Source organism: Cydia fagiglandana, chromosome 11 (genome assembly GCF_963556715.1).
Source record: "Cydia fagiglandana chromosome 11, ilCydFagi1.1, whole genome shotgun sequence".
In the NCBI taxonomy this organism is placed as follows: domain Eukaryota; kingdom Metazoa; phylum Arthropoda; class Insecta; order Lepidoptera; family Tortricidae; genus Cydia; species Cydia fagiglandana.
This window is the reverse complement of record NC_085942.1, coordinates 12,836,745-13,125,102: the sequence shown is the minus strand read 5'-3', so window position 1 is coordinate 13,125,102 and position 288,358 is coordinate 12,836,745. Positions and strand designations below refer to the sequence as shown.

Below are 288,358 nucleotides of genomic sequence, written 5' to 3'. Positions count from 1 at the left end.
AGTATTTTATTGTTAGATAAGCCAAGGAATAGTATCCTTAGCCCTACACTAGGTAAACCAGGAAATAAACTGTCGCTATTTCTAGCAATGCAGCAAAGGTTGGTTGTGTGTTTAAAAATTTGAAAAGATTGCTTACTTATTCATATATCTTACTGCTAGCCTTTCTCCGCTGATGTTTGTCTGGTTGCCATATTGGCCTATACATATATCTAATTGGGATCCAATTTGTCAATTTGTAGAGTAACTAATATTCCTCTAAAAATGAGTGAGGTAATGAAGGCGGACAAGCTGTATCATAGCTATAACAAATGCAAATATGTTATCTCTGCCTTTCTCTTTAGACAACATGCATGGTAGTACATATTCAATGCCCTACCTTGATGGTCTCCTCAGCAGGTTCCTCCACAGGGCGGGCAGCTTCCACGTCAGCATCCTTGGCCTTCTTATTCTTGTTCTTCTTGGTGGGGCTCTCCTTCTTTTCCTTCTCCTTCTCCTCGGGGCCCTTCACCTTCTTCTGGCTCTTCTTGGGTACCTCCTGCCAGCCGCCATCGTCGAAGTCAGCGGGCTTCTCAGTCTCCGCAGCTGCTTTACCCTTCTTGCCCTTCTTGGCCTCAACTGGAGCATCCTTCTTCACAAATTTGGGCTCAGCTGGTCTCTCAGGCTTGGGTTTAGGCTTCTCGGCCTCCTTCGCTTTCTCCTTAGTAGGAGATTTCTTGGAGCTCTCCGACTTTGCCTTCGCGTCATCGCTCGAGCGGTTGGGTGACGATTTCTGTAACACGAAAACATTGTTTTCAAACACAATTAAAGGAGAAGCATCCTTACACCCGGCTGATAAGCGTGTCCCGGTCTAACGGCGAGCATATGCTTGCAGGTTAAAAATAAAATGAGCACACGTTCGAGAGGTGGACGCTTCGCGGCGCTCGTAAATCGTAACATATTGACAGCACTCACCTTCTCCTTCGATTTCTTCACTTTCTTATTCGAGGACTTCTTGTCGTCGATCACTAGCGCCAATTTGTCGAACTGCGGCTGTTCCGCCGAGTGGAACCCGAAGATAAATACTAGCGCTGCGCATAGTAAAACAACCGCCACCGCGGCCGCGGGGAACAAAAACTGTGTGCTAGACACTTGGCTCAGCAGTTCCATCATGGGGCTTTACTTTCAAACTGTCTAAAATATATAGTTCACATATAAAGGTATCGATAAGGTGTGATAATGCTGAACTAATTAATTCCCCTGCGATAAAAGCAGACACGGAGACATGATGACGCGGCTGTGACGTGCCAAAAATCGCGATTGGATATTTGCGTTCGGATTAACGCTACGACGGAAAAAAGTGAAAGGATTTTAGGAGTGACGCTGGCGCCACTTATTTAGAGTTCGACCAAGAAAAGACTGCAACGATTTTGTTTCGATTCAAACTTCTTACATATAAATACTACTGGCACACCGATACAAACATAAAATTGTACACATATTAATTACGTACTTATGTCGAATTTTGTGACAATATTTTTAAAAGGCCTAGTAGAGATACTAGGATATCATTTCAAAATGAGATTAAACTCGCAAAGCTTTACGTAGATGGTGCAACAATCATTTAAAAAACCGATCATTACTATCATTAGATATTCCAAATCCAAAAAATATATAAAGCGTAGACTATAAACTTTTAATTCTAGTTGGAACCTGTATAATATGTGGGATTTTATCTTCAGTTGAGGGTTGAGGTGTATCAAAGGGTACGCAATGAAAAGCGGCGATGGGGTGGGGCGGCAGTCGGCTCTAGTATCGAGTCACCTTAGCTAGCCGCTACGGCTCCCATTATGCTCTGAGGCCCTACCGCGAACCACGTTCGGCGTGTTGCCTCTCTGTCGCACTTGTAATTTCGTACGTAAGTGTGTGTGTGTAAGGAGGCAACACGTCAAACGTGGTACGCGGTAGGCCCTCTGAGTTTTGCTACAGCGGGACAGAACTGCTTCCCCTCCGCGCCTCCTCACATACACTCGAGGTGTTGGAAAGACAAGACCACGTAGATAGTGGGGTGCTTCGAGTCGGATTTTAGTAAGGTTTTATGTTAAATTTTTGGGTATTTTGCATTATGTTACTGTAAAAATGTAACTACCCTAAGTTCCAAAATATGTGCCCAAATTACTAAAATATAAAGTCCAATATCTGAGTCATTTATCATTTTAGATTATTATTTTTAAATAAAACCCTTTTATTTTGGCATATTCTATACGATAAAATCGTAAAAAACATTTCATAATGACATCATTGAGATCCCACCGATGAAAGATGCTTGCCCTTTGATAGCAAAGTACCTACCCCAACCCTAGATTCAAAGCACTATTTTATATGGGAGAATAAAATTCATCTTTGCGCCTACATTTTACCGCATTTCTCTAGTAGGTAACAACACTTGTTTTCCAGACTTTATATGGTTTTCCATCGTTATGAATGGATTGGACATGCGGAGGTTATTCATTAATGATATGATGATGATGATGATGAATTCAACAAATGTAATATGGTTCACTTTTATGGATGTTTTTATTTATGGTTCCGTTTCCCCACATATGTTAAAAAAAAATATTTTATTTCATAGTATTTGTTTTTATAGTTACGGCGGTAGTAGAAATCCACACAGAAAATTTCCACTGTCCGCCTATAGCGGTCATTGACATGGAATCTGCTGAGAGACTTGACAGAGTGAAAGATAGACGGACAAACAGCATAAGCTTTGTATTAAGGTTTCAGTTGTCATCTTCAGGTACGGTACCACTATAAATAAATAAATAAACATCACTATACCTGCTATGTCAGTTTGAGGCAGATAATGTATTCGAACGAACTTTTTCACCAAAACATAACGTTCCATTATACGCAGCAGGCGTACAGCAACTCGATCAAGATAATTATTTAATATGGTAACTTTTTCAATGGATTTTATGTCAATGTGACATAACCTAAAAATCTACAACGTTGTGCAAAGTAAACAGTGTTATTTATTATTTATTAAGACAAAATGGGCAGAAAGAATAAAGAAAAGCGAAAACAAAAAGACAAGGAAGATGGCGAAACAGACCAAACCGCAGCAGAACAGAAATTGAGTCAAAATGAGGATGAAGAAGAATTGGATGCACAAGCAGCGGATCCGGAGGAATTACCGCACAAGAGGGAACATGATGACGACGACTCCGATGTTGAAGACAAACCGAAAAGAAAGAAAAAGAAAAAACCAGTAGTACCTACTGAAAACACGGGACCCAAGAAAGGCCAAAAGTCGATCCGACAAATGAAGAGAGAAAAACATGCTGAACGCCAAGCTACCGCCCAAGCTGTGGCCAAGGACGAACACAAAAACGAGTGCCTTAATTACCTGTCGCAATGGAAACACAATAGACAAAACTGGAAATTTATGAAAGCAAAACAAGTATGGCTCTTCAAAAACAAGTTCTCTACTTCATTAGTACCGGATGCGTCGTGGCCCACACTATTGGAATACTTTGAATCAGCACAAGGCAACATTCGGAAACTGCTGCTAGAAGATGCAAATAAAATAATAAAGCAACTAGACGACTGGACAGAAGCACAAAATAAGGAAAGTAGAGATGACGAAGAAACCGAGGAGACTCAAGCTGAAGCTGCCAAACCAGATGATAATGTTTATAAAAGAGCAAGGGACCTAATACAATGTTTACAAGAATAAAACCTGTTTCTTTTTAATTTGTTGTTTATTTTGTTCAACTACGCTTGGTAACAATAATTTATAAATGTGTAAAGTCAGCATCACAGTTAGCTATCAATAAGTTAATCTCGTATATACATGTAACAACTGTATAGAGAACTGAAATTACCTGTGGTGCTGACTGTATCGGACTAGATGCACTAAATTATTCATGTATCAACTTCTTTCTTCCTGTCTTCAGTAGTGAACTGTTCAATCCACTTCCGAAGCTTATCAGTATCTTGAAGTCCAACAAGGCGATGAAGTTCCTTGCCATCTTTAATGGCCACCAAGACAGGAACAGAGCTCACTTCATAGTCTAGAGCCAGGTCTGTTTGTTCATCAATGTCAACTTTAGCGAGCACTACTTTTCCTTTTTTGTCAGATATAATAGACTCAAGACGGGGCGTGAGCATCCTGCATGGATTACACCATCTATAAAATAAAGATAAAAAGAATTAAAATTCCAATGTTTATTGAATTGTTATCTACGTTATCTTAATCTACTTTGGTTTGAACAATTAAAACAAACACTGTTTGAAAAAATAAATGCATAAAAATAGAAAAGCTTGAAGTAACCACGTTATGATACTTATGATTAAGTGGGAAATATTGAATATAAATTACTCACGTAGCGAAGAAGTCGACGACGACTGGGACTTTGCTGTTGATTACTTTTTCTTTAAAATCGTCTGTGCTTTGAATCTTCACGATGTCACCGTAAGCAGGAGTTACAGAAAAACTTCTGACAATGTTTGAGCTTTTCATGCTCAAAGCATTGCGAACAATGTTAGACATCTGGTTCGTCAACATTTTTGTGCAAGAAGACTACTTCAGATGATGAAATAAATAAAAATGAAATGTATGGTGCGTATATGAGAATTTTAGCCCTTCATGAAATGTCAGAAAGTTCAGAAACTGTCAGTGTCAAGTGTCGGAACCAGTGATGAAGTGATGAACCAGTGCCATTATCCATTATCAATATCTTTTTCAATTAGTCATATATTTATTCAATTTTAAGTCATAATAAATTTCTTATTTATATTTAAGATAAAACTCAAAAAGTCAATTTTTTTATATTATAATTTATACAAATACTCAATAAAATTACTTGAATATATAGTTTGTCGAGGGACTATCTCATTTTAATCATAGACAGAGAGAATCATACTATCTTTGTCTTACACTAGCATTAGCACCCAAAAGAAAAGGATGAGTATAGTTTTATCAGATTGACCAACTGACCAACTCTAGAAATGTAAAGCTGTTTGAGTTACACTTATAACTGCGCCTAACGTACTACAAAAGTACGAAATAAAATGAAATGGTCGTCATCGACTGTCAAACCGGCCCTTTTCTTTTAGCATTTTGCTGGTAGCAAATGCTCTTCGTGTACAAATTATTTGGAAAACCCTAATCTGGGAAGCCTTTTTCATGATTATAATTGTGTTATAATAATACAGAACAATGTATTCTAGTGACGACTATAACGAGGTAAGAGACATTTATGATCAAGTAATTCTAACCTTGCTTTACGCTAACGTAAGCAAGGAGCCTAACCTAACGCAGCGATATTTTATGTTTATAGGGAGGATATGAGTCCTACGGGGAGCATGGATATGAGCCCCATACCGGAGACCCTCAATATGATTTGGAGTACGATAGATCGTACTACAAAATGCCAGACATGGTAAGTTCAGTTCTTGTTGTTAAATGTATTTTAAACTAGAGTTATCACATTTTTGCATGTAAGAATATGGTTAAAATAGTATTAAAAATTCACATACATACAAAAAAAAGATTTGTTTCAAGTAATAATATTTATTTTTATTCCAGGTTAAGAAATTCCTTGTGTATTTCCGTAATATGATAAATGAGGGTGTTACGTACGAGATCTTGAATCTGTATGAAACCACATTCCCCAAACTGACTGAGCAGTATTTTGAGAACACCCCTTGGCCTGATGAGAATGAAGTGGCACCCATTGTGGACAATGATCATGTAAGTATTCTTTGACAAATATGGATTTGGCTTGCACTTTATAACAACTTGTTATTAAGAAGGCCATTATTTTCAATTAATAATATGGCATTATACATTAGCAGTAACAGATACAGAGAAATAAAGCCATTTATTCTGAACATACAAACATTAATTAAAATTTATAATGTGTTGCTTACTTTGATGGGCCTACTTAGGCATAGGTATTATTTTTGTTAGTTTTAGGTACCAACAGTTTAAACCAAAACATCTCTGAATAAAACTATAAAAAAAATATTTCTCACTTTCAACCTTGTTGGTGTGTGATTTTATAGTTGGAATTTTCTAAGGTGATTTTTTGAGCTTAAACTAATCTGTTAGTATTGTTTCTTTTACACAGTAGTTATTACATTATTGCTACTCACTCCATAAGTGAACAGGAACAACACCATTTAAAAATAATAAATAAATAATAATAAATAAATAAATATTGGTGGACATCTTACACAGATCAACCTAGCCCCAAACTAAGCAAAGCTTGTACTATGGGTGCTAGGCGACGATATACATACTTATATAGATAAATACATACTTATATACATAGAAAACACCCATGACTCAGGAACAAATATTAGTGTTCATCACACAAATAAATGCCCTTACTGAGATTCGAACCCAGGACCATCGGCTTCGCAGGCAGGGTCACTACCCACTAGGCCAGACCGGTCGTCGGATTTAAAAATAAATTGTATTATTCTGTACAAATTCATGTAACAGCTCAGAGTAAGCATGTTTTTTCCAAAAATGCTTGTCAATAATCTGTGGCAGATCATTGTATGTCACTTAAAGGGGTTATTTCCGAATGAACTGTACTATTACACAAATTTTTAAACTTAATGATATATTTTGTCAGCCACAATGATATATTTTCTATCTGATCTTACGCTTACCTTATCCTATGTCTATCTCTTTCTTTCAATCATTAATTCCCCTCTGAAACACAGTCTACATGCAGCCCACCAGCCAAACTTTGCCAACCTCTGATCTGATTTATAACATTAATTATAATTATGAACATAACTTCCAGGTGTTTATGATCCTTTACACGGAGCTGTACTACCGCGACATCTACGCCCGCGTCCCCGGCGGGCCGAAGCCCGAGCAGCGCTTCCAGTCGTTCTACAACTACTGCGACCTGTTCAACTACATCCTGTCCGCGGAGACCCCCGTCCCGCTCGAGCTGCCCGACCAGTGGCTCTGGGAGCTGATCGACGAGTTTGTGTATCAGTTCCAGTCGTTTGCACAGTACAGGTAAGTTAGACTAAGTTTTGCAAACCTACCATGCTTGATTTGTGGCCTAGCTCTAGCTGCGTGTGTGAAAAGACGTGTTCTTGAGCAATTATTATTATTATAGCCTCTTTATTTCCATAACTCTTTTTTAGTTTCTGTTAAAATATGTTTTTATGCTGTTGTTTCTGTTGTTTTTCCTCCTTTCGTGAGGTATGGATCCCGTTTGGGTAAAGGCCTCCTCCCATTTCTTCCATAAATGTCTGTGTTTGGCATTGCATTGCATTGCAAAGCTCCATTATGATTCAAACTTTCAACTGGGTCAATCGCGGATAGTCTAGAACCCAAAATGTATACAGTAATATTTTGTCTATATTGCTATTAGTCTACATCGCAAACGGTCTAGAACGTAAAATGCCCACTTTTTATATCACCACATTTTACATAGGTAGGTTAGGTTCGTTAGGTATCTTCAAATGGCACAGAATAGGAGCCCCGCGGAAGCGAGGCTCCGTCGACATCGCTATAAAGTTAAGATAAAACGGAAAAAAATATGTGGGCATTTTGCGTTCTAGACCGTTTGCGATGTAGACTAATAGCGATATAGACAAAATATTACACTAGTCATTTTGCGTTCTAGACCATCCAAGAATGAACTATTCAACTGCATCTGTCATCTAACAAATTTTCCATTTCCTTACTCAAGTTTCCTACAGACTTTGGATAAGACTGTAGGAGATGAAGGTCTGAGTCACCAAGAAGCAGCTAAGGGGTTGTGCACAAATCACGCGAGGTTCGATAGGGGGTGGGGGGGTCAGGAAAAAATCACGATAGATCACGTTGGGGGAGGGGGGTATAAGGAAACCTCACGTGTATTTTTCTACAGAGAACGAAACTAAGAAAAAAAAGCCTACCACATGATTAGATACTATTTCTCGATTACGTTTAACATAAATCTTCACTCTGCACTTCAAAATAGTGAGTCTATTTAACGAAAATAGAAAAATAAATTCTACATACAATACTATTTATCTTAAAATTAGTGAAATGAAAAAATTGTAAAAAAAATACACGTGAGGTTGTGTAGGGGGAGGGGGGTTGCCAAAAACCTCACCAAATATCACCAAGGGGGAGGGGGGGTCAAAAAGTAGCCGAAAATACCTCGCGTGATTTGTGCACAACCCCTAACACTGTGTTTGTAATAATTATTTATAGTTACAACTAAGCACATCATTCCATTCTTGTACAGGTCACGCACCTCCAAGCTGAGCCAGGCGGAGATAGACGCGCTCAACACGGAGAACAAGGCGTGGAACGTGCTCTGCATCCTCAATGTGCTGCACTCTCTCGTGGACAAGTCCAACATCAAGCGCCAACTTGAGGTATTCACAATAACATGACTTAGTAATATATAGGTATGGCATGGAAGCATAGTTATTGTAATAATGGGAATCTTCGTGTCGTGTATTCCACCACAGTAGTGTCAAAACTAATGCGCCCACGTTGGTTAAGGTGTGGATCAATTCATTATGTTACGCTATTATTATAACGGACTTTTAAAGAGGAGCGGTGCCTATACGATAGACCTTTAAGTTTTTCAATATTGGAGTTATGTAACTTATGTAGCAGATATTATATCCGCGCATATTTTTTACCCGACTGTGCGAAACAAAGAAATGTCATTGAGAAATGGCCTTGCTGTTACCTATATCCCAATGCCCCATACCTATATGCCAATGTATATCACTCTGCCGGCTATTATCTATATCCCAACGTAAATTGCATTGTTGCAGGTGTACGCGGCGGGCGGCGACCCCGACTCGGTGGCGGGCGAGTTCGGGCGCCACTCGCTGTACAAGATGCTGGGCTACTTCTCGCTCGTGGGCCTGCTGCGGCTGCACTCGCTGCTCGGAGACTACTACCAGGCCATCAAGGTAACACAACCCCAACCTTTTAACACTTTCGGTGCTGGGCGCCCCGTTTCCAGCACAAAATGAACACATATACGTGTAACATATTATCCGTGGTCTTGGCAGTGAATGTGTTAAATTATGTAGTAACATTTTAAGGGGGTCCCCCACGCCAATGACCTTCGATCTGAATCCCTTAAGTTTTCTAATATTTTTTGTAGCTTATCATATTAACAGCAACGGCTTTAAGCAATATAGTATCCCATATTTACTTTAAAGTTCATTGTCTTCGAGATATTTAGCATCAAAGTTGAACAATTTTAGGCTAAAAAACTGGTTTTCTGGCCATAACTTTTGTGTTAATTAGTTTAAAATTAAAACCTTGGACACGATTTTCGAGACTTCAAAGACGAACCCAAATATGTGGATTTCGTACATGTAAGATCCTACACTGCAAACTAGATACGAAAAAAGTGTTTTTTTAGACTATGTTTAAAAAATTCATAAAAAAATAAGTATTCATTTTTTTCAAAATACGGTGGACAAAACCGGAAATAAAAGATTGAAGAACCGATAACCATTTGCCTTATAATTCTATCTGTAGTGCAAAAAAAGAAGATACGATTCAAAACTTGTCAAAAATCGTTGAAAACCTCGGGTAGCCCCTTAACCAGATGTCCAATAGAGTACAATTGTAGAAATTTAAGTAGGAGCGCATCACTCAAATCCGAATCCAAGGCTGGTCTAATCTGGATTACGCTTACGCCTTCTCCAAGGGCATGTGGATTAAAGTTCCGAATCTTCTAGAGCAGTGTTTTTCATGACGCGACCCCCTTAGTGTGTACAAAATGTTTGGCTTATGTATTGCCGTACAGCTGGTAGAGGCTTTCGTAAACCCACAGTTTGAAACACACGTTGTAGAGAGCGAGGAAGAAAACGCGCTTGGAGGGACATGATTCGTGACATTCCCCTCTCAAACATTGATTTTGTTAGACATTGAGAATTCTGTATGGAGTATTAATATTTATTCTGTGTCCGCAGGTGTTGGAAAACATCGAGCTCCACAAGAAGTCGCAGTACTCGCACGTGCCGGCGTGCCAGATCTCCACTTCTTACTACGTCGGCTTCGCGTACATGATGATGCGCCGATACGCTGATGCCATCAGGTACCTATCGTAATTTACTTACAAACAAACAAGCTGTTTCTTATACTTTTTTTTAATACACGATATAAAGACACTTATACTAGAGTTAGATCTGAGTTAGAGTAAGGGGCATAGACCTCTGAATACCATAGAAAAGCAGTGACTATACTTATAAATAGTTTTGTGATCTGGACGCACAATCTGACAAGGCCTTCAGCTCACTATTCGCTAATCATTATAATCATAATTAATTTCATAATTATAATCGCTAACTGAACCCGTTCTTTAGTAGAGCTCATAGAATAACGTGCAGTGAGTCTCGCGCGCAAATATTCACCAAATCTAAACGCGCATACCAAGTAATGGTTATCAGCGTTGTTTGTAGTAGTACATTACGATACAAGTACGAAAAATAGGAAATTAGAAACGAGTGACGATAAATTAAAACACGACCGAAGGGAGTGCTTTAAATCAACACGAGTTGCGAATTACCTGTTCGCACATGTATCGTACAACGTTTTACAGTACATATGGCCCTTTAAATTTTCGACATAGGGGGTCATCCATTAATTACATCACACGAATTTCTAGGTTTTTTGGCCCCCCCCCCCCTTGTCACACTTGGTCACATTTGGCAAACCCCTCCCCCCTAGTGTGACGTCACATTTTTTCTACGAAATCGCCAAATCGAATTAAGTAAGTACCTAAGTATTATTAATAATTTATCAAAATATTTTTGACGATATAAATATTAGAAATTTTATAACCCAAAACTGCTTAGGAAAAAAAATTAAACGAATAAAAACGATTATCGTTTTTAAAACTTGTTATTTAAATGTTCAGCGAATAAAGTAATTTAAATAAATTTTCGGTTACTGATGAAGTAAATGTGACGTCACAAAGTTTGTGTCTCCTCCCTCCCCCATGTCACAATATGTCACATTTTCTTGACCCCCTCCCTACCCCTAAACGTGTGATGTAATTAATGGATGACCCCTAGTTGCGTAACGTACTAATTATCGTACTAGTGCGGTAAAGCAGCCCCATATGTACTAATGTATAATGTAATGTAATTACTTGTTTGTTGTAAGGACCCTGTCCTCCGCCCTGCTGTACATGCAGCGCACCAAGCAGTTGTTCTCGACGCGCTCGTACCAGAATGACCAGATCAACAAGCAGACAGAGCAGATGTACCACCTGCTGGCCATCTGCCTGGTGCTGCACCCGCAGTGCGTCGACGAGAGCATCCAGCAGGTACGGAGCCTGGTTGTATTTTTATGGTAGGCCTGTCACTTTCACACAAACATACTTGTTAGAACGTAACAGGCATGGTGACAGGCGATAAAAATGCGACCTTGCTATCGCCGCTGGACTTAGAATGACATTTATATCAGTCATTGCCAAAACTACTGTCGATTTTTTCACAAAATTCTGGAGTGACTGTAAACAACTTACTGCCCTCGATCTTGGCGTGGTGATATTTTTTGGAAGCGATAGTAGTAAAGGCAATGCCGTTTTTGGTATAGCTGTTGCTTCCATGGCAGTAGGCAGCTTTTGATGCTGTTTTTGACTATACCGTGGTTCACTTCTTCTTTGTCGTCACACTCTTGTCAGAGTGGTCGTGGTCGTCATATCAGGGCCGGTGGCAAGCTTCACAATCCGTCGCCATTCCTCCCGTACTGTAGCCCTTCTTGTACATTCATGGAGTGGTTCATTGAATGCACTTTTGACTAGGTCTGACCAACGCATTGGTGTCCTACATACCGTGTTAATCCACCTAAAAGGATATTCAAATCTATCCCATTCGTCAAAAATGTGTTTGAAAGTAAGACGGCTGTGTCACTCAAATAATCGTCCAAAGTAGTGTTTTAATAGGCTACAAGAATTCTTAAATAATTCTCATCAAATGTGTTTGCAGGTACTCAGGGAGAAGAACTACCACGAGAAGATGTTCAAGATGCAGTACGGCGACCTGACCGAGTTCGAGAGCTGCTTCACGTTCGCCTGCCCCAAGTTCCTGTCGCCGTGCCCGCCGCCCATCGAGCCCGGCTCCAACTACGGCAAGGACGCCGTCAAACATCAGACACAAGTCTTCATGGATGAGGTACGCCATACTTGATCATCGTGGTGAAACAACTCTCGACCTGACCGAGTTCGAGAGCGGCTTCACGTTCGCCTGTCCCAAGTTCCTGTCGCCGTGCCCGCCGCCCATCGAGCCCGGCTCCAACTACGGCAAGGACGCCGTCAAACATCAGACACAAGTCTTCATGGATGAGGTACGCCATACTTGATCATCGTGGTGAAACAACTCTCGACCTGACCGAGTTCGAGAGCTGCTTCACGTTCGCCTGCCCCAAGTTCCTGTCGCCGTGCCCGCCGCCCATCGAGCCCGGCTCCAACTACGGCAAGGACGCCGTCAAACATCAGACACAAGTCTTCATGGATGAGGTACGCCATACTTGATCATCGTGGTGAAACAACTCTCGACCTGACCGAGTTCGAGAGCTGCTTCACGTTCGCCTGCCCCAAGTTCCTGTCGCCGTGCCCGCCGCCCATCGAGCCCGGCTCCAACTACGGCAAGGACGCCGTCAAACATCAGACACAAGTCTTCATGGATGAGGTACGCCATACTTGATCATCGTGGTGAAACAACTCTCGACCTGACCGAGTTCGAGAGCGGCTTCACGTTCGCCTGTCCCAAGTTCCTGTCGCCGTGCCCGCCGCCCATCGAGCCCGGCTCCAACTACGGCAAGGACGCCGTCAAACATCAGACACAAGTCTTCATGGATGAGGTACGCCATACTTGATCATCGTGGTGAAACAACTCTCGACCTGACCGAGTTCGAGAGCTGCTTCACGTTCGCCTGCCCCAAGTTCCTGTCGCCGTGCCCGCCGCCCATCGAGCCCGGCTCCAACTACGGCAAGGACGCCGTCAAACATCAGACACAAGTCTTCATGGATGAGGTACGCCATACTTGATCATCGTGGTGAAACAACTCTCGACCTGACCGAGTTCGAGAGCTGCTTCACGTTCGCCTGCCCCAAGTTCCTGTCGCCGTGCCCGCCGCCCATCGAGCCCGGCTCCAACTACGGCAAGGACGCCGTCAAACATCAGACACAAGTCTTCATGGATGAGGTACGCCATACTTGATCATCGTGGTGAAACAACTCTCGACCTGACCGAGTTCGAGAGCTGCTTCACGTTCGCCTGCCCCAAGTTCCTGTCGCCGTGCCCGCCGCCCATCGAGCCCGGCTCCAACTACGGCAAGGACGCCGTCAAACACCAGACACAAGTCTTCATGGATGAGGTACGTCATACTTGACCAACGTGGTGAAAAAACTCCCGATGTTATTTTTATTTATTCCGTTTCAATGTTAAGGCCCAGGTAACATGCGCCGTCAGATGCTGTGAGGCTGATGTATGGAACAAAATAATCACGCGCACCAAACGAACGATTTCGGGCCACTTGCACCATTCACTAATCCAGGGTTAACCGGTTAAACCTGGAGTAACCAAACCAAGGTTACCAGTACAATTTGACACTGGGTTAATGGTTAACGCCGGGTTAGTGCGGGATGGTGCAAGTGGCGCTTAGGGTGGTATTTCACCTATCCAATTTCTTTGTTCAATGTGTATTGCGTCTGACATTTTGCTTTAATGAGAGAGTGAGATGCACTGACATTGGACAAGTAGAATGCCACCCTTAGGCGCCTTTAAGCATGCCGAAATATCGACACACAGCGGCTCTGCCAAGGTCGCATCTCGTTTTTCAACGCCAGCCTATACGGCAATGTAAATACGTTATTTTGACACCCCCAGGTCCGTCAGCAGAAGATGCTGCCGACCATCCGCTCGTACCTGAAGCTGTACACGACGCTGCCGCTGGTGAAGCTAGCTGCCTTCATGTCGGCGGCGCGCGGCGGCGAGCGCGACGCGGCGCGCGAGCACGCCGCCCTCGCCATACACCTGCTGTGCTTTAAGCACAAGATGAAGAACGTTGTCTGGTCCAAGGGTCCAAGTGGGCTGGATGGCAAGTTCCAGAGCGGATCCGAGGTACTGACACCCTCTTTTTGTATGAGTAAAATATACACCACGACAGGCGTGGCTCACTCCGCTTTGCAACAGGTAGCTACAAGTACATCCGCCCCACACCAATTTTGGTGGCTGGCCTTATGGCCAGCCACGCCACGTCAAGCCACGGTCATATCTGTCCTAATCGTAACAGACGCGTTTTGTTAGAGAGTTAATCTTCTGTACCTAGTACGATTATTTATTCTGTGACCGCGACGAGTGGGCAATGAAAATTAGCGCTCCCCAATCCCACACCGAACTAGCGAATCTTCTATTAGATAAGATTGATAAGATATACAAAGATGATGAAGTCTAAGGTTGCCTATGGGAATTATGTAATAAATTTCTCACGTTTACATCGTATTAGAGCTCGTGAGAATCATCTTGATTTGAATTTAATGTGTTACTGTGCCAAGAAACATCAGCATTAAAAGCTTTTTGCCAATATTTAGATTTTGAATGAGACTCCAAATTACAGTAGGTGGGAGATGTAGTAGTCCTAAAATCGTCTATAGTCCTAAAATCTTACTTAACCTTTTGGCCGCCGGACCTAGTCCGCAAAGACGCTCACTCACACGCCAGAGCTAATTTTAAGTAAACAACTAATAAAAAGTTTAGGGATTGCAAATAGTGATATCGATATTTACAATATTATGGTAAAAATCTTTTTAATTTAGCTTTGTTCTTATCCTGTTTTAATTTCATTCCAAATTGCCAAAATTAAACATATGTTTTACACCCGAAAATGTTTAAAATATAGGGATTTAACATAAAAAACAACCACTAAACAATGTCGATTCAAGACGTGATATCGCCGCTCTAGGCTGTACGAGAAGTCTTTTATACAAGACAACGGCGCCCATGGACTGCCCGCAATGCAGACCGACAAGGACTGTTTCCGCGCGGATCAAGTAATAATAGTCTCTAGGTCAACGGCGTAAGCGCTTGTCGGTACGTAAACTTTATTGGCGTAACGTTAAAGCTGCGCATCATGTGTCGATAAAGTCAATATACCGGAACTGTTTTAGTGAAAATTACACGTGGGTTGAATTTTTAATGAGTAAAGATATTATTCCGGAATTAGAATCTATCATTATAATTTCAGTTTGGTTTACATTAATCTATAGGTAAACTCTTATCAAAAAAACGTTCAACGACTTGTTACAAAAAAATTACACATTAACTTCAATGTTATAACAATAAAAGTAAAGTCTGATAAACAGGTATGTCCCTGTACCACACTTGTGCGAAGCGGTCGCTGCGGTGTATCCCTTCCCACTAAGGTATAAAATAACATCAATTATTTTGTTTATTTATCTCTTTTGCAATTAAATAGTCCACAATCTACAATGGCAAATTTACTTGTCTGACTCTACTTTATAGAGCTAAAGAAGCTACCTGAACTCTAAATATAGTTATGCCTATCTGACTCTCGTTCTACGTATTCTAGTAAGTAGTTACCTACTATTCGTTGAAAAAAATTGGCGATTAACAAGTGTTCAAATACTTAGATAAAAACATATTTCTGACTTTATATTTACTTTAAAAATTACCATATCGAGTTAACATTCCCATCCCTAGCTGTCTTTTATACAAGACAACGGCGACGAGGAACATGAAAAATGTTGAAAATTGGAGCAATTTTTTTAAATGCCTTATTATAAAAGAAGGGATTTATATAGCGGCTTAAAAAGCAAATAAATGAAAAAACAAAGACCTTAAATATGAACACGAGTGTAAATGAAATTGCAATTGTTATTATTTTCACATTAACTCAGTGGTTGAATTTGTGTCTTGTATACAAGACGACGGCGCCAGCGTATCGTTCTATCGTTGTCTTCTATACCGGACAACGGCGGTCAAAGGGTTAAGCCAGCAAATGCCTTCATTGTCTACCTCAACCATAATATACTATTGCACAAATAAATCATGAATAAAATTACCATGATTGTTATTAGCATCACTAACAAATAAGACTAAACAAAGTTCATTTCCAGTTGGACTTCTACATCGACAACGACATGATCCACATCGCGGACACGAAGGTGGCGCACCGCTACGGCGACTTCTTCATCCGCAAGATCCTCAAGTTCGAGGAGCTCAACCGCAAGCTCCACCACATCAAGATCTAAATCCCAACTCAAACATTAGGGTGAACAACTCTATCCTCCTAAGGCCCAAGGTCCTACGTATAGTTCTTCTTCAGTTTGATGAAATTTAAAATCTATTCAATTGGAACAGAGTTGCATTTCTTGTTTCGTTAAATTTTCAAACAAATAAAATTCAACCCTATTCCCTGGACGATTCAAATTTCATTGGCAAATTTTGGGCTTCGCACCTGTATGGCTGGGCTTTAGGAGGCTATTTTGGGACCCAAGAGAATCTTTCTCCAGTTACCTAAGCCTAATCCAATAGGAACCGTGCGCGTTGGAGGGTCTGCCATCTTGTGGCCTGAATCGGAAACATATGTGCACATGTGCCAAAGCAAGCGCTACCATCTACCGTTGTCGTCGGTTCTGCCATCTTGTGGGCTACATCGGAAGCGTAAACGACACATTTACGCCTCTCGCCAAAAATCTGACGGCTCCTTTGCTGCCCCCTATAGTTTATGCACGGGGCCTATTTAATGAGTGTTTGAAGCGTTCTACGTGCCAATAACCGAGTTGTTTACCCTTTATGCACGCATCAAATCAAAACCTCTCCTTTATGATCCTATCAGTCTCAATAGTAACCACAAAATGTACTTTGTAAGCAACAGTATTTTGTAAAAGGAATAAACATCAGAATACAACTCATGTTTTATTTGATCACAGCTTTGGCGTATATTTAACAAATCTCCTGTCCCTCTTGAAAAATCTTTTTGGTTCCTTGATGGTAAAGTTCTGATGCTGAACGGTCTCTGGATAAGGCTCCTGGAACTGTTTCCATGGATGCTCTTCTGCTAGAGTTGAGTCTATGTCAAATTGCTTCAGCCATTTGTTGTAGTGTTCTGCAAACTTCTTGAAGGATTTTGCGAACTCTGGAGAACATTTGTAACTGCCCTTTGTCTGGAATTAAAAATAAGATAAATATGTATCAAATTACTCTGAGAAAGTAAAAAAAAAATAGATCAAAATGTAAGCTTGAATACTCTGCTCAAATGTACCTTATTCATAGGCCTAACAAAATATTACAAAACAAATTATAAGTTAAGTAATTTATTGAGTTTTATTCTTGACATAAATTATGAGGTTTAGAAACTAAAAGAACATTTATGCTGAGCATTGAAGATTATTTACCTTTTGCGTTTTATCAGTACACTTTTCCATAAAAGATTCCAGGTGTTTGATAAATAATCCATTAGGTTGTAAATTTTCGTCTGTTACATATTTCATTATGTATGTTATGTACTCAAACTGGGAAGCCACAGTACCTTGCCTCAACATGCTGCCCAGAATTTCTATATTCACCCTGTAACAATAATAAGGTTAAAGATAAATCAAATGGTAATCTTGTAGTTACTTTTATACACACATGCAAGGCTTGTGCAACTGGGCTGGATGTATGAATCATCTTTTTCTCACACTGCAGCCATCATCAGGTATACAACTCAATTTTCAAGACTTTGTGTAGCTTTCATCGATTTTTTAAATGATGGTGGTGATGGCACAGTCAGGGGGGTGTCACTACGCAGTTTAGGTACATTTGGCCGGCGCGCCGCGCCGCGCGGCGCATGGCAGTGGGCTGCCGCGTGCCGCTCGCGGCTCGGCTCGCACGATAGTCGTGTTACGTGGCGCTCGCGCAAATTTGAAAATACACAATGGCTTCGAAACCTATATCTCGATCTAATCCCTATAAAAGATATTGTTCTGTTTACGGATGTCTAAAGAACAAGGTTGCAGAAATAACATTTTATTAAATTCCGGACGATATTGAAAGGTGAATTTAAACTTTAAAACATAACATAAATACTAAGTAATCAAATTCGACAACTAATTCGTTTTGTTTGCATAAAACTTAAGCGCTTTAGACCAATTCAAAATGATTATCGGTCGCCCAGAAACAATATTAGGAACTGACCGACATATTTTCAAAGGAATACGGCTGTGGCATATCTACCTACTTCCGTAAGAATCAGACATACTATCTCCGTATACAAAAAATATGTTTACAGAATCAACGTTAGTAATTCCTAGAAGTGTGACTTTTGTGAACGAGTGAATTTTCTGTACGGTAGTACTATTAGTTATTCTGTGGCACAGCCAGCTGCAGAGATAGCATAGAATTTTTTTGCAGGGGTACACAACTACTTCTACACTAATTTAAAAACAGAGACATGACAAGATGTTGTGATCAGGTGCACTAGCCCCATTCATGTTAAAAGCTTTATTAATTACTTAAGTTGTTCTTCCTTCATTTCAGCAAGAAGACATTCAGCTTTTTCTTTTGTATCACAAGCCATTGCCAGCACCCCATATGTCATGATGTTCTTCTTTAGTTCATATTTCTTCTTGAGGCCATACTTCCTTTTACGCCGTTTTGTCTCTTTCTCTATCATTTCCTTTATTTCCTGTAATATAGACATGATTAGTTATGTATTTGAAATATTTGAATAACAATGTCTTATATTTGTTAATCTTAGTTTTGTGCATTGTGCTATGCAGTTAAAAATGCAATGCAGCAGCAACATGCTAACACTTCATGGTCATTTTTGCACAAATATATGTATTTAAAAAAGTTGTATTAACGGTGCATTACACACCAGTGGCGGCGCGTCAAACATATCCATAAGCAAGCCGGGGCTAATTTGGCTTACATATTTCCTTTATAACTCTGCTCATACGTCCAAACACAGGCAAGCCGGCGGGAATCGGCTTTTATGGACGCGCCACCACTGTTACACACATAAAGAAAAGAAACAATCATTCTAAGAAAGGATATTAATTTTGGACATCTTTTTTACTATCTGGATGGAAAGAACCTAAAATAAAAAAGATATATATAATGTGTAAAAAATTGCTTTAAAGAGGGTGTGTTTGTCCAAAAAAATTGATAATATTACACTTACAAAAGCACCAATGTAATCTGATCGTAGACATCTCTTCTTAATAAGCATATTGTAAAAATCTATATCAGCTATGACTTCTGAAGATTTCATTGTTTCGAGTAGTTCTGCTTCTTTAGTTTCTTCCAATAATGGCAGCATTTGTGTAAATGTCTTTATATCGGGCTTCACAGAGTAAACTGCCATTTCCTTTAGAAAATCATCTTGCCCACCAACAATAGCAAACTTGTCTTGAACTGACTGAATTTCCTTTAATGCTAGCACCTGCTCCATTTTTAATGACCTGGAAAGGAGATTAGGTGTTCTTCTTTCATCTACTTTGGGCAATGTTTGGATACTCTTGTTCACAATTTCTATGGGCATATCTTTATTTTCAATATGAGATAATGCATCATCTTTTAAGTCAGTATTTGGAACCTCATAAATTATATCTAAATCTTTATTGCTGTTATCAACAGTATGATTTTCTGGTAATTGTTTCCTCTTGGCATTCCTGTTAGCTTCAAAGTTTAAATCTTTCTGAACTGCACTCAATATTACAGTATTTGGTATGATATGGTTCTGAATTATCCCAATTAGTTCATTAATCTCTTGTGCTGTGCCTAACTCGCAGTCTTTAACACATTTCAGCATCAGATTAAAAGAGAATATGTTTGGTTTCTCCCTCATTTTCAACATTTTCCTCCAGACAACCAGTGCATGCCTTAAACCACTGTTTTTATCAGATATACAGGCTTGTAGAAGATGGTTGAATGTGTGTACTCTTATTTTGATTTTCTTTGATATCATTTCATCTACAATTTGGAAAGCTGTCGGTAAGTCTCCACATCGACCAAATGCCTTGATCATAGCATTGTAATTTGTTAAGTTGGGTTCGATCCCCTTCTCGACCATAAGCGTCCTGAGATGTTTGGCATGTTTAAGGCCATTCTCAGGCCACGGACTATTAGCACAGGCATTGAACAAGCATGTATATGTATCGCCAGTGGGCTTCAAGGCCCGACGCTTCATATCATTGAATAGTTTGAAGGCTTTCTTAGTATATCCTACATCAGCACAAGCCCCAATTAGTATATTGTAAATGTAGTTTTCAGGTGTCGCCCTATCTTCCTTCAGCATTCTTACCTCTAAAACGTCAATAGCTTCTTTTATTCTTTTGTGTTCCAAAAACTGCTTAATCAAATCAGCATATTGTTTTGTCGTCAAAATCTGGGATTGGAGTGGTCGGGCTTGCAAAAACTTTTCTTCCTTAATATCTCCTTCATCTTCCAGAGGATCTTCATGATTTCTTTTACCGGCAAGAGTGCCAAAAGTGTCTGGGTCTTCTAAATATATGAAATTATTTTCAGTTCGGTATTCTTTACGTTTGATAACTTTGTTTTGCAATGCTTCTGTATGACAATTGACGTTTCGAGGAATTAATGCAGTGTTCCTTACAAGGCGTATTAGTTTCCAACACTGAAGAGCCATAATTAAATAGAAACTAACGCATAACTTTTATATTCAACAAACATAAACATAGAATAAAACATAACCTAACCTCACCCGTCCTAACCTCGATGAAGGATGTCAAATTTTGACATTATATTTCTGATTTTTTCAACGTTTTAAACTGTAGCTTGAATAACTCAGGAAGTGATGAGCTGTATTTTTCTTCTTATAAATAGGTATGACAACAATGAATATTCAATGTTAGCGATTAACTTGGCGCTATTTATATCAATATTCGTGTTTCATCCTTTTTGTGTTGAATTTGAGGAGGAAACATTGTAGGAGAAGCAATTCATATTAATTTGCACAAATGTGATCAAAACAGTAGTTCATTTATAAAGAGGAAAATACAATCAATCAATCAATCTTTGGGTAATATGGCTCCATCGATACTGTCGATGATTTCGCCAACGTCAAAGTGGATCCCACGTGGGATCGAATTAATATTATTTGTAATAAATAAACTTTAGCCAGTGTACGGTATAAAACTATCAAATTATGGCCTCTAGGGCTCTAGCCAGCCACGGTTAGAGGTAGAAATACCAAATGCTCGTAGAGCACGACGTTGTTCGGTATTAGGGTTATGAGCTCTTGTAAGGTGATAACTGGACTTTACAAGGACCCTCGTGGGCTACCCGGCGTTGACGCCAGAATGGTGGTTAAACGCGTTTCATGATTAATTTTTCATTATCTGCACACTTCCACATTAATTTACTGCATAATACGCTATCAATATTACACTTTAAACAACATTAATGAGCAAAAACAAAGAAATGAATCACGAGGCGATGTTACCAATATGGCGGTCGACGAATAACCTCGAGGAAAATACAGCTGTGGCCTATTTTATAAAGCTACAAGTTACAATTTACAAGCGGAAGTCTTTTTCTAACCCTATGTGTTAGAACGAGACTTCCGCTTGTAAATTGTAACTTGTAGCTTTATAAAATAGGCCACTGGTCTCTGAATTTCCGAACGATTTTTTGACACTGACAGTGACGTTTGCGCGTCAAGTCTTCATTCCAAAATATTGCACACCACGTGTTTTCTTTAATTTTTGCTGTTTTTTAAGCATATTAAAGTAAAAATGTCTATGAACGAAGAAGAGATGGACGCGAGCTCTAGTGAGAGTGAAGATGAAAGCATGGATGAAGAAGACGGTGACGAACCTAAGACTTACCTGCCGAGTCGACCGCTTAAGGAGGATGAACAGCTAGTGTGCGATCAGTCGGCGTACGTGATGCTGCACCAAGCACAGACTGGCGCACCATGTCTGAGCTTCGATATAGTCAACGATAACCTGGGGAGTAATAGGGAACTGTTCCCAATGACCGCCTATCTGGTGTCCGGCACGCAAGCCTCTAGTGCCCATTTGAACAAGTAAGTATTTGGGTAAAACGGTTTTATCAAAAGATTAAGATTTGATTACAGTATATGCTATGTATTAGGGCTGATTTAGACGGCACGCGAACTCGCATGCTATTTTAGTTACATTGCGGACTGTTGGTTTCGTTAAATTCAATTAACAGTAATGAAACTCGCATGCAAGTTCTCGCATCGTCTCAATGATCCCTTAGAAGTCCCAAATCCCGAACATCATAAGCCTAATTTACGCTGTTATAATCAGGAACCATTACCAGTATAACTAATAATCTAAATATCTCATAGCGTTCACAATATTTCTTTGATATTATAGAATAGTATGTATAATTAGTTATCAAAATCAAATTAAATGTATACAGTGGTATGTTGTTTCTTAAAATTTATTGTGTAAACTCAATTTTCTAATATAATTCATTAATTCAGTATCCTAGTGGTAAAGATGTCAAACCTGCACCCGACATCCAAACCCGAGGCAGAGGAGGACGAGGAGTCTGACGAGGATGATGATGAGGACGAGGACGAGGAGAAGAAGCCACAGATGACCTTCTCCTTCATCAAGCACCAGGGCTGTGTCAATAGAATTAGGGTAAAATCTAAATATTTTTACTGTATGAATAATGTTAGAAAGAGAATATATACACGGTGTAACATGAGGAAACCGAATAATTTTAACCACGCATTTCTGAGGTCAAAAGAAGTAAAAAATGTAATATGAGTTTAGGTGAATTTCGGCAAAAAAAATTTTTTTGTTTGTTTTGTTTTTTCAATTTTTTGGATGTATTTGTATATAAAAAATAAATGTTATAGGTAAACTTGTCACTTAAAATTGATTTTTACATTTTTTTTTCGTATAACCTACTTTTTGCAAAGTGTTACTTGTCATTTTTTGACATCTATCAATAAGGATATTTAGACTACGTCCCATAGCAGCAACATCTCCATCAAAAAGGCCTTTAACACTAAGTAACAATAAAAACTTGTTTTTTTTTTAATTAATAATATCTCTTAAACTAGGCGAATTTCAAAAAAGTTTATAGGACATTTTTCTCTCTAAATATGATCAGGAATACGCTATTAAAATTATTCGGTTTACTCATGTTACACCGTGTATTACAAATTATATGCTTGAAAAACTTAAAATTAATTCATGTATTATACACAGTACATATACAGTTGACCATTGATTATGGCAATTGTTTTTTGCATATTCAGCTTATTAATGAAACATAAAATCTCAATTTAACTAATTTAACCTCTTCATCAAAGTTTCTCTGGCATGCATGCTTAATAAAGACCTTAAAAAATTAATTAAAATTCATTAATTTCAACTATCACAATGACTTATACAGAATTTAAATAGTATACTTAAACACTAACGTTAACCAATATAATATTGACTGTGTTAAAAAAAATGAATATCTTTAAATTTCAGACATCAAACTTCAAAAACTCTGTACTAGCAGCAAGCTGGTCAGAATTAGGTAGAGTAGACATCTGGAACATAACACAGCAATTGCAAGCTGTGGACGACCCTGCCCTGCTGGAGCGCTACAATCTAGACACTGTCAACAACCCGGTCAAGCCTCTGTATTCATTCACTGGACATCAACAAGAGGGCTTTGGCATAGATTGGTGTCCAACTGAAATGGGGGTAAGTTTTTTTAAACACAAGTTAGTCCATAACTATTTATACTCCAGACAATTTAAGGTGGTTCTCCTTGCTCGAATTTCATACAAACTTCTTGGCACCCTAGCTCCTAATATATAGGGTTTCTTCACTTATATATGTATTGTTTGGGTAGTATATATACTTCTGTCTTCGCTTAACGTAAAAAAATACTAGATTTTGATTAATATTATTAAGAAAAAAGCCTTTGAATATTGGTAAAAATTTGCCCCATTGCTTGTTTGTGTGAGTGATGCTTATAGTGTAGGTGTAATTCTAACATGGCGACTTCATTTGACAAGCAATCATTTTTAATTTATCAAAGGTGTAACAGATGGCACTTTAAAACCGCAACACAGATTACCTGTGTATTTTGTTTCATTTTCACTCAATAGAGGGAGATATATTTAATGCACAAAGCATGTTACGAGTATACTCATTTAAGAGTCTCCTTTCTGATATAATTTCATTCCCAGATTTAATATAACTTAATAATTATTATGATTATTACACAATAAAATACATTTATATAACTATACATTTAATAGAAAGGTCAGTCCAAACAATCATTCGCGTAACGGTCGTCCACCGAAAAGCCTTGTGAATTCTGCTTTCGGTTCGGCAGAAATATAAATGTTCGCTGGAAAAGCCTATATTTATTGTAACAATGATTTTTAAACTAAAATACCTAGCTATATTTTTCTCAAAAATATATAGGTATGTGGAAAAAAATGTCATCTTGTAAATAAACAAGATTCTATATGTTCTACTTGTGCATAACAAAAACATTAGTAGATTATTAACCAAGTGATCATTTCTTGTTGATATTTTTTTCAAAAATGTTGCCTTTCACCCGAGTTAAAACACTCTACTTTTCATTTCGCATATAAGGAAAGTAAAATGCATGTGTTTTTTAAATAAATTTTTATACTAGGTATTTTTGAGAGTAGGTACTTTCAATTAACAATTTGGCCAAAAGTAATATCGTTATTTATGGAATGGGGAGTCAAATATCAGAATGGAAATTGTATAACAAATCCATTTATACCCAAATTTCAATTCCTTATTGTAAAAAGAATAATAAAATCGTTGGAATTGGAACCTAAACTGCTCTAGTGCAGAAACGTAGGGTAGACCGGGTGCAATAGTACCACGGGGCAATAGTACCATCGTTATTATCTTCACAATTACAACGAAATATGAATATGTGGGTATATACGATAAAGCCCAATACTTGTCTGGACCCGCTCACTTAGTGTAGTAAATAAAGGTAGTGGACCCCGCAGTAATTCCTCAGCCAGAAAAAGCTTTACAGTATGATAAAGTATCAATAAATAAAAAGTATTGTATAAATTTCCAAAGAACAATAATAATAGTATTTAAGTAAATACCTAAAGTCTTAAATCGTTAATATCTTTTTACGGAAAATTGCTCCGTTTAAACTTTCTTCTCCGGACATGTTCATGTAACGTATTGCAACAATATATGAAATATCAAAAAAAAAATCCCCGCAGAAATACCAATATTAACAAAATATAATTTTTTGGCGTGTCTTGGACCGGAAAATTGCTCAGTCTAATTTTTTCACTGGAATGCCATTTTATTGCCGATTTATACATACAAATTGAAAATCTAAAAAAATTACCCTGTAACTATACTTTTTTTCAGAAATTGCCTTTTTACTCGCTGTGGAAAATTTCTCTATCCATTTTATTTATTGAATTAAGTTCACAGTTTTCTTTCCATTCAACTATAAAAACATCCAAAAAAATAACGAGCGTATTCAAAACTAAACATATCGGGAGCAGTGTATAGGAGCGGGGTGTACAAGGGATGACAGTTATTTTGGATATTTTGGATTTAAGTATATACGTGACTACTTAGTATATATTTAAAAAGAAATCAGGCTGAGAAATTTTCCACTCTCAGTTTTTTATAGTTCTAAAATACATAAACTTGGGTATGCATTTTTTTTTGGATTTTCTTACCCACTACGCCAAATTATATTCTAAGATCATATGAGAAGGAAAAAATGGCAGAGCAATTTTCCGATGAAAATGAGCGCCAAAAAAGGAATTATCGTAAAAAAAATATTCTCATGTTTGACAAAAGTTTTAGATTTTTTTCTAGTATCAGATACTGATACAAATAACTTATTTGGTAAAATAATTTTGGACAGAGGAATTACTCGGTTCAATATATAAACAGATTTGTATTTTTACGTATAAATACCTAACTTAGGAGTGGTTTTTTTTTGGATATTTATATGTTAGTTTCGGCTCATACTATACAATAACCAAGCAAAATTTCATCGACTGAGAAATTAATGCATGGGTCTCCATACAACAACATGCTTCGTTTATTCACTACACTAGTCGGCCGCTCGCTGCGACGCGGAACGGAGGTGCGCGGAGACCATTTTTGTTTTCGAGTGATTAAAGTAAGTATTTACGAGAAATATTTTGTAATATTATTCAAAACTAAATAATCCTAGAGTTAGATTGGTATTAGATTATGATTAGTTAGTTATCAAAGTTTCTTTTGTGGGACAGTATGGGGATGAGTTAGGTAAAGGAATTGAAATATAAGTACTTTATGTAATTTTGGGTACTCGGGGGCATTAGTAACTATGTGAGCCGGGGACAATTGTACCGTTACAATTGACACCGCGGTACAAACGACTCCTTAACAACGTTACCAAAAATATTAAAAAAGCATTAGGAGAAACCAAAAATAAAGGAAAAATATGAGACGGAAAAAGCAAAAGGGAAGGGAAAAGGCAAGGTAATAGACAAGGGGAAAGGGAGCGGAAAAGGAAAAAATATTCAACGACAAGGAGGATTCTGTAGAAGAATACTATTGCCTAGTCTGTGGTGAGCCTTATAGTATAAGCAGATCCAATGAAACATGGGTGCAATGTGATCATTGTCAATTGTGGGCTCATGAAGAGTGTACTGACCAGGGCCCTATTTCACCAACTACGACAGGTATGGCAATTGTCAAAAAATGACAGACCTCTGTTTTACCACACCGACATTTGTCAGTGACATATGTCGAGTGACAATTGACAAGTGACAGGTGACAGGTGACAATTTCGTAGATTGTTTTGTATAGAATTTCATATAAACATGACAGGTATTTTGGTACAATTGTCCATCTTAAATTTAATGACAATTATTTTGTGAAACAAGGGTAATTTTTACTAGTCGATATATTTGTCAATTCTTGACAAGATATCGTTAATTGCTTTCTGTGTACCGTGTTGTCATCACTAACATGATATTGATTGAGATCCCAATCCTACCTAATGCAGCGTACCTACATTATTTGTTGACAAGGCGTGAAAGCATTATTTTTTTGTTACTTTTAAGTTATTTTTTTTGCAAATGCAAGTGCAGTGTATGTCAAAGTAGAAATCTATTCTTACCTACTTTATGTATTCCCTTGTATAAGAATGTCACCTCTGTTACTTTCGCGGAGATTCATTTTCTAACCAAAACCCTAACTTTCCGTTAGTGCCCAACTTCGCCCAAGTAAATTATAAAAAAAACAATACCTACCTATTTACCTAAACATACCTAATTTCGCTACCTGTCCCCAACTCAATCAAAACTATACTGAAACTTATTCCAAATCCAAATCCTAAATGTTGAAGTACTAAACGCCTTCGTAGGCAACAATTACTATTTATAGTGTTATTATGATTTCATGCTTGTTAAGAAGAATTTAAAAGCGATTTTTATTTGTACCCTAAAGGCGAATTTAGGGTACAAAGTTTGTTTTGCCAACGTTTGCCAATAACGGGGTTTGCTAACAACGAAAACACTACAATTGTCACCTAAGCCTGACACAGCTCCGATTTCATGTCAAGAATTACCGACAAATTGACAAACATGTCGACTTATAAAAACTACTCTTGATTCATCAAATCATTGTCATTAAATGAAAGATTGACAATTGTAACTAAAGGCCTGTCAAGTTTATAAGCACTTCTATACAAAAACAGTCTACTAAATTGTCACTTGTCACCTGTCACTTGGCAATTGACACTCGACATATGTCACTGTCGGCTTGGTGAAATAGGGGCCAGGAATTGAGTTACACTTGTCATAATTGTGAGTAGCGATCATCTTACTATGAGATATGTTAGTTTAAGGTTCCTTAAAGAGCATTCGCTCATCAGACACGTAAACGTACATTTATTTATGAATTGGAAAAAAAAAAACAAGAAACACCTCAAGCAAGCGGTGTGACTTGTCATAAAGCACGCACGCATTAACGCAGCTAAGAAGTCAATTTTGACTGTCATGATTTGACCCATATATACATATGTATATAATATACTTTACAACGCAGTCGATTGTTATTGGTCAAAAAATTTGAATGTCAGTATTTTTTAAGGCGGGGTTGATTGTAACAGGGGGCAATAGAAAGTAACTATACAGGGTGATTCAGGAGACGTGAGCAGGACTAACACTGTGCATTTCGTAAATTATAAGCAACTGTTTCGTATCAGTATCAGTGAGGTTAACGTAAATTTTCTAGTCTAGTTGGAAAAAAAAGTTATTAATTTATTTACGACATGCATGGTTACCCTAGAATTAGAACACTAATTACAGTTAAGCTCTAAAATAATAAACCTTTATATAATAAACATATTGTTTGGGTTTTATTTACGTTCCAATTTTTGGTACTATTGACCTGCACCGCACGAAGGGTCAATTGTAACTAGGGCTTGCATTCCGGAATTCCGGAATCTCGAAATTCCGGAATCTCGGACAAATCTTCCGATATTACAATTCCGGAATTGATACAACTGAATATCGAAAATTCCGGAATTGGATTTAAGTACTTTTTTCAGGTTTTAATACGTTTATTATTGAAAATTGTTAAGAAACTACACTATACTCATCTTTTTTGTTGTTAATAAGTGCCTCTTAGTCATTCAGTGACCTATAGTATGGGTATATTTTACTTTTCGCTTTGATAAAGCAGTGGGACAATATGGGCTCATAAAAAAAAGCAAAGTGATTTACTTGCTTATAGTAGAAGAGCCGGCCGCAAATTTTCTAACCAACTTGATACCACGATGAAATACACAATGGGAAACCATAAAAGTGATGCTAAGTCCGAATTCGATAGTCTGCCACGGCGGAACTTGCCGAAAGTACGAAAAAGAAGGCCACTTCCGGTGCGAAAAAAGGGGGCTGATTTAACCCATCTGATACCGAAATAATAGTTATGGCAGCAGTTAGAAATTTACATGTAGACACATAAAAGCGAAGTCTGCCAGTATTTTTTTAGCCGGAAGTGCTTGGCAGACGCTCTCAAAGGTGGCCAACGGGACCCCTAATTTAACCCATCTGATACCACCATGAAACCAATTCCAGTCGGTAGGTATGAACCCTCATGTCAGGAATATATAAGTCTGCCAAGGCTATTCCTGCCGAAACACCTTGGCAGACGAGATTATGTAAGCAAGGTCGGCATCGGTTACCCTACACTAACCCATCTGATACCACCATGAAACCAATTCCAGTCAGTAGGTACGAAGTGTACGAACCCCCATTTTAGGAATATATAAGTCTGCCAAGGTTTTTCCTGCCGAAACACCTTGGCAGACGAGATTATAAGCAAGATGACCATCGGTTACCGTACACTAACCCATCTGATACCGCCATGAAACCAATTCCAGTCGGTAGGTATGAACCCTCATTTCAGGAATATATAAGTCTGCCAAGGCTTTTCCTGCCGTAACACCATGGCAGACGAGATTATGTAAGCAAGGTCGGCATCGGTTACCCTACACTAACCCATCTGATACCACCATGAAACCAATTCCAGTCGGTAGGTATGAACCCCCATTTTAGAAATATATAAGTCTGCCAAGGTTTTTCCTGCCGAAACACCTTGGCAGACGAGATTATAAGCAAGATGACCATCGGTTACCGTACACTAACCCATCTGATACCACCATGAAACCAATTCTAGTCGGTAGGTATGAACCCTCATTTCAGGAATATATAAGTCTGCCAAGGCCTTTCCTGCCGAAACACCTTGACAGACGAGATTATGTAAGCAGCATCCGCATCCGAGTGATCCGTATTTTGGAATTATACAGATTACGGACATTATTAATAGCTGTAGGCTTATTTATTACTTTATGATTATACATATTTGTATATTATTATGTTATTAATAAAATATATTTATAATTTATTAAACCTAAACTTAATACATTGGGAATTCATTACCTGCTTACGGCAGTAGTAGGGATTAGTGGGTGAGTTCTGGCTCACTGAGCCAGGCCAACAGTCCCTCCCCCTTTTTTCCCTTGTTGAGGCCCTGCAACCTTGCCTTGAACCCAAACTAATGTCATTGTAGCTCGAATCTAACCTAATCTATTTTTATTGCTTTTAAAATATTTCAATTATCTACTTTTGCAAAGTTAAATGTTGTAATCTCTTTTACGCAAAATGGAATTTTAATGTGACTTTAATGTATGTGCAGTCTACTTAGTAATTGGGTTTAAAGATATAAAAACACACATTTTATTTCCTATCCTAAGTATCCTATCCTAAGTTTATTCAAATAATATTCTGAACATATATAGTAACATCATTACTTATTCTGTGTACAGTGGAGAAAACGAATGAAATCATGCAATTTGATTTTGCTATTTTTAAATAAAGAGTAACCAAACAATATTTTCCACAGTTGTTGGTATTATACCATCTCTTACAATTTCTCTTCATGAACATTTTATGATACCTAACCTTCCAGTTTTCGCCCGAATTAATCAAAAAATTCACCAACACCATTTACACCAACCAAATAGAAAATGGGTCCGTGTCCGAATTCGCGATCTCGAGTCCGGGTCCGCGTCCGGGTCCAGGTTGAGGTAGAAGTCGAATTCAAAATCTTGCTTGTTTTGCCAGTGGGGTAACTTGCTTAACAATCAATTAGAAAAAGACAAGTCGTCGAGGAGTTCCGTTCTGATCACCATCAGCAATACCACTTCATCAAATGCCACTGTTCTTAATGTGAATCCTTTTTTGCCTGATGAAAATACAAAAGTCACTATACAATGCCATTCAGATTTGTAGAGTTCCCTCGATTCCTTATGGATCCCATCATTAGAACTTGAGCTTGACGAAAATGTGACTTAAAAACCTAACGTGCTTAACAAACATAACGAAGAGGACAAATCCCCAAACATGAGCTATGCGTCGTTGAAGAGTTCCATTCTGATCATCATCAGCAGTTTCACTTCATCAAATGTCACAATTTTTGAATGTAAAAGCTTGGTTTGTTTATAAAAACACCAGTATCACTATATGTTAGGATGGTTCAAAAAACATTTTTTTTTCCTATGGGGCCCTTATTTAGTTTCGTAATTTATCTCAACTACAAGGGGGTGCTTCACCACGTTAAAATTTTGTGTTGTTTGAAACCCAAAAAATAGAGTATTTATTATTCAGAATTTTATTTAAATATCTGATTTCACACTATTTGCACATAAGTTTTGAAGTAGAAAAACATTTTCTTTCAAAATAATATCTTTTAAATCACACTTTCAAATAATGTGAAAACTACTACTTACATAAAAATTTAAAAAATAGTTTCATATTTCATGATTTCATACAATTTGAAAAATTTCTAAGTGTTTGAGCACCCCCTTGTAGTTAAGATAAGATTACAAACTTGGTGTATTTTGTCAACATAATAAATGTAACAAAATAAGGGGGTGCCGCTTCTTCTAGCTAGAGTTTGAATTTTTCCCATACAAACGTGAACCACCCTACTACTATATGCAGCACAACGTCCGGAGTGGCGCAGGCTGGTGCATGACAAAGTGCGCGATTTCGAGAAGCAACGTAAAGTTGACCTCGACACTAAACGCGATGATCTGAAAGCGCGCCAGCCTGCTTCCATTCACTACCACTATGTGGCTGGTGTGCTCACGTGCCCTCAATGTGCGCGGAGGTTCACCTCCAAGATCGGCTATGTCAGCCATATTCGGGCGCACGAGCGCCGAGCTAACTAGGAGTCGAAGTGGTCGCCATGGTCGAAATCGGCCGGAGGGATCATCATCATCATTTCATTCACCTAGAAGATTTGAAGAGTGCCCTCGATTCCTCATAAATCTCACCATCAGAACTGGGTTTTGACAAAGACGGAACCAATCTGTATGTATATACTTACAAGTTACAACTCGACTAAAAAAAGAATTTTCAAAATCGATCCCGAAATGACGGAGATATCAAACATTAAAAAAACCGAATTAATACCTCCTTTTTAGGGTTCCGTAGCCAAATGGCAAAAAACGGAACTCTTATAGATTCGTCATGTCTGTCTGTGCGTCTGTCCGTCCGTATGTCACAGCTACTTTTTTCCGAAACTATAAGAACTGTTGAAACTTGGTAAGTAGATGTATTCTGTGAAACGCATTAAGATTTTAACACAAAAATAGAAAAAAAAACAATAAATTTTGGGGGTCCCCCATACTTAGAACTGAAACTTAAAATTTCTTTTTCATTAAACCCATACGTGTGGGGTATCTATGGATAGGTCTTCAAAACAAAAATGATATTGAGGTTTGTAATATAATTTTTTTCTAAACTGAATAGTTTGCGCGAGAGACACTTCCAAAGTGGTAAATTGTGTGCACCCCCCCTTCAACTTCTAAAATAAGAGAATGACAAAACTAAAAAATATATATGATGTACATTATCATGCAAACTTCCACCGAAAATTTGTTTGAACGAGATCTAGTAGGTAGTTTTTTTTTAATCGTCATAAATCGTAAACCGCAATTTTGTTATGTTACTTGCTGCTACGGAACCCTTCATGGGCGAGTCCGACTCACACTTGGCCGCTTTTTGGGTTTGCTTTATTATTGAAGTGAAAACTTCTTTAGCGGCGCTGAGCACTTTTTAAGGTGGGGAAAAAATGATAAACTCGAGTCGAGACAGCGTAACGCGTAACACGCTGACGTCATGGGTGACGGACAATGTTCATCATCATCATCTCAGCCATAAGACGTCCGCTGCTGAACATAGGCCTCCCCCTTGGACCTCCATTCATACCGGTTGGAAGCGACCCGCATGCTGGGTCTTCCGGCGGCCTTAACAAGGTCGTCCGTCCATCTTGTGGGTGGACGCCCTACGCTGCGCTTGCTAGTCCGTGGTCTCCACTCGAGCACTTTTCGACCCCATCGGCCATCTTCTCTGCGCGCAATGTGGCCTGCCCATTGCCACTTCAGCTTGCTAATCCGGTGGGCTATGTCGGTAACTTTAGTTCGTCTACGGATCTCCTCATTTCTGATTCGATCACGGAGAGAAACTCCGAGCATAGCCCTCTCCATAGCTCGTTGAGCGACTTTGAATTTTGAGATGAGGCCGATAGTGAAAAACTACGTTTCGGAGCCGTAAGTCATCACTGATAACACACATTGATTAAAGACTTTCGTCTTGAGGCACTGAGGTATGTCGGACAAAAAGACATTACGTAGTTTCCCGAACGCTGCCCTACCGAGTTGGATTCGGCGGTTAACCTCCTTCTCGAAGTTGGACCTACCTAATTGGACTACTTGTCCTAGGTAGATGTACGAGTCAACAACTTCGAGTACCGAGTTCCCAACAGAGACTGGGATGGGCACAACATTGGCATTTGACATAAGTTTCGTCTTGTCTATGTTAATTTTCAAGCCCACCCGTTGTGAAACTCGGTTGAGGTCATCGACCATCATGCTGAGTTCCTCCATCGACTTTGCCATGACTACGATATCGTCGGCAAACCAAAGGTGAGTGATGTATTCGCCGTTGATGTTGATGCCAAGTCCTTGCCATTCCAGGTGCTTGAAGGCGTCTTCCATTACGGCAGTATACAGTTTCGGAGAGATAACGTCTCCCTGCCTTACACCTCTTTGCAATAGAATCGCCTTCGCACTCTGCTCCTGCCTCGGACCGACATGGTGGCGTGACTATACAAACACTTCAACACTTCGATGTACCGATAGTCAATATTGCATCGCTGAAGAGACTCAAGCAATCTAGAGGCTAGTTTAGATCTCGTTCAAACCAATTTTCGGTGGAAGTTTGCATGATAATGTACATCATATATATTTTTTAGTTTTGTCATTCTCTTATTTTAGAAATTAAAGGGGGGGGGGGGTGCACACAATTTACCACTTTGGAAGTGTCTCTCGCGCAAACTATTCAGTTTAGAAAACAATTATATTAGAAACCTCAATATCATTTTTGAAGACCTATCCATAGATACCCCACACGTATGGGTTTCATGAAAAAGAAATTTTAAGTTTCAGTTCTAAGTATGGGGGACCCCCAAAATTTATTGTGTTTTTTTTTCTATTTTTGTGTTAAAATCTTAATGCGGTTCACAGAATACATCTACTTACCAAGTTTAAACAGTTCTTATAGTTTCGGAAAAAAGTGGCTGTGACATACGGACGGACAGACACACAGACAGACAGACAGACATGACGAATCTATAAGAGTTCCGTTTTTTGCCATTTGACTACGAAACCCTAAAAAGGAGGTATTAATTCGGTTTTTTTAATGTTTGATATCTCCGTCATTCCGGGATCGATTTTGAAAATTGTTTTTTTAGTTGAGTTGTAACTTGTAAGTATATACATACAGATTGGTTCCGTCTTTGTCAAAACCCAGTTCTGATGGTGAGATTAAGGAGGAATCGAGGGCACTCTTCAAATCTTGTAGGTATACATATAGTAGTAGGGTGGTTCACGTTTGTATGGGAAAAATTCAAACTCTAGCTAGAAGAAGCTGCACCCCCTTATTTTGTTACACTTATTATGTTGACAAAATACACCAAGTTTGTAATCTTATCTTAACTACAAGGGGGTGCTCAAACACTTAGAAATTTTCAAATTGTATGAAATCCAAAAAAATTAAGTTATTATTTTTTAGATTTTTATGTAAGTAGTAGTTTTCACATTATTTGAAAGTGTGATTTAAAAGATATTATTTTGAAACAAAATGTTTTTCTACTTCAAAACTTATACATCACATGTGCAAATAGTGTGAAACCAGATATTTAAATAAAATTTTGAATAATACTCTTTTTTTTGGGTTTCAAACAACATACAAAATTTCAACGTGGTGAAGCACCCCCTTGTAGTTGAGATAAATTTGGTGTATTTTATCAACATAATAAGTGTAACTTAACAAGGGGGTGCCCCTTAGGAAAAAAAATGTTTTTTGAACCACCCTAACGTATAGTGATACTGGTGTTTTTATAAACAAACCAAGCATTTACATTCAAAATTGTGACATTTGATGAAGTGAAACTGCTGATGATGATCAGAATGGAACTCTTCAACGACGCATAGCTCATGTTTGGGGATTTGTCCTCTTCGTTATGTTTGTTAAGCACGTTAGGTTTTTAAGTCATATTTTCGTCAAGCTCAAGTTCTAATGACGGGATCCATAAGGAATCGAGGGAACTCTACAAATCTGAATGGCATTGTATAGTGACTCTTGTATTTTCATCAGGCAAACAAGGATTTACATTAAGAACAGTGGCATTTGATGAAGTGGTATTGCTGGTGGTGATCAGAACGGAACTCCTCGACGACTTGTCTTTTTCTAATTGATTGTTAAGCAAGTTACCCCACTGGCAAAACAAGCAAGATTTTGAATTCGACTTCTACCTCAACCTGGACCCGGACGCGGACCCGGACTCGAGATCGCGAATTCGGACACGGACCCGTTTTCTATTTGGTTGGTGTAAATGGTGTTGGTGAATTTTTTGATTAATTCGGGCGAAAACTGGAAGGTTAGGTATCATAAAATGTTCATGAAGAGAAATTGTAAGAGATGGTATCATTACCAACAACTGTGGAAAATACTGTTTGGTTACTCTTTATTTAAAAATAGCAAAATCAAATTGCATGATTTCATTCGTTTTCTCCACTGTACACAGAATAAGTAATGATGTTACTATATAATATATATGTTCAGAATATTATTTGAATAAACTTAGGATAGGATACTTAGGATAGGAAATAAAATGTGTGTTTTTATATCTTTAAACCCAATTACTAAGTAGACTGCACATACATTAAAGTCACATTAAAATTCCATTTTGCGAAAAAGAGATTACAACATTTAACTTTGCAAAAGTAGATAATTGAAATATTTTAAAAGCAATAAAAATAGATTAGGTTAGATTCGAGCTACAATGACATTAGTTTGGGTTCAAGGCAAGGTTGCAGGGCCTCAACAAGGGAAAAAAGGGGGAGGGACTGTTGGCCTGGCTCAGTGAGCCAGAACTCACCCACTAATCCCTACTACTGCCGTAAGCAGGTAATGAATTCCCAATGTATTAAGTTTAGGTTTAATAAATTATAAATATATTTTATTAATAACATAATAATATACAAATATGTATAATCATAAAGTCATAAATAAGCCTACAGCTATTATTAATGTCCGTAATCTGTATAATTCCAAAATACGGATCCCTCGGATGCGGATGCTACTTACATAATCTCGTCTGTCAAGGTGTTTCGGCAGGAAAGGCCTTGGCAGACTTATAAATTCCTGAAATGAGGGTTCATACCTACCGACTAGAATTGGTTTCATGGTGGTATCAGATGGGTTAGTGTACGGTAACCGATGGTCATCTTGCTTATAATCTCGTCTGCCAAGGTGTTTCGGCAGGAAAAACCTTGGCAGACTTATATATTTCTAAAATGGGGGTTCATACCTACCGACTGTAATTGGTTTCATGGTGGTATCAGATGGGTTAGTGTAGGGTAACCGATGCCGACCTTGCTTACATAATCTCGTCTGCCATGGTGTTACGGCAGGAAAAGCCTTGGCAGACTTATATATTCCTGAAATGAGGGTTCATACCTACCGACTGGAATTGGTTTCATGGCGGTATCAGATGGGTTAGTGTACGGTAACCGATGGTCATCTTGCTTATAATCTCGTCTGCCAAGGTGTTTCGGCAGGAAAAACCTTGGCAGACTTATATATTCCTAAAATGGGGGTTCGTACCTACTGACTGGAATTGGTTTCATGGTGGTATCAGATGGGTTAGTGTAGGGTAACCGATGCCGACCTTGCTTACATAATCTCGTCTGCCATGGTGTTACGGCAGGAAAAGCCTTGGCAGACTTATATATTCCTGAAATGAGGGTTCATACCTACCGACTGGAATTGGTTTCATGGCAGTATCAGATGGGTTAGTGTACGGTAACCGATGGTCATCTTGCTTATAATCTCGTCTGCCAAGGTGTTTCGGCAGGAAAAACCTTGGCAGACTTATATATTCCTAAAATGGGGGTTCGTACCTACTGACTGGAATTGGTTTCATGGTGGTATCAGATGGGTTAGTGTAGGGTAACCGATGCCGACCTTGCTTACATAATCTCGTCTGCCAAGGTGTTTCGGCAGGAATAGCCTTGGCAGACTTATATTGTAACAATAAAATTTTAACTCTGCATTTTTTCAATACTGTTTTGTACGTGACCCGTCTTCGTTTGATACCTTTACCGCCATCTAGCGAGCCCAGTCGATAACAACATGGTCCGGGTTGCTAGATTAAAAATAATTTCGGTGCCTTCCTACATTTTGTTTATTTTTTTAATCGAAAGGAGTTTGTAAATTAAAATTGTCTTCAAATATTGTTTTTTCTTTCTATTTAATATTAGTCCAAGTAAATTAAAAAAAGAAAGGTAATGTTTTTTTCCAAAGTCACCTCGAACTCACGAATCCAGTTCGGGCTGTGGCAACTCTGCCATTTGGTCTGTCATTACTCCTGTCAAAATGGAGATCGAGGATCGTTTTCTTTTGCGGTGTTTCGCCGTATGAAAGCTGTTTTATGGCTATAATAACTTCCATCGGAAGACATCTCCTTTTTGAGTGAGTATTTTGGTGATTTCTGCAGTGGGTTTTGTGCATAAGATTCCATTTAATAGCGTGGTGAATTTTATTTCACAGTCCCGGATTTTTATCCTATATGGAAGTCGTGTGAGACGATGGTGTGTTGGTGGAGGCCTCATCGAGTCGACATGCTGGTCAATCCCGGCCACGTATGCCGCTTCTCCTCGATGGGTAAGTTAATTACTTGTTTTTGAATTCGTAATCCTTACGCCCATGCGGGGTCCGCTCTTTAAATCATGAACCGATTTTTCTCCTTTGTTTAGGTTCCAGCTTGTCTAAAGTCTGTGAACCCTGTCTTACTACCTGTAACTCGTTACAGGGCCTACCACTTAGTCTACAGTTTGGCTGTAAGGCAGCCCCCAGCCAGCTTGGTGTACCGGCGGTCGGGGCCTGTTCGCTATTACTACAACTACCATGGATGCAGAGGCACTGCGACATGAGTCTCCATTAGTGTGTCGGCAGTGGTACCTTCCTTCTAATGTCACTACTTAAAAGGTCAGAGACAACCAATTTATTATATTCTCCAAGGCGCCCAACTTACTTTAAATAATTTTCCTTATTTTTTATACCACGTACCCAGAGTGCCCAACCATAAGAAATGTAGCCGCCAAACCCACATTTGCTCTCATATTTTTAGTTAAGTCTGTAGTAAGCTAGCCGAGGCTATTTAATATATTATAATGTCATAAGTTAACATTTGACACTTCTAAACTTAGATATTTGTCGTTTAGTCAAATAAATGTATTATAAGTAACGTACTAGTTTCCTTTATTCCATTTTAATTAGCCCCCTAAAATAATAATGGTAACAGTGTCACCCATCGCGGGGCTTTTCTTTTGGCGAGCACCCTTTAGTCACATATAAGTTAGCTAAAGGAACTTATGGTTGGACATCCTGTTTGCTTTATTATACCTACCTTTGTTTACTGCAATATTCAAAATAATTAACACTATTTAATTGTGGTTAGGACAGCCACATGTTGTCAATTATCTACTTATATACTTATGTTGAACTGTAAAGGAGTTGTAGTCTAATTACTTATTCATTTGCTGGTATTTAAACTCCAGATGTTATTAATTTAAAGCAATTTTAGACAATTGTCATAAACACAATTTATTTTATAGATGTATTTCCTTAGTATCTCTTAATGTTAAAAGTTTTACTTCATAAAAGACGTTGTAGTTTACCGGATAGCAGACACACTATGTTTTGACTATTGTATTTTTTTTTGTGATTTATATCATGTTTTAGAGTCACTCACAGAAGGTTAAACCCTTACCGGGTAGTGAGGTGCTTAAGTGCTTAAACTTTAATTTATTTTTCACTTTAAATTTTTTTTTGGTGACTTGTTTTCAAGCAAAAGTTTATGATTTGCTGGAGGGTTAGTAGTAGTGTTAAAAATGTAATACCTAATTTCCATTGTTTTTTTTATATACTTGATGTGAAGGATTAGTTACTGGTAATTGTACTACTATGGTAATCTTGTTTGAAAGGATGGACCGTATTATAAATTTATTACATAATGTAAAGGGAGCAAATTTGGAGGTTATAGTGAAGTACAGTCAGCAGGAGTTTACATTTATTAAATTTATTACGGGATGTTTGGAGTTGAAGTTTAAAATAAATAAAATTAATATTAAATAGTTTCTTGACGTGGTTGGGTACAGTCAGTCACAATTATTGTTGTTGACTTACGTTTTTTTTTTAAATAACTTACCGATATTCAAATAGCGGTTTACCTTTAAGGTCGAATCTTATTGTAGTAGTTTCACAATTGTTTCGTACGGGAGTTATGTTTATTACCTACTTTTCCTTATCTATTGTCTCGACTTAAATCGAGTTTTTTCCTTATTGTTGTTATTTTAGGTGAAGTAAATACTTACTTATTAGTTTAATATCGGTGATCGTGCAGTTTTTTTTGTTGTTGATGTTTCGGTAGGAGTTTTTTTTTATGTGTTGCGTGCAGGAGTTTTGTTTACGTATTACTTTCTTTCGATCGTGTCTGAGCAAACGTAACTCAGTCACGTGGTTTGTTTGTTGTTGGTGGGCGGAGAGGACGATTTAAAGACTCTTCGCGTGTTTTACCGGGGTGCTGGCGCTTTAAACCAGCATTCCAATCGGCACTGGCTGGTCGGGTTCTGGCGGACTTTAAACCGTCAGGCTCTTAATAGCAGTGCCATCTTCCTTGTTAACGCTTTGCGGTATGACTTAAATCATATGCGTGAACGTTAATGTTGATGTTAGGGGGTTGTTATGTGGTACACGCCTTAAAGCGTTGTCCGCAAACATCGGATTTTTGTGTGTCAGACTGACAGACTTGCATTGCCTGAAATGGAGCCTGTACAGTCGACTTCCTTGTGTGTCTCGTGTTGTTTCGAACGTTACCGTCTGCCTGTCGTTCAGACACAGCTGGTCAACGTATCGTTGTGTTGCGTTTTGTCTCGTTTCCGCGTCCAGACCTGTGTCGACTTAAGGCACGGCCTGATAAATGCGCGTTACTTGAATGGTGTAAAGTAGCAGTCACCGATATTAGTTAGTTAAATTTCATTGGCTATAAACCGTCTATCCACAGTGAGCGTTGGCAGTGCAGGGCGAAATCCCTGATTTCGCACTGCAGGGCCAGTGTTCCTGTGAGGAGTGTCGACTGGTAGCTCAGTGGCTCTTTAGCCGAGCTATCGGACACTGCCCTTAACTCACTTGGGTAATTGACTGTACTCAGTCATTACCACAGATTATTGAATAATCTGTTACCTTACACACATTCCGCCATATAACTTGGACGTGCAGCCCGCGACCCAGGTCGCTCGCTGCGCCGCCAAGATATACAGCGATGCAGTGCGTAGGTAGGGAGCTTTACAGCTTCGCTTATTAGCGTTTAGTTTCGTTTAGGTTAATATACGTTTAGGGTATCGTAGTGTATATTACGGTACAGTAATATTATAGTTTGTAGGTGGTAACTTGTGCACAGCTCGGCTGTGCTTATTTTTTTTATTATAGTTTAATGCGTGGGTTCGAATTGGGTGGTCGTTGCTTTCCTTTATGCCTTTAGTGTCGATTTTTTTTTTGGGACTTCGTCTAGAAAATAAGAGGGTGGTTTTGCGAGCTGGGGGCCAGCTCAAAATTTTGCCGTAGTCAAAATTTTCTTCGGGTAGGGGAGCACTGTAACAATAAAATTTTAACTCTGCATTTTTTCAATACTGTTTTGTACGTGACCCGTCTTCGTTTGATACCTTTACCGCCATCTAGCGAGCCCAGTCGATAACAACATGGTCCGGGTTGCTAGATTAAAAATAATTTCGGTGCCTTCCTACATTTTGTTTATTTTTTTAATCGAAAGGAGTTTGTAAATTAAAATTGTCTTCAAATATTGTTTTTTCTTTCTATTTAATATTAGTCCAAGTAAATTAAAAAAAGAAAGGTAATGTTTTTTTCCAAAGTCACCTCGAACTCACGAATCCAGTTCGGGCTGTGGCAACTCTGCCATTTGGTCTGTCATTACTCCTGTCAAAATGGAGATCGAGGATCGTTTTCTTTTGCGGTGTTTCGCCGTATGAAAGCTGTTTTATGGCTATAATAACTTCCATCGGAAGACATCTCCTTTTTGAGTGAGTATTTTGGTGATTTCTGCAGTGGGTTTTGTGCATAAGATTCCATTTAATAGCGTGGTGAATTTTATTTCACAGTCCCGGATTTTTATCCTATATGGAAGTCGTGTGAGACGATGGTGTGTTGGTGGAGGCCTCATCGAGTCGACATGCTGGTCAATCCCGGCCACGTATGCCGCTTCTCCTCGATGGGTAAGTTAATTACTTGTTTTTGAATTCGTAATCCTTACGCCCATGCGGGGTCCGCTCTTTAAATCATGAACCGATTTTTCTCCTTTGTTTAGGTTCCAGCTTGTCTAAAGTCTGTGAACCCTGTCTTACTACCTGTAACTCGTTACAGGGCCTACCACTTAGTCTACAGTTTGGCTGTAAGGCAGCCCCCAGCCAGCTTGGTGTACCGGCGGTCGGGGCCTGTTCGCTATTACTACAACTACCATGGATGCAGAGGCACTGCGACATGAGTCTCCATTAGTGTGTCGGCAGTGGTACCTTCCTTCTAATGTCACTACTTAAAAGGTCAGAGACAACCAATTTATTATATTCTCCAAGGCGCCCAACTTACTTTAAATAATTTTCCTTATTTTTTATACCACGTACCCAGAGTGCCCAACCATAAGAAATGTAGCCGCCAAACCCACATTTGCTCTCATATTTTTAGTTAAGTCTGTAGTAAGCTAGCCGAGGCTATTTAATATATTATAATGTCATAAGTTAACATTTGACACTTCTAAACTTAGATATTTGTCGTTTAGTCAAATAAATGTATTATAAGTAACGTACTAGTTTCCTTTATTCCATTTTAATTAGCCCCCTAAAATAATAATGGTAACAATATATTCCTGACATGAGGGTTCATACCTACCGACTGGAATTGGTTTCATGGTGGTATCAGATGGGTTAAATTAGGGGTCCCGTTGGCCACCTTTGAGAGCGTCTGCCAAGCACTTCCGGCTAAAAAAATACTGGCAGACTTCGCTTTTATGTGTCTACATGTAAATTTCTAACTGCTGCCATAACTATTATTTCGGTATCAGATGGGTTAAATCAGCCCCCTTTTTTCGCACCGGAAGTGGCCTTCTTTTTCGTACTTTCGGCAAGTTCCGCCGTGGCAGACTATCGAATTCGGACTTAGCATCACTTTTATGGTTTCCCATTGTGTATTTCATCGTGGTATCAAGTCGGTTAGAAAATTTGCGGCCGGCTCTTCTACTATTAGAATAGTCAGAATAGTCTCAATCCTACATGAGCGAATCTTCGATTTAGATAGAAGGTTTTCTCTATCAACGATTTCGGATCCTGTAGAAGCATATAATATATGATATTCTGAATCATAATTAGGATCTAGGAAGGAAAAAGCCAAATTTCGACCTTCAACTTCTTAAACAACACCACTACGTACTATGTTACGAAGAGTAGGCTGATTATAGAGCTGTTATATTTAAATATTTTATAAAATTATCCATTGAATAGTTTGCTAGCAACTAAATTTTCCCCGAATAAATACCCCGTATCATAGAATTGAATAAAAGTAACCATTTTAATAAGGTGGTAAAAAAGAGATGAAATTATCTGTAGTACTTCAAATTAAATTTCTCTTAAACAATATTAACTTTAATAAACGTAAAGTATCAGAATTTCACATTTTTTGTTGGATTTTACAAAAAAAAATAAGTAAAATACGATAACCCCTAATTCCGGAACCAGTTCCGGAATTCCGGAATTCGAATCCAATATCGAAAATCTGTTCCGGAATTGGAGACCATCCGATATTGCAAGCCCTAATTGTAACACAAGGAATCATTGACCAAAAACGGGATTTTCTACCATATTCTTACCGTTAACAACAATTACCCTCAAAAATACGTAAATCAATAACCTACTATTTCATATGTAGGTACGTACAGTTTTGGTTCAACTCCTATACATTCTGAACTAGGAACCATTATCCAAAAAATGGTACTATTGCCCCCGGTCTACCCTATCATTTCCTGCACACCTTTTACAACAACAATGACCGTCTTTCATAGCATGCGAAATGAAACGGATATTTCTTGTTTTCTTTGCATTAGCATTTTTCTCTCGATAATTTAATCAATTTGCAACATAAGTATTAGAAGAATCGTCATAAATTCATAAATAACAAAATATAAAAGGACATACATTTATAGAAGGTTTCCCCGCGCGACGTTGCCAATTGGTTTAAAGGGCAACATGCTCGCAACGTTTGGATGTCAATAAGTCGACAATGAAAAATTATATTTCAAATCAATTCAAACTTGATATTTTTGACAGTAATGGGTTACTTACTTAAATAAGAAGGCATATTTCGCCCGGGTCTACTATGGTCAAATGGTCTAGTGGCTTTTAGCTAATGAGTATAAGTCTAATAAGTTGAACAGCATGACAGGGTTCAAACCACGAACAAAGACTCATTTCTTTTTGTATTTATTTTATTTAATTTTTTGGCTTTTTATGACCTTATTTTTTATCACACGATTATTTTACGATTTTTAATCATTATCAAACGGGACTTACCTAATCGCGTATAATTAAGTTTTTAAAATTTACCTCCGACTCCGAGTTCCAACGTTCCGACGGCGTAGTCTCCGTGGTTTTCGGGTCGGGCTCTTAGTTCTCTTAGACAACGGGGACGGAAAAGTTGGAGGTACATTTTAAAAACTTAACTAAAACGGTTAAGTACTGTTTTTCTAAATAATAATATAATGTATAGTATTTATTTTAACTCTAAATTAGTTTTAATAGGTATATATATATTAGAAAAGGTGGAAAGGCTGACCATATAGTCATCCAGCGTGGAAATGCTCTCAATATCCTTTAGCATTGCATTTTCTAAAAACCTATCTAGATAGAACAACATTAGGTGTTTATGTAAAATGGTAACTATGTATAATTTCAATAAAATGTAGGTAAAGGTATACTTACTTACTTTATAGTTCGTTTTTTTAGCTTTAGAAATAAGGTAAACAATCTTGATGCGTCTTTTAATTGAAAAACACATTTTAAAAATAAGTTACGGCAAATATGTAACAATTATGAATCTAATACGATCATTTATAATCTTCTGCTTTCATAAGTAATAGTTACCGATTTTTTAAAAACGTTTTTCTATTAAAAGACATGTCAAGATCGCTTACCTTCTTTGTAGTTCATTCTAATGCTTAAAAAAACGAACTATAGTTAGGTATAGTTTTTAGGACTGACCAACAATGACTACGATATTTACGATAGGTACAGAAAGTAAGGCTGACTGCTGTATAAACGTAAGGAAACATAATTATAATTATGTACAACAATATATAAGGTATACCTAAATGAACGAGTTCACATCCCATCATAATCACAATATTTTATTGTGTTTAAAGAACGATATATTTTGATTTTTTCTGTTTCTCATTTCTTCCCCAACAATGTGACTCACACGCCAGCTTAGTAGTGTTACGTTACTACTAAGGTAACATTAAAAGCGTTTTTTAATTTTAGGTACCTAAAATAATTTGCGTCATTTTCAATTGATAATAAGAATAACAATATATAAATTATAAAACTTTTCATAAAAAAAAAACAAAAAAAATAAGCACCGTCGTGATTTGAACCCAGAATCATTGTAACTAGCTTAAATTTATTCAAAACAGATGTTGTGGGTGCCACAAGCACATGACAATTTACGTTTCAAAATTCCAGTTGGTTCCAAGTTACTTGTCAATGTCACAAATAAGAATTTAATTTCTAAATTGTTTTTACAAAAAATAAAATTTCATGCGCTGAACTGCGCCCTCTAGGATACTTTATTGTAACATTCCAAATCTACTGACATTTGACACTGACTTTAGGTATGTAAGTGTGCGTGAATGCAAGAAATTGCAATATTTTGCAGTTGGATTCCGATAATAACGAAATGAGACACTGTTGAGTTAAACATGTCTCGATTTGGATGTAATATTTTTTATAGTTTTCGCACATATCAATCAACACATCTTAATGAAACTTTGTATTTTGGGAGAAATAGTGAAAATCCACAATTCGTGCACAGTGACGCCATCTTTTGGCTGATAATCGGCATCCCATCCCTAGACATCCACCTTAACATTGTTCTTTGAGTGCTAGACATGTTATCGGGACTCTTGAGGATAGGCTATTATAATCATAAAATTTGCAATAACATTGACAAAACAGTTAACTGACCTTTTGTGAAATTTATTGCAAAGCTGGATAGGTCTATCCTACAAAGGATCAGTTAACATGTTAACTGTTACTACATCTTAAAAGTGTATAGATATAGATTGAAATAGAATATTGACTAAAATATTACAAAGCATGACTTCCTACCTATTCCCCTTTTACCTTATGATTCATGTATTATGAAGAAGCAGTATTATATGGATAAACTATAAAGAATAAGAATAATAAAAATCTTCAGGCTTGCCACTATGGTTCAAAGTTTAGAATTAGAACATGTTGCCATACCAAATCAGGCAGATTCAAGATTCTAAACTTCTTACAATCATTGCAGTTCCCATATCTAAATAACGCATCCTCATCTTACTTATTTGTCACTAATGAATCAATGATTTTAGGTTCTAGCTACTGGAGATTGTAGAAGAGACATTCACATCTGGAAACCAAATGAGGCTGGCACATGGGATGTTGATCAAAGGCCTCTTGTGGGACACACTAGTTCTGTTGAAGACTTGCAGTGGTCACCAAATGAAAGGTAACAAGAAAGAACTCATTAAAATAATCTAGGTAATAAAAGTGCTGCATATTATATTTTTTGAATACACTACTCCCTACTGTCAGTGCCGTCATTAAAGACAGGGTCCCCAAACTTTTTAAAACTAGGGTCACAGCCAAACCTACAGCTCTCCTACATTCTGTATGCGGCTCAGATTGTATGGTATTAATTAAGCCCTCCTGCTCCCCTCCTTCAAGCCAGATTTGAAGGCTCTTAAGTCGTATTTTGGAGAGCCGGCTAAGACACCCTGCAGGCCAGCATCCAAGTGTGTGAAAGTTATTATTATTGTCGCCAAAACTAATTTGCACTTGAGAATATTATGCATTATAAATAGGCCATAATAATAAAGTAATCTAAAAAGTAAATCCAATTTCAATCAATCAATTTAAGTCAATTTCTATTATTTCAGAAATGTGTTAGCTTCATGTTCTGTTGACAAAACAATAAGGATATGGGACACAAGGGCGGCGCCAAGCAAAGCCTGCATGTTGACCGCCGAAAATGCTCATGAGAATGATATCAATGTCATATCATGGAACAATAAGGAGCCTTTTATAGCTAGTGGTGAGTATTAGCAACATTGTTTATCTGCCCTCCTTTGGTCATTAATAACAATTCCTATTATTATTAATGACATTTGTTACTGTGACCTAAGCCCGCGTCATTTACTGTGCACTGTTGCACACAGTCTCTTAAATCTGCATGAAGCTTAATTTCGTCATGCATGACTCATGCTCATGAGTTGTGGCTCCCACAGCACCAAGGATGACTACTTACAGTTGGATGGTGTTTACTGTTTAGCAAAAATGAGTCATCCCACATCCATTTTGCAATAAAATGTCAACTTTTAGCGTCAGTTTTTTGAGTTGACATCTTATTGCAAAATCAATGTGGGTTGACACATTATTTATTGCTTAACAGCATCCAGTTGTCATGGGATTCACTATGATCAACATTTAAATTTAGTATTGAAATCACTTTTCTAACCCAATATCGCGTCGGTAGCATAGAGATAAGCAACTTGAATAAAATTATTCGTTTTTGATAGCTTGATATCATTTCACACTGAGATGGGTATTGGGTACCATACATAGTTTTGGACCAGTGATATCATATCGGAACTCTTGTTTACTCACAGGTGGTGACGATGGATTCCTCCACATATGGGACTTGCGGCAGTTCACAAACAAGACGCCAGTCGGCACGTTCAAGCACCACACAGCGCCAGTGACGTCAGTAGAGTGGCACTGGGCCGAGCCGAGCATCGTGGCGTCGGCTGGGGAAGACAACCAGGTGGTGCTGTGGGACCTCGCCGTGGAGAGAGACGACGATGAAGTGGTTGATGAAGAGTTAAAGGTACGTAATATTTCTTTGATTAATGACTTGGGTTGGGTATGGCATCATCCTAGAACCACCTAGAAACAGATTGGACAATAGACAATGTGTAAACCTGCTGCATTAAGATCTGTTTCACTGGAAACCATACCTGAAGGGGTTAGTCTTGTATTTGATAGCTTTCAACCATTTCCCAGGCTTATTGACCACATACTTGTCAATGGAATTTCAAACTTATCATCCCGATTAAAGGTTTAAGATTGGACTATTGCAAAAACTGATGAGTTTTGAAAACAATCGAAAAACCTAGATTTCTAGTTTCATTCGATGTAACATTTATAATATTATATTTCAGAATCTGCCACCGCAACTGCTGTTCATACACCAAGGGCAGACCGACATCAAGGAGCTGCACTGGCACAAACAGATCCCCGGAGTCATCGTCACGACCGCCCACACAGGCTTCAACATATTCAAAACTATTAGCGTTTAAAAAAATAAAAATTATAAAACATTCAACATCTATTTAATTCTTCAACATATTACAAAAAAACAGCCATGATTTTTGATGATTCGTTAAAAATAGATATAATTATCAGCTTTTGTGGACCATAGCTAAATTCACCAAGTGTCGAATGGTAGGACGGCCATGAGGACAGTTCTGAAAAATAGGATAAAAACCCAGTTACTTCGGCTGTTAAAGATGATATTATGTAAGGTGTATTCGGGTAATACCGAATGTCGGATAATTCCGAAAATCAGATGAAAATCACCCTAAATTCCATCATAATAAAAGTCTCTTTTCGGAATTTTCCGACAGTTTTCGACATTCGGAGTTACCCGAGTAAACCTTACACTAGACTAAAATAGTCTTGAACAAATAAATATTATGGGACAATCTTACACAGTATATCACGCTATTGAGGGGTGAAAACTAACGTGCCGGTAGGCCAATAAAAATAAAGTGAGAAAGCTGCATCACGCATAGATAGAGACAGCGAGTGCAAACAAGACAGCAAACTTAATGGTGATGATAATGATTTGATAACAGATTTAACGTTGATTTTGGCCCTACAATAGTCCGACATTACTGTCACAGTTTTTATATTGAATTTCGAAGAAACTCCAGATCGATCGTAGAGTATGAGATTCGAGATATTTATTAGTTTTATTACCCAAGGGTTGTCAATTTCTCCCATGTGGTCTACCAGTACTTTCATATCGGCTTTGCTCAGGGCCGTGCCTATCATAACTGATTTGCGGCACGCTCTAGAGGCGAACATCGCCCTTACTCTGCTTGGCCTACAGTATTCGGATGACGATTCCTGTAAAAAAAAAAATATATATTTTACAATTACATCCTTCCCGCAGAAAAAAGTACTTTAGCGCGCAGTCACTGTTTAGAGAATTTCATTTTGCGAGTAGGTACATACTATTTTAATACGAGTGAATTCGTTTGTAGAAGAGGTGTAAAGTTGAAAAAAAAATCGTACCCTCAAGTTAGACAGCCGAACTAGATGGCGCAAACGTCAAGTTTTGATACCCAAAATTACCGCATAATGTAGAGGCATCTACTGCAGCTGTCATACTTGGGGACAAGATTTTACTTGTTTTACAATGAATAAGTTTTTGTTAATACTAACCCTTAGCATAAATAATAATTCTTCAATATCTTCTTTACCGAATATCCAGTTTTTCGACATAGGAATAGTTAAAAGTTTCACTCTTTTAGTTGGAAGCGCATCTTCATTTATTTCAAACGTGAATCCATTCTTTTTGAAAATGTCTAAGTTGTCCATCAGTATTTGTTCGTTGACACCCGTAAGTTCAAGTTGCTGCGGTCTGTAAGTACAAACAGCAACACTCCTAACTGTACATCGCTGTACCTTATTACAAAAGGCATAAGGTCCACCGATGTACGGTTAACAGTGTCGGCGATGGTACAAGAAGGAAACATTAGGTATAGGTTAGGTAAATTCAACAAGGGTAGATGCACTTTAGCTTTTGGTGCATTGATTGGAGGAAAACCCAACTATAAAACTGTATAGGTAGTAGGTACCTACGCTGTACTACCAGTCTTATTGTGGAGATGGAAGCACCCAACTTCAACCTTCCTTAGGCCATCCTCAAAGTAAAAGGCCGCTAGTCATCAGAGTTGAAGAATGCTTATTAAAGTTTTGTACTGCCTCCTCAAGCTAAAAGGCTGTTTTTAGGGTTCCGTACCCAAAGGGTAAAACGGGACCCTATTACTAAGACTCCGCTGTCCGTCCGTCCATCCGTCCGTTACCAGGCTGTATCTCACGAACTGTGATAGACAGTTGAAATTTTCACAGATGACGTAATTCTGTTGCCGCTATAACAACAAATACGTAAAAAGTACGGAACCCTCGGTGGGCGAGTCCGACTCGCACTTTTCCGGTTTTATAATTTGGGGAGGCAGTATAAAAAAAACTATACAGCAGTCAAAAATAATGATACCCACTTACATAACTAGTTTTTGACTTGTTAGCTCTGTAGTTTTCTGTAATGTTTCAAAATTATAAATCTCATCAGTAGCGTGCTGATCTATAATAAACAGATCATCTTCTAATTGAGTGATTATAAATCCTAAATTGAATTGACCTACAATAATCATATTTTTGAATGATGCTTGAGATATTTCTTTACTGAGTTCTTCTTCGCATTTCTTATTAAAGACAGGGTTTATAGTAGTTTTAAATTTTATTCTTTCTGGTGCTGTCATACTCGTTTGTTTACTATTTATTTCTGCTAATGCTTTCACGTGAGCTAGAGATGTTTTCATAGTCACCGCTTTTCTGGTACATTTACCCAAGTCTTCCTTATCTGTTACCACATTTTTTGGTTTCTTTTGTTTGTCTTTTTGTTCAAGGTTCAAAGATACACTATTCTTTTTCTGCAAGTCCTTATTATTGCAATGATATGTATGTGATTTTTCAATCACAACATCGGTTAGTTTTCTAATTTGAGTATTTGGGACATTATCAGAGTCCTCTAAATACATGATGTTTTTTGTTACATTATCAGATGAAGGAATTAATTCATTACTTTCATTTGATGGATCTGCATGGTTTGATTCATTTAGAGTTTCTACTGAATCATCAATGGTAGTTTCATTTCTCACTGTTTCATTAAGTTCTTCTACTGAGTTATCAGAGTCTGATGCTTCTATTTTAATACTTTCAGATTTGGTATCCTCATGTACTTGTTCAGAGTCAACATGGTCATCATCATTCAATTTGCTTGTTTTGGAAGATATATAGTCCAACATTGTAGTTGATTTCCTTTTCAAATCCACTTGCCTTGATTCTGTCTTGCTACTGCTTTCTGATTGATATGTTGATACAGGATTCTTAGAAAAACGCTGCATGAAAGAGTTGAATATTCTAGGCTGATCTGTTTCTGGCTTAAGATTGTCAGATTTTTGGCTGTACAGATTAGCATTATGTTCTATTTTTAAGGTCCTTGGTATAGCTTCAAAAAGTTTTAGTAATGATGCTTTCATAACATCTAATATAATTTTTTCTTTAGTAAGGAATAGTTTTCTTTTGTCTGGTGTTACATTTACATCAACAGATGTTCTATCTAGGGTGATGTTTAAAAACACGAAAGGATACTGGTGTGGATTATACTGTCTGTAAGTTTCATTGATAACTTTCATTATTTTTGTTGGTTCACAGGGTCTTGAATTGACATAAAAAAACTGTCTGTCTGTGCTGGAGCGGCCACTACCGTGAGCACAGGATGATATGAATCCTGTAAATTCTACAGGATCTGTTACATTTTTATAGCCCTGTGATTTTTGAGGGCAGGTTACAGCTTCTTGAGAGCTCTCCACACATGATTGATCAGCATCATTAGATTCTTCTGACAAGTCTATCTCAACATCTTCAAGTACAACAGAGTCTTCACTCTCCTGAACATTCCCTGAAAGCCCTTTAAAAATATTATCCTTGATATTTGAAACCTGCTCAGGCTTGATTTCTAGGATGGATTGCAATTGTTTTGTGCCAAATACACAAGCTATGTTGTCCTTGTAGGAAACGGATCCCTGTGTGGCCACCACTGAAGTTTTAGAATTGGAACTTGTTTGGTTAGTGCATGTTATTCTGCAAGGTAGATACAATATCAATATTATTCATTGAATAACAAATTAATGAATTGAATATTTAGAAATTGAAATAGACTTACTTGACTCCCAATGATATGAGGCAATATGCATATAGCAGCTGAGTCATTTTGTTGAATTCCCTCTTGGCATTCTTATGAAACTCTTTCTGCCTGACTGGCAGTGAAGCAAATAAATTTGATAAACTGACTGTGGTTCCAACTTGGCGCGAACATAGAGTCTTCTTTACAATATTTCCTTTATGATCATACTCTAACTTCGTTGCTGAAACAATAGATAAATCAAATTTGACTCCAAGCTCATAGTAGTCATGGAAATTATTCTCAAAGTTTTTAGACTACACTCTTTTGGAACATCTGAAAAATTACAGCTGTGTCTCTTAGCTTACTTTTTTGTACTTGGTACTTAATTTTTTTTGGCTCACTGTTTAGTTCCATCATAAACTCAAGGGTTCACATATAACCCAACTACAGTCCAAGGTAGCAACACATAGCCTAATTTAATTTAGTGGTTAAGATTGATATATAGTGAACAGGCTTTCTGTTGCAGGTTACAGCATTCGTAAGTTGATGACAAAGCCTGTAGCAGATTTGCTTTGAATGAATATACATACCATGCTCAGAGCTCTTGTGCCTGGTGACAATGGTGAGGTTTGCCAGCGCACATAGAGAACTCAATGCCTCTCCTCTAAACCCAAAACTAGACACTCCTAGTAGGTCTGAGTACTCGTTTAGTTTGGAAGTGTGGTATTTTAAAGCTGAAATAAATTAACCATGTACATATTGAGGTATATTAAAAAAAGAGTGGTAAGTATATTGGCACTACTTTAAAAAAACTTGTATCTTGGTCGGTCAATCAGAAGAAAAAATGTGGTATCTATGTATGGGATGCATAGAGTTACTGCCTTTCACCTTTGAGTAGCAATGTGAGATACGAGATTTTTTCAAAGTAGTGACTATATTTGCTTTGGTTTATGGTAAAATAAAAACCAGTTTATAATTTTATAAACTTACTTAACGCTGCAAAATTGTCTTCTGTAACACCAGACCCATTGTCAGCCACCTCTATCAGATCTATTCCATGATTTTTAAATCGTATGTCTATATTTGTGGCCCCAGCATCTAGCGAGTTTTCGACTAGTTCTTTTACTGCTACCGCTAAACTAAGCACTACCTGTAAGATGTATAAGCTATGTTGTAAAAAATTAAACAAAATCGACTTTGTTCATAAAAATTATGTGATTTTTATTTCAAAAAATAAAAATAAATTTATCCGCTCGTTACTTACTTGACCGGAGCATATCTTGTGCACAGATTCTCCATTAATGGGCTTTATGCATTTAACCTTTTCAATGTCCTTCTTATCGTCATGATTATCCATTTTATTTCAGCTTACAATTAGTAAAATTAAATCGAAAATAAAACAAAATTGCCGGGAAGTAAAATACTTCTCTATGCTTGTCCAAGCTGTCAATAATCAACTGTCAGTGTCATTCTCATTACTGTCAATGTTTTACTATTCAAGTACTTCTTAAAACAGCCCATCCGAAAATATCAGAAGTTTTTAACACACTCTCAAATAGTCTGAAACTGGGCGGTTTGAGTTACTGTTAAAACAGCGCTAAATCTAACGAAATTGCAACTGTCAAAAGTAGAAAGACAGATGTCATTGTCAAACTCCCACAACAGAAAAAGCGGTGACGAATGTTCTTGAAACATTCGATCGCTATTTTCCTACGCAGTTTTGATATGAATTGATGTTTGTGAAGTTTTATTTGTTCAAAATTGTGATCAAGTAGTGCTCAAAATGTCCCTTAACACAGCCCACGCCGATCATGGCGTCCTGATACATGCAGGGGAAGCGTGAGTCACATTCATAGTTGATTATAATTACGTTTGTACATTGATAAATAGAAGAAGAACTTTCTATGCGTCCTGACTGAATTGGAGATAAAATAGATTGTCTACTGATAAGGATTGTACAGACAAAATGTATGCTAAAGTCTCCAAATTCGATCAGCAGATGTTCTTCTGCCACAGCTTGAACTTTTTATAATAATGATGTTATTGTGACGCAATGTTTATGGTAATCCCTAGTACATTCATATTGGTGATTCTGTTCGCTATCCCGGCTGCAAAGCAGAGAGATAAACTAAAGGGCCCTTTTATTAGTACAACTACAGTCATTGGTCAACATGGGTTGTAGAGGAAGAAGAAGGATGTAGAATCTGCACGTAGTTGAATCCCTTGCTTCACTACTATTTTCCACTCTAATGCAACCAACAAACTTAAATCTTGTAGGGAACTTTAAGATTGTTAAAGCCTGACCATTAGTATATCATCATTGTCAAGAGGGCGCTGTTATTATCATGTATAGGTTGACAATTCAGTATAGTATGAAAAAATTTGGTCCAGTGTAATTTCGTAACATGGCGTGTGATCATATATTTCTGATCAGGCTTTAATTCATTAATGTTTGATTTGTAGGTAAATGTTATCCATGCAACATTACATGTTGTTATCAGCATATTATTCACAATTATCAAGATTTACAAAAATATGTGTAAATTTATCATATCACTCAACCCCTTGGTCCCAAGCACTAAATGTATATTGATAAAACACAGGTTTAAAAGATTATTATCAGGGGTCGTACAAAAAGTGCGGATGACGTCAAACCACTTATAGGATGATTTCAAATAGTATTTTTGATTTTCATAAACAATTATCACTTATCATTTATCAACCTCTTTATTAAACAATATCGCCACTTGAAATGAGTAAGTACGTTTTTGACTGACACATTGTCAATTATAGTAGAAGAGCCGGCCGCAAATTTTCTAACCGACTTGATACCACGATGAAATGCACAATGGTTTCCCATAAAAGTGATGCTAAGTCCGAATTCGATAGTCTGCCACGGCGGAACTTGCCGAAAGTACGAAAAAGAAGGCCACTTCCGGTGCGAAAAAAGGGGGCTGATTTAACCCATCTGATACCGAAATAATAGTTATGGCAGCAGTTAGAAATTTACATGTAGACACATAAAAGCGAAGTCTGCCAGTGTTTTTTTTGCCGGAAGTGCTTGGCAGACGCTCTCAAAGGTGGCCAACGGGACCCCTAATTTAACCCATCTGATACCACCATGAAACCAATTCCAGTCGGTAGGTATGAACCCTCATGTCAGGAATATATAAGTCTGCCAAGGCTTTTCCTGCCGAAACACCTTGGCAGACGAGATTATGTAAGCAAGGTCGGCATCGGTTACCCTACACTAACCCATCTGATACCACCATGAAACCAATTCCAGTCGGTAGGTACGAACCCCCATTTTAGGAATATATAAGTCTGCCAAGGTTTTTCCTGCCGAAACACCTTGGCAGACGAGATTATAAACAAGATGACCATCGGTTACCGTACACTAACCCATCTGATACCGCCATGAAACCAATTCCAGTCGGTAGGTATGAACCCTCATTTCACGAATATACAAGTCTGCCAAGGCTTTTCCTGCCGTAACACCACGGCAGACGAGATTATGTAAGCAAGGTCGGCATCGGTTACCCTACACTAACCCATCTGATACCACCATGAAACCAATTCCAGTCGGTAGGTATGAACCACCATTTTAGAAATATATAAGTCTGCCAAGGTTTTTCCTGCCGAAACACCTTGGCAGACGAGATTATAAGCAAGATGACCATCGGTTACCGTACAGTAACCCATCTGATACCACCATGAAACCAATTCTAGTCGGTAGGTATGAACCCTCATTTCAGGAATTTATAAGTCTGCCAAGGTCTTTCCTGCCGAAACACCTTGACAGACGAGATTATGTAAGCAGCATCCACATACGAGGGATCCGTATTTTGAGATTATACAGATTACGGACATTATTAATAGCTATAGGCTTATTTATTACTTTATGCTTATACATATTTGTATATTATTATGTTATTAATAAAATATATTTATAATTTATTAAACCTAAACTTAATACATTGGGAATTAATTACCTGCTTACGGCAGTAGTAGGGATAAGTGGGTCAGTTCTGGCTCACTGAGCCAGGCCAACAGTCCCTCCCCCTTTTTTCCCTTGTTGAGGCCCTGCAACCTTGCCTTGAACCCAAACTAATGTCATTGTAGCTCGAATCTAACCTAATTTATTTTTATTGCTTTTAGAATATTTCAATTATCTACTTTTGCAAAGTTAAATGTTGAAATCTCTATTTCGAAAAATGGAATTTTAATGTGACTTTAACACGTTCACTGCGTTACGGGGGCTTTAAGCCCCGTACGATGTCATCATTCAGTGCGAAGTTAAATTTATTTGAGAAGTTAAAGGGCAAGGCAAAAAAAAAAAAAAAAACGGGTAGGCGAAGTAGAGACACGTATTTGAATTTTGCTGGCGAATTTTATTTTATTAAAATTATTAGACTACAGTTTTGAACACAAAAAGTTTCAAATGTGTTAATACCTCACCTCAGTGCAGTCAGCAGCTGTTTTCTCTACAATATTCTCGCACATAAGCACATAACTGCAAGTCACTGTCAAGCACAACACAAACAATAATGGATCTCCTGTCAAAACTCCAAAAGGAAATGAACAGTATGAAGGAACTTTTCAATTCACGGATGGCTACTTTTGAGAACTCCATTTCCACTCAGGCACCAGCACCTCCAGCTGTCCGGGACGACTTCAACAGCTTCAAAGATTTTATAGGAAAAATGGTCTCGGGCCTGCAGAATCAAATGGATATAGTCTTGAAGACTTTGGAGGAGATGGAGACGCGCTCTCGGGCTGGAATATTATTGCTACACGGAGTCCCGGAGGCTGAGGGTGAGATAGCCCCATCTAAAGTGACAGACATTTGTCAAAATAGGCTTCAGCTGAGTGACATCACAACTAACTCATTTGTTAGTTGCCACCGACTTGGTAAGAACAAAGCAGCTTCCAAACCTAGGGCAATATTAATCAAATTTTCCTGCTCCAGAACCCGGGATGTTGTGTGGGCTGCCAAGAAGCTCCTTAAAGGGTCTGGCTTCACTTTATCAGAGTTTCTAACAAATACCCGGCATGCTGTGTTTCTTGAGGCCAGGCGTATCTACGGAGTCAAAGGTAGTTGGACCAGCGATGGCCGGATTGTTGTAGTATGCCCAGATGGTTCACGACATAAAATAACAACTATGGACGAGCTTCGTGCACTGCCCTTGCCCTCTGATGCCAATGGGGCCGCCCTAAAGTCCACTGCGAGTGTTGGTGCAGAGGCCAGCGGTGAACCCGTGCTGCCTAACGCTGCCAACGCAACTTCCGCAGCTGCAGCACGCAGGGTTCTTCCAAATCGAGGCACGCGGAAATGAAGCCTCAACGCTGGTAGTACAGTGATATTTGCGGTTCCTCATTGTTATAGCTGATTTGCTCTGTTATCAACTTTCACTCTGCCATGTGAGCACCTTTACTCAGCAAATACTTGCAAAGTTCAACTTGTACCGGATAATACGTCACATTTATTTTAATTTGCATTGTAACATAATTATATTGAAGGTTGGGCGATAAATTTTGTTATTTTGTTTGCGGGGAGTTTGTAAGTGTCACTAACGTCATTGTCACTTCACTAGTGTCATTTTGACAAGTTACGTTCCGTTTCTCACTATTGTTTTGTTTTGTATGTCGTTTTTCAATTTACGTATCTGTTCTATTGTGTTAAAATTTTTGTGTGACTGTATTCAACTACTTAATTAACACTCATACTCAGAACGCATATTCAGTATATTTAGTAGCTTTAATTATTTTATTCGTTATGTAAACCAGCTGCTGGCGAGTATTTGAGGTGAATTGTGGAGTTTAGGCGTAGTATTTTCGCATGCAACTAAATATTTACATTTTAAGTATAGTTATATATCGTTAGTTTAGGAATATTGTTTTATTTATATATTTTATATTAGTTTGTTTTACTTACCGCAAATGTCTGATGTTCTGGATATAAGCCTGGACAGCGAATTCTTCTCCTTATCTTCGTCTAGCCTTTACGATTCTTTTAGCGATGCGTCTGATTTGCCGGATTTAAATGAGCGTTTGCACGTTACCTTCGATTCAGCGGGTAAGCGCTTTAACATTGTACACATTAACGCTCAAAGTATTCCGGCACACTTTCCTGATTTGTTAGCAACTTTTGACGTTAAAAACATACACGCAATCCTTATTTCCGAATCGTGGCTCAAGCCCTCATTGCCGTCTACTCTCTACCCATTGCCGGGTTACCGTTTATTTCGAAATGACCGAACTGGCACTAGAGACGGTAATGGCGGTAGCATAGTTAGGGGAGGCGGTGTTGCCATATATATTAAAAGCGATCTGGAATGTCAAGTGGTTTCTCAGTCCCCCGCGGTCTACTCGAACGCACCAGAATACCTTTTTCTTGATGTGAAGTTGCATCATAGAAGTGTTCTTTTAGGAGTTTTTTACAGCCCCTCTTCTATGGTCAATTATTTCGACATCCTTGAAAATGCTTTAGTCGATTTGTCTCCACGTTACGATCATCGCATTATTATGGGGGACTTCAATACGTGCCTTTTAAAAAACGACCACCGTTCGCGCAAACTTAATTCCCTAGCATCTTCCGTAAATCTTGAAGTCTTACCCCTCGGCCCCACTCACTTTCCACATAATGGTCCTCCCTCTCTTCTAGATTTAATTCTAACGTCTTCCCCGGAAATCGTGGCCTGTCATGGCCAATTTAATGCAGCAGCCTTTTCAAATCACGACCTTATTTTCGCCTCATTCAAAATTCGAGCCCCCAAAAGGCGTCATAAGATAGTTTTGCGCCGAAACCTACATGACGTTGATCTACAGGCTCTCCAAGATGATTTGCGGAATGCTGACTGGTCATCCTTGGAGTTGACAGATGATATTGAAGTTAAGGTGGGGACCTTCAATGACGTTTTGCTCGCGGCTTTTGATAAGCATGCTCCATTGAAACCTACTCGAGTCAAGCACTACCCCGCGCCATGGCTTACACCTGAGATTAAGTCACTCATGGCTAAGCGGAATCGTGCTCGCGTCAAACTCCGTAAAGACCCTACCGATGAAAACCTGCGTGCTTTTACTTCTTTGCGCAACCGGTGCAACAAAGCGTGTCGAAATGCAAGGCGTAATTATATTCACCAGTCCATTAACGATTGTCCTCCCGCAAAGCTGTGGAAATTTCTTAAATCTCTTGGGGTGGGCAAGAGTCATCAAGGTCACACGGGTGTACTCGATTTAGAAGCTATCAATCGGCACTTTAGTTCTTCCCCGGTTGAGCTTGACCCTTCTGTAAAGCAACGTACGTTATCTATTCTAGCCAATACTCCTCGGCCCGATACGTCCTTGTTCCACTTTCGCTCTATCTCACCGCAGGAGGTCCTTGCAATTCTTAAAACAATTAAAACTAATGCCGTTGGTGAAGATGCCCTGAGCTTGGGCATGATTGTGCTCGTGGCGGAAATTATCGCACCCGTTCTGGCCCAAATCATTAATTTCTCTTTCTCGTCTGGCTCCTTCCCCTCTTCTTGGAAACTTGCACATGTAATTCCTTTGCCAAAAGTATCTAATCCTTCATCCCTTTCCCAGTACCGTCCCATTTCTATTCTTCCAATCCTCTCAAAAGTAATCGAACACTTTGTACACAAACTTCTCTCCTCCTTTCTAAATAACTATAACCTCTTGAATCCCCTACAGTCTGGTTTTCGCCCCGAACACAGTACTGTCTCGGCTTTGGTCAAGGTTACCGACGACATTCGGCTCAATATAGAGAAAAAAGAGCTAACGGCTTTGGTTCTTTTAGATTTCAGCAGTGCTTTCAACACCGTGGATTTTGACGTACTTCTAGGTATTTTACGTAATTACAATCTGTCCCCCTTAGCACTTTCTTGGTTCCGCGATTACCTATTTGGAAGGCGCCAGCGGGTCATGGTCGAGGACACTGTTTCTTCGTGGTGTGAATTGACCGCGGGGGTCCCTCAGGGTGGGGTCCTGTCGCCTCTACTTTTTTCTCTATTTATTAACGGGATCACGAAGTCACTTGTTTCTTCCTACCACCTTTATGCAGATGACTTGCAAATTTACTCAGCGGCTAGTATAGATAATTTAGGACCACTAATAAGCCAAATTAACGGGGATCTTGACTCTATTCGCGACTGGGCAACATCTTTTGGCCTCATGGTTAACGCGAAAAAGTCGCAGGCAATTCTCATTGGGAGTCCTCACTTTATCTCTAAGTTGTCTGAAGTGACAATGCCTAAAATTCTCTTCGATGGAACACACATTCCTTTCTCAGCCACTGTAAGAAATTTAGGCATTGTCATGGATCAGACTCTTTCTTGGTCATCCCACGTGACTGAAACCAGTAGGAGGCTTTTTGCTTCCCTGCACTCGCTTCGTCGGCTGCAGAGTTTCCTCCCTGTCCACACGAAAGTCATGCTTGCACGTTTTCTGCTAATTCCCCTTCTTGATTATGCGGACATTGCTGTTCTGGATCTCACGGAGGAACTACTTGACAAGCTTGAACGTTTGCAAAATGTTTGCATCAGATACATTTTTGGCTTACGCAAATTTGATCACATTTCATCTTTCCGCTCCCAACTCAAATGGCTGCCCATTCGGCGTCGTAGAGACATTCATGTACTTTCCCTTCTATTTAACGTCCTTTTCTCTCCTTCTTCTCCCCCTTATCTCTCGGAGAGGTTTAAATTTTTAGCAGACGGCAGCGGGCACCGGCTCCGTTCCAGTGCAGATCTCTCTCTGGCTATCCCGCCACACAAACACCGATCCTATGACAAGTCTTTTACTGTGTACTCTGTCAAATTATGGAATTCCTTACCGTCTTCTCTTCGTAAGTGTCAATCGGTCGCATCGCTAAAGGCGAATTTAAAAAAGTTATGGCTTTCTGACGGAACTTGAAATCTAAAAGATGTATGCGGTTAGGTAGTTTTAGTATATATGTATTATATCATATATAATGTATTATATGTATTATATATTTTAAATATATATAGTTGTTTACATATTTGTTATATTTCATATCCCATACTTTGTATATAGGTACATAATTATAGTAGGATATAGGTTTACCTATCTTGTAGGATATTAAATATTTTATCTTTATGCCGTTTAGTACAGCTTTTATGTCTACCGTTCTCCAATTTTCCCTCAACTGCTCAAGGGTTAACTGGAAGAGATCCCTGAAAGGGATAAGTTCGCCTTTGTACTAATGATGTGTGTTCTTTCATGTTTTATGTTTCTTTTTGTACAATAAAGTATTTTACTACTACTACTACTACTAAAGGGGGAGAGGGTGCACACATTTTACCACTTTGGAAGTGTCTCTCGCGCAAACTATTCAGTTTAGAAATAAATTATATTAGAAACCTCAATATCATAAGCGATAAGACCGCCTGTTGTTACCTCTATTGTCTTTTTTTATGTTATTGTCCATTTATTGTAAACTAAGTGTATGTGAGGCGTGCAATAAAAAGTATTGTATTGTATTGTATCATTTTTGAAGACCTATCCATAGATACCCCACACGTATGGGTTTAATGAAAAGACATTTTAAGTTTCAGTTCTAAGTATGGGGGACCCCCAAAATTTATTGTTTTTTTTTCTATTTTTGTGTTGAAATCTTAATGCGGTTCACAGAATACATCTACTTACCAAGTTTCAACAGTTCTTATAGTTTCGGAAAAAAGTGGCTGTGACATACGGACGGACAGACAGACAGACATGACAAATCTATTAGGGGATCCGTTTTTTGCCATTTGGCTACGGAACCCTAAAAAGGAGGTATTAATTCGGTTTTTTAATGTTTGATATCTCCGTCATTTTGGGATCGATAAATATTTTGAAAAATATTTTTTTAGTTGAGTTGTAATGTAACTTGTAAGTATATACATACAGATTGGTTCCGTCTTTGTCAAAACCCAGTTCTGTGCCCTGTTTATCAAAAGCTTGTAACTTGTTATACAAGTGGAACTCCCTTTTTGACAGCTTTTGTTAGAAAGGGACTTCCACTTGTATTACAAGTTACAAGCTTTTGATAAACAGGGCATTGATGGTGAGATTTATGAGGAATCGAGGGCACTCTTCAAATCTTGTAAGGGTGGTTCACGTTTGTATGGGAAAAATTCAAACTCTAGCTAGAAGAAGCGGCACCCCCCTTATTTTGTTACACTTATTATGTTGACAAAATACGCCAAGCATCTTGCAATCTTAACTACAAGAGGGTGCTCAAACACTTTTTTCAAATTGTATGAAATCAAAAAAATAAATAAGTTACTATTTTTTTGATTTTTATGTAAGTAGTAGTTTTCACATTATTTGAAAGTGTGATTTAAAAGATATTATTTTGAAAGAAAATGTTTTTCTACTTCAAAACTTATACATCACATGTGCAAATAGTGTGAAACCAGATATTTTAAATAAAATTCTGAATCATAATTACTCTTTTTGTTGGGTTTCAAACAACATACAAAATTTCAACGTGGTTAAGCACCACCTTGTATATGTATAGTTCGTTTTTTTAGCATTAGAAAGAACTTGCAAGAAGGTAAGCGATCTTAGCATGTCTTTTAATTGAAAAACGCTTTTCAAAATTCAAAAACTATTACTTATGAAAGCAGACGACACATCAAGATTGTTTACCTAATTTCTAATGCTAAAAAAAACGAAGTAAAGTTGAGATAAATTAAGAAACTTTTACACCAAGTTTCTTAATTTATCTCAACTATAATCTCAATTTATCAACATAATAAGTGTAAAAAAATAAGGGGGTGCCCCTTAGGAAAAAAAAAATGTTTTTTGAACCACCCTAACATATAGTGATACTGGTGTATTTTAAACAAACCAAGCATTTACATTCAGAATTGTGACATTTGATGAAGTGAAACTGCTGATGATGATCAGAATGGAACTCTTCAACGACGCATAGCTCATGTTTGGGGATTTGTCCTCTTCGTTATGTTTGTTAAGCACGTTAGATTTTTAAGTCATATTTTCGTGAAGCTCAAGTTCTGATGATGGGATCCATAAGGAATCGAGGGAACTCTACAAATCTTAATGGCATTGTATAGTGACTCTTGTATTTTCATCAGGCAAACAAGGATTTACATTAAGAACAGTGGCATTTGATGAAGTGGTATTGCTGATGGTGATCAGAACGGAACTCCTCGACGACTTGTCTTTTTCTAATTGATTGTTAAGCAAGTTACCCCACTGGCAAAACAAGCAAGATTTTGAATTCGACTTCTACCTGAACCTGGACCCGGACGCGGACCCGGACTCGAGATCACGAATTCGGACACGGACCCGTTTTCTATTTGGTTGGTGTAAATGGAGTTGGTGAATTTTTTGATTAATTCGGGCGAAAACTGGAAGGTTAGGTATCATAAAATGTTCATGAAGAGAAATTGTAAGAGATGGTATCATTACCAACAACTGTGGAAAATACTGTTTAGTTACTCTTTATTTAAAAATAGCAAAATCAAATTGCATGATTTCATTCGTTTTCTCCACTGTACACAGAATAAGTAATGATATTTAGACTAGACAAAAAAATTCAAAATCGCTCTCCTTCTTGATGCGACTGGCAAATCATATTACTTTTTGGAAACCGGGTTTTTTAACCTAATTAGACCCTGCTGAATCCGATCCGGTTGCTCGATCGAAATCTTGACCGGAAGTGAGATATTTGACATTAAAGGTCCGTTTTTTCGTTTTTCGTAAATAACTCTTAAACGGTGGTGTATAGCAAAAAATGTTCTATTACATAAGTAATATGCATACAATTGCCTACAAGAAAGATTCAGTACAATTTTTCGCTAGGATCAATATTAAAAGAGATTTTAACGCGGGAAATTTAATTATAATCACTTCTAAGGTCCAGTTTTTTAGGTTTTCGTAAATAACTCATAAACGGTGGCCAATATCAAAAAATGTTGTTAGACGTTAATAATCTACACAAAATTTTGAACAAAAAAAATTCAGTACACTTTTTGCAGGGATCAATATTTAAAAAGATAATAAAGAGGGAAAGTTAATTATACTAAATTCTAAGGTTCCTTGTTTTAATTTTTTCGTAAATAATTTGAAAAGTATGACTCATAGCAAAAAAAATCTTATACATAAATAATAAACGTAAAATTTCCTACAAGAAACATGCAGTACACTTTTCGCTAGGATCAATATTCAAAAAGACAAAGCAGCGGGTAAGTTAATTATAATCAATTATAAAGTCCCTTTTTAGTTTTTTGTAAATAACTCGTAAACGGTGTCCCATAGCGAAATAGGTTTTTAAGAATAAATTATCTACATAAAATTTCCTCCAAAAAACATCTAGAACACTTTTCTCTAGGATCAATATTTCAAGCGATATTAAAGGAAGAAAGTTAATTACAATCAGTTCACAGGTCACTTTTTTTTAGTTTTTCGTAAATAACTCGTAAACGGTGGCCCGTTGCAAAACAATATTCTACATAAATAATAAACATAAAATTGTCCACAAAAAAGGTTCTGTACACTTTTTCGCTACGATCAATATTTAAAGAGGTATTAAAGGGGGTAAGTTAATTATAATCAATTTCCAGGTCCCTATTTTTAGGTTTACGTCTATATAGGTAAAGAACTATTTTATTTTATTTTATTTTCAAAATTTAGACCCAGTAGTTTCGGAGATAAAGGGGGGGGGGGTGGTATTTTTTGTATTTTAATGTTTTATTTTGGGGAAGGGGGCTTTATCTGCGATACTACTGGGTCTAAAATTTTGAAAAGATTTACAGAATAGAATCTATAGATGACAGAAAAACCTATTAGAATTATGCAGTCAAGCGCAAGTCGGACATTACTTAGTTTTTGAACCGATCCCTTCATATATAAAATACACTGTTAAAAATTGGGTAATGTACGGAACCCTTGCAAGGCGAGTCCGACTCGCGCTTGGCCGGTTTTTATTCATTTTGAGGTACGGAACCCTAAAAAGAGAAAAGTGTTACATGTCTTTCGTAGAAAATTTTATATCGATTATTTATTTACAAGAACATTAAGAACTTATTTTGCTATGAGCCTTATTTTACGAGTCATTTGCGAAATCCTAAAAATAGGGACCTGGAAATTGATTATAATTAACTTACCCCCTTTAATATCTCTTTAAATATTGATCGTAGCGAAAAAGTGTACAGAACCTTTTTTGTGGACAATTTTATGTAGAATATTGTTTTGCAACGGGCCACCGTTTACGAGTTATTTACGAAAAACTAAAAAAAGTGACCTGTGAATTGATTGTAATTAACTTTCTTCCTTTAATATCGCTTGAAATATTGATCATAGAGAAAAGTGTTCTAGATGTTTTTTGGAGGAAATTTTATGTAGATAATTTATTCTTAAAAACCTATTTCGCTATGGGACACCGTTTACGAGTTATTTACAAAAAACTAAAAAGGGACTTTAAAATTGATTATAATTAACTTACCCGCTGCTTTGTCTTTTTAAATATTGATCCTAGCGAAAAGTGTTCTGCATGTTTCTTGTAGGAAATTTTACGTTTATTATTTATGTATAAGATTTTTTTTGCTATGAGTCATACTTTTCAAATTATTAACGAAAAAATAAAAACAAGGAACCTTCGAATTTATTATAATTAACTTTCCCTCTTTATTATCTTTTTAAATATTGATCCCTGCGAAAAGTATACTGAATCTTTTTTGTTCAAAATGTTGTGTAGATTATTAACATCTAACAACATTTTTTGATATTGGCCACCGTTTATGAGTTATTTACGAAAACCTAAAAAACGGGACCTTAGAAGTGATTATAATTAAATTTCCCGCGTTAAAATCTCTTTGAATATTGACCCTAGCGAAAAATTGTACTGAATCTTTCTTGTAGGCAATTTTATGCAGAATACTTATGTAATAGAACATTTTTTGCTATGTGCCACCGTTTAAGAGTTATTTACGAAAAACGAAAAAAAGGGACCTTTAATGTCAAATATCTCACTTCCGGTCAAGATTTCGATCGAGCAACCGGCAAATTCGGATTCAGCGGGGTCTAATTAGGTTAAAAAACCCGGTTGCCAAAAAATTATATGCTTTGCCAGTCGAAATCGATTTTATGAAAAATATGACCAGTCTAATTACTATATATGTTCAGAATATTATTTGAATAAACTTAGGATAGGATAATTAGGATAGGAAATAAATGTGTGTTTTTATATCTGTAAACCCAATTACTAAGTAGACTGCACATACATTAAAGTCACATTAAAATTCCATTTTGCGAAATAGAGATTTCAACCTTTAACTTTGCAAAAGTAGATAATTGAAATATTCTAAAAGCAATAAAAATAAATTAGGTTAGATTCGAGCTACAATGACATTAGTTTGGGTTCAAGGCAAGGTTGCAGGGCCTCAACAAGGGAAAAAAGGGGGAGGGACTGTTGGCCTGGCTCAGTGAGCCAGAACTGACCCACTTATCCCTACTACTGCCGTAAGCAGGTAATGAATTCCCAATGTATTAAGTTTAGGTTTAATAAATTATAAATATATTTTATTAATAACATAATAATATACAAATATGTATAAGCATAAAGTAATAAATAAGCCTACAGCTATTAATAATGTCCGTAATCTGTATAATCCCAAAATACGGATCCCTCGTATGTGGATGCTGCTTACATAATCTCGTCTGTCAAGGTGTTTCGGCAGGAAAGGCCTTGGCAGACTTATAAATTCCTGAAATGAGGGTTCATACCTACCGACTAGAATTGGTTTCATGGTGGTATCAGATGGGTTACTGTACGGTAACCGATGGTCATCTTGCTTATAATCTCGTCTGCCAAGGTGTTTCGGCAGGAAAAACCTTGGCAGACTTATATATTTCTAAAATGGGGGTTCATACCTACCGACTGGAATTGGTTTCATGGTGGTATCAGATGGGTTAGTGTAGGGTAACCGATGCCGACCTTGCTTACATAATCTCGTCTGCCGTGGTGTTACGGCAGGAAAAGCCTTGGCAGACTTGTATATTCGTGAAATGAGGGTTCATACCTACCGACTGGAATTGGTTTCATGGCGGTATCAGATGGGTTAGTGTACGGTAACCGATGGTCATCTTGTTTATAATCTCGTCTGCCAAGGTGTTTCGGCAGGAAAAACCTTGGCAGACTTATATATTCCTAAAATGGGGGTTCGTACCTACCGACTGGAATTGGTTTCATGGTGGTATCAGATGGGTTAGTGTAGGGTAACCGATGCCGACCTTGCTTACATAATCTCGTCTGCCAAGGTGTTTCGGCAGGAAAAGCCTTGGCAGACTTATATATTCCTGACATGAGGGTTCATACCTACCGACTGGAATTGGTTTCATGGTGGTATCAGATGGGTTAAATTAGGGGTCCCGTTGGCCACCTTTGAGAGCGTCTGCCAAGCACTTCCGGCAAAAAAAACACTGGCAGACTTCGCTTTTATGTGTCTACATGTAAATTTCTAACTGCTGCCATAACTATTATTTCGGTATCAGATGGGTTAAATCAGCCCCCTTTTTTCGCACCGGAAGTGGCCTTCTTTTTCGTACTTTCGGCAAGTTCCGCCGTGGCAGACTATCGAATTCGGACTTAGCATCACTTTTATGGGAAACCATTGTGCATTTCATCGTGGTATCAAGTCGGTTAGAAAATTTGCGGCCGGCTCTTCTACTATTAGATGAACAATAAATTGACTTCGTTATTGTTTAGCTATTGTATCTTCACGATTATATTTAGCTAAAATTTATATTTACTAATGTATAAGAAAACGCTCTAAATGTCATCTTTACTCGAATATTGCGGCAATTTTCCGTTTTTGGAGGTACATGACACGGAAGTTTAAATACAAACTCAAACATCATCCTGTGTGCAAGATTACGTCATTTTTACGTCATCCGCACTTTTTGTCCGACCCCTGATTATTATTATTATTTTATAGAAAATGTTGTATTCAAGCTTTATACTTTGGAAAAATATAGTTAGTAGTTACCCTCACTACATCTCTCTGATTATTCAGGTTCCCAAACAGTTATTTAGACTGTCATTACCTATATATCTTTGTTGTATTAATATAAATGGGGAACTTATACTGTTTAAATAACTGAAAATAAATAATTTTAGTATCATCCTGTTCTCCGACAATGTCATGGTCGACTTCTATGGCAATGACACCCCCGAGTTCAAGGGGAGCAAGAACGGGCGCATGTACCTCACTACACACCGCATGATCTACAACTCCAAGAACGTCGCTGACAGCCTGAGGTCATTCAGCTTTCCCTTCATTGCTCTGCAAGATGTAAGGACTACTTATGTACTACATATATATATTTTATCAAAACGTAAATTAGAAAAAGTAATGCCCTTATACCAGGAATTACCAGGAGATTTGTCCCACAACTCAATAAAACTGTTTGTAACATCAGAAAAATAGTTCTATTATTGTACTTTATTTGTGACAAGGAATTATACAATTGAATTTGTTATCTAATGTTACGTGTGGTTGTAATATGGAACAAAGATGTATGTATACTTTGTATACTTACACCACTTATTTGCTGACTTGATTAATAACTATTAGAGTTCCCCCACATATGTCGACGCGGAAACGGAAGAGTGAAAAAGTAGTCGTTCGGCTAGGCTCGCATAGGCCATCGCCTGCCGATGCGTCAACGGCTTTTTCGCTCTTATTGTTCGAACATAAAGCTATTTCCTATCGGATTTTGCATAATGCGCGTCAATATATCTGGGGAGACCTTTATGGTCAGCCAGCAATCACTGGGCTTTGCTGATATGATTTTAAAGTAACATAATATTAAAACAGTACAGTAGTAATTGATAATTGTATCAAAAAATTCGGATACATGTTGTAAGTTGATTATGTTGCAGGTCAATGTGGAGCAGCCTATGTTCTCCGCAAACTTTATCAAGGGCAAGGTGCGGGCCCAGCCCAATGGCAACTTTGTTGGAGAAGTGAAATTCAAACTGGTCTTCAAGTCTGGCGGAGCCATTGAGTTCGGCCAGGCCATGCTGAAAGCTGCACATCTTGGTAAGATGACCACTCAGATAACAAACAAATGTTAATTTACATTTAGCTCTTAGCATTCATTGTTATCTTGGTTGTGTCATGCACTGATAAATGTGACTTAGACTACATATGTTTATCATAAACATAACTGAAGGTATAATTAGATGTTTCATCGAACCAATATATGAATTTATTAGTGCATACAAACTTAATATAATACTTACCCAGAAACAAAACATAATTAAATGACTAACCTACAAAACTTAAAAACTAAATCTAAAAATAAATAAAACTAATCTTAAAATAAATAATTATAAACTATCCCCCTGAAGATTATAAGATTAAATTCACGCTTATTAATTGCCTTTTATTAGTTATTGAAACTACACCTCTTTCTCGAAAATGATTTAAATATGTTTTTAAAATTATATTTTAATGTTCGTAGCATCCCGGCACGGCACGCCGGGCGCCGCGCCGCCGCCGTACACGCCGCCGACCGGCCCCTGGTACGCCGCCCCGCCGCCGGCCTATGCGCCGCCGCCGCAGGGCTACTACGGATGGGTGCCGCCCTACACTGTAAGTTTACACAGTATAATGTGGAGGTCTTAGGACTCTTACGGCCTTTCAGGAACATTACCAGGCGTGTCTCAGGTGTTTGCTACAGGTAGCTAAAAGTACATCCGTTCGGCCCCAATTTTGGGGTTTGCCATAAACCGCGCGTGGCGTTGTCGCCACCTAGCGGCCATATCTGTGTTAATTGTAACAGACGCGTTTTGTTAGGGAGTGAGTCTTCTGTACTTAGTACTATTATTTATTCTGTGACATTACTTAGATCCTTAAGATAGCTAAATCTGTTGAAAGAAAACATTTTAAAGAAGAATTGCATTATTTACCGTTTTCTGAAAATGCACAATGGATTCTATTTGGGCGTACTGGTGATGAGACTGAATGATACATTACATTTCAAGTAGTTTAGAATCCAATTGTGTGGGCATGACCAACCTGACAGGGGCAGGGGATCAGGGGATCTGTGTGAGTGTGTTTAATTTCTCTCGACAATATTTAGATGATTATGATAACTAGTACTGTTATTTCATGTATGCGAGAACTGATACGTAAGCGAGACAGCGCTCAGCAAACGCGCTCGCGCATCTGCATCCAATATGAAAAGCGCCTAACACAATCGAAATATTCGCAGGCGTTCCCCGACCAGCCGCCGCCAAACTCCGTGTTCGTGTCCAACAACCCGCCGCCGTACCCCGGCGTGGCGGGCGCGGGCTACCCGGCGGGCGCGGGCGGGCTGTCGGGCGCCGCCGCCCCGCCCCCGCCCGGCTACCCCGGCGGCTTCGCGCCGCCCCAGGCTAACGGCATGTCGCCCAATGGTGAGACACGTTGCTGTTACATTTTGTGAATTGTGTTTATAATCGGTGGAGAGTTGGAGACCTGTGTTGGTGAGCAATAAATGCCTTAAGAAAATATACTAGTTTGCAGTATTTCGTTTTAGATAGATACTGTACATTTTATTTGCAGAGAAAGAAGATATCAATCTGTTAATAAATATTAATAATGTGTCCCTAGTGGAAAAAGGTATAAGTCTCGGGCAGCGCAGTTGTAAAAGGGTGTAAGTTCCAAGTAACACCTATGGCTCTTACTCCTAAGCTGCATGAGACTTATACCCTTTTTCACTAGGGCCACAGCTATCTATTTGCCTGTCTAAATAATTTTACATACATACATATTATCATGCCGCGATCAGAAAGGGATTAGAAATAACAGATTTCCATACACTTACGTCAAAATCAATATGGATTGACAGCTATCTCAATCCCTTTCTAATCGCGATTCAGTAATAATAGTATTTCGACAATAATTTCAATCTCTAGGAATTTTACTTCCTTTCTCATTTCCAAGTTTAAAAAAAAAATTGAAAATTAATTTATGAACTGCTTTATTAAATTATTTGACGATATTAATGCAACTTTTACTAAAAAGTAGGAAGAGTAAAGAATGTAGGTACCTAATATCATTATTATTCTAGAATATCTCTTCATAAATAAATGTAAGTATATTTATGTAGGTACTTCTAACTATTCATTAGTCTCTATCAATTTAGCTAACGGCACCGAAAGTAAATATATAGCTAGCATCGTCCACATTATTGACAATTCGTAAACCTTATTATACCAAGTGTTAGTCTACCAATAGTCAGAAGTGGCAGAACTCACTTATTACTCATCTTCCTCGCGTGGTCCCGGCTTTTTGCCACGGCTCATAGGAGCCTGGAACTCGCTTATTATGTACTAATAAATTATTAAACAAAAGCCAACCTTATTTTGATACTAATATGATTCACTATGACTATTGGTGGTTTTATGTGAGTTTTGGTTGTCACCTGACAATATGAGAGTTACTTATTAGTATATAACAGTTAGTGTACGGTTGTGCAGTAGTTTGGTTACCATTTGCAGATGCCAAAGCAGCCGAGGCGGCTCGAAGCGCCTACTATGACCCTAACAGGCCCCAAACCGCATACGTTCCACCGCCATACGTAAGTATTCACTGAAAGACTGTAACATAGTTGACTCATTTAATCATTTCACATTGCATTACGTTGTTTCATCTAGACTCAAATATAATATAATAGTACTAAATACTTAGTTCATCTATATTTTTTAGACCTATCTATTGCTCGCGACTTCCTCTTTTTAGAATTCCGATTTCCACCACCTATGGGGCCGATTTTTGAATTTCGATCGCTCGATTTCGGTGGAAAACGGAGGAATGCTAATTTTTGAAATACGAGCGATCGAAATTGGAATCTACTGGTATTGACCACTCGATTTCAATTCTATTAGTAGAATTTAAACGCCTAGTAGTGGAGATATCACTTAACGAAATACACGAAAACGAGTGGTCGAATTTCAAAAATCGGCCCGCAGGTGTTGGAAAACCACGATAATTTTAAAATAATAAGGAAATGTTTTACGATAAGTTAGTTTATACCTTTTGGCTCCATTGTTCGACCTTATAACCTATCTATCAAGTAATCGTACCTACTTCTTGAAATTGAAAAGGAATAAAAAAGTAAACAAAGGTAATACCTACCTAATACGTTGATCGATTACGGAGGGGCCGCCTTTTCCCGTCATCGTCGAGCATTGGAATTAAATCCTCCAGAATCTATAGAACTTCTCTCAATTCATAAGAATTATTGTTATTAAACCTAATGCCACGACTTTACGTTTTCTAAGAAACGCAAAATGAACGTAATCGTGAATATTGTTTTTAAGAGCTTTGAAAATTATTTGTGAAGTGAGGGTCCGAGATATTTTGTGATGATTTTATAAGCACTAATAGAACGGTTCGTCTGAAGAGCATAGATTAAACAAAAGCAAAATAAATTAACATCATAGATCCACATAATGTAAGTTAATTGAAGTAATACCTATTATTGTCATTTAATGCATGCCAAAAGTGACGAAATTACGTATTGTTAATTAGTAATAATTGATTATATGTTCAAAGTTGATGTCCAATCCATAGTATAATACAAATTGTAAAACAAAGGAAATGTGGAAAATGGGCCTTTCTGCCGCTCTAACAACTGAGCTTTTGAAACTAACACGTCTGTCAGTGGCGGTACTTCCATACAAGCCCAAAAGCCGGGCTTGCCTTAGTTGCCTTACCGAAATTACGTAGTGATAAGATCAATAATCAATATAGATTATTTTTAAACCGCGCGCCAAATGAACCCGTATTATTAAATTCAAGCCACAGCGCGCGGACCGCGGCGCCAGCGTGTTGCAAAATTTTGCCGTGGCGCCTCCTCCGCGCGAAAGAAATCAGGCGTAGGATGAATATCTGCTGAGAATTTAGCTATCCTGCTCGCACTCGTCGGATTGCGGTTGCAAGCCGACGAGTGCGAGCTTGCTTTTTCGTCCCGCTCTAGGCGGTCTAAGCCTACAAACGCCATAGAACGATGTAATTATTTGTTGGTATGTATAGCAATTTTATAAGGCGATTTAAGCCGAGCTTTTGGTGCGAAGTTAGCTGCATAAGTTCACACGGGCACGCGTTTACTTCAAGTGTATTATTATTTAGTCGAGTCGAAAGTAACGAAAGGTCAATTTATTTAAGTGAATTTGAATTAAGTAGTGAATGTGGATTTGTTCGTTTGTTGTGACGTTTATAAGTGTTAACAATGGATGAAGTTGTTCCTTGTGACGGTATGAGATGCGTCCACGTATTACTCAACGAAAGCAAGGTAAAAATCAAAACCAACACCCGACTTGTCTATTCTCAGATAAGTCAGTCGCATTATAAGAGAAAATTTTGTACGGCCGTTTACAAAACACAAGGATTGTTGGTTTACTCCAATTAAGGCGTAATTAGAGTGACAGAGAAAGAAGCATGCAATTTGCAAATTTCAGTGTAAGCGGTAGGCCCTCTGATCATCATCATCATCATCATCATCATCCTATCAGCCAGAGGACGTCCACTGCTGGACATAGGCCTCCCCCAATGAGTGCCACAATGACCGGTCTTGCGCCACCCGCATCCAGCGGACTCCCGCGACCTTCACCAGGTCATCAGTCCACCTTGTGGGCCCTCTGATATGTTTGTAAAATTCTATCTAGTAGTTATGGTAGTACCTAGTATGCCCTGTGCTGTGCGCTATGATAGCTCGCCGCGATACGCTAACAAATTCATTTGAGTCCAAAGAGTGAGATTGGACATTTATTACGAAAACATATCTTTCGGCTTGCCTTACTCCGAAACCCTAGGCACGCCACTGACGTCTGTGACCAATATTTCCATTCTTTTTTATTAGAAGTCCTAGGGGGCTATACTAAAGGACATCTAGCGTAATGAGCCTTAAAGTTAATTCTAGTAACAAAACTCAAATGTTTCAATTCCAGGATCAGCCCCCGACCTATCAAGAGTCTACGTCGAAGAAAGAAAACTAAGGCACTGTCCGCACTTCCACCTCGGACGGCCGCGGCTGCCCGTCGGCGCCGAGCCGTTACCGGAGCCTTGCTGCAGTACGGAGACCATACTGTAAAGCCCAGTGTGCACACTATTTTCTAAATACCACATTTTTAAAACACCACTGCTATTTTTCTGTAATATGCACTTATAATTTAATCTCAAACAGACAGTTAAGGTGAAATCAGATGGTTCAGAATGCCCCAGAACGAAAATACTGGCCTCACAAATTGGTATTCTTGCGTCCGCACCTCATTTTATCGGTTATATCGGTCATTATCGGCGGTTGAATTCGGCGAGCCTAATTGGCATTTGCGTCCGCACGCCCTGATTTCATCGGGCAATTTAATCAGATTGCCGAAAAATGTACTAGTCTGGATACGCCGTAAGAGTGTTGGTGTTTGTATTCATCATGAAATTTGTGGTATTTTGAAAACGAGCACTCGGAACCACTGATCTCTATTCAACCCGGTGTACTGAAGGTGCGTCCAAATCCAGCGTAGCGTAATCACTAATCAGTATTTCTTAATCGAGCGGTAGATATGCTAGGTCTGAATGCGCCTCGACGTAGCTACCTAAAGATATTCGATACGAAACTTTTCCACTCGACACGTATTTCCCTTTCGCGCATGAGAGGAGGCCTGTGCCCAGCAGTGGGACGTATAAGTATAGGCTGAAATTATTATTTATTTGTATCTCCTTGGATTTCTCGGGCCTATAAATCCTGGTCTTTTGATAAGCTCGCGTGGGGATATAGATTCAACACGTAGAGGCCCCTTGGAGAGCTTTAATGTCATGTAGAAGAATTTATTTTCATTTATTTATTTTTCTTAGGCTAGGTCATTTATAACATGAATATAAAAGTAAAATACAAAAACACATAAAAAACAACAAAAAATAAGTATAAACATATTATAAAAAACCTAACCTAGGGTGCCGCCAGCAGCGGGGCAGGGCCCAAGCTGCCGGTGGTCAGGGCCGCAGAGAGAGGAATTTATTATTATTACGTTCTTATTTCTTTAGCGTCCGTGGACGGAATAACTTTGCCCAATGTTATAGTCGTGCTATTGACAATAAGAAGTCATCTGAAGCCATAGCGGTACCGAATCAATACGGTATAATTTGCGAGCATTATTGCAATTAGACAAAATCGTCGCAGCCCCTTCAGTGTGTTTGCACATGCGTACAAAAACATACGCATCTGAGTATACCGGCAATGTAGTATTGAAAAACTGGCAATGTAGTATTGAAAAGGCGAAAACTCAAAGTTATTTACATTCTGTACAAAACGTAAGAAAGGGACACATATTTTTAGCGGGTCTAGTTATACTGGTCTTAGTTATTATTAGTGATGTACCGACTATTGATTTGGCCGACTAGCCGACTAATCGGCGCTCGAATGGCCGATTAGTCGGCCGTCTAGTCGGCTAGTCGGCCAGATCATTAGTTTCGTATAAGTTCAGCTGAAAAACAATAGTTTTGCTCTTTTGGTTGCGCTATTCATATATTAGCTTGGCTAAAAGGTGTTCTCTACCGGTTCAAAGACCTATCACAAGAATCCTCGATCAATGTCTGTCTTCCTTTTATTTTGCGATCCTGAGCAGACCGTCAGTAGGTACAACTTGTAGGAGGTATATATCCAAGGCCCTATTTCTCGTGCGTAGTCGCCAGTTAAGAACCTATCCCCTGTGGTCAGCGTCTTTACGAGCAACGTGCCCTGTTGATAAGTCTCTAAATTTGGCAATAACATTAATAGTTCCCCATGGCTCCACCATTAAAAAAATAACAAAAACTGAATTATAATAAAATCCTTTAAGAATAGAACTTTGCCATGAAATTACACGAGAATCAGTTGAGATCGACCTGTAGAGGAAAACACCAGCCCACCACCATACGATAACGATCAAACGGTCAATTATATGAACAAAAGTTTCCAGACCCTGAATAGGTATTTTGGTAAAATAGACATAAAACATATGGTAAATATTGACTGTTGGTTTCTTTTTTTCTGTTTTTCTTTCACTAATACAGTGCCGACTAATCGGCCATTTTTGCCGACTAGTCGCCGACTAATCGCCGACTACAAATGTGGCCGGATAGTCGGCTTTCCCGACTAGTCGGCGACTAGTCGGTACATCCCTAGTTATTATCTACTTACGGGTTGAATCGAAATCAGTGTGATTTTTTTATGAACGTTACATTCCTTATAATCGTTACACCTCCCGTTTGGCTTTGATTGTATAAAAAAAGCACCATTTGTGCCGTTCTTACTTCTGAAAATTAAAGGTTCAGTCACACAGGCGCGTTTTCCGGGCGGGGCATGAGCGCGGTGTGTATGTTTTATATGTAAGAGCGGCGCGCCCCGCAAAATGCGCCTGTGTGACGGAGCCTTAAGTTTTCAATAAACGGGATACAAATCGCGATTGTATCTACTCGTTTCAAATAATTGTAAACGAAATATTATACAAAGTATTCGACATTCATGTATGACTGATTGTTGTAGAAAATTATGTAGCACAGATAAAATATAAAAATGTTATAGTTATTTTACGTTAAACAAGTCTTGTTTGATAATTTTGAATGTGCCACCTTAGAACTTACCATTGAACAATATTCACAATCTTCTGGTTCTATTAAATGCTATTGTAATATTACAAATAATAAAAGTTATATTTGAATATCAGGCTTTAATTGTTTTTTGCATTGTATTGTGTATCTATAGTGTTAATAAAAATTATTGCTTTAACATTTGATGTTTATTATTTCATGACCATGACAAAAAGTTAGAGTATCATATATACTGCAAAACGTAATTCAAGACCAAAAAAAGTGAGACAATGTTGCCATTGCAATAATTTGTTTCTAAAATTGTAAATTCCTTTTGATAAATAATCACGCTAAGATAATTTATTCATTAGTAATTTTACTCCTACTATTTAAAAAAGTACTTTTATTTATTTATTTGTACATAAATACAAGACGCGCTAGTAAAAAAGTGGCAACATTTCTTACTTTTTTTGGTCTTGAATTACGTTTTGCAGTATAGGTACTTATTATAGCGCATAGGTACATTGCGGAACTAGCTTCTTCTCGCGACTTTATGTGCGTGAAATGATGATATTGGTGATGGGTAAAAACTATCATAATATTATGTCCTTCCTCGGGCCGCAAACTATCTCAGATTTTATCTAAATCGGTACAGAGGTTAGGACATAGGGTGGCTTTGATCAAAAAGTGTAGGTACGGAAGCTATACCTACCTAACAGACGGGACAGGCGGCAATGACTACTTAAATTATAATTCCTAGTTTACTACGGAACCCTAAAAATGGTTTATCTTGCCTTATATTCCTGTTTGTTCTGTAGTCGATGCGGAAAGAGAAGAGTCGTGAAATGTATGGAGCCTAATACATTCCGCACAGACCATAGACTAGGAATCCTCTAGACGGAGTTTAGAGCAGTTATTTCATGCAACCGATTCTGCCAAAAATGCGGGGGTGCGCGGGCCGGGTGTGCGAAGTCCCGTGCCGTGATTGGTCCGTTCAAACGACGAACGAGTTCACGGACGTCACACAAAGACACTTTCGACTCGAACATGGAGTAAAATTACCGTATGCGTGGCAGCGGGGGTAGCGCGACTATGCTCAGTCTAGAGGATGTTTTGTCTGTGGCACAGACTCTTAACTTTGATTGCCCATTGCCCATCGTCAATCATTCTGACATGCAAATTCTCTTTGCCCATAATAGACAAAAAATCATAAATGACAAATGTCACGTATTAAAAACAGAAGATCAAAATTATGTCACCGAGAAAGCCAACAACACCGTTAATTAGAACGACAAAATGTAAAGCATAGGAAATTATTCATCGTATTTTAGCAGTACATACCTTTAACAATCATGATGGTGCGGCACATAATTTCTGATAGAAGCATGCAATAGGTGAGTTCAAGGATTAGTCACTTAAGTATATTTAACTCTGCAGACTCCTTTGTACTATCGCTATCCACAACCCTCCAAGCAACACTCCTATTTTCCGTCGGATTTAAAAAAAAAATCTGAACATGCCCTTTATCGCTCTGAGAATAAAGGCGGGATTCCACCAGTGTGCAGCATAAGCATATTCAGTACAAAAATGCCTTAACATCACGTTCAGAGTGCGTTCCGGTATGATATGTAATATATGTATGCTGGTAACTGTGCCGGGAAGCTTTAGAAAAGTGAAGTGAAGGAAATATTTAGTTGCATCTCGGGCACGCAGCCTAAGCCCAGCCTACATTAAAACTTTAAAAATTCGGTTAGACCAGGGTCAATTTTTTTATATCAGAAAATTAGGCTGTAGTGTCACCGACACCTTTGATACACAAACATAACTTCTGGAAATTATGGAATTAGAGCACCATGGGAGAGACGGAAAGGTATGTTCAGCAGGTATATTTGTTCTTTAGCTAGAAGATGAACTGTTGTCTAGAGTCTATACATTACTCTAGCTTCTTATTATTAACATTAATATCTTTATTTAAATAATAACGTTATTTTCAGAGAAACCGACAAACAAAATGGCACCCGCAATTCACCCACCCTGCACCCCGAGTGCATCATGCACGAAGGGGCAACCCTTACGTTGCCATCCCTCGGTACCTCCGTGCACCCGACCAGAACAATGTCTAGCGAGGACCACCAAATTGGGCATAAGGCCTTGCCAAAGTGCAGTCTCCATCATGGCTACAAGATCCTTGAGCACATGTGGCTATTGTAAAAAGTATTCAGATGGCGGTTCAGGCAGAAGCATTGACGCTTCAAATCCACGAAACACTGCCCAGATTGAAAAATACCTTAGGAGAAAGAGTAGGGAGGCAAAATTAAGAAAGTACGATAGGCTGCATGGAACGCATAGATATTTGAAATACCAAAGATCGAAGGGAACACCGCGGTCTGAAAGGGAATGTTGTGCTGGAAAAGGTAGTGTATCATTAAATTAATTAATTCATTATAATTTTTAGGGTAACTCAAAAGGAAAAAACGGAACCCTTATCTTATAGGATCACTCGTGCGTTTGTCTGTCTGTCCATCACAAAATAGTTCTTTACCTATAGATGACAGAAAAACATTAGAAATGTGCAGTCAAAAGTCGGACTTAATTACTTAGTTTTGATACCTTACGGCGGCTGGCGCAAACGCTATTACATGCTCTTATATGCGCTATGAGACGTAAGCGCCAGCCGCCATAAGGTGCCTTTTGTCGTGGAACGTCACATCTTTACCATTTCATATCTAGTCAATCTCCAATTCGAACCCAAACCGAATCGCGCCGTTATTCACTTGGAACTCGGTAGATGTCGCTAGGCGCCGTCCTAAGGCGCATAATATTAATGAGAGATATGGTGGTAATATTTGCTGTCATCGAAGTCTTTGATTTTATTTTAAGGGCACAGGGGCAGGCTCAGGCGGGCGGGCTGCCGGCATTGCTGCGCGAAGTGCTGCACCCCTGCCTGCCGCCAGAACTGCCAGGAGTGCTGCGACGAGTGTTGCTGTCCGTGCTGCGGGACTTACTGCAGTCGCTATTGCACAATACTCTAACGTCCATAAACCATGTCCAGTAGCCAGTTCAAGCCGACGCATCTGCCAATATTGTTCTCAATTATCCATTTTATTTCCCCAGTTACAGTAAATTTATTAAAATCATCTTTACGTGTTGAATTTGTTTATATAGTTGGTCAAGCAAATCTTGCCAGTAGAAAAAATCAACAAATAAAAAAATGTAGGCGCGAAGGGTTATCGTCCCATAGAAAATTTAAATTTCGCGCCTTTTTCTGCTGACAAAAGATTTCTTGACCAAGTATAAAATCTTTTATTGAACATACAATATACACTCGCATTTTAACACACATAAAGTATTAATACATTCACTGCCCCCAACGCACATGTGCGTTCACCGTCATACAATTTTGTTCCTAGGCCACGCCCCCTGGCAGTGAATGCGTTAAACTTCACTTTTATCTATTTAACAATTTAAAATCTGGCAAGATATGAAACTTATGCAGATGACAATACAATATCATATTTTATTTATTGTCATATCATATACTTATACTTGCATATATTTTGGTATCATCGAGCTGCCGATGATGGAGTCTGAAGAAGCATAGTGAAACTCATCGGTGGCTATAGGAGGTAGAAAGGGGCTCTTAGGGCACATACGAGGCACATACACATACTGTGTGACCCAGTTAATAAATTTTTTCTACCCTCCCCCCTTCTCTGTGACCGCCCGTATTATATACGAAGACAAGTGTTTTTATATCTTGGCTCCCAGATATTTGTTTTAATTTCAACTCCTACCTCCCCAGATAAAGGGTTTTGACAGACAGACGGACTGAGCTTGAACTACGTAAAAGTTCCCTAAGTATAGTGCGTCAAGCAAATCTTGTCAGTAGCAATGTAAAGCAAACTAAAGTAGGGCAACACTCAAAGAGTAGTATTGCGCTAAGAAAAGCAGCAATGTACAATGTACATCGAACCTAAACTTTTTTTTCCGCTGAGCGCGCCCGTCAATTCAAATTGTCACTCGCGGATTCTCTATTGGAAATGTTTGAAATTGTTATTAATAGGTATGGACGGACAATTTAAAAGCGATGTGTGATGTTGATAAAAATGATTAACTAATTTGAAGATCTCAAAATAAAATTAGAAGTGGACTATGCCGTTAAACAAGAATGTATGAATAAAATCATTGCTTCAGCAGGTAGATGTCCTACTACTGGATTTTAATATTTTATTAGATTTCTCAGTTGCCACCGTAGGCATTGTAGGCATCTTAGCTTTGATTAAGCACAATCTTATTTAATATATTCGTATTTAATGGTGACACAGCAGAAATATCTCTTGAAATAGAATCGATTCAGAATGTAAACAAAGATGATGGCTGTCATTCGCGATCCACATTCCACAGATAAAGCACAGATGACACGCGATTTTCGAATTATTCGAACACAGTGTTGCTAACCCGCGATTTTTCAAATTTGCCGCCGTTTGCTACTGACAAGATTTGCTTGACCCAGTATATAAAGAAAACCGACTTCAAAAAGGTTAAAATAAAATATTATCCCTTTCATAAAATGCGCTAACAGCTGTTTGAAGTCGGTGCCGGTCGATCAAAGAATATAATACTCACTAGGAGAAGAACGGTAACTCCATACAAAAAAATGTCCCCAACCGTTTATACGTTTATACTACTGGCGCCCTCGATGTGTACCAATGGAACTAAAGTTGACAACCGGTTTAGCCTGGCGGGTATTGGTATTATAGGTATATAGTAATTATGTTGATAAACAAACATATTTGTTATCTTCATATCACGAAATATATGAAAGATGCAAATACCCCTTGTTTGTGGTATTATCTAGTGATTTAAATAAAAGGCATATTTATGTTTATAACATTGTATTATGTTTTACATATAGAAATATACACTGAAAATTAAACCCTGACAACTTAATAAAAATAGACATTAATAAAGCGCATTCACAAAGTTTTCAGTATTATACAAATAACATTAGGCATGCCTACCTATTACACTTTACACACAGATACACTACACTTTACACACGGCATTTTACACAGATTTCTAACTTGTATTCATTCACACATTTCTTCACGGTTAATTAATACGCTTTCCAGATGCGTTATGACTCGGTCCCTTCTGAACCCACTAAAGCTGTATAAATTTCACTCTGGCTGCTTCAACAGCCGTTGCTCCGCATTTAGCACATGTTCTATGTGCATTGCTGTAATCTATGTAGGTACAGACTTACAGTCTTAAGTGGTTGTACCGCTACGTTGTATTTATTATTTAAAGATTTAATAAATAAAATTTTCGTTATGAACTTTATCCACAGCAGTTGGACAGTCATTGACAATTTTTTTTTTACTATGGTGGGTAGACGTACCTACCCTCCATATATTTTATGAATATTGATAAAGACAGTTGGAAGCAAATATTCAATTATAAAACTTAATCGCGTGTAATTAAGTTTTAAGCGTTTTAAGTCCCGTTTTATGATTAATTATGTATAAAATTCGTGATAATTTAAATCAGAGTTGGGAGCAATGTTGCTGTAGAAAAATGTTTTTATTTTTATTACTCGCAACTTTTTCTCGGAGGCCAACGCACACATAGAAGCTTCAGGCGCACACATGCGCAATTATTTGGGGACATAACTTTCTTAGGAAGTGAACAGGCCTTGCGGTCGATCCATAGTACCTAGGTACAGTCAAGTGTAATAAAATAATATGGGTGCATATTCTATAACCAATAACTTACTAAAAATTATACGTCTCATATTCTAGTTCTTAATTCGCTGACGTATGGGACATATTATATTTTCGACTATGATGTGAGTACCCATATTTTTACACTTGTCTCTGTGCCTACATACCTATATAAACAACTAGAGTTAGGTAGACCAAGATAAGTCTGCAACGTTTTTGATAGCACTCTCAGTGCAAGCGTGCACTAACCGTCGCCACTATACATGTAGATGTTTGTATGTATGTATATAATAGTCTCTGGTTTGTACTGGCCCCACTGGCCCTATGAAAACTGCTAGAAAAAAGAAAAATTAATGACAAACGTCAGTGTTATTGAAATTAGAAGATAAAAATCATCCAGTCAAACGCAAAAACATTACAAAAAAATATTCACTTAACCTCCAAAATGGGATATCACAACGCTTAAAATTATGAGTCAACGACAATCCACCATATGATTAATAACGAAAGCATATTATGGGTGAGTTTGTAGAGTGAGGTTAGTTTGTTATTGACCTACCTGAGTACCTACGTACTTAATCGCCCTTATTGACAGCTTTGTACAAAGGAGCATGCAAGTAAATAGGTAGTCCACATATTTTTGGAAGCCAGCTGCCATAAGACTGCCACTCACGCAAACCAGCACATACCTACCTATACAAAAGTTCAATCATAGGGGAGACCGTATGATAGTAACGGGTGATGAACGTAAAAAAACAACAAATAACTCCATAATCATGTAAGTAAAACTTGGTTAATATAAAGATAATGCCTATAGAAAACACCGACTAAAGGTTGTTTTGAATTTTGATAAGCAGGTAAGAATATGGTTTTGTTGTCTTGTGTAGAAAGATTTTATACACAAGACACCTAATTAATTAATTCGACATGGAATTTCTTTATTAATAACAATAACAACAAGTCAGTGTAAAAATCCGTACACGGCGGGAAGTTGATATCTGGCGGACAAAAATTAAAGAAATTTGAACCTTATTTAATTTTATTTTAAGCTCAAATTTCTTCAGTAGAATATCCCGAGTTATCAACTTATTCCCGCCGTGTACGGAAATATCCCATAGTTCTTAATTCTGACATAAGAGCTATGGGACATATTATTTGTATAATGAGTCATCTAGCTTATTATGTCAGCGAATTAAGAACTAGTTAGGGGTTGTGCACAAATCACGCGAGGTGTTTTCGGCTACTTTTTGACCCACTTTTTGATTTTCTCGTGACCCCCTAACGAGCCTCACGTGATTTGTGCACAAGCCCTTAAGGCAAATATGTTTTAGTAAGTTGTATGCACCCATATTTTTACACTTCACTGGAGACATCATCCGGACCGTAGGACTTATTTCTTCATCAGCTTCCTAATAATGTATTTACAATTTGTCATTTCTCCTTTACGAAAAAAATTCACTACACACCTGCGACCGTAGCTGATGGCAATTAATTTCATCCAAGGTCTCCCTACACCCCAAATTCGCCGTACAAAAAGGGCTTTGGCGCAATGAGCCGTTTACTTTTCAGGGTGATCCTATTGTAACACTATTGTAATGAAAATTTGCACACGTCACAAGAAAAAAAAATACCTAAAGCTCGCATTAAAAATAAATAGTGACGGTCTCATTACTACAGTTTTTTCCATTCAGAAAACTTTCAGTTTTACCCTCGTATGTGTGCAATACAGTTCGCGCGTTTGCTGTCGGTATCTTATTTATCTAGCTTTCTAGGTTTTCAGTGTTATGTGACTTAATGAGGCATTGAACTTTTGTACAAAGTTGTGAATTCGTTTGTCAATACGATGGCAAATAAAAAAGGGTTTAATAAGGTTTTTAGTACTTATTTTCCACCTGCAACTACAGGTGTCTTGCTGTATAAAATTTTAACGAAGAAGCCTAGAAGTCTTGGATTATCCATCGATTTTACTAGAACTGATGAATGATGAGTGTATATTTTTTTCTTTGAACTTTAGTATAACATTTGAAGCTGGAGGTGTATTCGGGCCAACCACCAGATCTACCAATTTAAGATGTCATCATGTTCGGGTCCCTCCTCGGCAAAATTAGGTGAGTAGGTATCTATGTTTTGTTATGGTTTTACATAGTCATAACTATGTGTTTATGCACTTAATTTGTCGCCTAATCCGTGTCGGTTCGAAGCTTATAAATGTTAGTCCATTTAAGAAGGTAGGTAGGGCTGTGTTTTTGTTATCCGGTAATTTTGAGAGTGTGGTGCCAGAACAGATATATCTTGGCAGGTAAGTTAATTAATTATTATTTTTAAGTGAGTGGCAGTTCAATCGTTGCGTAATGCTGGCTTCTATTTATTGACATATTGGTTATTTATAGTAACAGGTTGGTTTATTAATTCCTTGTGTTGTTTTCAGAGTAACAACGCTTGCGATGTCGCCCACTATCCACCCGCCCTGCACCCCGAGCGCTTCATGTCCTCCCCCGCGGTGCCATCCGTCGAGGCGATCGCTACCCCCTTGTGCCAGGCCGGAAGAATGTTTGAAGAAAGCCACAGCAGGAGGCATGAAACCCTGCCGAAGCGCCACATCTATCATGGCCACAAGATCCAGGACATCATGCGGCTCGTGTAATAAATTGAACGGACAAAATATCTCAAATCCTAGAAAAGCATCGTTAATTCAAAAGTACCTTAATAGAAAGTCTCGGGAATCAAGAATGATAAGAGAAGATAGGCTGAAAGGGACGAATAGTTATTCGGATTATAAGAGAAGACAAGGGAGTCCACGATCGCAGGAGGAATGTTCGGGGAAAGGTCACCGAGGCAGGTCGCGGCAGTCCACCGACTACTGCCGGCGCTGCTGCGCGGCGTGGTGCTGCCGTTGCTGCCGGCAGTGCTGCCAGCCGTGCTGCGATAAGTGCTGCGTGCCGTGGTGCGCCTCGCTCTGGTATAATTGCTGCGTGAAATGCTGTCGTCGCACCTGCCGTTGCACAAAATGCACAATAATCTGACGTCCATATCCCGATTTCATTTAAGACTCCCCTTGATCCATGATAAAAAGTGGTTGTGCATATTTATTACAAAATATATCAGATTATTTTATCTGATATATTATTAAAAATTAAATATACATATAATCATATAAAAAAATAAATGTCTGTGCACATTTATGAAGTTATCGCGGCACATGTTTTTAACTGTTTGTACCGATAGCATCTTTGACAACTTTCTCGACTGCAAAACCAAAATTGTAGGTACTTATACATACATACATATATTGATATAAGCTGATTTGCACTTTTAATAACGTGATTTTACAAAAAAAAATGCATTAGTTAACCGATTTCTTTAGGTACTTATGCAGCCCGTGCTCTGACAGTAGTTTATGTACCTACTACCTAGTATCTATATACCTAGTACCTATTTGGTGCAAGTATGTATTTTTAGTCCAGAACATGACTTTTCCTAATAGAAATTATTTTCAGAGCATGAACAGGACTGAGTTGAGAAATCAGTTAAATATAATGTATTATGCTGTAGGTAATAACGGAGGCCCTTACCTACAGCCTCAAATTTAGATTAATAATAATTTAATAATATACTTAAGCAAATCTTGTCAGTAAATAAAAAGGCGCGAAATTAAAATTTTTAATGGGACGATAACCCTTCGCGCCTACATATTTTAAATTCCCGCCTTTTTCTACTGACAAGATTTGCTTGACCAACTTTAATATGTTAATAATTATTGTAAAAAGATAATCTAATAAAGAATAAAACGGTTTGTAGATAATTTAAAAATATATAAGTACCTACGGATGCATTTAAAGGTATAGCTGGTCAAGCAGATATTGTCAGTAGAAAAAGGCGGCAAATTTGAAAAATGTAGGCGCGAAGGGATATCATCCCATAGAAAATATGAATTTCGCGCCCTTTTCTACTGACAAGATCTGCTTGACCAGCTATAGATGATGACCAGCACAGGCTGTCAAAAGACGCTGGTGGTGAAGACGCAAAGAAGGTGACAAATACGTTGAAATACTTGGAATATGTAGGCATGCGAACAGGTAGTATGGTAATATGGTTGCAATTTTTAAAACGTTATTATTAGGTAAAAAAATCTAAACTAGCAGTATAAAATTATGCACAACCTCTTTTTATATCGTGGACAATCTCTGCATGAATTCTAAACCTCTATTTAAATAGTAATAAGTGTTCCTTTAAAATAAATCAATAAATTTGCTATCTCATACTCCAAAGTGGTTTATTGTTTAGGTACCTATTACGATGCGGGTCGAAAGTATTTTTACGTTTTAACCTTAGGACTGAAAAACGGTTTTCACCACATCAGCTCGGAAAGGCTTAGGTACTTTGCACTTCAAAAACTGATAAGAAAGTTGCATTTCATCCACATGTGAGGCAAAGTAATATCATGCCAATTTTGGATGATAAATATTTAATAACATTCATTTGGATTTGATATGATTTCATTTTGTTTGATGTTTTACAGTTGGTATTTTCCTTGCGTTGGTGTGGTGAAAAATGTTGTGTTTCACTCGGTGGTAAAATTTGTTTAACTCCCATGCCTTGAAACCGTCGCAACGCTCAAGATTCCACTTCTCGAAACACTCGCTACGCTCGTGGTTAAATTTTGGAGTCTTTCGCTTGCTCTGGTATCAATAATAGCACGAGTGGTTAAACAAAAACTTTGCCCCCTTGAAAAACAAATAACTATTAACCCTTTCGCCGCCATTGACTTGATATGAAGTCCGAACATTTCGTGCCCCACACGCCACGACTTGATATCAAGGTCGTAGTTTTGGTCAGGTTTGTATACGAGCAATTTTTGACATGGCGCTGATGCCACTTTATTACTTCATTGACGTGGCGGCGAAAAGGTTGACGTGATCGATTCGTTGGTTTGCTTGAGTTGTGCGACTTGTGCGTTGTGCAAGTTGTGCAACCCGCTCCATGTCGGAGTTGAAATTTCTTAAAAATGTCTTTTAATCATTCAAGTGTGTTGAAACTAGTAGCCTAAGGGCTGATTTAGACGAGCAATGCGAGAACTCGCATGCGAGTTTCATACCATTACGGGTTTTGATCGGTCAGTTGAATTGGACGTAACCAACAGCCCGCAATGTAACTAAAATCGCATGCAAGTTCGCGCGCCATCAAAATTAGCCCTAACAGTACTGTAACATTTCAGCTACATACTCCGTAAAGGGAATAAAACCTTGCGTGTCCGCGCCGTCATGCAGCGCCCACAAGCACCGCCCTCGGCCCGCGCCCTGTCCGAGGCCCGACGAGTGCTACAAAGCATGCATCAGGAAGAAGCAGAAATGCCCCAGCGCCATGGAAGTTGTGACTCGCCCGGGGAATCGGTGCCGCTGCGAACTGGCGCAGGCCCGAAGCAGCAGATATACGAGGAAGAGGGCGGGCAAGTCGAAATGCGAAGTGCAGAGACATAGAACGCGGATCAAAAATGCTTATAAAAGGAGGTCGATGATATCTAGATGGCGCCCACAAGATAAAACCTCAAAATGCTGCACGCGTGTGTGCCCTGGGTGTTGTCAAGGTTGTACCATTTTGTGATCATATTTAATAAATAATAACTGTAGGTAAGGTATCCCAGTCACGTTCTAATTTATCACTTTAGGACAAAATTTAAGTTTTGTAACTTCCAGCGATTATTTTTATTATACTTCATAACAGGAATAGGTTGCTATTCAGCTACCTACCTATGTTGTGAAACTTTAAGATTCAGAACAATTATACCTATTGCCCAGATTATTAAAAGCTCTTCATTTATGGGGTCATCCATTAATTACGTCACACGAATTTCAAGGTTTTTTACCCCCCCCCCCCCCGCCTCCTTGTCACAGTTGGTCACATTTGGCAAACCAAACCCCCCGGTGTGACGTCACATTTTTTCAACACAATCGGCAAACCAAATTAAGTATGTACGTAATTTTTACTGGAAATATTTTTTAAATATTAGTAATTTTACTACCCAAAACTGATATGAAATAAAATTAAAAACGATTATCGTTCCAAAAACTTGTTTATTAACTGTACAGATAATAAAAATAAATCGCTTACTGATGAAGTGACGTCACAAACTTTGTGACTCCCCCCTCCCCCTTGTCACATTTTCTTGACCCACCCTAAACGTGTGACGTAATTAATGGATGACCCCTATTACTAAACATCCAATAAAACTTAGTGAATTTAGTGCCGCTACTATCAATCAAAGACAGTAGGTAACTTCTTATCTAGCAAGCATGTGCAGTCTGCAGCAGAAATAGCTAAGCGCATAAGTAGTACATATTTAAAACTATCTACACTTTTCACAAGTGAATAAGAAGTATTTTTATGATGCTATTCTACTTGTCTATTTCTGCTGCTGAATGTATTTAGATGCAAAAGAGAAATTTTACTTTGGCGATAAACATTAATGTTTTCAAACGGCAGGAGTAAATCTACTGATTACTTAAGTACCTACTTACTATGAGATGAACTCTATTACTCTCTGTTACGTTTTAATTATTTTGTACCTATTATAGTATCTGTAACTGGTTGTATAATAAGAAACGATGGTGAGCGGTGTATACTTATATCTTATAATTCACGAATCAATCCCTCCCCCCTCTTGTTTACTCACTTTCGTACCAAAAATAAACATGACACACTGAAACGGCAGTTTTATTATATGTAAAACGTATAATAGGGACAATCTGTTTTAAGCATTGACGTATAATATCTAAGGACGCGCTAATGGGGCAATAAAAATGGTACTTCAGTGGTGTTACTCACGAATACCAGCCAATCACGCAACCAGTTGCGACCAATAGCGCGCGTAATGCGAACTCGTCAACCAATCGCACGAGTAATGTGAACTCAATCAACCAATCGCGTTGTAGCGTAAAGCCAGTCGAGATACGTCAATGGTCCTAGGTATCGCTGGTGCGACGAGGTCGTGAAAGATTTCGACGAGCTCGGTGCCGTCGATTGGGGATCATCCATTAATTACGTCACACGAATTTCTAGGTTTTTTGACCCCTCCCCCCCTCCTTGTCACACTTGGTCACATTTTGCAAATCCCTCCCCACCTGGTGTGACGTCACATTTTAGGCAATTTTGTTTTCAACGAAATCGTCAATACTAACTCAGCATTATTTAAAAAAAAAAGTTTTTGGTAAACGAAATATTAGTAATTTTATAACACAAAACCAATTAGGAACGAAAATTACCTACTTCCAAAACCTCATTATTTAAATGTACAGCGAAAAAAAAATTAATTAATTTTCGGTTACTGATGAATACTTAGTGATGAAGTTAAAATGACGTCACAATGTTTGTGACTTCCCCCTCCCCCATGTCACAACATGTCACATTTTCTTGACCCCCTCCCACCCCCTAAACGTGTGACGTAATTAATGGATGACCCCTTGGACAGTAACGGCGCGAGACAGAGAAGCGTGGCGTTTTATAGTGTCAGAGGCCAAGATCCACTTCGCGTCGGTGCGAATAAAAAAATCGCCATGTATTTTTAAGCTACTTTTCAGGAGACAAAAATAACTGTTTATTTTCCTGTTTATAATATATTTGTTGCGCCTGTATTTTTTTTCTGATAGATCAATGATTTTTACATGATACTCATGAAGAAAATAAACAGATTTATATGTAATTCTTTACAATATTATTATTTTAACCAAATTTTGCTACATAGCGACTTAAATTTGGTTCATTAGAATTAGCTCAATAGTGGGACCGGATTTTTGCACTAAAAGTTTTGATAATTCTAAAGTTGAAAAAGTGATACTTATCTGATATGGGACATATTTTTAAGCATATTTGCAATATATGATGAAAAGTTAGAACGAGCGTTAGATATAAATTAGGTATTTATATATTTTTAGTAATGATTTTTAATATTGAATTAAAGTGCAATGTTTAAATTCCATTGTTTATAATATGTATGACGCTATATAATGTAAAATTATTAGAAATTTTTTTAACGTGCTTCTTTGTCAAACTATAATTAGCTTATTATTTTGTCGATATTGAATTAAAGTTTAATAAATCCACAACAATATATCTAAATTTTTAAGTTAATAGGCAAGCTAAAAAGCTAGAAGAATAAGATATATGCTTTAGAATTAATATGCGTTTTTTGTCCTATAAGATCTAATATTGAATTAGAGTCTGTAAAAATAAGTCTATTACTATAAAATAATATACGCAGCCATATTATGGAAAGTAAGAAATTTCTGTGTGTAGCTTGCATTGTAATAGTAAAATCTAGTTAAAAAGGCGCGAAATTCATACATACGCCGCGCTGGTCCGTCAGTCGCCGGCGCGGCGCTCGAGAGCCTATCATAGCCTACCTATACCTCGCCCCTCGCCCCACCTCCCGCTCAGTAACACTGTCTGTCTTTTCTTATCATTCATTTGTTTGTTTACCGTGCACATATACAAATTAGATGCGGACATTACGTGAAATTAAAATATCTTATTACGTAAAAATACCTACAGCTGGTCAATCAGATCTTGTCAGTAGAAAGAGGCGGCAAATTTGAAAAATGTATTCGCGAAGGGATATCGTCCCATAGAAAATTTGAATTTCGCGCCTTTTTTTAGTGACAAGATTTGCTTGACCAGCTATATTGATTTGCTTGACCACCTGAACGACGCTTGGTCCGAAGAATGGTCGCAGGCAGACGTTCCATCTGATCTCTTTGAACTAAACCCGCGGAGCCACGCGCCTGGTTTCAATGAATCACGCCGTACCTGGTGCATGCTCAACCGCCTGAGAACAGGAATTGGCCACTGTGCCTACCTCCGGAAAAAATGGGGATGGAGCGACCAAGAATGCTGCGAATGCGGTTGCCCAAAGCAAACTGTTCGGCATATTGTTTTGGAGTGCCCACTCACAAAGTACGACGGCCCAGTGGAAGATTTTAAGACCATAACGAGTGCAGCCATCACCTACTTGGAAAAATGTAGATTTAGATTATAAATTAGCTATGTAATGAATGAACAGTGTAATGTTAATGCCATACGATAAATAAATAAAAAAACAGCTATATTTCATTATCTTCACTAATATTGTAATAAAAATGTACAAGATATTCACAACTATTTTTTACTATACATAGTTTGTCAAAGGACTGTCTCATTTCAAACATAGACAGAGAGAATCATCATACTATCTTTGACTTACACTAGTACTAGCACCCAAAAGAAAAGGATGAATATAGTTTTTTGTTTTTATTTACTGACAAATTGGTTTGACCAACTATACCTACTTCTGGTTCCTATTGTCATGTCCTGTCCTATTCAACGTCAATATCATAATATGTATATTATAAACCAACTGCTCAATATTACACGGTATACATCCTGAATATACAATAAGGTAAGTGGCCTCACTTACCTTATTGTATATTCCGTGTGGGCCGTATATGCCTATATACAGCCCACCTTAAATTAAAAGGTTTTTTTTTTAATGAACAGGATATGAAGTATGAAAAACTCACTCAAATAGGTTTCTCATTTATTTAAGTTTCTTCATTATACCAAAATAGTTATAAAAATATTACGATACTCTTGGAAAAGAAACCTTTTATAAAAGTCCAATTATCGGCCTTATTGAACACTAGCAGTGTATTACCTAATCCCGCTAAAAATAATCATTTTGACAGTAGGTAATAACAGATTTTATTGTTTTTAACTTAAGAGTTATACATATACAAATAACAATATTTGATACTTCATATCAGGAGGATTTATTTATAATAAGTGAAAATAATTATTTTGGGCCTTAATAACTAAAGATATAAAAATTGTCTAGTTTACGCGAAAGTAGTAGGTAACTAAACATAAATCTTTATTAGTTACAGTAGTAACATATTTTAGCACGGAAGTGCCCCCGCCAAGACGAGCAAAGCGCACGGGCACTATCTACCTTTTCTCGAAGCGCTTCGTCGTTTTTTGGAACCTTCATAACTTGGGGTTGGATTATACCAGATAAACAAAGTTCTCGGACTTATTAAGCATATCAATTGCATAGCTCTTATACTTTAGATTTTATTCATATCTAAAAACTTTGATTTCGTCACTGACTCAGTCACTTGATTGAGTCACTCATCAATACCGGGTACTTCCTGAAGTCCTCTAAGAAGCTGAAATTTGGTATGTAAGATAGTTTTAGTACACAAACAACAAATAAATTCAAAAACTTGAAATTTTTTATCCCTAAGGGGATGAAGAGGGGGTTTAATTTTATATGGGGAATCAATAATCGCTGAACCGATTTAGTTGAAATTTGGTATGTAGATAGGTATTGTTATGGGGAAGGATATAGAATAGATTTCAACCTCAAAGTTTACCCTTACGGGGTGAAGGCAGATTTCAACCCCAAAGTTTACCCTTACGGAGTGAAGGGTTTATATGGGGAATCAGTAAGAAGTACATTGTGTAACAGATGCCCCCAGATACTTATTTCAGGATTTTTAATAGTAAATCACCCCAACCCTTTAAATTAGGGGATGGAAGATTGTCATATGCAACTTACAAAAAGAAGTGAAATCCCACCAAAAACATTTTGATGTAAAATGTTGCCCAAACGAAACCATAAGGCTCGCACTGTCAAAAAGTTATCAGATCTCTTGCCAAGCTTCTAACTCTACAAGCCCTCTAACTTTACTAGCTCTACACCAAAAGTATGTGGCTTGGCCGTTTCGTTTCTACAAGAACTATTGTATGTAAGTATAATACAAAAACCGCCCAAATGCGAGTCGGACTCGCGTTCCAAGGGTTCCGTACATTACACAATTTTTAACAATATATTTTTTTTTAGAGAAAAGTGAGTAAAATGTCTTTAAAAACCCGTAGGGATCGGAAAACTAGGTACTTAAGTCCGACTCGCGCTTGACTGCACATTTCTAATAGGTTTTCCTGTCATCTATAGGAAAAAAGCTAATATGTGTATTTTTTTCATAATTTTAGACCCAGTAGTTTCGGAGATAAGGGGGGGGGTCATTTTTTGTATTTTCTTAAATAACTTCTAAACTATTTATTTTAAAATTATGAAAAAATATATCTAAGATTCTCACAATGAGCCCCTTCATTTGATATATAACAAGATATAATTTTTTTTCTTCTATTTATCATTCATCTCAAAAGTGACCCCTTTATTTGAATTTCTGTTATTTACTTTACATGTATGTCCTTGGGTTATAGACTTACATGTCTATACCAAATTTCAAATTATTGGTGCAGTAGTTTCGGAGCAAATAGGCTGTCACAGGCGGACAGCCAGACACACGAGTGATCCTATAAGGGTTCAGTATTTTTCCTTTTGAGGTACGGAACCCTAAAAATAATGAATTAGATAAATTTTTCACCTTATGCCCATGTGGCGGTAGCGAAACAGCCAAGCCACATATTTTGACTAAGGTGTAGAGTTAGTGAAGTTAGGGCTTGTAGAGTTTGAAGCTTGGCTCGACAAGACTGTGCCTCCAGTGTAAAAGGGTTAAACTCAAAAAATGAAATTTTTCAGTATGGCCGAAAAACGTTTCAAACCGTATTTTCTCTGCATTGTTTCTAAAAAAATTAGGTTTTTGTTTTTAGTTTAGATAGTTTAAGTCGTGAATTATAATTTGTCATTTAAATTAACCTGACTTATGTGAAAGTAACGGAAATATTGGCTTTCAAAAACAACTTATATCCCTTTTCACAAAAATTATGAATGTGTGAAAAGGTTAAACTGCACTTTCTCTAGTGTTGCTAAAATCTTTTTGAACTTTTGTATTGTGTAAAGAAACCATTTTGGGAACTAAATATTGCATTTTTTGTAGATTGATGGTAAAAAAGACAAACCAAAAAGAATAATATCAATGTAATTAAAGAGTGACTTAATATATTTAATTACTCTGTTGAAATTGTTAATGGTTACTGAACCATTCACGTGAAAAACGGTCAAAGTAAATTATTTATACCCCTTTACACATAATGACGTCTTAAAAAATGTTTGTGAATAATAAAAAAACTTAAGTTTTACCGTCATTCACGAACTAGACTCGGTAGTTGAAATAGATCTAAGTGAATTTTGATTTTTTTACACCAAATGTTTCTTGAAATGTATTTTATTCACTAAGATTAAACTTTACTTTAACCATCGTTCGTAACACGATGCTAAGTTACAAATTTTTTAAACGAGATCATATAAAAATAAATCGTTTTGAACATAATGGTTGTGATTTTTGGAAAAGTTTAATCGTTTTGCACAATCGATATCTCAGCAATTAGAAGTCATAGGGCAGTGGGTGTCAGCACAAAAGATGTAGTTTCATGAAATAAACCTTTTACTGGCAAAATTTGTAATTTGGCCAAACTCGAGTTTAACCCTTTTACACTAGAGGCACAGATTAGAGATCTGACAACTTTTTGACAGTGCGAGTCTTATGGTTTCGTCTTGGCAACAATTTACATGAAAATGTGTTTGGTGGGATAATTTTTTACAGTATAAATATTTATTTGTAACAGTAAGTATTATCTTTTAACATAATTTTTACAGTACATCTGGTGCTACATTACGACACCGGTGCTATAATAAGCACATTAAAACACTCCCTTTGGCCGTGTTTTAAAATTCGTCACTCGTTGCAAAATATCTATTTTTCGCACCTCTATCGTAAATACCTACCTAGATAAAAGATAAGATAAAAGATAAAAAATAGTTTATTCAAGTAGGCATATTACAATGCGCTTATGAACGTCAAATAAACCTTTACCGGCTCCAACCGTACACCTCTGCCCCGAGAAGATTTAAATCCCCCCTCAATTGGAGGAGGGTATCCCAATATGGGACCGGCAACAAACTCGGCGGGACACATCTTTTCAAAACATTATTACATCTTATAATTAACATGCATTCATCATCATCATCATATCAGCCCTTTATCGCCCACTGCTGAGCATAGGCCTCTCTTCTAGTACGCCACTTGTCCCGGTCCTGAGCTAATCTCATCCAGCAGTGACCCGCAATTTTCCGGATGTCGTCCACCCAACGAGCCAACGGACGCCAGGCGCTTCTTTCATTTGAAAGCGGCCACCATTCTGTTAACATTTTAGTCCACCTGCCATCACTCTGCCTAGCAACATGTCCTGCCCAATTCCATTTTAGTTTGGTAATGACGAAACCCACACAACAACACACGAAACATGCATTACGAGTAATTAAGAAAAATACAATTTAAATTACTATAGAATTCATGCAATTATACTCAGTGAGTACATAACTTTATAGAATTTGATATAAAAAATAAACATATATGTACATGAAATCACAAATACGTAGCTCTTTCAGAAAACATATCAAATCTTACAAAAGGAAAATAAATTAAAATCAATAAAAGAAATGAGAATACATATTATATGAATCTGACTGATTGTTATGAGATGCTTTCATACAATTTGATGTGCTTTCTTACCTGAGCTGAGTCACCTTTAACTCTACACATAATACAATATTTTTAATTGCTACTTGTCGTTATTACAGTTTCTGGTTTGGACCATGCATGTTTGTCTGTCAAGTAGTCCTCGACTCTGTAATAAGCCTTCAACATCAATGACTTTTTTAAGTAATTCTTAAGAGCTGGAAAGGGTGATCTTAAAGCATCCTCAGGTAACTTGTTATAAAAATGAATGCATTGCCCAACGAATGACTTCTGTACTTTACGAACACGAAACTTTCTGATAGCAAGCTTATTTTTATTTCTAGTATTATAGTTATGGACATCAGAATTCTTAGTGAAGGAGTCTAGATTCTTAACAACATAAATAATACTATCATATATGTATTGGGAAGCTACAGTTAAAATATTAATTTCTTTAAAAAGTTCTCTTAATGATTCACGCACCCTTAAATTATATATAGAACGAATGGCTCTCTTTTGTAAGACAAATATAGTCTGTATGTCAGCTGCTTTGCCCCAAACCAGATGTACCTAGAAAACCTATGTATTAACAACAAAAAGTCACTTGTAAATAGTACAAGGCAGTACCTTTAAAAAGTATAAGTGCCTCAATGTTATTAGACTTTTTGATTCTTTAAAACGTCTTTAGGTCAATAAAGCAAGTGAAACATTATTAGAGTTAGACCAAGAAAAGTCTGCAGCAATTTTGACAGCCCACGCAGTGCAAGTGTTATTTATAAGTCATAATTTCATAGAAGTTTCTTCAAATCGACCTTATTAATAAGAGATTAAAAATATTCAAAATTTACTTAAAATATTTTAATCTAATATTTCATCTCATACATTCAATAAGGCCCGGGACTGGACCTTTTTACCTGCACTGACAGTGGGCCTTCTAAGCAACAAGTAGAAATTCAGAATAATTGGGAATAATAGGGAGCAACTGCTACTTTTGAATGCTGGGCCTTGTTACCCGCCGGGCCTCATATGCCTGCACCTCACCTACTTTATTTATTTGTTTTACAAGGGGAAAAGTTGTTGATTAACCGCTCGTGCATTTTTTTATTAAATAGGAGGCAAACGAGCTGACGGATTACCTGGTGGTTAGCGATTACCGCCGGCCATGGACACCCGCAACACCAGAAGGGTTGCAAGCGCGTTGCCGACCTTTAAGATGGGGGTCTTTGAAGGTTTGAAGGTCGTATCGGACAGTTCATTCCACAGTTTGGCTGTGCGAGGCAGGAAATACATTCACAAATTCAAACATTCTAAAATTGAACCACGAGCGTAGCGAGTGGTTCGTAAAGTTGAACCTTGAGGGTAGTGAAGGTTTCAAGGGACGAAGGTTAAATAAAATTTTCACCACATCAGCTCGTAAAGGCCCTCTTGATTGTTCGAAACGGATAAGAAAAGTGGCATTTAATTTGATGCAAATTTTGAGTTGTTTCCGTAGGTAAATAGGATCAGTTGGTTGGTAATATTGACGTTAAAATGATATATATTGAATAACGTTAGTTTGAAATTGATTTTATAATAAAGTAAATATTATCGGAGATGATCGCTCTTAAAAAATATATGTCGCTGGTCATTTATAACCTAAAAGCGCCAAATTACGCAAAATTATATTGAAATGACACCTGTGTATTGAATTTGAAGAATACTTTAACAAGGGTAGTTATCTGTATGACAATGCACCTAAAATAATTTTCAAATATATCTATTATTTCTATACTTAACACGATAACGAATTCTACGTAAACGAAACCGCGGGCAATCCCTAGCACATATAGAAATAAATAAGGGAAGGTAAGTTTCCATTAGTGTACTGTGTAAAATAACTATTTACCATTGATAATAATTTTATAAACGCTTTGCGTATTTTTAAGGGCACCGCGCTAACCGCTAGCCCGCGACCGTCGATCGCTGCCTCCTGCCACGGCGCACAGCGCGGCGCACAGCGCGGCGCACAGCGCGGCGCGCGAAAACGCCGCGCGTTTGAAATGTAACTTAATATAAGCTCGGAATGCATACTTACGTATCAGTATTTAGTGTCGCCGTGATTTTATATTTCTAATCTTTTGTGTGAGAAGTAAGATCTTTATTATGACCGTGTAATATTAACTCTACAAACTTTAATTCAATATTGGCTATACTGCTTAACCAGAAATCAATATCTAGACAAGCACATTGTCTACATTTCTAACTTTTTACATGTATACTAAGTTGATAGATAATATCGTAATTTTGCAATATCAGCTACTCTAATTCTGTATTTGCATAATAATTCGTGTTTTTACGTTCACCAGAAAGCAGCTGTTCCAGATTTCTAAAAACCGAATATTGTGAATAAATTAAAGTGTTATTGAATATGTTAAAGTTTTTTGTAACTTTATTTTTATATTTACATAGTTATTTAGCAAAAATTGAAATATTTAAATATGGCCGAACGCTCCACCTAAAATTTTCTAACTTTTTACATGAATGTTATTTAACATGCTTACAATAACATATCAAAAAAGAAAAAACTTTAATGTTATCAAAACCCATTTTTGTTCCACCGCTGGTCTAAATGGTCATGTGTGAAGTTTGTACACATAGCGATTTGTTGCCAAAGTAAAGCCTCCTCCACACTCGTGCGCGAATCGCGGCGCGAAGCCGCGAACGCGAGTGTGGCGTCGATTTTCGCAGACAACGAAATCGACTCCACACTCGCGTTAGCGGCTTCGCCCGCGATTCACGCGCATAGTCTGGAGGGGGCTTAACATAGTACGCGAGATGATACATAGCGGATTTTAGTGTCTATGTTGGGTAATCCATTCTACAATAGCTGATACATAGCGGATTTTAGGGTCTATGTCAGGTAATCCATTCTACAATAAATCGCCATGTGCAACATTATCGCCATCACCCTCGACGGAAAACAAAGGCATTTAATATCGTTACGAGATGTGCTAAAAGATCACATAGCTATTTTTTTGTTTCTGTTCTGTTATTTTTGGGACAAATATTGTTCTGATTTCACATAGCGGATTTTTATTTTCAAAACTAATAAAGATATAACAAAAATATTTATGTGGGTCGACGGGAAATTTAAAAAGGAATTCAAATATCCCAAAATCAAAAAATCGTAGAAAAACACATAGCGAGTTTTTTATTCGCACCGACGTGGTCGCTACGCCACGGCATTAAGTAAGTAAGTTTTCACCACACCAGCTCGGAAAGAATTACTTTGCACTTCAAAAACGAATAGCAAAGTTGCATTTTATCCACATGTGAGGCAAAGTAATCAAATGCAAATTTTGAGTTGTTTTCTTATGTTTGCTGGTAGAATTGACTTTTAGATGATGATTTTGGATGATAAATATTTAATAACATTCATTTGGATTTGATTTGGTTTGATTTTGTTTGATATATTACATTTAATATTTGCTTCGGGTTGGTGTGGTGAAAAATTTTGTGTTTCACTCGGGGGCAAATTTTGTTTAACCCTCTTGCTTTGAAACCCTCGCAACGCTCAAGATTTCATTTTTCGAACCACTCGCTACGCTCGTGGTTCAATTTTGGAATCTTTCGCTTGCTCGGGTATCAATATTAGCACGAGAGGTTAAACAACAACTTTGCCCCCTTGTAAAACAAATAACTATTTAAGGCTGCCTTTCCACTGAGGCGGAGATGAGAGGAGACGTGCGGAAATCAACCTAGCAGTTGGTTGTAATTTGTAATCCAGCGCAGCGGAGGAGAGATTTGGATTACAACCAACGGTTGATTCCTCCATTCCCGCACGTCAAAGGCAGATTCCCATCAAGAGCCAGGGACGGCCTGACTTACGTATTAATTAAGCAGCTGATTTGTTTTTCTATAAAATGGTCGTTAACAGGTACTTACCTAAGAACGATCCCCGATAATGAAATGGGGTCGTGAGTGGCTTTGGCTTGGCTGATATCGGTAATATAAGTAGTACTCTCCCTAAAGGGAACATAGTTCAGAGTGAGTATTATATTATTTGGTTCAGAGTCAGAAACCGTTAGAGTAAGACCAAGCTAAGTTTGCAGCGAGATAGCCCAGACTGTGCAAGTGTTATTTATTATGACGTTTAAATAACACTTGCAGTCTGTGCTATCAAAATCGCTGCCAACTTAGCTTGGTCTAACTCTATCAACTTTTAGTATATTGTTGAGCATTGTATTGCCTACTGGGTCTCTAAAGGTGACAGTCCATTTCCAACGACAGCTGCACTGCTGTTCATTTTACTATGGAAAGTGACAATGACAGCGACGCGTTCAGACCGGTAGTGCAGCTGCGGTTAGAAATGGAATGTTACCATAAAACTACCGGAAAAGTGCGGCGCAGGCAAACTACTTCAGCGGAAAGACGTCATCAAAATGACTCGCGACTCGTTGCGAATACTGGCAATACTTTTCATATCATATTGCACCATAGAAGGTAGGATCGCATAGAAGTGGTATACGCGTGCCTCCGTGAGGGACAAAACATACGCAAATGCGACACTGTGATTGGTCGAATTCATTTGTTGCCCACCATTCTCCATACTAATAAAAAGGTGGGGAACAAACAAAAAGTGAGACTGTGACAAGGACAAGCAATAATACCGCTTTCTCTGCTACTCCTACTGAAAGATACATAAGACTATCCCGTTCTGTCAGTTACCCCCACCACTCATGCCAGATCCAGGTATATCCTATACTTGGTCAAGCAGATCTTGTCAGTAGAAAAAGGCGGCAAATTTGAAAAATGTAGGCGCAAACGGATAGCGTCTCATAGAAAATTTGAATTTCGCGCCTTTTTCTACTGACAAGATTTGCTTGACCATCTATAGATTCATGTATTGCACCTAAAATCCCTAAACCTACCCTTGTGGTAGGTACAATAAAGCGGTATCCAGACGGGACTGAACAAATCGGTCGATTTGATCAGAAATGAAATTGGCGTCAATCACCAATTTTAGATTTATGGTGATATTGGCGGGTTCGAATCCTGGTAAGGGCATTTATTTGTATGATGATACAGATATTTGTTCCTGAGTCATGGTTGTTTTCTATGTATTTAAGTATTTATATATTATATATACCGTTGTCCGAGTACCCACAACACAAGCTTTCTTGAGCTTACCGTGGGGCTCGGTCAATTTGTGTAAAAATGTCCTGTAATATTAATTTATTTATTTATTTTATTTATTTATTTATTGGAGCCATCTAAGTTGAAAAAATTCCCCCGAACGTAAATACTGGTCACACAAATTGGTATTCTTGCGTCCGCACCTAATTTTATCGGTAATATCGGTCATTTTCGCGGAGCCAAATTGGCGTTTGCGTCCGCACGTCCTGATATAATCGGGCAATTTAATCAGATTGGAGAAAAATTTACTAGTCTGAATACGCCTTAATATATAGACACAGTTCAAAAATGACAATCGAATGTCAGTCTTACTGGTAGAAAATAGAACACATGTTTGAAGTGCCGTATGTGGGAAATTTATATCCCTTACCCCGGCTACTCACGTAACGATAAATCGTTGCGATAAAACTGTGCAGTCCGAACTGCGCAGTTTTATCTGCCGTGTGTATGACAAATCGTTGTTGATTATCGTAACGATTTGTCATACACACGGCAGATAAAACTGCACAGTTTTATCGCTACGTTTCATCGTTATGTGTGTAGCCGGGGTTAGCCTAGTAAGGGTTAAGTAAATAAGGTCTGTGAACTGCTCTTATGTTATTCTTTGCATACGTTGTACATGCGTTGTACGTTGGTTTCTTTCCAGTTTTCTTGCGTAAATTGAAACGTTGCATAATCTATGTTTGATGTTGCCAGCAAGCAAGCATATTGCCAGTTTTTTTTTCAATATCATTGTTGAAATATGGTTGAAATCTATGCGAAACAAAATGTTTCGATAACAACAATGAAAGTTACATAAACAAATGCATATTACGAAAATTCCAATATCTTTTACAGCTTAAATACTGTTATAAAAAAATTTCGCTAAGTATCGATTATAGAATCGAAATACAAATCCTTCACATTGATATTTGCGGGCGGTGTAGTGTTGTAGGAGAGGGGGCGATTAATCAAGTCAAGTGAAGGGGGGAGACGGAGCAAGAGGGAGACACGAGACTGGAGAGAGTCAGAGATGTGTGAAAGAAAATGTAGTGGCTGCTCGTAGTTGCGGGGATGTAGTTTTGATAAAAATATAGCGTTATTGACATAATTATCAATACACAAAAAGTGAATTATAGTGTCTAGCATTTCACAAATATATTTACAGCAAGTGTCCCTCTTTTTATATTAATATTTTGGTTGATTTTCTAATACGCTTGGCCCGGGTTATTGACGTTTCAATAGAGGTATCTACTTGGAAAATTAAGCTTCCGAATGCTGTTTGTGTACAATATTTGTGGGCGTGTGAGAAGTCAATAAGAAAATCGGATACCGGAGAATTATAATTTACGTTGTGATTGATTACAGTTCATTAATTTTAAGTGAATTTAGTGTTTCTGATGTGGCAAACCGGATTACCTCACCGTGGTGAAAATGTGACGCTGGTATAATTTAAGGTCAGTGTTAATTACGTTAAATCGTACGTAAAACAATGTAAGCATATGCACTTTTAGCTTCATATTTTTAGAGATTAAAAATATCAATTTATATAAAGTTCCCTTAAACATTTATAAAATATTCAATGTAGATTAGTAATCTGTCTTTAAAACGATTTTTCCCTATACTATAATGTTATCTACCCACCTAGAACAAAAACGTTAGATATAAGGAGACACCAAAGTTTTAGGTATGCCCAGTTATTGGGTTGATGGTACTTTATTATTGTTTTAAAGATAAAGATAAAAAATAGTTTATTCAAGTAGGCATATTACAATGCGCTTATGAACGTCAAATAAAACTTTACCGGCTCCAATCATACACCTCTGCCCCGAGAGATTTAGATAGTGGAACTCTCAAAAAAATACATCTCAATTATTTAGGCCCTAAATTTTAGGGCCTTGAGTTGTCCATCTTTAGAACCCCCCCGGGAAGCATCTGGGCAGGGATTTAAAAAGATTCCAACTAAAAAAATTAATAACCTAAAGGTGTTATTCCACCAATATTTGTCAATTGACATGTTTTTTCCATGTTCTGGCGTTTGGTTTCCGCTGTAAGCCGAACATGATTGAAAATAAATAAATAATAAATAAATAATAAATAATAATATTTGATCAAATTTGTATTTGTGTCTCACATTTTGCTTTTTGAGAGAGTGACACGCTATGCACATGTGATCAAATATTGGACAGATGTGTTTACCACCCTAAGGCACAATATTATAAAGTAACTATAAGGCTATAAATATTAACATTATTTATATACATAAAAAATGGGTTAGACCTTGGAGCCCAATGGTAGTGTCCCCAAAAGGCTCAGGGTAGTGTTGGTAGGAACTTTAGTCTAAATCAGGTGAACTCTGCTCATTTCTACGAGTCTGCGCTAAACAACTTCAGAGTCTTTTAAGCACAGCTGAAATGGACTCGAGCCTCCGAATAAAGACCCCATCAACAATTTTGTAGGTTTTAGGTAAATACTACCAGTAAAGAAAATAAGCTTTATTGTATGCTGTACCTGACCCATGAATTTTACATGAAGACAATGAATTTTGATTCTTTTACTAAATAAGAATGTGAATTCTCGGGAAAGAATTCCTCCAACAGGTTACAAATAACTGGAGCTTGGGCTTAAGTATATGAGCCAAAATAACAGTCCAGCCCAGTCTTAAAGCAGAGGACATAAAGGACTCGAGTCTTAACCAACACTAGGTTATGGTCCCCAGGGCAGGGCCCAAGAGTTTCCACCCCAAACGGCTCAAAGGTTCATCTAGAGTTGATAGTAAATTTAAACAGCTGGTTGTGTTCAGCCATCTAGGCAGCAGATCCAGCCCTAAATGATGTTCTAGGAAACAAAGGTCAAGCCGCCAGGCTGCTTTCCATCATCCTTAGGCCTGTAGGCTTTAAAATAAAATTGCTAAGATTCTGGCAGAATGTTTCATCATCTTGAATTTTATATTACATGAATTTATATTCATTCTTCAAACATGCAAGTACTAAGAAGGGACATAACAATATCTTATCTTATACAGTCAGAAGCAGAAGTTGCTAAGTGGGCGAGGTGTTCAAAATCATCTTGACACACTCTTATTCTGAATAGTCACGTGAACATCATTTTGAACACCTGGCCCGCTTAGCAACTTTTGCTGCTGACTGTATATCATAACAACTTTGCTGCACTGCTGCTAGGATGTCAGTTGGCCAACTGACTTCCTGAACATGAGATCTTGATTCCGATTTCAAACTAATTTTCTATGTTTACTTGAGTTTAACTTACACACTCTTTTTTTATGTGCAAGGTACACTGTTTTTATATGCAAGGTACTACCCGACTAACATCATTACATTATCATTCCTACAAATTAAATTACAAAGTAGAACATGATTTTTACAATCAGGACATTTCATCAGGTGTTATGATCTGATGATAGTGACGATATGGAAATTTTATTCAGTCTGCAAATTTGCATGGACACATGCGGCTGGGTGTACATACTCGTATATACCAAAGAGCTACTTACCACGTCTTAGCGAATTTAACTGGTACATTCGACGTCAAAGGTAGGTTTACATTTTTCGTCTTATTACAAAGGAGTAAGAGTACATCAACAAGGGTAAACATATTTTTGACGTTGACTGTACATTACAAGTCAAACATTGTTAAACGAATTATCTAATGCAACAAAATAAAAGCCAATAATAACGACGTCGCACCCAATACAAAGGTAATCTCTATTTTCGTTAATTCCCACCCTAAGCGCGCATACAATTTAAGTGTCACGCCTAAAAATATCGTTGTTGCATTGCATGGGTCGGCTAGGGTATACGTTAGTAGGGTTACCACCCGTAGGCACTACACGGTTGTGTCTCGGCTCGCGTGAGAGGGGCCCGTGACGTGTCCAAGTGTAGGGCTGGGGAAGCCGCCCCTTCAACGGCCCTCGAGCGATCCACTAGTGCCTCGTTATCGTTAGCTTACTCAGCATCGAGCTTCGGTAATGTTGACGAGCACTAAACAGTACATTTCATGGTTAGTTCTATAGTGGCTACTTGATACTGGTTCTATGGAACTGTAAAATGAATAAATGTTCAACGTAGTCCGAATAGTCGCATTATATCAAAGGTTTTTAGTAGGGATGTACCGACTAGTCGCCGACTAGTCGGGAAAGCCGACTATCCGGCCACATTTGTAGTCGGCGATTAGTCGGCGACTAGTCGGCAAAAATGGCCGATTAGTCGGCACTTTATTAGTGAAAGAATACCATATGTTTTATGTTTATTTTACTAAAATACCTATTCAGGATGCATACGAAAACTTTTGTTCATATAAATAATTGACCATTTGATCGTTATCGGATGTTGGTGGGCTGGTGTTTTCCTCTACAGGTCGATCTCAACTGATTCTCGTGTAATTTCATGTGCAAGTTCGACAATTAATTATTTTTATTGTTATTCAGTTTTTGTTTTTTTTTATGGTAGGGCCATGAGGAACTATTAATGTTATTGCAAAATTTAGAGACTTAGACAGGGCTCGTGAGGGCTAGACTTTGCCCGTGAAGACGCTGACCACAGGGGATATTTTTTTAATACTATCAATATGGATGATTGCGAATATTACAAAACAATGGTTAAAATAAACTTTATAACCATACTTCTGTTTTTATATCAATACTTGAACGAGTTTCTCATATAAGGGTTTCTAAGAAAACGTGTGAGAAGGTGTCTAAATTTGTAGGGCCATGAGGAACTACAGTGGAACCTGGATAATTGCAATCCCACCAAAAACATAAATGTAAAAAAGGAGAGCCAAGTTCAATACAAAAATTATGCTTGGCTGTGGGGCTCGCCGCAAAAAGAATGGAGATCTAAATGAGTGCCACTGCCAAGTTCTATGCAAAATCCAAATATGTATTTATAGGAACAAAATAACATTATAAACAAGTATTAAACTCTATTTATTTGCTTTATTGGATACCTAATACAATTGCTGTTATTTAAAAAAATGTGAGATCTTAAAGTAGGTTAGATTTGACTTGTCCAGTTTTCATTATATCAATCATTTTATATATATTGTAATTCTGATAAAACCTGGCCAAGCCAAATCTAACCTACTTTAAGATCTCACATTTTTTTAAATAACAGCAATTGTTATAGGTATCCAATAAAGCAAAGAAATAGAGTTTAATACTTGTTTATAATGTTATTTTGTTCCTATAAATACATATTTGGATTTTGCATAGAACTTGGCAGTGGCACTCATTTAGATCTCCATTCTTTTTGCGGCGAGCCCCACAGCCAAGCATAATTTTTGTATTGAACTTGGCTCTCCTTTTTTACATTTATGTTTTTGGTGGGATATCAATACTTTTTGTAAAGAAAACTAGGCAGGTATTGAGATTTAATGTTTTTTCTTGTGTTTCCGCTGTATGGTTTTTACTTCTGTTCTTTGTATAATTATGTGGTACCGCGCGCCGCCGACGACACACCGTTGGCCGGTTGTTTAGAGCGTATTAAAAGTTTTTTGTATGGGGACACCACTTATTTTTTGACTAAACTTTATTTTAATATAGCAAATATAATAATACATATATTGGGGTAGTTTCAAATATGTGCTTGTAACGGTTCCAACGCTACAATAAAAAAATATTTTTTTGTATGGGGACCCCCCCTATTTTTTAACTTTTTTTTATTTTTAGATTTTTTCCTACGCTTACACACAATAACCGAGCTGGATTCCAAATTTCATCCTTCTAGGTCATCTGGAAGTAGGTTAGGTTTAGGTACTTATATCAGTCCCAATAAAAAATGGTTTTTTTGTATGGGGACCCCCCTATTTTTTTACTTTTTTTTTATTTTTAGATTTTTTCCTACGGTTACACACAATAACCGAGCTGGATTCCAAATTTCATCCTTCTAGGTCATCTGGAAGTAGGTTAGGTTTAGGTACTTATATGTCAGTCCCAATAAAAAGTGGTTTTTTTGTATGGGGACCCCCCCTATTTTTTAACTTTATTTTATTTTTAGATTTTTTCCTACGGTTACACACAATAACCAAGCTGGATTCCAAATTTCATCCTTCTAGGTCATCTGGAAGTAGGTTAGGTTTAGGTACTATAAGTCATAAGTCAGTCTTAAAATTTACGACTTTTTGACCTTCATACCTTTATAACCGTTTGAGCTAGCTTCATGAAATTTGGGCTTCTAGATATCCTTATGGATATAATTAAACACACGTAGTTTTATGTGTTTACGTCAAAGATGTTTTGAGTTATAGAAGGGTCAAAAGTGGCACCAAGTGGTTCGTGTAATATTACACTCGGCGCTGGCTAGCCAGTTCCTTTGCTTGAACTTGGCTTGACACGCTGCCGCGTGTCTAGATCTCAAGGGACCGGCCATTTTTTGTCAATTAACTAGGTTTTTCATATAAGCAGGTCGTGTCAATTAACGAGGTTCAAAAAATCGTTGTGTCAATTATAGAGGTTTTCATTAATAGAGGTTGCGTTCTGACAAATTTCTTTTAGAGGTGCAAATAACCACTGAAAGTAGATTTACACGCTTACGTTCTGTGTTTCTAGTCTATATTATAGCTTCTATCAATACTTGCACTTTTACACTACATTAATTACTACTTTATTTTGTTATTAATCATTTGGGTTTAAAAAAAACTATTGAATTGTAGAAGAAATTTTTATTAGAATGTAAAAACCATACTTTGTTTTTGATTTTAACATAATTATTTCACCTACTACAGGCTGTGCCCAATAAATAAATTGAATTCTGGATGAAGATATAAATAAAATGATCATTGCTATTAAAATATTATTTCTGCTGTCTACAACTACATTATTTCAATTACAGAGGTAATATTTAAGACTCGTTTCAATAATAGAGGTAAAAGAAGAGCAAAAATAACGGATTTTTTAACACAGTGTCAATTATAGAGGTCTTAGTTGCGATGTGGTCAATTACAGAGGCAAAATTGCGAAAAGCACTAAAATCTAAATTGCAATTATAGAGGTTCCAAAATTGCAATTATAGAGGCCTTTTGGTCTCAAAGGACCGGGACCGGACTTTTGGTTGCAATTATTGAGGTTTTCCATTTATCCAGGTGCCAATTAACCAGGTTTCACTGTATTAATGTTATTGCAAAATTTAGAGATTTAGACAGGGCTCGTGAGGGCTAGACGTTGCTCGTGAAGACGCTGACCACAGGGGATAGGTTCTTAACTGTCGACTTCATACGGGAAATAGAGCCATGGAAATGCCTCCTACAAGCTGTACTGACGGTCTACTCAGGATCGTAAAATAAAAGAACTAAAGACAGAAATTGAACGAGGATTCTTGTGATAAGTCTTTGAACCTGTAGAGAACACCTTTTAGCCAAGCTAATATGATGAATAGCGCAACAAAAGGAGCGAAACTATTGTTTTTCACCTAAACTTATACGAAACTAATGATTTCATTGACATTATAATATTTAAAATTTTCGAGTTTTGAACATTCACATCATTCATTGACATTGTTTTATTACTATTATTACTATATTGTTTTAATGATTGCATGTTAATAATTAGTAAATTAGTACCTTAATGTACGATTTTGTAAATATTTTGCATGTTGATGTTAAGTCGACTGAATACTGTGTCTATTTTATTATAAGATCTGATTGTTACGTATTCAAGCAAATAAATATTTTCTATTCTATTCTGGCCGACTAGCCGACTAGTCGGCCGACTAATCGGCCATTCGAGCGCCGATTAGTCGGCTAGTCGGCCAAATCAATAGTCGGTACATCACTAGTTTTTAGTAATTTGTTGTAATAAATACTTACGCGCACTAATTACAGTGAAACCTGGATAAGTGGGATCTCAAGGGACGAGCAAATTTGTCTCACTTAAAGAGGTTTTCCACTTACACAGGCTCCCAGTTAGCCAGGTACAAATAAATTTCTGTCTCATTTACAGAGGGTTCCATTAATAGAGGTAAGAATAGAGTATATTTCAGTTATAGAGGTGGTTAATAAGGTATTTAGTAATTATCTTTAAAAATAAACAAGGTAAAATAATCCTTGTCCCTAAATATTTTTTAAGTCTGTTTAAATATTTCTTTGAATTTATTTTGAATGATTCTCCAAAGGATAGATATTTCAAAATTAAATTAAATTTGATACGGACTTCATAGCGAATTAGAAATTTAATAAATGAAAATTTATTTTATCGTGTTACTTATCAAAATTTCAGCTTTCAATTCGATAGTTTTAACTACTTACATAAATTAACTAAATCAAACTTGAAGTTAGACAAAGAGTTAGTAAAATGAAGTCTAAGTTAGAGAGGTCATAGATTGACGTTATCTCAGATACATAAGTCAATTCCCTATAAAATTCTAAAAAACAATTAGGAAAATGTAATCTTATAAATATAGTCTCAGTAAAAGAGGTAAAATACACTCTCTGTCTCAATTATAGAGGTAAATGTGACTATAAAATCACAACAACGAATCTCAGTTATAGAGGTTCGTTTTTTCTCAGTAACAGAGGTAATTCAGTGCTAAAGTGTCGGGACCGCACCATGAGTCCCAGCTATAGAGGTTTCTCACTTATCCAGGTCCCACTTAACCAGGTTTCACTGTACTAGGTATTGGAAGCTAACAATTTATCTAATTTTTAGGGTTCCGTACCCAAAGGGTAAAACGGGACCCTATTACTAAGACTTCGCTGTCCGTCCGTCCGTCCGTCCGTCCGTCTGTCTGTCACCAGGCTGTATTTCACGAACCGTGATAGCTAGACAGTTGAAATTTTCACAGATGATGTATTTCTGTTGCCGCTATAACAACAAATACTAAAAACAGAATAAAATAAAGATTTAAATGGTGCTCCCATACAACAAACGTGATTTTTGACTAAAGTTAAGCAACGTCGGGCGTGGTCAGTACTTGGATGGGTGACCGTTTTTTTTTCTTTATTTTTCCGTTTTTTTTGCATTATGGTACGGAACCCTTCGTGCGCGGGTCCGACTCGCACTTGTCCGGTTTTTTTATCTATGTAGGATGCGTAATATCAGCAAAAGCGGTAATAATTAAATAAATGAACTGTTGTCATTGATCATATTTCGTTTCACCTAATCTGGTGTTTATCAGAGTAGGTAGGTAGGTAAGTATATCATTTAAAAGAGCCTTTTACAAGTTGAGCAAATTTTCATTTCGCTGCGCTTTCGCTATGAGCTGCAAGCTATGTTACAGAGCTGCCCTGAAGATGGTGTTCAAGCTGAATTGTGGCTCCAATAATTCCGTAATACAATAAACCAACCGATTAATTACTTATGACCAAGATTAAAAAGTAAAGAAAATTACGTCGGTTAAGATAAGAAACTTTATCTCATACAAAAGCTAATAAAAATGCAAAATCTGTTGGCAAATAATTTGCCAACCTTACTTTTCGTACAAAATGAACTCTCCTAGCGAGTTCTTGGCAACAAAAATGTTAATATGCACCTTTTTAACTTACCTTGTGTGAAATTGCTTGGCGCCAATGGTCGAATACTGCTGATAAAGTAACTTATAGCTTCGAGCGTCATACGAGCTGCTTGAACAATGCCGATGAGTACAGATTTTTGTAGGTAGTTCCATACTCGAATAATATTGCTTGTTAGTAAACTGGTTAATCTAGTGGTCTCCACTTCACAGACTTGACTGATGATTGCATGTGATTTTTTATAATTGGGGCATTTGATTAAATCCATTGCACCTCAGTAGCCGGCATTGTGCCTATGGACGTGAAGTTTGTAGAAAATGTAGAGAGAGCCCAAAGTTACATCTTGTTTCTGGCTGTAACTGCGATCCACGTAGCTAGTAGTTTCGTCGTACAAGCTAAGTACGAACTATTAATATTGTAGGAATCACGTGTTCTTACTTATAACTTTCTTCCGATCAAATACCTAGTGCCATTTGAATGACGAACCTTATTCGAGAAGCCGAAAAAACCAAAACCGAATCATCTTCGATCCGGGTTATTAATAGGCGAATGTTGCTCATGTAAGTACTACCCACGCAAATTAAATGTCATTATAGGTATCCACATTTTCTATCAACTTTATAAGGTAACGTAGATATATTTTGTGATCAACCAAGTAGGCGAGCAGAGGCCCTTTATAGTGAGATTTATAATATATATTTAATTTATAGGGCGAATAGGTAACCCCTATTATGCTACCTACGACGTAACAAAACAAATCATGAGGACTACCTACATACATACCTACCGAAAGACGTACATCTCACGAAACCGCACAAGTAATAAAGTGTTTTGATAAGTATATAGGTACATAGGTATTATGAAAGGCTAAGCAGATAAAAAAAAGTTTAATCGAGTTATCTCGGTCACTTAGTATCTACAATTCTACATATACGCAAACAAGTAGAACTATGTATTTTTTCCAGTATTTATTTTATTATTGAAAAGTTTCAATTAGTCTAAATTTTATGTAATGGCTATCGAGATAGAGCACAGTTTGATCTCGTCGGCTTGCTAAGTTTCGTTGGACAAAGTTGAGATTTATTAGTTTCCACTAGGTATATCATGTCATACAACCTTGCGATTGAGGTTGTAAGTTGTAACGGGTATACCTATGTAATCACTGGACTGTTTTAGCGCTTACTGAGAATATCGCCAACAGCAAACCATTGTAAATGAGATCTCCAATTACGCATCAATTTTACCGGCTTGGATTTAATCGTAGGAAAACTTTAGTTCAAGATTGACAGCTGATACACCCTTCTATTTCATTACCTACTCCAATAGAACTGCTGGTGATAGTGGGATCCATTTCCAGCACAAATGTTTTCTGTAGGCTATAACTTTTTTAAATTAACTAATTAATTTCAGTATCTCGACCACATCGTTAGACAAGATTATGGTAAAAGTGGTCATGTTAAACTCAAGGAAACATTTATACTGGTTCACAAAGCGATACGCCCAAGAAGCGTCGGCAACATGCCGTGCAGAGTGGTTAGTCGCTGTGGCATTGCCGCGACACTGGTAACACGAGCTAGTTGTTCCAGATGGGCGAACGCGCGCGGCGTGCGGGCGGCGCGCCCGCGTCGGATGACACGGCGCTTGCATCCAACGAGCACCCTGCTGACCGGTGAGTACCAACGAAACACGAGGCTCAGTGAAACTATAGCTTTGGCTTATTAACCTTTTCGCCGCCAAGTCAATGAAGTAATAAAGTGTCATCAACGCCATGTCAAAAATTGCATGTAAACAAACCTGACCAAAATCGCGACTTGATATGAAGTCGTGGCGTGTGAGGCACATACTATGAGGCGATGCAATGTATGGATGGTACCATCGAATGTAATGTATGTGGCCGTAACGAGTGCATTTTGTTTGTTATTCTTAAAATTATCTCGATAGTTATTGACTGCTAGTAAATTCGTTTTTTTTTACACCAAATTGCAATTTTAAAATCAATCCCCAAGGTTTTCTTGTTGATTTTGTTTTGATTTGATTTGCTCCGTCTTGAGTTGATCTATTAGTATAGTCTTGTTTGTAGAATATTTCAAGAACAATGCATGCGTGTAAAACTGCACAATATCGTCATCATCATATTTATTAAACGTCTGAAGAAACGAGCACGAACTAAACATTAGAAATACAATATATTAAGTTGGAAATGTAAATTACGATGCTCTTTTTACAAGACTTTGTGACATGATTATCTAAAATTTGACATCGCTGCAGAAGGCAAAGAGCTGCGGGTTAGATTTCGCGAATTCCAATGAACCAAATTTGTTTTTAATTGAACGCGCATGTACGCAAGTATTTCCTAAATCGCAATGAATCCGATGCCAACATTATTTATGCAGTGCAATCGATCGGGTAGCCGTCCGAGTCCACGCAGTACCAGTAGTCGCCTATGTTCTGCTGCGTCCTGTAGTTGCCGTTGCTCTCGCACGTCTCCGCCACCGTCATCCCTGCGCCCGGGAAATATATGGACGTGTCGCGAGCACAATCTGAAATTGACACATGTGTGCCGTCAATTTTGATTTCTGGGACGCTTCGTACCTTCGTACGTTCGGGATTATATATAATCCTAAATTCTTGATGTTATTTAAATACATAAAAGGCGTGTAGGTAAATCAGGCACCTAATTAGATAGTGCAGTACTTATATTTTTAGAACAAAATTTGCTAAATGATTATGAACTATGAAATAGCAAGAAAATACAGTTCCATGCAAAGGGTCAACGGCTAACTATTTACTGTATCTACATTATTAGAGAACTTAGGCATTTTTTTAAATATAATAAATCATGTCAATTCCTTGCTGCCGCAATATAAATATTTGCGTGCTCTAATTGTGATCAGAAATCATTTTGTCGCGTGCTACCTACCACTAGCATTGCGTGCTATAGCCATTGTTGGTTTGCTATCAAAACTATTTGAACATTAACTTCAACGTTTTGATAATAGCCTCTATGTTGAGATGTTTTTAAACCTGACTGTTTATATGTATATCTGATGGCGACTTTACTGATATAATTAGGTTACTTAGGTTATTCTTACCACTTTAATACTAGAGCATTTTAACGTCATAGTTGCTCGTGCATTTGGCGTTATGTGGCTGTTGAGACTATCGGTCTATCGTTAATGTTATTGCTTTAGCGTCACGGTAATCTTTATAGCTTCCACCTTACGTAGTGTTTTACATACTGCATACTTGAATGATTCCTACTTCCTAGGGTGTTTATATTAGTCGCGCCGACATAGGAGCACATATTCAGCTAGGTTAATCAATTGTACCATTTCACGAGCCTTGCGAATTGCGAAATGTGTGTTTCATAGAAATCTAATCTGCACTGTATAATACCTGTGTCGTGTAAGACGATAACGTGGTGACTCATTTATTTCATGCCAGCAAAAGCCTTTAAGTTGTCATTGCAACTAGTGCAATCACAGATTATCTGGAAGTAAAATCTGACTTGCCTAATAAACCAAAGCGTTTTAATTTCGAATATTCTTGACCTATCCTACGAGGTAAAACGTTCATCTACACTAGGTACAGTATTGTAACTCAATTGTCACTGTCCTCTCGTGAAGTTCTGTAACAGTAATAAGTTTTCCGATGCGATTTAATACCGTTGCAGTCCCGTCTATATACTACCCTATAAGAAACTGGTGCACCCTAGCCTTAGAAGTTCCGAACGCTGTCCAACGGTTTTAGTGGTAGTTAAAATCTATTCATCATATAAAGGCCCGCGGTTGGTTAGTCGTCTAGCGTATAAGTGTCCCTAGTGGGATGAAATTGAGTGAGCTCTGCAAGGACACCGGACTAATAGTGCCGGGGAGCTATAGTCAAGTAATTCGTACGGCGCCACCTCCGCATTCCGTCCGCGGGATGGGTGGAGAACCGTACCACGGATTGGGGACAGGGTCACGGCCGACCGGTCGCCGCGCGCCCGTCGACGTCACGCCCCAGTCTAAGCTGAACCAGATCATTTATGCAAAAGCTTCCAATTGAACCTCGATAATACGGAATGTGGAATTGCTGCGGTGCACGGCCGCGGTACGCACTTATTTCTTAATATGTAAAATGCCTACATTTCGTAACACTGCAGGCGTATTATGGATGGAATTATCCACGTGAAAAAACAACCGGCACTTTTTAACACCGAGCGATTGAAAGTGACAAACGCCGTTTTATCACGCTGTCACGTAGACAAGAACGACCATCATATCCTTGCTGGTTGATAAATTCCACAACAAAACCAAAGCGTTACACGGACTTCTGATTATGTATTATTTTTTTCCAGCAGTCGGTTAGAAATACTCCCAAGATACTATCCGCATTTGATGCGTTCCTTGTTGTTTACTAATTGCATTGTCTGCATTATTTATTTTAATAGGCAATGAACATGCAATCATGTCATTAATATCAACCACACGTGTTTTGTATGATGACTTTACCCAACATATAAATGTTTATAACCTGATGAGTGCCTAGAAACTTGAACTTAACATATTTAACCGAAATAAGTATAACTCACTGCAATTCATTCCGGCTACCTTGCTTGATTCGACCGACCATGCTCCTAGAATGGCACCGTCTCGGCCCGTACAGTAAGCACTAAAAGCAAAGGTAGCAATTAATTTATGTGTATAAAAGAAGTTACGTAACTTCGTTAGTGGATAAGGGTTAGGATTCAGTACTAGTTCTTTTGTTGTGATTGGCCGGTTCCTGATTGTTTACTTATTGTTAGTGGAACTAACTTTTGTCCGTTCAACTAAGGAGCACGGTATACATGTTTTCATCTTGATGGACTCGATTAAATAATGCTACGTATGGAAAATTGAACTTTACCTTGTGCCTTGAATTTTATAAGCCCCATAACTTCCGTCGTAATCGCAGAGTGTTAAGGAGTTGCTCAAGTACTTAGTTCCATGTTCTGATTGCTCCTTGTGAATCTCAACCAAAGCCAGAACCGCGCTTTCACATCTTCTTAGGTAACTTTCACCCATGCCGACTGCATTGTCTGTATAGAATAATTTAGAACTTAAAAAGGAGGGTCATATTTTATAGCTTATTTTGACAATCTGGTGTAAACTTTTTCACTTCTCGCTGGTTTTAATTTAATTTATTAAAAAAATTTAGAACTACCATAACATTCCTCTGAATGTTATGGTAATATTTCCAATTTAAACAACAAGAGGCTAAGAGCTTATGTAACAACTAATATCATAATGACTGTAAGGACTGTATCGTTTATTATAAATACAACTTTACTTAGCCGTTTTTTCTGGTATTATATTTTTATTAAAAAATTACACATATAGTTTAATTAGTGCTTTAATAATAAGTAACATTTCGTCCTGGGAGATCACGTAAAGCATATGGTTTGGACAATATTCACCCAATCCTCCCGAGTAACTACAACGATTTTGGACAAATACTACAAGAAAATTTACGGTTTGCGAACAAGACGAGATATTACACAAAAAAATTCGTACTATGTAAACAGCAATTACATATGATTCGTAAAGCGAAACATCTGGGCATAGTCTAATCATTTCTTTTAGTTGGAAAAAAGTTTTGGATCTGTGCTTGGTGGCCTTTTAGAGAATATGGCATATTACTTACGACAACCCCGACTTTGGTATACAATATAACCATCATGGAGCGTTTCTATCGACCTGTTCTAGCCATGGTTCAACGCCATGAATGTCCGTTAGGCTTTGGATTTCGGTAGATTCTTTTAGCTGTTTCCCTCATTTCGCTGGCGTCAGAAATTGACGGGAATCCAAAATGTTGCATAAAAAGTCGTTTTCATGTAAAGATAAAAATTCACCACATTAATTCTGTGGATGTTCAATTGAGCAATCATGAAAAGGACACTTAGATGGCATATTTTGGCAGCATATTAACCTTTTGTTTCTTTAAATCGTACCAAGGAATCGGTGAAATAGTCTCAAATTAAGCTCGATAGGCTTGTCCAAATTACAATTGCTAGACGGTATTAAAATCATCATAAAGTTCCTAAAATAAAATAAATGTAAAACCTTCTTATATCAGATATGGCTTAAAAATACCCCCTGATTATACCTTAAGAACATAGTAATACAAAATAATACACACGTCAACAGTTAGACCAGGTTTTATTTGTATTTATAATAAACGATACAGTCCTTATTATATATGCGTGTCGAGTCAATGAAGAAGATTCCTTGAAGTTTGGTCGTGGATATGACAATGATAGCATTATTTGAACAAGCGCATAGCACTCTTTCTTGTTACATAAATTTGTTTGTTGAAATAAATTACAGTTCGGCATATTTTATCTCAAGTGCAATAGATTAATTACAACCAGGGCCGGATTAAGCATGTCGGGGCCCCTAGGCAGTGCGAAGCTCAAGGCCCTCTACAGTCAATTCTGCACACAGCACATTCAGTACAGGGAAATAAAAGTTTGCGTTTTTAATTTCAATCTTCAGGCGTCGGCCAAGCCGATCCAAATCGAACGATGTCTTTTTCGCTCTAATTGCGTGGACATAAAGCTTTATTCTATCAGTTTTTGCCGATTCCGCGTCGCGTCAAGTGTGGGGAGAGCCCTTTAGGCTTAAGGCCAATTCCCAGTGGAATACCAAAGATGAGAGCTTCAGCACCACTTTCTTATCTACCTCTAATGGCCAATTTTAAGCGAGGCTAAAAGCTAAGCTCTCTAGTAGTAAGTTGATTTTCTCAATAGTCAATATTTTGAGAGGCTGAACAGCCATTGCCCGACCATAAGACCAAACGCCGAGCCACATGATTAGAATCAACCTAATAATAAAGAATTTCCATATATTAAAATTACTTAAATTACTATGAAGACAATTTTAAACGTCAAAACTTCTACGAAATTATGACGTATAATTAACACTTTCTTGGTCTAGGTACCTCTATTAATTCACCAGTCAAGCTAACATGTAGATACAGGGTCAATTTAAAGAACTATAAATAAACGCGAGCGCAGCGAGCGCGAATTTTTTTGACAATATCGCAAATTGTGAAACCGTGTTAAAAGGCCGGGTATCGATCTTCATCGGGCCTAATAATAAAAAATTTACTCATGAATTTTGAGCATATGGAACAAAATTTGATTTGGTGCGCGCTGAGTCGCCGGGGCCCCCTAGCCGAGGCGGGGCCCCCAAGCCGAGGCGGGGCCCCTAGGCAGTTGCCTACTTTGACTTAGGGTTAATCCGGCCCTGATTACAACGTATGTATAACGCTATACATCTACTTTTTCAGCAGCTATTATACCTATCCGAAACATGCATGTGTCTGTCTTTGCTCATTCGTAGTTTGTTGCCTTGCCTTGCCAATCTTGCCATCTTTTATTAGCAATCATAGTAAACTGAGCTGTGCTAATGTCAGCTTTACTATGATTGCTAATAAAATAAGGCAACAATGTAATGCAAGCGCCATTATTCTACGATGATGGCCGCTATCTACCACTCGGGTCATCATCGAGAAATGAAAAAATATAGATGCTAACGTACCGCACCGAAGCAGTTTCATGATCTCCTTGAGCAAAGGTTGAATTGTACGTTGGTCAGTACGCGATTATGCATAATACTATAGCCCCCAAAACTTCACCAGTGGCGATACCAGACAGCATCACCATGAGGCCAATTTGCGAACGATATTAGACAAAATAGTCCACGAACTTTCAAATCGTATGGGTTGGGATGACAACACACTAATAATAATAGTCGAATCGATCGATCGGTCGATCTGTACCTATAAGAAGTCCCCTACTGTTTATTTATTTAATACCGTTAGAGAAACGGGCCCTATACCATCCTTTATCCTCACCGGCATCACTTAGTAAGGGTTACAGTTGCTCGCTTCTGTTTTTCGGTCGCTTCCATTTCTGCTGCTTTCTAAATAACAACTGACATAACTAAATAACTTCTGACGTACAGCAAGGAAGCAGTTTCATATTTGTCTGAAGCACAGGTGGCACTGTAGGTTGGCCACTCCTCGGTTGCGCACACCAGCAGAGTCCGTTGTCGCACTGTAAAGGCTCGTAGTCGCCAGTGGGTGTGCAGTGGAGCGTAACAGCTCGCTTCTTGGATGCTTCCAATTCTGCTCTTCGCCTACTACATGCTAGAAAACGTAATACATATAAGCAATAGAGACAGTATGTGCACTTGCTATCGATGCATGAATTGCATGATGTCATACAGTTCGCTAGTAGAGTTTGTGCGGAAAAAGAAGACTCTTAAAATGTATGGGTTTCCTTACATTCCACGGCTCTTCCCTTTCCGCACAGACTCTACTGGTTGAATTATGAACAGAGTTTGTACTTCGAAAACGCGGAGTACAAATAAGAAGACTAGGAATAACCTACGTGTCCCTGTCCCTATACATTTGATTTTTGTCTACTTATATTATAAAGTCAGACCAAGAATAGTCTGCAGCGGATTTGATAGCCCACGCAGTGAAAGTGTTATTTTAAACGTCAGACTTCTATGAAAGTTTGACGTATAAATGACACTTGCACTGCGTGGGCTATCAAATCCGCTGCAGACTTTTTTTGGTCCGACTCTACCTATATTTTATTACATTAGAAATGTAAAATGTGTAGAATGTTTCTGACCGTCAGTATTTACTTATAGAGTTAGACCGTAAAAAGTCTGCAGCGGTTTTGATAGCCCACGCAGTGCAAGTGTAATTTTAAACGTGAAACTTCTATGAAATTATGACGTATAAATAACACTTACCTTATTTTACTCTTTGACACTTACACTGCGTGGGCTATCAAATCCGCTGCAGACTTTTATTGGTGCAACTATACAAACTTTTTGACCGTTTCTTTAAAACTTGCGGAGTGACGAATAATGACATACCTGTCATATTTATTTTGACTAACGTTTACGGAATGGGTGATATTAAATTATTGTAATTTGTTTTATATTTGCATGTGATTTACATAACAGCTTTTTGTTATTAGCATACCTTTTCCGATTTCCCGATATAATCACTATATCCTCTTTCTAATAAATGAGTTAGAAAGGATGAAACAAAAATATTAAATAACATAAAAAATGTATACCACTGCAGTAGAAGCGCCCCCGTTTCAAAACTACATCATGGCTGAAATGAAGGTAGGAATTCTATGATAGGTACCTACTAAACGGCGCTTAAGGATGCTATTACTGCTACCATTTCTCTTTCTTTAGTATGAAGTAGCTTTAAGATAAGCATATCTACTTCTTTTTAAGAAGCTTTTATTAGGTCGACCTGTATGTCACTATGTAATGGAATTTAAGGTAACTACTTTAACCATCTTCCAAGGATCGTAAGCGTCATGAAAATTGGCAGCTGTATGTAGTTCTGATGACAATACAATAATATGGTACCGTCGAACTGATCTGATGATGGAGACAGGAGGTGGCCATAGGAACTCTGTGATGAAACAACGCAACCTATATAATTGTGTTAGGGGTTTTTAGAATTGTCTCGATGAGTATTCGTTGTCTGTCGTAAGAAAAGTTTACAGTCAGCCATAAAAGCTTGTACCAAAAATTAAATTTTTGCCAAAAACTTATTAAAGAGCATGTTTGACTTATAATATTTTGAGCTACAGACATTCAGATAGCATTAGCAAACCATACTACCTACTTCTGAGGCTATAGATACGGGCTTCTTAGAAATTCTACGCGTTTGTGTCGCATAGGTAATTAATAGAAATATGCATAGAGTTATATATTTGACAGAGGGAATGTCACTGAAGACAAACTGTGACACTGCAATGGCGGACGGTTTGAAGGTGTGCGTGTAGACGAGTGATACCATGTAACACAAATTCTCCCCTAATGGGGAAACAAATATTTTCAATATCGTCCTTGTTTTTAAATATTAAAAAATAGGCCAGTTTTACGTTAGACAAAAAAAAAGTGTGTACCTAACTGATTTTATAGGTCTTGAAAATGCGCATTGTTGCACAATTACTTTGTGCATAAATGTACTAGTGCTCGACATGTTAATGCCCAATAGATGACACTTTGCTGTCACCTCTATTGACAATGACTTAAGTCAAGTTTCAAGATGACATGTACGGGACTGGGACCGCGTCGAGCACCATGAGTATGTTTACCTTACATAACAAATAAACTTTAACTATCAAATATTATTCATGTAAACGTCCTTAATCTCCTTTTTATCGGGAAATTACCATACCGACCTAGTTTGAAATGCAAAATCGATAATTTAGCTATTAAAAATGATGTACATAATGCTTTAATAAGAAGGGCATCAATTACCCTACTTTCGGGAAATTGCCCTATTCAACTTACTGGTCACACTCCTGTTTCGCATTTATAAACAATGAAATATGGAGATTTTATGTACTATACCGTGATAATTGGTCAAATTAGCTATGAAAAGTTATTCCGACACTTTTTTTCTTTCGATCGGTACAATTCTTGCAGGATTTAACTACGCATGCCGGCATATTTTACATTTTTCTTGGACAAATTTACTTCACTAACGTTTCGATCCGTCTGACGGCAGATTGGTGGATGAGGGCATTGAGATAACTGTCAATGTGTGTGTGTCACGCGTAAATACTAGGAAATTGGTGGATGATGGAATCACAGTTTTTTCTTAGCAAAACTACGTCCGTAGTATTCTAGGTCCATGGAAATATGTAGGTATGTAGTAGCTTAATGAATTAAAGTAGTTATACTAGGTGGTAGTATTTAGAAGCGCTGGTGGCCTAGGGGAACGAGCGACTTTCAATCCGGAAGTCGCGGCGGGTTCAAATTCGAATCCGGGCTTGTAATGGGTTTTTTGGGAACTTACGTACGAAATTCATTTGATATTTACTAGTCGCTTTTCGGTCAAGGAAAACATCGTGAGGAAACCAGACTTATCCCAATAAGGTCTAGTTTACCCTCTGGATTGGATTGGAAGGTGAGATGGTTGTCGCTTTCGTAAAAACCATAGTGCTTACGCCAATTCTCGGGTTAACCGGACCCCAGGCTCCCATGACTCGTGGCAAAAGCCGGGACAACGTCATGAAGCTGACACTATAGTAGCATATATTATAGTAGTATTTAGTTTAACCTACCGCACGACATGTTCTTTGCTTGGCCTCTCCACATTTGTCCAAATATTCTGTTCCCGCTGCGGTCGGAGCAGAAACATCTGTGTAATTAATTCAAAGCGTTACAGACGCCTAACAGACGTGTCACGGAAATATCAAATACATATAATACCTAATATACCTATGAATCGGATTCGGATCGGACGGAAGTTTGAAAGTAGCTCCAGTAACGGAGAAAATGAGGAGTGCTAGGTTGTCGTGGTATGGGCATGTAATGAGGAGGGATGAATGCCATATAGGCAAAAGAATGTTAGGGATGAATGTTGATGGACGGAGAGCGTATGGTAGACCCAAAAAACGATGGATGGATTGTGTGAAAGAGGATATGAGAAAGAAAGGAGTAAGTGCTGAGGACACGAAAGACAGAGGAGAATGGAAGAGAAAAACATGTTGTGCCGACCCCACATGACGTGGGATAAGGGCAGGGGAAAGATACCTATGAATCGGATATTAAAGGTTCAGTCAGTATATCCATTCCATATTAAAAGTGATTTACTTAAATAATATAGCAATACTCTAGAAATGGTCATCGTAATATAACATTTATTACAATAAAAATATAGGTAAATCAACACTATCTACTTAATGAGAAGTAGAACTTATTCGTCATTTTATCCAATGTTTATAGTAGTTGTGATCATTCTCGTGTAGGTATACGAGAAAAAAAAACCAACTGCATGCAGTATGAATTGAAATGCACTTGCAGATAGTAGGTATAGAATAAATTTAAAAGTGGAAAAATTACTGTCTTGGGTGAGAAAAAAAATGGGTGAGAGAAAAAAAAAATAGGTAAAAATAGGTATAAAATGTTTCACTGAATATTTTAGACATGCACTTGGCGCTCTAAAGAGGCGGGTTGAAAGCACGTTGAAAGCTAAAATATTGGAATCGTAATGAATCATACCTCCCTGTGAACAGATCTCCCTTGCATTGCACCGGCGCGTAACTCCCGTCAGCCAGACAGCTGGCGGGGGGCCGGCACTTGCCAGGTACGGGTATGCCTATAACAGACAATGTAATAAGTTGAAGAGCAAACGGAAAACTTTATCGTTTCTATAGGTATGGTTTACTAAATATCAGTTACAGTTACTAATACATTATTTTTTGCACTGAAAATATTCGCTAGCTACTTTCTACGAATCTGTTTTTAGGGTTCCGTACCCAAAGGGTAAAACGGGACCCTATTACTAAGACTTCGCTGTCCGTCCGTCCGTCCGTCCGTCCGTCCGTCCGTCCGTCCGTCCGTCCGTCTGTCACCAGGCTGTATCTCACTAACCGTGATAGCTAGACAGTTGAAATTTTCACAGATGATTTTTTTTTTTTGATTTATTTAGAACACAAACAGTCACATAATACAAATGGATTTTTAGTACAATGTAGTGTACGTAACATACTTAAGAAACAGACCTGGAGGTTCATTAATGAGTAGGTATATAATGTTAACATACATAATAACCGCAGAAAGAAAAAATAAAATTGTAATTATGAGCCATATCTACTTAAACTGTATTTACCAGTCTTCCAAACAAAATCAATATTGTTTTAGATTATAGTAGGGTAGGTAAGTAGAAAATTGGTAAATAAGTTCAAGATCAATATCTATTTTAGTATTATCGGATAAGTTGTCATCAATTTATTTTACTAGTTGGTAGGTAGGACAATCTGAAAGTTGCCGCTATATGTATTTCTGTTGCCGCTATAACAACAAATACTAAAAACAGAATAAAATAAAGATTTAAATGGGGCTCCCATACAATAAACGTGATTTTTGACCAAAGTTAAGCAACGTCGGGAGCGGTCAGTACTTGGATGGGTGACCGTTTTATTTTTGCTTTTTTTTGCATTATGGTACGGAACCAATCGTGCGCGAGTCCGACTCGCACTTGCCCGGTTTTTTATTATGATTATATGCACCTACTACCTTTTTTCATCTACTCTTTGGTTAGTTTACATTATTATTTTAATAACAATTTTCGGTTTTTAACTTTATTTATTGTAATGATAATAGAGACAAAACATAATGCCTTGTTTTTTTGTAGTTTTTTAGTGTATTGATTGACACGCAACAATTCACATTTACTTTTCATTTGTACCATTACCATTATCAAATGAACGAATTCACATTACATATGCACACACCCTTGTTATGCAAACACAGCCAATCAAAGATCAATTTCAATACCGTCAAGCGGTAAGAATGTGAAATGCGAATGTTGCTTTGATATTAAACAATATTTGCTGACATGCCTCGTAGGCGCCTTGTGACTTGCAAACATCTGCGAAGCCGGAAGTATTTTGCTAATAAAGAAAGTAGGTAGTCGCTTCGCAGTTCTATTTGTAGACGAGACTTGTGTATTTTTGAATTCATCTTACTAACACATTTTTTATTCTTAGTAGGTGAGCGACCTCCGATTAAATTACTTATAGTTTCTCGTTACGGCTAACCTGAGTCTGAACTACATATTTAACGTAAATCCCATATAAATCTAGTTTCGCCAGAGCAGTTTTATAAAGCAAATAGAATCTCGAGCTCGCTCCATCGTAGGCCACGTCTACGCCTCGGCTAGTCTGTGGCCATGAGTAAGCCCATTCATAATAATAATAAAAAAAAGTATATACGAAATGAATATCGCTTTTGAAAATCCTATTAAGTAAATGTAGCTGTCTTTCGTCGATTAGAATCGTAACTTAATTGCGACATTCGTAACCTACCATTGCATTAGTGAAATAATAATGAGTACAGCCGGTTCCCCTACGGCAATATATTGGCAGGTCCTTTCCGGGAGATTGCGTTCGGCGATCGTAATAACCAGATCGGCGAACTTCCGATTACCGTGCTATGAATTCGGAAGTATGTATAGCTAGAATGTATATTTGCATGCGAGAAATATCTAGACTATTCTAGAGTTTCTAGACATACGGTAGCCTACCCATTTCAAACAAAAAGACGAGCATTCCCGGCCACCATCATGGCTTGACTGTCGTCTGTTTAGTTACCAGTACCATACCAGTGGTAGTGCGTCAAAAATATTCGCCAACAAGCTTTTTTCATGGGCCGCAGGAAACGTCCTGAAATGTCTCAAAATTTGGTAAAACGGTGGGGTTGATTTCGATGATCGCCCCGTCACTGTTGCCTCGTAGAACTTGGCCTATTATACCTGCACATGTTTTGTGTGGGTTTGCATTTAAACCGATCGTTGATACCGGAATAAAGCAATATAAACTATGCATATATCGATTAATCGGCCCAATTTATTACGAACTAGCTTCTGTCGGCGACTTCGTCAGCGTAGAATTAATTCTTCAGTAGTAACCGGCCACTGGCCACTAGCCTGGCCACTCCCTACAAAGATGAATCATTCATTTACGTATTTCTCTATGGTTTAGAGAAATAAATAAACTTGAGTGTTCACTCCATACGTGGCTATTATACTTACTTACCTATTAATAATAAATTGTACCTAATATAGGAACTGGCAGGATTATAGGACTTACCTATTTCTCTATAACCGTAGAGAAATAAGTAGTGGACTAATTCTCTAGAATACAAATGTAAACTTAAAAGTATGAAATAAGTACATGACTATGAATGAATGATGAGTATTGTTACCGGGACGACAAACTGGACAGCATCCGAATAACACTTCAGGATCGTACTGTAAAAATTCTCCTTTTGCACAATCGCTTTCCTTCAAATCCGATACACAACTTGCGCATTTGGAATGTTGCGACATCGCCGAATTTACCAAACAAATTAGTGAAACGCTTGACAGTAACAAATTAAACATGTTTTACGTTTTCTATGTATGGAAATACACTGAATATTGAACCTGAGTGCATAATTGCAAGCCGATTGAATTATCTTTTATCTGAAGTGCACTGTTTTAAGTACCTGACTCGCCCATTATTATAATAATTCGCATCAGAAAACTTCGCCGTAGTTTGTGCAGTTTAAATGTTAACATTCTTAAGTAGTTTTAGGGGTCGTTTTTGCTTGTATAATATTTTGATTCGTAATAATATGACAATAATGAAACAGCCAATTATCTATTAGTTGAATAAACGAGTACAAAACCGTGTTAACTGTGAAGTCATTTCAATAAACAAGAGTGGGGCGTTATCAGATCAGCGCTATCGCCATCCCAATTTATTATGTAGCGAGCAATCGCGCTAGGTCGTGCGGCGAGCCTTCCACGCACCTGTACTCGCTTTACTATCGCATCCTCGTGCTGCGTCGTCGCGTCGCTTATCATAATTTTATCTGTTTCGGTTTATACAAACGCGGCCCAGTTGTGACTCCTTACTCCATGATTTCTCACGCGCAACTCTTTATTTTCAGGTTGGATTAAAACGAGCGTATTCGGCTAGCATGGAGGACTGCAGGAAAAGACATCAGACAGGCACTAAAGTTTCGAAAATTGCCCACTTATTTCAAGGTATGCCGTCGAGGGACGAGGAAGACATGCGCGGCGCCGAGATGACGGTCGTCCGGACCGAGAGCCATCTGTCGCGGTTCAATACCGCGCGAGCTCTTTTTGAAAAACTGGGCGAAGAGAACCGCGGCTTCCGCATCGAGAAGTCGCCATCGGCCGCAGCCAGTTTTGCTGGCACGCGAAGCGGAGCACCCTCAGTGCCCTCGCGCTCACGCTCCAGCTCCGCGGGCTCCGTCAGCCCGCCGCGGCGCACCATCACGCCTTCGCCCGGCGCGCCTCCCGCCCTCAACGGCGACCGCCTCGCCAACGGCTCCTCGCAGCCCGTACCCCCGCCGAAACCGACCAAGCCCAGCGTTTTGCCAAAACCGGAGAAGCCTGATAGACGCTTCAATAAAGAACTCATTGAGAAACAAAGAAACTGGACTTCTCATTTTAGTAAACCGCGTCCGTCGTCGCGGTATGAGACACATGAACCTAGTGCGCGAGTGGACTCTAAATATCCTAGTGGTGTACCGGAAACAAAGTCACCGGAAGTTGCCGAAAGAAGTGTTATTCCCTCTCGTGTATACTCGCCCCCTCTATCGCCATCATGCAGCGGGGAGTCTCAAGCGGAACGTCCTACTACTCTCCCTTCTAGTTTAGTTCATAGAGGTGCGTCAGGTGTAAAATCTCCTAGTCCTGTGAAAACGATTGCGCCCGCGTCGCCATCTACTATACCCAATAATATAATGTCTCCCACCTTTAGATCAGATGTAAGAAGTGATAATTTAAGTTATGTCTCTAAAGAAAGTGCTGACGCCGGTTCTCAGCAAAAATGTTCGTCTGAAATTGTTTATCCTAAAACTCGGTCCACGCGAACTTCAGTATCTGCCAGTGATGAGGCTATCGCGGAGAAGGATTCCGCGTCAGACAGAAGTCCTAGTTTGCAATCTTCGGATTCGTCATCGAGGTCCGCCGAGAGATCGTCCCACTCGCCTTCGAAATCCGCCGATAGATCATCCCACTCGCCTTCGAAATCCGCCGATAGATCATCCCATTCACCCGTCTCTCCGTCTACAAGCCCTGTCGCAGTAGCCCCGGCTTATTCTCCTAGGTATCCAAAATCTCCCCCTTCACCACCCATTCGATCTCCGAAATCACCTCCTCCGCCACACGAAAATGCTAAAATCACAGCGAGTGATCTAACAGAAAATCGAGTATCCGAAGAAAGAGAAGAATTTAAACAGGAAGATAGAACTGACGGAGAAGTTCCTGATATCATATCACGAGCGCCGCCTTTGCCGAGCCCTAGATTACCGGTTACTCCTCCCCCTCAAGAAGACGATGAAAAGCTAAAGTATGAAAGAGACTCGACCGCTCCACAAAGTCCGGAACCCTACGATAGTGTAGCAGATTCACCAAAGTTACTTAATAAAAGCCTGGACGAGGATGGTTACGAGCAAATAGAGTACAGTGAGGAGAGGGACGAGAAGAGCAACCGGCGCTCGTCGACGCCGGAGTCTCCGGCGGGCGCTCCCCCCGCGACCGCGCCGCGCTCCCCGCTGGCGTCACCGCTCGCCTCGCCGGTGCATCGGGAGTACTCCTCGCCCACCGTGTTGTCTTCACCCGTACCCCGTGAGTGCTCTTTTATTTCAAAGTAATAGGAATGGTTAACAATAATTTAGGCAAAATAACTCTTTTTCGGTTATTATAACTAGAAGCTAAGTATGTAATTATACAACTGATAATGTGGTAATTTATGCTTGGTTTTGGGTTAAATATTTTGAATAGCTATACGTGACACCAGTACCAGTACTTAAAAAAACCACAAATTGAAGTGAAAATTTGGAACCAATTAGGTAAATGAATTCCAATCATAAAGTGGGTATTCTGTGTTGCAGCTTGACGTACATAAGAGAGAAGTCTTTGAATATAAATTAAATAACATTATAACTCAGGTATAAATAAACATCCATGTTAATCACTCAAATAAATGCTTAAAGCGGGTAAAATTCAGAGTTTCGATCCCAGGACCTTAAGTTTCGTAGGCAATTTAGAAGAGTAACCGATACACCGATACTAACGACTAGGAGCTATGATCGTTTTATAATGATTGAATGATATAGAAAGTTATTTCAATATGTACCTACCTACAGAATTTTTGTAGGTATGTTTAGTATCGATTTAAGATCTAAGATCAAGTTAAAGGATTTCAGCGTCGTAGGAGGTAAATATCCTTTAATCATTAGTTAGTAGTAGTTCCGTAGGCGGCGATTGATGTACGTTTGGCGGTCTCGTGCTCCGTGGGTTCAATGTAATATTGAGGAAGTCAAGGTATTTGAGTCGTTGGAGTCGATCCCGATTTAGATGCTCCGGCGCCGCCTCCGCCGCGATGCGTCGCAGTTACCCGAGCGACGTCGGTCTGCGCGCTCCCATTCAATCGTTCCCTTCAAATCTTGCACTGGAACATCCGTTTTCCAATGCATTGTCTTATCTAGACCACCCTGTTGCACTTACTGTGATTGTGACTTTGTGACAACATGTTTATAACTTTGACTGTTTTTACTCATATAAACATTGTGATTGTTAACTAAACATCAAAATAACCTTGCGATATAGTTGAAGCTTTCTTGTTATCGGATATAACAAAGCATTTCGCCTTCAACGCGGATTCTACTTGATATTCAGTTTACGATAAAGTTGCCCAGGAACTTCGCAGAAGCTTTAAAAGTTTTTATTGATTCCGTAGTCGTAAGTTCGCAACACAGACTCTGTTTTTGCTCGGCTCATTCGCGCCGCCTTGCCAGGAAACGCTTCGAGCCCATCTTAATATTACATTCATTGAGCAACGTCTCGGACGCTGCGCTAAATATTAACTACACACATTACACTTCTCCTTTTTTATTCAACGCGCTCCAAGATAAGTTATTGGTTTTGTTTGATTGCCTCCTCGCTTTATATTGAAGTAGATCTGTTGTTAACTAACTAATATATACTACATACAGATAATTAACTGATTGATATGCTAGAAGCTAGAAGTATGAACTTAGTACCTATATTCTACTTATATGCACATGTGTATGTAGTTGTGAATCGAGCAAAAACTGAGCATGGGGCCACTTTGATACTAAATAGTTATTTATTTACTACCTACCTATTTAACATTTAAACTGAAGTCTTAAAAGTCATTTACGAGTACATATATTGAGACAACGCGCCAGGAATGTTTATTGTCTCCAACTCTGACACTTATTTCCCGAAAGTCATTGAAAATAAATCTAATCCAATTTGAGGCCAGACGCAACAAATTATTTTAGTGACGACTACACATATAATATATGATTGTCTTATCTGGTCGCTGGGTACATTATGTCATTTTAATGTTGCCATTTCTTTGACCCCTGTATGTTTGCCAACTTTATTCGTCCTTTAGTAGTATCGCGGTTCGGTCGGGTTTTCTGTGACGGACCGGCATTGACGGTTGCCAAAGCTTGTGCTTATCTGAAGCGGTGTTTGTTTACAAACCTGGGCGCCCCCGGTGTCCAATAACAGCAGCTCGTAAACTGCACGCTACTCGTCGTTAAGATCTTTTATCGTTTTCTTTGTCGTAATCTTCACCAACGTTTACTTTTCAAACAGACATGGCACTTTTACAGGAATGCAGAATTTCGTTAATTAGATCTATCTCTATCGTTTCCTTCACGATGGGCTCTAATAAAGCGAGCGAAGGGCACGAGACTTCCACCTGCGGATGAGTTTTCGAGTATTAGTGCAGCACCTTAGCCAAAATACGGCGTATAGAGTTGAAAGTGCGCGTGAGTGTGCACGGCTTGGCTAGAGACCGCAAGACATGGCGCAGTGATGTTGCGGGCGGCGCGCGCGCTCGTCGCATGCGCCTCGATATGCGCCTATGCGGCTGCTGCCTCGGTTAGTCCTTCCATCTCAACTGCTTCTTCTACTATGCAGCCTAACATTTCATTGCAACCTAATAAAAGTTCATCGATCTTCAGCTTACTGCTCTGTTCTTCAAAAGTAATACGTTTCAGTTAAACTAACGTATGCAAGCAAATTGCCACATGGACTGTTTGCAAAGTATTAACCTAATTGCATTGTCTACTAAGTTGCTTGACTAAACACGTAAAGAACTGGTCATAAGACTATTCATATATAATATCTTATACATTGCACACTGAGACCATAAATTTGACTAATGTTTAACATTAAAAACTGAAATACTAAAAAATAAAAATTGATTATGCTAAGGATAGGCATTTTAAAAGCAGTATTCCATTTTCGATTGTATTAATCATAAAATATGGTAATTGGCATACCCGTGTCCTTGAGTCCGATCACTCGGAATACGGTATTCCTTTATAAGTAGAAGCAGCTAAGAGTGTGGGCGGCAGCCACTCTAAAAGTGGTTGCATTTTATGCTGAGACTACAGTACCGGTCAAAAGTTTAAGTTCACTCTGCGAAATAAGGTTATCATATTTAATTATGTTCAAATATAGAATATGTTTTGAATTTCAAACGTTTAATTGTTTCCACGACTACCAAATAACAATAAAAATACCTCTTGGAGGAATCGTTTTATGTTATTCGGAAAATTTGATCCATTTAATATTTTTGTTCCGTATTTCCTATGAGATTTCGTGAAGTTAGAAATCATTTAAAATGGGTCGCAAAGCCGATTTTAGTGTCGAAACTCGTGCTGTTATTGTAACTCTGTCAAATGAGGGCTACACGACGCGGAAAATCGCTGAAAAAATGAAGGTTTCTCAAACCGCTGTCGTGAGTACTTTGAAACGAAAACGAAAAACCGGTCTTAATTGCAGTCGATCTCGATCAGGTAGGCCAAAAATCACGTCTAAAAGCGAAGACCAATTTATTTGCGTGCAGAGCAAACGCCAACGTACTCTAACTGCTCCAGAAATTTGCGAAGAACTCAACGCCACCCGAGAACAGCGAGTATCGGTTTCGACAGTGCAACGGCGTCTGCGAAACTATGGTCTAAAAGGTCGTATTGCTGCCAAAAAACCCTTGTTACGTAGTCAGAATAAAGTTAAGAGGTTGAAATGGGCCCAGAAACACAAAAACTGGACGTCTGAACAGTGGTCTAAAGTTTTATTTTCTGACGAATCGAAGTTTGAAATTTTTGGAGGGAGACGTCGTCAATATGTTCGACGACAAGTAGGCGAACGAATGATAAAGCAATGCGTGATGCCAACAGTGAAGCACGGTGGAGGATCAGTTATGGTCTGGGGATGCTTTGCGGGTGATAAAGTTGGTGATCTCGTGAGAGTCAATGGCATAATGGATAAGAAAATGTATCATAACATTTTGCAACGTCACGCTTTTCCATCTGGAAAACGGATTGTAGGCAGAGGTTTTGTTTTCCAACAAGACAACGATCCCAAGCATACGTCGAAGTTGTGCAAAAACTACATTTCATCCAAAGAGAACCAAAAAGAATTAAAATATATGGATTGGCCTCCTCAATCGCCCGACCTCAATCCGATTGAGTTGTTATGGGATGAATTGGACAGGAGTGTGAGAAAAATGCGGCCAACTAATAAAGAACAGCTTTGGGAATACCTATACATTTGTTGGAATAAAATTTCGACATCAACACTGCAAAAACTAATTACGCGAATGCCGAAAGTGTGTATGGCAGCATTGAAAGCAAAAGGCGGATATTTTGAAGAGTCTAAAGTTGGCAAAAACTGATCTTTTTTATTTAATTGTGGTTTTAAATTAGAGAATTACCTTTAATTTATTATGTAACAAAAGATTATTAAATACTTTTATTAGTACATTGTGTTATAGCTTCATTTAACCGAATTTACAGAGTGAACTTAAACTTTTGACCGGTACTGTATTTTGTAACCTTTTAAGGAACTTGTTCATTTTAAGGCATATAATAAAAGGCATATAAAAATCAATTTCTTGAATTTATTTAAGAAGTGAAAAACATAAATAAATGTAGCTATATAAGTTATCGTACTGAGATATCAAAGAGGCGCGCATTGTTGATACATAATGATAACCGCGGGTCGTGGAAAATAAAAACCAATACCTAATTGTAGTAATTGTCCACGTTCATTTATGAAGATATCGTCCTGAGTGTTTCCGTATGTGTATGACGTTTTATTTATGCAGTAGCTCGGCGGCGGCGCGAACTTAATTTCTAATAACGTTCCAGCTGAATGTAGTCAGTTTAATTAGTAAATTGATCATGAGCATGAGCTCTCGCTGTCTCGCCGGCTACGGCTCGCGTGCCGGCTTATCGCTACCTCGCTTTCGCTATATCGTATCTCGCACGATTGTTTAATCACAAACGCGACCTTGCTGTGTGCGAAATAAAGTTTGCATTAAGAACTAATGCTTATCCAAGATATGACACTAAAAGTTAACAGGCGCCGCTATAAACCACTCTGTTTTTATTTGTTCATCTCCTTGCATGTTAATTTACTTCTTGATGATAAAATATCATCATTCCACTTCGTTGGCTTCAATGCTCTTATTGTGTCGTCTTGTTGCGTACGTTTAGCATCCGTGTGAAGGCTGAATGACCATTTGATAGAATAATTAAACACATAAACGACTATTAACATTCATCTTATACCTATTACAAAATAAAATTATCTCATCAGCCTCTAAATTAAATTGAACTCGGAATTAAAGTTGTGGGAGTTGTGGGAATTTCCCATTGTACAGTAAAGTTATCGTACCGTGTAATGTGAGATAAAATCATGTTATATTTTGCCTAGAGTGACGCGAGGCCCAGATTTTATGAAGGCGGAAAGAGCCATTGTATCCACACGTTGGGCCAACCAAATATTTTTTATGGAAGACCCAAATGTACATGTGAATAGTTGTCCCACTTTAGTTCAGCATTTGCGGGTTCCTAGTCAATATGAATGAAATGTGTTCGGTGTGGCGTTTACTAGTGCCGTAGTTTGTTTGGGCTGTGACCTAGTTTCTATCGGCTAGGTATACTCGCTATACGTACCTGCGGCGAGCACCTGCGATCTGCGGAGCGGTAAAAATAGTTTCATTTCCTGAGAGAATTTATAAACTTCTCAACCTAAACGTATGTAGGCCGAAAATACAGACCTATACGGAATGAAGGTTAATTAATTTTCTTTCGCTTGCTGTGCCTAAGATTCAATTTCTGTCGATAACAGTGATGGATTACTTAGGTTAGGTTAGTTATATGATAAGCTCCTGGCGGTGTATGTATATCTCTATGGATTATTTAGGAAGGTACATTTTCAGTAAAAATTACAGTTTCCGATTTCATGCCATTTTGGTTTTATTTATTAGTTCTTAACAATGAGATCTGATGTGGCTTCTTATTTTAACTTTACGTGTAGGTACAATGATTCAGATTATTACGATTTATTTAAAAATATGAATATTAAGAATAACATAAATGTCACATATACCATTAGATCCAATTAAATTATACAACAAGTGCAGTGCTTAACATATATGTTTTTAATTAAAACAATAATATTGCGTGATCTGTTTTTAATCTGATTGCTGATATTAATAGTTTCATAACGAAGATTACCTCTTCTTATTGATATCGTGTTTACACGGGTAACAGGTAACAGGTTATAACAATTCTAAGTAAAGATTACGCATAAAAAGGTAACATACATGCAGTACTTGTAAGTTACAGATTTAAGGGTTAGTTAGATGCTTTTACAAAATCCGGGGTAAATTAGTTTCTTTGTGTTATGAGACTGATATAATTTGTTATACAAACAGCAACATATGAGATAAGAGTCACTCTAATTGTAAGCACAGTAGTTAAAGCATTTATCTGGATTCAAATCCTAGGACAGCTAGCTCATAGTCGCAGATGTTTTTGTGTTTGTAACTGTGAGTACCGTGTTGAAAGCGTTAAATAAAATATGCTGCTCTTGCATTCCAAACGCATCTTTACAAAGTTTATAAATTTTTATAACATTGTCATTTTCTGTAACAGCGGTCGGAGATCGCAAGTCATCGGAGGCGGAGGAGAGCGGGCGGCGGGGCGGGTCGCGCGCATCCAGCGTGTCGGACGAGGGCGGCTTCAACGAGCCCTCGCCGGAGGTGGTGGCGCGCCTGCGCCCCGCCGACTACCGCGAGCCGCCCGCGCCCGCGCCGCTCACGCAAGACCACCGCGACGCCGAGCGCGCGCGCTCCGACCCCGACACGCTGTCCGTCCTGCAGCAGGTAATATCTGCCTCGTCGCATACTCGACTATACGAGTAACCCCCTCGGGTCTAGGGCATGCAGTACCGGTCCCGGTACCAAGAATTTCATTTCCCGGTTCTGGGCATGGCCGGAACCGGGATTCCCGGTTCTTCCCGGTTCTCAAGGCATCTTTTGATTACTTTTAAGAAATTGTTTCTGTTAGCGTACAATCTTCATGAATGACTTATTTTCATATAAATAATTGCATAAGAATTAATAAATGACTTATTTTATTATAAACAAAGACTTAATTGGCGTTCCAACCTATTTTACGAAATTAACCGGCACACATTGCCTCCGCCTGGGCCGAGCCACACGGCCGTAGCGTAGTCGATGCACTCAGCACTATATGACGGCACGGCCTGCCGGCACGAATGCCTACTTTACCAGGTTAGTTTGTCGGGTTATTTGGGTAATGTTATATAATATCCCGAGCTAAAGTACTAAAACATTACTACTTGAAATGGGAATAAATAGTCATATGATGAGAACCGGGAAGTACCGGTACCGGGTCTTCAGTACCGGTTCTTTTGACACCATAAAATTCCCGGGAATTCCCGGGAATATGAGAACCGGGTATTCCCGGGAGCATGCCCTACTCGGGTCCCTCGCCTATGCCTATACCCAACTAGGGATTGCTCCCGGTACTGGTTTTCTATACAAATACAGTACCGGAACCGGGAAATTCCCGGTTCTCGCCATACAAACTCAGTACCGGGAGCAATCCCTCTACCCAACCGATCATTGGGTGAATGACGGTCGAAGAAGAACCCGAAGGGCCACAGACCGCAGGCTCCGGGCGCGTACGCTCAATGGCGCACACCGACATGGATTTAAATAGCCAATCTATGGCGGCCGTTTTCAGCGTCTTGCGCGCTTTCGTGATCGAGACGAACCCTAGTCCAAGTTCCGAGCTTCATAGTCGGACGGGCATGAATGGGCTACTAACAGTGTTAGTAGTTTTCAAGCAGCCGAGAGCCTTAACGGCTTGGCCACGACATCGCGCGACTAGCTTCGGCTAAGGCGACAACGACAACCATTAGGTTTTTTCGTTCTCACCTATGGTTGTCGCCTTAGCCGAAGCCAGTCGCGCATTGTCGTGGCCTGGCCGCTCGGCTTACCGACCTAACTTTACACGATAACTTGGATTAAATTTCTTATGCATTACAATATATTTTGTCTTGTATCCTTTTCAGGATTCGGGAGTAGTAGTGAGTGAAGCTAGTCAAGGCTCCATAGAGGTGCTCGACAAATCGACCACTAGCCAATGGAGCGTATCGGAAGCGGAGCCTTCGGGTGACCGCGTGGCTGAAGCGGGCGCGGAGGCGGAGGCGGACGGCCGCTGGGACGATCCCGACGCGGGCAAGCAGCCCGACAGCATGACGCCCGACGAGGCTGAAATCTTGCTTAGCTCTAGGTAAATTGTCATCACTTTACGCACTTTTCCATGTCGTAGTCATTTCGAAAGTTGTTGCACACTATAGCTATCTTAAATTAAATCTACATAAATAAAGTATGGCGGACGAAAAACATGAAATTGGAATTTACTAAATACAATGAATTACACGGTGGTTATGCATACATTTTTATGAATAATCTCGGCGCATATAGAATCAGGAATAGATTAGTATTACACATACATTTTTGCTAATATCTTAATCTATCAGCTATTATTTTCGCACTTTAAGGGTTCATTCTATGTTTAAAGGACCTTATCTATTAAACTCGCGTAGCATTGCTTGACAATAAGTCCAGTAAGTCAAGCATTGTAATGCCTAGAAAAATCGTACACCCCGGGGCTATGATCACATCCCGCAACGGCTTAAAGCATCATTGACGATGAAAGGGTTCGCATACGGGTCCGTTTCAGCCGTTATCGAGCGGGCTCGACACGCTTCACGCGAATAACGGAATGCACACACCAACAGTTTCCAACTTCGTCCGTCACACTTCATTACTCATTCACGTGCACCACACGATCAATCATTATGTAACACCTTTTTACACGCCAGTAGCAGGGTTTTTATTGTAAGCTAAGAAAATCGTGGATAAGTATGTAAATGCTATGAAAGGTGCAGATAAATCGCAAACCTATTTGTATTCACATTCCCATATGGGTGGTCATTTCTTCAGAACAAGCCAGTCATTTGGGAAGCTAGTCTGAATCTCTTTAAGTTTAGTTTTTCCATACAAAATGGAACCTGTTGTATTCTAGCTTTATTATTATGTTCTTAAAGCATATTATTATTTATGATCATTGTTTATTACTGCGATCTTAAATTACAAGGAAAGTCACAAACTCAAACTTTCTAGAGAAATATATTATAACCCCAAACGGCAGCAAAATTGATTCGCGACGATTTCGTCGATCATTTATAAGGCACAGCCATACATTACAAAAAAGTTCTCTAGAATTGAATGATAGAGGGAATGATCGTACCTACGGTTGACTACTCGTTCGACTAAAGTCTAAACTTTGTTACGCACAAGCGAAGGCTCAAATCTATCTGCACCTTAAAACTTTGTATGTTTCTATCTTTAATGATTCTTGATAAATAGCACCACTCTATTATTTACTGAAAATGTTGACAACTGCAATTCTCTATCTTTGCATGATGACACTTTTCAGTTTCACTCTTTCTTATACTCCTTGCAATATGAATTGTGCTAATGTAATTTCATATTTATAATTTGTTATACTGTTTATATTTCCTTGATGCAAAATTATAGTTCGGGTATATCTGTTTTGCACTCTATAAAAGTGATCCTAATTTAACGCGAATTTTGTCTCGTCCACGAACTCTTGATTTGTTTTAGTACCTCTGTAAAAGGTCTACGTAAAAAACATTAGGATTCCTGCGAATTATGGAATACTTATAACTAAAGTGCGTGGTTGTTTTATGCGATAAACGCAGCGTTAAATGCAATGCGTTTGCGGCAGCCCGCACTCCCATTTTACATCAGGGATGCTGATAAGCAATAATGTGTCAATCCACATTCATTTTACAATAAGATGTAAAAAATACATTTTATTGCAAAATTAATGTTGGTTGACACATTTTTGCTAAACAACATCCAGATAATCTAATATTTATGGCACTAGGTATTACGTACATTGTTTTACCTACGCGGTAAACGCAGCGCATTGTTATTTTTTCAACATTCCGTTGACGCATGCGTTCAACGCTGCGTTTATCGCATAAAATAACCGCGCGCTTTAATTTTTGTAAACCGATATAATTTGACGGCACTGTTTTCCAGCCGCCTACTTTCATAATATTGACAGTATGATTTATTATGTATAAGTATCAGGGAAATAAAAACAGATACAGGATGGAGTTGTCCTGTCGATCGGTACGACGGTACTATTTTGTGTATCTTCGAGTCTAATGTAGCGTGATATGCTTGAGTAATTAAATGTTGTATTTTTATTATTTGCATGCTGCCTGTGCGCACAACGCTTCTATTGCCTGATCAAATTCGCAGTATTCTGGAGAAAAAACTTAGGTAAGCGTGCCGTATTTGTATTGTTTTATTTCCTTCTCTATTTCTTATAGAAGTATGTTCCTTCTTACTTGAAGTCTGATAGTTTTTTACCCGATGAAAGGTTTAGTGCATTCCAATTACCTTTTTTTGAAAGAAATGGAAAGTCACAATTTGTAAGTTATTTTAGTCAACTATAACGTCTATAACATTGCGTACGATGTCGTGTACAGATGGACAGCAACCTGCAAAAGTGCATGGACACATGAATGAAATTCATTTATAAAGTGGCCATACACTTTTGCAGCTCGGTGTGGAGTAGATAGAGTTATGAAATCGAAGTGAAAGTTATGCCATGAAAATCACAATTCTGCTAGATGACATTCTCAATATGCACTTTCACTGATGTAGGTATATTGCACACAAAGACTGTCTATGATTGTACATCCTTTATGTATCATCATCGCACACAGCGTTTGGAGCATTAGGTTACATTATCAAGTACCTAACGATTTAATCTGTTTTTCTGGACCGAAACATAATCCTAAGGCGGGCTTTACATTAGATGCGGATCCTCACGCTGCTCCGGTCTACTATATATACCTTTATAGCGCTGTCTCGCTCACATACCGAAACGGCGTATGGATCGGCATCAGTGTGATAATCGCTAAGCCGAGCGTTAGGGCTCATTTAGACGGCGCGCGAACTCGCATGCGATTTTAGTTACATTGCGCACCATTGAGGTTAGAGTCTGTGCGGAAAGAGAAGAGTCGTGGGATTTGAGGGCGCGCCAGTGCTATTTTATGGTTTTTGCTATGCTGACAACACTGGTCACGTGATTATAGTACGACACTAAAGGTCATGATACTTGAATCCCTTTTGTTCCGGTTTTTTACCACGGCATACTAAACGGAGCCTGGTGGTGGTGTCGGCTCGTCAACTCAATCCTCTGATTTAGCGCAGGCACTAGTTTTCTTTTTAAAACACACTTGTTTTTATATCTCAGATACTAAAAAGTGACTGCGATTGACAAAACTGCTAAAATTATTTAAGAATCTGCCCAATACAACTGTAATTTTAGTACCAAACAAGATACGAGTCTCATTTATGTACTGCCTAATCTGTGCAGTCCAACAGTTATTAAAACCGGGTAGATCGGGTAGAAATTGGGCAATAGATTTTAATTTTATCTGGGATATATTTCACCCATTGTAAACTTGACTTGTAATGTATGTGTACATTATTAATAATAAATATGAATATGAATAAAAATAGTGCATAAGTAGGTAGGCCTTATTGGGATATGTCCGGTTCTCTCATCTCACGATATTTTACTTCGCCGAAAAGTCACTGCTAAATATGAAATATAATTTCGTAACTAACAGAACCTACAAATAAAGATATATTTTATTAGAAAAAGTTTTATTCTTTGTAATCGAAGTCTGAATTAAAATATTCAATGTCACTTATGTTTGAGCTAGCTTCAAAACAACCAGGGACACTCATAGAACTATCTTCATCTGAACTGGAAAAGCTTGAATCCGGCACGTAGATTACGAATTCTTGCATATCACCTACTTAGCGATCTTTTATTCGAGATACCGTAGGTACTTTTACACAATCCTGAAAAAGAAATTACATATAAATATGCATAAAATGGCAAGTATCAAGACTATTTGTCAGTTATTTTAAAGATCATGAATGACCTGCATATTTATGAAAATTAATATATTTTGAATGAATATACTTACCGATTCTGTACCGGAGACAAGTTACTTAGGGAGCTTATTAAATAGGTAATTATTTAATATTAAATACAACATCAATACCCGCGAATAGCCGAAACACGTTCCGCGACTTTTTGTAAGTCGATAGTCGGCTTTTAGCCGTTTTCTTCCCGCTGACAAAACCGAACAATGTTAAATATAATTTTCCTTGTGGTTTTATGTACGGTTTTATCGTGTTTTGAAAATATTTTATACATAAAACTTGCGGTTTTTGTTAATAAAAAAATACATTGACAGAAGTTTGTTTACTTTTTACAAGACAGGTGTCAAAGGTTTGATTGCCATATAAAATTTAAAATGTTAGTTCTCGTTTCTGCCACGACTCTTCTCTTTCCGCACAGACTCTACATCAATTCAGCCGACCGATCAAATACCGCAATATAATGGAACTCGCATGCGAGTTCTCGCATCGTCTAAATGAGGCCTAACTTACCTTGTGTGGCACAGACAAGAGGCGCTGCTGTCGGACGAGCAGGCGCAGGAGATCGTGGCGATGCTGTCGCCGCATCCGCCGCAGGACAACGGCGTCTCGCTCAACGACAGCTACCAGTCCGTGCTCTCCTACGAGAGGTAAAGATCACTGCACTGTTTACCGAACATATTTCCCACCTGTTTTATTTCAAAGTGATAGAGGTCAATTTTGCATAATTTCTGACACCCTTATGCCTTATAAAGGGTTAACTGAAACGGTTAATAACAAGTTGTTATGATCAGCTACGCACTGATTGAATAAAGTAGTTTTATTTTTAAAATAGCTCATACTACTAAATAACACGCTATTTAGAACTGCCTGAGATAAGTTATAGCGCGTGTAACAAACAAGTAATGATCATACTTTCCTAAAACAAGGCAAATCAATGATGAAATGTGATGACACAGGATACACATAATTATATGGGACTGCTCAGACGATTATGCTGTAAAACTTTGAAAGCGAATACACCGTATTATGAATTTGTGTGTGATTAATCTCTATCATCAATATATAATTGCAGCATGCAGTCAGTGGACGAAAGCTACGAGTTCGTGTCGCTAGAGGGCGAGGCGGCCTTAGCCGGCGGCGACCGCAAGACCTCCCCGCCGGAGCCCACCGTGTTCGACCACTACCCGCCGCAGGCGCTGCGCGAGCTGGCCGAGGAGAACGGCATACACTACTTCGAGGACGGACACTTTTATACAGAGGTAGGCCTCTACGGATTAGACTACGGTCACAGAATAAATAATAGTACTAAGTACGGAAGATTCACTCTAACAAAACGCGTCTGTTACGATTAGGATAGATATGACCGCTAGGAGGCGCAAGCGCCACGCGCGGCCTATGGCTATTCACCAAAATTGGTGTGGGAAGGATGTATTTAGAGCTTCTTGTTGCGACGCGACGAAATCGCGGAGTGAGCCACGCCTGATACGGTATCGATTTTTAACGAAATAGAACCAGGACCAATTCAATATGGCGCCAGCTTTTTAAAGCCACACGAATTGACTCCCTGACGCGGATATCGGACGGTTACAAAATGAAGATGACACTTCTAGTATCTAAGTACAGGTTGATTCACGAAAGCTGGCATGAATGGAATGAAGGAAACTTATAGTCAGAGCCACCATTGGTTAATGTCCTACAGACATAGACATCTTGATTCACTCATTCATTCCATTCGTGCCAGCCCTTGTGAATCGACCTGTAGTAAAGTGGTTCGGCTGAGAGTTGTTGCAAGTTGCCAAAAGATGACGTTAATACGGCCACTTATTGATTTAAAATATATAAAAAAAAAACCTTCAACTCAACAACAAAAATCGGGTTTCCTGTTTTTAAGTTGAGAATCTTTCGGCATATTTTATACTAGTGTCGTGAATGCAACACTCAAACAATAAATTGCCATATATTTCAGGTGGCTGGTCTTCCGCCTATCGAAGAAGATGAGGACGATGAATATTACACATCGCCTGTATTCGTTAAGATGAATAGAAAAGTTAAATTCAGGTAAAACACCTTTTTAATTTTAATCTTTACCGAGTTTTCAATATCTACTTTATTTTTGGTACTATTGTCACAGAATAAATAATAGTACTAGGTATAGAAGACTCACTCTAACAAAACGCATCTGTCACGATCAGCACAGATATGGCCGCTAGGTGGCGACAGCGCCACGCGCGGCATATGGCAAACCCCAAAATTGGGGTCCAACGGATGTACTTTTAGCTACCTGTAGCAAAGCGCCGAAATCGCGGAGTGAGCCACGCCTGCTATGGTTGTGGACGGCTGTTGATGCAATTCTTTTATTTAAATACGAATTTTTGATTTTTTATTTGATCGGGATGTAAACATAGATCTTATCCCCACTGACGCTTTTAAGCCACTTTTTTCAAGCAGATAGTGTTCCCTTGCACACGTAATTCTCGTTAACGGGACTATACGGTTGTCTTTTACTATGGACAGTCAGCTGTAGCATCAGAAGTTGCTAAGCGGGTGAGGTGTTCAAAATTACCTTGACGCGCTCTTATTCTCTCAACAATAAAGTTGCTTTAAGATCATTTTGAACATCTCGCTCGCTTAGCAACCATTGCTGCTGTCTGGACCTGGTCTAATACTAGCGTATATCATTCCAGTACGAACCCGATGCAAGTGTTCTCCACGCACTCTGTGCGCGAGTACGACCGCCGCAACGAGGACGTGGACCCGGTGGCCGCGTCCGCCGAGTACGAGCTCGAGAAGCGAGTCGAGAAGATGCACGTGTTCCCGGTCGACTTGCTGAAGGGGGCCGACGGGCTGGGCCTCTCAATCATTGGTAATTTGAGCCTTATCTCTTGTAACATAAGGTTGAGGTCGCAACGAGGACGTGGACCCGGTGGCCGCCGAGTACGAACTCGAGAAGCGAGTCGAGAAGATGCACGTGTTCCCGGTCGACTTGCTGAAGGGGGCCGACGGGCTGGGCCTCTGAATCATTGGTAATTTCAGCCTTATCTCTTGTAAAATAAGGTTGAGGTCGCAACGAGGACGTGGACCCGGTGGCCGCGTCCGCCGAGTACGAGCTCGAGAAGCGAGTCGAGAAGATGCACGTGTTCCCGGTCGACTTGCTGAAGGGGGCCGACGGGCTGGGCCTCTCAATCATTGGTAATTTGAGCCTTATCTCTTGTAACATAAGGTTGAGGTCGCAACGAGGACGTGGACCCGGTGGCCGCCGAGTACGAACTCGAGAAGCGAGTCGAGAAGATGCACGTGTTCCCGGTCGACTTGCTGAAGGGAGCCGACGGGCTGGGCCTCTCAATCATTGGTAATTTGAGCCTTATCTCTTATAACATAAGGTTGAGGTCGCAACGAGGACGTGGACCCGGTGGCTGCCGAGCACGAACTCGAGAAGCGAGTCGAGAAGATGCACGTGTTCCCGGTCGACTTGCTGAAGGGGGCCGACGGGTTGGGCCTTTCAATCATTGGTAATTTGAACCATATATCTTGTAACATAAGGTTGAGATCGCAACGAGGACGTGTGGTTAGCATTTGTATATTTGATCGAAAATTATGTTTCCAGGAATGGGTGTCGGCGCCGATGCGGGCTTAGAAAAATTGGGCATATTCGTTAAAACTATCACTGAGAGCGGAGCCGCCGCGCGCGACGGACGCATACAAGTCAACGACCAGATCATCGAGGTCGATGGCAAGAGTCTGGTAATTACATACATCACTATTTCACAATTTACTGTACGACCCTAATCAGCGAGCGGGCAGTGATAGAATACATATGTGCAACGTACAGTCGCCATCAGATATATCGGAGCGGTCAAGGCTCTCACAAACATCTGAACACGCCTTTATTGTCAATAGAGTGCGTGTTCAGATATTGTGAACACCTTGGCCGCACTGATATATCTGATGGCGATTGTACTCAGATCGTTCGCATACATTTACAAGTGTGAATATAAACGTCATCCGACTCACCCCAGTGTTAGCCCTGGTCGAATGTCTGCTGAGTTCGGACATATACATTTTTTGACTTTCACGTTATTTAGACTAATTTTACCTTCCTGAATCTGAATTTGCTAGTTGGCCACGTGAAATATTGAAGTTCGATATTAATGATGCCTAAATCGGTCCTTTAAAACCTTTGTCCCTTTTTTTGATTACTTAAGCTAAGATGTAGCATTCGTCTCTTTCCGATACGAGTACTATCTGAAGGAGATGAATGTGATTTTATAACCTAAAATCAATTTCAATAGTAATAGTTTTTGATAATCAATTTACAGGTAGGTGTGACTCAAGCCTACGCCGCGTCAGTGCTACGAAACACGTCCGGACCAGTGAAGTTCCTCATAGGTCGCGAGAAGGACCCTGAAAACAGCGAAGTGGCCCATCTCATACGGCAATCTTTAGCAGCCGATAAAGAGAGGGAGGACAGGTATGGGCATATTTTTAGTTGGCATTGGACCTATTTGAGTCGGGATTTAGATCTGTTGAATTGCAGCAGCGGGGAGGTTAGGGATAATCAAGTTAAACTTCCTCGGGTGCGTCTTTATGGTACTTACACGCGGCTGATAGTCATGTAATTGGATCAAATAAAGGAAGGGATACTTGCGTGAGCAGGGGCCCATTTCTCGAACGATATTAGTCTAATATTATTAGTGTGTTGTCATGGCAACCCATACGATTTGACAGTTCGTGGACTAATAATATTAGTCTAATATCGTTCGAGAAATGGGCCCCAGTATGCTACCATGTATACAAATAATGCTTTTAAAAAAAAATTCGATCTCGTCTCGAGGATGGTGAGAGGCGACCAGAGCGCATACTGCCAACATCGAAAAACGTTATCTGCCTCTGTCGCTCGAATATGGAAGAGGTATATGTATAGATAGTAAATAGCCGATAATGACATATTAACTCACATTTATAGACGGGTCTAACGCGAATTAATAATAATATTATTTTAGCCGACAACGAGTTCGATATTGGCGGGAATATATTCAAGCCCGCAGTTTTCACGGGCTTTTTATCCCGGTATTATGTTACGTATCTTTACGTGGTTGTCGAGTATTGATGAAAGTTTTCTGTATGTTTGTTATTCAGGGCGGTGCGCGAGCGCTTGCGGCGCGCGGCGCCGGAGCGCGCGTCGCCGCCGCCCGCGCCGCCCGCCGAGCCCGCCACCAACATCCCCGAGGTGGCCGATCTGCGCGCTCTGCTGCAAGAGGTATCTACTATACTTTATTTACCTTTTGAACGCCAAAGACGGCATTTGACGTCGATCGTTTTTTGATGAAAATCGTTCAGGTTGGCATTATTTATTCACAAAACTAAATTTTACCCCTGTGGCGTCAGTGGCACGGCAAATAGATGCGCCGTTTGGCGTTCAAAAAGTTAAACTGCATTATAGTACTTAGTTTCTGAAAGGAAATTCAATTTTATAAAGGACCATGATGATGACTACACGCGACCATCTTGCTCGAGTGAAGTGAAGGTTTGTTTTTCAGCTTGGGCAAAAATGTTTTCGTATATCCCTTCTCTTCTACAGGGCGCATTTTTCGACTGATTCTTGTGAAATTTTGTGAGCGGGTTTGATAATTATATGAAGATTTTTTGGTCGATTCGATTCATAGATTTTTCAAAACGGTAGAGTCATGGGGGTTCGCATGGTCAACGTCAGGTCTAGGTTTTATCTCGCCTTAGTAAGGTGAATCTTGCACTTTATAATATGATTATATGTAAACACCTCGTAATACCACGGTCGGCATCTATTAAATGATATATCATATCATATGATATAGGATTATTTACAATTTAAGATTTTCGTTGAGTATCGTGACTTTATCGTTACGTAAAATAGAACTATAAACGGTCAAGTAAATCTTATCAGTAGAAAAAGGCGCGAAATTCTAATTTTCTATGAGTCGATATCCCTTAGCGTCTACAATTTTCAAATTTGCCGCGTTATTCTCCTGACAAGATTTGCCTGTCCAAGTTTAAAAGCGCTGTGGATGTCCAGCATTATTAGAGCCGTGTATCTGCGCGTAGGTGGTGGGCATGGAGGCGGGCGGCGCGGCGGCGGCGGAGGTGGCGGCGCGCGTGCGCGAGGGGTGCGCGGCGCGCGCGCCCCACGCCGGCGACCTGGCGCGCGCCGCCGACGCCGCGCAGCGCGCGCAGCGCAAGTACGACAAGGTCGGTCGCCTTCCTTTTATTGTTTCTTTATCGATTGAAAGCCTTCGTAGTATGTGTCACTTTACAGAGTAAAAGATGTAAGTATATGCACATAAACGAACTTATCCCTAACGGAGATGTAATGAGAATATGAGAGAGAAACCGACACTAAAGAGTGAAACGAGTAAATATGAAAACGTATGAAGTTTACATATGAAATTTTTGTACAGTCGACATCTAAAATTTGTTTACACTATTGCACCTTCTTACATTGTAATAAGGCAAAAAATGTGAACGTATCTTTGACGCTGATTATACACATATCCGATAGCATGTAGTTCGTTTTTTTAGCATTAGAAATAAAGTAAACAATCTTGATGTGTCTTTTAATTGAAAAACACATTTTAAAAATAAGTTACGGCAAATATGTAATAATTATGAATCTAATACGATCATTTATATTCTTCTGCTTTCATAAGTAATAGTTTTTGATTTTTAAAAAGCGTTTTTCATTTAAAAGACATGTCAAGATCGCTTACCTTCTTGCAAGTTCTTTCTAATGCTAAAAAAAAAATGATAACTGCCATAACTGAAAAGAGTGTGTTCACTTGTTTTGCAGGCCCGGCGCGCGCTCCGCGAGTGGCGACGCACTCGCGCCATGGTGCGCGCGCGCGAGGAGTGGTGGAGCAGCAACGCGCGCGACGCGCACCGCGAGTACGCCTGCGCGCTGTCCGCGCTGCACGAGCGCGTCGCGCGGCTCGAGGTGCTGCTGCTGGTGAGTACGCTACTCTACCGCTACGGATAAAACAGCAGCCTAAAAAGCCGAAGTTTACAACCTCTCTGGTGTTCTCTTGGAGCATTTAATAACTGGAGTGGCCATTAAGAGCTTACCCCTCTGCCGAAAAACTTGTACACTTGTGCAATTGAACTTTTGTATGGACTGACATGGCTATTTGTACGTTACGAACAAATTATGTAGAAATAGCAATACATTTGACGTCCCCTCCCCCGCAAAAATCGGCAGACTGTTTCGTAAAGAAAATGACAGCGATGACATCTCCAGTTACTAAATGCTCTAAGAGTGTTGTGGATGTCCATGGGACACGGTAATCGCTTACCATCAGGCTATTACACGCTTTTCGCGAATCGCTACTTGCATGGGTATGTAGTGAACATGAACATTAATTAGCGAGTTTTTCGAAGCACATTCGCTAGATTAGGACATACTTCTAGTTGCAAATTTGACCTCATTCTTGTACGTCAATGAATATGATCATAAACCTGTATAAATTGTAATGTGATGTTTCAGGAAACGCAGAAGAAAGCCGGACTACCGGTGATGCTGCCGCACGAGCCGTCCGCGCGCCGCGAGACGCCGCCACTACCGCGCCGGCCCGACCCCGATCCTCTGCTCATCAACGGTTAGTTTATAATATAGAATAAAGTTGCAATAGCAACTCATAGAACTGCAATATAAATTTAAATATGTATATAAAAAATACCTAGAATTACTTATCTCAGCCAATTAAATTAGCTAACCCTGTAAGTATTGTTAATGCAAATTTTGAAATTGCTCCAGTGCCGGACATTTTGTATGAAAATATTAAAACTAGTAAACCGACGATTGACATACAACATGATAATTGTTTTTTAATTTACACATTTGACACAGATTTCACGACCATTGAAGCGTCAGAAAAAAAGGTGAAAAGACCCGGTTGTAAATATAATTTGAAAGAAAACACATTTATTTACGTCAAACCAAAATCAGTTAAATTACAAAGAAAACGTAGAACAGATGGACGTTAAAAAGGACCCCTGTTATTAATTGAATATGTTAATTGTTTGTCAGACCCCTGGAGCTCCGACAGCGACCTGTCCGACTTGTCGCCCATAGAGGACGAGTACGCCAAGGTGGACAAGTCCGCGCGGCGCGAGCGCGAGGCGCGCGAGCGGGAAGCGCCGGACATCGGTGACGTCACCGTGTCCGAACCCGAGCCTAAGGTGACAGTTATTCTACTGCTCTTACTCTGATTGATTGATTTATTTAGCAAAATATACTCGTAAAATGCAAGTGCGTACAGATTGGTGAATGCCATTCGTGAACGAACTTACGGTATGAAATAATGATGTGTTATTTTTGCTATGGCCGGGAGCAAAAAGTAAATTGGCAAGCGTGACGCCGGTGAGTGATCTTGACGCGACTTTATTGTTAAGAGAATAAGAGCGTGTCAAGGTAATTTTGAACACCTCGCCCGCTTAGCAACTTCTGCTGCTGATTGTACGCGACCTAACAGCTTGCGTGCATTTGTTATTTCGATTCGTTGTGAGCGTACAGCGCAGAAACGGTGCAATTATGAAATGTACTCGTGCAGTTACGTTAATATTATCGGTATTATCCGTGAATCAGGTGGTGGATGCTCGGCCGGTGAACAGCGTGGCCGGGACAGTGCAGGCTGTGGTGGCGCCCGTGCCGATCTACGCCACGCCGCCGCACACGCCGCACGTGACGCCGCCCGCGCACCACGCCGCGCCCGTCACCACCGCGGACACCACGTGAGTACAGACTGTGCGTGGCCTGTTGGTGAACAGCTGGCGGCGCTCGTACCGATCTACACTATATCACCGTGTTGTATCATGATTTTCTTTTCCTACGTTCCTGCCCAGCAGTAGCTATTATTATAGCTATGCGACCTAATTTTGATTGTGAAATTAGATAGGTACCTAATCAATAATTTTTTTTAACTTTTTCTCGTTATCTACGCGGCGGCGGACGGGAATAACGCCACTGTTTCATTAGATAGTCTTAATATTTTTATTGCAATAAGGGTTATTTACATTTCTTTCTTAGCATTAGGTTAGCGGTTTCATCTAGTTTAAATAGTCTGTGTTTAAATAGCAAGAAACATGCGCACCCATAAGGCAAACCTTGTAAATATGATAAATAATGTCGGCGTATATTTCCAGCACCGCGACAGCAGCGGCGCCGGTGGCGACGGCGTCCCGCGAGCTGGACGCGGCCGTGCCGCGCGGCGGGCCGCTGCTGGACACGTCGGCGCACCGCGCGCGCACCGACCTGGCGCGCCACCGCCACCACGCGCCGCAGTCGCCGCACTCGCTCAGCAACGCCAGCTCCGTCAGTATACGCTACCATAGAGAAATATACTGACAACAGTGCTCACTCCATACATCAGTTTTGGTACCAAAAAGACTAATTACATATTTTCATAGTCGACATCTAGCATCGAGTAGCAGAATTATCAGTACTTTAAGTAGCAGTAATAGATGTAGCACCGACCGGAAAGTCTTATCTTTTTGAGCATTAGTACGTTAGTAGTATATTTCTCTATGACACTACACACGTACACTTACCCCAGAACGCACACTCCGAACGTGCACGCTCGACCCTGACGCCGTGCCGACCGTCATTTGTTTTGATCTAAATATGGCAGGCGGTGCATCGCGGGAGTTGGATACGGCCATGCCATGCTCTGGGCCGTGACTATACTAGTATACTACAAATACACAGCGCGCGTCTCGCTCGCTCGCTAGCTCCATCAATATACACATTACACACATACTCTTGATACCCATTTAAAACGTGTGCATTTCTGTTGCCACAATAATAACATGAAAAAGGGAAAATTGATCGAATTAAACCATCAAAGAACAATATTTTTTTGTCTGGAACTGTAAAATACAAATTTTCAATATTCTTTTACAGTATGACGGATTAGACGACTCTTACAACGACTCCGCGGACGAATCTCTAAGCGAATCCACATCGGGAGCGCCTACCCACACAGGAGCACCCTCTGTAAGTAACATTGTACCTTATGCGTTTACTTTAAAGTTAATAATCGAATACCAACTAAACGCATCTTTATTTAACTAGCAGCGAGAGAGGCAAAGCTGCGGTAGCTCTGTGGGGAGCGCGACTGACGACGCGGTATATTCAAGAGACCATCGGCATCACCAACTTACAGGTATGCTATGTAATAATTATTGTTTCTTTTTTTGCTAAGGCCGAGTGCAAAAAGTAAAGTGACAAGCGTGATTTACTGCTTGCTTTTTATGTTGTGCTCGTATATTCATATTGACATTCAAAGATATGACCCGGACCCGGGTATGACCTGGACACGGGTATGTCCTTAAACTACGTCCAGGGGCCCGTTTCTCAAAAGCTTGTAACTTGTAATACAAGTGGAAGTCCCTTTCTAACAAAAGCTGTCAAAAAGTGACATCCGCTTGTATTACAAGTTACAAGCTTTTGAGAAACGGGCCCCAGGACCCGGGTATGTCCTTAAACCACGTCCAAGACCACCGGTGGACGGGCAGCAGCGTCCCTCAAATTCGGTGTACTCGACTGCGATCGCCAACCCGCCTGCCAAGCGTGGCGATTATGGCATTCACCCCCCAAAAAAGGGGGAGGCCTATGTTCAGCAGTGGACGTCTTATGGCTGAGATGATGATGATGATGATTCAAAGATATTACAATCTATAAATTAAACAACATTTCCGATATGATACCTACACCAACATAACCTATACCTACTATACCTACACGTTTTAAAGATTTGCACATGAAAGACGCCTGTACACGAACATACTGAATGAAAAACCCTGTGTGATTAACGCATCTTCACCTTTGCCATAGCATTACCTACCCACATTTTACTGTCGCCATACCATGACTAAATCTTACACATTCGACATAGTAAAACGAGATATACATAATACCGTGATTTAAGACGTTCAATATCGTAAATATGGCGCTTGATTTGAATAACTGGTCAGTCATGACTAGTCATGAGCCATGGCAAACTGGATATTCTAACATTATACCTAATACTCTCCGGTATAGTCGTGGAGGGATGAAAGTCATGTGACGAGAAAGGTATTACGAATGAATGTGGAGGGAAGTACGAGGAAAGGAAAACCGAGGAAAAGGTGGATGGACTGTGTGAGAGATGATATGAAACGAATGCAAGTGAATGATGAAATGACGGGCGACAGAGAGGTGTGGAAGAGAAAGACATGCTGCGCCGACCCCAAGTGAATGGGACAAGGGCAGGAGAATGATGACTCTCCGGTATAGTCGTATTTAGATCATAGAATTAGTCTATTTCGTCTACAAACCTGTTGATTCCGAGTCCGAGTACACAATTTGATTCATTAAAGTTGAGCTTATATGAAATTGTATGTCGGAATCCCTTCCAATAGCTGATTAAATTTGCACAAGCGAGTTATATCGAGTCTTAAACAAAGCGCCATAGGGTCTAAATTAGAAAGTAGGTTCGGTTTAGTCGTAACGCGTAGATAAGGAATGTTCCACGGGGCTGTCTTGTACAAACGCATCTTATTTCGTCTACTAACGTTAGGTACCTAACTACATCTGAATCGAAGACTCAATTTTTCAAGTGTTTGAAGCAAGGCTCGATACCGGTTTTTTCTTCAAGTGTTTGAAGCCAGGCTCGGAACCGGTTTTTTCTTCAAGTGTTTGAAGCCAGGCTCGGAACCGGTTTTTTCTTCAAGTGTTTGAAGCAAGGCTCGGAACCGGTTTTTTCTTCAAGTGTTTGAAGCCAGGCTCGGAACCGGTTTTTTCTTCAAGTGTTTGAAGCCAGGCTCGGAACCGGTTTTTTCTTCAAGTGTTTGAAGCAAGGCTCGGAACCGGTTTTTTCTTCGTACAAAAAATACCGGCATTATTACTTTCTTTTTCGTTGTTTGGTTTATTATTTTTATTTTAATTGAATAATTTAATAGTGCGAAGTTTTTACCTAAATACATGATTCAGTCTTACGTATAGAATAGAGCATAAAACAATTAAAAATATTGGTCTATTTCGGGTTTTCTAAAAAAACCGGTTCCGAGCCCTGGTTTGAAGCTTCTTTATCATAGAAAAATAAGCTTGTATGCATAAGTAAAAAGAGCATAAATGGCGTTTGTACGGGACATTCCAACGATTGGTCGGCACGGTCCTAAGTAATCCCGGGTGAAGGTCCGGCGGCGTCGCTGGCGGAGCAGCTGAAGCAGGTGCTGGCGGAGCGCGAGCGGCGGCTCGCCACGGCGGGGCCCGCGCCGCCGCCCGACCCCGTGCAGCTCACCAACGACCTCGTCGACGAGATCCGCCAGGCCGTCAGCGAGGCCAACGCCAGAGGTTTGTGTCACACGGTTGATACAGCGAGCGGTACATGTTAAGTTATTTAGTTGCTTGTTTCTTACGATCCTTGGTTGTAGAATGTAGATATCTGCAGGATGCTGTATATAGTCACAGCTTGTTGAACTTCTTGTATGGCGAATGTAGATCCGTGAAGTAGGTACCTATTGAATTCTAATTCATTTTAGAGCTCAGTGATTTTATTTGTTGACGATTATTTTTTATCCGATTTCGATAAAATTTGGTGGATAGATGGAGTTCCCTATTCTGTACAATATTAAGCGCAATTTCAACGTATGTCCCAAAATATCTTCCTCTAGTTACGAACACGTATGGGATTTACACAACTTATGGAAAATTACATAAGTACAGTTTTGAGACAAGTCGTGATATCTTATTTATTCCGCCTAAAATGCGGAGCTCTTCATACTAACGAAATTTTATCGAAAGAAACGATTTAAAAAATGGACAAGAAATAAAAAATCGGCCTAATACAAACGCGAATTCAGCTTCCGTTTTCTGTAAGCTTAATTTTTCATTCATAAGGTGTAGGATATGGTCGGCATCTTTTTGGAACGGGAAATAAAATCGTCCCGCTTGATATCCAAGACCCTTAGACATATCCATCTTCATACCTAACCTATAAATTCCCATATCCAATGTAACCTAATATGTATTATGCTTTCCAATTATCCAATCGGATTGAGTTGGCTAGACTGAACGCTGTGGTATTCTTGAAAAGATTTATTTAATTATTTTCAAGCTGCTGTCTTAGGCACTTTTGCGGATTATGCGACATGCTTCTGTCTATTACCGCCACTGATCGCTAGATAAACGTTTCATCCATAATTCACCTTGTTTTATTCAGATAAAAATTACCATGCTGAATTAATTTAAGACGCCATCAGTATCAGTGGTAGGTAAAATGGTAAAGCCGTCGAGAGTTTTTATTTTTAATCCCGTATTTTCCTTTTTCGCACGCTTCTGCCATGCACATCACAAATCACTTCATGACTTCACTTTCATAATCTTGCTAATTCTTGGCAAAACGTTTTATGTTACTGGGTGATGGAATCATTTTCTTGAAATGAAACTTATTTTGAGCTCTACAGTCGCTACACTGATTTTCTTCATAATTGTCATCTCGTGAGTATAAAAATATTTTCATTGCGAGATAAAATCGGACGATCGTTCTTTTCGGTCGGTGGCTAATTAAATTAATTGTGACATACTTTACTTTATGTTCATTATTTTGTTACCAGGAGAACTTGTGGTATGTACTCATGTACATTTAGCGGTGTAATCGCTAAAGATCGGTTTTCCCAGGATAGCGGTGCCGTCATATAGCGGCCGTCTCCATATTAAATAATACAGTTAAATATGGATGTTGTAGTAAGTATTTGTATGGAGACTGCCGCTATATGACGGCACCGCTATCCTAGGAAACCAGAGCATAATCGTTCCTATACCTACCTAGGAATTAAAATATCTATTTAAACCATGTTTTTTTGGACGAAGAGTCACGTTCATATAAGTCATGCTTAAATAGGTAGTACTAGACTAGAGTTATGTAGAAGCTGTTTTCTCTCGTACAACTAGAAGTTCCAGATCATTTATTAATTACCTTCCTGACATTTTATCGTTTGATACCGTCACTGACAATTGAATTTTCAATGGTATTTTTTAGTTTAGTACGTTATTTGTTCCTTTTATACTAAAGCTACTTAAAATTTAAACAACAATAGAAAAAATACCCACAAAGGTCCCCCAAGTCCCTGCGGATTTGCGGAAGGGTGCTAATAATTACAAAAGTACTTAATGTAATGGAGTCAAATAAACTATTCTAATGAAGTGGCTGCTTTTTGGACGGAGGGGCCCAATTCTCGACTCCGTCAATGACCACGACGGTCTGAGAGTTGGGTCCCAACCTGTAGCCGCGTGATGACAATGAAATGGGCATGTTATAGTGAAGAAAGCTCCGGCTTGCGTAGTCGGCGGCGAGGTGCCGTGGCAGCCGCTGTCCAGCGCCGTGTCCGAAGCGAGCCTGTCGCCCGCGCCGCTCTCGCCGCACCCCGTCACGCACTGGAGCAAGCAGCAGGTAACTTCCTGACATCTATTTAGGGACTGTCATGTTACAGACCACAAACGTACAGGAGTATGACGGAAGTTGGTGCTAATAATTTTATTGCTCCTCTACACGATGGGCCAGCGCTGGCTACTCCAAGGGACGCTGCCATGCGGTACAATATCACTTGCTCCCTCTAACGCATAAATGCGTCCCTTGGAGTGGCCGGCGCTGGCCCATCGTGTAGAGGAGCCATTATTCTACAGACTATTATTCTTAATCTCCATCCTTAGAGATCGTGAGGAAATCTGACTAATCCCAATAAAGCCTCGCTTCACCTCTTGGTTTGAAGGTCAAATGGTAGTCCCTTTCGTAAAAATGCCTACGCAAATTCTTGCGATTCGTTGCTGAGCGGACCCGGGCTCCCATTAAAACGTGGCAAAGAGCCGGCACAACGCTAGGAAGACGACAAGAAGTCTGGGTTAATATTCAATGCAAACATATCACAATTTTATACACTTGGTCCGCGACGATACATCAATTTCGGGATAACATATTTAGAAATGCTGTAAGAATGAATATCTTGTGCAGGTATGGCAGTGGGTATCGGGCCTCGGCGAGGGTCTGGAGCGGCACGCGAGCGCGTTCGCGGCGCGCGGCGTGGACGGCGCGCTGCTGCTGGCGCTCAGCTCCGCCGACCTGAAGCTGCTCGGGCTCGGCGGCGACGACCGCCGCCGCATGAAGCGCCGCCTCAAGGAGCTTCGCCAGGCGCACGAGAAACACCTCAAGGCCCTCAAGAAGGCGGAGAAGAAGGCCAAGAAGAAATAGGCCAGTCGTCCAGGGTCAGTCGCGTACACGCTTTAACACTCTTCTTCTGTAAGGGCTCATTTAGACGATGCGAGAACTCGTATGCTAGTTTCATTACATTGCGGTTTTTGATCGGTCAGTTGAATTCGTCGTAACCAACAGTCAGCCATGTATCTAAAATCGCGTGCGAGTACGCGCGCCGTCTAAATCAGCCCTAACGGTCGCATTTATTGCGTGGCACACTAGGTATTGTATTTGTCTCGTTCTCACGTGGATGCTTTATCTTTGTGATTGTAATAATGTGACTGTAATAAGCCATCTGTTATATTAAAGCCACTAATATAAGTTACTTGAGCAGTATTTAATCTTACGTTGAAAGTAAGATCTATTCACTTGATTAAAATAGGAATTACGTCGTTGTAACTTATAAAAGTGGTTCTAGACGTCGTATATTTCTAGACGGTAGACGTTTTATATTTTCTCTCTTCTAATCAATTGGTTTCTTCAATTAAAATTTATAAATGAAGAAGAATTATATATAATAAATAGCACCCGATAACATCATAAAAACAACAACGCCAAATGTAATTCTTCTTTAGACCTATTTACTGTATCATTTTCTTCTACTGAACTAATTTATTCTGGGAACTGTGCGACTGGCTCTGAAGACTGGCGGGTCGGGGTGAAGCAAAAGCTGTGTCCGATAGCGTAGAGAGTGCCATCTGACTTATAGCTTAGTGTTTAGTGACGGTAGGGTAGAGTCGATCGAAGAAATACTAATAATCGAAATTTAGATGTAAGTGAATATGGAACAGGACAAGTAGAAAGCATTTATCTAGACTATCTAACCTATCTAATCTCTGTATGTTTTTATTCAAAGTCAGTTCTTTCCTACAACTTATTTCTTTTATCGTTCCTACGCGGTATTATTTGTGTCAGTTTTCTTCAAGTTTGATGTGAAGTATGGACTGCTGGAAATCACTGGCTCAATCTAGTCATAAGATCAATCGTAAGCTGCTCGAAAGTCTGCAAATTTTCTTCTAAGATTTTTGAAATACATGTATAAGATAAACTATGTAATGTTCAATTTGTATCTATTCATGAATTGTCAATAAAATTGTATATTATCGCAGTAACAACTATCGGTTTGTAATTCCTAATCTTTGCAAGGTTCTATTTTTCAGACAGAAACTGGTTATTTTCGAAATGAATTTGAAAATAAATAACTTTGCACAAAATGTACTTAGTATTGTATAGCGACTGGTCGTTAGAGCGACGTTGCTACTGTGTTAGTAAGATATTTAAATTACATAGCATACATTTGACATTCATCGAGCATGTGATCTCATCTCATTAAAGTTGTTACTTATGTATTTCAACCACACTGCATTTTTTTATTCATTGCGCAATCAAATAAAATGTATATCTTATGAAATCGTAATGATGATTATTATAACTTATATTCATTGAAATATATACATTCCAGTGAAATTCTCTCTTGATATTTCTGTACGAGTTATCAAATATAAGTCTGGCTTTATAGTTTTCTTAGGCAAGTTAAATGGCTGAGACTGCATCCACTCACAATAACTGTTTATAGGAGCTTGTACAAATGTGAAGGACTTGCCCGCAGTGAGGGAGTAGCCTCGGCCACATAGTGTATTCAATTATTAACGTGTGTATGTTCGGTTCTGTAGCCACCTGTATCGTTCGTGTACATAAGCCGGGCGCGAGCACGGCGACTGGCGGCGTGCTGCATAACTCTGTATGACTGAATGTACATTGTGCATTTAGGATATTTATTTTAATTAAGAAATAACGAATAATGTAAGTAGGAAGTCCATTAACAATTGCCAAAATTGATCAGTACTGTTTATAATTGTTGATTTTGTTAATTTAAATTTTCCTTAAATTATTTAATATTTATTTTGGGACCAAATTAATTTATTGTGTCTTACAGTTTATTATTTATGTACTTGGGTGTGCGGTTGGGAGAGATTTTTTTTTATTTATAATTAAATAAACAAACCAAAGTCTACATCATATTGTTTTTTACTATCAATTATGATCAATGTGAACATCATGTACATTTCCTAAAATGATGGTGAAAATATAGTCTGCAGTGGTAATGTGCATTTTCTTTTTCTCTTTTTGCATGTTGTAACTCTTTCACCTGCATACCTGACGAAAATAATCTTTAGCTACAAGAAGGGTACCTACAACTATTTTATTTTTTTAAGGCATGAAGGTCATCCTCATGATGACTTTGGAGATCTTGTTGTTGAAAGGGTTACTACCACTTAACCTGCCTATTAACTTTCATCTTAATTATTTTTAGTATACTTATTACTCAAACTTTATTAATTTTATTATTCATATTTTTATTGGTAAATTCAATTAACAAACAAAGTACATAAATTATTCAACTACTTTATTTTTCTTTTTATTTTTATTTTTTTTCTTTTTCTTAAATTTCTTCTTAGGTGGAGCACCTCCTTCTTTTTCATCTTCATCATTTCCATAACTGATGGTTACAAAAGCTCCTGGTTTCCTCTTTGGTGGTGGTGATGGAGCTTTAGGTTCCTCCTCATCAGAAACATCACTGTCATCTTTTTCCTCTGTCTGCTCAATACTCTCCTCTGCTTCAGAGTGTTCTTCATCTGATTTCTCCTCTTTCTTGATAAGTTGGCTTTGCCTGTTCAATGTCATGCAGGTGACTCTACAAGCAGCATTGTGCAAGCTTAATTCACTTAATTTGGAATCATTCTCTGACCAAACTTTAATTTCTCCTGAACTGGATAATGAATATAATACATCATTATTGTAATGAAGGCACTTAACTCTTTGCTTATGGGCTTTGTAAGTTAGGGCTTGAGTGTCAGAGACAGTAATGGATATAATATTTCCATTGTCCAATCCTACATACATCCTTTCATCAGATACCCATTGTACTGATGTTGGTTTAGTGGTGCACTTTATTTGTTTCTCAATTCCCGCTTTACTTATTGTCCAGACATCAACATTTTGTTCATGAATGAGGGAGAATCTGTCACCAGTGGGTGAAAACTTTATTTCAGTAGGCAAAGTTACACCCTTGCTGGAAAGATTTATGGTGAAAGCAGGACGACCCTTTACCAAGTTCCAAGTTCTTAGTGTCTTGTCACCTCCTATACTAAGAGCTAGTTTATCAGATGGGTGCACCGCTATATCAGTTACAGGAAATCCTATAAGAAAAGTATATGGTCATTTATGGTTCATAATAACAATATGCTTACAAATATTCTCAATGCTATTGGTATGATAACTAATTTGCTTGAAAACTAAATTCACGTTTTATACAGAATTTAATAGGTTCTAAGTTTGAGAATCCCTTTAAACAACTAAGAAACAAAGTCAAGGCATTCTAATAGTATAATGTTGAGATAATTCATGATAACTTAAAGTTTGCATAGCCTAGAAAAACGAGCAGTATTAATTTACCTTGGTGAGCTTTTTTCCATATTTTCTCAATTTGCCAATTGCCAGTTCTCGTCACAATGATTGATCCATCGTCGCTCCCAGTAAGGAGGTGTGTCCCATTGTGTGTGAAAGCAGCAGTATTTACAGTACCATCGTGGTTCATAAGGACAGTGTGCTCTTTTCGTGACTTCATATCAATGACCACTACTTTGTCATCAGTGCCACCAGAAGCTAAAAATTTGCCAGCTATGGACACACATCGCACTGAAGCAGTATGTGAATGTGTCGCAAAGGTTTGTTTAATTTTGCTTCTCTGAAAGAAATTGTATTATTCTATTACATGCTTTGAACCAGAAAATATTGACATGTCATTTATTTATGCTTTGATTCAACCAGCTAACTTACCTCATCTTCATAACTAAGTGAATATCCTAGCAAGAAGCCTTCATAGGTGCCGACTACTATTTCGTCCATTATAAAATACAAGGCAGTATATTTTATAAGAAAATTAACATCGCAACCTCAACAGTGCACCGCACACGTTTCTTTTGACATTGACAGGACGGAAAGTGTCAAAGCTGCGTTTGACGTTTTCGTTCAGAAGTGAATAGCAAACGAAGACAACTTGACGATAATAAATTTATAGTTGGTCAAACCAATTTGTCAGTTAATAAGAACCAGGAAAACTATATTCATCGTTTTTTTGGGTGCTAGTACTAGTGTAAGACAAAGATAGTATGATTCTCTCTGTCTATGATTTATTTAAATGAGACAATCCTTTGACAAACTATAAAACATTGCAAATTGAAAGTATATTTATTTCGAGTAGTAGTATATATAAAAAGTCATTTAATTACAAATCATGAAATAAAATTTATAATTATTTCCATATCTAAATTTTATTAGAAAGTTCTGCAGAAAACCGAGTCTTGGCGTTTTGTTGTCCCAACACTATCAAAATAAAATGACAGCGTCAAGTCAAAGAAGAAAGGATTGAGACTCCACAAATTTCTGTCTTTTTATAAAAATAAAACTAGTAGATGGATATCACCGTAATTTTTAGTTCATAGGACAGTGCAGTGTTTTTTGGTGACTTGCATATACATTACTATCATTCTGGTGAGTAAAATACCGCAGAAAACGTACATAATTCCGTTCAAACGTGGTGCTATCGATCTCCGAGGGTGGCATTATTCGCTAGTGTTTGTTTTGGGTGCAGGATTCCCAAAAGAGGACTTACCTGGACATCTACAAGATGGATCTGGCGGAGACCATGAAGAGTGTGCTCGCGAAGAGCACCGGCGGGTCGGGCGGCGGCGGAGGGAGCGCGGGCGCGGCGCCGCACGCCGCCGAGGGCTACGTCACGGAGAAGCTGTACATGCTACTGCAGCTGTATCTGCAGAACAAGGGCTGGAGCCCCAGCATCGAGCTCTTGCAATGTTTTAGTGATCTTAAGGACTCCTCCATGCTGCCCAGTGCTGCATACCTTCAGTAAGTCAAAGCAAAGCTAATTCTTATTGGATACTTATTAGTCATAAAAAAATGTTATCAAACCAATTTAACAATTGAACATACATTTCTAATTATTTATTTAGTTGTAGTTGCAATGTCATAAGACTTCTCATTTTAATTTCAGAATGATGGCATCAAGAGTGGGGCTGGATACCCAAGGCCGACTAATTCTTAGAGAAAACGGGAAAATAATACTGCCATATGAGCACTTTGCCAATGCTGTGATGCTGAAGCATATGAATGGGCCCCACGGCCTGCATTTAGGTTTAGAAGCTACAGTCAGAGCAGTGAGTTTACTATATTATGATGTCTTACTATATTTCTTAGTAACCTTTAATTAATCTTAGTAACCATTAATATTTCTTATTATTGCAAAATTGTAGTAGTAGCAACTGACAATTACTTTGAGTATGTTTTCATGAATTAACCACTGAATCACTCTCAAAGTAGTCTGCCTTCATTGTGACTTTGCCATGACTTTGTAGTTCTTGAGTTATTCAAAGTCATTCTCCGATTTTTTACTATTATAAGATTATTTAATTATAAACATTCATGTATCCTTTACTGACATAAATGTTTTTATTAGTAGTATAGTAGGAGAAAAAATTAAGCAATGTTTTGCATTTGAGTAATATTTATTGGAATGGTTTGCTGTTGTATTTCAAAGAAACTTAACAACTTACATTACATGTGATTTTCCAATATTAAGTATAATGCCAAATACTGAAGCACATTCAATACAATAAATCTATCAAATAATGAAAATAAATTTGCATATGTTGAATGAGCCTGTATATGTATCTTAGTCATTAGTCTCATGCCACACTGTAGAAGCTAGGGAAGATTGAATCTAGAGACTGTTTGGAAAGAGAAGAGTCGTGGAATGTATGGGGCCCAATACATTTCACGACTCTTCTCTTTCCGTACGGACTATAGTTGTATTTTTTTTTGGGTTGATTTTTCAATTGCTATTGATGAGACAAAATAAATACAGACTTTTTAGTCTTTATGAAAGTTAAAATTCCATTGAAACAGAGGCACCGCAATTGGGCGAGACGGGGATAATCATTGTGTGAGGCGATTGTTAACTGTTTATCTATAACTTGTAGGTGGTAGAATCATACACAATAGGACGGGAGCAGTTTGGCATGGAAAAAGAGTTCATCGTAGAGGTGGTGCAGAACTGCCCGAACCCGGCCTGCCGTTACTACAAGAATCAGCTGGAGATGACGCAGAAGTCTATACAGCAGCACCTTTCACAACAGCCTACTTATATTCCAGGTATGTTTTATATGGATCAACTATAGTACCTACTCAGTATAACTACATGTATTACTCCTGTCAGATTCGAACGTCCGCATACGTCCGCATGTACGGCTAAGCGTATGCTGAGCCGCAGGCGACGTAATTCATGCAGCGCAGCGCAGAGCAGATTTTGTGAAATATGGAAGTTCTTTGCGATGCAGTGTGCGTAGCTAAAGGACGTTCTGTACTTTACAAAATCTGCTCTGCTCTGCGCTGCGCTGAACTCAGCGCGACGCGAGTTTTTAACTAAATCGCGTCGCGCTAACCTATTCGTCGCGCGCTCGATCACTACAGGGAGCATTCCACGGGCTGTCCCGCTGTCCCGTACAAACGCATTTTATTTCCTGTGTTGCAACTTTTTTCTCGGCATTTAAAGCAGGCGATTATTTTTCTGTGCATATTTTTGACCATTTGTCATAGAAAAGGAAACTCTTATACCTTTAAATCTTTAGAAACTTCGCGTTTGTACGGGACAATGGTAGACAATTTCATGGAATGCTCCAGAGGCAGTGCAGTTGGTGCTCCTAGGAAGGTTCTCGAAAATGGATAAAAACATATCAAGCGTCTATTTGACTTGATTTGTTTGTGAGTAAACTATTTAAAATAATTTTAATATAGTATTATTATCATTAATTATGTTCTCTTCATCTTAAATACGCGCTTACAAACAATAAGCGTAATAAACTTTGCTTAATTCTGAGTGCCAATGTAGTGGCGTCTATAGATGTAACTATCTTGCTTCAATTCGTTGTTGAAATATTTCAAGGTTAAACTTTTCCAAGTCCACGGATACATAGTTTGGATGTATTGTTTGACATGTTTAATGCGATAATGTGCAGAGTCGGGCGCGGCGAACCTGGCGGACAGCCAGGCGGTGGAGCGCCTGCTGCGCGGCTCGGCGCTGCAGGACTACCAGCTGCCGCTGGCGCCGCACCTCGCCGCCCTCAGTGAGTTGCTATGTAAACATCCACATTTTTATTTTATGCTTAGTTTATTATTTTTTGGGACTCTTTAGATCAAAAAAATATTTCAGTTTTTATACCGCGTCAGTGGCAACTTATCGGTAGGATGAAGCGGAATAACAAATCCTGGTAGTCCGAGTAACCGGACCAGTCGAAAAAAAAAGTTCATGCTTGGACTAAGACTAGGGTAATAGGACCACGTGTGCAGAGGGCGTGCAACTCCAAAACCGCTGGGCACTTCTCACAGCATGCACGTTGCCGACCCCTAAAACTTGAACTTTTATTTTTAGGGTTCCATACATACGGTAATAACGGGACCCTATTCCTAAGACTCCGCTGTCCATCAGTCTCTCTGTCACCAGGCTGTATCTCGTAAACCGTCCAGCAGTTGAAATTTTCACAGATGTATTTCTGTTGCCGCTATAACAACAAATACTAGAAACAGAATAAAACAAATATACATATAAGTGGGGCTCCCATACAACACCGTAGTTTTATTTGCCGTTTTCTGCATAATGGAACGGGAACTTCATGCACGAGTCCGACTCGTGGGACATTTCGAAGAGCAAAGGGGTGAAGTGTCCAAAGTGAAATGTTTTCCATATTCCAGCGGGCCTAACGACGGAGAAGGCGGACCGGCGCACTCAGGCGCAAGACAAACTCTCCCAACACCAGCAACAACTGCTGCTGCAGCACCAGTCCCGCTCGCTGCACCAGGACAAGTACAGCCACCAGCGCTCCGGATCCTCATCCGACACCAAGAAGCATCACTACACGGATGAGCACAAGCTCACTGACTTTCTCAGGTCAGTGTGGTCAGGACAGTGATGGGTAACACTGTGCTGGGTGGGATACAGTGTGTGCAGGTCTCCTAAATCTTACTTCTTATTTTTATTGCACTTGCTGGGACTAGTGTAATAGGGTATTTGAATACTAGTCAAATCAGTTTCTTTTTTCGAACTCATCAGGTCAGATCGCGTGATAATGACAGTGTCTGTCTCTTTCGATGGCATGGTGTTAAAAAGTGATACTTATTTTATAATGTGGATAAAGCCATCCATAATACACATTCGGACAGTATGTGACGCACCCAGCAGTCTTTCCCAAATGTTTAACACGCTTGTTGCAACAAGTAGTGTAATTGGTGGTTATGTAGGTACTCTTTAACCGATCTTTCGGTCTAGTGGTGCTGCTTTTACACTACTATTGTATCGGGGTTTAAGTAATCAAACGGGAATCTGCGTGAAATACTCTCAGCGTCAACGCGGACATGTGTGGTCACGTGCTGGTAGTTTCGATCGGAAGCTCAACAGTGTTACCGATGTTGTATTTTTTTGCGTGGTGGGCCCAGATTCAAAATCTTAACCCTTTGATCGCCATGCCTATCGTGTGCGGCGCGTCATGCAGAAAGGTTGATATTGGGCTGTAGCCGCGCCCGTAAGTTGCCGTCTTTAGCGGTCAAAGGCTTAACAGACAACATGACAACCTATTGGTAATAAGGTTGTAGAATTTAATAAAACTTATTCAATTCATAAAACTTATCTTCGATACATTGAAATTTCCAGAGCGAACCTAGAAAGTCTAGAGTCCCTGTCGGGGTCGGGCGGCAGCGCGAGCGGCGCGACAAGCGCGTCAGGCGGCGGCGGCGGCGGCGGCGGGCAGGAGCGCGTGGTGCGCGCCTTCGCGGAGCTGGCGCGCAACCTGCAGCGCATGCGGCCCTGCGTGCGCCCCGCCATGTGCAAGCCCTACGGCAAGCAGTCCGAGCAGCTGCAGAAGAGTGAGTACTCTCTAACAACTACAACGGCGGCGGCGGCGGCGGGCAGGAGCGCGTGGTGCGCGCCTTCGCGGAGCTGGCGCGCAACCTGCAGCGCATGCGGCCCTGCGTGCGCCCCGCCATGTGCAAGCCCTACGGCAAGCAGTCCGAGCAGCTGCAGAAGAGTGAGTACTCTCTAACAACTACAACGGCGGCGGCGGCGGCGGGCAGGAGCGCGTGGTGCGCGCCTTCGCGGAGCTGGCGCGCAACCTGCAGCGCATGCGGCCCTGCGTGCGCCCCGCCATGTGCAAGCCCTACGGCAAGCAGTCCGAGCAGCTGCAGAAGAGTGAGTACTCTCTAACAACTACAACGGCGGCGGCGGCGGCGGGCAGGAGCGCGTGGTGCGCGCCTTCGCGGAGCTGGCGCGCAACCTGCAGCGCATGCGGCCCTGCGTGCGCCCCGCCATGTGCAAGCCCTACGGCAAGCAGTCCGAGCAGCTGCAGAAGAGTGAGTACTCTCTAACAACTACAACGGCGGCGGCGGCGGCGGGCAGGAGCGCGTGGTGCGCGCCTTCGCGGAGCTGGCGCGCAACCTGCAGCGCATGCGGCCCTGCGTGCGCCCCGCCATGTGCAAGCCCTACGGCAAGCAGTCCGAGCAGCTGCAGAAGAGTGAGTACTCTCTAACAACTACAACGGCGGCGGCGGCGGCGGGCAGGAGCGCGTGGTGCGCGCCTTCGCGGAGCTGGCGCGCAACCTGCAGCGCATGCGGCCCTGCGTGCGCCCCGCCATGTGCAAGCCCTACGGCAAGCAGTCCGAGCAGCTGCAGAAGAGTGAGTACTCTCTAACAACTACAACGGCGGCGGCGGCGGCGGGCAGGAGCGCGTGGTGCGCGCCTTCGCGGAGCTGGCGCGCAACCTGCAGCGCATGCGGCCCTGCGTGCGCCCCGCCATGTGCAAGCCCTACGGCAAGCAGTCCGAGCAGCTGCAGAAGAGTGAGTACTCTCTAACAACTACAACGGCGGCGGCGGCGGCGGGCAGGAGCGCGTGGTGCGCGCCTTCGCGGAGCTGGCGCGCAACCTGCAGCGCATGCGGCCCTGCGTGCGCCCCGCCATGTGCAAGCCCTACGGCAAGCAGTCCGAGCAGCTGCAGAAGAGTGAGTACTCTCTAACAACTACAACGGCGGCGGCGGCGGCGGGCAGGAGCGCGTGGTGCGCGCCTTCGCGGAGCTGGCGCGCAACCTGCAGCGCATGCGGCCCTGCGTGCGCCCCGCCATGTGCAAGCCCTACGGCAAGCAGTCCGAGCAGCTGCAGAAGAGTGAGTACTCTCTAACAACTACAACGGCGGCGGCGGCGGCGGGCAGGAGCGCGTGGTGCGCGCCTTCGCGGAGCTGGCGCGCAACCTGCAGCGCATGCGGCCCTGCGTGCGCCCCGCCATGTGCAAGCCCTACGGCAAGCAGTCCGAGCAGCTGCAGAAGAGTGAGTACTCTCTAACAACTACAACGGCGGCGGCGGCGGCGGGCAGGAGCGCGTGGTGCGCGCCTTCGCGGAGCTGGCGCGCAACCTGCAGCGCATGCGGCCCTGCGTGCGCCCCGCCATGTGCAAGCCCTACGGCAAGCAGTCCGAGCAGCTGCAGAAGAGTGAGTACTCTCTAACAACTACAACGGCGGCGGCGGCGGCGGGCAGGAGCGCGTGGTGCGCGCCTTCGCGGAGCTGGCGCGCAACCTGCAGTGCATGCGGCCCTGCGTGCGCCCCGCCATGTGCAAGCCCTACGGCAAGCAGTCCGAGCAGCTGCAGAAGAGTGAGTACTCTCTAACAACTACAACGGCGGCGGCGGCGGCGGGCAGGAGCGCGTGGTGCGCGCCTTCGCGGAGCTGGCGCGCAACCTGCAGCGCATGCGGCCCTGCGTGCGCCTCGCCATGTGCAAGCCCTACGGCAAGCAGTCCGAGCAGCTGCAGAAGAGTGAGTACTCTCTAACAACTACAACGGCGGCGGCGGCGGCGGGCAGGAGCGCGTGGTGCGCGCCTTCGCGGAGCTGGCGCGCAACCTGCAGTGCATGCGGCCCTGCGTGCGCCCCGCCATGTGCAAGCCCTACGGCAAGCAGTCCGAGCAGCTGCAGAAGAGTGAGTACTCTCTAACAACTACAACGGCGGCGGCGGCGGCGGGCAGGAGCGCGTGGTGCGCGCCTTCGCGGAGCTGGCGCGCAACCTGCAGCGCATGCGCCCTTTTTTTTTTTTTTTTTTAACGTGGAGTAATGCATTTGGGCATTCCGCCTAGCCGGGGAACTAGGACGGATATGTCGGACTCGTGGCCAAGGGGCCAAATACCGACTAAACCCTCCACGGTATGCCCGTCTCGCAGCAATAGTGACGGTGAACACGGGATCGCAGAGCATTCTACCGCGAACACCGCCTGCTGCCGACAGCCGAGGCTGTCCCCTCCTTGGACCCGAAAGCCCTGGAGCCGAAGCTCCCCCTCTCGAAGGTAGTATGCAGGGCGACACCACACACTGATCCCTCATGACAACCTCCGCGCCGGGAGGAGATGGAAAAACCCCGGGTTCCACCTCCTCAGGTTGTCTTAGCGATTTTTTATAGAGGTGGTCATCCTCGTGGCCACCATGCCGGCGCCGGCCAGCAGTGGCAACCCCCCCCCCCCGGCCGTCATCATAGGCCCTCTGCCTAGACAGTTACGGGGACCGCAGTTTTATACAGGCCAGCGGCATTCCTGTGCCCTCACGCGCCCGGCCCGAAGGCCCCATCCGCGACCGTAGCCGCCCGGCCCGAAGGCCCCCTCCAGCACACACTCGGGTGAACTCTCCCTCATTGAGAGGACACCCTGTGCGGAACCCCCTCAACCCCCCCACGACAGGACATTGGCAGCACCGGTAAGGAATCACTTGAAAATCAAGAGATTATTTACCGCTGCCCCCGGGGTGCACCGTCCAAGAACCCTTCCCTTACCCCCGGATCAATTAGATCAAGAGGAATGAGAAGGGACCTGGCGCTCTGGGAGGTTTCCTGTCCGTAGCACCCCAGCGCATGCGGCCCTGCGTGCGCCCCGCCATGTGCAAGCCCTACGGCAAGCAGTCCGAGCAGCTGCAGAAGAGTGAGTACTCTCTAACAACTTTACTAAATCTCTTTAGAGGATGATGGTCACCTATTTTCGCCTTTTAATTGAAAAACGCTTTTTTAAAATCAGTAACTATTACTTATGACAGCAATAGAATGTAAATAATCGTATATAATTCATAATTGATACATACTTGCTGTGACTTATTTTTCAAAAGTATTTTCCAATAAAATACACATCAAGATTGTTTACCTTTTTCTAGTGCTAAAAACGATTCCACGATTATGAAAGTCCATTTGTAGCAGTGGTAACGGTTGATGTGTATGTTCCAGTCCTGCTGGACACGATCCAGCTGGTGCAGTCGCTGCGCAGCTACCTGCCGCCGCCGCACATCCAGGTCACCTCGTGGAAGAACGACGACAAACTACGGTAACACACTGTTTTATATTATGTTTACATGTGAACCCGGGTATGTCCTTAAACTACGTCCAAGACCACCGGTGGACGGGCAGCAGCGTCCCTCAAATTCGGTGTACTCGACTGCGATCGCCAACCCGCCTGCCAAGCGTGGCGATTATGGCACTCACCCCCCATCATGAAGGGGGAGGCCTGTGTTCAGCAGTGGACGTCTTGTGGCTGAGATGATGATGATGATGATGTTTATATGGGTGACGGGTCACTACTTTTTCATTACCTTTAATTCAACATTTTAATTTGAACCTTATTCTATGAGTACATAGGAACGAATTTCGTTTGTTTTAAAAAGCAATGAAACAAAAGAAATGCTACTTTATTTGGTTCATGAAAGGTCAAATTAGATTGCACGACTATGTACATTGTAATGTACATTTATTCTCAGGAGGTTTTGAGTATGAAAATTGTACTTGAACCGAATAACAGGAATTCGTTGACCAAAATTCATAGATAAACTGTAGGCAAATTAACCAAAAGTTATCTCCTTCACGATTTTCGTAGACATCTCTTCTAAATACCTAAAATTCCTCGTGGATTCCAGAATACGAATTGACCAGTTTAGCTCAATTTTCAATTATTTGATAGAGTATACATATATCAGTATGCCATAGACTGCCGTTATTGAGTGCTAATTTTTGCAATATAATTTCAACTAGCAATAATCTTTCAGGGGTCTCCTTACAGACAATACTCATCACAGTGCAATCAACCGAAAACCAATTGTAACATATTATTCTGTTATATTTCAGTTCGAACAACATGGAAGAGATCGAGAATCGCAAAATAGTGAGTGGCAACTAGCCCCAGAGAGTCTGCGGCTGAGCCCCAGAGAGTGAGAGGGCACTCTAGGTAGTCTCACTTCTGCTCACACTGACAGTGCACCGGATTCTAACACTAGCGATATCCATGTCAAATAAAAGTCACCATAGACAGATAGATATCTGTCTATGGTGACTTTTAGATAAACAGCAACGAAAATATAGTCCGTCTCTATTTTAGTGTTCTTTCAACCAATTTGATTCCTAGGCTACTATAAAACCTCGCTTTAACTAGAAATATGAAATACATCACACAATAAGCACTGTCGTAGAAGATAAACATATGATTTATTACGACATGGTTCTATAGTGGCCTATGAATCAAATTGGTTGACTGTACATTTTCAAAGCTGCGCAAGTATGGTTTGGCCAAGCGTCGTTGTCAAAGGTAAATAATACTGTCTTTTTATTACGCTAGTATCATCACAATAAGTTACTGACAGATTTGGCTAGGCAACCTATATCTGGCATATCTGCTCATCACGAAGTGATACACATGTGGTTACTGTGTATGTATAATGGCGTTCAATAGAAATTTTCTAATCTATATTCTTCTAAAGCAAGTTCAAAATCCGAATAGGTTTGATTTTTAGGGTTCCGTACCCAAAGGGTAAAACGGAACCCTATTACTAAGATTTCGCTGTCCGTCCGTCCGTCTGTCTGTCACCAGGCTGTATCTCACGAACCGTGATAGCTAGACAGTTGAAATTTTCACAGATGATGTATTTCTGTTGCCGCTATAGCAACAAATACTAAAAACAGAATAAAATAAAGGGTTAAATGGGGCTCCCATACAACAAACGTGATTTTTGACCAAAGTTAAGCAACGTCGGGCGTGGTCAGTACTTGGATGGGTGACCGTTTTTTTTTTCTGTTTTTTTTTGCATTATGGTACGGAACCCTTCGTGCGCGAGTCCGACTCGCACTTGCCCGGTTTTTTTTAATACCAAGTCGATAACCAACATCAAAATCACAAAGTTACTTCGCAATCGCAATATTAAAATGTTTGGCCTTTTCTATTGAATACTATTTTGCATCACTTTACACCATAATATAAGTGCATAGAGTCCGGTTCGCTCTTTCACTACCGGTTTAAGTTGTTTGCTACACGAATATAGAAAGCTCCAAATAGCAGAAGTAGGTACTTTTGTATGGCATTTTATATTGGTATACTGGAACTTTCTACATTAGGGTAGCTTACTTATAATTTTTTTTTTATAAATTGTTGTAAAACAGCAGCGGGAATGTTGTAAAAATTAGAATTAGTCTGATTTACGGATAATAAAAGTATTGTGTTTACTTGCTGATCGACTGATCGCACAATATTAGATATCCATAAAGTACAAGCCGGGATGGAAAATTTAAATAAGTAGAGGCTTACCTTGAAGTCTTCTTATACCTACATATATCGTGTGTTCTCTAAATGTGGCTTGCTCTTGAGGCCTGCTGTTGATTGTAATTGTTCTCATTATTACTAATATTATGCTTTACTTTTTTATTTTTATACACTTTCTCCTTACAAGCCGTTTTGGTTTGTGTTATTGTATACGTTTAATATTTATCTTAGTATTTATTTTACGTTTTTGTTAAATTTCTTTACCTGTTATTGTTCGTACACGTCGTGTACACGCTTTATTGCTTTTGCTGTTGAGATCTTTTTGCAGTTATGGATCCTGTTTCGTCCTTCTTTATTTGAATGTATTATCGTAAGTGCATTATTTACACTGTGATAGTGGTGTAATAGGTATAGGCCTGAGCGAAGTCTTGACATGATTATAAGTCAGTTTCATTAAAACGAAGTATGCGGTAGTAATAATCTTTACGACCACACGGAATAATTCATTTTCATAAATTAGATCGGAGTTTTTTTCTATTTGAAGTTATAACAATATTTTTTTGCGCTATAGCTATATAAATATTTTATAGCATTTTCGCAAAAATAACCATTCATAATGATAATTTACATTAGTATACATAGTAGCAACCAGAATCATTACGATTAGTAATGATCATCTTGATTCTATTTTCTATTAAGAATGAGTAAATATATGTTTTTTTTTTAACTTTAATTTCATTAAATTGAAACCATGTTTATTTGTCAAGAGTTAGAAGTAAATTGAAATTGAAGTCGCCAAGTCTTGTCGTGTGTGAGAAGAGGTATCTTATCGAAGACTGCATTTTTCATGTCGTTAGCTAGCGTCGCTTGTGAATATAAGGTTAGGTTTGATGGCTGCACACGGGCGGGGGGTTGCTGAACTTAGGGCCTGTCGCCACGCTCGACATGTTGCCTTTCTGTCGCACTTGTAAATTCATACGTAAGTGTGACAAGGCAACACGTCGAACGTGGTTTGCGGTAGGCCCTCTGCTCCTGTAGTGTACTTACGGACCGACAAAATAGAGGCTTATCTCTTCAACCGTGGGGGGTCTAAAACCTATGTTCTTGAAGTTATAAGTTTAGAATTGTTTTTATTTTCTTTATCCTGACCTGATATCGGTTGTATACGCCAAAGTGGATTTTACGTTTACAATGTATTTACGCAACAAAATGTATAACAATAAAAATGAAAAGTACACGACACATACCCGCTTGTACGCTGCATAAGCTGCTTTTAAAAGGACTGGATGACCGCTTCGTAACCCCGGCTACACACGTTAACTATAAATCGTAGCGATTAATCTGTGCAGTCCGATTTGCGCAGTTTTATCTACCGTGTGTATGACAAAACGTTGTCGATTATCGTAACGATTGTCATACACACGGTAGATAAAACTGCGCAAATCGGACTGCACAGATTAATCGCTACGATTTATAGTTAACGTGTGTAGCCGGCATAAGTTACTGTTATGGTGCTTTCACACGTTGAGATCATGAAATGCGCTATCTACTTTAGCTATACTGCAAAACGTAATTCAAGACCAAAAAAAGTGAGACCATGTTGCCATTGCAATAATTTGTTTCTAAAATTGTAAATTCCTTTTGATAAATAATCACGCTAAGATAATTTATTCATTAGTAATTTTACTCCTACTATTTAAAAAAGTACTTTTATTTATTTATTTGTACATAAATACAAGACGCGCTAGTAAAAAAGTGGCAACATTTCTTACTTTTTTTGGTCTTGAATTACGTTTTGCAGTATAGCTACTTGCACATTGCAAAAACACCACAACAAATAGTTGTTCAGCAACGGCATCATGGTCATAATTTTATCACTGTCATGCCATGCATCACTTTCGCACTTATAACTGATAACGAGCGGATCTTAGCCATACAGGATAGCGACAGGTTGTGGATAAGAAGCGTTTACATTTTGATCGGTCAAAGATGTTTTCACCTCAGCAGCTCGAACAAGGGTACTTTGATTCTTAAAAACAGTGAGCAAAATGCGATTTTGCTCACTGAGTCATTTTGTCTCACTCAGTGAGCAAAATCGCATTTTGCTCACTAATGATACAAAATGAGTGAGCAAAATCGCATTTTGCTCACTGAGTGAGACAAAATGTCATTCAAGTGACCTTTATAGTCAAATGTCATTTCAACATGCGGGGTCTAATACAAGTTCGATATACTTGGGTTCTATTATCTCTGTCCCTCTAGTATGTTCTCACTGCTTAGGGTGAAAAATTTTGTGTACTACACGAGATCAAAGTTATTTACATCTCGTGCGCTTTTGAATCCCTTACTACGCTCAAGATTCTAAACTAGATTCACTCGCTACGCTCGTGAATCTATTATAGAATCTTTCGCTTGCACGGGACTCAAAATAAGCACTCGAAGAAATATCAAACTTTGATCTCTTGTTGTACAAATAACTATTGTTGCCGCCTAAGTGTGCAGTAGGGTTAAGTACAATATAATAATAACGCAAGTTGCTATTTACTTCCAAAACATCACATATGTGAAATGTACTACATAAGTTTGCTAGTGCAATAATTAGGCAAAGCCTACCTTAAACTTAAAATTTTGTATCTGTAGTACTGTACGTTTATATTATATTAGTGAACATTATGCAAAAACTGTTCGCATTCGAAAATGTATCATACCTTATTTTTTTCGAAACTTGTGTTTTACGGTGGGTAATCCACATGTCCAATTACTTTGTCCAATGTGAATTTTGTCTCACATTTTGGTTAATGAGAGAGTGAGACGCGATGACATTGGACCAGCATATTGGACAGGTGGAATACCACCCTTAGTTACATCACACGTTTGACTGTTGTCAATATATTTTGTCGTAAGCAGCTTGGTTTGGCAAGGGAAGTGCATCTAGTGCTCTTTTCCGATTCCCTGGGCGCTGCGGTTGGGATAATGGGATTACAGAGGGCATAGGTTTTATCTGTCAAATTGTCAATAAGTACTACGTGTAGTGTAAAATTATTGTTTTTTTTTTTGGAATTTTATGGCTTGGATGCTAATGCCCTTTAAACCAAATTCCATATAACAAAACTGAAGACACGTAAAACCTTTGCTGGCGCCATTTCTAAAAACCATTGACAGTTGCCAACCCCCATTGTTTATTATCGTCGGACGTCTTATTTGTGGAGTTTTATATTATAATTTGGTACTTTGTATTGTTTGCACCAAATCTTTTATTGGCATTTATGTGTAGTTTTTATTTTAGCCAGTTACTTTGTTCAGTCAGCATTGGAACAAGTAAAATGACCATTTCCGTGTAAGTACATCTTTGGCAAGCTAATCGATGGATGCACATATATGTGTTACTATTTATGTATGTTCCCACACTCCAAAAGTAGTATAACTGTGTCCCAATATTTGTCATCTTTTGTTGCTCCAAACTTTTTGATGCTGACTGACACTAAAGGGCTAAAGGCTCATTTAGACGACGCGCGAGAACTCTCATGCGAAATCCATTACATTGCGTAATTTCATCGGTCGGCTGAATTAAGTGTATCCTCAATAGGCCGCAATGTAACTAAAATCGCATGTGAGTTTGCGCGCCGTCTAAATGAGTCTTTTATACTAGTTATCTAGTATATATGAGGCTATTACGTTTGGGTCGAATTGCTCTTCGTATAAGTATTTAGTATTAAGTTTATATGACCGTTGTACACTCTTGCAAAGTATTAAAAATTCAAAAGAATCTCACTCTGTATTAGAATTAAGAGTTCTAGTCAAAAATGGACTTCATTTTATGTTGAATTGGAAGTGTTACGTAACACAAATAACTAACATTTTACTTAACTAACACCATAGTGTTGGATGAATTCTATGTAATGTTTTAACAATAAATTTAATTCAGACTGATAAAAAGTATTTCTAATGTGACCGTTAATATTTGATCACTTAGTGTTTATTCCGATCTCAACATTTATGATATTTTTGGACATGTTAGCATTCAACACTATGTAGCAGTGAATATTTGGTTGCGATGTAAAAGTATAAAAAAATCTGAATAGGTTTTATTTTATACTTTTTTAAGTCTTAAATGTAAATTAAAATCATCAAAATAAAGAAAAAATAGATAAATATTTTTTGCATAAAGTGGTTGTATGTAATTGTGTATTTTTTGCATGAGCCTTCTGTATAAAAGTCGCCTTTGTTCTCGACTATTCCGGTGAGAGGTCTATTATTTTATTACGTTTGGGTTGAAGTTAAAAGAGTTATGTATCCATTATATTTAAATGAACATTTTATTGATTCAAATTGGCATCTTGTTTCCTGTGATAGAATTTCGATCAAAATAAAATTTTGACATTTAAATGCAATTATAACTAAAAGTACTCTACAATAGATCATGCACTAATTCCTTACGGTCAAATCATTCATTTGCGAGAAAATTATAAGGGTATATAGTTTTGTTTAACATTAAATAAGGAATTTGCAAGTTCTATTATCGAGTGCTATAGTAGAGTATTACTCATTTTGGTTAATTAATTAAATTACTAAACATTTGTTGGTTAATCGATGTATCTATATCTGGCCTTGCCATGTAACTTATTATTTGCCGACATTAAAATTATTTTATCTTGTAAAAGTGGTATTATAGTGGATTGAGAAATCAGTGCTTAGTAATAAATAAAATTATTTGATCAAAGTTTTGGTTTTATTTTAATTCAGCCTTCTCAAATTATGCACAGGCCTATTCGGATTTCGAGATAATCACAAGACCTAGAGACGATTTAGAGATCAACTAGATCTACATTAGATATCGACTAGATGTAACTTGGATATCTAAGTCATAACTTGTCGAAATCGTTCAAGAAGACCTCCAGAATCGCGGAAACGTCAAATTTGACATATCTATCTTACAAATATCTTTAAATTATCCATATCGTAACTTGTTGAAGTCTAGTAGAAATCTAATCCATTTTCCGAATCGAGCCGGCAAACACAGCAGATTTTAGTATAGAAAGAACTCTGTAGAAGTGCGTGCAAGCATTTGGTTTTCAGACACTTCATGCGATAAAATTTGGAAGTAAATAGTGGTTACAAACATGTTAATTGAGATTTTTTTCACTATTAACTGACTTCGTCTGCGTGGAATGATGATAATGTGTGATAAAATCTATCATATATTTTATCATCCATTCTCAGGCCTCAAACTATTTCTATACCTACCAAATTTCATCTAAATCGGTTATATAAAAAGCAATAAAAAGACACGAGTTGCTTGCTTTGAATTTAATTCATTTTGACTGACACTGGACATCTTTATAGAATTGAAAGCACCTTTTGATGAAAATGTTTCAATATTTTTAAATCTTATTGGAATGCTACAACACAAATAATTATTCACAAAGACACATACAAATAGATTTAAAATGGCCGTATTATATAGGAATGATTTAAACCTATGTAGGTAAGTACAACGACTCCAATTCTTTAGGAGATACGACAATTTCAACACAATTCGGTTCCAACCTGTGAAGGTTCATCGTAATTGCAATATATTACTTGATCTTTTTCTTATTCAGCTACGTATAACTAGTTACCATACAAAGTAGAAAAAGTAGTAAACATCTATAAAATATCTAATAAATTCAATGCGATTTATCACTTACAATACAATATTAAAATGTAGAATATAAACACCCATTCGATGACAATAATGTGCGTTGATTTAGGCATCCTCGCTAGATTTGTAAAATAAGTAGAGATCATTCATTTTATCAAGTTATCTGACTCAAAATTCATAGTTGAATTGTGAGGTACTTACTGCTTATTTTCAGCAGTTTTCAGTACTCAAGAATGGTTAGTGGCAAAAAGGAACCTTTGTTTTTAATTTGGCAGTCAGTTATGTTAAGGATACTTAACAATGTTTTTGTTTCTGGTGCGACATCACATATTTATGTGATATTTATCAAACAGCATTTTAGTGTACAATTTTGGTTAGGACCAAAACACCAATTTCGTTGTTTCTCATTCATTGCTCACGAAACAATATTCATAACTCATAACGCTTCGTTCAATTAAATATTTTATTTAAAGACAACAACCGCCTGACGAAGTTAGTAAGACCGGGGCAGTTTTATAAATCGTCTGTATCCACCTTAATTTCTTAAATAAAATTCAGTTTATATTGCAAGTTACACGCGTTTATAAAACGGCTCCCCGGCAATTTAACATTGAACTGAGATGAAGACAACGAAGTTACTAACTTTTGGCATTGACATCGCAAACATATCCCATAGGGGTGCCATCGGTATTTGACATAGCACTTGGCATTAAAACTTAGCGTAGTCCGACTCTATACTCTGTAGGTATCTTTAGGTATTTAAATAAAAGTAAACGAAATCTACCATCAAAAGGCTGCAACTGAGGGAAGATGAAAACATTACTCGATGATCACCATGTAGGTTAAAGTCAGGTCGTTCAGTGACTGATCCAGGCGGTTTTGTAAATGGTCGGTTAACCAATAAATGTTATAACTACCCGAACATTTACAAATTGTTTGTTTACCTTTGTTTAAATACTTAAAGATACAGACTATAGTTACGACTTCTGACAATTACGTTTTACGTCATTGTCAAAAGTGAAGCAATATGATCCACAGTGAGTTCAGGTCGCAGCTCGCTGATCTCTGAGCGGACGGCCGTGCGTGACCGTCGGTTAAAAAAGTAATCCTCATCGATTACGCATTTTTAGACGCAATTACAAATTTTAAATGGTGCGTTTACGACCTAGGTATGTTCGTGATTTTTTTCCAAAGCTCGGAAGTTGTTTCATCAGGCTTTGTAGAAAACATGCCAATCGCTAACGCTACGTAGCGAACGAAACGCATCTGTCACTGTTAAACTAATATGGAAGAGTGATAGAGAGACAGAAAGCGATTCGATGGCGGAACGCAAGCGATTTTCACTTTGGCTAGGTTTCGAATGGATGAAGTTACTAGAAATAGGCCTCAAGATTGATATTCACATTTTAACTGCTGGCTGAACCCACACCTTAATATCTTAAGAAGACTCATGAATGGGCTTAGGCGTGAACACATAGACAGAATCATCGAGCCAGTAGTATGCCTGGGCAAAGTCGCCCTCGCAGAGGTACGGCACGCGCGCCCACGAGACCAGCTCGAACCCGCACTCGTCGCGCATGAACGCCACGAAAGACTCCACCTGCTGCTCGAAGCGGGCGCCGGTGATTGGTAGACGCTCTTCGGGCTTGTGGTCAGGGGTTACTGGAAGAGAAAATGGAATTTGTACATTTAAATGAGGTTCGGGTGTATAAGAATTTTCATTAGAAGATTTTATTTTAGGTGTCAAATTGGTGGATCGAGTCCGGAACACCACGCTATGCTCCAAGACCCAAATCTTCGATGTAGCTCGGAAGGCGGCCAAGCTAAAATGGGACTGGGCTGGTCACGTCTGCTGAATGCCGAATGAGTTGTAAGCACTGCACTGGGCATAGCACTGGACAGAGTGGAGAAATTGGGATGTAACGTAGTACATTTTTCTAAATTTGAAATAAATATTTTGGGTCGATTGATAATTAAAAGAAAAATACCTCTTCTTATTTCAACGTTTTTAACGGTGTCCAAAACAAACCTCATTGATTGCATTTCTATGCATAATCTGTTGCATTCAGATGCACCTCTCGATGCTTATCTGTTGTCGGGGTTGTCATATGACTAAAAATAATTAAAACTTGAGATATTTATGTTGTCACTCCAGGAAAACTTTGTATGAAGTAGGTAGGATTTATAAGATAAAAAACAATTTCGATTTAAAACAAAACATAGAAATTACAGACTTACAAAGTGGCTCTGGAATGAAACAATATTAGATTAAATGGTAAAAATATATTTCTTAGGCTCAGGAGTGATATTGTCTAAATAATTCAGACAGAATTTTCGTGGGATTTGTGTCTTCAAGGGACTGCCACCCTACCTTTTGTTAATAGGGCTCTCAGGGACTCCATATTGGAGATCATTCGAGAATGATAGGCACATTTGATTTGGGAACCCCTCTGGGGACACTCGCTCGCAAGAGCCCAATTTGTGGGAAGACCACACTTTCGGCATGGTGGTCTGAAAGATGGAAACGGCTTGAGTCCTTCGGAAGCTCCACTGAGTGAGTAGAAATTAAATTTCGTGGTGATCAACTCCACAATGGCGCGAGACGTTGTGGGTTTGTTCTTAACCAGATTTTGGTTCTTTGCAGAGAGACTCCTGCTCGAGGGAAGGGAGCGCTCCGCCAGAAGGCTTAGCAGCTACCAGTGCGGTGAGCCAAATTTCAAATGGTTTCATCTCTTTTCTAGCGGCCATAAAGGGCGTAGGCTAATATAACCTTTTCTCGGTTTTCAGGAGCCGGGATTTATCCATTTATTTATTCATTCATTTATTTCATTCGTTGAGTAATTTATCTCAAAAAGCTTCAAAATCCTAGAAGTCAATTTAGTTTTGGAGACCTCCTGGAGCGAGGAATTTAAGCACGCCATCTGCCTCTGCCACGTCACTTTGGTACCACGTGCGCGGCCCCTGAGCTCTACGTCACTGCTCAGCATCTAGCTTCACCGGGGAAAGCAGCCTGTCACCCCGCTGCATCTGAGGAACGTTTAAATTCTGAGGTCGGTCCTTTCCATGATTTAATTTAGTAGGGCATCAGCGCCAGCTGCAAAGTTTAGAGTAAATTTAGAATTTTGAGCAACCACTAAAGTAAGATAAAGACATTTGAAAATCCTGGTACATAGTATTTAGTATAAAAATAAATTAGTTCTTAAAATAAGTAGAATTCTGTGTGAAGCTTTATTCTGGACCTGTTAAGCGGCCCAGCTTTCCACTGAGCTAAGTTCTAAAATTAGGTGTCGTCAAATCAAGTTAAAGGTTCACACAGATTCGCAGGTTAGGATTAAATCACTAACTTACCACTGGCAAGATCTTAGGATTAATAAAGTTTCTATAATATAATTTGTGTTCGCTTTTTCATCTCCCAAATTAGGTTCCTCTAGCAAGCAATTTTAGACACCACATTTTTACTAAGTATTTAATTTCATTTTTTTTGTGCTAACGTGCTATAGCTTTCTTTGAACAAGCCGGAGCTTTGCAATTTATTTAACCCCTTTAAAATAGCACGTTTCACTGGCGCCCTGGGTATAAACTTGCTAAAGGAATCTTGTGAAATTTCATGTACCAGGAAAGTTGTGAAATATTTACTGTGTTACTCACCTTTTTGTTTAGTCTTGGTTGCTCTTTATTCATTAAATAGTCTTTAGATATAGTAATTTGAAGATTTGATTGCAATCTTGCTGGTTTGCTGCAATTTATTTGATGTTTTTTGGAAGAGAAAGTGACAAGCAATTTTTTGATTTTTGAGGTTATTGCCAACCGTAAAAAATAACGTGGTTTTGTACTTTGCACCAAGCACATGCTAGGAAATTTCACTCATTTTAGATATTAAGATTTAATTTCAACATTTGTTTTAAATTTGTGTTGTTTTTAAGCGTAAAAATTGAAATTTAAAAAGGTTTGTGCATTCTTTTGTAGTACGGACTTATTACAAAGATATTCGAATTTGAGAAATAACAATTAATTTGGAGTATTTGCTTACATTTCCCTTAAATTTCTTTAGTGTCAGCTCATTGTTACATATTTAAAGTAAAAAGCATTGAATTTTGTTGGAAATATTACTTTCTTGGAAGTTTGTGGTATTGTTTGGAACCAATTTCATAGTAGCTTTCACTTTGCAAATTTAAAAAGAAAGTTGACGTTTGAAAGTGTACACCTGTCAGTTAGAAATTATTTTCGGTAAAAAAAAATACTTTACTCATTAAGGATTACAGTTACATTATTTGTAGATTAAGGTTGGTTTAAAGAAAATAGTACACTATTTAATATCATTTAATCTTGTTAGAAAACAACATAGTGATACAGTCATACATACAATACATATTGTTAATACCAGAATTTTCAATACAGTAGTTTACACACTAGTTGAAAATGGAGCGCAGCATTCAATTTCACAGTCTTTTGAAGGATGAGTTGATTTATGAGGTTCAAACTCGGTCGGAAACTCCTGCAACCACGGTTGACGCTTTGAGAAAGCAACTTAGGTCTCTTATTTTAGAAGCGCCTAGCGAGGACATAGTGGAGACTGAACTGTCAGCGGAGTCGGAGCTAGGCATTGTCTCAGAGAAAGTGATCGATTTGACTTCCATTGTTGACAAATATTGTGAGACAAAGGAGAGGTATTCTTTAAGTCGCGCTAAAGCCCTCGGGTACCATATTTATCATCGTCTGGCCAGGGTTCAGCCGGAACGCAACCAGACATTGCTAGAATTGAAGATTAGTTTGCAATCCAAGCTTGAGAGTTTATTGGCGAAGATTGAGGGTCCAGGTTCAAGTCCAGCAGCACCCAGCGGCAGCGCAGAGGTTTCAAATCCAAATCCTTTGGTCTCGGGCAATAATTCTGAAATGTTAACAAGCGGTATTAGGGAAATGCAGGTTCAGTGCTCTAGTGATTTGAATATTTCAAAATGGCAGGTTAAATTTAATGGTTTGACAGACCCACGCTCATTTTTGGAGCGTGTGGAGGAACTAAAAGAAGCAAATGGGGTTTCAGATGCCAAACTATTTAGGGCGGCACCACATTTATTTGTAGACTCGGCACTGTTGTGGTTTAGAGGTGTCAAGGGTTCGGTTTCAAGTTGGAAGGATTTAAGGTCACTTTTGTTGGATGAGTTTGTCCCCGGTGACTATGATTTTAGGCTGAGACAGGAAATTCAAGCTAGAACGCAGGGGGAAAACGAACCCATCCACTTGTATTTTGCGGTAATGTCTGGCATGTTTGCTAGGTTGAAATCAGACTTACCGGAGGAGGCGAAACTGGACATCTTGTTGCACAACATTCGCCCACATTTTACTCAGCAGTTGGCATTGATAGATATTAAGTCGGTCGCCGAACTGAAGGCTTATTGTCGCAAGGTTGAGTTTTCACAGCAAAGGGCGAAATTATTTGTAGAACCGCCCAAGGTCAGCGAGCATACACTTTGTCGTGATCATGTTTATAAAGGCTCCAGTGCCAAGCAACCTCAGGTGAATGCCATCGCTGCTAAACAAAGCTCAAGCTTCGCGACCAAGTCGGACAGTTCCTTTTCACAGCGAAAACAGCAACCAAGGTTTTCGGACGCGAAGTTTTCGAAACCACATCGTGGAGTTTGTTACAAATGTGGTAAACCGGATCATAATTTTAAATTGTGTAAAGAAAAGCCTAAATTAAATTCGTATAGCTGTTTTGGTTGTGGGAAAGCAAATACAATACGATCGGAATGTGAGATCTGTCAAAAGGGTAACGTTACAAAACCAATGCAACAACAGTCAAAAAACGCCTAAGGTTGAATCGTAGCAAGTGTCAATCGAATCGATTAAAGTTTAAATCGATTGAACAAAATAAAAATGCTAGTTCGATTGCTACGATTCTGTTTGCTCCAAATAAAGATGATATTAGACCATATTTGAAATTTAAAGCGAATGATTTTGAGATTTATGGATTGGCCGATAGTGGTTCAGCATTGTCAGTTTTAGGGAACAATGCACATTTAGATTTTGTCAAATTTGGTTTTACATTTCAGGAAGCGTACTCTAGTTCGTGTAGGGTCGCAAATGGAGTAAATTGCGAGTCGATTGGGTACATTTTTGTCCCGGTTACGTTTGAAAATACTACGAAAGTAATAAAGTTTGTAGTAATACCCTCGATCGTAAATTACGTTATTTTAGGGTATGATTTTTGGAAAGCTTTTGATTTATTGCCTGAATGTTTAAAAAATGCGGAACACATGACTCCACCTGAAAATTATTTTAGTTGTAACGGTTTAAGTGCAGAACAAGTACACACGATTCGGTCTTACGAGCATTTAACTGCGGCCGAGAGGGAACTCGCGGACACCGTCGTAGGGAAATTTAAAAACATTTCGTTCGAGGAGAAGGGGCTTGGCAGAACCAGCTTGACGGAGCATGTTATCGATACTGGTGATGCCACGCCCATCAAAACGAAACAGTACCCGTTATCGCCGGAAAAACGCGCTGCTTTAGCCTCCGAGTTAGACCGCATGTTAAAATTGGACGTAGTTACACCCTGTGAGAGTCCGTGGAATAACCCGGCTCTTTTAGTTAGGAAACCTAACGGTGATTGGCGATTTTGTTTAGATTGCAGGAAATTAAATGCGGTCACAAAGGGAGATTCGTATTCCATTCCGTATATACCCCAGATTTTGGACAGTTTGAAGGAAGCGAAATACCTGACCTCGATCGATTTAAGTTCCTCATTCTGGCAGATCCCGTTAGCTGAAACCTCACAGGAAAAGACAAGTTTTTGCGTGCCCGGTCGTGGAATGTTTAAGTTCAAGGTCATGCCTTTTGGTCTCTGCGGCGCATCGGCGCGTCAGCAGAGGCTGATGGACAGCCTTATTGATCACAATTTGACAGGTGACATCGAAACCGGTTTAGCTTTTTGTTACATCGATGACATCGTTATTTGCTCATCAGATTTTCAGACGCACTTGCTTTTGCTAAATCGTGTGTTGGCGAAGTTGGAAAAGGCGAATTTAACAATTAATTTTGAGAAGTCTAAGTTTTTCAGGCAGTCCATAAAATACCTCGGTTACGTCGTGGACGAGTTCGGGTTGCGTACTGATCCTGACAAGGTTTCTGCCGTTCTAAACTTCCCCACACCCACGAATGCGCGTGACGTAAGGGCATTCTTAGGAACGTGTTCCTGGTATCGACGGTTTATCCGAAATTTCGCATCGATAGCCGCTCCTTTGAATAAACTTACGTCACAGGGCAAGAAGGCGCCACCTTTCGAGTGGTCTGCGGAAGCAGAGGAAGCATTTAAGATTTTGAAGAACGCTCTAGTGACGGCACCCATTTTGGCGGTACCGGATTTTAAAAAAGAATTTTCAGTACATTGTGATGCGTCTTCATACGGAATCGGTGGAATGCTTTCCCAGACCATCCAGGGGGTTGAGCATCCGATCGCATACGTTAGCCGCGCCCTAAACAAAAGTGAGCGAAATTACAGCGCCACTGAAAGGGAGGCTCTTGCGGTCATATTTTCAGTTGAGAAATTTCAGGCATATTTAGGCTCACGTAAGTTTAAAGTGATCACGGATCACGCGTCACTCAAATGGTTCATGAATCTTGAAAACCCGTCAGGGAGGTTAGCTCGTTGGGGTTGCAGACTGTCTCAATTCGACTTTGAGATTGAGCACAGAAAGGGATCGCTTAACGTTGTGCCTGACGCACTGTCAAGACTCATGCAAGTAGATGCAATAAACGTGACAAATGATGACGTTGAGCCAGATGAATGGTATGATAAGATCTTCAATGGTTGTAGATCTTTTCCCGCAAATTTTCCAAATTTTTGTTTAAAAGACGGGAAACTTTTTAGACTTTCAAAGTCAAAGTATAATTTGTTGCGAGAGTTCGATTGGAAGGAAGTGGTGAAGAAGTGTGATCGTAAGAGAGTTTTGCAGCAAAATCATTGCGAGGCAACTGCTGCGCATTTAGGTGTTTTTAAAACTCATCGCCGGTTGGCGTTGACTTACTTTTGGCCCGGTATGTATAAGGATGTAGTCGAGTTCGTAAAAGCGTGCGATGTTTGTGCAGCGTACAAGCATTCGCAGAAACCGACTGCAGGCCTCATGGGACAGCCAAAGGTATGTCGACGACCATGGTTGGTAGTTAGTATAGATCTCGTCGGTCCACTGCCGCGCTCTCGCGCAGGTTATACATTTTTATTTGTTGTTACATGTTGCTTTTCTAAACACACACTGTTATTTCCACTTCGCCGCGCTACTAGCGCTTTGGTGGCGAAGCATTTTGAAAACCATGTCATTTTGGAACATGGCGTGCCTGAAACCGTGATTGCAGACAATGGAACGCAATTCACGGGATCAGAGTTTAAGCAGTTATTGAAACGCTACAACGTACCTAACATTTTTTATGGCCCGCGCTATACTCCGCAGGTAAATTTAGTCGAGCGTTATAATAAGGTAGTGATGACCGCCGTAGCGTCTTACGTAAAGGACAATCACCGTACATGGGACGAAAAGCTGCACCAAATCAGGTTTGCGATAAACAGTGCAGTAAGTGAGACCACCGGGTATTCTCCTTTCTTTTTAGTGCACGCTAGGGAACCCGTCATTAACGGCTCGTTTTATAAAGATACTGATAAACAGTACGATGTGGGTATGCCTAGAGAGGAGTATGCAGGCGAATTTGGTTGTATGAGAGACATTTTTGAGCAGGTTAGGTTACGTATGCTGCAAGCACATGAAACAAATGCCAAATATTACAATTTGAGACGCCGAGAGGCGAAGTTTTCAGTAGGGGACATTGTTCACAAGCGTACTTATACGCAAAGTGACGCCTCTAAGTTTGTTATGTCAAAACTCGCACCTAAGTATGAACCGTGCAGAGTTAAAAAGGTTTTATCTCCTTTGGTTTATGAGCTTGAAAGGCTAGACGGTCACCCAATTGGGTCGTGGCATATTAAAGATTTTAAGTAGAAAATGGAAGTTAGGTTTTGAGGTGGAAGTTATCTCTGGACGCAAGACCCCGAGTCTCTTAAGGCTTGTCGTCTTGCCGCCAGGGTTGACAACCACTATCACCTACCTCTCATAACATAACAAAAACGGTTGAGATCGTTAGTAGTGTTAAATATTCGGTAAATATTTAATTCACGAATTTTGTTCGGAACGTGGCGAACAGTAAAACTGTTACGTTATTATTTTTGCATGGGCGATGAATGGTTGAATATGTTAGTGCGTGATGTATGTTAGGCGCGATCGAAGCTGTGCTCAGTCTCAGAGCGATTTGGACTATAGGACTTAGTATGGTTTTAGAGTTTGGAAAAGTTATCCTTGGACGCACGATCCCTCGTCTTGTACCAGTCGTCGTGCCGCCAAGGACGACAAACCACTCACCTGCTAAGTACCTCTCAACCCCAACATCGGAGCTATCTTTAATATGACCAAATGGTAACGCATTGTTACGCTTTGTCCGGTACTTACCATACCCGACAAACATCGAAATAGTACTTTGTTTTTTTAACTTAGCGTATTTTTGTAATTCACGTGTCGTTAGGCGTAAGTCCTAATGATTTTTTTTATAGTACTATTTCGCATGTTGCCGTACCTCGTTTTGTTTAGGTATACCGTGTTTTTTTTGGGGGTGTTGTGCAACATGATTTGGGACGTTTCGTTTCCACCGACAAGTCAGTCGGGGACAAATTTTTTAGGTAGAGATTAAAACTCAATTTAGCAACGTTGATGGTTTGAAACTTAGATTTTGTTGGATTGTTTTCCGGTTTGGATTTATGGTTGTTGGAGTCGGGTGATGGTTTATTACCCAGACTTCATCATTTTGCCCGGACAAGGAGAGATTATATTGATGAATGCTGAACATCGGTCCTGGCGGTTGGAATTGGCTTTCTCAGTACAACAAGCTTTTTCCGCGTTGTGCTGAGAAGGCCAACGGTTTGTTCACTGGTTTGTAAGGTATAACGGAGGTTTTTTTTCTATGTGTTGCGCAGATGGCCGCATAGTTTTTTTTCACCTTCCGTATGTTAACGTGGGTTCGAGATTTTCTTTTTTGGTCGTTTGTTTTTAGATTCGGTTGTTCCATGTTTGTGGAAACGATAGATTTTTTTTCAAGATATATAGAGTAGAGTCCTTAGACTCCTGTTGGACAAAATCTCGAAGCCGCGTTAGATTTTTGTTCAATTTGATTAGCTTGTTTATTAGGTTAGTTTTCTTGCCTTTGGCGTGTTGTTGGTCTGGTCCAATAAACTTATTTGTAGGATCCGAATCGCTGAGGACAGCGAGCGGTTCACCTACGTTGAACCTTAAAATCGGGGAGGGGGGTATTGTAACGTAGTACATTTTTCTAAATTTGAAATAAATATTTTGGGTCGATTGATAATTAAAAGAAAAATACCTCTTCTTATTTCAACGTTTTTAACGGTGTCCAAAACAAACCTCATTGATTGCATTTCTATGCATAATCTGTTGCATTCAGATGCACCTCTCGATGCTTATCTGTTGTCGGGGTTGTCATATGACTAAAAATAATTAAAACTTGAGATATTTATGTTGTCACTCCAGGAAAACTTTGTATGAAGTAGGTAGGATTTATAAGATAAAAAACAATTTCGATTTAAAACAAAACATAGAAATTACAGACTTACAAAGTGGCTCTGGAATGAAACAATATTAGATTAAATGGTAAAAATATATTTCTTAGGCTCAGGAGTGATATTGTCTAAATAATTCAGACAGAATTTTCGTGGGATTTGTGTCTTCAAGGGACTGCCACCCTACCTTTTGTTAATAGGGCTCTCAGGGACTCCATATTGGAGATCATTCGAGAATGATAGGCACATTTGATTTGGGAACCCCTCTGGGGACACTCGCTCGCAAGAGCCCAATTTGTGGGAAGACCACACTTTCGGCATGGTGGTCTGAAAGATGGAAACGGCTTGAGTCCTTCGGAAGCTCCACTGAGTGAGTAGAAATTAAATTTCGTGGTGATCAACTCCACAATGGCGCGAGACGTTGTGGGTTTGTTCTTAACCAGATTTTGGTTCTTTGCAGAGAGACTCCTGCTCGAGGGAAGGGAGCGCTCCGCCAGAAGGCTTAGCAGCTACCAGTGCGGTGAGCCAAATTTCAAATGGTTTCATCTCTTTTCTAGCGGCCATAAAGGGCGTAGGCTAATATAACCTTTTCTCGGTTTTCAGGAGCCGGGATTTATCCATTTATTTATTCATTCATTTATTTCATTCGTTGAGTAATTTATCTCAAAAAGCTTCAAAATCCTAGAAGTCAATTTAGTTTTGGAGACCTCCTGGAGCGAGGAATTTAAGCACGCCATCTGCCTCTGCCACGTCACTTTGGTACCACGTGCGCGGCCCCTGAGCTCTACGTCACTGCTCAGCATCTAGCTTCACCGGGGAAAGCAGCCTGTCACCCCGCTGCATCTGAGGAACGTTTAAATTCTGAGGTCGGTCCTTTCCATGATTTAATTTAGTAGGGCATCAGCGCCAGCTGCAAAGTTTAGAGTAAATTTAGAATTTTGAGCAACCACTAAAGTAAGATAAAGACATTTGAAAATCCTGGTACATAGTATTTAGTATAAAAATAAATTAGTTCTTAAAATAAGTAGAATTCTGTGTGAAGCTTTATTCTGGACCTGTTAAGCGGCCCAGCTTTCCACTGAGCTAAGTTCTAAAATTAGGTGTCGTCAAATCAAGTTAAAGGTTCACACAGATTCGCAGGTTAGGATTAAATCACTAACTTACCACTGGCAAGATCTTAGGATTAATAAAGTTTCTATAATATAATTTGTGTTCGCTTTTTCATCTCCCAAATTAGGTTCCTCTAGCAAGCAATTTTAGACACCACATTTTTACTAAGTATTTAATTTCATTTTTTTTGTGCTAACGTGCTATAGCTTTCTTTGAACAAGCCGGAGCTTTGCAATTTATTTAACCCCTTTAAAATAGCACGTTTCAGGGAGGAGGCCTTTACCCAGCAGTGGGACACGACAAAAAAAACATGCACTTGGTTGGGGCTGCAGTTGGTCGATCAGGGTCATGCTCACCTTCTACGTAGGGCTTGTAGGGCAGGACTAGGGCTATGAGGAGGATCCCTCCGGGCGCGAGCGCGGCGCGGGCTTCCAGCAGCATGGTCTTGGGTCGGCTGCAGCGGTCGATTAAGTTCATCATGCTCACGCATTGGAACTGCTGCCCGCGCCACCAGGTCTCCGTGTCTAGGATACTGCAAAATATAATGTAGAAGGTAATCTGGGAGGAATACGGTCATACGCACTACTTAAAGAAAAGACCGATCAAATAAATAATAGCTTCTACTTAAATTTTACTTATTTGTAGTAAATTGATGGACTCAGTCATGCGCCAAGATCCAAGTGTGTAGCTTACTCTGTGAGTACTACCCACATATATGGCCTTCACTTCTTCATTCATGACAAAGAGAGAAAAATATTCCTCACTAAATATTAACGGGTGTGGGGTTGATCGCCACCAGTGGAGTGCAGTCGTGAGCAATGAGCATCGTTCCATACCAAATAACTTTTAACTAATTTACTCACGTATATCCCTTACTGCTGAGGGCCTTTCTCATGCTGGCGGAGATCTCTGTGGCGTAGCGCTCGTCGTAGAGCTGCGCGAAGCGGCGGCTGACCTCGCCGTCGCCGGCGCCGACGTCCACGAGAGCGCCGGTCGGCGCGCCGCCCAGCAGCGTGCGCGCCTGCGCGGAAGATAGCACGAACATGGAGCCGCGGCCCAGCCATCTGTGGACAATGATCACTTGTTATGAAAAAAAAAAGTCACATGTAGGTATGATTCAGCGAAATACGAAGGTTTCGCAAACGACCAAAGCAAGGAAAAGCTGTGTATGTTAGATATGTCTTCTGATCGATATCTGAAAACATTTTTTTATTTTATTTAAATACATATTAATCTAGATTCAGGTTTGCATATTTTTATGCGATCATAAGACTTTTCAAAATCTAAGACTGAATCGAAGGGTGCAGCACTGATTTGTAGGACTTGGGTTGGGTGCCCTTTACACAGATTGACACAGATTAGGATATCTTTAGGAAAGTTGAGTCTTAAAGAGCTTTTATTTTAATCAAACACTACTTGCATTACTTTTTGTAATTAATTACGATAGTTAAAATTAATTACAAAAATTACAATTCGCTTTGATTGCAATGGCATGCCTAGGCTTGTGGAAAATATGTTTAACGGCGGAGTCATTATAAGCAGTATGTAACGCTGTACAAACTGACCCTTGGAGTAAGTTAAATATATACGAGTATACCAGGTAGTATAGCTAAATCTTAAAATTCTCATTTAGTAAGTGGTACTGAACTGATGTAATGATTACTAGACAACCGATCAGATTGTAGGTACAATTTTATTGATAGCTATCAAATTAGCTGTTAATATCAGCCTTCACAGAAAATAGCGTCAAAGTACAGGGTGTGCTCGCGTTCTTCATAGAAAGCACATGCGATGCGCTATTACCACCGCTATTTCAATGCAACTATAAATTTTCTTATCTAACTTAATTGTCGATAACAAACTTCGCCCGTTGCTAGAACCTTCTAATTTAGCTGAGGGATTAGGTAGGTACTTCCTTGAAAGCGATTTGTAGGCTAGTCGCCGCGCAGTCGAGCAACAATAGGGCAATTATCCACTACCGTTGGTCGTGTGGTGGTGGCCGTTCAAAGGTGGTTCGGGCCGCAATTACTGGGGATAAAACACAAAGCGGGCTGCGAGCTGCGGGGCTCGGCCGACTGCAAATTGTGCGCCCGCGGCGCTCGCCCGCGCTCGGCGCTCGCTCGGCCGCCTGCACCGAGCACCGACGTCTTCATCGCGCCCCGGGCAAGCGGCGAAAGTGGATAATGAGTAGTAAATCCCGCTCTCATTAGCTGAGAGCGAGCGTCGCGGCGATCGATACGAATTCGTCTTCGATGGGTAAAGGGATAATCGCACTCCGGCCAGCTCTGTTATTAGCCGTAGTACCATATATCACGCGCGGCATTATCCGCGGCCCCCGGCGTCCGCGCCGCAATTACTCGTACGGCGCAGCGCTCGGATCGGTCACAATGCCCTATTAGGATAGCCTTATACGTACCTACTTCAAGTTTCAGACTAACCGCACTAAGTTTTGTAGAGGACCAGTGTAATTGACATCTTCTGCACATAACAAGACATTAGGCGTTTTTGGTAGCAACATAATTGTTGTGGAACAAGGAACAGTTAGCGAACCGGCGAGAACGACAAGACAAACGAAATCTCTGGTAAGATATGTCATAGGCCATACCAATATATTCCTCGGTATCGTACACATTCCTGACCGGACCCAAACAGTTCTCAGGGTCCCTTGCGTTTGTTTACCTACAGGCATTTACCTTTTACCACAGATCGTACAGACCAAGGGCCATATTCACGAGTTTATAAATAACGCAATTTGAATTTGCAATAGATATACTTAGCAACATAAGGAACCAATTCTATCTATGTATACTTAATCTGGACAATATCACGAAATTTCCTATATACCTACATTTCGAAAAGCTAATTTCTGTTTTAGATTTTCGTTGGCACCTTATATTTCTTGCCAGAAAAACCGCTATTAGCTATGTCACCTAAGTCACCGATGGCATGGGTGCCACTTTTGGAAGGAAGAACAAGTATTAAGGAAGAACAAGAACAAGGATGGGGCCATTTCGTGGCACTTTAATCTTATTTTGTGTTTTCTTGTATATAATGTATTGTACCGATTGTTTGTGTTTACGAATAAATCAATTCTATTCTATTCTATTAATCTCCAGTTGTCAAGAAGAAAGTAAAACCTCGCCTCTGAACCTACAAAGGTAAGAGTATAATATACACTTTACGAGACATTATCCAGTGGCAGGTTTAGTTTTTCAAAGCGCTATACATAATAAAGGTGTGACAGTAGGCAACCAGTTGGTAACGTGCTCTTTCTAGTTGTGTAATAAGCGGTAACCGATAGTGTCACGTCGCTAGTTACGCCGCATGTCTCCGGTTACATTGTACGATCTGCCTGAGTCGTTATCGTCAACAACAACTCGTTGTCAAATAATACTCGTAAAGATCAAGACTATTACATAGACAATGCGACTTGCAGAGCGGCTAATGGAGAGCTAGAACGATCTAGCATAAAATGCTAGCTTAAACCTCCTAATGAATGCTGAGAAATAAAGGAAAACTGGAAAAAACTCAATGTCTCGGGAAACGTTCAAACTGGCAAGTTCGGGGTACCTACCAGCCCGCCGTTTTACGAACGGAGCTACCGAGATTTACCCGTTGATAAAGAATGTTTCTACCATACCTATCCTTCTTATGGTGATGGTATCCTTTGCAGACATTTCTGCTTAATATGAAAATTAACTTAAAAACTCTTATCTTGAAAATTTAACATACTTACATACTTAGGTAATAAAAGTATATATTATTGTTATAAGTAATTCATGCATATTTAAAATAAATACGATAACCTTTATATAATATCGTAAAACGCTTTAAGAACCTATAAACGAGTAGGTACGGTTGCGGTTGTTCCAATCGCAACATCAGGTGAGCAATCAAGTGACGGTAACCAGTTAAGCGAGACCTCCAACTGCTTATTTGCTCCGTTATTCTGTTTGGCTGGACATCTTTTGCTCGGTTGCGATGAGTAAGAGTAAGCGATGGGAAAACCGGGCCAGGTCGAATACAAGGAACTGCGTGAGGGTTGACGACTTTTGGGTACGAAGACAGTAATGCGAGCGTGAAAACCAAAAGAGGCACAATTACGATACGGCCGAGATGTCCCCGCGGCCGGCGACCTGACATAACCCTGCTGCGGGTGCGGATTGATTGCTTTATTGTGCGGGCGGCGTTTGCGACGCGCGATCCATGATACATGAGGCGGCCGCGCAGTTGCTAATGAGCGCCGACGCTCACCGCGTAATTGTCACCGTGCCGACCAATCTCCACATATTCCGACCAAACCGACAACGCGCGATTGAGTCGCGCAAAAACGACGTGCGAATATGACGTCGCTTGTTACACCGCGCGCCGTGATTGATTTATTTGCGCCGTAAACAGGCTGCGAGCCAAAGGGAGCCGTGGACACTAACATTAAACTACCCTAATGCGGCACGCTCCGCGCACCATAACAGTCGCGGATATAGACTTTAAATTAAATCGCTTTCAATGTTCTCATGTGACAGAGTATCTTACCTACTTATACACAAAGTGTAGGTATATTATACCTTAGCGACTTCAAAAAAAAATCATTTCAATTTTTTGGGCTAAATCGGGTCATTAACTAATTACTTAACTCATGAAATAATATCGACAGCTAATTAATACTTATAGCTGAAATATTTCTTCATTATGATGACTTAGGTCATATTTATAATATTGGATACAAATAAGCATAGCTTATTACTTAAGCTTAGTAGGTACTACGATAGAAGTACGTGTAGACGTCCCTTTGTGACAATATGCTCCGATGGATGCAGCTGAAAACTGTAAAGGCGCGTGGGTTGTAGGTATGTCGCAATACACTTGATATCGGTCGGATAGGTAGATCTATTTCAATAGAATGCGGTGGCTTGCAACAAGGAATCCGATGCGGTTATCGACGGAGGTGAGAGATGTGTCGCCGGCCGAGCGCGAGGCGGGGCGGGCGGGTTCGTATCGCGATTGCATCGGAGAGCAAACAAGCGGGGGGGTGTCGGCCCGGGGCGCTCAAATCATATTACCCCCGGCCTCACACCACGCGCCACACACGTCATTTGTGCGTCGCTATGGCGACGGCCCGGGCCTTGCATGATATTAGTGTTCATCTCCGGCCGTTTAAAGTGTCGCTGGTGAGCGCGGGAAATTAAAACCGATGCGGATCCGGAAGGTGCGATCGACCCGCGCGGTTCCGGTCGCCAATCACACCTCGCTGCAGATGCGAACGTATCAATCCTTGTAACACAGATGAGTCAGCGTAACTGTAACGGAATATAATGAGGTATAAGATGGTACCAAGATCGGATTACTAATATGTTGCATAAAATTTATTGTCATATTTTACTTTCGCATAGCAACCCTTGGCAGAATCATCATTTCGCAGAATTACTTTTTGCATAAGTTTCATGGCATACTGTTGTTTCGCACAATTTTGTAAAGCAGAATAATGTAATGGCATAATCTCAATTTGAAGAATAATACTATAATCGAATAATTGTTTTGCCAAAAATTGCGTCGCATAATATGTACTTGGCATACTGTCTTTTCGCACAATTTCCTTGGGCAGAATAATTCATTGGCATACTGTTGATGAGAATAATATTTTGATGGATAGTTAGTTTCTCGCCGAAATAGGTATCGCATACAGATATAAAATCGAATAATATTTTGCTAATTCTTGATTGTAATTCGATTTATGTTTCATGGTGTATAATCACTTAAGCGGTATAATGAACTTTTGATATAACAACAAAATAACTATTTTCATGGGATATAATGTTTAATCGATATAAAAGCTATTCGATATAACGTTTACTGGATATAATGAATATTTGTTATAAGTATTTATGGTATAATGTATTCAAATGTATAATAATAAGTTGAGGTTATAATAAAAAAAGTCGGTTCTGGCGCTTCGCCGGCCGCTACCGCGGCACGCTCGCTTCGCTCGCTCGGCTCGCGCGCTGTAGGGTCGCAGTTCTACCTAACACTCCTCCTCGCTTCGCTCGTCGTCGTACCTAATTGAGACCTGCCTTAAGTTCGAATACGTAGGTTGTTATAATAGTAGTAAATATTACAAATTATACCAGTAAGTACTACATTATGCCAACTGAGCGTTATATCGAACTTAATTATATACGCTGTTAATGTTAGATTAGAAGTTGTTATATTACAAGTTCATTATACTTGACGATAGTTAGACTCTTTAAGAATATACCATGTATTGTTATAGCAAAAGTGCATTATGTCCCTCAATCGTTATATCGACTAAAAATATATCAAAAGTTGTTATATGGACCGTTACGCACCCTCTTTTGAGTAGGGGTCGCAGTTCTAACCTAACCTAACCTACAGTTCTGGCAACAATTTCTTTTGTGTAGGGGTCGCAATTGTAACCTAACCTAACCTATAGTTCTGGCAGCAATTCCTTTTATGTAGGGGTCGCAGTTCTAACCTAACTTAACCTGTAGTTCTGGCAGCAATTCCTTTTGTGTAGGTTCAGTCAGCGACATGAGTATTATGCGGTAACAATTTCGGCAGAACTTTTATTCTGCTGCATAACATTCTGCGAAATTCAAGTCTACAATATGAGCAATATGCCATAAGAAATTCGGTGGAATGTAATTTATGCTACATACAATTCTGCGTATGTAAAATCGACGATAGTAGTATTCTGCTATTCAAAATTCTGCTAAATGAATGTTATGCGACATGACAGTTATGCTAATTATACAATTATGCAAAAGTATCATTCGGTTAAAAATGTTTCTGCGAAACCTGCTATGCGAAGTGTATTTCGGACAATCGATATTATGCAAGATAAAGGGAAGCCACCAAGATCATAACATCAATATCAAATAGGTTCTATGCAAAGTAGTTGTCAGATAGGAACTACATATATTCTTGGCCAAATTTAAAGGAACGCGATAAAAAGGTTTAATTACTGGATTACAGTACATAAAATAATTTCAAAATTTATAATTAGTAATTACCTAACCTTTTTTTTGCGTGCGTTCCTTTGAATTTGTTTATGAGTGTACCTACCTACTTCCTGCAAACTAAAAGTCATCCTTTTAGATTTATTGTACTAGATTCGTTATGCCTTAATTTAAAGAAACGTACGAGTATACCTACAATGAGTACGACTATCATTTAAAAAATCATAATGTTGTAGCTATAGAGCATTTCATGAATACGGCTAGAAGACGAAAACAAATAAAAGTCAAGATCGACGACTTAAATCAGACGCTTAGCTACCAGCTACCCCTTCTTATTATTACCGAACCGGCATCCCGTCCCTTTTCAAGCCTCTCCTTATTTAATAAAACGTATATATGAGAAATAATTACATACCTACATTAGCTATGTAAATATAGCTAACCCATATTAGATACGTAATGTAATAGCAGCCCCTCCCCAATGTATGTAGATAGGTACACATTTGCTTTGCTCAAAGACATTGTCGCTTTCAGGCACCTCATTAGAGCGCGTCCCATGTGAGCCTACCCCCTCTTCCCACCCCCACGCCGCGACCCCCGCCCGTTAGTGCTCTTACACACACAAAGACGAGAGCAATTCTTTCTCCGAGCTCGCAAACTTGGCTGGATAATTACACTTAGATAAGACCCGTTCCTTTTAAGACAGGATATTTAAGGTAATAGTAGAAAAGAAGGACAAATTGTTAAACAGATCAAAGAGCTAACATGGACCTATTATGTCGTAACCCTCGAGTACTTTGACGCACTTCGCTTCAGTTTCATAAATATACACATCTAACATAAAACAATAAAAAAGTTTCAGCTATCAAGGTCCCTAATAAAATCAAGTTCGATAGCATATAATCGAACTGTAGCGTCCCATCATATCCCCGCACAGCTCTCGGGTAGCTATAAACAATAAAAAGTGGATAGTAAAATGTATAAACAATATGAGTACCTACGGTTAAAACGTTTTAGTGTCAAGAGTGGGCCCATACTTAAACCGTTGACACGCACCCGTAAAATATTAACGATAGCTACAAGAAAAATGACGACTATCACTGTACCGATTTTCGGTCGCGGGGACGCTACAAATAATGGCAGACTCGAATTTATACGCGGACCCGAATTGCCCCGATTGAATATTTTACCAGCCCACGACACACCAAATCGCCCGACGATATTTTTCTATTTCGCCGTCCAATTTTACTATCAATTGCTTAGTTTTTCGCCTTAAACATTATTCGTGCGACAACACCATACAGTTGCCCTGGGGATATACTTGCCGCCTTTGCTCTACGAGCGCTTTGCACGAACCTCTGAACCTTTTCAATTGAGGATGCGCGATTTGATTCCAATACGGTTATGGCCGCGTGGGGGTTTTCAGTTATTTATGATAAGGTAATTAGGTTATCTATACAGTTCAGCTTAAAAATATTATAATGAGAGTTTTTTCGAATTCCATATGATCATTTATGAAGATGCGGATTTATGTTTTACGGGCGGCCTACATTGTGAGCACAGTGTGCGGTTGCTGACGGTAATATCTTGAGCGTTTCGGGAACACAATAACCTTTAAAAGGTGTAAAGGCGTGGGCTCAATCCGAGTCCCAGTCGGACTTTAAAATAACTTCTCGGAGGCGAATGGTTTATTGCTTATTGAGTAGCTCTGACGAAACGCGCCTCCGACGATAAAACATGTCCGGAGCGGAATCTCAGTCAATATCACAATATACGCAGCGACATTGAAATTATCGCTTAGTGGGAGGCGCGCGTCGTCCGCGGCGTCCGGTCGGCCGATGAGGTTGGCGAAAGTAAAACAAAATGAGAATCGTCGGAACAATGAGTATTGTCGCGGGCATGGATGGCGCTGGGGCGCGAGCGCAGCGGCGGCAGCGGGAGCGGGCGCGCGCGCGGGCGCGGGGCTCGCGAGCGGGGGCGCGCCATTGGCCGCCGCGCGGTGGGCGGGGCGCGCGACAAACTGCGCGCACGCAAATAGCGCACCCGCACACAAATTAAAACAATAAAATGAAAGTAATAAAACAAAGTGAGCACCGTCGAGCATCCACTATCGAAAGGCTTAATGGCCGGGCGGGGGCGGCGGCGTTTCGATTTATTGACCGACGCGCTTTCATCTCGCCATCGACGCGAGGATCGTAGCCAAATTCGGCGGTGCCACTTTAGTCTCAGTCAAAATATTCATATTGGTATACCTAATACATATAATACCCAAATATAATAAATCTCGAATCCTCACATAATTGACAGAATTAAGATATCTGGACACAGCTATTTACTATACCTATATCTATTAGCACAAATGTAGCACAAATGAAGAACATGTATAATACCAACTTATACGTCAAGTTTCTCAGGTCTTTGTCAGAAAGTCAGAAGTCAAATCAGTCACAGCGTACGCTGTAGCATAAATCGGGCATTTTTGACCCATTTCTATATTTCAAAACCTAACTTGATAATAGACGCCACAAGTCATCACTGCCGTGCACATGGATTAACACTTTCACTACCTATATAAAGTTAAACCCCGTGTTTGAACAAGTTTCAACTGTTTCAAGTGCGTGAGGGGTTGAAGTGCGTGTCGTTGGACAGTGGGTCAGCTGAAACACGTGAAGTGCGTAAGCTCGGGGGGACAGCCGGTCAAGGTTAAGCCCGACCGAGCGTTGCCTTGTACGGAACATTCGATACACTTCGCTACCAAAACAAATACTGAATATGTTTATATTGAGTTCGATTGGGCCAGACTACGGTGGGCTAGGATTTCTAAAAGATGGATCCGGAAAAAGTTGTGATCTTGGAATTAGTAGCTTTATAAGAATATTTGCTATACCATTTATAGGGTGCCATGTGATTCTATGTTTTTATTGTACCAACTATATGTACCATGGTTCGGAAATAGACGATTTCTATTTCTACGAAGATGTTATTTGGTAACCTGATTATTCACTTACGTTTTCGAATATCTAATCCAGCTTCTTTAAAACAACACCTTTAGATATCTTCTTTCTAACAACAACAACATATTTACTTAGGAAGTCAATCATTTTTATAACTTACGAGTAGGTACCTAATAGCTACTCCAGGGCTGTACTGTAGCGGCCTCAACCCTCAAACTCCTGAAAGTTAGTCTTACGTCGGAATTGAAATTGATCATAAAGTTGACTTTTTTTAGGTCTGGCCCATTTTAATCTTGCTCGATATTCTTATCAACCTGAAATGACCCAAGTGACTCTACTAGCTAGTACTACTTGTGCTGCCCAAGTGCCCATAGTCGTAAATCAGCCTCCAAAATCACCACAAGAATTTATTATACCTACTAATAATGATGGCAAATTATTTTCAGGTTTTTGTTTAGGGGCATTTCACAACCCTAAAAACCGGGCAAGTGCGAGTCGGACTCGCGCACGAAGGGTTCCGTACCATAAAGCAAAAAAAAAAACGGAAAAAATGAAAAAAGAAAATCAAAAATCACGTTTGCTGTATGGGAGCCCCACTTAAATCTTTATTTTATTCTGTTTTTAGTATTTGTTGTTATAACGGCAACAGAAATATACATCATCCGTGAAAATTTCAACTGTCTAGCTATCACGGTTCGTGAGATACAGCCTGGTGACAGACAGATGGACGGACGGACGGACGGACAGCGAAGTCTTAGTAATAGGGTCCCGTTTTACCCTTTGGGTACGGAACCCTAAAAATGTCATTCCGTTGTGATTTAGGTACATTATGAAAATAGGACATTATAAGGTTGTAAACAATCTCGTTTGCCTGAAAACCTAGCCCCTAGCCCTAACAAATAAGTGGCCCAACTTTAGCCGGAGCCGGAAACGGGCGAGCTGCCGCGTAACGAATGTCGTCTCATTTACTAATGTGTCACATGCAGGCGGCGTTGTTTCTCGGCGCCCCCTCCCCGCGGGTGGGGGGGGGGGGAGATGACCAATGGCGCCGCGACGCCACCCGCCGGCGATGCAGCCTTAATTACGACGCTGATATCTGCCAGATATGACCATGGGAGGGTCTCTGTATTTACTTACGTAGGTTATTTATATATAAACTCGTATATTCTATAGTTATATATACCCACTACATTTTTGGTCAATCTAATCAGATAGAGCAAATGCATTATTACTTACTCACGTAATAAAGAAGAAAGAAATTGCGAGCATCTCAAACACATGAGCCATAAAAAAGAGACATTCGCGTTATCGCGGCTCAACGCAGAACGGCTCGAGCTCGACTAGCGTTGACGTGGTTTACGCAAAATTGAAGTTAATGACGTCACCGTTGTCAATAGCCTCCTGATTGTCGTGATTAGGAACACGTTCGCAAATAGTGGTAGAGTTAGGTATTTCATAGATTGTATCTACGCAAATCTTGTAACATGGCTGTTGACCTACTCGTAACGTATGCGGAGTGAAATTTGGTCAAAGTTTGTTATATAAAATATAAAAACACAAAAATCTAAATAAAAAATATGTGTTGTCAATGTAAAGCCAATATATCTGTCAATCAGTTTGGTAAGTCTCATAAAGATTGGTTGTTTAATTTTGTAATTATGGTAAATCAACAAGAACACCGTCGTCAAACAGTATGTAATTTCTATAGTAGCCATCCCCTATGGCCGAAATCAAAGGTGGTGGAACATTTTGTGCAAATGGGTGAGAGTCGAAGCACTATTTACAATATTCTGGCGTCCTTTGCCTTGATGAAAACCACTGCCAGAAAGCCTGGTTCTGGAAACTATTCCAGCTTGAGCAAGGTTTCTGAGAGAGCTCGATTAAAGAAAATTACGGCCGGCCGTGTCGCACAATCTTATAGAGAGCTCGGAAGAAAATTTAAAACTGACGGCAAAACTGTTAAAAAATATCTTAAAGACATGGGCATTGATAAGCGATGTAGAAAAGTTAAGCCCATTGTCTCTGAAAACCAAGAAATGACTCAGAAAGTACGGTTGTGTAAATTAGTCAAAGAAATATTTTACGCTAAAAACAATGTCACTTGCGTTATGGATGACGAGTCATATTTCACGTTAGATGGAAACGAGTGGCAAGGCAATTACTATTTTGAGAACACCAATGGTCCAACCGATGAGAACGTGAAATATGTTGAGCATACAAAATTTCCTAAAAAAGTTTTGCTATGCTTGCCATCAGTCGACGCGGAATGCCTAAGCCTGTATTCTTTGAGTCAGGTTTAGCTGTGAACGCCGACCGCTACATAGAGCGTTGTTTGCCATTAGTGCGGGATTTCATAAATACGAGTCATAGAGGAGAAAATGTAGTGTTTTGGCCAGACTTAGCCTCAAGCCATTATTCCAAAAAAACCCTTTGCAAAATGGCGGAGTTAAACATCCCATACGTACCGAAGACATCAAATCCACCTAATGTTCCGCAACTTCGCCCTATAGAAGATTTTAGGGCAAATCTAAAGAGGCGAGTATATTGCAATAATTTTCGTCCCAAAAATCTACAGAGTTTGATTCGAAAAATAAAATGGGAGCTGAATAAAATGCCGACATCTGTGTTTTCGACAGCGATGGACAAAGTACCACAGAACTGCCGTAAAGCATCTCGCATGGGAGTAACCTATTTTTTACACTAAGCCTTGATATATACATTATTATAAAAACATAATTATTTAAAAAAAGGATGGTGTTTTTTTTATTTCAAATAATATTGAACTTTGTCCAAATTTCACTCCGCATACGTTATAATGGAATGGAAACGTCATTTAATTTTTAAGTTCCAATATATCGAAAAACAAAACTTGATATTACTGTCTGTGTCTACAGTAACATTGCCTAACTCTTTATTCTGTCACTTTCATTCGCATCTCTATGTATGATGCAAGTATTGATAAACTAACAAAACAAGATCTGCTTAAGTTTAAAACAACACAATATGGTCTAAATCACACTCTATCATTAAAAAAGTCAAATACCGCTGCAGACGCCTCATTAACCGGGTGGGGCGCTCTCATCTCGGCTGCATACTCGCAGCTGCGCGCGCAAACAAATTAAAACCTAAGACGCGCCCTAATCAATAGCGGACTCGCCGCGAAGCCGAATTAACTCGGCCGAATGAAAAAATGAAGAAAATTATATTCGCGCGAGACCCCAAACCCTCCCCCCGCCCGCCTGAGGAAATTGCTTTTCTTTCAGCGGGCGCACACATACACGCTCGGGGTACGCTCGCCCCGTGCCGGTGTGCAACCCTTCACGCAGTTATGACGCATTCACATTTTTTATATGTGCTCTTTTTATTGAAATTATTATAATGATCTTAAAACATCTCACACTTATTGATTACCTATTACATTTATAAAATATGATGTGTGTCTTCTTCACTCGGTCCCTCAATACTGAGGATCGTGATATCATATCCTTCTGTTCTGTTCCCCGCCAAGCGCATGGCCAAATGTACCTGACTGTGTATAAAAGGCATTTATGGATGAAGAGGTTTTGAAAGGTATCGTATAGGTACTTAAATATTACTCATTTAGTTATTAGTAATTAATTTTGTGCCGTTTTTCTTCCAAAATAAACAGGATAAGTGGATAAGTGTTTATAAATTATAATGAAATACAAGAAAATAAAGAATAGGTGTTGTTTAGTGGCACTAAGATACAATAGAATATGGATTTGTGCATTTGTCACTGTATGTAGGGAAGGAACGGAGCACGCTAGAGACGTGTGACACGTCGACGTACTACACTAGCAACGGTGGGCGCTAGTAGCTCTCTCGCTGTAGAGGGTTAGGCACCGTCGACACGCGCAATATTATAATTTACGTTTGGTCGTATATCGAGGTGTAAGTAGGTGCTTTACCTGGGCGTTCGCGCCTCAGCCCCTGCCTCTCTCGCTAAATCTGAGCTTTATACGTTCACTTGACGCGGAGAGCGATATTAGTTTCGAGCAAACTCCTTCCCTACTACAATATTTATTAACTCACTTGTTATCTTTCGCCTTTTTAAGGAAATATGCAGCTGCTGTGTTTTTAATATTTAGGAGTTTATAAAGCTGAATTGACGTCTTGAGTATCAGATGGCTGAGTTATATATTCCTGTCGTTTTGTAAAATTTATAGGACTTTGATGATTCAAGAAGTGCAGATAAAGTACCTACTTACAATCACGTTATAGATCTAGGGGACAAAAGTCGTGAACTTTATTTTCAGGCCGTGTTTCCATTCGTATAAAACGTAAACATCTCTTTCATTTACGCCGCAATGTTCACGAACGGGAAACGTTACTGTAATATAGAGCGCAATCAGAGCACCTTGTGCGGCAACAATAGGTACAAAGGGCGCCGTACCTAAGCCGGGAAAAGCCAGTTTCATTAAACGAACACTTTCCTAATCTGGCCGGGCAGCTTCCCACCCAATTAACGCGTAGGCGATGAGCCCGCCCCGGCGCCGGCCAATGGCGGCCTTGCGGGGATTAATTAAGAAACTTCCCGTCCACTCGCCCCCTCCCGCACCCCTTCCTCACACCCCGCGGAGTCTGCGGACACGCCCGGAAAACTAACCACCTAATGAGGGGAGATGACCTCACGTGCCTGTGTGCTTTGTCTATCTATGTAAGTCTTGTTTGTTCATTTATGTGTGCTCTTTTGTGCGGTGCGCCGGCATGTGAGCGCTTTGTTGTACATTATCTATCTCGAGACGTCGTTAGCCGGGAGCCTCGGCAAACACATGCTTTCAATTCCACCTGTAATTACGTTCGGATTTCCACAATTGATCCATCACTCTAATTGTTTACATGCTTTTAACTAAATTAAGAACGTCGTTTTCATTATTCGACATTTTTATAGCCCAAGAGACTCAACCCTTATCGAAGGGAAGTAGGTCAACCGTCCTCAAATGTAATTAAGCTCCGATCGGCTCCTGTGCATACTTATAGATGGGATATAAACGCTAAGCAGTAGCCCACTGCCGCATGCACTAGCTCCCGCTGCGCACGTTTTTCTCATTTATTTTATTGAAATGAACAGGATTTATTTTATAAAGAAGCCACGCTCCGTAAGTTCGTATAATTTGTCTCTTACTGTATGAATGTTTCATCCAAATACGATGTTCTCTTTAGACGCGAGATGAGGAAAAAAAAAGTTTAAGTAAGTACACAGTTTGCGTGGTTCCACGTAGCGTAGGTACAACCTACGCTGTATGGTAAAAAAAATTGTGAGATGACAGTCCAGAGAGGTAAATTAAACAACAGGGCCGCGGAGGGCCGAGGGGCTGTTGTTTGCCGCCTGCCAACTGCCATGTAGGCTGCGATGATTGAGCACACGCACCTATCCATAGCTAGGGATTCCCATTCTCGCAATATTTATAATGCATTTTGCTTATAAACAGCTATACTTTTAGGCTTGTGTTTAAATCTGAAAGTAGGTCAGTTGGGCCAAACGACATCATTTAAATTGAAGGAACAGGACACGAGAAGCTTGAAAACTACTTCTTGGGTACCGTTAAATATTCTAAGGACACATCTAAGGACGCGATGTATAATATTTTTAATATTATTTATGACTTTTATCTATGGTCAAATCAAAAGACGTAGCCGTAGGGAGAACCCAACAACAACCTTAGACGATGTGTTAAAACATACATATGTATATATAGCGGAAAATCGTGCAGAATGGAGAGCCTTGGTGCACAAAATAACGACCTCATGTGGTCGCGACCCTCAGTCATGAGGAATCGAGGAAGAAGAGAGAGATGTGTACCTATACATATAAACCCTTTGCTTCAGGGAAAAGCACGACCAATCGTCGTTGAGATCCTTGGGTCAGGCATCATTGATATTTTCAGCTACCTATTACCTAGGATGATCATGAGAATCAGAATCAAATATTTACAGGTATAAATCTAAAACTTGCTAGTCGCAAATGAACGATAACTTACCTAAGTGTCATTTAATTTTGTTGGAGAAGGTACCTCACGTGTACCTATCTAGGTACTAGACACTTTGGATAGAAGCCAGACTGGTAGGTATGGCATACTCGTAGACTGTAGTTGACAGCCATTAATATCAACCACGTGCACTCAACTAACATAAAATAACTTAACAGTAATAAAAGGTTTACGATCCAATAATATCACTCTTATTATGGATATCTAGCCAACGTTAGCCAGTTTCTGAATTAATATTTCTGCCCGTCTTTTATATAGGTACCAATCCAGTTCTCGAGTAGCTACTAGCTACCTAGGTACTAATGTATCGAGTCAACGTACATCCCTAACTAAGTAGTTAGCTAGGTACTTTAAAAGCACTAGCTGCAATGACTTATGACTTATGAGAACTTTTGGAGCTAAGAACGTTATTATTATTACACCTCACCCTGCTAACAAACTGTGTACAATTTAGAGTAATTTTGCTATGAAAAATATTGTTGTGTGCGCACCGAATTTTCCTCAAAACTAGTTTTTTGCCTAAATGTGAATCATCAGTGGTCCATAATTGAGAGAAACACGGCAGGCCGGGGTGCCAAAATAACGAATAGTTTTCGCGGGTCGTGTTAGCATTTTTCTTCTGGAAGTGACGGGCGGGGGCGGCAGTCGCGGGGGTGGGGGGGTGGTGGGAATAACTCTCTTTCAGCGGTGAGTATACGCATCGTTTATACTTCATCGGCCCTGTTAATAACGCTGCCGTGTTTAAATGTGCGCAAAATGTTTGCCTGTTTTGCGCGTTATGGATTAGAATTAAGTACCTAATGTGTGGTGTTATTAGGTTAATGAGAGTATGTCATATCAGGATTTGAAAAATGCAGACGTATTTTTGATACCTACAGGATAAAATGACGCCTGGAGTGCTCTTATCCTGATAACTATTTATATAAGTCTTTCGACTTAAGTCCACGGAATAAACATTTTTAACGCTTTTCCCTACGTGTACTTCATAAAGAGATAAATATTAGGTAGCCAACGATACATTTGACCACCCACATCTCTATTATCTATACCTAACATAGTGTAAATAGGTAAGTAGTCGTAGCTACGGCGCGGAATGCAGGTGAATAGAAAAGGCCATTTGTTCGTAAGTTACTACTGTTTATGCTATATTTGGCAAAATGGAAACAAGTGTACATTAATATAAACATGGGTTTAAAATTTACCTTACAAAATCGGGTTACGAATTGAGGAAGAAACCATAAGTTAAGAACTCGAGCTCTGTTCAAAGGATTTTAATTTGTGTTTTGAATTAATGTTATAAAACAAAAGTGAGGCACGTTTTTATGGAAACCGACTACCTATAAACACAAATAAACTTGTACATCAGCTTAAACTCTTTTCTTGAGCTTGAATCAAAATAAAGAAAATCCGGATTTACCTTATACATGAGCCGAGCATATACCAGGCGTACATAGCTATTAGCGCGAAGCCTGGATAGCGGCGCCACACCCCGAGTGATTAATCGCCGCCCCGCCGCCTGGGAAATCAACCCTTTCGCGTCTTAATTACCACGCCTCCTTTCAGCGCCGCCCTCCCATTGGCTACGGTCCCCTCCCCTTTAATTGCTCCTGGTAATTAACGCTGTGTAATCACCAACCGCGACGAGCGAGGGGACGATCCTAATTTGAATTTTTAATTACTGTGAGCGCGCTGGTGATTGGACGAGCGCTGTTTACATTGAAACAATGAGCATTGTCATTGAGATTCTCTTGGTACTATGTATACTACTGGAGAGGCGCTTTGAGTTTATATAAACATTGACGAGACAATTCATTGGTTGGGTTATTATTATTCAATATTGGAATATAACTTGCTAAATTTGCTGAGTTTAAATGAAAAATGTCGCCTCGAATATATAAATACCTACAGTCCGAAAGAAAATCTTGCAGGTATTTATGTACCTAGACTAGGTAGGTAAGTTACTTTATGTTATGCTTTTCAAGATACGTTGTTAGAATTCAGCACCCAATTTCTACGTATTTATTAACTTAGCTATTTATAATTACCTACAGATTATTAAAACAAAAAAATATACCATACTTGCATGGCCGGGTTTCTCCGTGTACAGTCTTTAAGAGAGGAAAATTCTAGGAATATACCTACAAATTTTTTATCACTTTCAGTGCCGAGCGCCCCATTTCCAATACAAACTGAAAACACATCCGTGTTCTTGACAGTGAATGTGTTATGTAGCACCATCAAACGCCTGACGAAAACAGCTTTAGATAGCAACTAGTATACATATACTTATCTGCCAAGAAGGTGCCAAGTAGGTAAGACCTGAAAGTTCCAGAATTCTACTAGTATAAGTTATAAATCGGGCGCCACGTGCTGAATAGGTTTGAGTAAAATTTGGCACAAAGCTACCTTACTTATGAGTCCGATGACTTGGATTAACATATATATAAGATACTATTTATCCAGAAGAAAAAAAAAATGACAACAAAGTTATACACTCAGTATGACAGGTAGGTATATATTGATAAATAGAGACTAGATTGAGGTTAAAAAAAACTGGTCAAGTGCGAGTTCGGACTCGCGTTTCAAGGGTTCCGTACATCACACAATTTTCAACAAATTTTTTTTGTACATCAAACGTGACGTGAGTGAAACGTCTTGAAAAACCCGAATGGGTCAATCAAAAACCAGATGTAACATGAAGTTTTCTGGCGTGGTGGCTTATATTATCTCTGCAACTATGCAAAGTAGCTTAGATAGGAAGATTAAATGCCGAACAGTAGTACAAGGTGTCCAAATGCGAAGACTGAAGACCGAGCTCCGCCTAGGGCTGATAGCTCGGAGGGGAGGGAGTTTTAAAAGGCCGAAGAGAGATAATACCTACAGGGTGGCCAAAAAATAAGTGCATTCCCGTAGCCGGGGAGGTTTTCGGATTATACTGAGCTTTACAACTTTTACTATGGGACCCCAACCCCGAAATCGCGAAAAAAAATGCATCCTCCCGTAGAAAACGGACCAGCCAAAATGTATGATACAGCCAAATTTTTCCTCGCAATTTCGGGGTTGCACGTTGGCAACGGGAATACACTTAGTTAATTTTTGGCCACCCTGTTTAGTGCTTTTTAAAACACGTAACAATAGTAACCTAATCAATCAGTACTACACTTGTACCAATGCGGCTGTGTGCCAGATACAGCCTATAGTCACACCAATAAAAGTCTGCAGCGGATATGATAGCCCACGCAGTGTAAGTGTTATTAATACGTCATAATTTCATAGAAGTTTGACGTTTAATATGACACTTGCACTGCGTGGGCTATCAAAATCGCTGCAGACTTTTTACGGTCTAACTATAATCTCATTTTTTGTCGTCATTCCGACTCATGCTTGAAGTTAGCTTCAAGCGTGAGTCGGAATGGCACGCCTCTTCGGGACGCTTCGGACCTTCGGCCTTATGCGGATATCGGCCTAGGGCCTTCGCAAATAGCTGTCTACATCACGTTTCACTTAAACCATTGCGGCTGTGTCCCTAAAAAACCTAAACCGCATTTTTGTTCTTAAATCCGACTCACGCTTGACTGTAGATTTCTAACAGGTTTTCCTGTCATTGTTAGGTAAAGGACTATTATGAGTAATTTTTTCAGAATTTTAGACCCTGTAGTTTCGGAGATAGAGGGGGGGGAATGGTCATTTTTTGTCTTATTTCTTGAATAACTTCTAAATTTTTTATAGTAAATTTATAAAAAAAATATATTTGAGATTCTCACAATAAGCTCTTTCGTTTGATATGTAACACGACATAGTTTGCAAAACTTTGTTTTTAAATTTTATCTTTTACCCCCCAAAAGTAGCCCTTATGTTTAAAATTCATTTGTTGACGTTACATATTCGTCTTTGGGTCACAGACTTACATATGTGTACCAAATTTCAATTTAATTGGTCCAGTAGTTTCGGAGCAAATTGGCTGTGACAGACGGACGGACAGACAGACGCACGAGTGATCCTATAAGGGTTCCGTTTTTTCCTTTTGAGGTACGGAACCCTAAAAATGTCAGTGTTCGAAACAAAGGCATTTTTAGGGTTGGATGGTTGTGAGGAGAGGAAGCAAAGGCATTAATGCTAATACGAAGTCGTTAATTCCATCTAGATTTTAAATAGTAAAAGGATGTCCTTTTGACGTCCCCTTGACAGCTAAAATAAATGTTTATTAAACTAAAAATAAACCTCACTGTCGATTACCGATCTATAAGTTAATACGAAATTATCTTATAGTCTTCAACGAATGTATTTCAGGATTTGCAATTTAGCAGCATAAATCTATAATTCTATTGGGAACCAGGTACTTCAGGAAGGCACGGCACGCTGGTTGCGGAATTTATCTCCTTACCGTATTCCAAATTTGAATACGACCATTAGCCGAGTTCCTCAGCAGCAAGCATCCGAATTGAACAATTACGGAACTTTTATTCCGATCGCCCGAACTGACTTCGAAATTTTCATATTTATGGCCATCGATTCCAGCAGCGTTTGGACCTAAATTGCGATAAACTTTTCAATAAATTAGAACCATAGTAATATCCGAGATAGATTTCTTTTGTGCACCTACTCGTAACGTGGTATGGCAGTGTTTTGCAAATGATAATTATTGCCAAACATTTTTATTCATTTCGGAACTTTTATTTAGTTCTAGACACTTATTTTTCTTTAGCTTTTCCATTAGATACTTAGGTACGCTAATAGGTAGCTTAAAGCAAATATGAGTTACCTATGTGCGATTTTGTGAGTGGTGGTGGATCAAAAAGAGCTTCGTCCGTGACATAAAAAATGTGAACTTGCATGCTTTAAGATCGGAGATATATTTTTTTTTATTATGAATGGACTTACTCATGGCCACAGACTAGCCGAGGCGTAGACGTGGCCTACGATGGAGCGAGCTCGCCCAGAAGGTGCCTGTTCACTCTTGATTTGAAGGTTGCCGGGTTATAAGAACACGGAAATATAGAGATATATTATTTTTAATCTATTTTTTTTAATTTGTTACCTATCAAATTTCTATTCGTATCCAAATAAATAGGAGTTCATTAAATTTTGATTATCTATAAAGGTTATTCTTGAGTACCTATTCATTAGTTAATGCTAAAAGGGCAGAGGGCGAAGCGAGACGTGCTGCGACGTGTTTAGTCCAGGGATAGGAAAACTTTTCAGAATCGTCACCTGCAAAAAAAAACCAAACAGCAAAATTGGTAAATCTAAACTTTATCTAATTTTCTTAGGAAACTAGAAAAATTGCGATTTTTTTTGAACGAACCGCTTGCGGCTTACGAGCCGTGATTTCCCGACCCCTGCGCTAGGCGATGGGGCGATACGATAGTCTCGCTAAGGAGGTGTTTACTCCTAGCCTAGGAAGCGAGTGACGTTGACGCGGCTCCTGCCTTAATAAGGTAAATGAGATGCGAGGCGTAAGGGCTGCACTCGCGTGTTCGCACCGTTGGTGATTACCGCTAGTGGTCTAATGGTGGGCTTGTTGGGTTAAGTTAAACCGTTGGAAATCGTAGGATGCGTACGTTAAATCAAGGTGCCTTTTCGTCTTGTCAGTGACAGTGACATCACTTCTCACACTGAAAGCGAGTGATCTCCGTGTGTAGGTTCCAAATCTGATAGAGTACAATTCAAAGCGTAGATAATTAATTAAAATGAGAGGGCATAAATGGCATAACGATGAAGTGTCGAAGGTGTTACAACCATTTTCTGCTACTTGCACAATGCACATCGGCATCAGTACGGACATAATTTAAATTTGCGACATCATTTTTAAAGAACCTACTCTTGAGGTACCTACCTACATCTAATTCTTTGATATGAATGCATTGTTTTTAAGGTTAAAATCGTTGGAAAGAGAAAAAGATCTCAGAGAAAGGCAAGATCGTGAGTAGCAAGCTCTGAATTAACGCAGATGCGGCAGCTCTTAACTCCTTGTTGCCTGGCTAACGATTTATGGTAACATTCCATTTCTAACCGCAGCTGCACTACCGGTACTGAACGCGTCGCTGTCATTGTCAATTTCCATAGTAAAATTGACAGTAGTGCAGCTGTCGTTGGAAATGGAATGTTACCCTTAGGTATACGTCGCGAAGCTTCATTCGCGGTTAAGTGGCCCGATTCGACAAAGTGATTGGTGAAGAATATCTAATCTCTTTTCTTTGCTTTTAAGTGTATTTTAATGTACGCATCAAACATTTTTCATTTTAACTCTATTACAAATACGCGTTTCAGTGTTGCCAGGGCTCTGGAGTCATAAGTTACGTTTCGTTTCCCTAAAAGTCACGTTTTTGCTGCTCAAGTCACATTTTTATATTATTGTATTGTATGGGTAGGTAAATCGATTTTGTTAGAAGAAATTCAGAAAATAATATATTTCACAAAAAATCTACTAACCTTTTATGATTTTCCCTCAAAAAGAAAAAACGGAACCCTTATTTATAGGATCACTCGTGCGTCTGTCTGTCTGTCTGTCCGTCTGTCACAGCCTATTTTCACGGAAACTACTGGACCAATTAAGTTGAAATTTGGTACAAATTGGTGGAATTAGTGACCCAAAGACGGACATGTAAGTCATGTAACGTAAACAAATGAATTTTAAGCATGGGGGCTACTTTTGGGGGGTCAATGAGAAAGTTAAAAAATTAAGAAATAACCCAAGCAAATTAGAAAAATCTGCGGAAATAATTCGAGTAGTTTTGAAAATTGGTACAGGTATACCTTGTGGTGTCTAAATAAACATACTAAAAGTCCTCGAGGGTAGGGGGTGTGCTGAGGGTGCAGGGAGGGTTAAAGGTACCTTTTTTCTTATTTTTGCTCATATCTCGAATATATGTACAAATAGCATTATAATTACTTCGGTACTATTAAACTAAATTAATAACTAGCTTAAATCTAAAATAGGCCCTTGAGGCATTGTACCAAGGATGCTGGCGGCATTTCCTCGCTGTATCGCAATGCTGATACGTTGTGCGAGGTAGCCTATTACTTCGGACAAAAGTTTTATCATACAATTTCCTACAAATTTGGTTATGTTTAATTTTACTCTACGATCAATACTTTAGGAGCTTCAGGTTGTTAAAGTTAAATTAGAGTTAAAAAATAGACGGTTTAAGAAAACGTCGTTTTTTAGGGTTCCGTACCCAAAGGGTAAAACGGGACCCTATTACTAAGACTTCGCTGTCCGTCCGTCCGTCCGTCCGTCCGTCCGTCCGTCCGTCTGTCACCAGGCTGTATCTCACGAACCGTGATAGCTAGACAGTTGAAATTTTCACAGATGATGTATATCTGTTGCCGCTATAACAAGAAATACTAAAAACAGAATAAAATAAAGATTTAAATGGGGCTCCCATACAACAAACGTGATTTTTAACCAAAGTTAAGCAACGTCGGGAGTGGTCAGTACTTGGATGGGAGACCGTTTTTTTTTTGCTTTTTTTTCGTTTTTTTTTTTGCATTATGGTACGGAACCCTTCGTGCGCGAGTCCGACTCGCACTTGCCCGGTTTTTTCGTAATTGTTCATCATAAATAAAAATTTTAGTTTGGAGTAAGCAAGTTAAGTGACCTGCTGATAAAATATAAAAAAAACCGGTTTAGAGCATGTCGGGCCATGTTCAGTGTAGGGTTCCGTAGTTACCCGTCTGTCAAAATAGACTATTCGCAAAAACTCAAAAACAGCTATACCGATTAGGTTCGCTATATTTTTCCTTGAAAGTCTTTACTAAGCTATGTTTTTATGATTTTTTTCATATTTTTTGGACCCATGGTTCAAAAGTTAGGGGAACTAAAGGGGAAAACACAACTTTTTTTCTTTCAGATCGATTATTTCCGAAAGTATTAAGTTGATCAAAAAATGGTTCTTGAAGTGTATTCGTTTTAAAAGACCTATCTAACGACATCCCACACTATAGGGTGGAAGCCAAAAAAAATTCATCCCCCCTTTAATGTAGGGCAGCCACCATAAAAAAATATTTTTTTCTACTTTCTATTATTAAATTTGGCATGAATATATAAATTTGCTACACTGACAAAGTCATAAAATATAAACTAGAAAAAATATTTTTTTAGGGTGACTCCCCTACATTAAGTGGGGATGATTTTTTTTTTGCTTTTACCCTATAGTGTGGGTGTCTTGGATATGTCTTTTAAAATGAATAAGGGTCTTTAAGGACTATTTTTGATCAACTTAATATTTTCGGAAATAATCGATCTGAAAGAAAAAAAGTTGTGTTTTCCACTTTAGTTCCCCTAGCATTTTAACCATGGGTCCAAAAAATATTTAAAAAATCGTTAAAGTAAAACTTAGTAAAGACTTTCAAGGAAAAATATAGCGAACCTAATTGGTTTTGCAGTTTTTGAGTTTTTGCAAATAGTCTATTTTGACGGACGGGTAACTACGGAACCCTACACTGAGCATTGCCCGATATGCTCTTGGCCGGTTTTTTTTATATTATATCAGCAGGTCGCTTAGCTTGCTTATCCTAAACTATTTTTTTTTTATGATGAACAATTACGAAAAAACGACGTTTTCTTAAACCGTCTATTTTTTATCTTTTATTTAACTTTAACAGCCTGTAACTCCTAAAGTATTGATCGCAGAGTAAAAATGAATATAACCAAATTTGTAGAAAATTTTGTGATAAAACTTTTGTCCGAAGTAATTATAATGTTATTCGTACAGATATTCGAGATATGAGGCTAAAAGAAATTAATTATACACTAAAAAAAAATAACTACTACTATCAAACTAAATGACACCGTCATGTCAAGGTAACAAGTCTCATCTTGCCACGACTATTATAATAAACATGATGGTGGATGTAACGTCAAGGTGTCAGTGCAAGTGTCAACTTGGGTGTGTTCTCCGCGTTCCTAAATAATACAAATTGCAGAACTAAACTTGTCCAAAATTCGTCTAGCTTAAAAAGTCACAAAAATTGCCTCAAGATCGTAAGTCACGCACAGGTCACACGAGAAGGCGAAAAGTCACGAAAAATGTGACTTTTGTGACCATCTGGCAACACTGACGCGTTTAAGTTTATTAGGCGTGGTAGAAAGCGTAAGATTCTACCGACTTATCAAAGCCAAACTTTTTACGACAAAAACATCTTCACTAAGATTTTTTCCCCAATTAAAAGCGGATCGGCGGTTTTTGGTGGTTTTTACTCGGTCACGGTTTTTAGATGAGGCACGGGTCAAGCGAGCTGAGACAATGCATGCCGTGGCTGCGCGCGCGTCGTGGTTCGCGTTTTGTTCCGCGTGCCGACTGTTTTATCCTCACCTATTGTGTACCTTATGGCATTGTTATAAGGTTCATCAGTAATAGATAGCTCGTGGCTCGATGTAGCTATTGAGCGCTAATCGCTTCATTCACCGGCGGATGGCAGCTTTTTCCTAAGCATCCAAACGGTCACGCATTCCGTAGGCCGATGTTCGATCTGCGAACTGTCGATGACCGACATTGTATTAGGTATAGCAAAATATGACAAGTTGTGCAAACTACTCTACAACTCCTATACGAAGAGTTATAGAGTAGTTTGCTTAATAGAGACGAGATAGCCCCCAGGTAATTGACTAGACCTGACGCGAATGCTTAATATGAATAATAAGAGATAACTGCATTCATAATTACGTAGCATTGATAACATTAGATAGGTACCAGGTAAATTTCCTACAAAATTCTCCTGGTTTAAGCTTGTGTCGGATAGTAGGAGACTATATTGTTAGGTATGTTGATTATTCAGAAAATTTAATTTTGTAGTGTATACGTACTTACATTATTCTTAAATAGGTAAGTCTAATAGTTTAGGTTTCCAAGGCCTTAATTTTTCATAACTTAAAAAAAACCATATTACCTAAGTATATGTTGTTAAGATTTAAATTAAAATCTTAATTCAAATCCGTAAACAACCTTTCAGGCAGTAATGTCGGCAGCAGAATCTTTGGGCACGCGCCAGTACCTATGGGAGATTAGTTAAGAGCCGCCATTCTAAAAGAGCTCAAAGTCCATGGGTCTTCAAAATATGTCAACATTTTTCTCCGTATTACCACGGCATAAAGTGCAAAATGGTATATCCACTGTAACTACTTATGTGGGATGTAGGTCTTTCTGGTATTGGGATGGAGGTATTATCGGGCGGCGATGCGCGCGGTACAATAATACGATAAACAGTTGTTGGCGGCGACGGCGTTTGTTTACTATTAGAAATGTGGTCCCGCGGCTTATAACTAACTACCTATATCATGTGCGTAAAATTAAGGTGCGATAGATGGCACTTTTTGTTGCAGTAGGTATACAAGAGCGAATCACCATCGCTTCTGTCGCGTTGTTAGAAACAATAGCGGGTGTCTGATCCCATAGTGCATTGTCAAAACACGTTGCTATATATAACGCTACATCACTGTAAAAAAATAGGATGACTCTGAAGGTGACAGTCCATTTCCAACGACAGCTGCATTACTGTTCATTTTACTAATGGAAATTGACAATGACCGCGACGCATTCAGTACCGGTAGTGCAGCCGCGGTTAGAAATGGAATTTTACCATAAGGCTTCCACGTAGGGTACAGATCCAAGCCTTTTAGGGTTTAATTATTAGAAAGGCACTTGGGGCAGTCAATGAGCTTGGTAGGGGCTGTTGCTCTAAGACATATTTTAACAGGTAGGTTATTGAATTGAAATCAGGACCCAGTCACTATAAACAATCATATTATAATACCTACTAGTACGTTTTTACTGCGATTTGATTAAAATATTACATGCAATAATAAAACAGTAACATTATTCATTTATAAAGGTTCAGTGTATTTATTAATGAGAACATGCACCGTTCGCATGAAAATAACCTTAACCAGTGAACCTGCTAAGCCAGCGTGAAATAAGACCTCGTCAACAATGAACTCTTTTACGTGTTCTCTTAAATATTCGCCACTTTTTCTCTGTGTTAATGATTTTGTACTTATTAGCTAAAACACGCACTGTGCGCTAGCGAGTGACCTTTATCAGTGAACCCGCTAAGCCAGCGTGAAATAAGACCGCGTCAACAATGAGCCACCACTCTTACGTGTTCTCTTAAATAATCGCCACTTTTTCACCGCCTTAATGATAAACGTCACGACTATTACGTTCCAATAAGACGAAAAAGGGCGCGATTCCATTAGCTTCCACGTTGTGTTTATGTGGTGCTCCAGTTACAATGGTAGTGTCCATACACTAATGCATGGAAATAATTTAACTAAATAGCCAACATTAGGTATAAGGAAGGAAAACAATTTTGATCTTTTTGGCTTTGCAAAATATAAAATGTGCCTAAACTCTTCGACTGAACTTTTTGGTCTACTTACAATATACACTCAAAAACGGTACGTTTGTAAGGTATGTACGAAAATAAATAATAATTGATTTAAATTTGAAGGTCTAATGCAGTTAGTTGCCAATCTTATATTTTATCGCGGGAAAAATGTCAGCGACTATTCTATTCTGATTTTCCCCATAGGTGATGCTGATAGAATAGAAGGTATGCGTAGGTGCGTATGCCAGGTTGACTGAGGTGACTGTGATGCAAAATAAACAAGCACACCACGATTATACTAAAGGCTCAGATAAAAGGCACTACGTCGAGAGTCGAGTGTGCGGTGAGAGATCATTGATTTAGTGATGTGCCGCGGGAATATTCTCCTAAATATAAACAAGGTATAATAGGAAAAAATCGTAAATCTATATTATTATTGATAATATACTAAATATTGCCTAGGTAGTCTTCTTTTCCAAAACAATTAGGAGAGCGCTGCTGAATGCAAATTTTCCGAAAATGTTAATGAAAATGTTATACAGCCGTATTCGAAGAATTAGATACGTCAAATTAAAGTGTCAAAAGTGACGTATTTGTTTGAAGAAACGTTAATTTTGACACTTGTTTGACACTGACATATCTAATCCATATCTTTTCTAGATCTATTAACTGACGTATCTTAAAGTTGGAATCGGGCCGATAGTATCCTGCAGAGATCAAAGTAAAAGCAAAACAAAAGGGAAAGCTCAGATACTTGAAGGTGACATGATGATAATAATGATCAAATCTAACTGTTCGGTTTTGTATATACCAAATACTCCTTTGCGTCTATTGATCAGATTAATCTCATCATCATCATAACTTAAGAGCTTAGCTCTTGTCGGTGGAGTAATTGCCAAACATTTCTTCATTGTGCCAGTCTTTTAATTTCCTCATACGACGCATTATTTTTTATTTAGCTGAGATAAGTAATTCTAGTTCTCCCTTCTTCTCTTGTCTTTTTAATACTTTTTAATCTAATAAACCCAATTAACCAAATCCCGACAATTTTCAACAGGATCTTTGATTAAATAATGAGAGATATTTCTTCTCCTTCCGTTATGCCGGGAATGTTCCTGGGAACAGGTGCATCTCTACATCGATCGGACGTTCACATGCGGCGCATCGCGGCGCGAGCTCAAGCTCATGATTAGCATTGCGCGCGCAGCAGCCGCCGTAACCCAAGGGGTGGCATTCCATCGCTTCCATAGTACCAGTGAATCAAAGGCTTAGAAGATCCAGTATAAGAGCGCTCTCCAGTAGCGCATCGTTTTTACGGATCACGAGGTCAGGTTGCACTAGTTTATCCAAGAAATCAAATCGCCTGCGCTCGCGCATTCGATGAGAACACACCGTAAAGTAACCCAACCCAGCGCACCTCGGCCGCGCCATAACATAATTAAAAATGATTTAAGGCATTCGCTCCGGCTGCTTTGTTTCGCGCATTATGTTTCACTTGTTCGCGTCGCCTTCGCGCTGCCCGCTGTTAATTCTGTCACAGTTTTTATAACCCTTTTGTATTTATTAATTCCCTTTCGGCTCCGGTAGCGCTACGGTTCTCGGAAAGCGATTTTGACGTGACATTTCTTCGGGTCGCCGTGTCCCTGCCTGTGTTAATGAAGCGTCCTATTTCGGCGCCGCCAATTTTCTTAGAGTTATTTCGGCTAATCAAATTAGGGTCTTTATCCGTAAACGAACCGACCTTTGGAAGGTTGAATAGTTTAGTTTCGTTTTTGAAAATTCTCAAATTCGAGAGGCAGATTTGAGGCGGTAGCGAAGTACATATTTTTATCAAGTGTCTTATGAAATTTGGAGCCCAAAGCGTGGATAAGACTCCTTTTAATACAACTATGCCGCATACCATACCTATATCAAACTTCACTTCAAGTTTTCCATTAAGCAAACGTCAACAAGTTTTTTGTGTTCCACTTATCGAAATTTTGGTAATTTAAGCGTTAAGTACTTGCAGCTAAATCGATAAATGGGTAGAAAGTTACTACTTAGCTAAATCTTCGAGTTAAATTTTATTTGCATTCTGGCCACTGTCCGCAAAAGCCTTCGATTTATCATAACGGGTATATTCATGCGCACGCAAAGTAGGCAATAAAACAGAGGCGCGTAACTTGAACAATGGCAATTCGCAGCTTTGTACCCGCGTCCACGGTAAATGAGTATTAAAGGGATTAAGTCCGGCTTGTTGACGTGACGCGCCCGGTTATCGGATTTCGTCAGGCAATACTCATTCATGGAGGTCCGGGGCTTAAAAGAAAATTTATCGCCCTGTCACTTTCGCTCTCATTTCTAGTAAGAATACAATGAGAGACGGCATGATCGTTTGGTGTTTCGAGCTCCCGAAAACAGTCCTTGATTGACCACGGTCGTCAAAAACTTCCTCGAATACTAAAATAAAAGGTTATTGTTGAGTGGTCGGTTAGTTCAGGGTATAAGTAACCTTTAAAACGCACGATGTCGTGCCCTTATAATTCTAGTATATTACTGCGTAAAATATCAGGGACAATTGTATATATAAAAGATTCACGAGACATTTAATTTGAGTTTCGACATTTCCGTGATATCTGGTATTCCTCCGAATGTTATTAGAATGGCGATTGTCAGTTGTATCGGGCTGATTGTAATAATGTTAGTCTGGCAGCAATATGTCGCGCGGTGTCTGGTGTCTGCGGTTGTCTCGACGTTATTGGCGTTCGCGATCCATCATGGCGACGATCTATCACGGACGGGTTGTTCCCGTCCTAACTTTCAACTACTAAAAATATTTTTGAGAGTTTTAAAAACACAAAAGGAAATATTACTAAGTATTTATTTTGAAAAAAAAAAGGAGTAGTGAGGACAGAATTTAGTTAAAATCATATGGCAGCTTAGTTTAAGAAGCCCACGGTATAATCATGGCTTGCTCTAGTTGCGCAGGGAAAGAGAAGCAGATACTGATAGTTACTTATTACCTACACGATAGCTAGGAGTTTTGGTGATCCATTTTTTTAAAAACCAAGTTGGTGATAAAAACATGGTCCCTCTAACTATAAGGTGGCAACGTAGGCTGCAACTTCAGTGATGTCACTGATGTCACATGCACGTTCCAGACCCTTTAATACTGTGTAGCTTTTTTTGAAGAATCCCATATTGCAATCTCTCGAGAAAACCTATAAAATAAATAGTTTTGACACAGATTGACCTAGCCCCAAGTTAAGAAAATCTTGTAAATAGGTCTATGGGTATTAAGCGGCGATGTTCTCTTTGCTTTTTAAAGGTAGAAGGCTATGTTCTAGTTAGCTTGCTCGTTAAATAAATTAAGTAGCATTAATTTTAATACAGTACAGTTAGTACAGAATTATTTAACATTTTACAGGCCAGAACGGAATACGCTGACGTGGCTTCACGGTGCGAACTAGCGTCTCAACGCATGTTTTATGTAATACAGTGAAACCTGGATAAGTGAGATCTCAAGGGACGAGCAAATTTGTCTCACTTAAAGAGGTTTTCCACTTACCCAGGCTCCCAGTTAGCCAGGTACAGATAAATTTCTGTCTCATTTACAGAGGTTTCCATTAATAGAGGTGAAAATAGAGTATATTTCAGTTATAGAGGTGGTTAATAAGGTATTTAGTAATTAATATATTAAAAACTAAATAAGGTAAAATAATCCTTGTCCCAAAATATGTTTTAAGCCTGTTTAAATATTTCTTTGAATTTATTTTGAATGATTCTCCAATGGATAGATATGTCAAAATTAAATTAAATTTGATACGGACTTCAGTGCGTATTAGAAATTTAATAAATGAAAATTAATTCTTTCTTGTTACTTATCAAAATTTCAGCTTTCGTTTCGGTAGTTTTAGCTACTTAGATAAATTAACTAAATCAAAGTTTGAAGTTGTTTAGACACAATTAGGCAAATGCGGAATTTGTGGATAGACTAAAAGTTAGTAAGAATACGGAAATCGTTCAATGAAGTCCAAGTTAGAGAGGTCATAGATTGACGTTATCTCAGATACAGAAGTCAATTCCCTATAAAATTCAAAAAAATAATTAGGAAAATGTAATCTTATAAATATAGTCTCAGTAAAAGAGGTAAAATACACTCTCCGTCTCACTTATAGAGGTAAATGTGACTATAAAATCACAACAACGAATCCCAGTTATAGAGGTTCGTTTTTTCTCAGTAACAGAGGTAATTCAGTGCTAAAGTGTCGGGACCGCACCACGAGTCCCAGCTATAGAGGTTTCTCACTTATCCAGGTCCCACTTAACCAGGTTTCACTGTATATACATTGACCGCGCTCGCTTCAGACACATAAAAACCTATCTACTAGAAGCTAATCTATCATGGAAAACAGTGTATGGAAATATGGGAATGCCGAACGATTTTACCAAGATCTTCTTCTTCCCTATTTTTACTCAGAGTACTTAGGTGGAAATGAAACAGGGATACAGTATGACATTCATTTCATACTATATTTTACGTACATATAACATCTCTAAATATTTATGTATGTTTTTCTTTTTCAAAAGAGAAAAGAAGAAAAGTCAAGCGTCGTAGGCCGACAGTACCATAAACTTAAAAAAAAACAATACCCCGGCTAAAAGCCCAAGACCCAAGGGCTAACTCTTTGAAAATAATTACTCCAAGTTTGGTTCCGGCGAATGCAACGTTGTAAAGGTAAGTATATGGCACATGGGCTGTATTTAGTAGATGACAATACAATATCAATCCAATATGAACAACAGTGCGTTACCCTCGCGTTAGGTATGTATAGCTGCGCTAAAATAAGCAAGTACATGAAATCAATGTGTTTTCGATGTCATTCTGATACATCGAATGCAAGTTCATGAATAAAGACCCAGCTTCATCTCTGTTAATTAGTTTTTTGTGGTGGCGGGGCGGGCGGGGAGCGACGCCATCAAATTACGATGAGTCGGCCGAAAGGCTACCGGCGCCGGTGTAATTATACACTCGTTACTACCGTGCTGCGCCCGCGCCGACGTGACCGACACTATAAAACCTAATAGAATATGTTTTGATGACGACGCTGAAATGACAACTGAGAAAATCGCGATAGCGAACGCTTGAATATCGGCGCAGTATCATCTCGGCTCGTCATCATATCGATAGGCGCACGTGCGAGCACATTCGTGTATTTTCTTTGCTTACCGACTGGAGGCGAGTCGATTGCTTAATATCCAGCGTAACAGCGAGTACGTGAAATGCGTAATCGGAGAAGTCATTTATACTGGTTCACGTTAGTGTAGTGAGAGATTGGAACAACACCCCAGCGAGTGTCGACAATAAATTCCATCGATAAAATCAGCCCGGCGTCGGCGCGGTAATTTCTTAACGACAGCGTAACCCGGTGGCAGCGCGTGCGTAGGTAGGTAGGTACGCATTTTTATTCCACTCTCAGACGCCGACTCCCAAATAATCGTCTTCCACTCAACTTAGATGGTAATCAAGTCGACTATTAAGAGCGTCTTAATGTAACTTTTTGTTAATGTGAAAGAAAATTGAAGAGGCTTCACATTTGGACGTACCCAATGGTTGCTTCTGGTTTAATCTTTTTGTGATAGTGACAGTTTCAAAATAAAGTCACGAATGACATTAATAGTTACGTTTTCAAATACACGCGGCGTGATTCAGGTAGCTATAGGAATGAAGTGAGTCAGTTATTGTGTTTTTTTAATTGAATATTGGGTGAGGCGCGGGCAGGCGGCTACCGACTTCATTGTTGCTGCCATTCAGAACGCCCGAATAAGCTTCCAAGTAATTATCGAAATGCGAGGACCAGGGTTGCTCATGTATAATAACGATTAAAAATATTAATCTGCTATTTATCACGTGAAAAAAAATCGAATATACAATATGGGATATGAAAATCAAGATGTCAAAAAAAAGCTGATCCTCGTACCTTCGAGTGGCAAAGGCACCAATCAGGCCACAAACACATGTTTGCCTGTTTTGAGTATCGTACAGCGGACAATCGGACATATGCTTTTGGGACATTATAACCTAAATCATTTCTGAACCATTCAAACCAAAACAATCACATATTCGAATTACTTCTGCTAGAGCCGGGCGGTTCAGTGCTTATCAGCAATGGCATTAACAGCGAATACTATTATAGAGTCGTTAAAATTCATCCTTAGGCACTGGAGCTCTTTGTCATAATATTTTCTTTAGTACTTGATGAAAATCAAGTCTGAACACGCTAAAACGAGTATGATAATGGGAACCAGTTTATAAAGTTAATTTAATTTCGATCAAGTACTCCCAGAGCCAGAATGGGAGAATTAAATCTCAAACGTGCGATTAATGCTCACCGAGGATTTCCATTGCGCAATATCGCTTTCCAAAAAAACTGGAAAAGCGTGAACTCGTTGCATACTTTCTCACATAGGTAAGATAATTGCAAACGGTCATTCATCACTGTCAGATTGCACGACATCGGAATTCTCATTAAAATATTTCATTTTATTTAGAATTTAATTGGTCTTAATGTGTGCCGACAACCCTAAAATGGCGGTGTGCGAGCGCTATAGTACGTGCAGCTATGTTACACTTCTTTAATTAAAACCGAGAGGCCATCTCTAGATTAGTCAGACGGTCACAAAAAGGGTTACGAGGGATCAAGCAAAACACCTTCAGGATTCGTCACGAATCACAGCTTTATTTTTATTTGAGAGGCCCCTTTGTTGGAGTTAACCGAATTTGCTGTTCAATAAAAACTGGCTAATTAAGAAATGTTCGAACTGCCGTTAAAAGTTTTGGACTTTTATTTGAGCAGACCTCAGATTTATTATGGTCTACCGGTTAAATTATTGGGGTGCCTAAAGGAATGCTGGTGAGGCTTCGACGGAGCTGTTCAATTGGAAGTGGACACCGCTTTATGGGTGTTATAATTAGTAACATAAAGATCGAACACGCCGATTTCTAAATCCAGATCTAATCTTGAACCAAATTAAAAGACCTTTTTCAAGTACTACCTAAGGATTTACGCAGCAGCGGAATTGTGATTTAGCAGGATATCACGACATTTCTAACGGGAGATATGGAATATCTCTGAATATTTTGCGAATATGTTATTGTTTATTTACAAACTGTCCATAAACTGTAAATAGGTATGGTAATCGAAAAGAGAAAAATCCGTTGAAAAAATATTGTCACATACGAGGGTTGCACTGAAAATGTCGGGAATAGAGAAAACTGTCGCATCTAGACAGTCAATCTTTATTTTAATGCATACTTAAACTCAAACTGACCACGCATATAAATTTTCTTTTGAAAGTAATCATTCTGTAATGCACACGGCTCATAATCCCAAAGTCCTTTTTGTATGGCGATTTTGGGGCCTTAGTGGTTTTGTATGAAATTCGTGGAGTAGCCAACGGAATTGAAGTTTTTTTTACATATATATGTATATAAAAGATTTTTTTACTGTTGTCATATGAATATTTAGGAATGTCGAAATCTGCCGACATGCAACTTTTTTGGCAGTCTTTTTAATTAACAGCACAAATGCGATTTTAATTTTTGACGTCGCTTTGGAATGACATGCTTCTTTAAGATCACCCATGGGATAAAATGAAAGTGACTTTCATATTTAATTTTAACTGCAAACGAGCGTACGATGAACTCTAGTTCATAAAAAAATAAGAGAAGCCCTTTGTAACTTTTATTTGTTCGCTGAGGGCATATTGAAAACCGTTTAAAAATATGATCCGAAAAATCACTTGGTCAAAAATTCAAATAATGTTCGACATACAATTTTCAAATTGCCAGTAATTCTTAAATACAAATGACAACCAAATGGAATATACCTTAAAAGTTTTATAAAGAGTTACATTTTTATAAATTATATGCCTCTTTCTATTATGTTATTTCTAAGTGTCCCATTCCCGAATATTTCAGTGCGACCCTCGTATCCCAGGGGCACTTTTCACATTGTTTAATAACAGTTCATGCCATGGAAAATCTTGTGAAATTTCAAGAAAGGCATAAGTAAGTCTAATCTTACTTTCTATGACTTGATGCATTTACAGTGGAACCTGGATAATTGCAATCTCAAGGGACCGGCCAATTTTTGTCAATTAACCAGGTTTTTCATTTAAGCAGGTCGTGTCAATTAACGAGGTTCAAAAAATCGTTGTGTCAATTATAGAGGTTTTCATTAATAGAGGTTGCGTTCTGACAAATTTCTTTTATGGAGGTGCAAATATCCATTTTAAGTAGATTTACACGCTTACATTCTATATATTGCTTCCGTCTATACTTGCACTTTTACACTACATTAATTACCACTTTATTTTCTTATCATTTGGGTTTAAAAAATTCCCTTGAATTGTAGAAGAAAGTTTTATTAGAATGTAAAAAGCATACTATGTTTTTTATTGATCAAAACTATTTCACCTACTACAGGCTGTGATAGATACCCAATAAATAAATTAAATTCTGGATGGAGATATAAATAAAATGATCATTGCTATTAAAATATTGTTTCTGCTATATACAACTACATTATTTCAATTACAGAGGTAATAAGCAAGACTCGTTTCAATAATAGAGGTAAAAACAAGAGCAAAAATAACGGATTTTTTTAGCACAGTGTCAATTATAGAGGTCTTAAGTTGCGATGTGGTCAATTATAGAGGCAAAATTACGAAAAGCACTAAAATCTACATTGCAATTATAGAGGTTCCAAAATTTCAATTATAGAGGCCTTTTGGTCTCAAGGGACCGGGACCGGGCTTTTGGTTGCAATTATTGAGGTTTTCCATTTATCCAGGTGCCAATTAACCAGGTTTCACTGTATATTATACTCGTAAAAATGTTGTTTCTTAATATCGTATCATATTTTTTACATTTGAATACCTTTACGGTTCCTTGTCAGTTTGCCAGTGATATCGCCACTTTTCACCAAAGTGATGATATGGCCGCTATGTCCCGAGCTATCATCAAGCAAGTCGAATATATACAAGCGTGCTAATGCAATGCGTTGAGGTGAATGCCGGAATGCCCGGAATGGCGCGTAATGACGCCGTCACCGTAGGCTTTAGCAACGATGCTCTCCACATCCGATATCTAGATACATATACATGTAGGTAGGTACATTACCTTTTTACAGCTGTGAAATGTTTGTGAATTAATAGCTATTTGTTCATGCCAAGCGACTTTAGTTAAGTATATCTATCTTAAGTTGTCACGAAACACTCGAATGAAACGCATCTCTTATCAGTCTGATAAAAGAAAGATTCTAAATAGGCAAACTTCTGTAACTCACAACTAGGCGAAAAATAATTCTCTAATTATATCGCATATAGACAAAAACCACAACAATCACATAATACGTCTTATATTGTTCTTAGGCGTTCATGTACAGATTAAAACTTTTAACTACCTATAATAAAAATACTGGCACCAACGTCAACTTTCAGATAGACAGTCAAGCAGCCGTTAACCGCGGCAACATATTAAAATGATAATAAAATCCGTCCGCCTAACCAAGTTACTCAGGAACTGTATAAGAATCCTTACAAGCGGTAGAGATAATCTCACCGAGTTAGTGGCTAGCGACATCATCGCGTCATAATTGCGAAGCTGGTTAGGCTGATGTGCGGTGGAGAGTGTAGCACTGTAGCACCCTGTTAACCAGATATTGACGTCGTTTCGCAAATCCTCTTGTAGTTAGTTATAATGTAGTTATGCACGAGTGGGAGAGTTATGGATGATGAGGTTCCCCAAAAGATGATGCCGTATCGCAATGATGAGGACGACGTTGTCATAATTGGGTAGCTGGTTGAGCTCATGTGCGCTGTATTCAAAAGTTTCCTTTCGAAATTATACTTTTTTGTACGCCGTTGAATCTATTACTTAATAAAGCGGAGTGCAACAAACTTGTGATGCACTGCTTATCATTTACAGGTGGGTTACAGTTATGGGAAAATATACCTATAAATTTCGCGGGTTCACTCATACGGCAAACTCATGTATTGTCACTCTGTACTCTAATGTTAATGTTTCTTTCAGGGCTCGGAAACCGGTATTTGCTCCATACAAAAATACCGGTATTATTACGTTCTTTTTCGTTCTTTGGTTTATTATTTCTTTTTTAATTGGACAATCTGATAAGTTGATAACACAAATTCGTTACCTAAATACATAATCCAGTCTTACGTAAAAAGCATAAAATAATTCAAAATATTGGTCTATTTCGGGGTTTTTGAAAAATACCGGTTCCGAGCCCTGGTTTCTTTAGAAGCGTAATTAAGTTACCTAAGAGATCACTTTCTTTTAATTAAAAACTCACTTCTAGCAATCTACATTTACATCATTCGATAGAATTGACAGGTACATAAGAGTACGTATAAACTATTAGAAAATAAAAAGTAATGTACTATCCCGATCTTTCTCCATAGAGAACCCTTACAAGTGGCGAAATCTAGTGTTTCCTAGGTTTTAGCCGCGTCCCATCATAATTGCGTGCTGGTTAGCTCGCCGCAGCTGATGTGCGGTGTCGCGGAATGTAGCACTCTGTTAACGAGCCTGTATCGCCGCCCCATCACGCGCATCCTACTGTGTTATTACAATGCCGTAAGAGAGTAGGCGAGACGAGCCAGTGTAACTGTGCACTTGAGAACCGTGGCAGGACCTTTTTGCTTAAATGTAATGTAGTGCGTCCGTTGAGTTTTCAGAAAGTGTTGTGGTGTTTCCAGAACATTATCACTGCCAAGTTGGTACAAACTTAGCGTAGACGGTCTCTAAAGAAAGCGCTATGTTATGTCGTTTCGCCGAATCATATTTATCCAAATTGCGTGTGACAGACTAATTTTCGCCAGTAATTTTGCATTATATATTACCTCTTAAAATGATTTAGTCAAAGAAGGTACGTACATGCAAATTAATGCACATTAATTTCATAATTTGCGCTCTATATTTATTTTTGTACACTATTGAGCCGGATAGTAAGTAGGTCCAAATACAAAGTGTCGCCTCCATACTTTCTTTGGCCACATTGCGTCGCCCAGACAAGAGAAAATTTAAACCAGGAGTTGGGTACATGGGATTTAAAAATTGTAGTAGATGGTAGAATGGTAGCGTGTTTTGAAGCTTGCTGCCCACATGTGTAACGGTGACCACGGTCACTGTATAAAGCGTAAAGTAAACCAAGGATCTGCTGCAAGAGCAAGATACTGGTTTGTGTAAGCGATTATGTGACTTGTGCTCGGCAAGGGATCGGAATAGAAACCCTGCGGGCCCACCGCAACGTCCGCTGTTTTATTTTTCACGGCTAACACCTATTTGTGGTGATGCGTAAGTTATTTTATTACTTGACGTATGGACAATTGAGGAGATCGATTCGAAAATGGCTAAAGGGACTCTAGCTCTACTATTGATTATGACTTAGATGTCTTGAGACGATCAATTGAATTTTAAAACATATATGTAATACTTAGACCCACGGCGCGATTCGGGAAATGATTTAGAGATTCACTAGATATGAAATAGTAAAGATATGTGACGTTCCACAGCAAAAGGTACCTTATGGCGACTGGCGCTTATGCTATTATTAACGCCGCTCCAATATTCAGCCGGGGAAAAGGGACCTTTTGACATGGAACGTCACATATCTTTACTATTTCATATCTAGTAAATCTCTAATTCATTTCCCGAATCGCGCCGCCAGTTTTTAAGTATACAGGGTGATTCATGAGTCGTGAGCAGGACTAATCCTGCACACTCAGTAACTGATAATTGATCGATCACCGTCATATTTAGGTGAAACAACCACACTTTTTCCTATTTTTTAACTTACTGGTGAGGGCAAATTTAATTCTCTACAATCATGGTCACCCTACAAGACCTAATTAATAAACTTAAAACCTCTTTAACCGTAATGACAGCATTTTGATTACGAAGAAAATAAACTGTCAAACTTGACCGAGATACGAGTTTTCAAAAGTACCCAGACCGTGATGACATTGATGACATTCAATTCGACACAGAATATCGGTAGTTTAGTATTCTAATTCTAGGGTGACCATGCATGTTGTAAATAAATTAATAACTTTTTTTTTTCAACTAGACTAGAAAATTTACGTTAACCTCACTGATACTGATACGAAACAGTTGCATATAATTTACGAAATACGCAGTGTTAGTCCTGCTCACGTCTCCTGAATCACCCTGTATTTGCGACTGATTTGCATGAAGTTGAAATGGTGGTGGTGCAGAATAGTGCAGTGCAGATCTAGGTAAAGTTGAAGAAAGACACCCAGAGCTGAAAGTGACAACCATGGTGAGTTATTTTTAGAATCATTTCGTTGATTTTCACGGAGGGAAACTTTTTGTTTTCAAAGTCCAAATAATAATTGAACACCAACACAAAGGAGGAAAAGCAATTTCGCGAAGTGAGAACTGTGCCGGATTTCTGTAAGTCAATAAGAGACGTACGCCTTCATTACCAGGGCGAATAAATCAAAATAATAACAGCGTAAAAGATAGCGAATAGAAAATCAAGCGCCCCGCGCGCGCCAGTTGATTTATGTGGGTAATTTTCCGGGCGGTAACTAAGTAAACTCGCGATTTTTCTCTGCACACACGTAATTAGATAATTTTCGTGAATTTCCCTGAGCTGCGCACCCGGACACGGGGAAATTTTAATTTACGTTACTCACGAAATTACCGGTGTGTTTGAAGTGTCAGGCACATAAAAGAAATCTAATTTCATTCAATTTATTTCTGTGACACACCATTACCTAGTTAGGCGTTTTATGAAGCCGTTACGATTCGGGTATTCATAATAAATTGTGTCTGCCTACACTGCACTGGCGTACTTTATTGCGGCTACCAATGTAAAGTCTTTATTTATAATATGGGGATTAATAAAGCACACAAGCTGTGAATTAATAACCGGTCGACCCGCGTCGCCCGCGCGAGGCCGTGCTCGTATTAATTTCTGTCACAGATTTAATTGCTCACCTCTGGCTTAAGCTTAATAAATTCGAAGACAGACAATGAAACGCGACGCCAAAAAATACTCGGCCAGGGCGCGCTCGACCAAAAAAAGGATGGATTTTAATTTATAAAAGACAGGACAAACGATTAATAATTTATTTGTATCCTCCGTTTCTTGCGCGAGGATTCGAGCGTTAAAAACAACCGTTAAAACCGGCGACTTTGTATACCTCGCGCTTAGCCCGAAATGCCAATTGCGGGTAGACACAAGTATACAGCGAGCCGGAATGTCGCTTTAAAAAACTCCGCAAATAAATAAATCGCGTCGCACGCACCAGCTGCACAAAAAAACGTCCACCATATTCGATTCTTTAATGTGATTTAAAAAAATAGAAGTAAGCGGAGGTTGGCTCCGATTGAAAATGAATGAGGGCGAGCGCGATAGTGGAAATTAGCATTGAGGTAGGATTCAGGAGCGGCCTTTGTGCGATCATATCGAGGTGTATTCTTTGCGCTTTTTACGGCAGCGCGGGCGCGGGCGGAGGCCGCCGCTTTTCACTCCCTATTACGACACTGTCGCCTTTTTGCACAAATAATTACGATCCCGGGATGGAAATATTTACGATACCCATCTACGTCTGGCTGCTGCCTAGTGCCCTCGGACGTAAGCGCCGCATTGTCGATGTTAACAAGCGGGTCGTAACGCTGATTCAGCTCGATCTGAATTCTAAACGCCAAACCGAGATTAGATCGGATGTGAGCCGAGTGGTCAGTGTGCCCCATAAATTAGCGATTACGCATACATTCAATAATAACCGCAACAATGGGATTGAATGCAGATGAGCCGGCGCGGCCGCGCACCCGATCGACATTTGTATGCGATATCTAAACGCACAATTGGATGCCGGCGCGAGCGTTCGCGCTAATGGTACACTATCGTAGGATCGCTGCTGCTTGAGAAGTGGCGACCGCCGCGGAATACGGACCACACGGCGATTTACTGCTCACAATAAATAAATAACCTTAATCTTATTGCCTGCTTGAATATTTCCTACCAGTAGTTAGCCGCGCAGTCCAGACCTTTTGTCGACGTCTGCGGATACGTCGCGTAAGAAAGCGTAATTACGCCTCAAAAGACGTCGGGCTAAGAAGTGGTCTATTTCTTGCGATTACCTTCTATTTATGGAAAATGGGCACTAGTGATTGAATAGATAAATATATTATACTAACTCTATGGGTAAAGCTACGTGATGGAATTGAACAGCTTTAATATGGAACTATTCTTCTCAATTTAAACAAATGAAAAGGCCCTTTCCTAGTTATATATGTAGTACCTACTTATAGTATTATTTTACAAAATTTTTAGGTTTCTTATTTCATTAGTGTCAAACGCCAAGTTTGGTAGTGTTAATAATTTCTGATAATGTGTTCGTTAGTATCTTAAGATTCTTAAATAATTGTTTCATTAAAATTTTGTAGGTCCATATTTTTTTATATGCTTAGAAAAATCTTTTCTTTTGATACAGGGTCGTAATTAACGCTCCAAAGAAATAGAGAAATTAAAGCAATTCATTATAACTCGTGAGTTGGACATAAACGAGGCGAAATATGAGAATGAACAAGAGAAGTAATTATTGTTAACAAAAACAAGCATTTAAGAGTTAATGTAAAAAGATAAAGTATTAAACAGGCGCGACCGAAATATAATTGTACAAGGGCCTCATTCTCGAATGTACATTAGTTGATCAAAATAATATTAATAACATATTTGTATCATATGTGTGGAAGCGCCACGCGGATATACACAGTGAACTGGTATTAGTAAGTGTCAAGTAGGTACGCGAGGTATTGGTCTATAATCCCTATGATAGCTCAATAAGTTTACATACCTAGTTAGTACCTACATCATTCAATTTCTTTGCTTGTGAACCAATGATATCCCACACATCATTTTCAATAAGCAAGATTCGAACCAATGACCTTCGGTTTGAAAGACATTGTTTAAAGCGTTCCGTTATATCTGCTCGTGTATTTCAGCGCGACGTACTTACTGATATTAATATGGCATTGTACAGCATTGATCGTTTCTGAATTCACCCCCAGGTTATTAACTCACGATTTAAGAAGGTCGCAGTAATTAATGTTTGCAATAACAATCACGCTAACGTCACGAGAGACGTTTATGGAGATATTTGCATACGAAGGTCCCTTAATCATGCGAGTTTTAAGTGAGTTTTTATTTTATTATACGTGTTTTAGCCCATAATTTAGTTTATCTTACCTAAAAAAAAAGATTACATTTGTATATTGGCTTTTTAACATCTGTTCGATTGGGGTGTACGTAATTTCAAGTTATTTTAATATTGTCATGGAGAATAAATGGAAATTGTTTCGTTTATTACTCACGGTTAGCGTGAAGTTATGTGTAATAAGTAAACACCTTGGGATGTGGGAGGATTGGGATGGGTTTGCATTTATTTAATCGGAACAAAATGTAAAATGCTGCATGTCTATTTCTTTGGTCAGACCTGGAGGTAAAACGAGGCACCGTAAGATAATCACTTTGATATTTTTATAATTATTATTATTAATTCTTTATTTCAGATAAATTTTATCCATACAATTGTTAGTTTGGCTTATGACTACGTTATTTACTTACTACTACTACATTAAACTTATTACTACTACATAATATGTGTGACCATTTGTGATAGATAACATAAGTTTCGCAGCCCAGGTGACAACGTATTTCACTGTGACCCTATGGTTCTTTTTTAAAGAAATTTTTAAAGACAAACAGATTTCTTGTTACTTTCAGAACATACATACTTACAAGTTACGGTTTTATTTCTTCGCTATTATTTATGTGCATGTGCAATGACCGAGTGTATATACCTAAATAAATTAATTATTTAGTATTACTTTTTAGTTTTAATTTAGTTTTATTTTATAGATAAGTTAGTTTATTCTTAAGTTTGTATCTACCTTATAAATAGTTTAAATATATAAAATTACTCGTTAATTTATGCAATTCAGTAACTGTACTACAGCTCCAACGTCGAGTATAGCAACACTAACCAAACAAACAAAGATATTGAAAACATGCTTACGACAGTCCTATTAACATACTAGGGCTTGTTCCCCATACGCTTGCGTACCGTTTACACATCACCTCTCGTTCCCTCTTCCTCAAAACGACAGTGACGTAAACAGATTTCGTGTCAGCACGAAGTGTGGGTAGTAACGGTGTGTGCATAATTCGGCCAATGATTGAGTGCCCATAAAACGTAATGAGGTGCCGGCAAATTGGTGCCCGAACGCTGTCATCGAACCCGTACAGATCGAATTCAATTACGTATTTTGATTGCGAAATTGTATTTCAATGGATACTGTCTTGAAGTTTATGACAGCGGTTATGTTATAAATCTGTCTGTTTGAGCTGACACGGTCCCGTACTAGCAGTAGTCAAGCGTGGGGTTACGTACTTACGTAGGATGGGAAACTGACTCACATCAATGAATTTTTCGGAACTTAAGTACGGACACAGAATAAATAATAGTACTAGGTACAGAAGACTCACTCTCTAACAAAGCGCGTCTGTTACGAACAGGACAGATATGGCCGCTAGGTGGCGACAGCGCCACGGGCGGCTTATGGCTAGCCATCAAAATTGGTGTGGAACGGATGTACTTTTAGCTACCTGTAGCAAAGCGACGAATTCGGAGTGAGACACGCCTGGTACGGAGTACAATACAATAGTTGCTATGGAAATTAGCTATGGAAATAGTTGCAATGAAAAGTTTCTTATTATCTTTTCATTTGATTTTTTAAAGAGATGATTTACAATATTAGGTATATTATATAAACCAAAATAAATATAGGGGGTTGGCAAACGAGTATACGACTTATGAACATGTGATACTATTTATTTAAAACAATCCCAAAGTTAAAATTCAATATATATATTTTTTAAAATTATGAATGGGCTTACTCATGGCCACAGACTAGCCGAGGCGTAGACGTGGCCTACGATGGAGCGAGCGAGATTGATTTGAAGGAATTTCAGTAATAGATAAGATAGTTTACGATTGTTAGATATGTACATTTAATAAAACTAATATTCAAAATATTCAAATTTAATCACCTTGTTTCACCAAGTCATGTGTTCCTACCTTATATTTAATTACTGATTATTCATTATATTTAATAATAGTTTATCTATTCATATCAATTAAGGCAAGTGACCATTAATATGCATGCATACATACATGTGCATATGTATGCATGTGCTTCTTCATTGCTAAGTCCATCTTTTGTACCATATTTTATGCAAAATAAAGATATTTGATATTTATTTTTTGAATGACCATGGTTATTGCTTTGACACGTAATGGGTATGTTCGAATTTTGAACAATCGCCAATTGGTTTGGTCGTGCGTCGTCGCACCAATTATGTCTGTGGCTGATTGAAATGCGTTTCTACTTTGAGCTAATTAATAGCAAAGTACCTTATTTACTTACACTCGTATATGTATATAAGTATGATCTGTAACCTTGGTACCTGGACACGATCATTTCTATAAAACTATTTTGGAAAGGAGGGTAAAGCGAGGTAGAGAGATACGCAGTTATTTGGGCCGAGTAAAAGAAAAACAAAGGTATCAAAAAGTCAAAGAGTGGGCACAAGACTTGGAAGATTCTTCAAAATAACTACATATTAGGTAGTTGATGATGATGAACTTGGTACTTACCTTGTGAAAAGGTTACAACCACTAAATTAAAGGCTGTAACTTAGGGACTATCTTGAGAAAAGCATTTTCATAAGGTAGTAAAGTAATCATTCAAATCATCCACTTTTTATGAGCACGAAAAGAATTGACCTACCTATCTACTTCAGATTTCAGAATAGTACTGATGATATTCTATTTATTAGAAATTCAACGTGTTATCTATCTATAGGTACCGACAAAAATCAAATTTGTACACGTCCTTCTTGAATTGACATTAGCCAGTAAATCAAAATCAAATTCAATTTGTGTAAATTAGGATGTCCCTACAATTCCGTATGTTGACACAAATAAAAATCAATTCCATCAAGTGTCATTTGTTCGAAATGTATTCGTTTAAATATTTTTGTCCGGAAACTACATATTAGGAAGGCGTTTATTGACTCATATATTTTAAGTACCTTGGTGATGATTAAATATCCTGTAGTCTCACTGGGATTACTGACTACGGTTATGAATACCTTGCGAATTGTTCATAAGTATCAGACAACATTCTTTACAACATAAAGCCAGATAGATAGTTTAAAAATTCAAAGTCCAGTCCAAAAAGAATTTGAAAACACTATTTTTGTTTTAATTTGCATGCCACGATTTCATTCTAAATGATATACCTAATACCTACTTACGACCAGCCATTTTAATAAAAATAATAAAGCAATGAAAAATATTATAGCTCCAAACAATATGAAAGCGACCGAAACAAGCAAACAAACTACTACGTAAGCTAAACAAATCAATAGCATTTATTTCTTTCGCAATATCTCTCTAAACTTTATTTAATATTGATTGGCGTTTCATAGACAACTTAATCGAAATTATTTCGAAATCCAATTCAATTGAAATTTTCGTAATTCGAACGTTGAACGGGCAATATTTCTACGCCAATCTGAGTTAGCGCGAAATCCGATGTACAAACATGCAAATCAAAGGCTCGGTCGCGCCGCGGTACTCTCGAGCCGGCGAGTAGCAAGTGATAAATAAAACGTAATTGAGGGACGGAAACAGCCAATGAGTAAATCTCGTCCGTCAATTTATTTAAATTATTTATTAGTGGCCGGCTATAGACACCCGCCGTGATCGCTTTCAGTGCCGTTCACAGAGCCCCGGACGCGACCAGTGACTCCCGATCTGTAATCGCGATTATCGATGTCGATACTTTTAGTGGTGGCCTAGCCAAGGTGACAATCGCTTGCGCTTCGCTATCGAATCGCTTTGTCTCTCCGTCACTCTTCCATATTAGTGTGATAGTGACAGTTGCGTTTCGTTAGCTACGAAGCGTTAGCGATTGATATATTGTCTATACGGCCAGTACGGTACGGTAGAACCTACCTACTAACATTGTTATAAGGGATAAAACCCTACACCAACAACACATCGTCGGAAAGAGTCATAAAAAAACACGGTTCCACCCACGGGTTTAATTTCTCGTCCACCTAAAGTACCTACCTAAACAAATAAAATCGCGTTCTAGAGCAAACGATAAGTAAACGTTACAACAATAACAGTAAGTTGTCGATAAAATGATATCGATGAACGCGCATCGCTAAGTACTTGAATTAGTTAATTTGTGCATACACGACACAATGGACGAGGAAATAATATACTCATACATACTTACAGCTACCGGGAGTGTAATTGGCGTAATTGGACGAATCTGGACGCACTTAATAATGCCCAATTGTCGTGATTCAAATGGCAATTCATCGTTTGTGAAAGAAATGATTCATTACTTTTAAATCAAAAAGTTTGATGTCGTGTTCGTTAGGACGAGAGAAAAGTTTTCGTTCACTTGCACAGATCTGTAACTTACCTTGAGTTGAACTTTCATGATTCACGCCGTATAGTTCAGCTTTGGCTTTTAGTACTTTTATGTCCTGTTTTTACTAAGTTTGACGACAAGGTTAAAGTTACGTACACATTTTTTATAGATTATTAATTAAAGGATGCTCTTTACATGACGAGGAATATAAAAAATCGAGTAGCCTTTTTTAACTTACGCTCCTGCGCCCCTGCCAAGTAATCCGTGTCTCGAAACTCGTCAATCAGCATATTATGATATGACTCTTGTATCATCGATGAGTAATCATTAAAATGTCTGCCAGATTAGAATGTTACATTTTCAAGATAGTTGAAATTCGAATTAGTGTCACTATGACAATGTTCAAATATCAGTTCGATAAAAGTGAAACATAGAACCCTGTAATATTGGCCCAGCGCAAGTGCTCTCAAGCACCTCGCCAAAGAAAAAAGCGAAAAAAGAAAATAAAGAGAGAAGTACTCGAGCCTTGCTTCGGGCGGACTTCGCTGCAGCCGATGCAGCAGAAGATACATTCCATCCAGATAACGATAGAAACGATGGAGATCTGCGTCCAGACTCAGGTGAACTTGTCAATGAAGGCCGGTATGTCTTCTTGTCGTCTGAGTCCAGCTACGTAAACTAATAGGATAGGTAACGTATGTATAGGCGTCGGAAAAACCGGGTTTACAGCTAATTGCCAAAACCGGGTTTTCACTTTAATAAAACCGGCTTTTTCGAATATATTGATTTTACCGTTTTGTAAACGTAGTTTAATTCTTTTGAAGAGCAAATTAAAAAAACAATACATTATACGCACTAATTGTATAAATGAACAGCTTTTTAGTCTCCAACGTTATATCTATTTGCCCAGTTTTGCAGATAGTCTGCTTAGGTGCTCCTTGAAGTTAAGGCTTCAATATTTAGGAAGGAAGTTGTGTCGGAGAAGATTGCCCCTGAATTTTACTCTTAGCTCCTTGTTGGCTAGTTTGTTGCACTGGTGAAAGCAGAACACCTCGGTCTTGGAAGTGCTGGGGCACAAACGCCACTGAGAGAAACAGTCCTCTAATAGATCCAGGTCCTTTTCGAGGCTATTTAGTTCCATTTCCAAGCTGTCTTTTTGTGTCACAAGGGCCAGGTCATCAGCATAAGAAAACTTCCGCGATGTGGTGTTAGGCAGGATACGACTCAACCATCGGTATTTTCAGACCTATGACAATATGACAACTAATACTAGGTGGTGTTGAGAGTGTGGAAAATCCGCTAGCACGTACAGCTCGGCGGCCACTGGGGTACCGTCTATTGCTATTGTTATGAAGACTAGGTCCGGGTTGTGGTCACTTCTCCATCGAGCTGATTTGAACGTTCCTTTGCCTTTGTGAGAAACGACTAAAACAGTGTTGTCCCTATCTGCCCAGTCCATGATCGCCTCCTCGTTGGCGTCAGATTTCCTGTATCCCCAGCTGGTATGGTGGCTATTCAAGTCTTAAATGTGGATGGGTGTTCCAAGTAAGGGAGGGGTCGAGTACGCCAGCAGCTACGTGGAGGCTCATATATGTTGCATATCCGCGTTTCGCCGATTTGAATAATCGTGGTGGCGATGTTGTTGCCATCGATGTTATTTGAAATCACGTTGACCAGGGCAGTAAGAGAAGACCGGCCGTATGACTAAGTTCTATATTAATTGTTTATGGTATAATGCCGCTACCAAACCATATCCCGGTATTTTACCTCGTTTAGCGAGTTGGGCATCATCAGCGGTGTATTTCCAGAAGGAGGACTATGTCAATACCGTTGTCATATAATAGGTTGCTTAGGCATTCCGTTTTAGAATTGCTGCTTAGTCAAAAACTTTATTTATGGGTTTGGATTTATTTATTGATATGGTATCTTGGTAAAGATAAAGTACATAAATAGAAATGTCGTGGAAGACGTAATATCAAAGCATTGATCCTAAAAATACTTGCTTACTTTACAAATTATACGTAAACTCGAAATCACCGAAAAAACCGGAAACCCGGTTTTGTAGTTTCACAAAAACCGAAAAACCGGTTTTTCTAAAATACGCACGGTTTTGTGACCCCTACGTATGTACACATTCTCGGTGATTTTTAATGCCAGTAGGAATTAGGAATGATGCCAGAGTCTAGCTGCTTGAATTAACATAGGTAATACGTACCCATTAATGTCGGTGATAGACCAGAAGTGCCGGAGCACGGCCTTGGCGAGCAGATACCAGATCTGCGTCCAGACCCACGTGGACTTGTCGATGGAGGCCGACAGGAACGCCTTTGTGTCGTCATCTGGATCCAGCTGCTTGAACTTCTGCTGGAGCTCTGGACTGAGGAGGCTCTTGTCCACACGATACCACTGCAATGCAAATGCTTTTGTTAAGTACTGATTTGTTTAAGCTTATTATGCAGGAAAATGGGAGGTAGCCGCACAATAGCATAACTAAATTTCAATATGTACTACAGGAGCTCTTATATAATCTTTTAACCCTATGCTACCTCAATTCTGGGCCACAGTCTCCTTTTTATACCTCGTAGAACATCAAAATACTTATACATAGATGTCGAATACATACTAATGTATTCCCATACAAAATGATGAAACATGTTGCTGCACTACTGCTAAAACTTGTCGCATAGGATGGCTGTGGCTTTTATTAATGGAAGACTTGGTTAAGCTTAACTGTCTGATAATCTGGTTTAATAAGCATGCAGAGATGAAACATTCGACATTTAAGTTTCGACTACTATTCTTCAATATAAAATTTGGTTTGTTCCGATAACAAATTCAAATAACAGTATATATCATTGTCTGGAGCTATTAGATTAGTAATAGCGGTAAACGGACGCTTAAGAGATTCAAATGGAACATTACTCAGGTATTAGTAATGACATGATTGAACATTGCGAACATAATCATTCCGTTATTGGACTATTCATAGTTTCTACATTAAGCACAAGCGATTGTGCTCCGAACTACAAATCGATGTTTAACAACCCGAGCTCTTAATGAAAGTGTATAAAAAGAGTAATTCGAGTGCAAATAAGAGAGTGGAGTATGAAAGGAGCGTGTAGCTCGTCACCCGTTGTGTGTTTAAGTCAGCCGCCGCGGCCCTACAAAGGGCCGCTGTTAATTTCACGCTGCCTCAAATTAACATTTCTTTACGCCACAGAATAATAACAAATTAAAAAAAACTTCTCGCCTCTACATGCCGTAATGACTGAGCGAGCGGGACGCCGCGAACTCATCAGCCCAGCTTAATTAATGCCCGATCTGTCTTTATATTAAAAATCGAAAGACGGGTGTGTGATGAAAAAGATAATTATCTAAAACCGGTAGTCGAAACAATCGTCACGGCGCGTCGGCGGCGGCTGGTAGCAGCCATTCAATTTTTATTATGACTTTGATACGATACGAGGGGACGTAAATAATATCCAAGTGTTCAAAGTTTACTTGTTTGTCCCGTATATGATAGGACTAACTTTAGTTCAGCAACAACATATGTATTGCAATATTGTGCGTTTTCTCTCAATCAAAAGATTTAAGATTTTAAATAATTAATCTATAACTATTTTTTGTGTTATCGCAAAATTAGTGACATGGCCTTTATTTACACCACTTTTTTATTGAAATGTTTAGGTACAATAGTACAGCACCATGGCTTCGAATATCAAAATGAAAAATGGATTAGAAAATCGAGCGACCACAAACACATCGAATGTTTAAGACATTTATGAACAAAGCAATTTCAAGATCAACTTCTTCCATCCAAAGATCTACCTACTCTTAAACAAACAAAAACATCACTAAACCATTATTTCAAATTACGATCTAACGCCAGAGGGAAATAAATATTTAATACTCCAATCGACTCCTGATGGCGAATCAAGTCGGTCATTATGCAATGTACAATCTTTACATTCAAAATACTGAGTCTACTTCAGAACTATGGGATTCACTAGAGTGCTTTATTCTAGAATAAAAAATAACTTACCTTCTTATATTGGTATTAGATTTGAATTGCTTAAAGTTTAAATGTGTCTGAGCGTGACACAGTTGTTCAGTTGGCCTGGATATAAAAGTCTACCAATTTAAAAGAAGTTATTTGTGCTGTACTCAAATTTTGAAAACCCCCGACCATAAATATAGCAGCCCTCTTTGTCGCAAAAATATTCAACAGAACACAACAAAAATATGGTCAAATCAAAATGGAGAGAAAAGAGAACATTGTTCGTGTGCTCAAAGTAACAAATAATAATTACTCATAGTAAACATATACGAGCGTCTCTTAAAAAAAACACCCATTTTTTTACTATGCACAAACGCAAAACGTTACTAAGTTTCACGAAAGTAAAACTTACTGGAATGACCCCGTTATTCATGAAACTGAGCAAACCTGTGTGAAATCTTGTTAGACTTAACAAGCGTTTAAGAATAACGCAATTCGTCACCAATAATTTAACAGAAAATAAAAGAAATCCAGTAAGGAAAGAAAGTAAAAAGTGGTAGTTACAACTGAATCAACCCCTTATTATCAGACTGAACTGAATTGGTATTAGATAAAGAGAGCAGAATGCAGGCCAAGGCGAAGGCGAATTATCCAGACGGAATACAAATTGTGGAAAATTTCGAATGCCGATCGTTGATGATATTCCGAAGTGTAAGGATCGTTCGCGTCACTTGTTTTCCGATTGTTATCAATAACTAAAACATAAATTTACATACTTTGTGTTGCTGGTGAATTGAAAAGAAGATTAGGCATTGATTTTCTAGAAGCAAATATTTTATTACGATTTGGGTTAGCTGTTCTCTAATAAACATGTGTGAGGTTGTCCCAAAATACGATGCTTACTACATAATAGGTATCTAAATCACATTGTACACCGTGTGAACCTGGGGACTTGGAGTACGCTGGCAACTGGCCGGAGGAAACACCAAATCGGGAGACGTGGAAATTGAAGGGAGAGGCCTTTGCCTAGCGTGGGACACACAAATAGGTTAGGAAAAAAATCCACATTATTTGGTGTCACATATGGGAGCCAATATTGATGATGACTTTGGTGTTCTGAGCTATAAACTTCACACTGCATTTTGCCACTACATACCAGTGTAGGTATATCTCATATCTACGATTTCGGATAGTAGGTATTAAGCTACACGTCAAATTATGTTTGAGATGATGCATCGGACGAGAGGATATCAATGTATCTGTGAATAAGTAAAAAAGGAATGAGAGTGGGGTAAATATATAATGTTGTAGTTTACGCATCTAAATTCATAGCGCATAAAAAAGAAAATCTCGAATCACACCAATAAAACAACTGTTAACCGTAACGGGATTAACAGGCGTGATATGAAAACGTTCTTTTTATTCATAAATCTTATAATAAAAGCACGGACTTGACATAAATGAAGTTCTGACTGACCGATTTTCGATGATTATGAATATATTACTAAATTATATAAAAAAAGTCAAAATGTGACACTATTACCTATTGGCTATGAGCGATGCTCGTGGAAGGAAAATACAAAAATACAAAGGATTCTAATGCATGGCGTGGAAAAATATGACGATATCTTTATTCGATATCGATATTTGATGACAGTTACCAACTCTCACAAACATAATGTGCCCCACAACCACCAGGGCGGCGCTGATGTAGTCGTGCACAGAACGAATAATAAAGCAGACAACGAGAAGGCGCTGCTTTCAAGTCGTCAAAAAGTAGCCAAAAACACCTCGCGTGATTTGTGCACAACCCTAAATATTATATTACAATTATTACATCGATATCGCCACCAATCATTGTATAAACCAAATAGCATATGGCAGGTGGCATGCTTGTATATTCACCCTAATTCTCAACGATAACAAAGCGAAGGTTCTTTGGAATATAAGCATTTAGATAAACCATTCACAATCAACATAAACATGAACTATTTGTATATTTGCTTCCGCCTTGGTGTTTGTGAACAAAATGACTTTTTATGAGACACGCTTTTTAATATTCGATTTCAGCACGAGTAGACTAAGATTTGAATATATAAAAATTGCCTCCTTGGCTCGTTTCAGATCTACCTGCTAAGGAAGACAGATCGATAATGATTTATTCAATCTCGAGGTTTCGAGGCCGAGCCATGACTATAGATACTTTGTTTTCGAGTTTATCTGGGTTACTATTATTGGCGATGGATAATGGATAAAAACAGGAAGGACGTTTGAAAACTATATTGTATCGCGTTTAGCCTACATATAGGTACCTATTTCATACCACACTCATGAAACTGATTAAAATTTTAAATTTATTTTAATATATTAAGTGATTATTGGGACGAAAAAGCAACATTGCTTATTTTATGGTATCGTCTTGGTTCGTCCCATTCGTTTTTCGTCATGTTCTTAAATTAGTCCTATTCTGCTTTCGTCACGCATTCTACATGGAAAGCCACCGACGATTGTGACGAATGTAGAATGGGTGACGAAAGCAGAATAGGACTTATTTAAGAACTTGACGAAAAACGAGTGGGACGACCCAAGACGATACCTACTATTTTATTTGTATTTATAGTAATATACAATATTTTTTTAACTTTTATTTAGATGTGAAGCTATTTAAGGATTTATCCAAAAGGATAGCAGACGCCACTGGTGATCGTAGAGCTGGCAGCTTCCTCGCACAAAGAATAAGTATTGCGATACAGCGAGGAAATGCTGCCAGCATCTACGGCACCATTCCGCAGGGGGATAGTTTGTAATTATTTTTTTAGATTAGTTATTTATTTTTAGATTTAGTTTTTGAGTTTTGTAGGTTAGTTATTTAATTATGTTTTGTTTCTAGGTATGTATGTATAGCACTAAATTACGTAAAAGATTGTATAGGTAGATTTAGTTAGTATACTTACATACCTATAACTAGAATACAACACAAACATACTTGAGTTTTGTAAACACATAAGTTTTTAAATAATTTAGAAAGCAGGCGACTAGACAACTTCGCGATGCAAGACAGTGTTAGCTCCCCTGAGACCGTCTGAGCTGTTTTGGTCAATGCTAGTTGGTAGGTACTAGGTCGCCAATCCCCGAGCGAATTGCATACATCGCAACATCGCCTTGGTTATATTTATATTTAGGCCCTATATTTAGGTACTTATATGCCAATCTTTGTTCACCCGTCCGGTGAAAGATGCCAGTAATCCAAAACTGACTCATGTTGCAGAAGAATTTAAAGGTAAAATTTAATAATCATCGTAATTGTTTATCACGGCATTCGACGAGTCACATCGTTTTGAATACGATCATTATCCCAACTCGTTAGCGAGAAGGTCAGTGAGTGCATCCTTCGGATAGGACGAGCTCTTTGTACCGAGGACGTTAGTCCCTGGGCTAATGAATCAAATCCTTTAGTGTGGACGCATTGTCAATACGGAGCGAAATATTAACGACCGCGCGCGAGCGCATAATGCCAGATTAATTCTCGTTTAAATGTGTGAAATCGTGGATGGCTGGAGGTGTGGAGGCGATTGTGGACGATATTAATGTGAGCTGCTCTTTAAACCAACCGGTATACCTCCTATAAACATTAAGTCTTATAAAAATGCAAGACTTAATTCATGCGTCATTGTAAAATACTCATATGCCAGATTAATTAGGGGCTTTTTTCAATAAATAATCGATCCAATAACATACGAGTAGTGTCTGCTGACCAATCTCGTAATTATTTGTAATATTTTTTGTGTAATTTATCAAAGAAACTATGAAGAAAACTACTTTCTATGACGAAAATATCTCTTTTACGACATGACATAATATTTAACATTGAAGTGACATTTTTTTGTAAATAGATAATTAATTAATAGCACTATATGTATAAGTACCTACATATAGTAAATCTTTTGCAGCTTACCTACTGTACAAGGTATTTTCTAATATTGTAAAAACACGGATCTACAGCTCTCGATGTATCTGCATATAAAATGAATGGTGAGATGTAAAGGCTGCCGCGTTTGCAGCACGGTTTTGTACTTGTTGGAACCGTGTAGGTACCTACTCTTTGAGACCTGAATAGACCTTAAGAAATAGCAGTCCGTAATTAATTATGACTTCAATTCCTTTGCGACAGTTGCTCTTTAATGAAAACACGGTCATTCATTTGAAGGCAATAAACATGAAATTCTAGTTGGTTATTTTAGGTAGGTAGGCACCAACTGCAACAATGGATCGAGACCGATGGAGACAGCTGATCAAGGATGTGAAACATAGTGATCACGATCCTCAGGAATGAGAGAACGACTGAAGAGAGAGAGAGGCACCAACTGAAAAATCGTGACGTGACTTGGTTATTCAGCCAATTCATACCTAAGTATTCATATTTTACACGGAGTAACGCGGTTTTATTTGTTTTACTTTAATGTTACATTTTTATATTTTCAAATTTATGCATGTACTCGTACTAACGAGATGTACCTATTATCCTTAACGCGTATCCTGTATGTCTGAATGTGCAAGCTTATACATAATTACTTCTTTGCAAAGTCTATACATTGCACGCAGAGAAGATGGCTGATGGGGTCGAAAAGTGCTCGAGGAGACCACGGACTAGCAAGCGCAGCGTAGGACGTCCACCCACAAGATGGACAGACGACCTTGGTAAGGTCGCCGGAAGACGCTGAATGCGGGTCGCTTCCAATCGGCACGTATGGAGGTCCAAGGGGGAGGTCTATGTTCAGCATCAGCAGTGGACGTCTTATGGCTGAGATGATGATGATGAAAGTCTATATATGTGTCTTTTTAAGGCATATAAATTCATCAATCACGTCATGACATGGTGTCATATTTACTGCAATTTCTTTAAAAAATAAGTTAAACCTAGGAAAACAGCATATAAAAGCTATGTTCTCACTAAGTGGCGCGGGGATCCCGGTGGATTTGCCGTAAGCGGCTCGGGAGCTTGTTTGCCGGGCGCTCCATTAAAATGGGATCAGCCCCTATGCAGATCTCTGGACGCTAGAGCGGAACGCGAGATGCATTTAGTGATGTTCCAGAGAATACTTACCTATCTACATATTTCTACCCTGGATGTCGAAAGGAACATTAATGTTTTGAATGTGCACTATTGAGAAAAAATTTAAAACAATATGGCAAGAAGTAAAATTTCTAAAGCGGCGATGTAGGTAAATAACCGATAATTTGGTGAGTAGTATAACTTTTAGGTCATGTTACGTTTAGGCATATTTCATTACCTGAGATTGAAGAAAGATATGAAAGTACATAGGTACATTTCTCGCTTTAAGCTTAGGATTTTGTTTGCCGGGCGCTCCAATAAAATGGGATCAGCCCCTATGTCTCTGTCAGATATCTGGAATTCTGGACGCTAGAGTGGAAAGCAATACTAATCTACTCTGGAGGGCAGAGGGAACATTTATATTCTAGATATGTACTCTATAGAAAAGAAAACATTGAATACAAGAACAATATAGATTTTTTTTTTAATTTTACCCCTTTTACCAAAATTCCAAAATCTCAAAAAGCATAAACTTCAAATGGACATGAAGTTAATACCTAAGTCTCAACTTTCATTTCCTTCGATAAAGTTTCACAGTTCATGGGCGAAAAACTTTACACCCAAGATTAAAGTTAACAAATATACCTAATCTTGTGTATACAGTCTGTCCGATTTCTAAGATCAAGTTCACCATAGATTTATTTTGATCTTACAAAAGCGGACAGACTATTGCTACGTTTAAGCTGTGAGTAAGTATTTACATACGATTAACCTAAGGTTAATTTACATTTATGTTACACTATAAATGAAAATGTAATATTTATGGATATTTAAAATCCCTCTATATTCCCGTGAGTCAGGAATATTCCCAGGAACACCTCATCACTAGCCGCACTACTCACGGATATGTATGAGCGCGGAATATTCATTATACAAACACCGGGCTGTCCGGGCATTCTGAGCTCTATGTGCCTGGAATATGGACCAGAATACTGATTGATGTAGCTTCCAGAGCGAATTTAACTAACGGTTTTGGTATCCAAATTTTTCATATAAATATGATATGATATGGCATTTTCTGCACGTAAATAAGAATAAGTAGGTTTTGTAAAAATAACGTTTTCACCACACCAGCTCGGAAACAATTACTTTGCACTTCAAAAACGAATAGCAAAGTTGCATTTTATCCACATGTGAGGCAAAGTAATCAAATGCAAATTTTGAGTTGTTTTCTTATGTTTGCTGGTAGAATTGACATGATGATTTTGGATGATAAATATTTAATAACATTCATTTGCATTTGATTTGGTTTGATTTTGTTTGATATTTTACATTTAATATTTGCTTCGGGTTGGTGTAGTGAAAAATTTTGTGTTTCACTCGGGGGCAAATTTTGTTTAACCCTCGTGCTTTGAAACTCTCGCAACGCTCAAGATTCCATTTTTCGAACCACTCGCTACGCTCGTGGTTCAATTTTGGAATCTTTCGCTTGCTCGGGTATCAATATTAGCACGAGCGGTTAAACAACAACTTTGCCCCCTTGTAAAACAAATAACTATTTTAACTTTGCCAACACTTTCTATGTAAGTATAACCATTTTAAAAATGCTTTACATTCATCTATGTAGGTTTTTAAATTTACTTGTAAGGACACATTATTTTTCTTTGAACTGGTAAAAGGCTTTTCGCCCAACCACTAGAACCCAACATGAGATTTGAATTCAAATCGCCTCATGCTTTCCAATTTCCCGTCATTAAAATAGTAAAGTGAATTCATAGATGGCGCGATTACTTTGGACCTACAGCAGACATGCATTGCTATCACAGGGAACCATGGAAGCGGCCCGGGGCAAAGATATTACGATAGAATTGATAGCAAGTCTCAATTAAAACTGCTTGCGAAGACTTATTGCCGTGAAACAATTGATTTCGATTAACGCCCGACAATGCTACTACTCGAGAAAGCATTCCATTACATACCGCCATTGCCTCGCGGCTGGACCTGCTTCGACTAATGTATGTCTTGGACATTGGATATTGGTTTTAATAGCACGTGATCCTAAACTGCACTGAAAGCGATACATAATGTTTACAAGCGACTACATAACAAGTGGCAGTTGTTTTATAGCTTAGGGATTTGATTGTACCTAAGTTATGACAAAGGGACCGATTCGGATTTTGAAATAGACATCCATTAGACATCACCAAGATACGATAACGATATGTTTAAAATGTAACCTGTCAAATGTGACATTTGCGCGATTCTGGAGATACTCTTGAACGATTTCCACCAGGATATGACTTAGAGATCTAATTCACATCTAATAGATATCTTACTCTATCTAACGTAAAAGTGACATTGGTTGCCCGAATTGCGCTGCAAAAGAGAACTAGTTGATATCTAAACAATAACGTATCTAGAATGGATCTAGTACGTGTCGTCTCTTGTGAATATCTTGAAGTTCGAATACGGCAGAAAGTCTCACTCTTAAATATGTATATTGAAATAGTTGTATAACTTGCATTTCAGTTGTGTACATTTTCAGCTCATATTGATTCGCTAGACATTATCTATTTCCTCTGGTCCTTCGGAAAATACTTGTGCGGGTAGGGCATGAACCGGCTGATAAGTTTCCAAGGACATCCAGGGCTTGTACACGCGTGGCATTAAATACTTATATAAATAATGCGCGTACATTTAGAACTCACCTCCGAGACGTGCTAACCATTTAAGACGAAACAGGAGCTGAGTTTTAAATATTTTAGGTAAATATACCCGTCTCGCTAACGGAAGCGGCACCTAAAAGTAGTGCGATAAGGACAAGGCGAAAAATCCAGCGTAAAAATTTCAAAAATCGAGGTTTCGTACTCCTCTGTTTCCTCCTCCAAAACTTAACCAATCGTAACCAAATTTGGAAATCTAAATGATTATAAAATTATCTGTGTCGGACCGTTTTGCTTTTTTGGCGAATTGATATCAGTTTTGAATGCCACGCCTCTCATTGCGGCATAGTCAATTAGGCCATTTTGGCCATTTTTGCAGGGCTCTAGCGCCTTAAAAAACAAAAATATCAAAAAAAGCAAAACGGTCCGACACAGATATTGACAATATTAATCTGTGTTGAAAAAATCATTGCTCTAGCTTCAAAAACCACGGAGGAAAACGAGGAGTACGTTTGTATGGAGAAATGACCACTCCTGTTGGCTCTTAATAGCCTAGCTCGATTATTTTGCATTTGTCATAATTTTCAGTAAACAAATGTCCTATAATAAGTATAATAACGCAATTACACTAAGATTGCCACGGTTGGCCGTCCCGTCACGACGCGCCGGAGGGGCTGCGTAATTGTTTCAAACTCGTCTTTTAATTGTTCTATCGGGACGGGATTTATAGGCGACGTGATCTCGTGCAGATTCATTTCGACTATACTTTCGCATGGTCGTATAACGTTTCAGATGGTCCAAATTTAAACTTTAATGTGTGTTCATAAAGTTGAGTTTGATGTGATTTGAGGTCAGTTTAGAGGATGCCATAGTTACTCGTCGATTTGCATTGCGATACTTCCGCATCGAAGCATGGGAATGTAGGCTTTTAATCAAACCCTTGGATTTGGTAATGGAATCTTTAATAAAAGTACCTACATATATGTATACCTACAAGATTTTGTTGCATTTATTCACGATTGTTAATCCTTTGAAAGTAACAGTTACGTTAATGAATTTGGATTAATGCAGCTGTGCAACGAAGCGACGAAACTCTGTTTATGCCCAGTAACAGCCCAAATTTAATATTGACAATAGTAAGAAAAAGTTGAATTTGATAAGACAATTTCAGTAACATTTAGCGAAACATAAATATAAATCGAATAGAGAAATAGATCTAATATGGTCAAAGTGAATTTATTATATCAGTAGTCATAAAAGCTACATTTAATAAAAAATACTAAAAACCTTTAAACTCTTTACTACACTTTTTATTTTGCAGCTCGAGCCATAATAAAACGTACCTAGTTTAAATGAAATGAAACAACATTTCAATGCCTGTCTGTTAAATGTTATCATATACATATTTGTTTGTACAATCCCCTTATAGATCAAAAAGTTGTGCAATTTGCTGAGATTTCGTTTTTTTCAGTAGATACTGTATGTAATATATCTATTACATGACAGCTGTGAGCTATAAGCTATGACGCATTTCCAGTTGCATCCTGAAGGACCACGTTCGTTCGCTCCGCAACACAACGACAAATGTAGTTTACTCAATCAGAATTGATCGACTGGTTGGCCTAAGCTATGTGTGGAATTAAAGCCTAGGGCAAGCTATTGATAAAGCTCGTCCGAGAAGTTGGTTCGGGATCAGGTTTGTCAAAGTTGTCAAGCCGCACGCGCCGCAGACGAGCCGTCATCCGAGGCGTGGGCACGCGCGCGCCAGATTTACGAGTGTATTTAAACTGGTTCTACATTAAGCACCAACTGGGCCGATTTGTTCGTAAAATCAGCCGTTATGTCTCGAGACAATATCGTCGCTCGTTACCACCCAAGCGCTCGGCTGTTAAAATAACTCCAGGTTAACTATGGGTCAGTTCTAAGTCGATCCCACTTTCATTGAAGCCTGTTATCGAAACATTCCGTTTGGTCGACAATTAAATTCCAGGAAAGATCAGTGTGATAGAGTTGTTTGCCAATGGAAAATTGTTGAAATAAGCAAACGTTCATTATGTGCGGGCGCTGGAATGGAAATTATTCAATGGCAAAAGGAGCAATTAAGTGCGCTCAGAATGGAGTGTCGATTGTCCGAACGCGTTCGGCGATCGCTCCACCCATTGTCCGCTGAAATTAACAGCGGCAAAAAGCAGCCGCTTTAACTCCGCGCCGTCCGAAATTAGAAGTCGTTTCGGGAGTAAATATATTTTAACGAATCGACGGTTTTTGGTTTCATCATTACATCCCATGGGATCTACCGGTTAATTGGTGGATCGAGTTTTACTCGTTTCCTTCTAAAATATCACGCAGTTCGGCCATCAAACGGGAATCGAATATGGAAGCCTTTGATTGAATTGATTGAAAAAGAAATGGAGAGGGGCGCGAGTCGGCGCGGGCCGGTCCGGGTAAATATTCCCATACGCTTATGCAATCGCAAGCGGATCAGGTTCTCGGGCGATCCATTGAAGCGTGCCCTCTATTTTAGCAACAAATATGCTAAGGCTGGAACAATGTTTATACTGGATCGCATGAGCCTTCGTTTCCTATGGGCTCGGTAAGGTTTTGGAACGACATTTGGTATTTTTATAGCCTGTACACGTCTTCGAACGCGCGGGCGACACATTCCCGGCGACGCTACGTTTTTGCAGCGCAACTTTCATTAGACACCGCACGCCGCAGGGACCGAAGCGACTCTTTTAATAAATGAGTTATGCGTTTATATCCAAGATGGCCGCCCGTTTTATCCCGCTCGGGTGTCAAGAATGTTACGATTACCTGGACCTTTCCGCTTAATAGTTTAATGTAAATCGTTCAGAATGCAGAAAAAGGCAACTACTCTACTCTGGGACATTTTAAAAGTCTTTTGAACTGCCTACTACGTGGTGAGGGGAGGCAATTTCATTTGTGTGAGTAAAATGTAATTACATATTTAAAGAGATGCATCATATAGGTTGAACACAAAAAGCAAGACGTTCTGTTCTAATAAACATCTTCCGTTAGGTATTGGAGAGAAATGTTTTTATCGAAATAAACATCGGTCACTGGTAAGACAGCGTAACTGTCAGAAGTGGGATTCATCAGAAATGTGCACAGGTATTTCCACATTCGGCCGACGCGCACGCACAACCTTTTTGTTAGTTGTAAACGTCCGCAAACTTCGGTGTTGTCAACTTTTCGTATATTTATTTACTCATTCATACTTTTCTTGTATGTCTGAGCCCGTTATTGGGCTTCAACTCGGCTATTTTTCTGTCTGCGCCAAATCAATAGAAAAAGTTATCTTGGTGAAATTTAAACGCGGCGCTTAATGGCCTATTAAAACACCTATCAACTAAGAGCCGTTTCGCAGACTAGTTTATTTTTAATCGAGATTTATACTCAGAGACTCTTAGGAAATAAAATAATCACGGCGGCGTTGATTTGCATACAATGGTAAAATAATTTTACGCGCGTTTCGCCGCGCTTAATTCTACTTTTTATCCGGCCTTCAGCGTCCTATCTACGAATCAAACGGACTGCTTGCCGCACGAACATTTAAGTGTTAACATTTTTGAGAAAGCAGTCGAATACTCTATTTATTGCTCGGAATTTGCTTTCGTGCATGTTTCTTTCAAATTCCAAATCGTATTTATTATATTGGAAATAATAAATGGATGAACACTATCGTTACTCCGAATACTTTTCTATAAGTGAGCGTTTTACAGTTGTTGACCGTGAAAGTGGTATCCCCGTATAGGTATTTACGTCTCGTATCGGCCATAAAGCGCATCGTCGGGCGCCTCGTCTGGGTCAGACTGCGTGGCGCACGGGCGCGGGCCGCAGTGTCAGAGTAAGCAACCAATACGACAGCCGCCGCGGCGCCTAACACGCCACACTCCGACTAACCATACTAACAATTAAGTAAGAAGAGAAAGCCTACACAATTCACATTCAGGACAAACGTCACCAGTCATAAATTCAGCACAAAAGTGCGAGCGACGGCCGACTAGCAACAAAAGGGCATGACTTTTCCCGCAAAAAAGATGATCCTTAATCTGATTAAATCTCCATCGCGGCCGACGTCAGCCCGTGAAAGATTAATGAATATTTGTGCGAGGATTCCCGGCGCTGGGTTGGCACGTAGCGTTGTCATAATCATATTAGCTCCGAGGACCGGAGGCCGGCACGCACGCAGAGCAGGTACATACTCAAGGGTCCACGGGTCCATACCCTCGGTGCCGTGACACCTCCGCCGCACTTCCGCTCAAAGTTTACGACGTGTGTGCACGATACGAGGCGTAACGCGGACGTGAACGTAACTAGACACTCACCTAGCTCGCAATCTTTTAGAGTAATAATGACAGTTAACTCCTTCATGTTTTTTTAGTCTAGTTTCGGACACCTTCATTGACACAGAAATTAAACAAGTACCTATTTTGCTCGAAACTGCGATGCGTTTTAAGCGAAAGATTATATTGATATGTATCATTAATGCTTGTATACTTAATTATCTTTTTCAATATGATTTCTAACTCAGGAGACTTTATTACTATTACTAGAGCATAAAACGATAATACAATTTAGATCAAATTTGCTTCACAAGCTATTTTTCTTTAATGAACTAATCAATCAAAACGTGTAGAACATTATCTAGTTTCATTAACTTAGTCTTTGTTGTCAGTGTCCCGTCACTTCTAGCACGAGTTATACCTATTCCTAGAGCCGTCTTTCAGTCCAATGGATAAAGAAACCAAGATTTGTGTGACGCAGAGATGGCGTAATGGGCATGTCCAAGAATAGAATACTATAACAGCATGTTAATGTAAGGATCTTATTACACTGATGCTCTAGCAGCACTCATTATAATTTTTAATCCAGCTGTCTGTACATAAAGTAGCGATAACAAACATGGCGTAGCGATACAGGCGATACGCAACGCGTTAATATAAGTGTTTTCACCGTATGAATTATACATTGAATTGTGTTCAGCCTGCCTCTTTATCTGGCGAGGCTACGGGTGCATCGAACACATTATGCCTTGAACTGCGCTAGATTTTTATTACAGTCTAGAAAAACTTAAGCTTGAGAGGATAAAGCGGTACAGACTGCAATGCCGCTGCTTCGAGCCCCAACGATACAATTGCCATTTTCGAGTTTTGAGCGAACTCAATAAACACGGTCGTAAAAGAAATCAATTGGGGCCCAAAAGAAATTAAACGTAAGAATGTATTGTTCCATACAAAGCGTAAACAAAACAAAAATCATTGTTTGCGTTAACCAGGTCTCAGGTCGTTTTCGACCTGCTTTCGTAAACATAAATCGCATTAAAGGTATAATTTATGGCGTCCATCTACTGAATAAGTACGATCGACTTTACGTACTCGTATAGGATTCTACCCATAATAATAACGTATTATTTTCATCTAAAAGTCATCATAAGTTACAAATAAGTATGCAATAAGGCAACGACATAATAAATAAAATATATAGGTGTCGGGTTTATAGAATATCCGTTGTTAAAAATGATATTTAATACATAAAAAACTGAAGTGCTGTATCCAAGTAGGTAATTGCAGTTTATCGATTTAAGTCTGTGTTTGTGAATGCTTTTTATAGTCTGCTACATATTGAGTTCCCTTTACGATGCAGGATGGAACATTAGAGATGATAATAAAGATACACATCCATCAAGCCATGGTCACTCGAGGCATGAAGGTGTGTTCCGGATAGTAATTAATTATTTGATAGAGCTGGCTCAATAAAGCGGGCTCATCAAAGATTCAGCCGAGCAAACAAAGAGCGCGTGCTCGTCGAGCATTAACCGCCATAAGACATCATAAACGGAGCACCATCATCTGGGCTTATAAAAAATTCATGCTCATCTCACATTTCGGCGCCCCTCTTAATTTCGCGTGAGCCTCTTCTTGGTTCGTGTAAAAACTTCGGGTGTCTTTTTATGACTTTTACTGCGGTATAATTGGGAGAGGGGCGAGCGGTTGTGTCCCCGAGGTGACATAAATACACCCCCCACACTCTCCTGCCACCCCGGCTTAATCTCATGTAAGACTAGACATCGCGGAAGTAGTTCGCATTAAAACGGCTCGAGCTGTGAGTTCGGCTCGAGCTCTTTCTGGCCACTTCATTTCAAATTAGTTAACTTAAGTCACTTTCTTACTTTGGACTAACCGTAGAAATGCATAGTGACGTAAATATTTGTTTAATCTTGATGGTTATCACTTAACCCATAATATCAGTATTGGTAGTTGGTATAGTAACGCCCCTTTGTGATCTTGTCTGCCTCGGCAATACAACCTGTTGACAGTATTCATTGTTCATATAATTTTGCCCTTGGATGATGAGTTGAGAAAGTATTGTTACAGCTACAATAACCCTTGCTTCTTCCTGTCCCATCCTATACTCCAAGACTTTACAACAGTTCTTTTACATTCAAAGCTGTTCGACTCTGGTACACCTCTAGACGTTAGGTGCGCTCAATCTCTTCATGTGGGTATATTTGAAAAAAAAAAAACTACTTTAAGAACATTCTCTATCTCTCCGTTGTTTATTTTTTTTTTACTCTGTGGCTGACATGTAGCTGTTGTCGTATTTGGTTTGTTGTTTCTACATTTTATATGTAGGTATGTCTATTGTCTATTTATATTTTTAATTTTTTTTTCTTTTTTTTTTTCAACCATTTAAGTAGTGATTTTTAATAGGTTAAGAAGGTGCATGAAAATGAGATAGATCTCTAAAGAAAGGTTGAAGAATGTAGGTACTGAAACTTAGTTTGTGTTCGTTTCACAGAATCATGCTTGCGAAATATGGGTGGGTCAACCACAAACCAAATCTCTTCTAGTTTCATTCCAATGGCACATTCAGGCTTTGAACTCATATTCGTAGACAACGAAATTAGAAAAACCCTTTCAATGGCACCATTTCCACTTCGGGCGGGTAGCTTAGAAATTAAGAATGTGAGCCGCCCAAGTCAGTAAAGGGCGCACTATTTGAAATACAGAACTAATATAGGTTTGAGGCTTCCAATATCAAAGAAGGATGGTCTCAGAGAGTCAGCAAATGCGATTTCAATTTTATTAGAGGCACCAGTGATGCGCGAGGCGTACGGCGGCACGCTAAGGTGGCGTGCATGTACTCTATGTGTATTTATTTGCAAATTCCGAATAGCTTTCAATATGTAGAGACGCGAGTGACTCCCGCCCGTCGATCCTCTCCAATATCGCGCTCTGAGACGTCACGGAGGCGACGCCATTATTCGACGCGACGATTGACTCACACGGGAACAGCCTTCTGAGGACGCCGCATGATAGATGGCGACGCAAAAAACATATCCGTAATTGAGATTTCTATTACTGAAATTGAGAGCGACCGATCCGTTTTTTCATGTTTGTTTACATAATGTGAGTGGTGACAGGGGCGCACTATCGCGTTTCGGAAGCGGTCGCGGACGTCAATTTGTATATTGTCATTATTAGATTCGAGGCGGGAAGTTGGGGGCTGCCATCCATCATGGTGTGACACGGTGGTCCGATATCGCGCCTAATACCTATTGATTTCCCACTTAGCGTTTTTCTTGGGAGTCAGCGCTCCACCCTTCCGCAGAGGCCTAACGAGCTGTTTGTCCTCCACTCGGCAAGTAGGGCGCCGCCGCCGCTGGCCCGAGCGCTCTGCCCTAGTGAGCCCTTTGCCCGTCCATTATTTACTTCTTATAAGACGTTGATTAATAATAAGTTATGAAGAAAAAAATATAACTACAGTCGAGAGCAATAAAAATAGGTTCTTATGTAGAATGAGTTTTGAGACCGTCTACTTTTCGTCTACTAAAGAAAATTCTAACATGTCTATGTTATTATTATTTATGTACTTGGTATCGAGGAAGGGACGACAATGGTTTTGAAAATACACGTAGGTATGTTTCATCAAAATTCACGATTATAATCGTAATTTATAAATTTCAATACAAAAATGATAAAGCAACATGAGGTTAGGTTACAAGCCAAGGTGTTACCAATCGCCCATACTGTTAAGTGTTAACAGTAGATACATCGTGGACCTTATGCCTTTTGTAATAAGGCCCACCGATATACAGTTAGGAGTGTTGCTGTTTGTACAAAGGCGTTTTTCAGCAAACGAGGCATATGTTTTGCTACGTTTGTTTACCAAGTGTTTTCGGTAGCCATGTCAACAAGTTGTATGCGATCTTGGATTCGTATAGTTTTCTCAAAATATGACGTAACGACTCATGTCATGTGCTGATATTGTAGATGCTCACATTTGCCTAAATGCCGAAGAAAAAGATTGCGTCACCAAGGTCCCCGGTGGGGGCGGGAGGCGAGAACAATGGTTTCGGTTCTCACACGTGTGGAGGATTATTTGCATTCGGAAATAAAGAGAGGAATGATAAAAGAAAGGCGCGAGCCACCCGCCCGGGGGGGTGCCTGGGAACAGGGGGGAGGGTGACGGGTGGCGCCTTCAGGGGGAGGGGGCTCGTTACGCGAACAATGGAGAAATAATGTACAGATTGCAGTGAGCGATGCGCCCACTGCGACTCAGGTGTCTTAGGACGTGGACACCACGCCTCCGGTATCGGGGTGCATGTATACAACAAATAGGAATATGAACGTATTTGAATAGCTGAGGAGGATGTGATTGAAGTATACTCCGACTTCAGTCCTGCAAGGGAATACGTAATCTTTGCTCTTCAGTTATTGAGATAATTGAAACTTCTGACACTACGGTACGGAAAAAAACAAAAGAGACGCATTATAATACTATTATTTTATTTTTATTTATTTATTAATTTGACATACCCAGTTTCACGTTGGCCCAAGATTCCTTCTATCTGAATCAGAAAAGTATCATGAAACAACGATAACTACTAATGAGCACTGAACTTTACAAGCATGCAATAGACCTACCTTAGGTACACGACATTTTATAATCTAAGTATACAGTATCACCTATTCAAATTCGCAAAACACTAATTGAAACAAAGGTGACCTACAACGTCAAAAGAGTTCCTTAAATAGAATGCAGCGTCAATTGGTGAACTATGAAAGCAAGTGGATAATGTATCGCAAAGTGTTATCGCCTTGCGCAACGCAATACTAAAGAGTTTTAATGTTACGGACGGGCGCGAGGCCGTCCCGTTTAATAAAGGATGCCTTCATAGGAAGCGCAAGCAATCACAACACAATCACCCCATCCTCGCGTGACACCGAAAATGTCCTCGCTCATAAGTATAAATTAATCCATTTAGAGCGACCGGCACCGACCGGCCGATTAGCGGAAGCGTCTACTTAACTAATTTATCCCCGGGTGGTTTTAACAGAATGGATAGCAGTGATTACGGGTGACGGTTGAGATCGTGTGACGCGAGCGCACCGAGTGGCGAATGTGCGCGCTCGCATGATTGCTATTCATTCGCGTCGTTGAGCTTATAAATTCCGCCACGTGTACGTAAGGGATTTTGAAAAGTCAAAATTATACCCAAATAACTATACATAAGATTTTCTTTTCTTAAAGTTTGACACAGCAGCACAGCACATGCAGCATATACCAGCATTTATAAACGCAGCGACGCGTTGCTCAAGAGCTGGTCAATTTGCCAATCAATCTTTAAGTCTGAATCTGAGGTAACATCAATTACGGAAAATATATAAAAAAAAAATTATGTGAAGGTGACATAAATACATGCTGGGCCTGGTAAACCTAATCTAGGCTAATATTCTGACTGTGATACCACTGATACAACACTTTAGAGTTGGAAATTTAAATGTTAATTATATTAAAAAATGTTAATTATGAATTGTTATTCATATTTGTGATATCTAAATATAAGGATTCTCAAATACTAATGACCATCACCGTAGCCATAATTACAGTAGGTACTAGGTACATTAGTACCTACCTACTGCTAGGTACTTACTGGGCGATATTTTCAGAAAATAGGAAAATTAATAGTATACAAATTATCAAACTTATGATGAAAGGTCGGTCAAATGAAGCAAGTCAGCCAAATTCACCACCACTTCGTTTTATTAGTCAAAAGTTTATTGAGAGTTTGTTTTCCATTCGTTTTATATTCTCAAAAAAATACCACAAGGGCCGTGCAATAAACGAGATAAGAAAATTCAAACCGCAAACTTTCATGAAATCCAGTCCCTTATTACACTTGAGCGGCTTATACGATAGTCAGATGTCTGTAATCCCGAAGCCCGCGACATTTTAATAACATTGATCAAATAGAACAAAAGTATGTGGACCGAGCACTCGACAGAGATGAAAGTTAAAAGGGTCGCGAGCGGGAGGCGTTTTCGGGGTGGGGAAGAGCGGGTTGAATGCCTTATTCCCTCCACAATTCAGAGGTATTTCGTGTTCTTCATACGCAAATATATCCTCGTTATGGAGGTACACGTGAGCGTCGATTGCGTACGCGCCTAGAAGTGCCCGGGCGACCTGATGCTTGAGGGAATTGGCTACAGGAGGAAAATTGGATCTGGCAATCAGGCTGTGAGCCCTTCAAGGGCCCCAGCCGCCGTTATTACACTAGATTTGATTTGCGAACTACACGTGTCATAAAGGAAGTTTCTGAGACGTAATACCGGTCGGCATTTGATAACTTGTATAAAAAAATTATTAAAGGTAAAGTAAAGGTAAAAAGGCGTGTGTTCGTAATTTATAGAAAAACCGGCCAAGTGCGAGTCGGACTCGCACACGAAGGGTTCCATACCATAATGAAAAAAAAATGCAAAAAAAGAACGGTCACCCATCCAAGTACTGACCACGCCCGACGTTGCTCAACTTTGGTCAAAAATCACGTTTGTTGTATGGGAGCCCCATTTAAATCTTTATTTTATTCTGTTTTTAGTATTTGTTGTTATAGCGGCAACAGGAATACATCATCTGTGAAAATTTCAACTGTCTATCACAGTTCATGAGATACAGCCTGGTGACAGACAGACGGACGGACGGACGGACAGCGAAGTCTTAGTAATAGGGTCCCGTTTAACCTTTTGGGTACGGAACCCTAATATAGTATGAGTAATCGATCCTTCGCGCCTACACTTTTCAAATTTGACGCCTTATTGTACTGACAAATTAGCTTGCCAGCGTATATCTTGTATGGAGGTAATGTGATGGCACAAACGTGCTACGCGCTACGGTCAAAGAATAGGTTACACACACGATACAACGACACGATTACCAGAGCCACTAGTAATATTAGACAACTGCCAACTGTTAGATAACTATTGTGTACTATACCCCTACACTGAGAGAAAAGGATAACAAAAACATACTTAGAATTACAAAAATAAACTTAATCCGGGGACAAGGAGAGTCAACTAATAGGAACAAATTGACTTTTGCAATTTCTATTAGTTCTTGCAATTTCAATTATCTGTTTGTTGAAATTAGATTTAGGATTACTGAGTTGTTTGTAGAAATAAATAAACTTTACAGAAATAGTGAAACGTCTATAATTATTACTAAACTTCATTTTTTCCCCCAGTACAGAACTTTTTTTTTTAATTATGAATGGGCTTACTCATGGCCACAGACTAGCCGAGGCGTAGACGTGGCCTACGATGTAGCGAGCTCGCCCAGAAGGTGCCTGTTTTTTAATTCCTGGTTTAGTTTACTAATGATTTTTCTCTCAGTGTAGGGCAGCACCACCGCCATGTACAGTCAAGGAATTTAAATTCCGACCCATTTCGTACTTTGTCACAGTGACAACCGTATGAGGTCTCTAGCGGCTTTCATATTGATTGTCACTGTGACAAAGTACGAAATGGGTCGGAATTTAAATTCCTTGACTGTACATAGCACATAGCAAATTTCTACGGCGCGGCATAGCAGACAGAGCTACTTGAGCGTGCTGAAAGGTTATGAAATGGTTTTGGTAGAATGCTACAACTAAATCAATAAGGTACCCAATAATTATTCTAATTTTAATTATACGATATGAATTCGATCCATATCTAATCCAGATCGAATACATATCGTAGAATTAAAATTAGAATACGCGTCTGTAAATTAATACACATATTATAGGACATTCTTATACAAGTTGACAATGCCCTAATATAGTAGATAAATATCTGGGAAACATATAAAAACTAAAACATGCACGTTTAAGGTAAGACCTAGGTAGATCGATTTTTCGCCCCCTAAAACCATGGGGGTTTTAGCAAATTTCATCGAAAATGTTAGAGCCGTTTCGTATAAATATATTTAAATGTATATCCTCGTAAGGCCCACCATACAAAGTTTCCCTATTTGTAGTTTGAACCTTGTTTTATAATACATTGCGATGACTTTCGTTTGTTTTAGAAAACAATGAAACAAAAGAAATGCTACTTTATGTAGTTATTGAAAGTAATGCACATTGGGCCTTACGGGGATATTCAAGAAATAGCTGACACAATAAGCCACTTGGGTGACTTCACTGGTAACCAAAGAGCGACATATTTAGTAGGTAACCCATACAATACAGTGGGGAAATGCTGCCAGCAGCCTCTGCACCATGACAACCAAAGGGGCCCAAATCTAAAGTATTTTAGTTTCATTTAGTAGTTAAATATACAATACATACCTACATTATTGAAGTTATTTTATGCCTATTGTGTGCCTACTACCTACTTGTAATTTGTAATACAGCATTTTATATTTAATTTCTAGCTGATATATGTATATTTTATAAATCTCATGAACAGAATAATACTTAAATGCTTTTTGTTATTATATTTTATTACTAGCGACCTGCCCCGGCTTCGCACGGGGTAAAATTATACACCTAAACCTTCCTCAAGTATCAGTCTATTGATAGATGAAAACCGCATTAAAAGCCGCTCAGTAGTTTTTAGGGTTCCGTACCCAAAGGGTAAAACGGGACCCTGTTACTAAGACTTCGCTGTCCGTCCGTCTGTCCGTCCGTCCGTCCGTCTGTCTGTCACCAGGCTGTATCTCACGAACCGTGATAGCTAGACAGTTGAAAATTTCACAGATGATGTATTTTTGTTGCCGCTATAACAACAAATACTAAAAACAGAATAAAATAAAGATTTAAGTGGGGCTCCCATACAGCAAACGTGATTTTTGACCAAAGTGAAGCAACGTCGGGCGTGGTCAGTACTTGGATGGGTGACCGTTTTCTTTTTGCATTTTATTCCGTTTTTTTTTTTATTATGAATGGGCTTACTCATGGCCACAGACTAGCCGAGGCGTAGACGTGGCCTACGATGGAGCGAGCTCGCCCAGAAGGTGCCTGTTCACTCTTGATTTGAAGGTTGCCGGGTTATAAGAACACGGAAATATAGACGCCGGCAAGGAATTCCATTCCTCATTCCGTTTTTTTTGCTTTATGATACGGAACCCTTCGTGCGCGAGTCCGACTCGCACTTGCCTGGTTTTTGTATGTATCACGAACATACAAACACAACAGACAGACGTGGCGGGGGACTTTAAACAGGTGTAGTGATGGCCTTAGGTCCACCTTTTGTAAATAAAGATTTAATTTTAGCAAGTATAAATAATTATGCTACACAAATTAAAATGGTTTATTGAAATCATTACTCTTGTTGGATTTTTTTTGTTGTAACATAAATTACATTAACATGTTCCTTGGAACATAAATCATTAATTTCCCATGATCAAAATTGATCATACCTATTTATTTTTATCAACAATATCAACATGGATCCACCACAAGCAATGTCTATTTTCTGCATGTAGCACATACGTAATACGTATGTGAAAGGTACAAGTAAAAAATATTATAAAATAAATTATAGTTACAGTTACAGAACAGACATATATTGTACAGACAGCTGCAGAGAAAAGGTACCCTACCCTGCATAGAAGTTTGTATGCAAAGGTGCTAAGCAAATAGTATGTCCCGGGTATGTCCTTAAACTACGTCTAGGACCCGGATATGTCCTGAAACTACGTCCAAGACCACCGGTGGACGGGCAGCAGCGTCCCTCAAATTCGGTGTACTCGACTGCGATCGCCAACCCGCCTGCCAAGCGTGGCGATTATGGCATTCACCGGATCTCCGGCAAAGGTACGAATGGAGGTCCAAGGGGGAGGCCTATGTTCAGCAGTGGACGTCTTATGGCTGAGATGATGATGATGATGATGAAGCAAATAGTATTGCTGACTGTATCTCCATTACAAAATCCTGAAAAAACTTTATCCTATCCCTTGATCATCAGCGCAGTAGAAGTTATCCCTTAATACTTTTGGTGCCGGGCGCCCCATTTCCAGTACAAAATGAACACTTCTTGGCAGTGAATCTGTTAAGTTGGCATATATCATTCACAATTTTTAGAACTGTTACTTTAACTTTAATTAATTGTCAATAAATTTCAATTTCCCATTCCCGCTGTGGGAGTTTGCCATGTGAAGGGTTATATCATAATTTGTTTGAATGTGTGATTGCTACAGATATACCGTACATCAGTTACATCACTTAACGAAAAGAAGGAGCATGTAAGATCACTCACTACTTACTTACTAAATATTGGTAACTCCATACTCATTTAGTATGACAGTGTATTTTTCTGTTGCATCAGTATCAGAGCTCGGCGGGGGTGAGCTGTTTTCAGAGTTTGCACAGTATGGACATGCCTTGTCATTCGATGGTATATGTGATGTAATTTAATAACTGAAGAAATTATTTTATTTAGGGTGCCTTTTCGCTACGATCTTTACGTCGCCATTAAAACAAATTAATTTTATAGCAAGCTTTTTTAGTAAACCTCTTCATATAATATGTATATCCATCCATATGCTACTATTAACGTTTATTTGTACATAAGGCATTGTCATTTTAATTTAATTATAATTAATAAAGTTTTATTTTAATATTTCATTCTAAGGTGTATCTATATTAATATCTACACTTGACATAAGTGACGTCAAAATGGCTTACCTCTGCCGAGCTCTGATCAGTATTTACACATTTTACACACATAAAAAAAAAAACAAAACCATAAATGTAGTATATTATGAATGGATTGTTGAAATGTAGTACCTACACAAGTTTATAAATAACTATGTGCGGTCAGTATGTCTTTGTGTCGGCTTCATCAGTTTCCAGGTGTTTATGGTGTATTTTGTTTTTGATAGTAGGGTCAGTAAGGTCATTTAGCATGCACTTTAGTCTCAGGCGATGCCGCTTGGCATGATTGTTCCTTAGGTCAAACAAAGTTGATCTGGCCCGGTAGAGAGGAGATCGTACCATGCAGACCCCCCAAAAAGGGGGGGTGAAAGAGTCGGCTCCCCAGGTCCAATCTATGCTATATTCTTTCCTAGTCTTAGCAACTAGGGCAAGTTATATATCATTTTCGTATAAATTAGGGACGAGGAATTCATTTTTGAAATAATTATTATGCCTTTCCATACAAAAAAAAAATATTTTTGTACAAAACATGAAAATGTTATGTCATTTTTTGTGACAATTTTGGATGTTACAATCACAGTGTGGCGATTTGCACTAAATAAAAAATTGGACGATGTAGCCCATGTATTCTTTATTCTGGAAAATATCACTTTATAGTATGCATTCATACATTTTTTTGTAAAAAAAAAAAATAATTTATAGCGCATGGCGGTAACGATTTCCATACAAATGGAACTATGCCCAAAGTCAAAGATTAAAAATGTTTACTAAAACACTGAATTTGACATTTTAAAAGTTTAAATATTATGTTTTAATAATTTTTCCATGCGTTTTTGCCCTTTTTTGGTACAAATTTGTTGTTTTTATTTTTCTTTCACACAAACTTTCTCCCCCCCCCATTTCCCCCCTTAAGGGTAGATATTTTTAAATTTGTTTTTATAATTAACTTATTCCTTTTGTAATTAATCGATGTTCAAACGTTCAGGTTAAAATGTTCGGTAGTTTAGGATCTACATGTGTTTGAGCTAAAGACATTTTATTTCATAATATCCCATACATTATAATATCTAACAAAACTCTGCTTACTTCCAGACATCATACAATCTAAACCCCTGAAGATATAAAGCTGAAATTTTCAACGTCAATTAAATGCGACAGGTTTAAGTATAAAATAACATAAAATTTTATAAAATCAACGCTTAAGGGGGGGAAGGAGGGGGGGGAGAAAGTTTGTGTGGAAGAAAAATAAAAACAACAAATTTGTACCAAAAAAGGGCAAAAACGCATGGAAAAATTATTAAAACATTATATTTAAACTTTTAAAATGTCAAATTCAGTGTTTTAGTAAACATTTTTAATCTTTGGTTTTGGGCATAGTTCCATTTGTATGGAAATTGTTACCGCCACGCGCTATAAATTATTTTTTTATTACAAAATAATGTATGAATGCCTACTATAAAGTGATATTTTCCCGAATAAAGAATACATGGGCTACATCGTCCAATTTTTTATTTAGTGCAAATCGCCACACTGTGATTGTAACATCCAAAATTGTCACAAAAAATGACATAACATTTTCATGTTTTGTACAAAAATCATTTTTTTTGTATGGAAAGACAATAATTATTTCAGAAATGAATTCCTCGTCCCTAATTTATACGAAAATTATATATAACTTGCCCTAGTTGCTAAGACTAGGAAGGAATATAGCATAGATTGGACCTGGGGAGCCGACCCTTCCCCCCCCCCCTTCTTGGGGGGTCTGCATGGTACGATCTCCTGGCTACCGGGCCAGATCAACTTTGTTTGACCTAAGGAACAATCGTGCCAAGCGGCATCGCCTGAGACTAAAGTGCATGCACTTCCATACATTTGTGTTCCTTACTGACCCTACTATGATAAATAGGGTATTTGTAGAGTTTGCTTTGGCATTTTAGGAATATTAAATAAATGCAATACTCCGGCTAGACTTGGGTGTGCTGGACTTCCGGAGTCGCAAATTTGAGTTCGGCCCTAGTAACATTCTTTCATTTATCCTTTTATTTTATAACAATAATGACAAACACTTATTAGCACACATTCTGCCCAGTTCAAAATTAATTAATTTAGTTTATTATTGCTCTAATTAGGTAAACTCGGGTTTTCCTATCGACTAAGTAAGAAATTAGTTCAGCCTCAAAATATGATAAAGGCTAACACATAGATAATTAAAGGATCACGACAGTTACAATATCAATAATATAAACTATCTTATAAAAAGCTTACCTCAGTTTGGTCAAATTCCTGCAGATGTCTGTCATTTCTTTGTTTTTCATAAAATGCACGAGCCAGGGCACTCCTAGGACGGTATAATCCATTCAATTGGTTATTATTAGCCATGTCTTCAATGTATTTCTGATCGTTTTCTCGTTTAGGGCTACAGTATTTTGTATTCAGTAACTCCTCATCCTTAGAACACTCTTGTTGGCTTCCCTTTGAGTAACAATAATGTAAATCAGTATCAGATCTAATTTGTACATTCACAGCAGTCACAGCATAACATAGTATGCTTAATTGACATAATATGATACGGAAAACAAAAGGCATTTAATATTCTTTGGTGTTTTGGTCAGTAGGTTACATTTTTCAGGTTAAGTGTCTGTTGTACCCGGCTATGAAATACATACTATCCAGAGTAATGACCTTAATGAAATTACTCTACTATCACGTGTCTTAAATATGTATTTTAAAACAGTTGAGATAAAAAATGATAACAATACATTTAAATAAATATTATTTGGTTTCTAAATGTCATAACGGTTTTCTTGTCGCCCAACAGAGGGCGTTGCCTCGGTGACAGCAGCGCGTTTACGGGGATAGATATTCCGCAACCACACTACTATTCTTAAGACAAATGAAATCATAATATTATTTTAACTTGTTATTCTAGGATAATGGAATTCTTAAATATTATATATTTTTTAATTAATCCACATTTAAGAGTTATCGCGTGCTATTGCGAAACATGAAATGCCTCTCTATCTTTTTTGCCTCGTGCGTATTCGAGCGATAGAGAGGCAGATAACGATTTTCGATTTTCCGATGTTGGCGGTAAGCTCCCTATCCTTAACCTTATCCTTGTATAAAAACGAAGAACTGGTTCATACTCTTTTATATTTTAATGTGTAATAGTTTTTTTCAGGTGCTGCTGTGTCGTGACCATAAAATCGTATGGTTACTTACCGTGGATGACATGATAAAGTGACAAAAACTAACCAATAATAACAAACAAAGGAAGCTTAACAATAATACAAGTATTAGGTAGGTACCAACCGTTTCTTGCTTAGACTCCACCGAAGCCCTCGCGATGGATCGCATCTCTCGAAGCAAATAGTGGACCATCTTGCTTTCTCCAATTCAACTGTGAGGTATCGTTGTTTATTCACTTTAGCACACACGCGATTTATTCTTATTAATAGGTTTTCCCAATAGTCTTAAACACTTTCACATGAAAGTTAGATTGTGTCCTAGTTAGATAAATAATGAAATGTTCGGTAAAAGTGCCTATAAGCCCGATTGTTAAGGTTTGGCCTTGCCCGTGACCGACCGTTCACTGGTAACAGTAACCGCCGCGCTTGAGCAGTTGCGATAGATCTTTTTACTAAAAAAGTAAAATGTATCGATCTCAAATGTGATATCGTTTGTATCTAGAAGATATTTGACCGTTAGCGAAGGCGTCCGTTTCAGTTTGGGCAAAAATGCTCTCGTATGTCTGGTCCGGATGTTCTCTACAGGTGGCAATTCTCAACCGATTCTCATGAAATTTTGTGAGTAGGTTCGATGATTAAATATATTTTTTTTGTCTAATCAGTCATAAATTTATTGAGTTTTAAGTTACGCTCTACGAGGTCTATTACGGGCTACGGCTCACAGAGCCAAGAGTGAATAGGTTTAGGTAGTTAGTGAGTAGGTCGTTTATGTAGGTATACTTCCTATGCTACCTACTACCTATGAATAGGGTTGCCATAATTATTAGGAACTGATAAGGTACAGTGGGGAAATAATGATGATATACTTGGTCAAGCAGATCTTGTCAGTAGAAAAAGGCGGCAAATTTGAAAAATGTAGGCGCGAAGGGATATCGTCTCATAGAAAATTTGAATTTCGCGCCTTTTTCTACTGACAAGATTTGATTGACCATCTATATCTGCCTCTCTAACACTCTTGCTTATTCGAGCGATAGAGAGGAAGATAAGGAATACTAGTAAGTCTAGTAGTAACAGATTCTAGCAGCAGGTAGATAGTCGCTGAAATCAAAAATAATAATCTATAGCATGGGTACAATCCCAGAAATAGATTTTTAGGAACAGTAGCTTTTAGTTTACCGTGGATGACAGTTCAAAACGGTGATCTACCCACGGTGGTGCCGGTGGTAGTTATTATGCAATATTTTTCATTTGAAGTTAGACTCCAAACAATAATGGTTGCTTGGAGTTTTAGTTTACAATGCATTATTCGATTTATATGCTTAATTAAGATCAAGCATAAGTCAACAGCTCTAAGTAGGTACAGTCACGCTCCGTGATTGTTACGCCGTCTAGGGTTCTAGCTAAATTGGACATTCCATAGCGGAAGTATTGAACAACCAATTTACCTAGGACCCTAAATGGCTCAACACAATCGCGGAGCGTGATGATACATTGCGGATGCGGTTAGAAGGTTAGAACCAGCGTCTTACTTATCTATTAGGTTCGAATTTTAAACTATAGGTAAATACTTAAGCACTTTGGTGCTAAGTACTCTGTAACAAAATAATACTTATATGTAGGTACTCACATCTTCTTCAATGTCTGGTATTTTCAAGTTCTGCCACTCAGTTCTCCAATCTGACATTTTGAAACACTTATCACTGTGAATTCAGTTGTAAACCGCGCACCGACCGCCTTGAAGTGAGCGATAATTAATTTCGTTTATCTATATCTATATCTTTTATTAACGAGATACCGATACGTAACGTTGTTCTAAGACCGATAACGGAATTATTCTAGTAATACGTGAACATTAGAGAATGTTAAGTATGTAATTAAAATGGTTTCAGCACACGGTTTACAGTGTGCAGTGCGCGGTGGAGCGACCCACTTCGATTATTGTTATCAAGTATGTGATCAACCTATCAAACATTGTGGACATTGTGGTAACATAAGAATGAGATCGTAATCGGTCAACACTATGAGGATAATGATGTAGATTATTTGTCTGTATACAAAGTATTGGAGTCATAGCTGGGTTTTCCGAAAGTGGTTAATAAGTATTAAGGCTCAAGGTCTCACTAAAATAAGCCAATTCGAACGTAGGTACATTGATGTCAATGATATCTGAATGATGTCATTTATTTATCGTACTTACGTCTGGCTCACTACTAACAAACGTACGAGCGAAATGTCAGATAACTGTAGGTACCTATAGGTACCTACTGATATCATTCAGATATATTTCTGATGTCAGCGTACGTTCGAATTGGCCTGATAGTTATTTAAGATATTGTTAATAATATAATAGTGCATAAGATCTGTGCGTTTCCAATGTTTTCATTACATTACATTGATCCCATATTCCGCGGTAGCCTCTCAGGGCTCAATTCGACGTATTTTAATAACAGCTCGCGACACGGCGACAATAAGGCCTGCTAATTCATTTAAAGTTGTCATTTAAATCGACGATAAAATAAATATAGTGGAAATTAAGATAAAATGAAAGTGACCTAACACTAGCACTGATTCTAAGTATTTTTAAATAAAATAATCGGCTACACCATTTTAATTTGTTTAGGTTCAATACGGTTTAGTCGATCACGCGCGCCCGCGGCGCTGCGTCCGCGCCTCGCGGGACATTTAAAATAATTACAAGCCATCGGAGAAACGTAACAGCCAGTGTTTTGAGACCATTACTTATTTTTTAATTCCAAAAAATGGTTAAAAGCACACACTTAGTGCCTATTGGTGCAATACGAGCAATAAATGAGACTATTACAAGTTTTTCGTGTAATTTTGGCGTATGAATTATGCTGCATATATTTAGGGTTATGGATTTTTGTTGAAAATTTTGCTAAAAGGATGAGAGAAGACACATTTAAACCGAGTAAAGCACAGGTTTCAAGAAAATTGTCCATGTCGTCGTATCATACTCCAATGGTATCGCAAAAATGTTTTCACATCTTATTCTTGATTCGACAAAGCAAATCTATGTGCTATAAAAGTTGAGAGCACGTTTTTATTTTCGCTTTTTGGTGCTATAAACGGTGTAAAAACAGTCGAATAAAAGTCCTGTAAGCGTTTACTCAACGCGAAAAGGCGCACTTATACAGACTAGAAGTGTTATAAAAATAGAGTAAACGCTGTATAAGAAGCAAATCGATGCTGTAAGAGTTGAGTAAAAGTTGATATAAAGCGCTTCTAGTGTTTTAATAGCAACGATAGTGCTTTTATTCGATTATTTGTTCTATAAACATTATCAATTTGCTATTACTCAGTGAAAGTGTTCTATAAAAGCAGCCGCACTGCTTTTTCTCGGCAAAAATGTTTCGTAAAAGTAGCCGAATTGCTTTTACTCGGCATTTTAAATGTGTAAGAGTGCAGTAAATGCTTTTATTCAACAAATATGTGCTAAAAACGATCTCAGGTAAGCGATTATATTTCAATTATTTGATTAAGTTTGAGGCCTAATCGTCTTCACGTATCTAATAAAACAAAAAGGTTCTTAAGTATTTTTTTACTGCTGTCATCCATGACATTTATTTTTACCGTGATTGTGTACATAAGTTTTTACTGTCTGTAAGTACACGTAATACAGTAAAACCTAGCGCGAAAAATACTTTATTGATAAAACCAAAGGCACTGGTTCATATATATTCATGGGCCGCCTATTTTCTTAAATTTCAATAAAAAAATATTAATTAAAATAAGTAAAAATTTGCTTACACGATCTAGTTTCTGTTATATCTCATTAATTCGACTATAAGTCGAGTAACTGCGTTTACTGCTACACTTATAGCACATGTTGTCGCCATGTTTATGGATTTATAGTCCGGTGGCCGACTGCATGAAACCCTACCTGATAAAAAAATAGAATAATCGTACTCTGTGGGGGTAGCTGACTTTTAGCAGCTTCAACTGCTCTTGGTCGGCCGTGGCTTAACTTGGCAAATTTTGCGCAAATGGCAAAAAAGTGGTACAAATATTCATCAAAAAAACAAAAGTGGTCAGCTACATCCTGTGTTGGCAGGTTCCTGTGTCCGACCGAATTTGTGGTACCACGTGAGCTACAATTTACTTCATCGAAAAATAGAATGTCACTTGTATGGTAGGATTGCTGCCATTCACGTTTTTTTTAATGGGGACGGACTGCAAAAGCTATCAGGCTAAGGTGAGGCCGACCAAGACATACGTCAACAAATTTAATGTAGGTATTACAATCAGTTTTTTTCATTCTATTTTTCGATGAGGTAAATTGTAGTTGTCACGTGGTACCACAAATTCGGTCGAACACAGAAACCTGCCAACACAGGATGTAGCTGACCACTTTTGTTTTGCTGTCCTCAAAGGCAGCTATCCTACCCTGCAAGTTTCATTCTATTATACGATGGGGTTTTTTTTTTGATGAATTTTTGTGCCACTATTTTGCCATTTACGCAAAATTTGCGAAATTAAGCCGCGGCCGACCAAGAGCAGTTGATGCTACTAAAAGTCAGCTACCCCTACAGAGTAGGATTTTCTATTTTTTTATCAGGTAGGGTTTCATGCAGTTGGCCACCGGACTATATTGAAACGTACAACATGGCTGACTTGTGCTGTTAATGTAGTTCAAAACTCTTTAAAAGTACTCTAAGCTGAATACATTTCGAATAAAACCTGTAAATACACTTCAGCTCCTATAACAGCGGTTTGAGCCCCATTACCCAAATTATGATATAAGCGCGCTGTTACAGCAGCATTGTTGCCAAATGGTTATTGGATTGCTTTTAATAGGCTTTTATAGCAACAGAGAAGAGAGTTGAGTAACAGTTGTATTAAAGCGCCTTATTCAGACAATTAGCTATTCTATAGCTGTTATATGATTTTAATAGAACAATTATGCTGAATAAAAGTGATTTAGTAGCGCTAATTCAGCATTTATTAAAAGGTGGAATAAAAGTGCTAAAAGATAGTGCTATAAACGTTTATACGACATGATTATAGCACTAATTAGCGAAAATTGCTAAATAGTCGAGTTAACCGCTATTATACGATATATTGGTGTTTCAACAACCGTAACTCGGCTGTTATACGATTACAGGCTGAGTAAATCAATTCTTATACGACTATTTTGCTAGTTGGTTATTCTAGAATTATTTTAAAATCATGATAATTATTTCGATGTCTAATATCATGGTATTTAGCACAAACTTAGTTTCAGGCCGGCAAGTGGAGGTGGAACTAAAGTTATATTGGGATCAGTCCGGTTTCCTCACAATGTTTTCTTTCACCGAAAAGCGACAGGTAAATACCAATTGATATATTATATATCGTAACTATATGAAAGTTCCTAAACTCATTCATCATACAAATATTACAGTATATAAAGTAGTTCGTTTGAAAGTCATACATTGTAATTTGGATTACGATTTTTTCAATTATTTTACATATCGGCCTACCGCATTATATTCGCGTTAGTTTTATTTATATTCGATGATATTCTAGATCTTTTGACTTCTAGTCAAGTAATAAGATTATGTACCTAATTTACAAACCTCAATGAGTTTTTATAACTTGAAAAGTTCTATTAGGTACGTAATCCATGTAATCCGATGATGATATGAAATGATTAAAAATCGGAATCCGAAGCCATACTGGACGCCGCAGTCTAGTGAAGCCAATGACTTTGTTAGTACCTACGATATTAGCAATTTGGCATTCCGACTTTCCAAGTAAGTATATAGGAACCTACTTTCACTTCAAGTAAATTACTAGGTACATAATTCTACATATATAATGTAGGTATAGTAATTATTTAAGTCAATCAAGCAATCAGATCTGTACCTAAATAATTACCTAAACCATAATATATAACAACAAGGTGTTTCAAAATAAAAGCAAGCGGTCAGTTTAATTTAAATCCGTGCTCGTAGTTTTTGCACCCCCAACCGCATTCTCACAGCGGCCGGCTGATGCACTTCACTTCTGATTGGATCATTACCGTGTTCATCATACCCCGTGCGATCCTCGGGCCACGAAAGAGACGGACTTATACCGACACTCATGCTAAACAGAGATCGAAGACACTCCGGCGCATCGCTCAGGAATTATTTCATATCATGATTATTGGAACTTTATTGCACTTCGTAACTAACAATTGACATTAGGAAATGCAATTTCATATTGATTTCGTAATCTCATCCGTCGTTTATTTTTATCAATGCGCGCAAATCTTTCTATGATTTGCGGCTAACCGGGCATGTTGGTTGTTTTCTTGCGGCTTCACGTTCCAAGAAAATGTCATTAAAAGCTCGATAGGGGATTAACTCGGTTAAATTTTCACGTAGCTCGGCAGGAAATCGGTTTAGCAGCACAAAGGGTGGGAAGAAACCGAGAAATTATCTTTTCGACGGAATACAAACCGCTGAACGGACAATTACACCGTTACTGAGACGGGCATTAAGTTATCATAAAAATAATAATGCTTCACACCGGCCGGAAGGTGTCAGCGCTCACGTGCGCCGGTGGCTCGGGCATTGATTTCGATACGAATTACTCATCACGTTTCTAATAAAAATCGTCCATCAGGCATCTGTTGTCTTGCGTAACCGCATTTATTGCCATTAATGGACGCTTTTCTTCACGTTAATATTAAGTCCGAGCGCCCGCCCCGGTACCACGGAATTGGATCTCGATTCCACTGTGAAAGTCGTTTAACTTTTTTGTGATTAAGTAAATTAAAAAAGTATTGAATATTGTGATAGACATAATATCTACTAGGTAAGTATTAAATATTATTATATCTTGAAAAAAATAATTGGAATATTTTTATTTGATTTTCTCCTTTCAATAAATTTGGCTTAGAGTTACACCAAGAAAAATCTGCAGCGAATCATATGGTAGGTGTACACAAAACATGTAGGGTTAGATAGCTTAAGTACCTACAAAAATTGGCAGCCGGTTTGACAACTCTACTGCTAGGAAGAAAGACTGAAGTTGGCAACTAAATATTGGACCAGTGTCAAGCACATAAATAAATCACTAAAAGCTTCAATAATCTTTCGTCATTACTGTAATGAGTCGAATCGAGAGCGTCTCGATCGACTGTCCCTGGTAAACGCCGTGCATAGAACATTACCATCGAGATGGAAATGAATTAAATGTAATTCGAATAATCGAGGCTCCGGCAATAACAAAACAAAGGGAAAAAGTCCGGCTGCGGCAGGATTTCAATTCGGAACGTGATGAGCCGAGTTTTCATTTACGTACGCTGCTTCGATGGCCACGGTAATGATACAAATACAATGTGGCTCTACTCTAGTTCATCTACTGATACATTGTTTATTGTGATTCAAATATTTCGCTTGCAATTTCCCGGCTAACGAGTTTACGAGCTCACATTAAAATACAAGAAATTTAATATTAAATGGTAAAAGTGAAGGCTACAAATAACGTGTTTAAGACATCTGTTGGTAGCAAATAACTTGTAACGAAGAGCAAGTAGCCGAGCAAAAAGATCACCTACAGCTTACCTACACCTACAGCACAGTAAATCTCTCACGTTTTAAATTTACAACACATTTATTTATATCTTAGCACAAATTACAAGGAAAATAATAATGAGCTGAAGTCATATCTCATTACTTAAGTTAAAGCTCAACGACGGTGGACAGGCCGGGGAGCCCTGGTTTCAATATCCTTCAATGCAGTAAAAGGCTTCGTTTGATTATTTTGCAATGCAATCTCGACTGTAAGCTCTTAATAATAAGGTTTCATTTATCACGATTATCTTCAGCATTTAACGTATCTTTAATTGCGAAGTTTTAAGTCGGAGGCGTTCGTTAGGCAGTTCCATAATTAAAAAATAAAATTGACGCAAGCGCGGCGATGTGCTGAAAGTTGCGCGGGAGGGCTGACTGATGCGCCGACGCTCTTTGTTCATTTATAAGGTTTATTTTTTTTACGAAAGGTGTTTTGCGAGAGATATTGCCCAGTCTTGTGATTTACATTTGAGTCCACTGACCTTAATAATGAATTGGAAGTTTTTTTTTAAAATTTCATTAAAAATGTGATCGAACTAAACGGCGGGTAGTGTAATCATCTATCTACGTGTGTAGAGATGGGTAGTGAGTAAATACTCACGGGTAAATACCGAGTAAATACTCAGTATTTACTCAATATACCCGTATTTACTCGTTTATACCCAAATTGGTGGGTATAAACTATTTAGAGTGCTGAAAGGGGCATATAAATTAGAAATATAGGTGTATTTTGTAAGCCGCTACTGGATTGAGTACTCAAAATTGTAAGAAATGTATTTTTAAGAGGGGCACTCCATACATGTAACTAATTGTCACAAAAAAAAATCTCAGAAACCACCAACATGTTGCACATCATTAAATGGGTCTTTAAAAATAACTGGAATGTTTCTAAGAACATTTTTGGATAAGTGGAATATTTTTGGAAAAAAATCATTTCGAAAGGCCAAAATAATGTTTATCTCTCTATAACTTTAGAACCAAAGTTCAGAAAAAATATGAAAACATATTGGGAGATTAGCCGTATAATAGAGTACAAAAAACAATATTTTGAACATCCTCGGTTGAGCCATTTTTGAGTTTTCTTTAAAAAACCCTGAATAAAAGGTCGTAAGTGCCGCATAAACACGCACTTTTGCGCGACATGCACTTATCTAGAACATCGGTAGAATTTAAGTTCTCATATTTTTAAAGTAAATACCATCTTATTTAAAACAAAATTGTTAACAAAATTTGCCTCTCACTAATAATTACTTTTTTTTCCTAAATTAAGCGTCCTCTATGCTTTTTATTTTATAGATGTTGTTAATACACGTTAGCACTCTTCAATAAAAGACAATTTTGTTCTTAAATCTCACTTTTTGAATAATTTATAAGCAATCGTTTTTACCCACCTAAATGAGTAAATACGGGTATTTATCGGGTGCTTTGAGTAAATACCGAGTAAATACTCAGTATTTACTCACCCCTACCCATCTCTATACGTGTGAAATATACCTTTGTATCGAGAGCGCCTGGAAAACCTGGGGATATATACATATATGTACCTAAGTGCTATTGAAGAATGGCCTTGTGTTCTAAGCGGAGATACGCATTCTGCCCAGTTTACTTAATTAACCTATTGTGATTAAATATGATAATTAGCTGATAGTTACCTACTCTGAAGTTCATACTTAAGGTTTGTCAGCGAGAAGTTTATGGGATGCTTGCAAGATTAATCGAATCAGGAACTGAAGTGGCTCTGGACAGTAATGTGAATAATGTGATGAAGGACATCGAACAGGGCATTACTTGGATGCATCTTGGGGGTTGGCCAGAAAATGCAAGTGGTATGACTGAATGGAAGAATAGTGGGATATCTCTCTCCTTGCATACATTCTGCCCTGTCGGACCCCCCGTTTGTTAAGTTCAGTATACATAATCTGCATGAGACTATAATTGCTTTTTATTAAAAAAAACCACGTCACATTGAGGTACATGCTCCCAAAAACAACTTATTTAAGAGAACACCACTTGAGCCTTATCTCTGGCATACACTCTCAAACTGGCTGGAAACAATCTCGACGCATATTTTCTCCAAACGCTATTAAGATTACGAAAACAAATTGCAACGCATACCTCACCGCGTCGTTCCAGCAAATAATTAAGCCCACTAATAATTACTCGTGTTAAAATGCAAATGTTTTGCCCGCGGTATCGCCCGTAATGTATGCGAATTGGGTACAGATAAGTGCATGAGATTTACACCTCGACGTGTCATGAGTGAAGCTTTACCGTTCGTTGACCGGCCGTGCTCTGGACTGATTCGGTGCTAAGTGTTTGTTTGGAAAACATTTTGCGTTTATTTCATTTGGTTGTGTGAAAGTGCTTTGTGTCGTGAACTTAGGTACCTATATAGGCTGTAATATACCTACTCGGTGATTTATATTTCTGGATATGTACCTATATAATATATTCGTGCCATATAGGTGGGTTTAAACTATTCGATTTGTACACTGTTATTATCAACCACAATCACTGCCGTTTGTGACAGTTGAATTTGGAAGGTGTGAAATTTAACATTACCAAAATGGCTATTTGGCCTCGAAGGTTTTGATAGTTTGTACTATATATACGATTTTTTTATTACACGTGGAAATCTCGTGTATAATATAAAAGATAGTACCAACTTATAGTCTGTATCTTTATGTTTTTAAATAAAAGTAAATAAACTATTTGTATGTTTTCGGGTAGTTATAACATTTATTGGTTAATCAACCAAATACAAAAACACCTGGGTCAGTTACTGAACGACCTGACTTTAACCTACATTATTTGATCAGGTAATGTTTTCATATGTCCTCAACTGGCTTAAAGAGCCATTCGAGGAAAGATTTTGTTTACTTTTATTGAAATACCTAAAGATATAGTACAGAGTACTTACAGATGAAAATGGGATAACTACATGAAGTAAAAGTCAAGTTTTGTAGTCTAATTACATATGTAGTTCTGAGATGAATTTAATAAGGATTGGTGTAGATGTGCAGATGACCGAACTAAATCCAGACTGATAATACATAATATCTAAATATATATATGTATTTTTAAAGTATCAAAACTTAAGGACTGTTGCGCGTAGACTAGATGTAGACAATCAATTTGACAAAAGGATATAAAATTCGTGGCGTTTTACTGTCAAAAATCCTTGCTGTAATTTGAAGAAACACGAACGCTGTGGTTACTGTAAACACGATTTTCCATTACACCTGACAACTGCGTTTTTAAAAAAAGTTGACATGAACGGGTGAAGGGTGAGTAGTATAGTTTTTTTTTATTTGTTGTCTAAGCAATTGGTGTTCCTGATAATCCTATGTTGCGTGCCTATTTTTTCCAATACTATATCTAGATACGGGCCATATAGTTGTAATAAATTACAGATAATAATAAACCCATCTCAAGTACGAAACCTAAGTATAATCTTACAATTTGGAATTTTAAAATGGAAATTAATTAAATGATTTAACAGGATTCTGATGTTTCAATTACTTTGAATTGTTAAATGTAGGTAGATATTTAAAAGCTGAATATCAATGTATAACCTTAATATCAATATATCCAACGATAAAATATTCTAACATGACATTCAAACCTATCATAACGTTTTCTACCATCCGTCACTCTCAACTCAATGATAAACAAACAACATTTTCATAAGAAGAAAATAACAAACGCAGACACGGATTGCGTCTCATTCCGGAGCGACAACAAAAGCTAACAAATCCTGTTTGTCCCGCGGTGATTTAATACAAATTATTATTAGAAGACATAAATAACGTTGGGAGGGCGGCCGGCTCCTTAATAAGTAATAAAGGGGTCATCGTTCATAAGGAAGCGTGCGGAATTAACCTGCGCATATGGTGCGTCGTCAGTCGGCCGACTTGCGTGTCTTTTACTACCTTTAATCGCATCTTATGGCCATTACTTAATGACTTAGATATCTGTAAGACTTGTTGTAAGTTTTACAGTCTAGAGAATTAAGTTATTTGAGTGGTACATAAGGTTAGGTGGGACGTTGAAACTACGCCAAAAATACTACGAAAAGCAACCTTTACTACATACTTGACTTGATTTTTCACACTTTTCAGTTTCAGGCAGGAATTCTTAAAACTTGAAACTTGCTTAATAATAGCTATACTTATATTTTAATATTAGCTATGCCACTGGATCTACCCACTTAGGGTTCGGTTTTGTCATTTCGCGCTTTTCTAGAATCACATTTTTGTTAAAATTGGTTCATTGGTTTAGTAACCATGAAAGGTAACAGACAGATTCGCATATAAAATTACCTATACGCGTACCTAATACGTGACATAAAGTCGCTAATTGTTCTGGTAAGTGTAAACCAGGCTTTATCCAAGATTTGTAATAACCCCCAATATACCTAACATGACACCAAATTACCAAGAAAGTGTCACAATATGCACAAATTACAAAATTGAATTTTATGCGAAGGCGTTAAATTTCTATTGTACAACAAAAGCAAAACGTAATGCTGCATAATAATGTTTAAATTGCAGTTGACCCCTGGGCCGATAGCCGATAGTCGCTTGTTAGTTGTCGGGTAACAGGTCTTAACTATTTTCCTGGAACCACTCTTGGCTCTGGGCATGTTGGATTTGCCCGTTGCATATCGTTAACTTTATAACTTTGTAGGGGAGATCAAATTTCAGCGGCTTGACGATCTTGGACGATATTAAAATAGGGTTAAGTTATGATAATACATTGTCAATTTTTCATACCTTGAGGCAGTGTAGGTGTTATTTTATGAAGTAGGTAAATAGAATATCTAAAGACCTTTATAAAATAAACACCTTTATAAAATAAATACCTTTTTAAAACATGCAATGAATTTTTTAAGCTCCGTTTTGACTTCTTCTTGTTTTATTATTCTTAATAGTAATAATAAGTCATCACATGTATAGTACTTTACCTAATTAATTTCTGAAAGGTTGGAGCTGAAAAAAGGAAAAACAAATTTTCCATGCCCATCCTTAACCTAAACGCTAATTCGCACTTACTGTGGTGCTTTGGAGACGCTTCTACATATCAAACGCAACGAGAAACCGGGGACAAATTCTAGCTTAAGGATCTACTCGTAATCCAAAGGCACCTTAAATTAGGCTAAATATTTTCTTTTGCTTCAGAATGAACGTATTTTTATTGAAAAAATCACTTTAATGGGCACTTATGGCACTTTAATGTACCGGAGCCAACTACCTAATTCTGGAAAACAGCAAAAATCTACACAACCGTACCGCAAATAAATTTACGTCAGTTCATCGGGAGCGCAAAATTAAGTTCGATTTAAAATCATAAAGCAATCGAAGGGAAGGGCGGGTATTCCGTACACGAGTGTATGAGGGTACGGGGTAATAAATGAAGAAGGCCGTTAATAACTTAACGCCCGTACGGGATAAAGTAGCTGCGGCGACGCGCGACGGTTCGCCAATGAGGGTCGCTGTACAGACCGCTGATGGTTGTGCAGCTGAAACTATTGTTAGTGATGTGAAATAAATTGGAATTAACCCAGATTCCGCTGTAGTTTTCAGTGTAGAGGATAACATTTTTCAGGACTTCAACTCAATCAGGGAAACTTTATCTGAGCAGGATTGTATTTGAACAGCAGGTTCCAGGTTGATAAGTAATGACAAAAAGTGTTTTATTTTAGTTGTTAGGATATTCGCGGCGTGACGATTTATCAATGAGATTCGGTAACGCCCTTGAGTACCTATCTACGCAATGTTGTGTATTCATATGTCATGGTTGCTCCTGCTTTATATAAGATCTCGACGATCATTTAATTCTCATACATTTACCTGCGCACACTGACCCGTTTATTTAGAACCACCAATTTGTTTTGTTACCGTTAGTGACATTGAAACTGACTTTGAATACTGATGGCAACGCTTTGATAGATCATTGGTTACAAATTTTAATATATTATAGGTACGAAATGGGTTGCCTGTTATTTATTTATAAGAAATAGAGTTGTGTAGTATTATATAACATTGTCTAACTTGATAAGTTTAACTCGTTAAGGGGAAAGGGACTCGCGAGCAAATTCTAAACCTTCGGCTCATAATAGAAAAATGCTATGAATTCAACATCCCAATGTACATGTGCTTTGTCGACTATCAGAAGGCTTTCGACTGCGTAAGGTGGGAAAAGCTGTGGGAGATACTAGCTGAACTTGGAGTCCCAGGCCACCTTATAGCTCTACTGCAAAGTCTCTATGGTTCTGGTTATGGAACGGTGACCATTGGAGGCGTCACGTCCAAGAGCTTTAAGTTCCAGAAGGGGGTACGACAGGGATGCATTATATCTCCCATACTATTTAATATATATGGGGGAGTATATAATGCGACACACCCTTGAAGGTTGGGAGGGCGGTGTGAAAGTCGGAGGAAAACTTATTTCGAACCTTCGCTACGCGAACGACACCACCCTCCTTGCATCGTCCGAAATGGAAATGGCGGAAATTCTCAAACGACTTGAAGAAACCAGCCGCAGAATGGGGCTCGAGATAAATGCAAGAAAGACAAAACTGATGATAGTGGACCGTTTCGGTGTTGAGCAGCGTACAGATGCACTAAACGCTTTTGAAACCGTGGATCATTTTCAGTACCTTGGGTCGGTGATCACGAATAAAGGGACATGTGAACCGGAGATACGCAGACGTATCGGCATGGCTAAGACAGCAATGACCCAACTCGGCAAAATATGGAGAGACAGGAACATTTCGAACCGCACTAAAATACATCTCGTCCGCACACTTGTCTTCTCCATATTTCTGTATGGGGCCGAAACCTGGACGCTGAAAGCCGCTGATAGGCAGAGGATCGATGCTTTCGAAATGTGGTGCTGGCGCTGTATGTTAAGGATTCCTTGGACAGCCCACCGCACAAACGCTTCGGTCCTCAAAGAACTCAGAATGGAGAACACCCATCGTCTGTCCTCTATATGTCTACACCGTGTTGTTACCTACTTTGGCCATATCGCACGAAGAGGGGCCAACAATTTAGAAAAACTAGTGGTGACGGGAAAGGTCGAGGGTAAAAGACCTAGAGGACGAAGTCCAAAGAGATGGTCGGACCAGATCTCCGAACAGCTGGAGCTACCTGTTACCACCGCCTTCCATCAAGCATCAGACCGCAACAGTTGGAGGCAATTTATAAATCGCAAGTGGAGTCACGATCCTCAGCAATGGGGGAGCGATTAAGAAGAGAGTCTAACTTGATGATGGTTTGGTCACAATTGAAATAACATCTACCACTTTGTATGAGGAGACCGCTTTGATTTGTACCACTTTGGATGTCTTTGTGTAAGGGGCAGGCCTATGTTCAGCAGTGGACGTCTTATGGCTGAAATAATGATGATGATGATGACTTTGTTTGAACAAATATATTGTGGCTAAATGAAACAATCATAAACAATAATTTCCTTAACCATTATTGCAAGAAAGGTCCTTTTAATAACCACATCAGGTGTGGGTATAATTTCATTTGGAGTAATAAACTGTGTTAGATATTTATTAGCGTGCTCTATTCATTGGTTATTAGTGGGTGCGTGCCGGGCATGCCGAGGGCTACTGTAGCCGCGTAGGGTTAGCACCTTTATTTGATGACCAAATGTGTGCCAAGGGTTACGGCGAAACCCTGAAAGTGAAGTAAGATTCGAATTATGGGTAAAAGATAAAAAGTTACCGTAATCTCCTCACTTCCCCTTAAACTTAAGGATGACTCACGTTAAACCGGGCCGTGTCCGGCCGGAGCTTCCTTCGGTGGGCGAGCCCGACTCTCAATTGTCCGGTTTTTTTATGATTGTTTTGGTTATATCGACCTCCTAGCTTAGTCGGTAGTAACCCTACCTATGAATTCAGTGATAGGGAAAAGCATCAAAAATGAAATTTATGACAAAATACTTACTAAACACAACCATCTACATACGCATAAGCACCTAATTTTTAACCTTACTATGCGTCTAATAAAATTATATTCAAGACGTGTGATATGACACTAACCCGTCAAGTAAGTAAATACGATAAAGCCTCCAGCTGACCAATAAATGTTCCTGAAACATTGCCAACCCTAGTTCGAGTAAGGCTTGATTCGTTTAACCCTTGATTGCATGAGCTTAATCCTTTCATTGCTGGGGTCAGAACTACACTACCACTATTAGCCGGTGGAACGTTTCACAAAAATTACATTGACTAAATTTTTGAAAAAAAAAATCGGATGAATGTAGATATATATCTGATATCTGTTGCAACCTGGTCATTAAATTTACCCTTATGCATCTTATTTACACACATTCATAAACTTTAAAAAAAATATTTGTCCACAATTCTGATATCAGTCCAGATGACGTTATACCATAGAGAACTAACTTACTCGTATATTTATCTACATTTTTTTAAATATCTTAGGACGGTGATGATCTGATGATATAACTATCGGGCCAATTGAAACGTACACTAGCTGACATCAGATTATCGTGCATTTCGTACTTATCCATACATAGTCTAATGGCGCGAGACGCACGATAACTTAAAATACATAATTTTGATGTCAATGTACATACGTTCAAATTGGCCTGTAAGTTGCTCTACTTTGAAATCTTACTAAAGTTGATATATGTAAATGATAAATACATATTATAGAGAGATTCTTACACAAATGCAGAATAAATCCCACGGATAATCGGACATAGTTTCGACGGATAATCTTTTAAGAAAATATTTTTACTACACATCTCAAAACCACAAAAGTAATTCACAATTTACTATCTGTAAATTCAAACAGCAGCGCCGGCCTCATGAGCCAACAGAGCGTAACTCCGCGCGCCAACTCTGTAATACGAAACTCACTTGTATTAAGCCCTCTCTGAAATAATTTTGATATCCTCAAAGCTGAAAGGGTTCGCAAAGCGCCGTAATTCCCGTGCCACTGGCCACAGAGCCTCCATTACGGTACTAATCGGCAGAGTGCCGACACTCTAAATATCGCTTTTGCGTAAATTTATCCAACCATAAATAACGACTCTATGAAAATATAAATGTTTCCCTTTTTTCTATCGTTTTCCGAATTTTGTGCTTTTTTTCATAGAGTCAAAAGCTTGAACAGACCACTTTCGCATTATGGAATTGCCAAAACTCCATTTGAATACGACGGTAGAACATTTCATGAAAGCCTCGACGCGTCAGCAATAATTTACTTTACGCGCAAGGCAGAATGGTTCAAATTGTCTTGACGTGGAATTTTGTTGGGTCCTTTCGGACCCAGCGTCCGCAGTGAGCGTAGAAATGAGATATTTTGGCAGTATTACGCAAATTGGATAGCTTTCAACACTCAACGGAGTAGGTTCTGAACTTTCGCGGGGAAAATGGAATTAAAAATATCATAAGACGTAAACATGTCGTAGGTAATGATGTTGCTTCTGCAGTGCCTCACTCGGATAAACCAATTCAAAGTTTGAAGGAAACTTTATGGAAATGTTAAAAATGTTACCCGTTCGTTGCCGAGTTACAAAATGAGCGTTCGTCAAGTCCCCATCAACTGAGATATGAGGAAGCTTTGGCATTAGTTCAGGTACAAAGTTAATGATGGTAGATATGATGATCCGGCTTCACGATCTTGCATATTGATATGCCATGCGGGCAAGGTAAGTCCGGATTTGAGAAACTAAGGACCTATACAGTCCTATTAGCCATTAAGACTGAGATTAGTCATATTCCTAGAGTGCTTACGTACAGACTGACTGAGCAAAACAGGGGAAAGTAGCTCTCTTTCTTATTCTTTTTCTTACTCGCGTTATCCCGGTATTTTGCCACAGCTCATGGGAGCCTGGGGTCCGCTTGACAACTAATACCAAGAATTGACATATAAGCGCTAGTTTTTACGAAAGCGATTGCTATCTGACCTTCAAACCCATAGGAGAAACTAGGCCTTATTGGGATTTGTCTGGTTTCCTCACGATGTTTTCCTTCACTGAAAAGCAACTGGTAAATATCAAATGATATTTCATACATACATACATACATCACTGGCTCAGTGACCCAAAGAGGATCTTGGCCTCTGACACAAGAGAGCGCCATTCTGCCCTATTCTGCGCCACTTCACGCCAGTTGGGTATTCCGATTCAGTTGGGTTCGGTTGGGTTGGGTTGGGGATTTCATACATAAGTTCGGAAAAACTCATTGGTACGAGCCGGGGTTTGAACCCGCGACCTCCGGATTGAAAGTCGCACGCTCTTACCGCTAGGCTACCAGTACTTTCTTTCTGAAGCCGAATACTCATTAGCGAGTCGCAACCGTAACCGATGCATGTACTGTAACCAAAAAAACATAGTGTGTACGCGCTTCGAAGGTTTGCGCAAACACAGTGTGTACGAAACCTGCGAACCACGTACGTACACACTATGTTTTTTTGGTTACAGTACATGCAACGGTTACGGTTACGGCTCGCTAATGAGTATCCGGCTTTAGTGGTTAATGAAAAGAAAATTCATAATTTTCATGAATGACTACATTAATTCTAAATATTCTAATAAGTAAGTAATTAGGTTATATGGAGTTTGGAAATATTATTAATTAGATTAATTGATGAAGCTGTTTATGTCGGTTGGTTACGATTATGCATAATTTTATATTCATTAATAGATTTACAAAAAAAAAAGGTTAATGTATTTAATATTTATCGTATGGCATTTCAGTTACTGGATTTAAATTAAATATTATTTTACAGATATTTTGTTTACATTACTTACCTACATCCTACATGTGAATAATTGTATGGATATTTATGTATCTATGTTATCGTTTTCTATCCACCTAGGTACATATATATATTATATGGTTAGACAACACGATGCAAATTAACCTGATTATTGTGTGCCCAAATTAGATCCCCCCTTAACTCTGCCGATGGATGATGGTAACTTTAACGGATTAATAATTATTATAATAATGATCTCATTTCCATAGCTAATGCTACGGTTTCAGAGCAGCAGCGTGCAGGTAAAGATTCATATGGCTGCTTATGCTTGCAGACTTCTTCTATTTTGCTAAGAAATGTAATTAAGTAGACATTAGAATGTTTGCAAATTTCTACTGTGTTTTATACTACAGTATATTTGTTATTCTTTTTACATCTTACGATAAAATACTTATCGTTGTCCAAAGATGTAAGTTTCATTCAACATGGCTTAACAATAATTCAATTGGTTGATTAATCTTACCGCATAACTGGCTAAGTACAATACATTCAAATAACCTACGTTACGTACGTAAAAAGTTCAATCAACTTCCAATGAGTCACATTCAGAGACAACCAAGCCCTCTGGAAGTATGTGAGATTGATAATGTAATGGTCCATCAAACCACGTTCTGCCGTATTCGGACTTCAAGATATTCACAGGAGACGACACCTACTAGATCCATTCTTGATACGTTATAGTTTAGATATCAACTAGTTCTCTTTTGCAGCGCAATTCGGGCAGCCAATGTCACTTTTACGTTAGATAGAGTAAGATATCTATTAGATATGAATTTGATCTCTAAGTCATATTCTGTGGAAATCTTTCAAGAGTATCTCCAGAATCGCGCAAATGTCAAATTTAGGTTAACAGGTTAGATCTTAAACATATCGTTATCGTATCTTGGTGATGTCTAAAATATGTCTAATGGATGTCTATTTCATAATCCGAATCGGGCCCCCAGTCGGTAGCCACACTCCGCTGTCAGTGAACTGTATCACGTATCTAATCAGATACTCCAAATGCCAACAAAAAATAGGAAATTATCTTAAAAAATCTCATCTGTAATTTTTGATAATTACACTTTATGCGGACTAAAATTAACCGGCGTGGGACGTAGACACACATACAAATATAATTGTTTCTTATTAAAATCGATGTTAATCTTTTTTCGGAGCAGATTCCAGTCTGGGCTCCATCGCATTATGTTTAAGAATCGACAGCTATAATTTCTGTTCAATCAAGATTTAATTGTTTTAATGAGGCACATGCGTGAATGGCCGGCCCAATTATTGTTTATTTTTAATCGCCTCAAGTGGTTTTTATGTTGGCAACCCAGCACGCATGGCGGCCCCGAGCAATCATTTTCATTATTTTAATAATGTAAACTTCCAATAATAATTTACAGTGATTTGGGGTTAAACACGTTAAGAGATATTTATGCATTCCCGTGGAGATGCGAAACGATGTTTAGCTCTGTAATTTGATCCTCCGTTGATGAGCCTATTTTTCTCGGCCTTACTGTATGGAAATAAGGAGAAAATATTTTATTTTTTGATACCTACATTAGAAGCCGAAGAAGAAATTAAAATGTACTGAGGGAACAGTGTATAAAATTATTTTACCATTTTGCTTATACTCGTACATACAATTAACTTCTTACAAGCATGCTTGTGCTGCGTCCGATTGCGGACCGAAATAACAGTCATACGAGTAGGTTTTTTTTACCTAATTTATTTACTGATCTTGAAATGCTCATCTACCTTCATGCCAACTGTTGCAAACCTATCTGTTCTATCAAGTACTTATGCCTGTTTTACGCACTCGTAATAAGGAAATCTGGCTACTTTTATTAGCTGTAACAAAGTAATTCAGCAGTACTAGCACTATTTCGAGGGTGTAAATAAGGAGGCCATGGTCATAAAGCTGAGTAGTGGGGGCTAACAAGTTAATCCACCCGCGGGCCGGCGTATAAAGTTTATATCACGCTTTGCATTATGCTTCATTATCTTAGCAATTTTTGCTTTGTTATGTTGCGCCAGGGCTGTGCAAATGTGGAAATATGAAACCTTTTTATGAAACACGCCGCAGTAAGGGTTTTAATCAAATAAATGGAGATTTTATGTGGCACTGTTAAATATATTAGGTTAGTTTATAATAAAAAATATCGGTATACACACGGTTCCAAATTAAAAGTGAGTTACAAAAAATCGAACAGTCTTATTATTGGAAACTTGGGGTTAATTGGCAATTTAGCATAACCCTTCAAGATTTGCACGGATCTTATGGAAATCGAGCTCTATAAGAAGGTAAACGTCTTGTCTGTCTACTGACATACCTACTAAGAGAAATTGTATCTGCACTCAGATGCAATGAAAACAGCTGGTATCTACGTGGAATTCCGGCAGTAACTTGTTTTATTTGTTTTTTATTCTTTTGTATATCCACTCGATTGGTAATGCGTGGTTGTATGTAGGTATGCAGTACCTACATATTTACGTAGGTTTTTGTTTTAAAGAAAAAACCGCAAAAGAGTATTCTTAAGTTAAGGAAGAACGTTAGACCGGGCGCTGTCCGGGCCGGAGCCTCCGGCGCATCGTTTTCTATGGAAAGCATCACGTGATCGCCTGTCATGTCATAGAAAAGTAAGCGCCGGAAGCTCCGGCCCGGCCACGGCCCGGTAGGTAGGTATGGGTTGGAAGGCAGCTACTAATGTAAAAGCGTGAAAGATCGTGAAAGTCTATTTAAAATAACATTTAATAGTCCTTTAGACAAGTGGTAGCGCGAAACTCGCACGAACCTCCGTTTTCACTCCAAGTGTGACCAACAAACAATGGCGAGTATTTCTGGAAGCCGACGTACGCCATATTCTTAGTCATAAAACGCAAGGGAATAGTGTAAACTGTAGAGTATTCTCAGTAGTGTTTGTCGGTGTCTTAAGTATTGTTTTGAAAGCAATCCGCAGCCCTGTCGCGCAGGTGAGACAGTGCGTCGCCTGGGGCGCACCACCGCGTCGCTGCGCCGGCGCTCGCCCCCCCACTTCCCCTTTACGGCTCCGCGTGTAAGTCACGCTATGTGATGAGCAGAGGGCGGTTTTCGAATTTTGAATAAAAAGCTCTATCTCGCAGATAGAAAACTTTGGTTTGCTCTCGCTAACCCATGTTTTGGCTCCGCATGTGGGACGCGCCTTAGCGTGTGAAACAGTATAAGTAGGTGGTTTTTGATATTTGAAGATGCTTTTTTGATGATGGGGCCCAGAAAGTTTTTGTTCAGCATAACTGTCTATAGTAAAGAGGACTTTACTACGAGCTGATAGAGCAATAAGGGTGTTATTAATATCTTATTTATTTTGATAACTTTCAGATATGTTTACATATTAGATTAATATTATATGACTAGTACCTACAGGAGAACCTATAAGTAAGTACCTATATTATGAAATGTGGAATACTAATATGTATGTAAATCGTAGTCTTAGGGGCGCGATTTTGGAGGCAAGTTGAAGTGTAGTTTTAACATTATACCACATTTTATTTGACCTTAGTTAATAATGGCGGCAGATAAACCGAACGCGGTTTTCGTTCGCTGTTTCACTATGTTAAATTACATATTATATAAGAGTTATTTTGGATAAATAAATTTAATAAAAGTACCGTACGCGGTTTACGTTCGCTGTTTCACTAATGTTAAATTAGTATATAAGTTATTTTGGATAAATAAATTTAAAAAAAAATAGGTACCTTCATAAAGTATAAAGCCTGTTACCCGCTCCGCTACTGTACAGACGTGTCTCGAGCCCTTCGCAGATCGATCACTGGCGTAACCGTCAATTAAGTTATACCACGCAATCTATGCACTAATCATCGGCATTTCCCGCCGAGAGGCTCGTTGTGAACTTTGGTATAGATTCAATACATTTCCGTATTGTGCGGCCCTATTGCGTAAATATAGAAAATGGTCGGTACTTTGCCGTATTTGAACCGACGTAAGACTTTCCTGGCTTCTAAGTCTAAATTTGTGGAACAAGTACACTTCTTTTGATTTTTACTTACGTAAATGTAAGTAGGTGTTGGTCAATTAAAACCGCATAAATTAACCTAGGTAGTCATGCCGCTGTAATCGCCTAATGTCAATCTCACAGTTCACCTCGCACCATCCTGCAACCTGCGGGTCAAACAATTGCCCCAAAAAGTAATATCCAGCACATGGTACCTATTGCACTTGCGACGTCAGCCACGTGGCTGCCGAATATTTATCCAGGATTTTGACCAGAATTCTGGTGAAACAACCTCTACAAATTTGAATTACCTAAAATACTCAAATAATATGCAATCCATTGATAGTTTTATTTTATGAGTTTTATTTTACGCAACTTTACTTGTAAGTCATAGGACCCGATTCGGATTTTGAAATAGACATCTATTAGATATCTATTTCAAAATCTTTTAGACATCACCGAGATACGATAACGATATGTTTAAAATCTAACCTGTCAAATTTGACATTTGCGTTATTCTGGAGATACTCTGAAACGATTTCCACAGGACTTGACTTAGAGATCCAATTCACATCTAATAGTTATCTTACTCTATCTAACGTAAAAGTGACATTGGTTGTCCGAATTGCGCTGCAAAAGAGAACTAGTTGATATCTAAACTATAACGTATCTAGAATGGATCTAGTACGTGTCGTTTCTTGTGAATATCTTGAAGTTCGAATACGGCAGATAGTCATAATTATCGTTCCAGAAAAAGCCAGTGCTTAAATTTTTAGCTCTTTTTCATAATATTGTATATTTTAAGCATTTGAGCGTATTTTATCGTTGTTATGGTCACGCAAATCACTGAAACGATTAGTTAAACGAAGCACAATTTATTTACAGAGAAAATTTACGATAATAGGTGTTGGTTTTATGAGGATGTTTTTCAGACTGACATGGCAACGTATTCAACTATTTGCTATGACAAGGTTCTAGAATGGAATAAATAATATTCAAAATATAAACCTATGTGAGCCTCTTTACAGTTAGACCAGAATACGTCACACTTCCAAAACGAAGTGAACAAAATCAATAAGTGTTCTCTCTGAGTTCAAATTCATAAATTTCAAAGAGAGCATTACACTTATTTCACTTTACACAAAATTGGTGTTATTATGAAAAGCAAAACAAGCAAGATACACTGTTGTGTCATTTAACGACATCAACAGACCAAACAGCATTAGAAGGAAATTGGCCATTTTACTAAAAGCAGACAAACCTCAATTAGACGCAATAAATGGTGACGCCGTAGAAATGACTAAGGGTTTTCATACATGATGTTCTAATTCTTACTTGATCCTAGGGATCTTATTAGTTATTACCCAACTAAGAAGGATATACTTACCCACCCTATATATTTTTGTTAAGGAGAGTATACAAAAAAATACAAAATACAATACGAAATTCTTTATTTTTGTAGGTTAGGTACAGTCAGCCAAGAAACTGGTCTACCACTTTTCGACTCTGTCATCTGATTGATAGAGTCCAAAAGTGGTAGACCACTTTCATGGCTGACCGTAAATACTCGATAAATGTAAGCTAAGGGATGGAACCCTGTAAGCAAAAATAGCTTGCTTTGGGAGCCTCCGCTAAATATGAGTATGTATATTTTTAGGAACGTTGTGGGAATGATGTTTTGTACTTTGAGTTTATGCTGAGAAGGAGGGAAACTTATATATTTTTGTTAAGGAGAGTAATACAAAAATGTCCAAAATACAATAAGAAATTCTTTATTTTTGTAGGTTAGGTACTCGATAAATGTAAGCTAAGGGAAGCCCTGTAAGCAACAATAGCTTGTGTTGGGAGCCTCCGCTAAATACGAGTATGTATATTTTTAGGAATGTTGTGGGAATGACGTTTTGTATTCTGGGTTTATGGTGGAGAGTAATACCAGCACCTGCGTGAGTAAGAAGTCGACTAGAAATTAAAAATCTTTAAAAAATCTGTCATACATCTTCTGTCTCTTTAAGTTAATGAAGATCATGTGTTGCCTGAGGTGACGATGAGACCGAAGGCTTTTGAGAGTTAGTTTCAAGTTTCATATTATTATACACAAATATCGCGATTTACGGAATGCGAACTACAGACCTTGTGTCCATAGTAAGAGCATGGACACTAGCTCCATCTGTTAAATGCTCTGGTGGTGTCCGACGTGTTGTGTGCTTGTTTGCCACGGACGTTACAAAAAAACGTCTTATACAGACGAAAGCATTAGCAGCAGCCTGTATGAAGGAGCCATTAGAGGAGAGTTAATCTCGATGACGGAACACATTACCGCGTAATGAGTGGAGCGTGAACCGAGGCCGACTTACCCGAGGGTTCCGATCCACCCCGTCATTCCGTCGAGTCAGCTTCTGGTGAACCAGTATAAGATAGCTCTCTGATTACATATAGTTGGTTCGGTTCAAGAACCTACAGTTAATCTGGCACTTTTGAGCAGTTGCTTTACGCATGATCGCTAAGTATTGTGAATACATGCCCATATAAAGGCATTTCTCACTGCGTCGTGACAACGGATTGGTAACAATAGCCAATATTAGAGCACTGATTTTAAGTCCTTAAGCATTTTTGAGTAAATGAAAATCTATGCGACTACTAAGCTAGGCAAGTTGGTAGTAGCATAAAGTTGGTAGTCGTCAGGACGCCCCAGGCAGAGGTGTTTAAGTGTGCTAATCAGCTTTGGGCACAGATACTGCAGGTTTTTTTTAGAGGACTCAGAAATAAGCTTTAGGTTTGCCCTAATGTATGAACCTAATATGTAAATGAGGTGTCACAATTGTCACATGGATAAAATGTATTTGAATGTTTACTTTTGTAATATGTACTTAGTTGCAACTAAATTGCAAGTTCTACCGCATTATACATTGAAACCATTGTTTGTAGTTGGAAATTGAATGTTGGCACATCCTTTTAAATAATGCACTGAACAGTATATTACCAACTGTCAAATATCTATCGAAGTATCTTCGCGCAAACTTCGATAGCAAACAACTAAATACATATATGTATTAGGTATAGAGTTGTTTCGCTGCGGCACTTTGTTACATGATAGGTATAATTTAGGTAACAATAAGATAGCTGATTAAGCTTAATGAAATTTTATCGAGATACCTCAGAATCAG

At 38.9% G+C, this 288,358-nt stretch overlaps 14 protein-coding genes and 2 long non-coding RNA genes across 19 annotated transcripts in view; 8 read left to right on the top strand and 8 right to left on the bottom strand.

Moving 5' to 3' along the window:
* Positions 1–1,300, bottom strand: part of LOC134669009 (serine/threonine-protein phosphatase 4 regulatory subunit 2-like) — a 9,968-nt gene extending 8,668 nt beyond the window's left edge. The window contains exons 1-2 of the mRNA XM_063526527.1: positions 952–1,300; positions 377–769 (exon numbers count right to left, since the gene is read on the bottom strand). Coding sequence (XP_063382597.1) covers positions 377–769; positions 952–1,149 — 591 coding nt within the window. The 5' untranslated portion in view covers positions 1,150–1,300. The remainder of the gene's footprint in view (positions 1–376; positions 770–951) is intronic.
* A 1,664-nt stretch (positions 1,301–2,964) lies between these two features.
* Positions 2,965–3,721, top strand: LOC134669014 (uncharacterized protein C7orf50 homolog). The gene has a single exon (XM_063526533.1). The coding sequence runs from the start codon at positions 3,029–3,031 to the stop codon at positions 3,710–3,712; it is 684 nt and encodes a 227-aa protein (XP_063382603.1). The 5' UTR covers positions 2,965–3,028; the 3' UTR covers positions 3,713–3,721.
* Positions 3,722–3,723: 2 nt separating this feature from the next.
* Positions 3,724–4,638, bottom strand: LOC134669015 (thioredoxin, mitochondrial). Its single transcript, XM_063526535.1, has 2 exons — positions 4,362–4,638; positions 3,724–4,165 (listed from the first exon to the last, which is right to left on the bottom strand). The coding sequence occupies exons 1-2, from the start codon at positions 4,541–4,543 to the stop codon at positions 3,901–3,903; spliced, it is 447 nt and encodes a 148-aa protein (XP_063382605.1). The 5' UTR covers positions 4,544–4,638; the 3' UTR covers positions 3,724–3,900.
* A 433-nt stretch (positions 4,639–5,071) lies between these two features.
* On the top strand, positions 5,072–16,915 carry LOC134669047 (eukaryotic translation initiation factor 3 subunit L). Its single transcript, XM_063526572.1, has 11 exons — positions 5,072–5,224; positions 5,319–5,420; positions 5,567–5,731; positions 6,798–7,021; positions 8,247–8,379; positions 8,791–8,931; positions 9,949–10,073; positions 11,144–11,306; positions 11,971–12,156; positions 13,873–14,106; positions 16,122–16,915. Exons 1-11 carry the CDS (start codon positions 5,198–5,200, stop codon positions 16,254–16,256), a joined length of 1,635 nt encoding a protein of 544 aa, XP_063382642.1. The 5' UTR covers positions 5,072–5,197; the 3' UTR covers positions 16,257–16,915.
* LOC134669028 (pentatricopeptide repeat-containing protein 1, mitochondrial) lies at positions 16,911–20,886 on the bottom strand. The gene is made up of 4 exons (XM_063526550.1): positions 19,172–20,886; positions 18,501–18,673; positions 17,403–17,574; positions 16,911–17,171 (listed from the first exon to the last, which is right to left on the bottom strand). Exons 1-4 carry the CDS (start codon positions 20,636–20,638, stop codon positions 16,932–16,934), a joined length of 2,052 nt encoding a protein of 683 aa, XP_063382620.1. The 5' UTR covers positions 20,639–20,886; the 3' UTR covers positions 16,911–16,931.
* A 792-nt stretch (positions 20,887–21,678) lies between these two features.
* Positions 21,679–47,860, top strand: LOC134669035 (glutamate-rich WD repeat-containing protein 1). The gene is made up of 7 exons (XM_063526558.1): positions 21,679–22,039; positions 22,466–22,628; positions 23,475–23,693; positions 45,846–45,982; positions 46,413–46,567; positions 47,142–47,359; positions 47,694–47,860. The coding sequence occupies exons 1-7, from the start codon at positions 21,747–21,749 to the stop codon at positions 47,829–47,831; spliced, it is 1,323 nt and encodes a 440-aa protein (XP_063382628.1). The 5' UTR covers positions 21,679–21,746; the 3' UTR covers positions 47,832–47,860.
* LOC134669027 (mismatch repair endonuclease PMS2) lies at positions 47,843–52,931 on the bottom strand. Its single transcript, XM_063526549.1, has 8 exons — positions 52,773–52,931; positions 52,499–52,658; positions 52,099–52,242; positions 51,548–51,749; positions 49,825–51,465; positions 48,982–49,180; positions 48,514–48,663; positions 47,843–47,999 (listed from the first exon to the last, which is right to left on the bottom strand). The coding sequence occupies exons 1-8, from the start codon at positions 52,863–52,865 to the stop codon at positions 47,934–47,936; spliced, it is 2,655 nt and encodes an 884-aa protein (XP_063382619.1). The 5' UTR covers positions 52,866–52,931; the 3' UTR covers positions 47,843–47,933.
* A 240-nt stretch (positions 52,932–53,171) lies between these two features.
* Positions 53,172–76,055, top strand: LOC134669041 (WW domain-binding protein 2). 2 transcript variants are annotated; one of them, XR_010098846.1, is made up of 8 exons: positions 53,172–53,347; positions 67,659–67,833; positions 68,424–68,583; positions 69,008–69,138; positions 69,761–69,944; positions 71,031–71,110; positions 73,482–74,880; positions 75,692–76,055. XR_010098846.1 is itself a non-coding variant. In XM_063526567.1 (7 exons), exons 1-7 carry the CDS (start codon positions 53,292–53,294, stop codon positions 73,527–73,529), a joined length of 834 nt encoding a protein of 277 aa, XP_063382637.1. In that variant the 5' UTR covers positions 53,172–53,291; the 3' UTR covers positions 73,530–76,055. The 2 variants fall into 2 exon arrangements, 1 of the variants encoding a protein (XP_063382637.1); XM_063526567.1 differs by having other exon boundaries at positions 73,482–76,055.
* Positions 76,056–78,063: 2,008 nt separating this feature from the next.
* LOC134668563 (uncharacterized) lies at positions 78,064–79,243 on the top strand. Its single transcript, XR_010098798.1, has 2 exons — positions 78,064–78,509; positions 78,976–79,243. It is a non-coding gene; the product is annotated as an uncharacterized LOC134668563 (long non-coding RNA).
* A 4,575-nt stretch (positions 79,244–83,818) lies between these two features.
* Positions 83,819–87,434, top strand: LOC134668562 (uncharacterized). The gene is made up of 2 exons (XM_063526012.1): positions 83,819–83,926; positions 87,034–87,434. Exons 1-2 carry the CDS (start codon positions 83,890–83,892, stop codon positions 87,417–87,419), a joined length of 423 nt encoding a protein of 140 aa, XP_063382082.1. The 5' UTR covers positions 83,819–83,889; the 3' UTR covers positions 87,420–87,434.
* A 24,691-nt stretch (positions 87,435–112,125) lies between these two features.
* LOC134669039 (uncharacterized) lies at positions 112,126–124,957 on the bottom strand. The gene is made up of 7 exons (XM_063526564.1): positions 124,672–124,957; positions 121,966–122,062; positions 121,026–121,102; positions 117,872–118,057; positions 114,773–114,944; positions 114,459–114,538; positions 112,126–112,425 (listed from the first exon to the last, which is right to left on the bottom strand). The coding sequence occupies exons 1-7, from the start codon at positions 124,847–124,849 to the stop codon at positions 112,271–112,273; spliced, it is 945 nt and encodes a 314-aa protein (XP_063382634.1). The 5' UTR covers positions 124,850–124,957; the 3' UTR covers positions 112,126–112,270.
* LOC134669043 (uncharacterized) lies at positions 118,819–156,273 on the top strand. Its single transcript, XM_063526569.1, has 23 exons — positions 118,819–119,058; positions 125,401–127,108; positions 133,471–133,700; positions 134,918–135,138; positions 137,208–137,228; positions 139,439–139,561; positions 139,987–140,173; positions 140,881–140,972; positions 141,599–141,777; positions 142,519–142,655; positions 143,231–143,382; positions 144,051–144,171; positions 144,993–145,136; positions 145,735–145,890; positions 146,425–146,536; positions 146,968–147,119; positions 147,526–147,671; positions 148,083–148,251; positions 148,840–148,932; positions 149,014–149,101; positions 151,114–151,272; positions 153,240–153,370; positions 153,929–156,273. The coding sequence occupies exons 1-23, from the start codon at positions 118,999–119,001 to the stop codon at positions 154,163–154,165; spliced, it is 4,818 nt and encodes a 1,605-aa protein (XP_063382639.1). The 5' UTR covers positions 118,819–118,998; the 3' UTR covers positions 154,166–156,273.
* Positions 156,179–158,143, bottom strand: LOC134669036 (p21-activated protein kinase-interacting protein 1-like). The gene is made up of 3 exons (XM_063526559.1): positions 158,009–158,143; positions 157,625–157,916; positions 156,179–157,368 (listed from the first exon to the last, which is right to left on the bottom strand). Exons 1-3 carry the CDS (start codon positions 158,075–158,077, stop codon positions 156,563–156,565), a joined length of 1,167 nt encoding a protein of 388 aa, XP_063382629.1. The 5' UTR covers positions 158,078–158,143; the 3' UTR covers positions 156,179–156,562.
* Positions 158,144–158,563: 420 nt separating this feature from the next.
* LOC134669048 (uncharacterized) lies at positions 158,564–173,547 on the top strand. Its single transcript, XM_063526573.1, has 9 exons — positions 158,564–158,722; positions 158,823–159,094; positions 159,240–159,402; positions 160,225–160,396; positions 161,260–161,367; positions 161,993–162,188; positions 162,948–163,159; positions 166,534–166,630; positions 167,425–173,547. The coding sequence occupies exons 2-9, from the start codon at positions 158,859–158,861 to the stop codon at positions 167,474–167,476; spliced, it is 1,236 nt and encodes a 411-aa protein (XP_063382643.1). The 5' UTR covers positions 158,564–158,722; positions 158,823–158,858; the 3' UTR covers positions 167,477–173,547.
* Positions 173,548–174,118: 571 nt separating this feature from the next.
* On the bottom strand, positions 174,119–264,605 carry LOC134669037 (protein-L-histidine N-pros-methyltransferase). Of its 3 annotated transcripts, XM_063526561.1 has the most exons (6): positions 264,475–264,555; positions 261,925–262,131; positions 235,224–235,414; positions 187,056–187,256; positions 186,549–186,724; positions 174,119–176,132 (listed from the first exon to the last, which is right to left on the bottom strand). In XM_063526561.1, the coding sequence occupies exons 1-6, from the start codon at positions 264,529–264,531 to the stop codon at positions 175,909–175,911; spliced, it is 1,056 nt and encodes a 351-aa protein (XP_063382631.1). In that variant the 5' UTR covers positions 264,532–264,555; the 3' UTR covers positions 174,119–175,908. The 3 variants fall into 3 exon arrangements, with proteins under 3 accessions (XP_063382631.1, XP_063382632.1, XP_063382630.1); XM_063526562.1 differs by lacking the exon at positions 261,925–262,131 and having other exon boundaries at positions 264,475–264,605; XM_063526560.1 differs by lacking the exon at positions 264,475–264,555 and having other exon boundaries at positions 261,925–262,477.
* LOC134669052 (uncharacterized) lies at positions 176,739–178,310 on the bottom strand. Its single transcript, XR_010098849.1, has 2 exons — positions 178,119–178,310; positions 176,739–177,564 (listed from the first exon to the last, which is right to left on the bottom strand). It is a non-coding gene; the product is annotated as an uncharacterized LOC134669052 (long non-coding RNA).
* Positions 264,606–288,358: the final 23,753 nt, after the last annotated feature.

What these genes read in the sequence shown, in the direction of transcription:
- LOC134669014 (XM_063526533.1), top strand. Translation starts at nt 3,029, where the DNA reads ATGGGCAGAAAGAATAAAGAAAAGCGAAAACAAAAAGACAAGGAAGAT.
- LOC134669015 (XM_063526535.1), bottom strand. Translation starts at nt 4,543, where the DNA reads ATGTTGACGAACCAGATGTCTAACATTGTTCGCAATGCTTTGAGCATG. An exon ending in GTCGTCGACTTCTTCGCTAC is followed by an intron (nt 4,166 to 4,361) that starts GTGAGTAATTTA and finishes TTTATTTTATAG; the next exon opens with ATGGTGTAATCCATGCAGGA.
- LOC134669047 (XM_063526572.1), top strand. Translation starts at nt 5,198, where the DNA reads ATGTATTCTAGTGACGACTATAACGAG. An exon ending in CTAGTGACGACTATAACGAG is followed by an intron (nt 5,225 to 5,318) that starts GTAAGAGACATT and finishes TTATGTTTATAG; the next exon opens with GGAGGATATGAGTCCTACGG. An exon ending in ACTACAAAATGCCAGACATG is followed by an intron (nt 5,421 to 5,566) that starts GTAAGTTCAGTT and finishes TTTTTATTCCAG; the next exon opens with GTTAAGAAATTCCTTGTGTA.
- LOC134669028 (XM_063526550.1), bottom strand. Translation starts at nt 20,638, where the DNA reads ATGGCTCTTCAGTGTTGGAAACTAATACGCCTTGTAAGGAACACTGCA. An exon ending in ATGAAGGAAGAACAACTTAA is followed by an intron (nt 17,575 to 18,500) that starts GTAATTAATAAA and finishes TTATTGTTACAG; the next exon opens with GGTGAATATAGAAATTCTGG. An exon ending in GTACTGATAAAACGCAAAAG is followed by an intron (nt 17,172 to 17,402) that starts GTAAATAATCTT and finishes TTTTAATTCCAG; the next exon opens with ACAAAGGGCAGTTACAAATG.
- LOC134669035 (XM_063526558.1), top strand. Translation starts at nt 21,747, where the DNA reads ATGTCTATGAACGAAGAAGAGATGGACGCGAGCTCTAGTGAGAGTGAA. An exon ending in TCTAGTGCCCATTTGAACAA is followed by an intron (nt 22,040 to 22,465) that starts GTAAGTATTTGG and finishes TCATTAATTCAG; the next exon opens with TATCCTAGTGGTAAAGATGT. An exon ending in TGGTTGATGAAGAGTTAAAG is followed by an intron (nt 47,360 to 47,693) that starts GTACGTAATATT and finishes ATTATATTTCAG; the next exon opens with AATCTGCCACCGCAACTGCT.
- LOC134669027 (XM_063526549.1), bottom strand. Translation starts at nt 52,865, where the DNA reads ATGGATAATCATGACGATAAGAAGGACATTGAAAAGGTTAAATGCATA. An exon ending in AGACAATTTTGCAGCGTTAA is followed by an intron (nt 52,243 to 52,498) that starts GTAAGTTTATAA and finishes AATTTATTTCAG; the next exon opens with CTTTAAAATACCACACTTCC. An exon ending in GCACAAGAGCTCTGAGCATG is followed by an intron (nt 51,750 to 52,098) that starts GTATGTATATTC and finishes CTATTGTTTCAG; the next exon opens with CAACGAAGTTAGAGTATGAT.
- LOC134669041 (XM_063526567.1), top strand. Translation starts at nt 53,292, where the DNA reads ATGTCCCTTAACACAGCCCACGCCGATCATGGCGTCCTGATACATGCA. An exon ending in GCTGAAAGCTGCACATCTTG is followed by an intron (nt 68,584 to 69,007) that starts GTAAGATGACCA and finishes TAATGTTCGTAG; the next exon opens with CATCCCGGCACGGCACGCCG. An exon ending in GATGGGTGCCGCCCTACACT is followed by an intron (nt 69,139 to 69,760) that starts GTAAGTTTACAC and finishes AAATATTCGCAG; the next exon opens with GCGTTCCCCGACCAGCCGCC.
- LOC134668562 (XM_063526012.1), top strand. Translation starts at nt 83,890, where the DNA reads ATGTCATCATGTTCGGGTCCCTCCTCGGCAAAATTAG. An exon ending in TCCCTCCTCGGCAAAATTAG is followed by an intron (nt 83,927 to 87,033) that starts GTGAGTAGGTAT and finishes GTAACATTTCAG; the next exon opens with CTACATACTCCGTAAAGGGA.
- LOC134669043 (XM_063526569.1), top strand. Translation starts at nt 118,999, where the DNA reads ATGTATACCACTGCAGTAGAAGCGCCCCCGTTTCAAAACTACATCATG. An exon ending in GATAAAGAGAGGGAGGACAG is followed by an intron (nt 143,383 to 144,050) that starts GTATGGGCATAT and finishes TTTGTTATTCAG; the next exon opens with GGCGGTGCGCGAGCGCTTGC. An exon ending in CCCACACAGGAGCACCCTCT is followed by an intron (nt 148,933 to 149,013) that starts GTAAGTAACATT and finishes TTTAACTAGCAG; the next exon opens with CGAGAGAGGCAAAGCTGCGG.
- LOC134669039 (XM_063526564.1), bottom strand. Translation starts at nt 124,849, where the DNA reads ATGTTTAATTTGTTACTGTCAAGCGTTTCACTAATTTGTTTGGTAAAT. An exon ending in AGCAAAGAACATGTCGTGCG is followed by an intron (nt 118,058 to 121,025) that starts GTAGGTTAAACT and finishes TACGTTTTCTAG; the next exon opens with CATGTAGTAGGCGAAGAGCA. An exon ending in TATGAAACTGCTTCCTTGCT is followed by an intron (nt 114,945 to 117,871) that starts GTACGTCAGAAG and finishes TATTCTATACAG; the next exon opens with ACAATGCAGTCGGCATGGGT.
- LOC134669036 (XM_063526559.1), bottom strand. Translation starts at nt 158,077, where the DNA reads ATGGACGAAATAGTAGTCGGCACCTATGAAGGCTTCTTGCTAGGATAT. An exon ending in CACTTAGTTATGAAGATGAG is followed by an intron (nt 157,917 to 158,008) that starts GTAAGTTAGCTG and finishes AATTTCTTTCAG; the next exon opens with AGAAGCAAAATTAAACAAAC. An exon ending in ATGGAAAAAAGCTCACCAAG is followed by an intron (nt 157,369 to 157,624) that starts GTAAATTAATAC and finishes CTTTTCTTATAG; the next exon opens with GATTTCCTGTAACTGATATA.
- LOC134669048 (XM_063526573.1), top strand. Translation starts at nt 158,859, where the DNA reads ATGGATCTGGCGGAGACCATGAAGAGTGTGCTCGCGAAGAGCACCGGC. An exon ending in ACAGCCTACTTATATTCCAG is followed by an intron (nt 160,397 to 161,259) that starts GTATGTTTTATA and finishes GATAATGTGCAG; the next exon opens with AGTCGGGCGCGGCGAACCTG. An exon ending in GTCCGAGCAGCTGCAGAAGA is followed by an intron (nt 163,160 to 166,533) that starts GTGAGTACTCTC and finishes TGTATGTTCCAG; the next exon opens with TCCTGCTGGACACGATCCAG.
- LOC134669037 (XM_063526560.1), bottom strand. Translation starts at nt 262,245, where the DNA reads ATGCCTTTTGTTTTCCGTATCATATTATGTCAATTAAGCATACTATGT. An exon ending in TCTATCACCGACATTAATGG is followed by an intron (nt 187,257 to 235,223) that starts GTACGTATTACC and finishes CATTGTCCACAG; the next exon opens with ATGGCTGGGCCGCGGCTCCA. An exon ending in CTCAGCAGTAAGGGATATAC is followed by an intron (nt 186,725 to 187,055) that starts GTGAGTAAATTA and finishes TATATTTTGCAG; the next exon opens with TATCCTAGACACGGAGACCT.